We start from the raw sequence: 227,353 nt of genomic DNA, 5'->3' as shown, positions 1-227,353 counted from the left end.
ATTTGAAGCTACGACCGCTGATGGATTTACCAGAGGACTCCTGTTTGGCATATGTGAGAATTCTGAGGCTGGTGTAGAAGGCAGATATAGCAGGTGGCTTCCTCTGTACAAGCCTCGTGGGTGTGCACCAGGTGTGGGCCCACCTTCAGCCGCCTTGCTTGTGGCATGCACAGACGAGCTCCTCCACTGCCAGCTTTTGTGCCCTCACCACAGAGCAGGTGCCAGTAGGGGAACAGAGGCTTAAGGAAGCGGAATGACTTTGCTCAAGGGCCACATAATTAGCAGGAAGCAAGGCAGAGTTCAGAAGCAGGCTGGCAGCTCCCCGTGCCAGGGAGCTACTTCCAGTCTCCAGGGAGAGGGGCGGGCCCTGTGCCCAGTCTCAAGCTCCCAGGCCCTTTCACTCCGAGATCACCAATGTGCTTCCACCAAAGCAACTGACCCTCTGTGAGCAGCCCATCCACCCTTCCTGATGCAAGGCCCTCACATCGCATTGCTAAGCTTGGTCCAAGGACATTACTGCCCAGTAGCCCTGGGGCAAGTTCTGGGACCTCTCAGACCCCGAAGGTCTGGCTGCAGTGAACCCAGGAGTGGCCAGGGTAGAGTGATGCTGAGTGTTCTGGACTCCAGGGCACCAGGGAAGACCTGGGTATGGTGGCAATTTAATCACAAGAGTGGTACTGACTTCAGGCTCTGAAGGTGGACTCCTTTTGCAGGTCATGGAATTTCACATCAACCCCTAAAAAGAGGGATGGGAGTGCCATAACCGACTCTGGAAAAATCGCTCAGCTCCAGGGCCTCCTCTCCTGTTCCTGCACCTGAGAGAGGCCATGGTCTATGGACACGGCCCGGGCAGCCCCAGACTTCCTCAGCTGCTTGACTGCATCCTCCAAGGTGGTCCTGCCTGGGCTGCCCAGCACAACCTCTTACTCAAGGGCTGTTAACATTGCGTCCTTAGGACCGGTCTGTTTTCAGCAGTTTAAGTACAGTGGCAAATGTTGATGTGATTCCATTTCTTAGGTCCTGGGGATGGATGGAAGAACTTTCCTGCTCACTAAGCAGTTATTAATCCATTTGGGATCCTGATCCTTTAGAAAATTTGTCGAAAGCCATGAACTCTTCCTCCCTTCTCCCTTCCAAAAAAAAGCACACACCTAATTTTCAGGAATTCAGTGACTAAACTTTATCTTTGGACAATGGATAGACCCAAAGTAAAGAATCCTGGATTGGTAGGGAACCACTACAGCTGGCTTCCCTGTTTCAGATTTCAGGAATAGCTTGAGTCAATTTTTAAAGGAATTAGTTGGTATTCAACAACTGTAAGCGAGATTACCAGTGCCTGAACTTGGGGCCCAGGAGTATCCTGGCTGAAATTCCTACGGTGCTAGCGGGGCAACTGGGTCGTTTCCATGGCTCTAGGGAAAGAAAGGAAAGGTTTTGGTATTTCCAGGTGAGCCAACGTCTTAGCATTTGTATTATGTAATGGTCCAGGAAGAAATAAATTTATAACGCCTGAGGATGAGAAATTCTTTTTGAGTTTCAGAAATGAAAAGATTTTCCTAAATTTATTAGCAAAAGATTAGGTTTCCTGAGTTTCAGTGCTCTTCCAGGCTCCTGGCACACGGGGGGTGGGGGGCAACATTCTGAACCTCAGGCAGCAGCAGGGGGTGTGTCCTGGGGTTTCCGTTTAAGGGTCCCGCCCAGAGGGCTGCCTTGCTGGGGTCGGCAGAAGGAATACAAGGAACAAAACCTCCTGGTCACCCCGGGGGCCAAGCTTCCCTGAAATTGCAAAATACAGAGGGAAGGCGCCCTGCGGCCTAAGCAGCAATTCCCAGAACTAGTGGCACAGCTGAGGCTGGGGTCCGAGGCCCAGAGTGGTGACCCTGGCCCTTGGTAAGGGCCAGCCCAGACTCAGATTCCAGCTGGAGAATTCCCAGGGCGGGGGCCCCCACAGTCTGAGTCATGCTGTCAGGTGGGCCCTGGACGAAGTCAGGGAGGAGGCCTGCCCCCGGGGCATGGAGGTGAGATGAAGGGGCCAGGCTGGGGGTGAACAGAGGGCAGGTCTGTGGCGCTTGACCGCTCTAGGCTGCCTTTCCTCACCCATAAAATGGGGTCGTGATGGGGCTAGCTTGGGGCCACTGGGAAGGGATTTGGTTCCTTTTTCCAGTAAGAGCCTGCAGAATGGATGTGTACGTAAGGAGAGGGAGCATGATGGCATTTTTAAAGACACTCCTCCCAGCTGTTCTAGCAGGCGCCCTCCTCCGACAGCCACTGGGGTCCTCTTGGAGGAAACAGACCATTAAGGCACAGAGAGGAACCTGCCGTTACTATCATGCGTGCGTTCACTAATTTCATTCATTCAACACGTTTATTAAGTGCCTACAGTGTGCCGGGCCCTGGGGTACAAGGTGGGGGGGGCAGCCCCCGCCTCCGGGAGCTCACACGTCTAGGGGAGAGGCAGACACGTGCACAGGTGAGACGATGCGCGTGCTGTGTCGTGGCAGAGGTGTAAACAGTGCCAGGAGCGACAGAGCCAGCAGGAACCCTTCCTGGGCGGGCCTGTCGGGACACAGAACCACAGTGGTGCCTGCACGCAGTGGGCACTTGCTCAGGGGGCAGGATCCGGGCACCGGTGCGGAGGGAAGGCCTCCCTCTGCTTCCTCAGCGCGACTTCCCACCCCCTCCCAGGTACCGCCTGCTCGGCCGCAGTGGTCAGGAGCCACTCTCCACTCCAGAGCAGCCGAGTGAAAGGCCAACCCCCCTGCCCGGGGCCTGTTCGGCGCCCCTCCCGAGGGCTCCCTGGGCTGGTCTGAGAGGTGGCTTCCTTTCCTGACGCTGTTCGGGCAGCTCCAGACCCCACCCCGTCTTTCCCTCTCCGGGCGGGCCCCCCACCAGAACAGGCCTCTGGCAGCTGGACTTGCCGTCTCCTCGAGGACTCACAGCCGTCTTACCAGCTCAATGAGCTGCTGAATGTTTTTGTTTTGGTTGGACAGCCCGTTCCGGATGTTTTCTAGCAGGCATCTCTTCAACTCGAAAATGGCTTCGCTGTAGCCCAAGCTCACAGCGGCCATGGGAGGCACTCCGTGCCACAGGCCGGGGATGTGCCAGACGTGCTGCTTCTCGGGGTCGCAGAAGGCCAGGTCGGCCAGCGTCCGGATCCCATCGCCCTGCCTCTCCAGCTGCGCCGTGGCTCTGCTCACATCACCCGGCTGATCCCCGAGCTGCCGCCGCTCTCTGGGCCTGGAGCCGGGGACAGACACGTCGTGCAGGTTCTGGTACACAAACTGGTAGTTGGGCATGTGCCCCGTTTTTTCCAACCTCAGAAACGCGTGCAGAATCGCTGGCGGGACGTCCCTCGTCTCCGCCAGACTGACCACGGTGACGTTGCTCAGCCCCATGATCAGAGTGGCCAGGGCGGCCTCCCGCTCAAACCGCTCCCCGGCCTCGGTCAGGACCCCGCCTCCCAAGCCCCCCGAGTCGATCACCAGGATGTGGTCACAGCCCAGGTCCTGGCTGAAGCTCTCGGCCACCGTGATGAGCTGCATGCAGGCCCCCCGCGGCCCGGAGCCCCGCCCCGTGGCGAACCGCAGCCCGAACATGGTGTTGAGGAGGGTGGACTTGCCCGTGCCCGGCGCGCCCAGCGCCGACAGGACCACCAGGCGCGCCCTCCTCTCCAGGCGGACGTGCAGCTCCTTCAGCAGCCCGGTGACCCAGCGCAGCGGGGGGCTCAGCGTGTTCCCGTCGATCAGCTCCAGGGGCAGCCCCTTCAGCAGCAGCTCCAAGGCCAAGCCCGGGAAGTGGGCGAACCGCCGCTGACCCGCTGCCAGCTTCCCTGCCTCCACGAGGCAGCTCTCGGCCTCGTAGAACTGCCCCATCTCCCGCAGGAAGTGCTCCACGCCCAGGGGCTCGGGCCAGGGGGGCTCGCTGCCGTCCACGGCCGCACAGTGCTTCGGTCGCAGGGGCAGCAGCGTCTCCGGGGGCTGTCTTGGCCGTGGCTGGGCCACCCTGGCCAGGCCCCACTCCATCCACCTCAGGAAGTACTGCTTCTCGCCCAGGGAGGGGCTGCTGAGGCCCGAGATGAACTCCTGCAGCCCCCAGGCCGGCTCATGGCCGTTCTGCTGCGCGCGAAGTTCCAGCAGCCGATGCCTCAGCTCGGCCCTGGACTTCTCGGGAGGGTCCCCGGCCCACTGGACCTGACACAGCTCCTTCTCCACCTGGGCCGCCTTTCTCCACGGGTCCCCCTGCAGCCTCAGCTCGTCCCGGCGGTAGGCGTCCGAGTCCTTGATCTTCCTGGTGATGCGCTCCATCCGGTCCTTGGCCCGCTGGCACTCCTCGCAGTCCTCGTCCACCTTCAGCCCCAGCTTGCGGGCCGCGTGCGCCATGTCCTCCACGGACACCCTCCGGCACGGGGACCGGGTCACGTGCGCCACGATGGCGCGGACCCTGCGCACGAAGCCCGCGCTGTCGGTGCTGCTGACCTTCACCAGCACGTGCGAGTGGTCCATCTTCAGCACGGGGATCAGCCTGTTCAGAAACCTCAGGTTGGTGTTGCGCTTGCCGCGGTAGGGGCTCAGGATGAAGTAGTATTTGGTGGCCGAGCCCTTCATGGAGTAGAGCAGCTTGTACTCCTTCTTGCTGATGTTGTCAGTCAGGACGAACACGGCCGAGGCCACTTCCGTCAGGAGCTTAAACTGCAGCCAGTGCGACCCGATGTCGCCCCGCAGGTTCAGGAAGGCCACGGGCTCCGGGAAAATGTCCAGGTCCTCCCGGCCGCTGGGAAGGAACCAGGAGATCTCCACCAGCCCGTCGGCGATCTCCCGCGGGTTGGTGCCCAGGCTCAGGTCCCGATGCCAGAAACAGTCGCGCTGCCGGTGGCCGGGGCTGAGCATGGCGTTGAGCAGCTGGGACTTGGAGTTGCTGCTCACCTCCATGCGCACGAAGGCGAAGGCCGGGGCGCGGGACAGGCCCAGGCTGTCCTCTCGGAAGCCGCCCGCCGCCCTCGGGGGCGGCGACCACCACGTCCGCACGGCGCCCCGCATGGCCCACAGCAGAAACGTGTGGTAGTGGTTTTCGGGGTCGGGCAAGACCAGAGGGAGCGCAAACTGGCAGAGGGACATTTTTAACACAATCTCTTGCTGCAGGAAACTGTCCGAGGCGTGCAGCAGGGCGCAGAGGAGGTCCAGGGGGTTCACAGGCGTGTCGGGCGTGGGCAGCTCGGAGAAGGAGTAGATGTCCGCGGAGGTGTCGTCGGCCGTGTCCCAGAAAATGATCTCCTCCTCCATCTGGCTCTCCTTCTCCACAGGCCTGGCGTCCGGGGCCACGTCCAGCACCATGGCGGTGCTCCTGGCTTCGGCGTTGAGGGCCTGCAGCTTCCTGAGGAAATTCCAGGGCAGGTCTCTGGGAGCCTGCGGAGCCCAGTTCTTCATGCTGTCGCTACTTATCTGCAAGGCGTCCTGCAGGCTGAGTTTCTGCACCTGGTATGGCTCTAGTCCCAAAAGGGACAGCATTTCTTGCAGTCTGCTCCTCTCCACTGTGGGGAGAAATGAAGACGTGAGCGCTCAGGCCGCGTGGCAGGGGCCCAGGTTGGAGGCGGGGAGGCCGGGCCCGGCCTGGCAGCGGGGGAGAGGGCCTCCTTCAGGGCAAGACACAGGCACCACCCCCACCCCCCGACCCCAGCCACCCGGGACCAAGACAGCGCTCACATCACGCAGCCCAGATCCAAGGCGGGCCAGAGAGGAAAGAGAGGGACGTCCAGGGGCAACATTTAAGACTTGGGAGATCTGAGCTTAAGAAAAAAACGTCTGCTTTCTCTCAAAACCGCCAAGATTTAGCAACACCCCACCCCAGTGGAACGGGCTGGAGTGAGCAGCCGTGCACCCTGCGCGTGAGCACAGGCCCCACTCTCTGCCCACCCCCTGCTTCCTCCAAGATATTCCTGTGCCTCGGGCCCCACCCTCTGGGCCCAGGGGCGGATTCCCTCACACCATCACCAGGAATGTCCCACAGGGGACACAGTCCCTGGGGCACTTTGATTTTCTAGTTAATGTTCTTGTCTCTCGACACACAGCTGGAAAATGTGTAAAGGAAAAAGGGAGTTACTGCCGGGTACGGAGTGACAGAAATCAGAGATAAATAACGTTTGCAAACCTGAAGCCAGTGATACGGTTTTAAATTTTCACTACATTAAAGAATTTGGTAGGGATTTACTGTAAGACTGTGCTTATTTGTTGAGACTGTCAACCGTTGACACCCAACACGACTGAAGCCTTACAGGGACTCGATGCTCAGGACAGTGAGGCCACCTGCAAAGCTTTCATCCACATCCCTGGTCTTGGCCATGGTCATGGCATCTTTCCAGTTTCCACCGCATGTAATTTACTCCCTGTCATGAGTCAGCTTTAAATGTTAAATATATGAACCACGTAAATAAATACAAATCCTGCTGCGCTCCAGGATTCTCTCCATCCTTTTTCAAAAGAGGAACCTATGTGGCTGTGATGCCACCTGAGATGCTGACAGAAATCACAGAAGGAAGGGCAGGTGAGCGGCCCTCTTCTTGTTTCCGTGGAGGTCACGTGGTGGGTTCAGGACCACTCCTGGCTGATCAGCAGGATGCAAAGCACAGGAAGCGAGGTGTCCCACTCCCCTGTGGGGGTCCACCTGCTGCCTAGTGTCTCTCCTCAGAAACTCTACCCTCCACAGGGGCTCAGAGGGTCTAGGGGCCATGTGGCTGGGCCGGCCCCCAGGGAGAACAGGAGCTGGCACACTTGCTGCAGAAACAAAAGAACTGTATGGGGAGAGACACTAGTGAGACAGATCCATCATCTGAATAACTTCCTGAGCGTTGCCTGAATGAAACCAGGGACGTTATTTTTACGTACCCGGGCCTAGAACAACTGTTTTAGAGTCACGTGGTAGCTAAGTGCAACAGGGAAAAGCCAGAGCAAACAGACCTATTTGCATGTGCACTCATACCCAGTCCGCGACCCTGGGCAGAACTATAAACGAAACCACTGGATCTGGCGAATGATTCCCAAACTTGGATGTGCTTTAGAATCACTTTGGAAACTTGTTAAAAACAAGATTTCTGGCCTTTACCTCCAAAGAGGCAAACTCACTATGTTGACGCTATACGGTAACGGCTCCCCAGGGAGTTGTGTGATTAATGGCACATAGAGGGTTAATGGGGGGGCAGTGATTTTTGATGCAGTCAGGTGTTGGGATCACCTGCCGAGAGGGCTGCCCGCTTCAGCAGGAGAGGGAGTGAGTGCAGAGGGAAGCCACAGAGAGAAGAAACATACCTGTTGGAAAGTCACTCTCCTGAGCCTCATTTGTACCATCTGAAAAAGCCAAGGAAAAGGAAGCGTCAGGCAAGTCAGCTGGAAGTGACACAAATGAACTTAAGCTAAATTGAGAACTCGCTCTCTCTCTCTCTCTCTGATGAAGACAGAGACTTCTCCCAATTGTCCAAAATATAAAATCCCAGCGAGCTGTCAGTTTGCCCGGAGTCCCCTTCTCTTTCCCCAGCCCCAGGGTTTCTACCTCCATAATGAAACTCGCAGTCATCTCCTGCCATCTCTCTCCATTCCAAATCTGGAAGAAAACACACACGCAGTCAGTTTCATGAGCAAGTCTAAGGGAAGATACCGTAGCCAATGTTTAAGTGCGACTGTCCCCTTCAGTTTTTCCTATTAAATTTCATTTGTTTACAACCCCGAATGTGACACAAAGTAGTAACAGCTACACGCCACAGAATGATGTGCTCTAGAATACATTCCCCACAAAATGTTGTGAAAATAACATACAAATAAACTTCATGAACTTGTATAGAGTGATCTTTTAGAAACCACTGAAAATATCAATGGATATAAATTCTTTGGTTCCATTTCAAGATGACCTCCCACAAACTTTATTTTTATTCTATCATAAAGACTTTTTGTTAAAGTATGGCACATACATGGGGGGAGGGCATCGAGGGGGGAGCAGTTATAACTTACCAGGAAACTGTTACTTGTTCAAAGTCTCTAACAGCCTGATATATTCGTCAACACTCATTTTAATTATTGAATTATTTCATTTAGTGCTCTCCAGATATTTACATTGGGAAAAATGACCTTCAAATTCTATAGCTATGCTTGCAGAAGTGGGATGGTGGGAACAAGACTTCTCTGTACATATTTTTATTGTTTTGACTTTTTTTTTTTTTTGCTTTTTTGGCCACACCCACGGCATATGGAAGCCCCCCAGCCAGGGGAAAAAGTCTGAGCCGCAGCTGCAACTCGCGCCACAGCTGTAGCAACACAGAGGAGGAGGCAGCAGGACTTCAGACAGGGACACCCATCGGCAGCAGAGACAGGAGGCCAGCACGACACTGTGGGCCTTGGTCGCCACTAGATTTCCTGGTGGTCACGATGGGATAGGCATGGCCTCCAACCCAGGGGGGGATGCAGTGAACTCTAAGTGGGACAATGAAAACCATTTTCACCCATCAAACTAAATGACCTTTTGCCCCCGCCTCAATTATTATACTAGCCAGTACTCACACTGTGGAATTTTTCACCAAATTTTGGAATATTGGTATTGGGCACTAAATATCTGACACGTTGGGGCTATTACTGTTAAGAATGAGCTCTTTTCCTTTTTTTTTTTTTTTTTTCTTTTCCTTTTTGGCTCCACCTGTGGCACATGGAAGTTCCCAGGCCAGGGGTCGAATCTGAGCTTTAGCTGCGACCTATGCCACAGCTGTGGCAACACTGGACCCTTAACCCACTGGGCCAGGCAGGGATCAAACCCGAGCCACCTCAGAGACAATGTTAGATATTTAACCTGCTGCACCACAGAGGAAACTCCCAACAGTGTTTCTGGATGCACAACATTTTTTAATTTTCATGAAAATTATATATTTTTCTTTTGCGTATTTTTTCCTTTGATGGAGAAGCCTTTTGTGTCATATCTAAGAAATTATAGCCAAATTTGGAGTTCCCATCGTGTTGCAGTGGTTAACGAATCCGACTAGAAACCATGAGGTTGCAGGTTCGGTCCCTAGCCTTGCTCAGTGGGTTAACGATCTGGCGTTGCCGGGAGCTGTGGTGTAGGTCACAGACATGGCTTGGATCCCACGTTGCTGTGGCTCTGGTGTAGACCAGTGGCTACAGCTCCAATTCGACCCCTAGCCTGGGAACCTCCATATGCTGTGGGAGCGGCCCAAGAAATGGCCAAAAGACAAAAAAAAAAAAAATTATAGCCAAATGCAAATCCATAAAGCTCTTATCCAATGGTTTTTTCTAAGATCAAGTTTAATGGTAATTTTAATTTAGGATTACATTGATCCATTTTGAGTTAATTTTTTCATACAGTTTTAGGTGAGAGTCCAACTTCAATCTCTTACAAGAGAATACCCAGTTTTTCCAGCACTATTTGTTGAAGAGACTTCTTTACCCACTGCATGGTCTTGGCACCCTTGTCAAAATCACTTCACTGTACATAGATTTGTTTCTGGGCTTTCTATTCTATTCCATTTGTCTATACAGTCTGTCTGTCTTTATGTCAATATCACATCATTTTGATTTCTGTAGCTTTGGAGTAGGTTTTGAAATTAGGACGTGGGAGCCTCTCTTTTGTTTTTTTTCCAGATCGTTTTGGCTATGCGCTGGCTATTCACATTTCATATGAAATTTAGAGTGGGCTTTTATATTTTTACAAAAAATGTCATTGGGTGCTTGATAGGAATTGCACTGAATCTGTAGATCGCTTGGGGTAATACTGACATTTTAACAACATTAAATTCAGGGAAGGTGGGGCAAAATAGGAGTGTGGGATTAAGATGAACCAACTACTATGTTTAAAATAAATAAGCAAAGAGAATATATTGTACCACACAGGCGACAGAGCCAATATTTTATAATTATAAAAATTGTGAATCACTGTGGTATGGCTGAAATTTATATCTTGTAAATCAACTATTCCTCAATGTAACAAACAATATTAAGTCTTCTAATCCATGAACTTGGCATCTGTTTCCACTTACTGATGCCTGCTTTGATTTCTTTCAAAAATGCTCTGTAATTTTACTGTGCAAGTCTTTCACCTCCTTGGTTAAGCTAATTCCCAAGTATTTTATTCTTTTGGATGCTATTGTAAATGGAAGTATCTTTGTAATTTCCTTTGGAGACTGTTCATTTTTGATAAAGAAGCACAATTGATTTTTGTGTGCTGTGTGTATATCCCGCTACTTATAATCACTAGAACCAATCATTCATTTAGTAGTTCTAATAGCTTTTTTTTTGGTGTGTGGATCTTTAGGACTTTCTACATCTAAGATCATATCATCTGCAAAGATAATTTTACTTCTTCCTCTCCAATGTGGATAACTTTTATTTCCTCTTTGCTCTGGTTAGAACTCCTAGTACCAGGTAGAGTAGAAGTGGTGAAAGCAGGCATCCTTCTCTTGTTTCTGATCTTGGAGGAAAAGCTTTCAGTTTTCACCATTAATATTTGTTGTGGGTTGTTCATATATGGCTTTAATTATATGAAAGTAGTTTCTGGTCTCTTCCTACTTTGTTGAGTGGTTGGTTGGTTTGTTTGTTTTTTAATCAGGAAAGGGCATTGACTTTTGTCGAAAGCTTGTTCTGCATCAGTGGAGAAGATTATTATTTTTCCGCCTTCCATCTAGTTGATGTGGTGGATTGCACTGACCTATATTTCATACATTAAATCATCCTTACCCTCCAGGAATAAATCCCACTTAGTCACAGGGTATCATTCTTTTAATACATGGCTGAATTCTGTTTGAATATTAGTGTTTTGTTGAGAATTTTTACATCAATGTTCATAATGGATATTGGTCGGTAGTTTGTTTTTTTTTTTCTTTTTTTTTTAGGGATGCACCTGTAGCATATGGAAGTTCCCAGGCTAGGGGTCGAGTTGAATTGGAGCTACAGCAGCTGGCCAACACCACAGCCACAGCAATGCCAGATCCAAGCCACATCTGTGACCTACACCATAGCTCACAGCAACTCAGGATCCTTCACCCACTGAAGGAGGCCAGGAATCGAACCTGAGTCCTCATGAATACTAGTTGAGTTTGTTTCCCCTGAGTCACAATGGGAACTCTGCTCTGTAGTTTTATTTACTTGTAACGTCTTTGTCTGGCTTTGGTTTCAGGATTATGCTGGCCTTAAGAATGTGTTAGAATTCCCTCTCTTCAATTTTTTGGAAAAGATTGAAAAGGGTTGGTGTTAGTTCTTCTTTTTTTTTTTTGTTTTTCTTTTTAGGGCCACACCTGCAGTATGTAGAAGTTCCCAGGCTAGGGATCAAATCATAGCTGCAGCTGCCAGCCTACATCACAGCCGCAGCAACACCAGACCCATGCCACATCTGCAACCTTCACCACAGCTTTTGACAACACAGGATCCTTAATCCACTGAGCAAGGTCAGGGATCGAACTGCATCCTCGTGGATACTAGTTGGGTTCTTAACCTGCTGAGCCACAACAGAAACTCTTTTTTTTTTTTTTTTTAGTTCTTCTTTAAATGTTTGGTAGAATTCAGCAAAGAAGATCAGGAATAGGGCTCTTTGTTGGAAGTTTTTTTTAAAAAAAAAACAAAAAACTATTTCTATTTATGATAAATAAATAAATAAAAATTTTAAAAATAAAAAAAAACTATTACTGATTCTCCTTACTATTTATAAGTCTATTCAAATTTTCTATTGCTTTGTGATTTAGTCTATTCAGACTTCCTATTTCTTTGAGACTTAATTTTAATAGGTAAGGTCAATCAGCTTTTCTATTTCTTTGTAGGTTTTGTGTTTTTAAGAATTTGTCAGAGTTCCTGTCATGGCTCAGTGGTTAACGAATCTGACTAGCATCCATGAGAACGCAGGTTTGATCCCTGGCCTTGCTTAGTGGGTTAAGGATCTGGCGTTTCCATGAGCTGTGGTGTAGGTTGCAGAAGCAGCTCGGATCCCGAGTTGCTGTAGCTGTGGTGTAGGCTGGCAGCTACAGCTCTGATTCGACCCCTTGCCTGGGAACCTCCATGTGCTGAGGGTGTAGCCCTAAAAAGGAAAAAAAAAAAAAAAGAAATCTATTTCACCTAGGTTTGCCCAATTTGGGGACATACAGTTGTTCACAGCACTCTCCTTTTTATTTCTATTGAGTCAGCAGTAACGTTCCCACTTTCATTTCTGATTTTAGTAACCCAAGTCTTCTCTATTTTTTTTCTTAGTCCACATAATTATAGGTTTGTCAATTTTGTTGATCTTTTTGAAGAACCAACTTTTTGGGTCACCGATTTGCTCTATTATTTTTCTATTTGATATTTCATTGATCGCTGCTCTTATCTTTACTATTTCCTTCCTTCTGTTAGCTTTGCATTTAGTTTGTTCTTCTTTCCCTAGTTCCTTAAATTGTAAAGTGAGGCTGTTTATATGAGATGGTTCTTGTTTTTAAGGTACGCATTTATAAATTCCCCCCTTAGAACCACCTTGGATGCATCCCACACGTGTTAATATGTTGCGTACTCATTCTCATTCATCTTTAAACTATTTCCTGAATTCCTTGTGATTTCTTCTTTGATCTATTGGTTGTTTAAAAGGATGTTTGATTTCCACAATTTTGTGAATTTTCCAGTGTAAGTTATTGATTTCTAACTTCATCCCATTGTGGTCAGAGAAGATATTCTTTGGGATTTTTTTTTTTTTTTTAATGGTGCACCCAAGGCATATGGACGTTTCTGGGCCAGGGACTGAATCCGAGCTGCAGCTGTGGCAATGCTAGATCCTTTAACCCACTGTGCTGGGCCCGGGATCAAACCCATGCCTCTGCAGCAACCTGAGCCCCTGCAATCAGATTTTTAACCCACTGTACCACTGCGGGAACACCGATATCCATCTTTTTAAAACCACGGAGATTTACTCTGTGGCCGCATCTATGACCTCTCCAGGAGAATGTTCCACGGGCACTTGAGGAGAGTGTGTATGCTGCTGCTGTCGGGTGCCGTGTTGTGTGTGTGTGTGTGTGTTCGATGTACCGGGTTTACTGTACTGCTGAAGTCCTGTATTTCCTCACTTATCTTCCGTCTAGTTGTTCTACCCATTACTCTGAGTGAGGTGCTGGATTCTAGAACCATGACTGTAGAACAGTCTGTGGTTCCCTTCAGTTCTCTCAGTTTGGACTTCACATACTTAGATGGTCTGACATGAGGTGCACAAATGCTTGTAACTGTTCCGTCTTCTTGCTGTACTGAAGCATTTGCTAGCATGTAATGTCCTTCTCTGTCTCTTGTAACTGCTTATGATTTAAAGCCTATTTATTTTATTATTTTTTTTTTTGTGTGTTGTTGCTATTTCTTGGGCCGCTCCTGCGGCATATGGAGGTTCCCAGGCTAGGGGGTTGAATCGGAGCTGTAGCCACCGGCCTAAGCCAGAGCCACAGCAACGTGGGATCCGAGCCGCATCTGCAACCTACACGACAGCTCACGGCAACACCGGATCGTTAACCCACTGAGCAAGGGCAGGGACCGAACCCGCAACCTCATGGTTCCTAGTTGGATTCGTTAACCGCTGCGCCACGACGAGAACTCCTAAAGCCTATTTAATCTGAAATTAGTATAGCCAGTCCCATCCTGTTCTGGTTACTATTTGCATGTGATGTCTTTCTCCATCCTTTCCCTTTCTCAAAAATAGTTTGTGTCTTTGGGTCTCAAGTGAGTCTCTAGAGACAGCATGCAGTTGGATCATGTGTTTCTAATCCATTCAGACAATCTCTGTCTTTTGAGATTGGAGGGTATGATCCACTTATATTTAAAGTAATTACTGATGAGGAGGCACTTATTTCTGTCCTTATGCTATGTGTTTACTGTAGGCCTATAGCTTTTTTGTCCCTCATTCTCTACATTCCTCTCTTTTGCGTTTAGTTCATTTTTGGTAGTGAAGCGTTTAAATTCCTCCTGGATTTCCTTTTGTGTGTATTCTAGAGTTTTCTTTGTGGTTGCCTTGGGATTACATTAGTGTCCCAATACTGTAACATTCTAATTTGAATTTATAGCAGCTTCACTTCAATAACATATAAAAACTCTGCCCCTTTATACTCTGTTCCCACTTCCTTTGGTTGCTGATGTCACAAAATATGTGCTCCAAACATAAACTAATAATTCTTGAAATGAATCAGTCTCAAATTACATACAGAACAAGAATTTGGAGTTATAAACCAAAGTTACAGTAATACGAGCTATTATATTAATTTTTACTTTAAATACATTGGTCTCTTAAATCATGTAGAAAACATAAAGGGCAGCTACAAACCAGTGCTACAGGAGTTCCCGTTGTGGCTCAGTGGTTAACGAATCCAACTAGGAATCAAGAGGTTGTGGGTTCGATCCCTGGCCTTGCTCAGTGGGTTAAGGGTCTGGCATTGCTGTGAGCTGTGGTGTAGGTCGCAGACGCTGCTCGGATCCCATGTTGCTGTGGCTGTGGTATAGGCTGGCAGCTACAGCTCCAATTAGACCCCTAGCCTGGGAACCTCCATATGCTGTGGGTATGGCCCTAGAAAAGACAAAAAAAAAAAAAACAAACAGTAAAACTAGCTATTATAACTGCCCGTGTATCTTCTGAGATCTTTATTTCTGCATACATCTTTGGGTTACTGTCTAGTGGTCACAAACTCCTCAGCTTTTGTTCATCTGGGCATGTCTGGATTCCTCCCTCCCTTTTGAAGGACAGCTTTGCTGGATACATGAATCTCCAATGACAGGTTTTTTGTTTTTTCTTGAGGCACTTTGAATGTATCTGCTTACCATCTTCTGGCCTCCAACATCTTTTCAGGGACAGATTTTGTTGATACATTTTTTTCCTCTGAAGGGCTACAATTTCCTATTTCTTTGTATGCCCTATGATGGTTTTGCTGCAAATCTTTGACTCTAGTAATATGGTAACTCTGGAAATCAGACTCTTCCCCCTTCCCCAGGGTTTGCTGTTGTTATTTTTTTTTGGTCTGTTTATTTCATTTTGATTGTTGTAGGCTGTCTCTGTGCTTAGGATCAGCCTAAGGTGTAAACTTAAGGTCTTCTCTGGTCTTTTCTGAGCATTTTCTCAGGAATGCACAGTCACTTTCTAATTTTCCCCATATATGCAGTTGTTTTTGAGTGTTCTAGTCTTTTATGTGCGGCTCACAAGGGAGGAAAAAGCAAAAATGATAGAGGGGAGTGCTTGGCCTTTTAATTCTCCTGTAAATCACTCCAGCTGGAGGGGGAGGGACTTGCTACAATGTTTGGAGAAGCAACAGTTGCTGTCCCCCTTTTTGTTTATGATCAGAAGCAGCAATCAGAGCACAGATACCTGATATTTGGAGGACAGGGATCAACTGACCAACCCTGGTCCCTACAAGCTGTGCCAAGCTGCTCCAAGATCACATGCATAGCTGCCTGCCACTTAACTGTATTAGGAGCTGAAACTGTCTAAAATTAACTGCAATTTGCCCTCTGATTCTTCCCCTGAAAGTTACAATCCTTCAACAGACTCCAGAGTTCCAGAATAATTACATCAGACAGATTCTGCCTGGGCCACTATGGTCCAGGGGGGGGGGAGAAGGATTCCCAGTGCTTCCTGTTGTGCCATCTCCCAGAATCCTCTTTAAGGATTTTTAAAGAAAGTTTTAAGGAATGAGTTATGAAGTACTTAAGAGTCCTCAGAGTTGAGTTAAGGCAAATACATTCTATAGGATGAACATATAAAGCACACAAACCAGGAACAACTCATCTATGCTTTTGGAAAAAATCTGGAGAGTGGCTACCCCTGGCAGAGGCAGGGTGGACAGTGGTTACAAGGTGGGCTGCTTAGGTTCCGTTTCTGTCTGGCTTCTTCTGGATGCTGCTTAACATGGGTCAGTTCATGTTTGTGAAACTTTACCAAGCTATGTACTTGCAATATGGGCACTTTTCTGTAGGTATAGTACACCTCAATACAGTTTTTTTAATCTTATAGGTTGAAGATCTTGCTTAAGTCTTAAAAATGAAATATATGCTGAAGGAATTCACCTACCTTGGGAAGGAAAATATTTATTTAGTTAGTTAGTTAGTTAGTTTGGTCTATCCACACCCACCACACATGGAGGTTCCCAGGCTAGGGTCTATTTGGAGCTGCAGCTGCTGGCCTACACCACAGCCACGGCAACAATGGATCCAAGCAGTGTCTGTGACCTACTCAGTTCACGGGAACACAAGATCCTTAACCCACTGAGAAAGGCCGGGAATCAAACCCACATCCCCATGGATACTAGCTGGGTTTATTACTGCTGAGCCACAATGGGAATTCCGGAAATTTTTAAAAAATAATTACAGAAGGCTTATTCACTATAGAGACACATAGAGATGGAACTTGGGGGAAAGACCAGAAGGTCTCTGAGCCTCAGATTCCCCAAATGAAGCAAAGGACTGATAATAACTATCTGATGAGGCTGTTGTAGAAAATTAAATAGGGCAACCTAGCTACCAATAGACCAGCAAAGTCATTCCTTTTCCTCGGCCCCCCCCCTCCTTGTTTTCTTTCCTGGTTTTCTAAAGCAACGCCCTCTGACATGACTTGCGATGAAGCAAATGCTCTCCAGCTGCACTGGTGAACATGCAGCCACTGGCTCTGCGGCCACTGAGCGCTTCAAACAGGGCTACCGGGACTGCGGGACTGCGTTTTTAATTTTGCTTGATTTTAAATTGTATGCCGAGTGGCCACTGTGTTAAGCAGCACAATTCTAGATCTTGAGAAATAGAAGAGCTTCGGGCAATTACTTCTTGGTCCCAAATGTGCTCTATGACTGGCTATGACCTCCCACAGTGCCTACTTGCCAGAATTTTAAATTCCATGAAGAATAGGATTTGGGGCCATTTCATTCACTACTGTTTCCTATATTCACGGTGCCTACAAGGCCAGCACACGGTAAACAGTAAATACCTGTTTGGATGAATAAAATAAAATTGAATTAACCCGGATTTATTTGCATATTTTTGTGGGGTTATTTTTACATAACACTTTTAATATCCGATTGAACATATTCATTTTGAGAAGCGTAATGAAAAACAGATCCAAAAATAAGTTATGAAGAGAAATTAAGATGTCTAGAGTGTGGCCACCACACTTTAAAGTTGAAGCCACAAGGGGCAACTATAGTCGCACCCCCAAGTTCCCAGAGGAAGAAGAACCAGCTTCTGTGGACTATGACCAGGAAGACTACAAGCCCCAGTCTTTTAGGGACAGCCCCAATTTAAACCACTGGTCCCAACAAAACACACCTTTCATGCTCTGATCTGCCCAGTTTAGAAACGAGACAGTCATGCTGAACCCAACTCAGGATGGCAGGAACGACAATGTACTCAAACCGGAGTGATGGGTTCCAGGTAAGCTGTGTGGCAATCACCTTGTAAAAACTGCATCTTATTTTGAACATACGAGGGAAGCTTAAAAGACCCTTAAGTGGACTTCTTGTAGGAGAGAAATATTTATTTTTGAGATCCATGACCTATAGCCCCAGTGGTGCTGGAATCCAGAATCCCAATGGGACAGAAGAAGCAGGTCTTCATCAGAGCAGCCCAAGCCCCACGTTACCTGCAATGGCCACAGCTGTTCGTCTCTCGGAGGCTTTTATTTCTGGGGCCACGTCTCCCAAATCTGAGTGCCTGAAACAATTTCAGAAGAAAAGCATAATTAAATTAATGACACACAACCGTCACTTATCAAATTGGCTGCACATCAAAACTTCTTGAGGAGCCCACCTTTTTTTTTCTTTTCTTTTTTTTCGGGGGGGGGGTGGGCGCTGCACCCATGACATAGGGAAGTTCCCAGGCTAAGAGTCCAATCAGAGCTGCAGCTGCCAGCCTACACCACAGCCATACGAGATCCAAGCTGCATCTGTGACCTACACTGCAGCTTGTGCCAGGCAATGCTGGGTCCTTAACCCAAAGAGCGAGGCCAGGGATTGAACCCACATCCTCATGGACACTATGTTGGGTTCTTAACCCACTGAGCCACAACAGGAACTCCCCGAGGAGTCTTTAAAAACTACAAATCCTAGCAGCTCCTGTCGCAGCACAGCAGAAATGAATCCGACGAGGAACCATGAGGTTGCGGGTTTAATCCCTGGCCTCGCTCAGTGGGTTAAGGATCCAACATTGCCGTGAGCTGTGGTGTAGGTCACAGATGTGGCTCGGATCTGGCTTTGCTGTGGCTGTGGTGTAGGCAGGCAGCTGTAGCTCCGATTAGACCCCTAGCCTGGCAACTTCCATATGCCGCAGATGCGGCCCTAAAAAGACAAAAGACAAAAAAAAAAATCTACAAATCCTAGTCACACATCAGATATTCTCAAAACTAGAATCTCAGAGCTGGACCCAGGCATCGCTGCTTTTTAAAGTGCCCCAAATGATTCTACAGTGCAGCCACAGTTGAGAAACACTGGTCTAAAAAAACCAGCACTCTCAAAAACTGTGGGCCGGAGCAAAGAGCCATTCAGATAGACATAACAATATACACATCCCCTGACCAGTAATTCCAGTCCTATCCTAAGGAAATAATTAAAATTTAGTTCCAAATACGGTGATGCCAACTTTATGTTTAATGGTGAAAAACTGAATGCCTTTTAAATTAAAGTCCAATAATAGGAGTTACGGGAGAGTCTTAGTCTGCAGTCTTTAAAAAACATTCTGGAGTTCCCTGGTGGCCTAGCAGTGAAAGATGTGGCCCTGTCAATGCTGTGGCTCAGGTCTCTGCTGCGGCGCAAGTCTGATCCCTGGCCCGAGAACGTCCCAGTACTGTGGGCATAGCCAAAAAAAAAAAAAAAGGGCTACAGTTCCCATTTGCAGACAAGAAGATGTTGGATTACTGTGTTATGGAATGACGTTAACGACACGTTCATTCGTGGAGGAAAAGTCAGCTCACAGCAGAGTATGTACAGTCTGATTACTAGTTCATAAAAGTAGGTCCATTTTTCTCTAGGTGCATACAGGGAGTTCTACCAGGATGTGCATCTAACGTTCACAGTGTGAGCAGGAAGGGATGATCCTGAATTTATTTAAGCAGGTTGGATAAGTAGAGTCTATTTAGGATGAACCACAGGAGGAGTTCCTGTTGTGGCTCAGTGGTTAGCGAACCCGACTAGCATCCCTGAGGCCACGGGTTGGATGCCTGGCCTCGCTCAGTGGGTTAAGCATCCGGTGTTGCCGTGAGCTGTGGTGTAGGTCACAGATGTGGCCAGGGTTGCTGTGGCTGTGGTGGAGGCCTGCAGCTCCAGTTTCAATCTGACCCCTTGGCTGGGAACTTCCATATGCTGCAGGTATAGCCGTAAAAAGAAAGAAAAAAAATGGATTATTTTAGGTATATCGTAGGAATGAGTGAAATGCGTTGCTTCCCTCAGAAGTCAGGGTTCCACTGCTGAAGAAAGGGCATACGCATGAGGAATGGAGGAAGTTAGAAAAAGAACTCACAGAGGCCCACTGGGATTGGCGATGCCCGCGTGCACTCGTGATTTCTCTGCGCGTGCTCGTGTCCACAAGTGCACCCATCATGTATACGTTTCCTAGCTCTGTCCACTGAACGGCCATGAAGCAAGGCCACCGTGGTAGCAGCGGGCACACCGAGCACTCTTGAATATCATTCCTCACTAAAAGACACCAGGTCCCCTTGAGGAAACTGTAGACCCCAGGGCTGCAGCAGCCAAAGAACACCATGAGCCTGAGTATCTTAATTCAGAAAATTTCGAAGTGCTCAAAAAAAAAAAAACAACAACAACAAAACGCCGGGGCATATCACAGGACAGAGAAGCCCTCTTGAAGGGGCTCCCACTACCAAGTGTGAGTCAATTGGAGCATGAATATTATTAAATACAGGAACTGACTTAAAACCACTGAAGAACAGGCATTAGGGAGTCCATATATACAACAAACAGATAAAGCGGGGTGGGTGGGGGGGGTGGGCTCTGGCTTCTAACAGAATGCGCAGGTGGAAGGGTGTGGCAGGTGGAAGAGCATCACTTTCAGAATCATCCTAATCAAGAATGGTTCGCGCTACTCCGCGTGGGTCCATCCACAGAGGAAAGGATACAGAAGATGTGGCACATGTATACAGGGGACTATTCCTCAGCCATCACAAAGCATGAAATAATGTCATCTGCAGCACCATGGATGGACCTAGAGATTATCAGACTAAGTCAAGTTAGACAGCGAAAGACAAACAGCATATGACATCACTTACATTTAACATCTAAAAAACAACACAAATGAATTTATTTGCAGAACAAAAACAGACTCACAGACTTTGAAAAACATGTGGTTACCAAAGGGGACAGGTGGCGGGGGAGAGAGAGGGACTGGGGGTTTGGGATTGGCATATGCACACTGAGGTGTATGGACCTGCTGTACAGCCCAGGGAGCTCTACCCAGGATTCTGTGACCATCTACGTGGGGAAAGAATCTGAAAGAGAACAGATATGTGTACATGTATGACTGACTCACTCTGTTGTACAGCAGAAATTATCACAACATTGTAGGTCAACTATACTGGAATAAAACTTTTAAAAATGAAAGAAAAAGAATGGTTCAAGTTAGAAACATCAACAGCAAGAATGCCCGTTCTTGCCGGGAAATGTTGATGAGAAGTAAGACATCTGGGAGTTCCTGTTGTGGCACAGTGGTTAACGAATCCAAGAACCATGAGGTTGCAGGTTCGATCCCTGGCCTTGCTCAGTGGGTGAAGGATCCGGTGTTGCAGTGAGCTGTGATGTAGGTTGCAGACACGGCTCGGATCCCGCGTTGCTGTGGCTCTGGCGTGGGTCAGTGGCTACAGATTCAATTCGACCCCTAGCCTGGGAACCTCCATACGCCGCGGGAGCAGCCCAAGAAATGGCAAAAAGACAAAAAAAAAGAAGTAAGACATCTGTCCGGGTTCAAAATATTTCCTCACAGGTTGCTGACTAGGTTCCGGGGAGGGGGGGTGAGAAACCAGCAATTACACTTGGCTGGGCGATCAAAGCCAGTGACCGTAGGGACAGAGGGCTATCTGTGTCCCCAGCTGTGGTACCCCGAGGAAGCGACACACCATCACAGAACCCCGATCGAATCACAAAGACAAACCCGAAAAGGAAATGCTGGGCTCGAGAGGGCCAAGTGTGTTATCCCAAAGTGTGAGTGTCATGAAAGACAAAAAAAGACTGAGGAAATATTTCAGTTGAGGATGTTAAAGAGACAAGAAGACAAAATACAGTAGGTAGCCCTAGACTGGATTCCGAACTAGAAGGAGCCATTTTGTGGTCTACTGACCACGTTGAGATATAGGTGCTGGAGTTCCCGTTGTGGCTCAGCGGGTTATGAACCCAACACAGTGTCCGTGAGGATGCAGGTTCGATCCCTGGCCTTGCTCAGTGGGTTAAGGATCCAGCATTGCTATAATCTGCGGCATTGGTTGCAGATGTGCTCAGATCCTGCATTGCTGTGGCTGTGGTGTATGTTGGCAGCTACAGCTCCGATTAGACCCCTAGCCTGGGAACCTCCATATGCCACAGGTGCAGTGAAAGAAAGAAAGAGAGGGAGGAAGGAGAGAGGGAGGGAGGAATGAGGAAGGGAAAGAGAGAGAGAGAAAGAAAAAAGAAAGAAAGAAATACAGGTGCTATGAATGTTACACATACTGATGTTGATAACTGCACCGTGGTTAGGTAAGAGAATATCCCTATTCTTAGGGAATAAGACACTGAAGGATTCAGGGATAAAGAGTGATGATATACACAAGTTACTCTCTAATGGTTAAGAAAAAATTATGTGTGTCTTTGTGTGTGTACACACACACACACACACACACACACATAGAGACGGCAAGAGAGAATGATAAATGAGAATGGTAGATGAGCTGAAATGTTAAGAAGACTCCGGATAAGAGGCCTTTTTAGAAATTTGTAATTTATCTCTAAGTCGAAATTATTTTCAAACAAAACGTTTTAAAAATTAATAGTGGTTAGTTATTTCTAGGTAAGACATCAGTTGATTTTGTCTTACTTGAATTGTTTGAATAGAAGTCACAGGTAGTGATTTAATAAAACTAAGTGAGTATCGGAGTTCCCGTGGTGGCGCAGTGGTTAACGAATCTGACTAGGAACCATGAGGTTGCGGGTTCGGTCCCTGACCTTGCTCAGTGGGTTAAGGTTAAGGATCTGGTGTTGCCGTAAGCTGTGGTGTAGGTTGCAGATGCGGCTCGGATCCCGCGTTGCTGTGGCTCTGGCGTAGGCCGGTGGCTACAGCTCCGATTCGACCCCTAGCCTGGGAACCTCCATATGCCGTGGGAGCGGCCCAAAGAAATAGCAAAAAGACAAAAAAAAAAAAAAGAAAAACTAAGTGAGTATTGAAGCAATGCTGTGAGCCAGGGTTGGGGCCAGGATCAGACAGGCATGTGCCCTGATCAGCAGGTGCGTGCCCTGATAATCGGGCACTTCTTCAAACCAATGCCCCTCCAAGAGTGTCCACGATGACCCTTCAGTTTGTGGCAGGTTCCCTCAGACACAAGCAACCTGGCTCCGTTTAACCCCCAGCAAAACCCATGTTTTGCGTTAAAATGCTGGAAGAAAGATGATGTCAGGACCCTGGGTTGTTTCTCCAGCAGGTTCCCTGACGGTCCCATCTTCAGCCATCCCTGAAGAGAGTCTGGTACCTCAGAGGTCACTGCGTTCGTGGCCATTTTACCCCCTTTAATGTGCAGAATACTGAGTGACTCTGACTTCTTCGGCCCCTGATGCTGATAAAAGTGGGAGTTTTCATTGTCTTCTCCTAGTTTTTCTGCATATACGGAAAAATACATATTTTGCTTTTGTAATAAGGAAAAAAAAAAAAAAACACGTAACCTTAAAAAAAGAAAACATGACTGGTTAAAAATAGTCCCCCAGAGGGGAAGAGGCAGGCCTGGCCTGGGGGTGGCCCTGAGCACAATGCTGAGCCTGTGGCAAGAGGGCAGAGGACGGGCATTTACGGCGCAGGGCGTCCCCAGGCCCTCCCGCTGCACACGGGGCTCTCAGGACCACGCGCCTAAAAATCCCAAGGCAGGACCTTAACGCCAACCCCTTCTTTTCCACGCAAGAAAGTAGAAAACAAGGGTGAAACGATCACGGGGACAACCCGGAGATCGTGCCAATTTATAAAAATACACATAAAAATCTGTACTTGATTCCCGCCCACAAACTTCCACCTAATTGAGTCCTTGTGTTGGGAACTGGAAGCCGAGCCAGAGAGGACAGGAACAGAATCTCACCTTTGGGCCATGCTTTTTAATTCACAACTCCGCTTTCAATATTCGTACGGCCTGAACTGTGTCTCCTCCAGCCTCGGGCTTCCTACGTTGAGATCCTCACCCACGCGACTGCATTGGGATGCGTGGCCTTTGAGGGAGTGATGAAGGCTGAACGAGGTCAGAAGGCTGCGGCCCTGACGGGATGGGCTTGGGGTCCTATGAGAGGAGACCCCAAGAGCCTGCTCCCTCTGCAGGGGCACATGAGAGGCCGTGGGAGGCCACAGACGGTGATCAACCACAAGCTGGGAGAGACGGCTTGGAGGAAGTGGGTCTGGGATCTGGGACCTCCAGCCTCCAGAAGTGCGAGAAACACATGGTGAGCCACCCAGCCTGTGGGACTTGGTTACGGCGGCCTGAGCTGCCCGACCTCACCAAGCTAGGAAGAAGGAGCCAGAAACTAACTAACCCGAACCCCAACACCGATCTTCTGGCTTCCGTTTGGTTCATTTTTTGTGAGGCTCAGCTAGGTCTTAGGCACTTTGTAATTCTAAAAATGATAAAACCCAGCCCATCCATCAACTCCACGCCCAGCCCTCTACCCAGCACACGGCCGTACAGCCTTGCCAGGCCTCCTCCTGCTGTCCACGGGCAGAGCCGACCAAGAGTGAAAACAAACTGTGCTTCCCGGCTCCAGACAGGAGCAAGGGGGCTCTGTGCAAGCAGTTCTTGAAAGTTACCAGTATCTCTTTCTGATTCCAAGATTCAGACCAACATATAACACAGAAAAGTGCCAAGCAAATGCCTTTGCTCTTCTGAACAACTCCTCACTATAATAACCAATCCTCCCCTCGTCCGCCCTGTTCATGTTGCTGTAGCTCATCCCACTGATGGACGTGCCGGACTACACTCTTTTTTTTGGTCTTTTTAGGGTCACATCCATAGCATATAGAGGTTCCCAGGCTAGGGGTTGAATCAGAGCTGCAGCTGCTGGTCTACGCCACAGCCACAGCAACGCCAGATCAGAGCCAAGTCTGCCCCCTAGGCTGCAGCTTACAACAATGCCAAATCCTTAACCTACTGAGCAAGGCCAGGGATCGAACACACATCTTCATGGATACTAGTGGGGTTCGTTACTGTTGAGCCACAACGGGAACTCACAGGACTACATCCTATGTGCCCCATTTTACTTCCTTGTCGGGGCTATTTAGGTTTCAGTCTCCCTGGGCCCATGCTGGTCCTTTCAAGATGCCAGGGCATAGAGCCTAGAGTGGAACCCAGCTCAGGCCCGGCCTGGGGGCCACCAGCACAGCGGTCCGGCCGGGCATGGGCTCACCGTCTCATGCTGCTCAGGCCTGTGGCCTCGGTGCCATGGCTTGACCTCCCTTTGGGGGGCGCCTCCCCATACGGACCTTTCTATGGGACAAGTGGGGATCCAAAAGCCACCCCGAGGGCCAAGTGTGTCTGACAGTTCCTTCTCACTGAGTTAGGAAGCAGACATCCTGGTTTACACACAGGGCTTCCGTCTCGCGGGTGGAATTAAGACCCTGACAGCCCTAGGCCATCTGCCCCGCCGGCCGTCACTCCCGGGAAACAGGACAAGGCATGCCTTCTTTGGCCATCTTCCGTTCTTTTTCCATTTGCCCAACACAATTCCCTAAGGAGCTTGTGTTTTTGCACCCGGGGATTCTGACCCAGGAGACTCACCTCTAAAGTGGAGATGCCTGCTACCATCTCAGAGTCGGACTCTCTTGGACAGCATCCCTCGGGGCCAAGAATAAACCGCCCAAAGCCTGCCTGATTCCTAGCAACAAACGGGGCTCCTTCACTGGGTGGTGCCAATCAAACAAGATGGCACAGAAAACCAAACGAAAGAACACTAAAGACAGGGGCCGTCGCGTACCGTGGTGTAGTCAACAATAGATTATAAATCGTTTTGGATAATAGAGTCTGACCCAATTTTCGCCATGCGATGCTGACAGCTTTCAAGATCTTCGTGTCCCCTCCTGCCCCACATCAGTCAGACAAGAGAGCCTGGGGGCTCCCTCCTCTGGTGCTGGCTAGGGACCCTCACCCCACTGCAACTCCCAAAGGAAGGCAAAACCTGAGGCCAGTCGCTCTACCCAGAAAGCCGCACTAAATCAGTAATCAGCTTTTTCAAAGGCTCTTTTTGTGTGTGTGTGTGTGCTTTTTAGGGCCGCACCTGCAGCATATGGAAGTTCCCAGGCTAGGGGTCGAATTGGAGCTACAGCTGCCAGCCTACACCACAGTCACGGCAACGCAGGATCTTAAACCACTAAGCGGAGCCAGGGATCTAGCCCACATCGTCTTGGATCCTATTGGGATTTGTAAACTGCTGAGCCATGAAGGGAACTCCCATAATATCGTATCTTTTTTTGGCACACCTGAGGGCAGCAGTTCCAAGGCTAGGGCTCGAACCCACACTATCACAGTGACAAAGCTAGGTCCTTAAGCTGCTGAGCCACCAGAGAACTCCTTTTTCAAATGCTCCTGGTTGGGTTGAACCGTATCCCCCCAAAACATATATTCAAGTGCTATGTACGGTACTTCGGGTGTGACTTCATTTGGACACAGGGTCTTTGCAGGCGCAATTGGTTAAATTAAGATGAAGTCAGGAGTTCCCGTTGTGGCTCAGTGGGTTAAGAACCCGACTAGTATCCATGAGGACTAGCATCCAGAGCCTGCTTCCGATCCCTGGCCTTGCTCAGTGGGTTGAGGATCCCGAGCTGCTGTGGCTGTGGTGTAGGCTGGCAGCTACAGCTGCAATTTGACCCCTAGCCTGGGAAGCTCCATGTGCCGTGGGTGTGACCCTAAAAACAAAACAAAACAAAACAAAAAGATGAAGCTATACAAGGGTAGGGTGAGCCCCTGATGCAACGACTGGCATCCTTAGAAGAGAGAAATTTGGATACACGGGGAGAAAATCAGCTGGTGATGGAAGGGGAGGCTGGCGAGATGCTTCTCTAATCCAAGGAGCACCGAGGACTGCTGGCAGCCACCAACAGGAGGAGAGGGGCTTGGGACAGACTCTCCAAGGGACCAACCCTGCCGACACCTTGGTTTCGGATGCCTGGCATCCAGGACGGTGAGAGAAAGAATGTCAGTTTCCTTAAGCCCCCCAGTGTGCGGTGCAGGGTTCTGGCCTCCCCACCAGACCAGAGCAGCACATATGTGGCTCCAGACAGCTGTCCTCTGTCCCAATGTGGGTTCTCCCCTCTCTGTGTCTGTGCTTCTTCTCTGCTTTTTGGCCGGGCACCAGTCACTGGTTTAGGGTCCCCCCTTCACCTAGCGCAAGCTCAAATTAACGAGACACATGTGCGAAGAGCCTGTTTGCAAAAAAGGTCATTCCCAAGTACTAGGGGTTAGGGCTTCCACGTGAGTTTCAGACGGAATGCCATTCAACCACAGTACCCACGCCCAAACCAGGGGCCATCCCACCTCTGCGAGGTGACCACAGGCTGTCAAAAGTTTCAAACTCACAGTGCAGCCACCAGGACTGGCTAGGAGAACGTATACGAGAAGGTTCCATCAAACGGCACAGGGGGACGAACGGAGGTCAGTTCGTGTGACACAGGCAGTAGATGAGCACCGTGCAGCCTAGCAGTTTGGTCCCTGCAACATGCTGGGGTGCTCAGGGAGCGTGGCAGAGGCCACTCCTGTCCACCTGCTTTCAGGCACCTCGAATTTCCTGAGAGCAGCCCACCGAGAAAGGGCCCCTCAAGCAGAGGTGTCTGGGCTGCTGCTGCTGCCCCTCCGGCAAGGCCCCGGGTAACGGTTATAGCAACTACTTGCGACAAGCAAGTAGTCTTCATCTCTGCTTCCTTCGTGCCGAGCAGGTTCACTGGACCAGAGGAAACGGCTCATCGACCGTTTTTTTCCTTTTTTCTTTTTTTTTGCCTACGCTACAGCCATAGCAACACTAGATGCCCGACCCACTGAGTGAGGCCAGGGATCGAGCTGGAATCCTTATGGATACTAGTCGGGTTCGGAACCTGCTGAGCCGCATCGGGAACTCCCTCTTTGGCCTTTTAAGGCAGCTCCAATCTTTCAGGATCTTGCACTAGAGTTGGGTTGGGGAGATGCTATGAACACTCCTTATACAAACTCCACACAATACATGTGTGCTAGTTTATAAAATAGAGCTGGCCTCCCTGCCCTGCATGACGAATCAGGCTGCTGTAAGGATCCAGAGAGATTTACATATGTGAAGCAAGACTATACAAGACAGTGTTTTCTTGGATTTGACCACTTTATTTATTTATTCTTTTTAAGGCCATACCTGCAGCATCTGGAAGTTCCTGGGCTAGGGGTCGAACTTGGAGCTGCACCTGAGGCCTACGTCACAGCCACGGCAACGCCGGATCTGAGCTACATCTGCAACCCACACAGCAGCCTGCAGCAACGCTGAATCCTTAACCCACCGAGCCAAGCCCAGGATTGAACCTGCCTCCTCGCGGACATCGTGTCTGGTTCTTAACATGTTGAGCCACAACAGGAACTCCTACCCATATATTTATTTACTGCTAGAGACTTTTCTAGGAGTTTGGGATACATCAGTGAAGGACATAAATATCTCTGCTCTTAGCTGACCTTCCACAAGGTGGGAGAGACTGACAAAGAACAGTGTTTGAAAGTGTTGAGGATACACTGGCGGGTGTTAAGTGCTGTAGAAGAAAGGAGGTATGGACCGGGATCGGGCACGAGGCGTGTGGGGAACGGGGGCAGAGACTGCGGGAATTGGGCCAGGCTGCACCTCCTGGAGAAGCGAACCTGTGGGCAGGCTTGGCAGGAAGCGAGGGCACACGGCTCCCTGGGGAGAGAGTTCCCGGCAGCCGCACAGGCCGAAGGGGCTCGGGGATCAGGCAGAGGCTGGTGCAAGTGAGCGGGAGGAAGGCAGTAGGGGAGGTCAGGTAAGACTGGGCTTTCCAGGCCACAGAAAAGGCTCCAGCTTTTTTTTTTTTTTTTTTTTTTTGGCTTTTTAGGGCAATACCTGAGGCATATAGAAGGTCCCAGGCTAGGGGTCAAATTGGAGCTGCACCTGGCCAGTCTACTCCATAGCCACAGCAACTCAGAATCCGAGCCACATCTGTGACACAGCTCACAGCTCACGGCAACGCCGGATCCTTAGCCCACTGTGTGAGGCCAGGGATCGAACCCGCAACCTCGTGGTTCCTAGTAGGATTCATTTCCGCTGAGCCACTACGGGAACTCCAAGACTTCAGCTTTTATTCTGGAGGATGCTCAGAGTGCAAGTCGACATGCTTGTTCTATGCTGAGAACAGATCAGAGATGACGAAGGTCAGACCCAGGAGGCAGCAGCAGAGGCTACAACCCAGGGTTGGGCTCCGAAAGACTGACAGATTTCAACAGACCGGGAAGAGGGTGTGACAAAGAGCCCAGGAAACCTCCAAATATTCAGGCTCAAGAGAGCTGCTACTGTCTCCAGGGGGAAGGCCGTGGATGAGTGGGGCTGTGCGACATGAGAGGGGCTGGTGCTCATGTTCTAGCCCGGATGGGGGGACCCACTTCCTTGGAGATGCTGAGCAGCACAGGGACTAGGGGGCTGGGGGTGCTTAAGGAGGGCAGGACTCACTGTGCACCCTTTCCTAAAGACACGCAGTCTGCCCACAACAAAGGTAGAGTCAGGAGTTCCTGCTGTGGCACAGTGGGATCAGAGCCCTGGGATGCAGGTTCAATAGCAGGCCTGGGCACAGTGGGTTAAGGATCCAGTGTTGCCCCAACAGTGGGGTAGGTTGCAGCTGATCCCTGGCCCAGGAATGCCACATGCTGTGGGGAGGGGGGTAAGAAAAGCAGAGTCAACTTGCTATTCATCCATGATAGCAGAAAAAAATTAGGGTGTGGTCAGATCTGGAAAATCAAGAGACCAACTGGAAAACCACTATGAGCAATGAGAGAATTCAATAAGTTGGGGACATTAGGGCTGCACCCGAGGCATATGGAAGTTCCCAGGCTAGGAGTTGAATCAGAGCTACAGCGGCCAGCCTGCACCACAGCCACAGCAAGGCCAGATCTCAGCGGTGTCTGCCATCTACACGGCAGCTCAGGGCAACGCTGGATCCTTAACCCACTGAGCGAGGCCAGGGATCAAACCCACATCCTCATGGATACAAGTTGGGTTCGTTACCACTGAGCCACAAGGGGAATGCCCCCCAAAATTTTTAAAAGCCAAATAGCCATCCTATATACAAAAAGAAGTTTCAAAATGTGGAAGGAAGACTCCTATGGGGTGAGGTAGGCTTACCATAATTTTAAAGTCAATTCTCCCCAAATTAACCTGTAAGTGAATTCAGGTTCAAAAACGGATAAACTGATTCTATTGAAATATTTGTACAAGAATAGGAAAATTCTAACAGAACAGTAATGAAAGAGAACAAAACCTGCCAGACAGTAGAACATAGTTCAAGCCACACTAAGTTAAGACTGTAGTACTGGTTCATGAACAGAGTCCAGTAAAAGAAGAACCCCCAGTAGGTCCAAATGCAATTGGGAACTGTGTCCCCGATCTGATAGCTCTGCAACTGTAACTCGATTACAATAACCTGAAAAAAAAAAAAAGGTAACTCCCTACTGCTCTTTTCACCAAAATGAACACTACCTGCATCTGAGTTAAATTAGAAAATGAAAGAGTTCCCGCTGTGTTGTACTCTGTTAAGAATCTGACTGCAGCACCTCGGGTTGCTGTGGAGGCATGGGTTCGATCCCTGGGCCCGTGCCGTGGGTTAAAAGGATCCATAGTTACCCGAAGCTGCTGCCTAGGTCGCAGCTGTAGCTCAGAGTCAATCCCTGGCCCAGGGAACTTCCATATGCCGTGGGTGCCATTAAAAAAAAAAATGAAAAGAAAAGAAAACGAAGTATAAAATACGCTGAAAGAAAATATTAGAGATTTAAAAAAAAAAAAAGATCTCAGAGTAAGGAAAGTTTCATAAAGTCAGAAGGCAAATGACAGGAAAAGCATTCGTAATACAAACAACAAAAGTTGGTTTGCTCAGCCTACACAGATCTGCAAATCCATGAGAAAGAGCCAAGAATCTAAAGAGAAACAAAATAACAAAGGACATCTCTAAAAGGCCTTCTGGGTCTACAACAGAACAGGGAGGAGGACAGGAATCCCCACTGTGCCCTGCCTGGACCCCGCTGCTGCTCCAATGATGCTGGCTTCTCACACAGGAACAGCGGGTACCTGAATTTTCATTCGTGTTCCTCTTATACTTTTGAGATTTTTACCATGTGCATATATTACTGTCTTTTTTTTTTTTTTTTTAAGTAAAGCAACTAACAATTTTGTTAAAGGTTACAAGGTAGAGAGAGAACCTAAGACAGAACCACCGCATCTCAACTACAAGAGTTTCCGGACAAGCAGTGATCTTGCTCAGAAAGCACAACCTCCCAGAGGGATCCTTCCTTAAAGAAAAGGGCCGCTTCTAAGTTATTCCACACTCCACCGTCTCCTCTAAAAGCGTAATTGAAGGTACAACCACTCTGCAACACAGCTTCTCACGCCAACGAACCACGCCAACACACCCTTCACTTTCATCCAGAGCGCGCCACGGAGAGGCCGCAGGAGCTTCGTGATGAGAACAACATAAGTTAACTATTTCAAAGGCAAAAAATAAACATTAATTTTACTTCTTTGAACAGCTCCTTACATGTTGCTAATTTTTAAAACTTCTTTTGTAAGCGCATTTGAAACTAACGAATAGCAAAGAATTAATAAACTCTCAATTGATTACATAAAAAAAAACTGGATCCAACGTTATTGTTGGGCCTCAGTAGCCAGATTTAAACCAAATGTCCTTAACGGGGTCACTGTGTATCATATTTTAACTGAAACGGCTTAGCTGGGCCTCAGTTCCCCGTCTGTGTAATATGGATAAGTAACAGTTACTTGCCATAGGGTTGCCGTGAAGATTAAATAACATAAGATATGAAAGAGCACTTAAGACAGAGCCTGCAGACACATGTCCTGGAAGCAGACAGCATCTCAATTTCCTAAACCCTCCCTCGGACTGGAAAGCCCCTGCCGCTCATGGTTCTGGGAAAGAGGAGGCTCTCCTTTGAGCTGGGACAGAGGGTGGCCGCATGACAACATCTGCCACCTGTGGGCAGGTCAGTGGGGTTCCGGGCCAGAGCCAGAGAGGCTTCAGCCTACAACCCCGTCCCGGGCCTCTCATTTTCTCCAGTAGGGACACACTGGGGTGGCTGCTGGCTCCCTGCGCAACCCCAGCGGGGCGGGGGCACACTCTGCCTCCTGCTGGCAAAGCCATGTGCGTTCTTTGGCTCTTTGGAAGGTGCAGAGGCTAAGGCTCCTGCTGGACCTCTCCCGGGAGCACGTGTACACCTTGTCTGAGCTCCTGAGCGTCTCCTCCCACAGCGGCATCCGTAGGCCCTTTCCTCCCCTCCCCGCCCCCGGCCTGGCCAGCGGACCCAGCCTTCACCCAGGGCGAAGAGCTCGCAGCTCTGCTGACCCATTTGGACCAGGCCAGGCTCCCATGGAAAGCTGAGCCCCTTCCTGAAGGACCTTTTCCTGCCCCACAAAATGATGGCGTTAGGAGAGAATCTGCCTGGACGGGAAAGGCAATAGGTCTTCCTTTCCCGTCCATCCGGGGGATGCTAACGGGCAGTGCTTTCAGCCGCCAAGGAGCTGAGTGGCCAGGAGGGCAGGCGAGGCCGTCCGCTGGGGCTCCTGGCCTCCCCCACTTTCCCCAGGACCCTCTCATGGCATCCGCCACCCCCCCGCCCCCGGCCAGGGCAGAGGCTGCTTCAGTGCTACAAGGACCACATTTTCTGAAACGAAAACCGGTTTACTTAGGGGATGTGGGTGGTTAGAATTCGATGTTACCAACCAGATCAAAGAAATTGGGACTATCTCTGAAGGACTAAGTTCTGAGGAACTTCAAGGATGACGTTTCCATCTTAGAAGAAGGGGTGCATGAAAATGCCATTAGTGTCCCATTTCTCTTTTTTTCTTTCTTTTTAATTTTTATTTTATTTTATTATTTTATTTATTTATTTATTTTGCTTTTTAGGGCCACACCTTCGGCATAGGGAAGTTCCCAGGCTAGGGGTGGAATCAGAGCTGCAGCAGGACTCGAGCTGCGTCTGCAACCGCAGCTCACGGCAATGCCGGATCCTTAATCCACTGAATGGGGCCAGGGACGGAACCCAAATCCTCATGGATGCTAGTTGGGTTCTTAACCCACTGAGCCAGAAAGGGAACTCCTAGAAGAACACTTGTGCGTGTCCAGAGGGAGATACCAACTGCGTGGCACCATCTTACAGAGAAACCTGGAAACGGTCTTAACTAAATAACATAACCATGCCACAGGATATTCTATACATGTCGAATTTTAGGTAAATCTTCTTGTTCTCACGGGGGAGAATGCTGAAGCACAGCCCTGGGTGAATAAAGCAAAGCTGTAGAAGAGCATGAGGCCATTTATGTACAAAGAGAGAAAATAAATGGTTAAGATGACAAGTTTTATGTTACATGCAAAATAAAACAATAAATGTAAAAATTGGGGGAGAAACAAAGAACAAATATAACATGCAAATGCAACAAAAAATGTCAGGATACCTGCCTAAGACGGGGGGAGGGGGAGGAGCTCTAGTCGACTCTGTAAGCATGTCTCTCTCAGAAAAATAACAGCCTAATTTCAGAAACACTAAAACTTTTTAAGTGGTGGTCTATGGAAACGCAGACGACGTTTGATTTTTTTTTTCTTTCTTTTTTTTTCTTTTTAGGGCCGCACCCACGGCACATGGAGGCTCCCAGCCTCGGGGTTGAATTGGAGCTGCAGCTGGAGCCTATGCCACAGCCACAGCAACGCCAGATCTGAGTGGGGTCTGCGACCTACACCACAGCTCACAGCAACACCGGATCCTTAACCCACTGAGCGAGGCCAAGGACCCGCATCCTCATGGATACTAGTCAGATTCGTTTCCACTGTGCCACAACGGGAAACGAATCCCTACGTTCGATTTTTCTCCTCTGTTTCATAGTTTTGGTTTGTTCGTTTGTTTGTTTTTGAAAGCATCTACCATTAACAATCTGAAAAAAATATACATATTTTGCACAGTTAACTGTCCTTCTAGAGAGGTGTGGATGGATGGCTATAAAACTGCTGGAGCCCCTCAAGATGGGCTACAGATGATGAGGGCCATAGACCTTGGTCCCAGGAAAATACACAGGAACCTCCAGTGTTGCTGCATACAATTTCAGGGGATGCAGGGCCTTGGAAGCCCACCCATGAACCATGGACCCCAGGTTAAGAACCTCTGATCTGCACATTTAAAGCTGCAGAAATGGATGCAGAGAACACGTGCTGGGATTAGACAGACTCCCCGACCCAAGGCAACTCCAACAGTGAAGGCGCAGGCAGAGCAGAGAAGAGACAGGGGCTGCAAGGAGTGGAAGCTCGCAGGAGGCAGGAGACGGTTGATGGTAGCGGATGCGCATCTCTCCACCTCTCCTGCCCTCTCCGCCTCCTCCACCCTGCTGTCACATGGATTCCCCGAGGGCTTGGTGACAAACATCCTTCAGTGAACAGGGAGCAATAAGCCCACAAAACGAGGCCAGGTCCTGTAATCTGGCCCCGACTCCATCTCCGGCCTTGTCTCGACGTAGCTCCAGAGACGCTGGGCTGTGAGGCGTCTCAAACATCTCTTCTCCTTCGATGGCTTCATTCTTGCCATTTTCTTTTGCACGATGCCTAGCACAGGGGTAAGGGCCTCAAAACCTCTTGGGGTTTCTTCTTTCCTTCCCAGCTCTCGCGTGGAAATCGTCGCTTAGAAAAGAACACCAGTGGGGAGGGAGCGGGATGGACCGGGAAGCCCGGGGTGAGCAAACTACTACACTTGGTCATGGATCAGCAGTGCGGCCCTGCCGTACAGCACGGGGAGCTATATATACCCGGTCTCTTGGGATAGACCGTGACGGAAGATAATATAAGAAAGGGAATGTGTATACATATGAATGACTGGGTCGCTTTGCTGTACAGCAGAAATTGGCACAACATTGTAAATCAACTGTACCTTGATTAAAAAATAAATTTCAAAAAATGTTCAAAAAAAGAAAAGAACGCCAGATTTGGAGGCTTCTCCATCCCTGCCTTGAATCACTGGACTTGTTCCCACAGCACCTAGTCTAGGAGGCTGAACGTCTGCTGACTTGAGAGAGATCGAAGAATCCTAGGAAACCAGGCCTCGCTGGCGAGACTCTGGTCTACCAGCAAAGCGTACAGACCTCTTGAGGTGTGGACCGTCCCCACATTCGCACACAAGCACACGGTTCTTTCCATGAAATGAAATAAAGTATACCACATACGACAGGGCCACTGTGCTGTACAGTAGAAACGGACAGAACACTGTAAATCAGCTATAATGGCAAAAATAAAAATCATTAAAAAAAATAAAGTCCACTAAACACTTTGTGGCAGCTTTGCCATGGGTAGGCCTCAGAAATTAATGCCAAACGCAGACTTGGGACGTCGCTCATACATAGAACTGCAAATATCAAATCTGCACTAAGACCACCTGACACAGGGACAGAGTTTAGCACGCCCGCCCCAGTATGAAGTCCACCTCTGACCCAGATCTACCAAGTAGAGGGCTTGGATGCCAAATGCCCCATCACTTTTGTAAAGGTCTCATGGCAGCGGCACACAGGCTTAGCCTCCCTCGTGCTGCCTTCAGCCTGCTCTGCCTCACCCTGTTGTGACAAGAGGGCTGGGAATGCAGTGGGACCTTCAACCTCTCGATGAATCAGCCTGGCCTTCTGAGAGATGAGCTATTTATTCTATTTACAAGCTCAAAGTACTGGGTACTCCTGACTGCTCCTCCCCGAACCTCGAAAGACAGCAGGTAGATGGAAAATGCCCATGACTTGGCTCGAGTCAAACGCAGCTTGCTCCATGCAGGCTCAGTGCATTCAGGGCACGGCTCGGGCCTCACGGGCAAGGGGCCTAAGGGCCACCATCGCCACCCCCCAGCAGGCCCCACGCCAACCCCCGCCCCAGTCAAAGCCCTTTGTGAGGTGTGAGGATGAACTTGAACGGCTATGCCAGCCACAAGCTTGAAGACACTCTGGATGATGGACGACAGTCAAATAAAGTCCAATACCAACTAAAGCAATGACCTTGAGACGAATCTTCCTCCTCTGCGAAGCGTGGCTGTTGGATTAATTCTGTCATTCCCAGCTTTCGAGACTAGTTAAATTACCAAAACAAAAAGTAATCATAATGAATGGCCGAGGTTTTATTTTGCAGTAAGGATTTTATAAAATTGCAAACTCTGTGTGTTACCCTCATTTCCGAAAAGAAATCACGTTTTAACGCCAGGACAGGAGACTGGAGATGATGTCAGAATAGGGGCACCCCCTGTAACCCGGCCCGCGGCCCGGCCCAAGCAGGAGGCCCAGGCCAGGCCGAAGCAGGGTCTGCCCGGCCCTCGCTGCCGACGGTGGGGACTTTCGGGCTGCGTCCCGACGGCGGCGAGAACCCAGCATCAACTCCAACGCGAGCAAGCGGAGAAAAGAGATGCGGAAGGCGGGGTGGCGGGCGCCGCGGCTCCAGGCCGGGGGCGCCGGGGGGCCGCACCCGCGCTGCCGGGCCCCGGCCCCCGCGCCCCCCGCCCCGGATCCCGCCCCCGGCGCCGCGATCCCCACTCCGCCCGCGCCCCCCGCCCGTCTCCGCCCGCCCCCGCCCCGGCCGCCTCCGCCCAAGGTCGGCAGGAGAGGGCCGCGGGGCCTGGCGCGCCGGCGGGCGGGGGTCCGGGGCCGCCGGCCGGGAAGGGCCGCAGCCCGCCGCCGGCCGCCCGCAGCCCCCACCCCGCAGCCCCCTCCCCAGCGCGGCCGCGAGCGCCGCACTCACCCGGGCGACGCCATGAGCGCGGCGAGGTCTCGGCGCTGCCGCCGCCTCCGCTTCCTCCGCGCTGAGCGACTCCGCCGGGGAGGGGCCTCGCGCCGGCCGCCGGCCGCCCGCCGCCCGCCGGGGCAGCTCCCGGCGGCGGGGGCGCGGGGAGGGCGCCGAGGCGGCCCGAGAAGGGTGCGAGCGGCCCCGGCGGCGGCGGCGGAGGGCGACCGGGTCCCGGCGCGGAGCGGCCCGGGCGGGGGCGGGGGATCTCGGGGAGGCGGCCCGGGGTCAGCTCGGCGCGGCCCGGGGGCGGCGGGGGCACGGGGTTGCCACGGGCACGAGGGCGGTCCGCCGCGACCCGCAGCCCGGACCCGCCCATCTGCCCAGGTGCCCGGGTGCCCGCGGGCCAGGACTCCTCGGGAGGCGCCTTCGGGGCCAGTGCGGCCGAGAACCTGCCCAGGGGCCACGAAGCAGCGGCAGCAACCAGGTGAGGTCCACACCTCCCTGCGATGTGAGTTTCACTTCCCTACGAAAAGCCTTGTCTTCAGCTCTGGCGTGCAAGGCGTTGTTGTTGAGCAAAGCAATAACTGCTATTTCTTACGTGATGTGCTGTCTCGCACGCGTCGCTGGCCTCTGAGAGCCAGTTAGCTCTTGTAAAATGTGTGTGAATTCACATTGTGAAGCCCTGAGGAGCGTGGGCACTTTTTATCATTATTCACATCGTACTGTTTATCAATAATATTGACTCTGGACGTCCTGCACTGGGTTTCACAGCATCTACTCTGGGTACATGAGCCTCCGTTCCTGTCTCAGCAAAATGAATTTTCACAGGTAAATGGCCTCTTGTAAGTAAAAACACTTAATAAAAAGCTCTGGACAATGAAAATCACTGTTGATGACATTTCTCTTATGTTAAGTATTATTCATCATCATTATTATTTGTCCACTAATAAGAACAAGAGAAAGCAAAAGCTGTGAGTGAAAGCCTAGGCTCTGGGTTGAAATCATACCTGGGTTGAAATCTCAACTCTACCAATCACTAGCTCTGGAACGTGAGGCAAGATAGAACCTTCCCAGGGCTCTAGCTTCCTCAGTTGAAAAACGAGGATAATAAAATAGGTCTCTTCGTCTCTATGAGAATTGAATGAATTAATATTTGTAAAGTGGTTAATGCATTGCCTGGTAAATGGTCTCAACCTCCCAAGAATCCCTGCAGCGGCTCTCAGCCTCCTTGGTTCCAAAAATGGATCTTACAGTCGCTGCCTTGAGTTCAAAAGCTAATACTCTGTAAGTAAAGCCACAGGACTTGTGAGACCCAAAGTCGGGGTAAGTCCAAGAGGACCAGGGTTACAGAAGCGTTTGGGGAGTGGGCAGCTGCTAAATGGCCTGATTCACGACAGTAATGATTGCCACTGGAATGGGGGTGCTTAGATCCTTTTTTTAAATAAGCAGTTGGTGTTAAAATCTATTTGGAAATAATAATGTCAGTTCGATGAAATTATTCTTCCTCAGGATGAGTTTTACCAGGTATGTAGCATTTCACTGTGTGCTGGACCACCATGCTTTAACCAACCCCTCTTATTAAACATACGTCTTTCTACTAGTATTTCATTATTGTAAGGAATGTGGACAATAAATATTCTTATAGCCCAAACTCCCCATACATAATCCATGAGTATTTCTTTAGGCCAAGTTCCTAGGAGTCAGATAATACTAGTGTTTTTAATCTCATCAGATACATACATAATCTCTCGCATGCACACACATATAAGCTAGTCCACATATATACAGACATGCATATACACATACACATACAGATGCGCACACACAGACTGCTATCCCGGCACGATCATCAGCACTGATGGGAGTGCCAATTTCCCAAAACCCTCAATAAATTTCACAATTTATCACTGCAAATTTAATTGGTTAAAAACCAGTGTTTTGACAAAATGGCAGACTAGGAAGTTCAAGCACTCCTTTTCCCACAGAAATATGAAGAAAACAACCAGAAGCTGTCTGAACTAATTTCGTAGGAGCTCTGGAAAAGTCCCAATTTTACAGCAAGCAAGCAAAGATTCAAGCAAGAAAAGGTCATCCTTAAAATAACAGGAAGGTTTTGTGGCATTTTCACTTACTATTGCCCCACACCTTCGCCAGTGTGGCAATGGTCTTGCTCTTGAGCAGGTAGCATCCTGCTTCCCAGTCCCCTGACCCCATCACCTTGAACTGGATGGAACAGAGCAGAACTTATTTGTAGACTACTTGATCCGTAAGAAATAGTAAAGGCAGTCCTTTAGTTTGAAATGATAGGATGCTAGACAGTAACTTACAGCAGCATGAAGATGTCAAGATCTGATGAATACCTGGACAAATATAAAAACCAGTATTACCTTAATTTTGGCAGAAACTCCACTTTGTATTTCAGCAGAAGACAAATGCATTAAAATAATTATTAAATTATAAGTCTATGTTATTAGATACACAATGTATAAAGATGTAATGTGTGATATTAATAAGACGAAGAGGAAACAGAACAATATAGGAGTAGAGTTTTTGTATGCAATTGAGGTCAAGTTGGTAACATCCTAATTAGATTGTGTTATAACTTGAGAGTGTTATATGTAATCCCCAGGTAACCACAAAGAAAATATCTATAGAATATACAGAAAAGTATACATGAGAAGGGAATTAAAATATATCATTACAAAAAGAAAAAGAGCCAAACAGAAAACAAGGCAGTAATAGAGACCAAAAAACTATAAGACTTTTTTTTTTTAAGTAGCAAAATGGCAGTAGTAAATTTCTCCTTGTTAGTAGTTACTTTAAATGTAAGTGGATTAGGAGTTCTGTAGTGGTGCAGCAGAAAGGAATCTAACTAGGAACCATGAGGTTGCCGGATTGATTCCCGGCCTTGCTCAGCGGGTTAAGGATCTGGCATTGCCTCTGTCTGTGGCGTAAGCTGGCAGCTGTAGCTCCTATTAGACCCCTAGCCTCGGAACCTAAAAAAAAAGAAAAAATGTAAGTGGATTAAATGGTCTGATCAAAGGCAGAGATAGGCAGAATGGATTAGGAAAATAATCCAAATATATATATATATGTAGTCTTAAAAAGACACACTTTAAAGACAGAAAAAGATTAAATGTAAAAGGATAAAAAGAGATGTTCCAAGTAAATATTAATCAAAAGAAAGCTGGTAGGGTATATTAATTCAGATGAAATAGACCTCAGTTCAAAAACTTAAAAAGACAAAGACATATCTTGGACAAAAAGTAATTGTGTAAGATATAACAATTATAAACTATAACTCCACCAAAAATCCTCGACAAAATACTAGAAAACAGAACACAGAAAAATAGAAAAGGATTATACACTATGACCAAGTGGATTTATTCCTAGACTACAAGGATGGGCCAACAAATGAAATTCTATCAGTGTAATATATCACATTAATATGATGAAGGAAAAAAAAACACATGATCATCTCAATTCATGCAGAAAAAAAGGCATTTAACAAAATTCAATAATATTTCACAATAAAAATCCTAAAACTAAGAATGGAAGGAAACTTCTTCATTATATTAAAGGTCGTATATGGAAACCCCCAGAGCAATGATGAAAGCCTAAAAGTTTTTCCCTAAAATCAGAAACAAAACCCCCAAAACAACAAAAAACCCCCAAAAAGAATGCTCTCTTTTGCCTCCTCTGTTCAACACAGCGCTGTAAGTCCTAGAAAGAGCAGTTAAGCAATAAGAAATAAAAGGGATCCAAATTAGAAAGGAAGAAGTAAAAGTATCTCTGTTTTCAGATCATGTGATCTATCTGGAACACCCAAAAGACTCCACCAAAAGCCATTAGAATCAATATATGAATTCAGTAAATTTGCAAGATACAAATATCAACATACCGAAAGAAGCAGACAAAAACCTATACACAAACCAAAGCCTATCCAAAAAGGAAAGTAGGAAACAATCTTGTTTACAATAGCATCAAAAAGAATAAAATACTTAGGAATAAGCTTAACTAAGCAGGTGAAAGACTTGAAACTAAAGAGTATAAAACATTCATGAAAGAAATCAAAGACGACACAAATAATATGAAGGACATCCCATGTTCATGGATCGAAAAAATTGATATTGTTAAAATGTCCATATTACCCAAAGTGATCTATAGTTTCAATGCAATCCGTATCAAAATTCCAATGGCATTCTTTACAGAAATAGAAAAAATAATCCTAGAATTCACTTGGAACCATAAAAGACCCTGCATGTCCAAAGCAATTTTACACAAGAAGAACAAAGCTGGAGGTGTTACATTTCCTGATTTCAAAAGCTATTACAAAGCCATGGTACTAGCATTACAACAAACATATAAAACAACAGAACATAGTAGAGAACTCAGAAATTAGTCCACAGATTTACTATCAACTGATCTTTGAGAAGTGCATCAAGAATACAGAATTGGGGGAGTGTCCATTGTGGCTCAGCAGGTTAAGAATCCAACATAGTCTGAAGATGTGAGTTTGATTCCTGGCCTCTTGATGGGTTAAGGATCCGGCATGGCCACAAGCTGTGGCGTAGGTTGGAGATGTAGCTCAGATCCAGCATTGCTGTGGCTGTGGTGTAAGCCAGCAGCTGCAGCTCTAATTAGACCCCTAGCCTGGGATCTTCCATAAGCAGCAGCCTTAGCCCTAAAAAAGGGGGGAAAAAAAAGAATACACAATTGGAAAAGGATAGTTTCTTCAATAATCAGTACAGGAAAACGGGATATACACACGTAGAAGAATGAAGTTGAGTCATCTCACACCACATAAAAAATCAACTCAAGATAGATTGAAGAAATAAACAAAATCCATAACCATAAAACTCTTAGAAAAAAACATAAGGAAAGCAAAATATTGGGCTTAACAATGACTTATTGGATGACACCAAAATTTCAGGCAATGAAAGCAAAAATAGACAGGTAGAATTATATCAAACTAAAAAGCTACTGCACAGCAAAAGAAACAATCAAGAAAATATAAAGGTAAACTAAGGAATGGAAGAAATATTTGCAAACCATATGTCAGATAAGAGGTTGATATCCAAAATACAGAAGGAACCATGACAAAATGGGCAAAGGACTGGTTGACATTTCTCAAAAGAAGACATACAAATGTCCTCCTTTATACAAACAGGTATATGAGATGTTCAACATCACCAACCGTCAGGGAACCGCAAATGGAAAAAAAAAAAAAAGAAAGAAAGCCAGGGGGGCTATTACTTCACAGCTGTTAGAACGGCTGTTACCAAAAACCCCAAAAGATGTCAAATGCGGCGAGGATGTGGAGAAATGGGATGCCTTGTACACTGGTGCTGGGTGTTTAAATTGCTGCAGCCACTATGGAAAACCTATAGAGGTTCTTCAAAAAACTGAACATGGAAACGCCAAGAGATCCAGTAATCCCACGTCTGGGTCTATATCCCAAAGTACTGAAGTCAGAATCTCAAAGAGACATCTGAACTTCATTGCAACATTATTCACAATAATTGGGATAAATGTCTGTCAATGGGTGGTTAATGGGCAAAGAAAAACATGGTATACAAATACAAAGGAATATTAGCCTTTAAAAAGCAGCAAATCGGAGTTCCCCTCGTGGCTCAGTGGTTAACGAATCCGACACTGACTACAGAGACAATGAAATCCCTATCAAAGTTCCAAGCCATTTTCTACAGTTAGTGAAGAACTCATCCTAAATTTTATATCGAATCTTCAGGACCACTGAATAAGTGAAACAGACTGAAAATGAGTACAAAGTTGAAACTCACATATACTGATTTCAAAACTAACTACAAATCTACAATAATCAAAACTATAGGAGTTCCCATCATGGCTCAATGGTTAACGAATCCAACTAGGAACCATGAGGTTGAGGGTTCGATCCCTGCCCTTGCTCAGTGGGTTAAGAATCCGGCGTTGCCATGACCTGTGGTGTAGGTCACAGAGGGGGCTCAGATCTGGCATTGCTGTGGCTGTGGTGTAGGCCTGTGGCTATAGTTCCGATTAGACCCCTAGCCTGAGAACCCCTTATATGCCATGGGAGCAGCCCTAGAAAAGGCAAAAAGACAAAAAAAAAAAACCTGTAGAATTGACATATAGACCAAAGGAACAGAAAAACAAGGCCAGAAATTCTCATACATATTGTCCTATATACGTATGTATGTCCTACATATATAGTTATTAGTTTTAGGTATACAGCAAAGTTAGTTATATTTTTCTGATTTTTCCCATTATAGGTTATGATAAGATATTAAATACAGTTCCCTGTGCTCTACAGTAAATCCTCGCTGCTTATCTATTTTTCGTAGGGTAGCTTGGTAATCCCATACTCCTAATGTATCCCTCCTCCCCCCTTCCCCCTTAGTTTGTATCTATGTCTGTGAGAATGTTTCTGCTTTGTGTATATATTCATTTGTATTATTTTTTAGAATCAACATATAAGTGATATCATACAATATCTTTTTCTGTATGACTGACTTCACTAAGTAAAATATTCTTAGTGTCCACCCATGTTTCTACAAATGCCAAGCTTTCGTTTATATATATATATATATATAGTAAATATACACCACAGTTTCTTAAGCCAGTTATCTGTTGATGAGCGCTTGGGTTGTTTCTGTGTCTTGGCTATTACAAATAATGCTGCTATGAGCTTTGGGATGCATGTATCTTTTCAAATTAGAGTTTTCATCTTTTTCAGATATATACCCAGGTGTGGGATTGCTGGATCACATGGTAGCTATTTTTAGTTTTTAAAGGACCCTCCACAGGGTTTTCTGCAGCAGCTGCACCAATTCACATTTCCACCAACAGTGTAGGAGTGTGCCCTTTTCTGCATGATCTCTCCAGCATTTATTTGTAGTCTTTCAATGACAGCTATTCTGACCGGTGTGAGCTAACACCTCACCATGGTTTTGTTTTGCATTTCACTAATAATAAGTGATGTTGAGCATCTTTTCATGTGCCTGTTGGCCATCTGTATGTCTTTTTTTTTTTTTTTGTCTTTTGTTGTTGTTGTTGTTGTTGTTGCTATTTCTTGTTTCTTGGGCCGCTCCTGCGGCATATGGAGGTTCCCAGGCTAGGGGTCGAATCGGAGCTGCAGCCACCGGCCTACGCCAGAGCCACAGCAACTTGGGATCCAAGCCGTGTCTGCAACCTACACCACAGCTCACGGCAACGCCGGATCGTTAACCCACTGAGCAAGGGCAGGGACTGAACCCGCAACCTCATGGTTCCTAGTCAGATTCGTTAACCACTGCGCCACAACAGGAACTCCTGTATGTCTTCTTTGGAGAAAGTCTCTTTGGGTCTTCTGCCCATTTTTTGATTGTTGGGTTATTATTTATATTGAGTTGTATGAGCTGTTTGTGTATTTTGGATATTTACCCCTTTTCAGTCACATCGTTTGCAAATACTTTTTCCCATTCCATTGGTTGTCTTTTTATGTTGATGGTGTCCTTTGTTGCGCAAAATCTTTTAAATTTGATGCTGTCCAGTTTGCTTATTTTTGTTTTTCTTTCTTCTGCCCTGGGAGACTGATCTAAGAAAATATGACTACAATTTATGTTTGAGAATGTTTTGCCTATGTACTCTTTTAGGAATTTTATGATGTTAGGTCTTATATTTAGATCTTTAGGAAGTGCCCAGCGTGGCTCCGCAGTGATGAGCTCCGTGGTGATATAGTATCAATGAGGATACTGCTTCCATCCCTGGCCTCGCTCAGTGGGTTAAGGATCCAACATTGCTGTGAGTTGTGGTGTAGGCTGTAGACAAGGCTTGGGTCCTGCATTGCTATGGCTGTGGTGGAGGCCAGCAGCTGTAGCCCTGATTCAATCCCTAGCCAGGGAACTTCTTTATACCACAGGTGCGGCTCTAAAAAGCAAATAAATAAATAAATGGATCTATAAATCAGCCGATCTGATTTTTGGGTATGTTGTGACGGAGTGTTCCAATTTCATTACATGCAAGTTTCCCAACACCCTTTCTTGAAGAAACTGTCTTGTCTCCATTGTATATTCTTGCTTCCCTTGTTGTAATTAACTATATGTATGTGGGTTTATTTCTGGCTCTCTATTCTGTTCCATTGATCTATACGCACCTTTTTGTGCCAATATCACACGGTTTTGATGACGAGAGCTTTGAGTATAGTCTGAAGTCCAGAAGGGTTTTGCCTCCAGCTCTATTCTTTTTCTTCAGGATTGCTTTGGCAACTCTGGGTCTTTTTTGGTTCCATATAAATTTTAGGATGATTTGTTCTAGTTCTGTGAAAAATGTCATGGGTATTTTGATAGGGATTGCATGAAATCTGTAGATTGCTTTGGGTAGTATGGCTACATTAACAATATTAATTCTTCCCATCCAATAACATGGGTTATCTTTCCATTTCTTTGAATGGTCTTCATTTCATTTATCACTGTTTTACAGCCTCCAGTGTATAGTGCTTTCACCTCCTTGGTTAAGTTTATTTGTAGGTATTTTGTTTTTTTGAACACGATTTTAAATGGGATTTTTTGTGCTTTCTGATATTTTATTATTAAAGAAATGCAACCGATTTCTGCATATTAATCTTGTATCCTGCTATCCTGATACCTTGCTAAATTAATTTATTCTAAGAGTAGTTGTGTGGAGACATTAGGGTTCTCTATATGTGAGATCATGTCATTATAGTGACAGTTTTGTTTTTTTATCTTTTGGCCACCCTACGGCATATGGAGCTCCCTGGCCAGGGATCAGATCCAAGCCAATGTCAAAACCTAAGCCATCACTGTGGCAATGCCTGATCTTTAAGCCACTGTGCTGGGCCAGAGAGCGAACCTGCGTCCCAGCGCTCCCAAGATGCCATGGATCCTGTTGTGCCACAGTGGGGACTCCCACAGTGACAGTTTTATCTCTCCCCTTCCAATCTGTATACATTTTCTTTCTTTTTCTTTTTTTCTTTTCTTTGCTTTTTAGGCCACACCCACAGCATGTAGAGGTTCCTGGGCTAGGGGCTGAATCTGAACTGTAGCTGCCGGCCTACACCACAGCCACAGCAATACCAGATCCAAGTCATGTCTGTGACCTACACCACAACTCATGGCAACATCGGATCCTTAACCCACTGAGCAAGGCCAGGGATCGAACCCTCAACCTCATGGTTCCTAGTCCGATTCGTTAACCACTGAGCCACGAACAGGAACTCCCTTTTTCTATTCTCTATTTCTTTGATCTCTGCTCTAATCTTTACTATTTTCTGCCTTCTGCTAACTTTGCATTTAGTTTGTTCATCTTTCTCTAGTTCCTTAAATTGTAAAGTCAGGCTGTTTATATGTTTCTTTTTTTAAGGTAAGCATTTATAAATTTTCCCCTTAGTACTGCTTTTGATACATCCCATAAGTATTAATATTTTTTGTCTTTATTCTCATTCACCTTCAAACCATTTCCTGATTTTTTTGAGATTTCTTCTTTGATTCATTGCTGGTTTAAAAGGATACTGCTTAGTTTTCACAATTTTGTGAATTTTCCAATTTATGTTATTGATTTCTAACTTCACCCCACTGTGGTCAGAGAAGATACTCTGTGTGATATCTTCTTAAAACCACTGTAACTTAGTATGTGGCCACTCATACAGTCTATTCAGGAAAGTGTCCCATATGCATTTGAGAAGAACGTATATGCTGTTGCTGGGTGGAATGCTCTGTGTATGTTTATTACATCTAGTTAGCTTATTGAGTTGTTGAAGTCTTCTATTGCCTCACTTATCGTCTATTTAGTTGTTCTGTCCATAATTCTGAGTAAAGCATTGGATTCTACAGTCATTATTGTAGAATTATTTTTCCCTTCATTTCTCTCAGTTTTGGCTTCATATGTTTTCATGGTCTGATGCCAGGTGCATAAATGTTTGTAATTGTTCTATCTTCCTGCTGTATTGAAGCATTTGTTAGCATGTAATGTCTTTCTGTCTCTTGTAACTGTTTATGATTTAAAGCCAATTTTCTCTGCAATTAAAACAAGCCATTCCCATTCTCTTCTGGTTACATTTGCATGGAGTATCTTTCTCCATCCTTTCCCTTTCTCAAAAATGGTTTGTCATTGGGTCTCAAGTGAGTCTCTCTAGAGACAGCATACAGTTGGATCATGTGTTTCTAATCCATTCAGACAATCTCTGTCTTTTGAGATTGGAGGGTATGATCCACTTATATTTAAAGTAATTACTGATGAGGAGGCACTTATTTCTGTCCTTATGCTATGTGTTTACTGTAGGCCTATAGCTTTTTTGTCCCTCATTCTCTACATTCCTCTCTTCTTTTGTGTTTAGTTCATTTTTGGTAGTGAAGCATTTAAATTCCTCCTGGATTTCCTTTTGTGTGTATTCTAGAGTTTTCTTTGTGGTTGCCTTGGGATTACATTAGTGTCCCAATACTGTAACATTCTAATTTGAATTTATAGCAGCTTCACTTCAGTTAACATATTAAAAGTCTGCACCTTTATACTCTGTTCCCACCTCTTTTAGTGTTGATGTCACTTTTTTTAAATTTTTTTTTTTTTTGTCTTTTTAAGGCCACAACCAAAACATATGGAGGTTCTAGGCTAGGGGTTGAATCACAGCTGTAGCTGCCAGCCTACACCACAGCCACAGAAATGCCAGATCCAAGCCATGTCTGTGACCTACACCACAGCTCATGGCAATGCAGGATCCTTAACCCACTGAGCAAGGCCAGGGATCGAACCTACATCCTCATGGATACTAATCAGATTTGTTTCCACTGAGTCATGATGGGAATGGCACAAATTTATATCTTTATACAATGTGTGACCCAAACATAAACTAATAATTCTTTAAATGCATCAGTCTCAAATTACCTACAGAACAAGATTTGGAGCTATAAATCAAAGTTACAGTAATACTAGCTATTATATTAGGTTTACTTCAAATATATTGGTCTCTTAAATCATGTAGAAAACAAAGAGGGCAGTTACAAACCAGTGCTATAATAATACTAGCTATTATAATTGCCTGTGTATTTACTGAGATCTTTATTTCTCCATACAGCTTCAGCTTACTGTCTAATGCCCTTTGCAGGACTCCCTTGAGCACTTCTTCCAGGGCCAGTCTAGTGGTCACAAACTCCTTCAGCTTTTGTTCATCTGGGAATGTCTGGATTCCTCCCTCACTTTTGAAGGACAGTTTTGCTGGATATATGCATCATGGTTGACAGGTTTTTTCCTTTCAACACTTTGAATGTATCTGTCCACTGTCTTCTGGCCTTCAAAATTTCTACACTTGATCTTAGCCAAAAGGCCGAGAAGCGATAGGCCTTCAAAATTTCTAATGAGAAATTTGCAGATTTTCTCTTTGAGGATCTCTTCTATGTAATTACGTCCTTCTCACTTGCTGCTTTAGAGATTTATTTTTCTTTGTCCTTTGAAAGTTTAATTATAATGTGTCTTGGTGTGGGTCTCTTTGAATTCATCTTACTTGGAATTCACTGAGTGTGTTGGATGTTTACATGCATACCTTTCTTTAAATTTAGCCATTACTTCTTCAAATATTCTCTCTGCCTCTTTCTCCTTTCTCCTTCTTCCCACAATACATTTCTTGGTCCTTTTGATGGTGTCCAATAGGTCTCTTAGGCTCTGCGTGTATTTTTTGTTTTTGTTTTTTGTCTTTCTAGGGCCACATCCACAGCATATGGAGGTTCCCAGGCTAGGGGTCAAATTGGAGCTGTATGTGCCAACCTACACCAGAGCCTCAGCAATGCAGGATCTGAGCCATGTCTGCGACCTACACCACAGCTCACGGCAACACTGAATCCTTAACCTACTGAGTGAGGCCAGGAGTCAAAACTATGTCCTCATGGATGCAGCTGTTGTCTCACTGGATAGACAGATCACCAATGCTTCTGACTCCACCATCTTTCAAGAATCCTCCTTAGTTGTTTTTTTCTTCATTTATCCAGGTAAAGGTTTTTCAGTTTGCTGATCTTTAAATTAAAAAAAAAAATTTCATTCATTTTTCTACTGTTTTTCTAATCTGTAATTCATTTGTCTCCTAATCCTTATTATTTATTCCTTCTGATAGCTCTGGTTTAACTTCTCCCTCCCTCTGATGGACAGTTTTTAGCAGATATAGGATATTGATACTTTTTTGTTTTTCTTTCTGCATTTTGAATATAAGTGTCCGCTGACTTAAGGCCTCCAAAATTTCAGGTGAGAAATCTGCTGATAATCTTATTGAGGACCCCTTTATGTGATTAGTCACTTCTCTCTTGCTGCTTTCAAGATTTTCTTTTGCTTTTGACATTTTTATGTCTCAATGCGGCCCTCTTTGAACTCATCTTACTAGGAGTACATTAAGGTCCTTGAATGTTCATGTTCATGTCTTTCTTCAAATTTGTTAAGTTTTTAGGCATTATTTCTTCAAGGACTTCCAGAGCATGATTCTCTGAAAGATGTTCCACAGGTTCCTTAGACTTTGTTGATTTTCCTTCCATCTTTATTCCTTCTGTCCCTCAGACTTGATACTTTCAATTGTTTTATCTTCTAGCTCACCAATTCTTCTCCTACTCAAATCTGCTTTTGAGTACATCTATTGAGTTTTTTATTCAAGTTATTGTAGTTTTCAGCTTTGGAATTTCTTTTTGGTGTGTTCTTATATTTTCTCTTTATTATTGAAATTTCCATTTTATTCATACATTATATTGACTTTCTTCAAATCTTTAGTTTTTTGAGCATATTTAAGACAGTTGCTAAAATTTTTTGTCTATTGGGTCTGCCATCTGGGCTTTCTCACCAGTTTGTGTTGATTTTTTCCCTTTTGAATGGGAAAATTTTTTCCCCTATTTCTTTGCATGTCTTAAAAACATTTTTTTTTTTGATGGATAACATTTGAAGCTAACAATGTAAGTCTGGAAAACAGATTGTCCCATTTCCCAAGGCTTTCCTTTCGTTTATTGTTTTTGATATTTTGATTGCTTTATGCTCTCTTTGCCATGGATAAGCCTGAGGAAAAACTTAAGGTCTCCTCGGGTCCTTCTGAGCCTGTTTTTCCTTAGGCATGTATGGCAACCTATGTATGCAGTTGCTTTGGGATGTCCTATTCCTTAAATTTATATATGTAAAATGTTTCTATTTCCTTATTATATTTTTGGATGTCTCCAAGATCTGGTGATATCCCATTTCTGATATTGCTTGTTTGTGTCATCTTTTTCTTTTTTGATCTTAGCAAAAGTCTGTCAACAAGATCAATCTTTTCAAAGAACCTATTTTGTTTACCTTATCTATTGCTTTTCTCTTTTCAATTTCATTCATCTTTCTTTGTATTATTTCTTTACTTCTACACCTCTGGGTTTACCTTGCTCTTCTTTTTATAGGCTCTTAAGGTGAGAGCTTACACTATGTTCTTGAGATTGTCCCTCTTTTCTTTTTTTTTTTTTTTTTTTTTTGTCTTTCTGCTATTTCTTGGGCCGCTCCCGCAGCATATGGAGGTTCCCAGGCTAGGGGTCGAATCGGAGCTGTAGCCACCGGCCTACGCCAGAGCCACAGCAACTGGGGATCCGAGCCGCGTCTGCAACCTACACCACAGCTCACGGGAACACCGGATCCTTAACCCACTGAGCAAGGGCAGGGATCGAACCCGCAACCTCATGGTTCCTAGTCGGATTCGTTAACCACTGCACCACAACAGGAACTCCTGTCCCTCTTTTCTAATGTAAGAATTTGGTGCTATATATTTTTCTCTCAGCACTGCTTTAGTTATATCCCACACATCTTGTATGTTTCACTTTCATTTTGTTCATTGTGTTGTTTTATTTCCCTCAAGACTTACTCTTTCAGGAAAAGATTATTTAGCAATTAGTTATTTAGTTTCCAACTGTTTGGAGCTTTTCCTGTTATTTTTCTGTTACTGATTCTAATTTGATTCCTTGGTACCAAGAACACACACAGTAAGATTTCAATTATTTTAAATATATTGAAGTTTGTTTTATGGCCCTATCACGGTAAGTGGTCTATCTTGATAAACTATCCATGGGGGAACTTGAAAAGAATGTCTGTTCTGCTATTGTTGGAGTGATGTGACTGTTTGTTGGATCCTGTTCATTTATGGTTCTGTTGAGCCATTATATATCCTTGCTGATATTCTGTGTAGTTCAGTCAGTTGTTGAAAGAAGTACACTGAAGTCGCCAATTATAATCATGGATTTGTCTATTTCTCTTCTCAGTTCTGTCGATTTTTGCTTTAAGTATTCTGCAGCTATGTTGTTTAATATACACAAATGTAGGAACGCCCTGTCTTCTTGAAAGCCTGACCCTTTTATCACTGTGAAATACCTCTCTCTGGCCCTGGTAATTTTCTTTTCTCTAGAATCTACTTTATCTGACATCAGTATAGCCACTACCGCTTTTTTTTTTCTTTTTTTCTCCTTGTCCTTTTGCCTTTTCTAGGGCTGCTCCGTCAGTATATGGAGGGTCACAAGCTATGGGTCCAATCGGAGCTGTAGATGCCAGCCTACAGCAAAGCCACAGCAACACGGGATCTGAGCCCCGTCTGTGACCTACACCACAGCTCATGGCAATGCTGGATCCTTAACCCACTGAGCAAGGCCAGGTATTGAACCTGCAACCTCATGGTTCCTAGTTGGATTCGTTAACCACTGTGCCACGATGGGAATTCCTGCTTTTTTTTCTGATCAATGTCTGCATTGCGTATCTTTTTCCATCTTTTTACTTTCAACTCACTTACACCATTAATTATGAACTGAGTTTCTTGTGGGGAACATCAGTAAGGTCTTGTTTTTCATCTACTTTGCCTTCTCTTTTAATTGGTGTATTCAGACATTTACATTTAGTGTAATTATTGATATGCCAGGACTTCAGTAGGGTTTTTGTTTCATTTTGTTTTCTTTCCTGTTTTTATTTTTCTGCCTCCCTTTGGGTTATTTGTCCTTTTTTTTAAGAATTCCATTTCAGTTCATTAATAGTGCTTTTGAATGTATCTCTTCATGCAGATTTTAGTTGTCATACTACATTATGCATACATACTTTTCACAGTCCTCTGGTGTTAATTTTTAATGGTTTGATTGAAGTGTAAAAACCTCTCAATCCTTTAAGTTTCTATACCCTGTCATTTATAATACAATTGTCTTAAATATTTCCCCTACATACTTTGAGATTTTTATCAGATGTTACAATTTTGCTTCAATCATCAAATATAATTCAGAAAGATTTAATAATTCCATTATTATAATATTTTACTCTATTGTTCATCTCCTTTCCTGGTTGAAGATTTCTTCTATCATTACCTTTCCAATTCAAGAACTTCCTTTAGCCTTTTTTTTAAATAGGGTAGATCTACTGATGGATGACAAATCCTTTAAGTTTTCTTTCATCTGAGAATGTCTTTATATTTATCCACTTTATTCCTGAAGAATATTTTCACTTGTTATAGAATTTCTGAGACAGTTCTTTTTTTTTTTTTTTTGTCTTTTGTCTTTTTTGTTGTTGTTGTTGTTGTTGCTATTTCTTGGGCCGCTCCCGCAGCATATGGAGGTTCCCAGGCTAGGGGTTGAATCGGAGCCGTAGCCACCGGCCTACGCCAGAGCCACAGCAACACGGGATCCAAGCCGCATCTGCAACCTACACCACAGCTCACGGCAACGCCGGATCATTAACCCACTGAGCAAGGGCAGGGACCAAACCCGCAACCTCATGGTTCCTAGTTGGATTCGTTAACCACTGCGCCATGACGGGAACTCGTTGTTTTTAGCACTTGGAAACATGACACCCTTTCCTTCTGACCTCCCTGGTTTCTGCTAAGAAATCTATTGTAAAGTATTATTTCTTTTCTGTTTTCAAGATTTATCTTTATTTTTCAGAATTCTGATTATGATGTATCTTGGCATGGTATTCTGTGGGGTGTATCCTATTTGGGGTTGGCCCAACTTCTCGGATCTGTGGATTTATGTCTTTTGCCAAGTTTGGGGCTTCTTCAACCATTATTTATTCAAATCCTTTTTTATCCCCTATGATGCAGATGAAATAAGTATTAGATCATTTGTATACTGTCAGATTCTTGAGGTTCTATTCACTTTTTTTCAATCTGTTTTTTCTGTTGGTTAATTTCTATTGTCTTTTTACTTTCACTGATCCTTTATCATTTCCACTCTGTTGAGTTCATCTAGTGAGTTTACTATTTCCTTTATTGTTCAGTTATAAAATTTTCATATAGTTCTTATATTTTGTATTTCTTTGCTGAGAATTTCTAGTTTTTCATTTCAAGCACTTTCATAAATGTTCATTCAAGCATTTGATCATGTTTGCTTTAAAATCTCAGCAGATAATTCCAATCTCTGTGTCATCTCTGGTTTGGCATTTGACAATTGTGTTGATTTACTGAAGTTAAAACAGTTTTGGTTCTTGGTTTAATGAGTGATTTTCAATTGCACCCTGGACATTTTAACCACATTACAAGACTCCAGATCCTACTTAAATCTGTTTTACAGGCTCCTCTGACATTTACAGCAGCACAGAAAGGTCCCACTTCATTTCCTCCAGGTGAGGTCCACCCCCTGGCTGGGTGTGGTGATCAGCTTTATTTGTCAATTTGCTTAGGGTACAGAATGCCTATTTAGCTAGTTCTAGATAGTTATTTCTGGATCTGTCTGTGAGAGTATTTCTAGAAGAGATAAGCACTTGAATTGGTAGACGGAATAAAGCTCTTGGTTCTCCCCAAAGTGGGTGGATATCATCCCATCTATGGAAAGCCTGAGCAGAACAAAAAGGCAGAGAAAGATTAAATTATCTTCTGCCCTTAATGCCCCTGGTTTACATCCCCCCTTCTCACTTGCCTGTAGCTTCTCTGGAGAACCCTAATATGGGGGAAGTGGAACTAATGCCTTAGAATTGCCCCCTTTCATGGACACTGTGTGGGAGGAAAGGTGTCATTATCATCAGATGGCCATGACAATCCCAGCTCCTACTGGCCTTTTCTGGAATCATCCTAGCAAGGCTATCGTGGAAGTCTGGGCTCCCTACTTAACCTCTGCAGATGGGGATGAGGGTCCATTTTATTCTGTGGCTTTTGGCTGGAGTAAAGCCATTATTGTCTATAAGTATCCTGTCTTCCAAGTTGGTCCTTTGCTGGTCCTTTGGTGAGACAGTAGGCTTTTGTTCCTGTTCCCATTGGTGTTTCCAAGCTGCTGGTTTCTCCAGCACCAGTCTAGGATATATTAGCAAAAAGAAAACTATCACGTCATTCTCAGCTCCCAAGGTCCCTTGCCAGTCCACCATCTTCTACCTTTCAGAGTTTTCTTATGTTTTGACAAAAGCCCAATTTATTTTCTTTTATTAACTTGTATTTAAAATATCTTTGTCAAACCCAAAGTCATGAAGACTTTCTATGCTTTTTTTCCCCTAAAGTTTTACAGTTTTTAACCTAATTTAACAATTAGGTTTATGATCCATATATGTAACAGGCATATATAGTGTGAAGACTGGTTTTTTTTTTTTAATGAATATGCTATATAATTGCTCCAGAGTCACTAAAGTATTATCCTTTCTCCACCAAACTGATTTGGCAGCTTAGTTCTTTTGAGATGCTGTAACAGAATACCATAGACTGGGTGGCTTATAAGCAACAGAAATTTATTTCTCACAGCTCTGGTGGCTAGAAAGCCCAAGATCAAAGCACTAGCAGAGTCTGCCTGGTTGGGCATACTTTTGGGTTTAAAGATGGCTGTTTCTGCTGTGTCCTTACATGGTGAAAGGGGTCAGGAAGCTAAGGTCTCTTTTATAAGGGCACCCATGCCATTCATGAGGGCTCTGCTCTCAGGACTTACTCATCTCCAAATGGCCCCACCTTCTAGTACCATCACATTAGGGGTTAGGATTTAACAAATGAAATTTAGGGGGACGCATTTTCATTCTAAAGTGGAACTTTTTGGGGGGTTCCCGTTGTGGCGCAGTGGTTAACAAATCTGACTAGGAACCATGAGGTTGTGGGTTTGACCCCTGACCTCACTCAGTGGGTTAAGAATCCGGCTTTGCCGTGAGCTGTGGTGTAGGTCGCAGACCGGGTTTGGATCCCAAGTTGCTGTGGCGTAGGCCAGCAGCAACAGCTCCAATTAAACCCCTAGCCTGGGAACCTTCATATGCCATGGGAGCAGCCCTAGAAAAGGCAAAAAGATAAAATAAAAAATTAAAAAAAAAGTAAAGCAGAACTTTTTTCAAAAATCAGTATGTGTTGGTTTATTGCTATACTGTTGTTTTTCATTGCCCAGCTTGGCTATCTTTATGCCAACACCACACATCCTTAATTATGTAGGTTCATAATACAGCTTGTAATTAAAAGAGTTTGAGCCCCCAACTTTGTTCTTCTTCAGGGTTGGCCTGCCCATTCTGACTTTTCTGCATTTCCATATAAGTCAGAATCAGTTTGCCAATCTCTACCACAGCAACCTGCTGGGATTTTGATTTGGAGTGCACTAAAAATGCAGACTAATTGAGGGAGAACTGCTATTTCAACAATATTACGTCTTTCTGCCCCGAACATGGCAGATCATTACTTTGATCTTTTTGCATTTCTCTGAGCAATGTTTTGCAGTTTTTGGTATAAAGGTCTTTCACATCTTTTTCAAATTTATTTAAAAACATTTCATACTTTTCATAATACTGTAAATGGCATGAATTTTTTTAAGTTCTGATTGTTGCTAGCATACAGAAACACGATTGAGAGTTTTGTATTGATCTTGCATCTGTAACTACTGTCAATAATTCTAGAAGCTTTTTATTACCTCTCTCAGGTTTTTCATGTAGATAAGCATGTCATTTGTGAATAAAAGACATTTCAACACTTTTCCAGTCTGCCTTTCATTTCCTGTCCTTGCCTTATAAAAACGGCTAGAAGCATCCAGCCATTGGATTGCAGGGAAAACAAACTTGCCTTATTCCTGATCTTAGAGGTGGGAGAAGCATTTAGTCTTTTCATTATTGTTGTGGACTGAATAATTATTTCTCCCCATAACTCATGTTGAAGCTCTAACCTCTAGTGTGTCTATATTTGGAGATGGGGCCTCTAAAGAAGTAATTAAGGTTAAATGAGTCATTAGGGTAGGGCTCTGATCCAATGGGACCAAAGTCCATATAAGACACACCAGAGAACGAGTGGTCCTCACCCCGCCCTCCACTCCCTGTGAAGACGTATGCGAATATATAATGAAAAGGAGACCAACTACGCTTAAGGAAGAGAGCCCTCACTGGAAACCAAGTCAGTCAGAACCTTCATCTTGAATTTCTAACCTTCAGAACTGTGAGAAAATAAATTTTTGGTTTGAGCCACTGAGTCTGTAGTATTTATGGCAGTCCTAGCAAAATAATACAGATTCCCATGGCTCAAGGTTTTTCATGGGGTTGCAGTGAAGCTGTCAGCCAGGACCATCCCAAGGCTTCAATGGGGGAAGATTAACTTCCAAGCTCAATCACATGGTGTTGGCAGGGTTCAGTTTCTTGTAGGGTGATGGATGTTGGACGGAAGGCCTACTTTTCACTAGCTATTGCTAGGAGACCTCTTTCAGTTCCTTGGCAGAGGGTCTTCTCAGTAGGGTAGCTCGAAATATGACAGCTGGTTTCCATCACAGTGAGGGAGTGAAGGAGCAAGGGAGCAAGAGAATGAGAGCAGTTGCGTCTGCTGGAGACGGAAGGCAGTCTCTTACTTAACCCTCATCTCAGAAGTGACGTACAAAGACCTTTTCTATTCATCTGAAATGTCACGAAATCCAACACATACTCAAGGAGAGAAAATTACAAGAGGGCCTGAATACTAGGAGACAGATATTGAGGCCATCTTAGAAGCTCCCTACAAGTTCTTAATGACCAAGTCTGGGACAATTTGAACAGCATAGTAAATGATAATACTAACAGATTAAAACAGAATAAACATCCATGAGTCCATACTGATGTAAACAAAATAACTGAATATAGATCTTCCTCAGCATACAATGAGATTATGTCCTGTTAAACTCATCATAAATTAAAAATGTATTTAATACATCTGAGCTACTGAACAACATAGCTTAGCCAAGCCGATCTTAAACGTGCTCAGAACACTTATATTAGCCTAAAGTTGGGCAAAGTATTTAACACGGCCTATTTTATGATAAAGTCATGAATATCTCGTGTATTTTATTGAACACGACTGAAGGTTAAAAAAAAAAAAAAAGGCTGTAGGCTGTATGGGTACAGAACGGTTCTAAGTGTGTTTGTTGTTTATCTCCCTAATTGTGTGGTTGCCTGGTGTTTATCTCCCTAATTGTGTGGCTGCCTGGCCCACTGCCACTGCCAAGCATCACATAAGCACATCATACCACACACATCAACAGCTCAGGAAAAGACCAAAATTCAAAGTACAGGTTTTCCTGAACTTCTATCACTTTCACTCCATCATACAATCAAAAAATTATAAGTCAAACCATTATAAGTCAAGGGAAGTTTGTAAATAAATAGAGGAGAAAGGTCAGCTCTTCCTTTCAGTAGAATTCCATTAAACAAATGTAGAAAGAAAACCAGAAAGAGAAAATTACCCTTTGGTAAATACCACAGTAAGAACTGCCGTGAGCAAGGATGGAATCTAAAATTACTGGATGAAAGTCTGATTTTAAAATAAATTCATAATCTCAAAGTTTCTCTCCACAAGCCACTTATTAATTTAAAAAGAAAAAAAATTTAACATTACAGTGGAGAAATCTGACAATTAACAGCTTAACAAAATGATCAGAAAAGTCATAACCAGTAATGATTTATCAATGTCATGTACCTCTAATATAATGCACCAGAAGGGTACAACCTCTGTAACAGTCTTGTCAAAATGCATAACCTTAATTTCATCCATCACAAAACTCAGGTTGAGGACATTTTACAAAATAACTTCCCCATATTTTCCCCATACTTTTCAAGTGTCAAGGTCACACTGGGTTAAAACACCCAATTATTTTAGCTACAGCACAGGTCGCAACTGTGGCTGGGATCTGATCCCTGGCCCTGAAATTCCATAGGCCACAAGACAGCCAAAAAAGAAAGAAAGAAAAAAGAACTGTCTAAGATTGCAGGAGGCTAAGGTGACAGGATAAACACATGCCACATGGGATCCTAAATCAGATCCAGGACTAGAAAAAGGACATTATTTGGATAATTATTGAAATTTAAATGAAGTCTGTAAATTAACAAATAGTATAGATGTCAATTTTCTCAACTAACTACAGTTATGTAATATGCTAACACTATGAAACCAAGCAGGAGCCTGTGGGGCTCCAGAGCACAAAAGCCTTTCTGCATCCCCCCATTTCTTGTTTGTAGGAAACAGGCCTCATTCTGTCTTCACGACCCTCCCCAAGTTCAAACATTTGCTAATGAGGGAAGGGAGGGTGTGCAGAGACAGGCGAAGAGCAATCAAGAAACAACTGTGCACCCTGGAGGCCGGGTCCTGGTTCCTCCTTGGGGGGATAAAATATCTTTGAGCTCTTCCACAGAACAAAACCCCCCAACAAATGGAGACAGTAACTATCTGATGAAGCAGTCTCTAATCCAAACAGACGGTCACAGTGCACAGCCTCAAGGACCACCAGAACCCAGCCCAGGACCGCCTGACACCAGTTTTGAAGAAGGATGCAAACTTGCATCTACCCCGCCCTCATCTGTGGCCCTATTTTCCCAAATATTGTAAGACCACCTCCCATTCTCTCCAAAGGGAGGGCACAGTCTTTAGGGCATTAGCCAGCTGTGGCCTCCTTTGTCTAGCAAGGCAATAAAAGCTACTCCTTCCTCCTTTGCCCAAAATTCTTCTCTGCATTTCTATTAGGCACTAGTGGACGGAGGCCAAGTTCCAGCAACAGTTAGAAGCTAGATGAAGGATATACAAGAACTCCGAGTATTGCTGTTGCTGTTATATTTCAAACAGCTTTACAGACATATAATTTACCCACTAGCAATCACTCCCCAGTCCCACCCTCCTTCAGCCCTAGGCAAGTATTAACATAACTTGTCTCTATAGAGCTGCCTATTCTGGACTTGTCATGTAAATGGAATCATATGGAAACGGAAGCTTTTTGTGACTGGCTTCTTTCATTCAGCATAATGTTTTCAAGGTCCACCCATTATAATGTGTTGAACTATGTACCCTCAAAAGATGTTGAAGTCCTAACCTTAGTACCTGTGAATGTGCCTTTATTTGAAATTTGGGTCTTTGCAGATGTCGAGAAAGATGAGGTTACTGTTGGGATGGAAATGCTGTAAAACTGGGTTGTGATGGTCACGGTACAGCTATAAATACAACAAATTTATTGAGTTAAAAAAAAGAGGTAAGGTCGTTGGGTGTGGTAGGCCCTAACCCAATGATTGAGTCCTCATTAAAATGGGAAATTCGGACACAGACGCAGACATACACAGAGGGAGGAGGATGTGCAGACACAGGAAGAACTCCATCTACAAGCCACAGAATGCCTGAGGTCACCCAAAGCTAGAGGACCAGCATGGAAAGGATGCTCCTGCACACGCCTCAAGAAGAAACCAGCGCTGCCAGTAGCTTAATTTCAGACTCCTAGTCTCCAAAGCTGAGACAACAAAGGTAAGCCTCCCAGTTTGTGATACTGTCAACATGGCACCCCCGGAAATCTAACACATTCGTGTTGCAGCACACAGGTGTCTGTACATCATTCCTTTCAATTGCCAAAATTACTCCACCGAGTGACTAGATCACATCTGGCTCATCTGTTCAACATCTGGGTTGTTTTTAACCTTTATATATACATTTGTGTACAAGGTTCCGTATGGACATGTTTTAACTTCTCTCGGGTATGTACCTAAGAACGGAATTGCTGGGTCATCGAAATTCTGTTTTTAAGGAACTACCAAACTATTTTCCAAAGTAGCTGCACCATCTTATCTTAAATCCCACATAGAGAAGTGTGAGGGTTCCAACTTCTCCACCTCCCCACCAACACTTGATATTTTCTGTCCTTTTGATTACAGCCAAGAGGGGTAGTATCTAACTGTGGATACTACCTGACTGAGGATGGTGAGCTTTTTTTTCAATATTCTTATTGGCTATTTCCATTCTTCTTCGAAATTTCTACTCAAGTCCTATGCCTAGTTTTTTAAATGGTTTATCTTTTTTACTGACGTATTGAGAGTCCTTTATAGATTCTGGATACTGAATCTTTACCAAATATATGACTTGCAAATATTTTCTTCCATTCTGTGGGGTGTCTTGTTGCTTGATGGTCCTGTTTGAAGCCCAAGTTTTACATTTTTTTGAGGTCCTATTTATCAATTTTTATATCTCTTATTGTACTTGCCACACTTCTGTACATCTAAAATTACTTCAACATCAAAAAAGTAAAAATCACTTCAACATTAAAAACTATGTATAAAAATTCATGCAAAAAGTTTAGAAGACTATGCTCTAGACTACCAATAGGAAGCAGAAATGGAATTTTTCACTTGCTTTTCAACACCATTTGGTTTTACAAGTAAGGCAAATTCTCTGGGAACTTTGGAAATTAATATTAGCAAACTCACCATCCAGAGATAACCACCACTGTCACTTAGGTTCAGAGTCTCCCACAAATACACAAACATTTATAAAAATCTACGATCATTTGTTCTGTGAGGGGAGGGCCCATTAAAACAATATGGGGATGGAATGGACTAACAGGACAGAGTTACTGAGTGACAACGAGGAGAGGTGGCACTCAACCAAGGTCTGTGATGGCTTCAATTTGCTTTACAAGGTGAGTGCTAGCTGTGCTTTAAGGGGAAAGAAAGAGGAAGTTTTCTAGAGGGCAACCAGGAGCAAAAGAATATCATGGGAACAGTGAGAAACACTCTTGAGAGTAAACCAGACTGGATGACACTGGATTTTGAGGGGCCTTACATGCCCCGGGGTGGAATCCTTGGAGAACACTGGGCATCCCTGAAGACTTCTGGGCAAAAGAGATGGCGGGGGACCATGGAAATGTCTGTAATACATTTTATATTCTGAGTACCCACATACAGATGACCATGTGTCCTGGGTGGTCAGTGGCAGCCTCAGATGACACCTAATTACTAGAGTAATTACACTGCACTCCACTCTCAAAAAAAGTTTTGAAGATAAATATTACCATCTACGCACACACACAAAGTAGAACTTTCGCAATTCTCACCTTTATTATATGAAATGCACTGAGACTTTGTATTCTATTTCACTTTTTTTTTAAACGTTGGCTACAACCCAACAAACTGACTTCGTGACACACCAATTGTTCCTAACTCAAAAACTCTCACCTAGATGCCTGCAGGGTCTTGAAGAAAGGGGGAAGACAGAGCTAAGTCTGGATATGCACCGTTTAAGGCCGTGGCTCTCAAGTTTGGCAGGACATCAAAATCACCCGCAAACACTACAGAGACGCACATCTCCAGGCGCACTGCATATACAGCTCTGTTACGTGTATGTCTATGGAAAGAAGTGCAAGCTACTTGACACATAACACATGAAAGGGTATGAATACTTACAGACTTAAGTTCAAAGCAGAGCTGAGAACCACTATGTTCAGGAGTATGTGACAGCCTGGGATGGAACACAGAAGGGGGGTCAGAGAGCACGGCCGCAGCACCTCTACGGGCTTAAACCAACGAGAGCCCCTCTCTCCGCCCGCCTCCCCAGGCCCTCGCAGACCCGGCGGGAGGCCCTCGCTGACCCCCAGGGTAGGGTGGCGGGGCGACACACTGCTGGCGGGCGGCGACCAGCGGCCCCGCCGCTCCCGCTCGCCCGCGCCGGGACGCGCCGCACGCGGAACGCCGCCCCACAGTGCCCCGCGGCGCGCAGGCGCAGGCGGCCGTTCCCAGCCTGCAGCGCTGCGCGGCGGCCGAGCCGGCAGCGGGCCGCCTCTGGCAGCCCCGGGCCGGGCGCCCCCGTCCCCAGCAGCGGGGGTAGGATGGCGCTGAAGCGGATCCAGAAGGTAAGGGCTCCTCTGGCCCTCTGGCTCCCTGCGAGTCCGAAGCGTCGATCCGCAGGCGGGGGCGCCGCGGCCGCTACGCGCACGGCGGCTGAGGCAGCGCAGAGTACGGTGACACCTGCCAGGGAGGGAGGCGGAAGCGCCGCCCGCGCGGCCTTAAAAGGGCACGGCCCGGCGCGCGGGGCGGGGCGGCGTCACGTGGGGCTCGCGTCGCGCGAGGCGGGGCGGGGCGGAACGTCACGTCTACCCCCCACCTCCCGCCGTCCCCCCCCCCACACCTCCCCCAGCACCTGCGGGGAGCTGCGGGCTCTCGGAACTTCGGCGCCTGTCCGCGTGCAGCCTGGGCGGAGAGACGGCCCGGGTTGGCGGAGGATGGAGGGCACGGCCTTCTGGGGGGTAGGGGGGTCTGGAGGGCTGTGCAGAGGAGTCGAGTTGAAGCTGGGTCCTAAGTATTGAGTAGGCATTCTGCATGAGCAGAAAAGGAAGGGCGTTCGCGGCGTGGATGGACTGGGCTTGGGGTGCGGAGAGGATGATCTGAGTTTTAGCACCGCTGAAGAGGAGCTGGGAGTGCGTGGGGAGGACAGGTGTGGGCTTCAGGGGCAGTGCCAGGCATAACTTTTTTAACATGTAGGTAATTGAGAGTCCTTGTAGGCCTTTGCTATATTAACTAGAAGTTGGAAACTGCACAACTGTAGAAGAGACAGTGTCTTTAGTGCTACTGTGTTACCATTTGTTGACATTCTAGCATCTTTTCCAGTATTTTGTATATTTTGTATTCTGCTTTTTCTAATACCATTAAACGTGGGAGTTTTTCATGTTGTGAAATAGTATTCGTCACTAATTTTTATTCTTTTTTGATGGCCACACCCACAGCATATGGAAGTTCTCCGGCCAGGGATTGAATCCCAGCCACAGCTGCGACCTGTATTGCAGCAACACTGGATCTTTTAACCCACTGAGCTGGCTGGGGATGGAACCCACCAGCGATTCTGGTCGCCTGGAGCCACTGCAGTCAGATTCGTAACCCACTGCACCACAGTGGGAACTCCATCATAACTCATTTTTAACGTTAACATTCCAAAAGTACACGAACAGTAACGTATATAATGATTACCCATAGGGAATAAATGTATGGATGAGGATGTCAGAGGACCTGGGGTAGAGCATGAGGTCACTTACGGTGATCTCACGCAACACTAACTGTTCCCACCCTCGGGGTTCTACATGTTTATGTAGTTGTTTTGAGACTTGAGTGATACATGTGTAGTACACGCTTGCTTGCTGTATAATAAGCACTCGACATGAGTTGGCTGCCACTGATATTCTACATTTTATATAAACAATGCTGAGATGAACATCATTGTGCTGTGACCTTAGGTTTGATTGCCAAACGTGGAGTTACAGAATCTCCAAGGGGATGGCTCCTTTTTAATAAATAGCTCTCCAAAAAAGGAACGTTTTTGGCAAGCTGTCCTCCGAAGAGATCATCTGTCACCCTAGGACTTTGAGACAGACGAATGACATACTCAGCTCTGTGTTGTGAAAAGAGCCTTCTGGCTCTCATGGGGCCTGGAGTGGGCAGAGACTGGGACCCAGGGAGAATGGAGGGTATTGCAAAAGTCCAGCGAAGGCTTCTTCCAAGTGAATGACCACGGAATGAATTCCAAGGCAAGAACTGTACTGGGGTGACATGTCACAGGTGGAATTGCCAGGACTTGAAGGAGAGTATGTGTTGAAAGTGCCAGAGGGCGGGGCACAGGATTGGTAACTGGGTGGCTGGTAGTGTCATTGCCTGTGATGGGGAGTCTGGTATTTTGAGAGCAGGGAGCAGAGTGGAGGAGGTAAGGAGGGTAGGTTTGAGCCTACATGTTTGAACATGTAGACTGATAAGATTTATTAAGAGGGAGAACTGGGAGAAACAAGTTTGGACTTTGCGGATGACTTGGCAACTATAGATAGAAGGTCACAGAGGTCATAAGCCAGGGAGAACTTTCCTTCATAGGAACCACTAAAGGAAGAAAACAGACTCATACTCACAGGGCCCCTCGCTGTAATGGACCTCGCCCTGGGTTTAATGCTCTGTAGTCACCATCTGAAAATTCTCAATTATTATTGAACAAGAAAGCCTGCATTTTCATTTTGCATGGGGGCCCTGCGTGAGGGCCTGGAAGAAACAACACAACTTAAAAAGTGTATCAAGCCCACTGTGGTCAGAAGTCACCACTGGGACAAGTTCGGAAGCCCTGGTAACAGAGCCCCAGCGCCCGCACTCTCAGAACTGGAGGACCATAGGACTTTGGGAGTGATTTTGTAGCTCCTGCTCTGTTTTTGTGAAATTCTCTGGTCTGAGCAGCTCTGGGCCCCACAGCCCACTGAACGTACCCAGGAGGCGGGGAGGTGCTGGCTTCAGAAGTTCTCAGAAAGCCCTGCCAATCATTTATTTTCCTTGTGCCCCTTGTTATAAATCAAGTCACATGCTCATTCTTGAACCAGCGAGGGAGGGTGATGGACGTGGCAACTCTTGTCCTGGAGCTGAGGGTGAGTCTTCCTCTCCTGAGGGACTGGAGCTGAACAGGACAGAGGAAGGGAAGTGGGTGCTGACAGAATGAGGCACCAGCTGTCTCCCAGCTCCCAACCCACACCCTTGCCAACTACCTTCATACCTTTTTAAAAAGCTTTTTCCCGGGTTTCCCTTGTGGCATGATGGGTTAAGGATTTCGTGTTGTCACTGCGATGGCTCAGGTTTGAGCCCTGGCCTGGGAACTTCCAAGTGCCGTGGAGTGGGCCAAAAAAAATTTTTTTTTTTTTTAATTTGAAAAAGCTTTTTCCAAAGAATTAAGTAATTGTACATGAACTTTCACTTTATTGATAAAGTATTTCCTTCAGTTAGACAAGAATTCACATTTAAAAATTTTGAATGTAGGAAGTTCCTGTTGTGGCTCAGTGGAAATGAATCTGACTAGTATCCATGAGGACACAGGTTGCATCCTTGGCCTCACTCAGTGGGTTAAGGATCCAGTGTTGCTGTGAGCTGTGGTGTAGGTCGAAGACGTGGCTCAGATCCCGAGTTGCTGTGGCTGTGGTGTCTGCCCATAGCTACAGCTCTGATTCAACCCCCAGCCTGGGACCCTCCATATGCTGCAGGTGCAGCCCGAAAAAAGACCAAAAAAATTAAAAAAAAAAGTCTGGATATGTATCCATGTCACATTTCTAAAGGTCTTCAGCAGGGACAGGGATTTATTTGGCAGCATGACATTCTGTTTACCATAGTGATAATTATTTTTTGCTTTTTTGAAGCAATATATAGCCTTTAGAGAAAATTTGGAAAATACTCCAAAATGCAGCTTTTCAAAAAGTCACCTATAGCCTGTGAGGTAATTGTGGTTAACATTGTGATGCTTTCATTCCAGTCTCTTTGCTGTGAATGTGTTTCTGATTATCACAATCTCGGGGTCAAACTTTCTATTCTGCCTCTTTCCTCTCTTTTTTCCTTGATGTTGTTTCATGACATTTGCTCCTGTTACTCTGTAGTCAGGCATAGAAACTACTTGAAAATTGACAGAACACTGTAAACCAGCTATGATGGAAAAAATTAAAATCACTTTTTTAAAAAAAAACTACTTGCTTTAGCTTTTCAAAACAGATTTACCTTTTTCTGATTATAAATGTGAATTTTCTTTGGAGAGAACCTCGAAAATCAGGAAAGTATAGATCCTGCCATATTTCCTCTACTATAAGATGAACACTTTTTCACATCTCTGAAGTTGGGGTGCTTCTTAAAATCGCTGTCAGCCCGAGAGCAGTTGTAGTTCAGTTTCACCATCTGTACATGAGAGCCAGGTCCTGGCAGTGCATATCGGGGTTAAGCGCATTGTCGGTGAGTTAAGTTTAATTGCTTTAAAAATGTCCTCCAAAAGGACACTGAAAATAAAAGGTCTTGTGAACACAGGCACAGAAACCAGCAGTGGGGAGTATATTTTATGTTAATAGAATAAGTATCGGAGAAAGAACTGCAATTCTCTCTTCTCGTGCCAGGCTAACCAGATACTTCAAAGACCACACAAAGGAGACACCACATACCCTCCAGTCAGGGCGGCTAGGTCACCTTTATTTGCTGAGGTTTATGCCAAGAGATTGTACATCGTGGGCCTTTGCAAAGTGGGTATCAGTGGCTTGAAAGAAAACCCCAGCAACAGTAGTGGAGGACTCTTAAAGAACTGCCACATCCCCACGGCGTGGAGGACACAGAGGATGATCCTGAGGGCGCCGTGACCCAGGGTTAATATTGAACAACTCGAAACAGGAAGAACAGTTTATTTATATCACTTGCTTTTCCTGTTTTCTTTTCTTTTTTTTTTGCATGCATGAGTGATATTGATTTAAAAAAACAAAATGAAACTTAATGCCCAAGTGATCCTACAAGCTTAGTTTTAAAATCAATTAAAATTAAAAGATTTAGATGTAAAGAAATGTCAAGAATGTCCTATGATACCACTTATATGGGGAATCTAAAATATGATACAGGGAGTTCCCGTCGTGGCGCAGTGGTTAACGAATCCGATGAGGAACCATGAGGTTGCGGGTTCGGTCCCTGCCCTTGCTCAGTGGGTTAACGATCCGGCATTGTCGTGAGCTGTGGTGTAGGTTGCAGACGCGGCTCGGATCCCGCGTTGCTGTGGCTCTGGCGTGGGCCGGTGGCTACAGCTCCGATTCAACCCCTAGCCTGGGAACCTCCATATGCCGCGGGAGCGGCCCAAGAAATTGCAACAACAACAAAAGACATAAAATAAAATAAAATAAAATAAAATATGATACAAACGAATTAACTTACAAAACAGAAACAGACTCAGATATTTAAAACGAAATTATGGTTACCAAAGAGGAAAGTGGGAGGGGATAAATTAGGAGGAGGGGTTAACAGATACACATTTCTATATATAAAATAGTAAACAGAGTTCCCGCTGTTTCACAATAGGATTGGCAGCATCTCCAAAGCACTGGGACAGAGGTTCGATCCCTGGCCCGGCACAGTGGGTTAAGGATCTAGCGTTGTCTCAGCTGCAGCACAGGTCACAGCACTGGATCTGATCCCTGAGCTGCAAGAAAGGCAGTCAAAAAGTTTAAAAAATGAAATAGATAGATGACAAGGACCTACTGTATAGCACAGGGAACTATATTCAGTATCTTGTAATAACCAATCGTGGGAAAGAAACTGAAAAAGGAAAAAGAAGTGTGTGTGTGTGTATCTGAATCACTTTGCTGTATACCTGAAATTAACACATATTAACACAACATTGTAAATCAACTGTACTTTAAAACATTTTTTTAAGATGGCAGGAAGACAACCTAAAGAATGAAGGAAAATATTTGTCTATCAAATATGAGAAAAGGGACTTGTATCCAGAATATGTAAAAACTCTTAAAACTCAGCAATAAAAGGTTATCCAATTAAGGAATGGGAAAAAAAAATAATGCATTTGGTCTTAGCTTAATTGCCAGCGTGTTTTCTTTCTTAGTCATACATAAAATTGTGCCTTACTTTGAATGAAATCTTGGATTCAATGAAACACAGTAAAAGAACTCAGTATATACACTATGGTTTGCGTAACCCTCTTCCTCCACTAATACTCTATGCTTTAACCTTCTTGCCCCTTTTCAGGCAGGACTCACTTTAATTATCATTCTTACTCGTAACAACATTATGTTAACCTGCCTAGTCCTTTGCAGTCAATAAAATGTTTTATTTATCCGTTTATTGAATAGGTAATAAATTCCCATAGTTAAAAATGCAAAAAGTGGGCGTTCCCATTGTGGTGCAGCAGAAACGAATGCAACTAGGGAAGATGACATTGTGGGTTCAATCCCTGGCCTCACTCAGTGGGTTAAGGATCCTGCGTTGCTGTGGCTGTGGTGTAGGCTGGCAACTGTAGCTCCAATTGGACCCCTAGCCTGGGAACCTCCATATGCTGCGGGTGCGGCCCTAAAAAAAAAAAAAAAAAATTTACAAAAGAGTCTACAGAGACAATTCTCCTTTCCACTCCCTGCCCCCTGCCCCCAGCCATCCCGTTCCTCTCCCCGGGGGGTGACCGTGTTACTTACTGGTTTCTCCTGTGTTCTTCTTGGACTGGGTACTGTTCCTCTTTCTTCTTTTTGAATGCTAATGACTGCAGCCTCTTAGGTGCTCTCGTGTGTATACACATTAAAACATTTATAGCCAAACATTAGTGCTGGCCAATTGGCAGGCAGGTATTGTAATTACAACTCAACAATTATATTGAGACCCACAGAGGTCAAAGTGATTTTCCCAATGACCAAGCTGGCGCTCGGCCCCGGGTCTTCTAGCCTCTATTATGAATGCCATATATGAGTGGACCAGTTTCTTTCAAATCACACAGTACCCGCATTCTAGGGACGGGAATCGCTCCTGCAAATGTGTGGAGGTGGAGTTCCCGTTGTGGCGCAGTGGAAAAGAATCTGACTAGGAACTGTGAGGTTGCGGGTTCGACACCTGGCCTCGCTCAGTGGATTAAGGATCTGGCGTTGACCGTGAGCTGTGGTGTAGGTCACAGACGTGGCTTGGACCCTGCATTGCTGTGGCTGTGACGTAGGCTGGCAGCTGCAGCTCTGATTCAGCCCCTAGCTTGGGAACTTCCATATGCTGCAGGTGTGGCCCTAAAAAATAAAATAAAATAAAAGTTAACCCTCTGGGATGAAACAAGGTCCTGATTAGTAGCACTTGCTAGCTTCTGTGGTGTAAGTATTCCACCACGGCCAAGTGTATTTGTGCATATATAGGATAGCTGGAGGGTGACCAGCATGCCCTGAGATTGCGCGGTAGGGTCAGGCGGGTCTTGGGGATGTGCTCGGTTTCAGGCTCCGTCCCGGTAAGGAGGAAGGTCATCCACCAGGTTCGAACTCCACGCATGTGCCTGAGACCCTGGGGTTTGCCGTCCTTGAGGCGGTTCCTTCCACCTGATGCACCATTGCTCGTGCCTCCTTCCTTCCCTTCCGAACCTCTCTGGAAACCCCGAGAAGTTTACCCAGATCTGGAACCTGGGGAGAAAGGAGAGTGACAGGAAATACTCTACACATGCAAGCTAAAGTGTAAGAGTCACAGCCCAAACTCTTAGGCCTCAAGGCTCCCGCCGGGCTAGGATCCCTCTGGGGGCTTGTATTCAGAAGCTGGTATCTCATGAAGGGGATCTAGTTGTGACGTCATCCCTGTCTCCGCCCTTGGTACCTCAGCTTGCGGTGCTAGACTGACTCACGTGTCCTCAGACCCCCACGTGGAGCCCTAGGACCCCATCAGCCAATGGCGGGTGGGGCAGTTGGGGAGGTGGGCAGATTAAAGTACAGGAGCCCTGTCCTTAGTTGGACGCTTCTCTGGGCACAGTGCTTCCATTCAGGAGCCAGAGCTAAAACCCAGCCCCTGCCCTTCTCCACCCACGTGGGTGATCCCTTCGGCCTGAGGGTAAAGCAGCCCCCCCCCCCCCCCCCGAGGCACCTCGCCCTGCCCTCTTCCAGCTCTGTCACCTTGGGGAAGTAGCTTAACCTTTCACATCTCCACATAAAGCGGAAATGGAACTACTCTCTTCCCACGTATCTTCACAGCCACAAGCAGACCTCTGTTCTCGAGGGTTCTCCCGTTTTCAGGAGCCAGGCCAACCCCTCCTGTGGTCTGGGAGCCCCTCCCACCGGGAGAATGCCCTTCTGGCCCCGAGATGGGGGCTGTGGAGCAGCATCCCCAGTTCACACACCAGCTCCGAGCTCACTGTCTTGTGTTCCAGGAATTAACCGACTTGCAGAGGGACCCTCCTGCCCAGTGCTCCGCAGGACCTGTGGGAGACGACTGTGAGTACCTTTCGGGGCTGCAGATCCCAGGAGCCCTGCAGTCGAGACCCCCACACTTAGCAGCCCATCAGCTGGTTTTGTTTGTATTTTCAGGAAAACTTATCATTGTTTTCCCTTCGTTTGCCGGTGAATTGCTTTTTCCTTAGATGCACTGAGTTCATAGCCCGGTTGGTCAAGATGCTGCCAGAAATTGCCACCTCCCTCCTCTGGAGCACAGGAAAGCCATCTGGTCCCCAGGCACGGTGGCTTCCGGAAAGCGCCCCTGGTCAACTAAAACACGGAGTGTTGGGGCAAAACAGTCATGATGGAGGACCCTTGGGGGCAGAACTGGAGGGTTGGTGAGGGGCGGGGGGCTGGCTCCTAGTCTCTGCAAAGGGAAGGGGCGGTCCTTTTCTCCCACTTCTGCTCTTCCCCCCAGGAGCCTGGACACACAGCACTGGCCAGCTCTCTGCCTCCCTCGATAGCCGACTGGCCATAAGCCAAGCTGCCCAGGGCTCAGGTTCCCCAAATCCTTTCTCACGTCACCTCCACTTTCCGAGCGACTTTGGCTCTGGGACACACATCCTTTACTGCGAGGCTGCAGTAGCTGCAGCTGAAGGAAAATGGGTGGCGTATGGAGAGCCTGTGAAAGAGGGTGAATGAAAGGCATTAAAACCAGAATTAAAAACAAGGACTCACCAGCTATAATGGAAAAAATAAAAAGCATTAAAAAAGGATAGTTCTAAAAAAAAAAAAACCAAAAAACCAAAGACTCAAACAGAACTGGTACACCAGTGTTCATTGTCACCTCTTTTACAATCCCCCAGCGGTCCCCAAGTGCCCATCCACAGAGAAGTGAATGAGCAAAGTGTGGTATGTACATCCAATGGCATATTATTCAGCCATGAAAAGGAATGAGGTTCTGAAATGTGCTGCAACATGGATGAACCTTGAAAACTTGCCAAGCGAAATAAGCCAGAAACAAAAGGACAAATGTTGTAGGATTCCATTTATATGAGATCAAGACAAGCCAATTCACGGAGACAGAAAGTAGAGGTTCATAGACGCTGTGGGGGCATAGAAATGGGGCTTGTTTCATGGCACAGAATTTCTTTTGGGAGTGATGAAGAAGTTTTAGACACGAGCAGCAGTGGTGATTGCCCCGCATTGTGAAGGCACTTAATGCCACTGACTTGTACACTTAACAGTGGCTAAAACGGAGTTCCCTGGTGGCCCAGTGGTTAAGGATCCAGTATCGTCACTGCAGTGGCCAGGGTCACTGCATGGCGCAGGTTCTATCCCTGGCCCAGGAACTTCCATATGCCATAGGCATAGCCCCCCAAAGGCTAAAATGACGTCTCTTGTGCTACTTTTTAAAAAACCCTTAAAATTATGTTAAAATACAAGGAAGAAAAATTTCACACAGTTCGGGAAAAGAAAGAGGAAGTGGTGTCGCATGTGTGTGCCTGCACGTCCCCTGGGCTGAGGCTTAGAGGAGCTAAAGGTGGGCGGACAGAAGCACCGAATGTTGCGGGGTGGGGGTGGGGCTTCCAAAAGTTTTGTGTAGCCCTAAATAGTGTTTTTAGAGCAAAACAGCAATGATTTCCATTGCACAGACAGTGTCAGCGGGCAGGGGTGGCTTCAAGGCCCTTGTTTTCTGGCCCTGATTGTTACCTGATCTGTGCTGTCCTTCCACGCGCTCCAGGTCTCCACAGCATCCCTTCCTCTCTGACTTATTGCTTAAGATAATGTCCGACTAGGGTCATTGGTGAGGGTAAAGTGGTACTGATTCAGCCTAGCCTTTCTAAGGATGCCCCTGGCGCTTCTGTGCATCACATGCACCCCCCCGCCCCACACCCTGTCCTTCCTGGAGAGGCCGGCCACCCTTGGAAACTGGCTAACCTTGTGGGGCCCACTTCATGCCTGCCCTGTGGGCCTTCGGCCCCCTTCCAGCATCCCTCTGCGATTTCCTTTCTCTTCCCCTCTCTTTTCGGTCCTTCTCTTCTGACTGGGCCCTCAAGCCTGCTCCGCCCCTCAGCAGACCACAGGGGTTAAAGTGAGTGGGACCAGAGGTCCCAACCTGTTTACCAGAAGGAACCCCTTTTATTACCCACCCCTCCCCATGGGCTCCTACTCTCTAATATGTCAATCATCAAAAATACCTAAGGAGTAAGGAATCCGTTCTGTACTATGATTAAGCAAAGCTCTACCCACCTGACAGGACCGTCTTTTTACCCGACAGCTTTGACCGACACCAACAGTATGACCTAGGGTGGGGCTGGCCACACGTGCATGACCAGCCGTATGGTTTAAGGCGGGGGCTCTGGGCTCTGCCCGGAGGAACCGGAGCTGGAGACCAGCCACCTGGGTGATCCATTAGCCCATCCTGCTTCCACCAGGGGCCCCCGTAAAAACTGCACACACAAGTTCTGGGGTGAGCATCCCTGCAGGCGGTCCTCTGTGCACTGTCCCCATCGATGGTGCGACCCAGAGAAGAACCCAGGGACGCTCTGCGCTCGGACCCCCACCCCACGCCCCGGACTTGCCCACAACCACTTCCCGCGGCTGGGGTTGATCTATAGCTAGCCCTGTGGGAACGCAGAGCATTTGAGGAGTCTGGAGTCCAGGGAAATGATGGAAGCCCCTGAACTTGGATCTGGTGGCAGCAGTGAGGGCAGGCTTGTGTGGACGGCGCCCTCTGAGTGGGGCAGCGGCCTTTTGGGGAGCCCCGTGCTGGGGAGCCTCTCACGCCCGCCTCTCTTTGTCTTGCAGTGTTCCACTGGCAGGCCACCATCATGGGCCCGGTAGGTAGCCACTGCCAACGCACCCCTGGCTTTGCTTGGCGCGCTGTCCGCTCTGGCACGTGCACTAATCTGCTTTCGGTGTCTCATCCTCCAGAACGACAGTCCCTACCAAGGAGGCGTTTTCTTCCTGACCATCCACTTTCCTACAGATTATCCTTTCAAGCCCCCCAAGGTGAGGACGGGGATGGGAACAGGACGCGAGGAAGTTGCTGGTGCAGAAGCTGCACCCGGGGCTTCTCCGAGGGCCCTTGCCCACCTCCAGGGCTCCAGCCTCCAGGGAGTTAAACTCAGGACTTTCAGAATCCATTCCTTTTGTGAGCAAGGCCCAGGGGGTAAGGGCTTCCTACTGAAGCTGTGGGTTTGGGGGCTCCTTGTGGGGTGGCTGAGTCCGGGCGTGTCTCAGTCTCCTGCTCCCTTCTCTGTGGCCCCTTTCAGTCTAGGACAGGGCTTCTCAGCCGCTGTCCCAGGAACACTGGGCAGTGTCCTGGGATATTTGACGTTAAAAGCAAGGCGTTAAACAACAGCACAGGAAACCGTATTCCATCTCCTGGGATAGGCCATGACGGAAAAGAATGTTAAACAAATAAAAAAGAATGTATATGTGTGTATGGCTGCGTCGCTTTGCTGTATAGTAGATATTGAAGGAACATTGTAAATCAACTATACTTTAATTAACAAAAGAAAATTCATAAGAAAAAAGAGAAAAGAATATTAAAAAAGAATGTAGGAGTTCCTGTTGTGGCTCATCCGGTTAAGAACCCAACGTAGTGTCCGTGAGGATGATGGTTCGATCCCTGGCCTTGCTCAGTGAGGTAAGGATTTGGCGTTGCTACAGGCTGCAGCATAGGTTGCAGATGTGGCTCAGATCTGGCATTGCTGTGGCTGTGATGCAGGATAGCAGCTGCAGCTCCAATTCGACCCCTAGCCTAGGAACGTCCGAATGCCACAGGTACGGCCATAAAAAAGAAAAAAAAATTGTGTGTGTGCACGTATGTGTGTGTATGTACACACACATATTTATATATCACTATGTTGTACAGCAGAAATTGGCAGAACACTGTAAATCAACTATACTTTTTTTTTTTTTTTTTGCTTTTTAGGGCTGCACCCACGTCATACGGAGGTTCCCAGGCTAGGGGTCGAATCGGAGCTATAGCTGCCGGCCTACAGCACAACCACACAGCCACAACTACAAGGGATCTGAGCCCGTCTGTGACCCATAGCACAGCTCATGGCAACGCCGGACACTTAACCCACTGAGCGGGGCCAGGGATCGAAGCCACATCTTCATGGATACTGGTCTGATTCATTCCTGCTGAGCCACAATGGAAACTCTGTAAATCAACTATGCTTTAGTCAAGAAACAACAACCCTGAGCTGGGAGGTGGGGAGGGGGTGGCTACTAGCATCCAGGGCGTGGAGGCCAGGAGTGCTGCTCAGCCCTGGACTGCCCAGGACGGCCCTGAGTGTCGGCAGGTGGAGACACACTGCACTAGGACTCGGACAACTCACCTCCCTTCCTGGATCCAGAGCAGTCCTGCCCTCATGAGACACACAGTCCCATGGGGGAGGCATTCCGTAGGGGAGCTGGGCAGTGCAGAGAGCAGGAAAATGGGACAGGTCAGTGAGGGTGGAGGGACACCCTCAGGGAGGGGTCAGGGAACTGGGGGGCACCTTGTGTTCAGGGGTGGGGAGGATGCCAGCAGGGGCCCATGGCTGGACTGCTCTGCTGTGGTGAGGAGCAGAGGCTGAGTGGGGGCAGAGGCTGGTTGTGATGGAAGGGTAGGTGGGGTGGGGTGGGGGAACAGGAGGAAGATTCTGGGGCGTTCCAAGGTGGAACCAGCAGGACAGGCTGCAGGTCAGATGTGGTCACATATCACGTTTTGTTTTAGGGCCACACCCACGGCATATGGAAGTTCCCAGGCTAGGGGTCACATTGGATCTGCAGCTGCTGGCCTACACTACAGACACAGCAACATCAGAGCTGAGCCGAGTCTGCACCCTACACCACAGCTCACTGCAATGCTGACTCCTTGACCCAGTGAGCGGGGCCAGGGATCAAACCTGCATCCTCATGGGATACTAGTCGGGTTCATTTCCGCTGAAACACAGGGGGAACTCCTCATATCACTTCTGTTTTCGTTTTTTGTTTTGGGGGGGATTTTTTTTTTTTTTTGTCTTTTTAGGGCTGTACCCACGGCATATGGAGGTTCCCAGGCTAGGGGTCAAACCAGGGCTATAGCTGCTGCCCTAAGCCGCAGCCATAGCAATACGGGATCAGAGCCACATCTGCGACCTACACCACAGCTCACAGCAACACCGGATCCTTAAACCATTGAGCCAGGCCAGGGATCAAACCTACATCCTCATGGATACTAGTCAGATTCGTTTCTGCTGTGCCACAACGGGAACTCCCAATATATTTTTTTATTTTCATTTTAAAAATGAAATTGTCAATTCTGGTTGTAAATGAGGAAACTGAGGCTTTGACTGGGTACCTCATTTCCTGAAAATGGCATGGCTCATAGTGGAGAGGGCGATTTCAGCCCAGATGTGTCAGCCTCCTTTTTTTTTTTTTTTTTTTTTGATTTTTTAGGGCTGCACCCACGGCACATGGAGGTTCCCAGGCTAGGGGTCCAATCAGAGCGTAGCTGCTGGCCTACTCCACAGCCACAGCCACGCCAGATCAGAGCATCTGCGACCTACACCATAGCTCATAGCAACACCGGATCCTTAACCCACTGATCGAGGCCAGGGATCGAACCGGAATCCTCATGGATCCTAGTTGGGTTCGTTAACCACTGAGCCTATGTTTTTAACCTTTTGATTTTGAATTACTTTTAGACTTAGAGGAAAGTTGCAAAAGTAGTACAGAGCTCCGATACACTCCTTGTCCAGCTTCCCTTGAAGTCAACAGCTTATGTTACAACAGCACAGTTACCAAATCCAGGAAATCAGTGTTGGCCACATGCTCTGAACTAAACTGACAACGTTACCTTTTAGCAGCTTTCACTGCTGTCGCGCTTGTGTGTTCTCGGATCCGCATTGCATTTATTGTCTTGTCGCCTCCATCTCCACAGGCTGTAACAGTGCCTCCCCTGGTCTTTCATGAGGATTGTGGATCAGTTATATCATCCAAGGCCCCTCATTTGGGGTTCGTGTGATGTTTTCTCAGGATTGATCTAAGGTTTTTGCATGTTGTCAAGACTTACACAGAAGTCCTGAGTCTGTGTCACGGCCGCCTCTCTCAGGGTTTGCAATGTCTTACTGCCCTGAGGTTGGCTTTGGTGGCTCAGTTTGGAGCAGACCCTTAACCCCTGTGAACGCACTGCATCGGAGCCCCTCGCCTCCCCAGCCACAGCTCTTCCAGGCCACTGCCCCCAAAGGCCACCCGGTGTCTCAGTATTTTAAACTGTGATTGAATGTGGTTAGGATTCTGCCAGCTTTTAGCGGGGGAGGCTGGAAAGTGCTGGGCACAGAGGGACAGATGCTAAAAGAGCCCTGCGGGGTCTGAGACCCGCTGCTATTCCGGGGGGTTGGTTGAAAAAGCCGGTTTCATGGCCTCAGATCCACCCCACACTCTCCTTTCCCTGTTGAGAGGTGCTGCAGTGTCTTACAAAGCAGTAATTTTCCATCTCACCTCCTTCGTTAGCATGTAAGCTGCTGAGGAGCTTTCTAAAATAAAGACAGGATGTAGCCCTGTGTGTCTGCTGGACATGTCCAGGATCCCTGCTTGCCCAGGACAAAGTGAAAACAGTGCCTCTTATTAAAAGACTGGGAGTTCCCGTCGTGGCGCAATGGTTAACGAATCTGACTAGGAACCATGAGGTTGTGGGTTCGATCCCTGGCCTTGCTCAGTGGGTTAAGGATCTGGCATTGCCGTGAGCTGTGGTGTAAGTCGAAGATGTGGCTCGGATCCTGCATTGCTGTGGCTGTGGAGTAGGCCGGTAGCTACAGCTCCAATTAGATCCCTAGTCTGGGAACTCCATAAGCCACGGGAGTGGCCCTAGAAAAGACAAAAAGACAAAAAAAAAAAAGACTGAAGTTAAACTCTGTGAGTCAGGGTCACTTTAACAAGGAGAGATATATGCTGAAAAGTCTTATCTTCTACAGTAAAGAGAGTGTTTCTGGGGAGTTTCCGTTGTGGCTTAGCAGTATCTAACCCCACCGATATCTATGAGGATGAAGGTTCGATCCCTGGCCTTGCTCAGTGGGTTAAGGATCTGATGTGGCCATGAGCGTTGCTGCGGCCTAGGCCGATGTTCCCTAGCCTGGAAACGTCTATATGCCGTGGGTGTGGCCCTAAAAAGACAGAAAGAAAAGAGTGTTTCTGTCTTTCAAAAATTCCCTTCCCACAGGAGAACAAGGTAACATAGAATGATGTCTTGGAGAGAATTTTCTGGCTCTAGGGGGAATCTGGCAAGACTGCATGGGCTTCTTTATAGAAGAATTGAAGAAAAAGGCAGCGACTTAGTGCCTGAGACATTTGGGAAGTTTGACCATTCCCAGAAAACAGTCATTGGGTCATAGATGATAAACCTCACATGCACACAGCCTTCCTATCCCCATATTCGAAAGCAGTTGTTTTTAAAAAACAGAGCTGTTGGAGTTCCCGTCATGGCTCAGTGGTTAATGAATCTGACTAGGAACCATGAGGTTGCAGGTTCGATCCCTGGCCTTGCTCAGTGGGTTAAGGATCTGGCATTGCCGTGAGCTGTGGTGTAGGTTGCAGATGCGACTTGGATCCCACGTTGCTGTGGCTCTGGCGTAGGCTGGTGGCTACAGCTCCAATTCAACCCCAGCCTGGGAACCTCCATATGCCGCAGGAGCAGCCCAAGAAATGGCAAAAAAAAAAAAAAAACAGAGGTGTTTTATTATAAACTATTTGAGGCACACAAAGCATTGCAGGTGGTAGTATAACAGATGCCTGCCTCCGCCTTCCAGCCCAGCGATGCCGCCACTCAGGACTTTTGGGTCCTTGCCCCCGCCCCCTTTCTGTCACCCCTCGAGCACGCTACTTTGGGGGTATTGGTGTCAGTCTCCATGTCCAGCCCCAGGACCCCAGCAGGGGATGGGTTGTGGGACTTCTCCCTGGGGTACCCCTCCTGTCCTAGGGTTTGGAGTGGGGTCCCAGCTCACCCGGGATTGTCACTCCCGCCTCACTAGGTTTATTTTCCAGAAGGCTCCTGTCTGGGATCCCCCTCCGCCCCCCGGTCGGTCTGACTTGGGCTCTCTCATCTCCGCAGGTCGCTTTCACAACCAAAATCTATCACCCCAACATCAACAGCAATGGCAGCATCTGCCTTGACATCCTGCGCTCCCAGTGGTCTCCAGCGCTGACCGTGTCCAAAGGTAAAGGGTAGACGTGGACACGTGTGCCAGGCCCTGACACGGGCGCCTGTCCTGTGCCTGTCACTCTCGCCCCTGCGAGCAGATCAGTTGCCGTGGGGTGCTCCAGCCAGACTGTCGCGGGGGGCGCAAGAAGAAAATGTTGAGGCTGTTTAGACTTCTAGAAGGCGGAAAGGCAAATATGACATTGCCTTCTGCACCCCTTCATTCATTCATTCATCCAATGTGGATGACGAGTCGGCTCCGAAGGAAGAAGAGCCCCCCCATCCCATCCCCTGTCCCCGCCAGGCCCTGCAGTGCACTGAGCTCAGGGCGAAGAAGGTAGATGTTCCCTCCCAATAAGACAGGCTGCCATGGTTGTGTGGACACAGACTGGGGCCCGGGGGTGCGCGCGTCCTGCCAATGGAGGGAGTGAGATGATGAGAAAAGGCACACCCTGAGCCAAAGAGGGTGGCAGAGAAGTGTGGAGTGTGAGGCAGTGCAGTGGCAGCGCTTCAGGTGGCAGACGGGGGCCGCAGGTGCCAGGGCAGCTGGCCGGGCCGACTGTGGGAGACTGGTGAGTCCAGAGGGAAAGGCGCCCCCTCCCCCCGGGGAGGGTTGCAGTGTGTCCCCAGCACTCAGGCATCCAGGAGAGAGCCCCACACCCCGGCATCTGCTCCTCTCTGAGCTGAGTCCCCTCCCTACCGCCCAAGCCAGGGAAAACACCAGGAGGAGAGGCCATTACCATCCCCTGGCTTCCACTTGCCTTCGGGTCCGGGGCTCGGGACACTCCCCAAGCCTAGAGGACGGAGAGGAAGGCAGGGTGGCCGGGAGCGGGCGTTCGAGTGTGGAAGGAAGGAAGGAAGATACCAGCCCCTCGTGACACAGCCTTGGAGCTCAGCACAGCAGGGCAGTCAGATAGCTTTCAACAGACAGACTGACCCTCCCGTTCGTAGTGTCCCTGTGTGGGGCTGTGGTCAGGACTTGGATGGACCCACTGAAGCCAGGATGACTGTTGTTTGGGGTCATACAGAAGGTCCAGAGCAAAGCCGGGAACGTTTCTGCGAAGGACCCGAACAGTCGCAGCAGCGCTGCTCCCAGCCCTCACTCCAGCTTGGGGGTATGGGGGCTCCTCTCAGGTCTAGAGCAGGACTGAGAGTTCAGGGCGGAAGATGTGGGTGTGCTTGGCAGTCACACAGACCTGGGGCAGCATCTCCTTTAGGAGTTCCCATTGTGGCTCAGCGGGTTAAGAACCCAGCTAATATCCATGAGGATGCAGATTCGATTCCTGGCCTCACTCGGTGGGTTAAGGATCCAGTGTTGCCGTGAGCTGTGGTGTAGGTCGCAGAGGTGGCTTGGATCCAGCGTTACTGTGGCTGTGGCACAGGCCAGCGGCTGCAGTTCCCATTCAACTTGTAGCCTGGTTACTGCCTTATGCCTCGGGTGCGGCCCTAAAAAGGAAAGGGAGAAAAAAAGGAAGGAAGGAAGGAAGGGAATCTCATTTATATACATTTAACAGGTGTCCTAAGTCTATGACCTTGGACAAGTCACCAGAATGTTCCAAGTTCCAGTTTCTTTCCAGGGACTAAACAGGTCCCTGGGACCAGACAACAAGGGTGCAGGGCCTGGAGCCAGGGACAGTGCTCAGGAGAGCAGGGCACGAGGGACTGGAAGTGCCGCAGAGCAGGTGTGCCTGGGACGCGCCAGGATAAAACTGCCATCCAGCGGAGAAATGGGCAAGGCGACGGTGTTCATGACCACTGGGCATCCAAATAATTTAGATGGGGGTGGTGACAGAAGGGAAGCCAGTTGCTCCGTCTGCAGAGAGTTCGAGTTGGGGGGGACCCGGGGTGACCTGAGAGCCTGGTGGCCGCAGCTGACCCACCCTCTCTTCTCTTCCCAGTTCTCTTATCCATCTGTTCTCTGCTCTGTGACCCCAACCCCGACGACCCTCTGGTGCCAGAGATAGCCCACACCTACAAGGCCGACAGAGAGAAGTACGCGTGCTCTTGGATTGCCTGTGGGCCTCAGCCATCCCGGGCAGCTCCCAGCAGTACCCAAGCCCGAGCTGCCGCTTCCAGGCCAATAGGTCCCCGTGGACATCCTCGTGCCCACGCCAAGCCCTGGCCTTGGTGCCCTCGGCTTGGACTCCTGACTCTCTCAGTAACATATCCTTTGGCTCCGAGGATGGAGGAGGAGATAAAAGCCGTTCACCCTCCTGGAGCATTCGCCAGCTGCCGCTACTGAAACCCTAAAATATTACTGCCAAGCCTGCCTTTGAAGCCAGCAAAGTCAGTGGTCAGCCAAGAATGGACTCACGAGACTACGACAGCAAGAAAATTCAGGATTAGGAGTTCCCGTCGTGGCGCAGTGGTTAATGAATCCGACTAGGAACCATGAGGTTGCGGGTTCGATCCCTGCCCTTGTTCAGCGGGTTAACGATCCGGCGTTGCCGTGAGCTGTGGTGTAGGTTGCAGACGCGGCTCGGATCCCGAGTTGCTGTGGCTCTGGCGTAGGCCGGTGGCTGCAGCTCCGATTTGACCCCTAGCCTGGGAACCTCCATATGCCGTTGGAGCGGCCCAAAGAAATAGCAAAAAGACAAAAAAAAGAAAAGAAAAAAAGAAAATTCAGGATTAAATGATAGGGTTTCTAGCACAAAACAAGAGGGGGGCGGGTGTCTGCTCGGATATGCCCGGGGTGAGGCCAAGGCCAGCCGAGGTGGGAAACACGGCCGTGCTCAGAAGGCTGAGCCGATTGAGGCTGAGAAGTGAGCCATGGCTGCCGTTTTACTGACAGACCCTCACCGCCAATGCTCTGTTTTGACACTGATTACCTGACGCAGAATTGCAGAATTCTGACCCATTTGGCCAGACACTGCCACGTGCTCCGTAGCGTGGAGGTGGGGTGGTATCTGTGGTTGGCAGGGCCAGTACAGGCAAGGACTCACCTTCCCAGTGGGGTCAGCTCTGAGCGCTGACTGCACTGTGACAAAGGACCAGGCATGGTGGGGCCTGGGGGCAGCTCTGGCGCAGGTGGTGGTGGAGTGCAGGCTTTTATTTTTTATTTTATTTATTTATTTATTTATTTTTGTCTTTTCGTCTTTTCTAGGGCCACACCCGCACATATGGAGGTTCCCAGGTTAGGGGTCTAATTGGAGCTGTAGCCACCCGCCTGCACCAGAGCCACAGCAACGTGGGATCCGAGCCGCATCTGCAACCTACACCACAGCTCACGGCAACGCCGGATCCTTAACCCACTGAGCAAGGTCAGGGATCGAACCCCCAAAACCTCATGGTTCCCAATCGGATTCATTAACCACTGCGCCACCACGGGAACTCCAAGTATGGCCTTTTAAAGAGCATGGCCAGTGAATCTTTTCGTTTGTTACTTCTCTTCTGTTTGTAGAGAGTGGAATGGGATGTGCTTTTTCCAGTGTATGTATTTCTTGAAACCTTTATATATTTTTTCTCTTTTTACCACCACACCTGCCACATATAGAAGTTTCCGGGCTAGAGGTCGGATCAGAGCTATGCCACAGCCACAGCAACACCAGATCAGAGCCCCATCATCGACCTACACCGTAGCTTGTGGCAACGCCTGATCCTTAACTCACTGAGCAAGGCCAGAGATCGAACCCACATCTACACCAACCCTATGTCCAGGAACTCTGAAACTTTAATTTTTTTTTGAAAATGTTATAGATCTCATTATTTCCTTCCTTTGAGTTTTTCCTGTATGACAAAGTATTTCTAATGGGCTCGATTTTAATCTGTATTTATGGCACCACTTATCATGATATACGTTAGATACACCCAAAGTGGTTTCTCGTTGCCTCCTCTGGTGTCACAGCTCTCAGACAGGGTCATGGCAGCAGACCTCAGTGCAAGAATGAGGAGGAATGCACATCCTGTCAGGGGGCCCCAGGCCTGCTCCGTGGCTGCCAAGGCTGGCACTGACTGCCACCCCGGTGGCCAGGCTCCTGCAGCCCATGTGCTGGACAGCCGGGGCCAGTTCCAAGCTGACCTCTGTGTTTCTCTTCCTGATCCTCCTGCATCCCTATTGTAGGACAGGAAAGAAGGAGGGAGGAGGTTCATCGTCCTGTTAAATCGTCCGCAGCAGCTGGTCATGCGGAAACCACTGGGACTCACCACGCCGGGGGCTGCCAGCCCTGACTGTCACCTGCAGTCCTTAGTCCAACTCACTCGACTCGACAGGCCTCCGTCTGTAGCCAGAAGCAGCAGCACTCCCCCCGCTTCAGTTCTGTGCTCTCTGTGCTGACAGGAAGTGACCATCATGAGCGAGGGTGTCACCCCCTCTGCTTTTTTCTTTCAGGTACAACAGACTAGCGAGAGAGTGGACCCAGAAATACGCCATGTAAGTGCCTCTGAGGTTTGACAGGAGCCACTGTCCTCGAGCCGGGAGCCGTGAAACTGAGCTGGTGGCTGAGCCACTCACAGAGCGTCATCTCTCCTGCAAACAAATCCTGGTCGCCCACCTTCTCCAAGCACAGCCTGTTGGCACCACTCTCAGCCGTCGTGGTTTCGCCAACGTCACATCTTTGATGCCAGATCAGTCGTCACTGTTAATGCTCTGCAGCCTTCCTGGCTCCACTGGAACCAATCTCTCGGCCTCTGTGGGGAGCTGTGCACCTGCCCCTCCCGGCCACCAAGGTGCCTCACAGGGGCAGCAGCCTGGCCCCTTGCCCCACGTCCTCTGCCTTGTAGAAACTCAGCGCCAGCCTGGGAGCCCCCGGGCGGCGCGGGTAGGCTTTCCGCGCATCCCTTCTGCCGCCAACCACATCCTGAAGAGTCTCAACTCATCCCAGGAGCTCCCGGGAATCAGAAACAGTGTCCCTGGAAGCGGAGGCCGTGCCCCCTCCTCCCAGCAGTCTTCCTTGGCTGTGCCTCCCGCAGGCACCCTCCCCATGGGCTGAGAAGCAGCAGATGAATATCGGGATGTCAGGCATGTAACACGCCAGGAGAGACAACTGTCCTTTTAGAAGCAAGAGCAAAATTATGAAACTGGAGCGATTTGGGTCATGCTTTTCTATCTGATAAGGTATCGCACTGCCCTCCTCCTCCCGCTCAGAGCCTGCACTAGGGCCCAGGGTGAGCCGTTCACCGACTGGAACACAGGGAGAGAGGGGGACAGCCATTACCCTACATGATAACTGACGTTTAAGTCAACTCCTTTTTTTTTTCCAAGCAGAAGAGAAGATATGGAAACTTTTGACAGGTTCTTCAAGAGCCTCGAATTAAAAATAGCCGATCAGGTGGTAACTGGCCTTCTGTCTTACATGTCTTTCTTTTTTCTTTTTAGGGCCACATGTGCAACATGTGAAAGTTCCTAGGCGAGGGGTCGAATCAGAGCTGCAGCTGCCCGCCTCCACCACAGCCATGGCCATGACAGATCCAAGCCACATCTGCGACCTCCAGAGCAGCTCTCAGCCATGCCAGATCCTTAACCCACTGTGTGAGGCCAAGGATCGAACCTCCATCCTCACCGCCACTATGTCAGGTTCTTAACCCCAATGAGCCACAACGGGAACGCCTCTCTCTTAGGTTTCTGCTGCAATGCATGTCAAGAGTTGCCTTCAGGAGTTCCTGCTGTGGCGCAACAGGCTTGGCGGCAGCATCTCTGCAGCACCAGGATGCAGCTTCAATCCCCGGCCCGGCGCAGTGGGTTCGGGATCTGGCGTCGCTGCAGCTGTGTCATAGGTCACAGACACGGCTCATCTGATCTGATCCCTGGCCCGGGAATGCCATATGCCTCGGGGCAGCCAAAAAAGAAAAAAAAAGAGTTCCCTTTAGAGTTCAGAAGTTCGAGATTCGGTTAGCAAGGAGAAGGGCAGGAAAGGAAGTATTCTAATTAAACCTCCAAAAGGGAGGAATATTGAGGGGTTTCCTAGCTCAAAAGTCAGATTTGGCCTGGTCTTTTCTAAATGGACTGTGAAGCTGGTCCACCTTGAAGGCAGCCGTGTGAAAATACTGATTGGGCGAAAAGGAGCAGTGGCTAGAGAAACCCTAAAATTCCATGACTGAGGAGTTCCCATTGGGGCTCAGCTGTAATGAATCCAATTAGGATCCATGAAGACGTGGGTTCGATCCCTGGCCTCGCTCAGTGGGTTAAGGATCCAGCAGTTGCCATGAGCTGTGGTATAGGTCTCAGACATGGCTCAGGTCCGGTGTCGCTGTGGCTGTGGTGTGGGCCAGCAGCTACGGCTCCGATTCAACCCCTAGCCCAGGAACTTCCATATGCCACCGGTGTGGCCCTAAAAAGACGAGAAAAGCAAAATAAAATATAAAATTCTGCAACCGCATGGCCTGTGGCGTTTGGAAGGAAGCTTGCAGACCTCGCACTGGGCATCCGCTGTAGGTGACCACAGGAGGTTGACCTGCTCCCCAGGTTGTAGTGCAGCTTCAGTGCGGTTGCTTTCCAGCCAGAGGACTGCAAGTAGGCGCCACCGGGTCCTCAGCCAAGCAGGCAGCAGGCTGAGCCTACTCGGCACTTCCTGGGGGTCCTGCTCAGGATGCTCGGCTACATGAGGCTGCTCCTCGTGTTCCATGGGCCCCCTGCTCTGCCTCTTACCATGGCGGGCATTTTGCCCTTTTCATTTTTGTCTCTTGGCTACTCCTTTGGTCTTTGCTTAAACAAAATAAATTTACAGTGTCTCCAGGGAAGGCTGTCCGCACAGGGCTGTGCCACTTCAGACAATGGTCACAGTGCTCCTTGAGCCAGTGTGACAAAGTGCAGGGAGGTGGGCAGATGAAAATTTCAGAGGCTCAGAGAAGGAGTCTCCAGGCCCAAGTCAGTGTTGAGAGTGTGGGTACCATACTCGGCCCTTCGAGCATCATAGCTTATGACGCCCAGGAAGCTGATGAATCTTCTCAGTACAGGCAAAATTTCCCCAAGCCTGGACTTCCCGTCGTGGCACAGTGGTTAACGAATCTGACTAGGAACCATGAGGTTGTGGGTTCGGTCCCTGCCCTTGCTCAGTGGGTTAACGATCCGGCGTTGCCGTGAGCTGTGGTGTAGGTTGCAGATGCGGCTCGGATCCTGTGTTGCTGTGGCTCTGGCATAGGCCGGTGGCTACAGCTCCGATTCGACCCCTAGCCTGGGAACCTCCATATGCCACAGGAGCGGCCCAAGACATGGCAAAAGACGAAAGAAAAAAAAAAAAAATTTCCCCAAGCCTGCTCCCTCTGTGGGAGACAGGCAGTAGAGAAAGTAAAACGACCCTGTTAGGCTCCCGAATGGAAACTACCATCCACTCTGCAAGCCTGCATTGTCCTCTGTCCCCACCAGGCCTCTCGGACACGCCACCAGAGTGTCGCTCCACAGGCCCGACCCTGTTAGGTTCCCTGGACTCTCGCCCCCTGGGAAACTTGCTTTTCTCGCCTTCCAGGGCACAGGTCAGCCTGAAGGACAGGCGTCTTACACTGAAAACTCTATTTTAAGATGCAGTGTAGGGAGTTCTCATTGTGGCTCAGTAGAAACAAACCTAACTAGTATCCATGAGGATGTGGGTTTGATCCCTGGCCTCAATCAGTGGGTTAAGGATCCAGCGTTGCCGTGAGCTGTGGTGTAGGTCACAGATGCAGCTCAGATCTGGCGTAGCTGTGGCTGTGGTATAGGCCAGTAGCTGTAGCTCTGATTGGACCCCTAGCCTGAGAACTTCCATATGCCATACCTGCAGCCCTGGAAAAAAAAAAAAAAGATACAATGGAGGAGTTCCTGCTGTGGCTCAGTAGGTTAAGAACCGACATGGATGCGGGTTTGAATCCTGGCCTCGATCAGCAGGTTAAGAATCCACCATTGTCACAAGCTGTGGCCTAGGTCACAGATGCAGCTGGGATCTGGTGTTACTGTGGCTGCGGCGTAGGTCAGTATCTGAAGCTCCAATTCGACCCCTAGCCTGGGAACCTCCATGTGCCAAAGGTGCAGCTGTAAAAAGAAAAAATAAATAAAAATAAGATGCAGCATGGTGTGAGCAGTTCCTTTCCAGCCTGCATGTGCAGGTGTCATGTTTCCAAGGGAAGTCCCAGGTCAGCAACTGGATAACTGGACAGCAGATCTAAAAAGCTAACTGCAGAGGGGTTCCTTGGTGGCTCAACAGGTTAGGATCTGGTGTTGTCACTGCTGTGACTTTCGCTCAATCCCTGCTGGCCCCAGAACTTCTGCTTGCCATGGGCACAGCTTAAAAAAAAAAAAATCTTAACTGTAGAGTGATATATTTGTTTACTCTGTGGACCAGAGCTATCAGGGAGATGCATGACCTTAAGCCACTGATGCAACAGGAACAAATGACTCAACTCTGGCCAGAAGTCTGGCTGTGCGGAAGGGCACTGAGCTCTTGCTCCTTTGTCAGGAGGCAGGAAGACCCAGGAGTTCCAGGAATATGGTAAAGGGTCAAAATTTCCTGACAAGGGGTTAAAACCCCAGAACTCCAAAGTCCAACAGGCCTGGCAGCTCACAGCTGAGCCATACGTTGGCACCCCGCCCTACGACAGATGCTCCAGGAAGGGCAGGTTTCTGTCTCTGAAATTCAAGAGGGAGCCTCCTCGAGCACCAGAGAGGTGCTTACGGGGCTGGTCTGCAGAACCCCTGGCCTGAGAGCTGTCCCGGCAGAGGCAGAGAAAGCCTGGACAGCAACACAGGCCACTGTTGCCTCTCCTGCCCTCGCCTGCCCCTCCATCCTCTGCCTCCACGACTCCCCCTCCTCTCAGGAACGCCAGCTTCCTCCCAGGCAGGGCGGTGCCACAGGGATGGACCAAGGTTAGGTCTAGGCGTGAATGCTGGTCTCTGAGACCTGGAGGGCGGCTGCCATTGTTACCACCTGGGTCCTTGGATGCTTTAATCAATAGAAACAGCTCAAAGAGGCCCGATGAGCCGTTCAAGCCGGGCTCTACTGGGACTTGTGCTGCAGAACAGGTAACAGGGTCCCTTGCTGTTACTCACTCCCCAAGATGGGGAGGCAAAGCTGGTCGCCTAAATGGGGTGAGGAGGCAGGAAGATCAGTGGGTCAGAGCAGAAGGGTGGCTTCGGCCGTCTGCCCACCCCCTCGGTGGCATCCTGTGCAGCAGTCATATGCACAGGACCCTGCTCTTCCTCTTGGTGCCTCAGAAATGGCCGTCAGGTTTTGGCCCTTTTGCATCTTACTGTTCATCCTCTGCCCCAGCTGGACGTGTGTGCAGGTGTTTTTAGTCCCTCCTGTTTTCTTTGTATTCTGTGGCTCCAGGAGACATGTGTCTAGCTACAAGCTCTGTGGCAAAGGGTCCCAGTCCCAACCTGTCTGACCAGCATCCCCAAAGGCGGCATGCTGGTACCCCGTCGGCAGGCATAACCGCCGCTCACCTGCCGGCCGTCAGTGAGCTGAGGAAGGGCCTGGTGGTCTCATGGCCAGACTGCTGGGCTGGTCAAGCCCGCCGCTTGGGTTTCCCCCTGTTGAAAGATTTTATTAAAAACGCAACCAAAAAACCACAGACAATCTGTAAACCCCTTATCAGACTAACTAGTGGCTTCTTAATTTTCCTAAAAATCGTCTCCTTCTTTCCCCACCTGCTCCCCACTCTCCCAGACTCCCCGTCCTCACCTTTCAGACGGGCCCACTTGATCGACCCAGCTCCCTGCAGCAGAGCTTCCCTCTGGATGAGAGGGCTTGGCTGGGCACCACTTGGGGAGGAAATGACAGAACTGCCCCCTCGGAGCCCGCCTCTCACCCCTGCTGCCCCCCCGCCTCTCCTCCCCCCACAACAGCTTAAGGGGCTGGTCACCGGGAAATGCTGGCACTGCTGGCCAAGCATTGGAATTACTTTCTAATGACTTGGGTGGCTTTATCCAAGCATCGATCGAGCGCTTGCTGAGGGCAAGGTGTGAAGGGCAGGAGGGAGGAAGAACGTTATAAAAAGGAAGCAGGATGTGGCTGCCTCCTGGGAGCCCACGGGGAGCCCATGGGGAAGGAAGGCCTCAGGAGGAGGCAGGACCTGGGAGGGCCTGACAGATGGACTGGGAGGAGGGTCCTGCAGACACGGGAGCCCTTCAGTAAATGCAGGCTTCCAGAACAAGCACAGCACATTCTGGGAGCTGACTCAACACCTGGGGACAGTCCCATGCATGGCCCTTCCCAAACTGGGGCCCTGTGACCGTCTGGGAGCCACAGGGGGCAAATCACAGGGATCACCTTTCCAGAGCTTTTTTTGTTTCTTTGTTTGCTTGCTTTTTAGGGCTGTACCTGCGGCATACAGAGGTTCCCAGGCTAGGGGTCTAATCGGAGCTGCAGCTGCCGGCCTCCACCAGAGTCACAGCAACAAGGGATCTGAGCCACGTCTGCGACCTACACCCCAGCTCACGGCAACACCGGGTCCTTAACCCACTGAGCAAGGCCAGGGATCGAACCCAAAAGCAACCCCATGGTTCCTCGTTGGATGTGTCTCCACAGCACCACGATGGGAACTCCGGTACACGTATCTTTTTGGATTGAAGTTTTGTTTGGGTGTATGAGCAACTCTGAAGGCGGAAGAGTGGCAGCGTGAATACGAATGTTCACACTAAGTGGCTGACAAGATGAGCCACGTGTAAGATTACTTCACACCCTGGGCCCCAGGGAAACAAGCACCGTCACTGGACCAGGACACTTTTAGGGGTAAGGACACGGGACACAGAGGGCTGCCTCTGTCCCTCTATCCGCAGGAAGAAAGGAAAGAAGTGCCATCAGGCCTGGGCTTAGCCTTGCCTCAGAGTTTGTTCTCAGGTGCAGTCACGGCCTGGCCGGGGCCCAGGAAGGCCAGCAGTGCTCAGGGGGCAAAGTGATCCGCCAGCTCCAGGAAGAAGGATGCAGATGGAGGCATGGGCTGTAAAGTTAGGGTGGGAGAGGCGAGGGATGGAAGGCTGGTGACCCTTCTGAGGAAAGTTGGCTGTTTCTGCCCCAGGTGTCAAACGCCCAGCAAGGCAGGCTCAGGACACCTTCATCCTGAAACAGGAGGGGCCAGCACAATCCGCTGGCGTCCTTGGGTTTAAAACCTTGGCCAAGTGGTGGTGACACTGTGGAGTCCCCATCACGGTATCTTCTGTTCCCTTTGAGCCTCGGGGAATTTCTGCTGACTCCTTGCTGTGGGTCCACCCACCTGCAGCAGGGAGCTTGGCTGATACGCTTCATCTCTAGGTCTTTGAGGTGCAGGCCTGAGCCAAGACCCGAGACACTCAGGCTCCCCAGAGCCGCGTGAGCAACACATGTGTCCTCTCTGGGCACTTTGTAAAGTGAGGGTGGCAGGAAAGAGCGCTGCATCTCCCGAAAGAGGGGGCTTGGCCCTGCCTGTGGGCCACCTCACATGGACTTGTGGCTGCCCCTTGGAGCCAGGCCTTAATGATGGGCAGACCCCATGGGCCACACCTCACCTGAAGGCCTGAGTCCCAGCCCTGCTCCTGACAGCTCACTCCCTGTGTAAAATCGCCACCGGGACTCAACTAGGAAGGTTTGGGGGTTTTTTTAATCTCCCAAGATGTGGGAGTTCCCATCGTGGCTCAGTGGTTAACAAATCTGACTAGGAACCATGATGTTGCAGGTTCAATCCTGGCCTCACTCAGTGGTTTAAGGATCCCACATTGCTGTGGCTGTGGTGTAGACTGGCGGCTACAGCTCCGATTAGACCCCTAGCCTGGGAACCTCCATGTGCCGCGGGTGTGGCATAGAAAAGACGAATAATAATAATAATAGTCTCCCAAAATGTGAAATATTTGTTTACTGGATTCCACTTGCCATGCAGCATAAATAATTTTTTTTTCAGGGCAGGAAAAGCAATGATTTGGTTTCTCTTACTCTGTAGAGACACGGCCATGGGCGGCTGGAATAGAGAGATGTAATCCTGGTGGTTTTTAAGAAAATGATTTTTGGGAGTTCCCGTCGTGGCTCAGCAGGATATGCACTTGACTAGTATCCATGAGGATGTGGGTTCATCCCTGGCCTCGCTCAGTGGGTTAAGGATCCAGTGTTGCCATGATCTGCAGTGTAGGCTGCAGATGTGACTCATATCTGGTGTTGCTGTGGCTGTGGTGTAGGCCAGCAGCTGCAGCTCTAATTCAACCCCTAGTCTGGGAACTTCCATGTGCAATGGTGTAGCCCTAAAAAGCAAAAAGAAAAAAAAAATTTCTTATTAATTGACACTTCCGTCAATGAAGCCTTTGAATAAACATCTCTTCTTTCTCACTGATTGCTGTGGTCTGAATGATTCTGTCGCCATAACCCACCCAAATTCCTATGTTGAAATCTTAACCCCTAAGGTAACATTAGGAGGTGGGGTCCTTGTGAGATGATTAGGTCATAACAGCGGCGCTTTCATGAATGACATTGGCGTGCTTATAAAAGATAGACCCCCCTAGAGTTCCCTTGTGGTGCAGCTTGGGTTGCTGCTGTGGCAAATTCAATCCCTGGCCTGGGGGCTTCTACATGCCATGGGTGCATCCAAAAAGAAAAAGATAAAATGAGTTCCCATCGTGGCTCAGCAGGTTAAGAACCTGACACAGTGTCCATGAGGATTCGGGTTTGATCCCTGTTCTTGCTCAGGGTGGGGCTTAAGGATCTGGCATTGCTGTGGCTGTGGCATAGGCCCCAGCTGCAGCTCCAATTCGACCCCTGGCCTGGGAACTTCCATAGGCTGCAGGTAGAGCCATAAAAAAGAAGAAAAAAGAAGACCCTCCCCAACCCCCGAGAGCTTCCTTCCCCCTTCCACCACGTGAGGACACGGGAGAAGAGGAATGTCTGTGAAACATGAAGTGAACTCTCAGCAGACACAAAACCCACCAGTGCCCTGATCTTGGATGTCTACCCTCTAGAACTATGAGACGTTAACTTCCGTTGTTCATAAGCCACGAGGTTTATGGTATTTTGGACTGAAACACTGGGGGACACTGCTGCGCCTGTCAGGCAGCTCTTTTCCGTAATGCTGTTAATTCCTTCTAGACAGTGGGTTCCAGAGGGAGCTTGCCAAAGTGCTCCCTCTACTCTTGGGCCCAGATGCCTTCAGGACACAGTCAACTGCCCTCCGAGTATGGAGGCCACTGACCATTCAGAGTCCTGCTTTGTGCCCTGGGATTTTCATCTAAATCTACCAGGAGAGCATCAAGAAGTAAGGCAGATCTGAGTCTGTCCACATGCAAGAAAAGTACAGAGGCTTGTGTGAATGATGGAGAAATTCGCTAAGGAGAGAAGGGTCCTAGGAGTGACCTGTGGAGACATCTCATATGCTCGAACCAAGGACCAACTAACCAACACGAGAGAGATGGCGGAAAGGAAACAGGAACTCAGGAAAAGCAGGCGTGAGAGGGAGACTGGTACCAAGAGGGTCTACACAGTAGACAGAGGGACACTTAAAACATCCCTAGACCATGTCCTTTCTCTTTAAAGCCCACCAAGGATTCCATCCCACCTAGGAATAAAACCCAAAGCCCCAAGGTCCTATAGGATCCAGCCTCCACCCATGCTCCTTCCCGCTCTTTCTCTCTGTGCTCCACCTCAGAGCTCCGGCACATACTGCTCCCTCTTTCTGGAACACTTCTGCCCAGATTTTTCATAGCTGCACCCCCCCCACACACACACACATCCCCCAATCCAGTCTCTGCTCCACTGTTACCTCTGAGACGCCTTCCCTGATCCGTCAGGCAGAAAAAGGCTCCCACACATTAGAGCAGGAAGTGGAATCCTAGTGCCCCCAGCTTCCCACACCAGGGACCCCCTCCTCTCAGTCTTCTCTCAGTGGAATCTGGGTCTCCCCACTTTTCCCTTATCCATAGGGATGAACCTGGTCACCACACAGAGCACCCCCATCCCTCGTCCCCGTGTTTTGAGCACTAACTACCTGGACTCCTTGCCTGGCACCTGCAATAAATACTGCACGTCCCTTCACCATAACCTCATGTCAGTAGATTCACTTTACTGCACTGGGGCCAGTGGACCCCAGTTTGGTTTGGTAACAGGACCAGCACGGGCCAGGTTCTCATCTTTCCTCTGCTGCCCCATCCTCAACCAAGCTAGAGAGGAAGACGCAGGTGAGATCAAAGAGTCCCAACAGCACTTTGAGTCTGTTTTGTGGTCGTGGGACCCGCATTTGGTTCATTCATTTTTATTCTTCTATTCATCAATTCACGTATGCTTCATTGATAGATAAGACTTCTATTGAGGGGCCACACAAGCTCGGGGCATCCCGAGCCTGCCGCGAACCCAAGATTCTCAAATAAGTGCTTTAACTGCGACAAGAATTAGAAGCGAAAATGCACCGTGAGAATAGCTCATAGAAGATGGGTGGGGTCCCTCAGCCGGAGCCACAAAGCGGGCCCAGCTCAGAGGGACAGCTCGGGGACGCGCAGAAAGCCGCGCCCTCTCTCCTTCCTTTCCTGCGGGGGCGGGTGCAGGCCGCGGCCCCTTTGCCTGCCCCCTACCCGTCCAGCCAGTCCGCTCACCCACATAGCTTCCGCTTCCGGCCGTAGGGGGCGGGGCTTCCGGCCGTCGGGCGGGGCTTCTGGCCGCCGTGGGCGGGCCGGGACCGGAAGCAGCGGCGGCCGTGGAGGTGCGGGGACCGCGGGGTCGGCCATGGCTGTGAACCTGAGCCGGAATGGGCCGGCGCTGCAGGACGCCTACATGCGAGTGGTCGACGAGAAGTCCCCGACCGACTGGTGGGTTGCGAGACGGCCAGAGGCGGGTTCGGGGCGGGCCAGGAGCGGGCCGGGGGCAGGGGAGCCAGGGGGCGCGGAGTCTAGTCCGCACCGTACCTGCGCCGCATCCGGGGAGCTGCGGACCCCAGCCTCGTCACCCCTTGCCCCACCGTGCGTGGGCAGGTTAAACCCGGTGTGGGAACCCCGTGAGTCCCCAGCCCGTACCCGCTGCTAGCCACCAGTCTCGGTTCCGCGGGCCTCGTTGAATTCTGTGCCTGGCTGTTCTCGATGGCCTCGCCAGGTTCTTCTCTCGTGCCCGGGGACTTCCCTGGACAAAGGGGCCCTTCACAGCCCTCCCTGAGAAAGCGGAAGCCACGCCCGGCTTCTTCCAAACGCTGTGTTCGGGGATGGGCCCCTCAGAGTGGTCTGGAAGCCCGACTAGGAATGGGCGCCTTGCTCTGGAGGGTCAAACAGGGAGGTCGAGGGAACTAGGTGCTATGTTATTTGTGAACGTGTATTTCAGAACCTCCCTTTCTCCAAAAATATTGCGATGCTTGAGCCATAGGGGGTGAATGAAAGGACACTGCTGGCTGTAAAGGTCCCGTCTTCCCTCCACCTCCTAATGACAACCTTTGCTAGGCTGGCAGTGTTAGGGACTTTGTAGAACTGGAAGCCTGGACCTGAAGTCCCTGGGACAGCCCTGGGCAGCCCACACATAGGGTAAGCTCTTTGTCCTGCAAGTAGGGTCCTTCTATGTTTGAGGATTCTGTTATTTCCCCATCTGCTTCTTGTTTTCGCTGGCCACCTTTGAGCACTAGGAAATATGCTGAGTATGATGGACTCAGATGACCAGCTCTGGGGAGCCTTTTCCCCATTGCCTGGGGAAGGGCTTTCTGGGCGTGGCTGTGCTGCCATGACTCTCTCCATTTGTCAAGTGCTGCTGCTTTCTTGGCTTCCCCTGGTGCCCAGCATAGGGTGGCTTTCGGACAGTGTACTTCTGTGACACTAAGAACGTTGTAGCCTTGCCGTTCTTAACCCCTAGGCCTTGGGAAAGAACTTCAGAACACCAGCTGTCTGGGTCAGCAGACTCTCTGGGGCCACATCAGTGTGGGCAGGTCCCATTCACGAGCTGAAGAAATAGACCGTGGCACTTCCCCGTGTAAACTCTGCAGCGGCTTCCTCTTGCATCATAAATAAAGCCCCATGGCTGACAGGCCCTGCATGGCCTGGCTCCCCAACCCCCTCCTATTTATCACACTCTGGTCACACCAGTTTACCACCACTCTCGCCTCCTTTCTCCTCCTTAAACCCGCAAACTCATGTCTGCTCAGAGCCCTTGGACTTGCTGTGCCCTCTGCCTGGCGCTCCCATCCACATCACCCCGGGGGCTCCCCAGACTTCACTTCTCAGCTCTCATGTTACCTTCTTCTCAGAGAGGCCTTTTCGTGTTGTTTTGTTTCCTCACGTACACAGCACATAGAAGTTCCCAGGCCAGGGGTCGAACCTGTGCCACAGCAGCGACCTGCTTCAATGACAGCGCTGGACCCTTAACCTGCTCTGCCACAAGAAAACCTTGCAAAGAGGCCTTTCTCGATTCCTGGTTCCCTGGCTACAGTCAGATTTTCCCATCTCCCTGTTTGACTCCTCCAGGCAGATGCCAGACAGCCTCACTGATTTTCCTGTCACCTTTCTTCCCATCAGAAATGGTGGGGTGGGCCCCTTTTCTGTCTCCGGAGCAGGGCTGTTATGTATAGTAGATGCTCAGATGGAATGAGGGGGTACAGGGAGAGTGGTAGAGGGTATCAGAGCTAGAAGAGGTGCCCCCAGCATGGAAGGTCATTGTCATGTGCAGGCGGGGGCCTTGGGCCAGGCTGTGAAGCCAGGGGGAATGGGAGCAGCCACAGCAGCCCTTCTCCACACTGGGTCTCTCTCCCGGTTCCCCAGGTGGTTCTTCCCCTGGCCTGTGGCATGTTTGCTCACTTCCTGCACCCACTTCACTACCTGACAGTATCTTAGCGTTGATGTCTGTGTTTCTTTTTTCTCCCTTTAGAAAGTATATTCCATGGACAGGGCCTCTTAGGGATTATCCACAGCTGCATTTTCCCATCACCGGCAGGAAGCAGGTTCTTAGTGTGCATTTTTGGAAAGTGACTGAAATATAAGGAGCTCAGCAGCCCATGCTCCTTGTGCCGTATGCCTTCACAAGCCAGCATATTTTTTTTTTCCATGTTGGTTTGAAAGAAGAGCAGAATTTGGTGGACTGTGGGCTGAGCCTCTGACCTGGGAATAATCAAGAAGGTGGCTTAGGCTGGAGCTCAGTGGAGGGGAACGAAGTCAGAGGCGTGGTGGGCAGCATGGAGCTTGGCTTGTTAGCTGCTGGAGCCCTTGTTGGAAGAGCTGAGCTGAGCAGCTGTCTCTGTTCCTGCCGCCTGTCCATTGTCCTCGTCTTCTGCAGTCAAGGTCTTGTGCCTTCAAGAGGAGTGGGATTCTTTCTTCCAGGAGGAAGGCTGGCCAGGACTCCAGCCCGCCAGAGTCTGGACATCTACCACCTCCCAAGTCATCTCATTTCCTGTTTTCTTTCTTTTCTTTTTTTTTCATGGCCACATCTGCAGGGTGTGGAAGTTCTGGGCCAGGGGTGGAATCTGAGACATGGCTGCAACCTACACCACAGCTGCGGCATCGCCAAAACCTTTAAACTACTGTGCCGAGCTAGGGGTTACACCCAGGCCTCTTCAGTGACCTGCACTGCTGCATTTGGGTTCCTAACCCCCTGCATCACAGTGGGAGCCTCCTGTTTTCCCGAGTGTTTCCCCCTCGTTCGCTCTCCTCTCCTGGGAAGCAGTGGTTCTTTCCTGGCAGCCTGTCCTTCCTCCTGGCCAGATCTCTGAGCTTGGGTATAATTTCTCCTGACTTTCTCAGCCTTGGGCAGCTCTGCCCCGTGGCTGGCGAGGCCCTGGGGAAGCTGAGTGGAAGCTGATTTGGGTCCTGTCAGATGGTTGATCCTGGGGCTTTTTTCGCCAGGCGGGGCCTCAGTGGGCCTGTGCTCCGGGGCATGGGGAAAGGGCCGCCAGCCTGGGCTTTGCCTTTGACTTGCTGTCTGATGGGTCAGCACCCTCACTGTGTGGTCTGCCAGCACGCCCTGGAGCCGAGCCGCTGCAGAGTGGATGCTGATGGATGTTTTGGACTGCAGGAAAGCCACCTCTTCCAGAATGTTCTCTTTGAGTAACCTTTGTTCTGGTCAAGAGACCTTCCTTGATTTAATAAATCTTGCCAAGTTTAATCAAATGTACCATACTTCTCAACACCTCTGGGCCACAAGTGTGTAAGCCGACATCTCTGCTGGAGTTCTTAGGACTAATGAGTCTTGCAGGAGAAGGAGGCTGTCAAGGCTCTGCTAGCTATAGAACCGGCCCAGCCAAGGTGCCTGTCCTGTGAGGGTGTGCCTTCATGTTGGGGCATGGCCCCCGGGCTTTCTGATGCCGTGCACACCCTGTAACAGGCTGTGTTTGCTGGGAGAGGCTGGTGCCTAGAGAGCCCTGCTCCCCCCACCCCAGGCTTCCCGGAAGACAGCAGACCTGCTCTGGGCACTGGGCTCTGCAGGTGCACGCATTCCTCCCTGCTGCTGCTCCCCAGGGCGCTTGGGTTTCAGGAACATCAGGTGTCTCTTGTCTGTTCAGACTCACATACCTGGTAGCCCAGTGAGTGGTTCACACATGAGTGTGTAGACATGAAGCTCTGCGGCTTCGTGTTCTTCACAGTAGACGTATGCTCCCCGGCTCCAGAGGTTTGTCCCTCACGAGCCGCTCTGGTGAGTCAGGGCAGCTGCTGCTGAAGAATCCCAGCGGCCTGTGGAGATCCTGCCTCGTGGTTCAGGGTGGGGCCCGGGTCTGCCTGCAGTGCTGCCTCAGGCCGAGCCCTCTGGGGTCCAGCGCAAAGCCTTGGTGGGGGCGGCAAGGGTGGGTGGTGACCGGTGCGCTGGCTGGAGGGCCCGTCTGTGTTCTCTTTCAGGGCCCTCTTTACCTACGAAGGCAACAGCAATGACATTCGTGTGGCCGGCACCGGTGGTGAGTATGACCTAGCGAGCAAGCAGAGGGGCTCTCGTGGGACGTCAGCAGCCAGGACACGGGGAGGGAGGCTGAGGTGTGTGGAGGGGGGCGAGTTGTCACGTGGGGGCTCCACCCCATGGCATGTCAGCCATCACAGCGGGAGGAAGGACACTCGGTGCATGGGTGTCCCCCTGCCTGTGTCATGACCACCGCGACACCTCGCCTGGCTAAGGTGAGCTGTGTCAGTGGTGAGGCGTTCCTGGTGCCCTGATCGGGCGGCTACAGCCGGCAGGACAGAGGCCTCCACCGCGTCGTGTGGGGCCCCTCGGGGCTCCTCCTGGCAGCTTTGGGTTTCAGACGTTGCTAAGTGAAAGTGCCTCCTCCTTGGCTCTCTCCACCTGGCAGTGCCAGGCAGCAGTGCCCTCTATCTGTGCTGTGGTTGGGCAGCGCTGCAAAGGGAGATGGACCTGCTCTCTCCGCGTCCCTAGGCTGGGCTGCGGCCGCGAGGTCGGCAGACCATGGAGCTGTGCCGCTGGAGTGGAGCGGTGCTGCCTCCGCATCCTGCCCTCCGTCCTCCTCCCAGGCGCTGAGTGTCCGCATGGCACCCCCGCCCCCAGGAGAGGTGGCATCGGTGCACCTGGTCAGCTGGGATGGGGTGGCCTGAAAGTGCTACTCAAACACGAGGTGACAGGAAAGCCCTCAGGAGGAACAGGCTCTCGCCAGTGCTGGGTGGAGGCTCTCCGTGTAGACCGGGCCCGAGACGGGGGTGTAAACCACAGACCCCCGCCGCCTGGTACCCCTGACTCCTCACGCTCAAGGCCAGCTTTGTGACACGGCTGTGTTACTCGAAACCCTCACCAGCGTGTCCCCTGCTTGCCACGAGTGGTTCTGGTGACTTTGGTAGAAGACTCTCCCTCTTGCGAGCGCCTCTGCGCAGTGGGCCTCACTCTAGGGGGACTGGCACGGACGGTGGTGCCCGGTGCCCTGTGACGCTGTAGGAACTGGGGTTGCAGATTCAGCCGAGTGTCACACCACCGTCCGCAGTGGTGCGCGAGGGGCCTCAGGACGGCCCCGGGTTCCATGGAGCCTTATAGCTAAAATACCTGATCCAGCCTCTCCTTGCATGCTAATCAGAACCTAAAACTGTAGGGACACACAGCCTCGGTGCCAGGGGAGATGGCACGGGGCAGCCCACTCCTGTGTCCCCAGCGCTCTCTCATCCCGAGTCCGAGTGTCGAAGCGCTGAGCCCCTGTAAAGAGGTGAGGCGTTACCATCCGCTTGGGGGCTCCCGGGGTTCCCGGGCGCTGTGGGGTCTCGGCAGTGGGCGCTCGGGGCAGAGCCCCTTCCCTCTGGAGATCGGATGCCTGCTTGGCTTGTAGCGGAAATGACTTTTTTAATTATTATTTTTAATGGCCACACCCACGGCATATGGAAGTTCTGGGCCAGGGATTGAATCCGAGCTGCAGCTGTGGCAACGCGGGATCCTTTAATGTGCCATGAGCCGCGACAGTGTGGGTTCCATCCCACTGTGCCACAGCGGGAACTCCCTGAAATGACATTTGTATTTCTAGACTTGCGCGTGGGTTGACTGGAGTGGTTTTTAGACCAGTGTGGTTAAAAAAATCCCCCGAGGTGCTTTTCACAAAGGCAGATCTTGGGGCCCATCCCGCGCTCAGAAGTCAGCTTAGTGGGGGCAAGGCCCGGGAATCTGGTTCCGACGCAGGCGGGGCTGAGAACCCTGGCTTAGGGGCAGCTCGTGTTTCCTTTCCTGGTGGACTAGGAGCCGGGGCGGGCGGTGCCGGGGCCGCCTCTGACCGCCTGGTGCCTCTGCAGAGGGGGGCCTGGAGGAGATGGCAGAGGAGCTCAACAGCGGGAAGGTCATGTACGCCTTCTGCAGGGTGAAGGACCCCAACTCCGGCCTGCCCAAGTTCGTCCTCATCAACTGGGTATGTGGAACTCAGGGCTTCCGCTGCTCATCCAGACAGGAGCCGGAGGGGCTCCCTTTGCTTCTTTACCGTTGCCTTTGGTGACGGGGGCAGCGGAGGACTCAGAACAGCTCGAATCTGGTGAATGAGCAGAAGAGTGGATTCATTCAGCCCGAAGATTCCCTGGGCCTTGCTAGTGCAGAATCCACTGTCCAGCCCAGAATTACTCCTATAAAATGGACTGCAGTCACAGGACTCTCATGTCCTTGTCCCCTTTAGGGCTGGGAGGGCTCTGGGAGCGTAGGGTGGGGGCTTGGGAATTGACTTCTAAGGCGACCCCCCTGCAGTGGAAGCCGGTGAGTGTCCTGTGCCAAGAACCTCCCTGCCTTGGGAGCGTGGGGCCCACCGTGTCCTCTGCTTTGGGGGTTGCACTCTTTTCCCCTGGGACATGGACACGGCTGAGACCCTGGGGTGCCAGTGGCTTTGCGGGGAGGCCTGGGTCACCCTGCTAGATTGGCAGGTCATGCTGGGTGTGTTGTGTTGCAGACGGGCGAGGGTGTGAATGACGTGCGGAAGGGAGCTTGCGCCAACCACGTCAGCACCATGGCCGGCTTCCTGAAGGTGAGGGCGCCTCCCCCGGGGCCTCGCAGAGTGGGCTGGGCCCCTGGCTCCAGGGCGCGTGTGAGTGGGAGTCCCATCCTGATGCCCCGTTTGGACTCCGCGGCGTGTCCAGAGGCTGCTCTACTCTTGCTCAGGGTGTAGCCAGAGCCACCTCCCAGTTGGCGTCAGGGCAAGAGGGGCCAAGGACCACAAGGAGACCGCGCTGGAAGTGGATCTGGGAGGCCTGGGCCTGGGGTTCCGTTTGTTTTCTGCTTAGGAACTGCTTGCAGTGCCGGCAGGATGGGGAGCTGGGGCCAGTTGCTTACGCTCACACCTCGGAGGCCTGCGCTTCCTTTGAGGCAGTCCTTTTCAAAAGCACTTGTTCACTTGTCAGCTCACATTTTGCATTTCTTTGGCAAGAAGTCTCAGGACTTTGTTTTCTGTTCAGCCAACGCTGGAGATGGAGCTCAGGCTCTCTGTGTAGGAGCTGAAGGAGAGGAAGGGTTCCAAGTTTATTGGGCATTTGGTCACACTGAGGTCATAGGTCTGACCTCTCTTGAAGAAATCAGGAACTTGCTTTTTGTAGAACGTGCTTGTTTGAAGGTGCTTTTTAAGGTTAGTTTTCATTGATCAGCAAAGGGCCTTTAATGCCTGTTGATCTGTAGCACCCCAGAACAGGCCAAGTGCAGGGGGCGGGAATGCGGGGTTTCCCTCCGCGGGCTTGTCTGAGGCTTGGGGAGGGTGCGCCTTGCTTCCCAGCAGGGTCTGCTGGCCTCATGCCTTGTGCAGCTGCTGTGCTGAGCAGCCTGTGCTGTCCTGGGGCTGCAGTGCCTCTTGCTGGCTAAGTACTGCCCCTGCTCCAGGGGGCCCACGTGACCATCAACGCCAGGGCCGAGGAGGACGTGGAGCCCGAGTGCATCATGCAGAAGGTGGCCAGGGCCTCGGGCGCCAACTACGCCTTCCACAAGGAGAGTGGCCGATTCCAGGACACCGGCCCCCAGGCCCCAGTGGTGAGTGCTGCAGGTCCTGTCACTTCCAGACTTCCTGGACTCGCCCTCGGGGCTTTATCCCTTGGGGGACTGGGCCCCCACCTGCCTGGCTTCTGGTCTTGGAGCTGGGTTGTGGTGCAGATGGTGGCCCTGTGCCTGATGGGAGCGGGGCTGCCTCCCAGTGGGCAGGGAACGCGCTCGTGGGCACAAGGAGTGGCCTTGGACCCTGCCTGGCCGTTCAGTCAGCTGGCGGTTCTGGAGCCTCTTCTGCTGGCTCCGTGTGGGCAGAGGTTCTCTGCAGGGAACCTCCATCCACTCCCCAGGCCGAGGCATTAGCATGTCCTCTGCGGCCCTGCGTGGTGGCTGCTTTGGAGAGACCTCAAGGGGTGGACAGGCCAGGCTTGTGGGCAGGTTCCTGCAGCCTGTGGCCCTGTGCTTGATGGGGACTGAGCCTCCCCATGCACAGCCAGGGTCCTCGGAGATTCTGTTGGCACTGCCACGGCGGTCAGCTGTCTGTGGGGCCCCCCCCGTCCCGAGGCCTGCCCAGAACTGCTCCACCTCCAGGGATCTCAGGCATAGAGCCTTACCCGCATAGGGCCTGATGCAGCAGAGACCCCTCCCATGTCGTCTGGGGTTCCCCGCTTGGCCATTTCCAGGGCCTTTCAGGCCATCTTGGCATCAGCCTCCTAAAGAGTTGCTGGGCCCGGTGCTGCTCCCTCTGCCAGGTGCCGCCCTAAGAGTTCTTACCTGCCCTCTGTCAGCGGCCCCGCAGTGAATTCTGTCCCCTCAGGGCTCCGTGTACCAGAAGACCAATGCTGTGTCTGAGATCAAGAGGGTTGGCAAGGACAGCTTCTGGGCCAAAGCAGAGGTGAGTACCGCCCAGGGCATGTGGGGGGAGCTGCCTTGGAGGAGCGTCTGCAGTGGGCGCGCCAGATGTGAAACGCTTGACTGGCTGCGCCTCCGCCTTTCTTCGAGTGAGCTCGCGGGGCAGATGGCCTTGTTAGCCCCGTGTATAGGCGGCCAACTAGGGCTGCAGACCCTAGGTGACCGGCCGGTGTCGCTGTAGAGTGCAGGCTTGGCCACGCAGGCCCGCTGGGGCAGGACGAGGGCAAGCGGGCAGGTCCCCGTGGCCGGCAGTGCAAAGGCTGAGTGGGGCGGGCGGCGCGGCTCTCCCTGCAGAAGGAGGAGGAGAACCGCAGGCTGGAGGAGAAGCGGCGGGCGGAGGAGGAGCGGCGGCGGCTGGAGCAGGAGCGCCGGGAGCGGGAGCTGCGCGAGGCTGCCCTCCGGGAGCAGCGCTACCAGGAGCAGGGCGAGGCTGCCCAGAGGTGAGGTTGGGGGCTGCCCCCGGGGCCTTCTCTCCTTCTCCCCCAGAGTGGGCCCTGGAGGCAGGCGAGGGCCAGGTGGAGGCCATGCTGCAGCTCTTCCCTCTGCCCCTCCCAGCAGGAAGTTTGAGCAGCATGAAGTGGCTTCGAGAAACCGCCAGGAGCAGGTGAGAGCAGGCTGCTCCCACTCGAGGGGCCAGTCACAGTGTGTGGGGCCCGGATCTGCTGAGGCTGGTCCGGGCAGGTGCGCAGGCAGCCCACTCTGAGCCCTGGTAGCCGTGTGGGTCCCACGTGCAGCCCAGCCCAGCCCAGCCGACCTGAGTGAGGGGTTCCCCCCTGTGAGGGTGTCAGAGCCAGCGGGGGCGGCTTGGAACCTGGGACACATGGGGGTGTCGGAGCCAGCTGTGGACACGAGAGCTAAGGACAGAAGCTCAGCACAGCCGGGACCTCCACCTGGTCCCAGAAGAGGCCTCTGAGCCCCCGCACAGCCACAGGGAGCCAGGCAGGCCGCCGGGCCCCTGGGGCTTCACTCACTGCCAGGACCATGCGCTTCCCCAGGAGCCTGCCTGTCAGCTGCCAGCACACCCACGGGAGATTTTCAAGCAGAAGGAGAGGGCCATGTCCACCACCTCTATCCCCAGCCCCCAGCCAGGTGAGCCCTCCCTCTGGGCCCAGCCATGAGGCAAGGGAGGGCCGAAGCGGAGCCTGGGGTCCCAGGGCAAGGCCCCCTGCATTAGTGACGGGTGTATCAGAAGGTGACAGGCGTGAGTGAGTAAGGAGAGCCTGTGCTCGTGAGGGTAGCATCCGGGAGGGAGCCTGGGACCCAGGCGTCCCGCTTTTGACTTCTTCCTGCAGAGACCAAGTGGGAAAGGAAGGGCCGTGTGTGGCCGCAGTGTGGGACACCCTCCAGCCCTGGCCCTGTAGCCCCTGGTCCACCTCACATGTTGGGCTGTTAAGTTGGGTCCGAGGGCCCGCATCAGTCACGTCTCTGGCCCCCAGAGAAGATCAGATTGTGCTCTGGTCAGCTCTCCAGCACAGTGCAAGGCCCCCATGGAGCTGCAGGTGATGTGTGCACACTGGGTGGTAGTCATGCACCTGCTGCGGCTCCCCATTCACTCCCTGGGTGACAGCCGGTGGCCCAGGGCAGGTGCACCCTCCGGGCAGTACAGGGCACAGCGAAGCCAGAGGCTGCTTGGCCCGTCCCTGCTGCGGCGGTGTGATGCTGTGATGTCCTGTGTGTTTACCACTGGTTTGCAGGCAAGCTGAGGAGCCCCTTCCTGCAGAAGCAGCTCACCCAGCCCGAGACCTCCCTCAGCAGAGAGTCAGCCCCTGCCGCCTCAAGGCCCGCGGCAGGCAAGACTCCCGGCTTCCCCAGGGGGAGGGAGGTGGGGAGGGGGTTGGATGCCCTCTCCCCTCCCCAGGGTCAGCGTGGGCTGTGTCTTCCCGAGCAGATCTCCACGAGGAGCCGGTGCCCAGCGCCCCTCCGTGTCCTGTGCAGGTGGAGGAGGAGGAGGAGGCTGTGTACGAGGAGCCCCCAGAGCAGGAGACCCTCTACGAGGAGCCTCCAATGGTGGGTTCCCTGTGGCGGGGCCAGGCTGTGAAGAGGCCCCAGGAGCAGAACTGCTCTCCTTGGCAGCTCGACGATGTGCCATGCCCCCCATCCCCCAAGTCTGTCTTGAGCCCTGGCCTTGGGCAGGGTCGACTCTGGGGTCACCAGGACCCCAGACCTCTCCTTTCTTTCCCATCCATGGGCAGGTGCAGCTGCAAGAGGCCAGTTCGGCACACGTTGACCACTACCCGGGGCTGAGTGGCAAAGGGCTCTGTGCCCGGGCCCTGTACGACTACCAGGCAGGTAACGTGCTATAGCCCAGCCGCCTTGAACCGTGGGGCCCAAGATCAGGAGGCAGGATTTGGGGCTCCCTTGGGGGGACGGCCCCAGGGGGTGTTGAAGTGAGGACGGGAGGGCGGGTGGGTGCCCAGGCCTCCCCATGTGCTCTGGGCGCCTACTTCCTCTCCACTGGGGTGGATCCCAGTTGCCTGCCTTGTTCTGGAGCCAGGAAGTGACCACAGAGCTGGGCCAGGCCTGGATGCCAGTGTCCCTGCTGACCCAGGCGGGGGCCTCGGGGACAGGCGGCCCTGCAGCAGTGCTGTCTGGACTCCAGCCTTTCGCTGGAACCCCGGACCCGAGGCAGACCCTGTAGCAAGGGTGTCCTGGGCGAAGGGCCACAGGAGTGGCATCAGGACAGGCTGGGGGCAGCCCCCAGGGTCCCAGAGTCCCCAGCAGGGCCTCTGGGCTCACCTCCTTGCAGCCGACGAGACCGAGATCTCCTTTGACCCTGAGAACCTCATCACGGGCATTGAAGTGATTGACGAAGGCTGGTGGCGCGGCTACGGGCCCGACGGCCACTTTGGCATGTTTCCTGCCAACTACGTGGAGCTCATTGAGTAAAGACCCCAGTTGCTGGCGAAGCGAAGGGCTGTCCGTCTCCACCCAGACGGGGTCTCCTGGTTGCTGGAAGAGGTGGCGCAAGGAGTGTGTGCGGTGCTTTTCCAGGAAGGGGACCCCTGATGCGGACGAGCCCTCGGGCTGCCTTTGGCTTGGGTGGCTCCGCCTCTGTTACCCCACATGCAGCAATAACCTGGTGATCTCCACGTGTGCTTCCACCAGCTCCCCAGTCCTCCCAGACAGCCTGGCCCTTGACCCCCCTCAGCAGGGCACACTGAGCCAAGTCCTCCCCAGGGCCAGACCCCCAGGGACCTCTGCCCAAGAAGTACGGCACTGCTGTGCTGCGGGCTCTGAGCGGGGGCATCCGGAGGCCGCCTCCTGCATTTGCCTTCTCCTCCTTTCTCTCTTGGCTCTAAGGGTTGGTGGCGGTAGCTGTTAATGACCCTTGGGAACAGTGAACTGAAGAGTTTATGACCAAAGTTGGGGCAGGGATCCACGACAGTTTGGGCAGCAGGTGTTTGCTTTCTGAACTCTATCCTGTGCTCCCCATTTCTCTGCCCCTCTGCCCGGGCGGTGGGCGGTGGGCAGTGGCGATGGGAACGACCAGGCCCCCATCTGTGTGTGCAAAGGAAGAGGTGAAAACATCAACAGACACGACGTGGCCTTCCGTGTGGCTCACTCCTGTCTGCCGGCCCGTGTGCTGCTCAGTCCATCTGGGTCAGGAACAGGTACCATGGTGGCCGGTCCTGCTGTCTGCCTTATTTCCGCCCCAGCCCATCCTTACCTGCTTTTGGAGTCAGAATTGCCCCACGCAGGCTCCAGCTCTGATCCATCCTGTTACAGCCTGAATCCCCCACCACCACCCCGTGGAAACAACCCCCTTTCTGGTGTTGGGGGTAGGGGTGGGTGAGTCACCTGTGCAGGCTGACCCCTGGCCAGTGTTAGCCACCCTGAAGGGGCATAAAGGTTAACGTGACTCAAATGAGCCTCCTGCATTTTAGTTCTGTGGGAGGGGCCGCCCTGATCCTTGCCATGGGGGGGCTTCCCCCCAAGCCAGGCACTTGCACCCCCTGGGCGTCTGGGGAATTGCAGCTGAGCTGCAGGCAGGCTGCTGCATGTCCTGGTTTCTTGGGGCTGGGACTCAGGCACCCCCTTGCCCTTTCCACCCTGGGGCTGCCAGGACAGCAGAGGATGACCGGTCCCAAGGCCACAGCGCTTGCTCGTTTTGAGGAGGGCTGGGTGCCTTGGGCTCTGCCCAGATGACCCCAGGCACTGATTAGGTCAAGGTTACCAGACCAGGTGGCTCTTCAACTTTCCAGGCTTGTCAGGAGCCACCTGATAACCAGAGAGCCTGGTCCCCAAGGTCCCCACCCCCAGTGGGGGTGGGCTGGGTGCGGCGTGGGGCCCTGAGGCCATGGGTGTGAGGCTCCCAGGCTCCGGGCCTGTGGAGCAACCCCCGAGGGAGTGCTGGGGAGTGGGCCTCTGCCGGCCCCCCAGCCAGGTGTCCTGGGGCCACACTGGACTTGAGGCGATGGGGTGAGGTGCCTTTATTGCCAGAGCCCCCCCCTCACTTGGCCTTGCCCTGGGCGGCCACGGCCTCCATGGCCTTGCGCACCGTCTCCTCGTCGCCCAGGAAGCGCATGGGCTTGGTGGGCTTCAGCGCCTGGTCCAGCTCGTACACGATGGGGATCCCTGTGGGCAGGTTCAGCTCCATGATGGCCTGGTCTGACATCCCTGGACGAGAGAGACAGGGTCTGAGCCCCTCCCAGCCTGTCTGCCCCACCGCCACCTGCTCTCGCCTTCAGCAGGCTCCGTGACCTTTACCGGCCACAGAGCTGTCAGCCAGGCAGCAGCCCTCCTGCCCTGAGAGCAAGGCCACGGACATGCCTAGAGAAGGTCAAGGCTGCACTGAGACAGCAGCCTACAGAAATAGCTGTGGGGAACCAGGACCTCGCTTCGTCTGAGCTATCTTGATGGGGGCGGGGGGGGGTGGTGGTGATTGGCCCCCTTGGCCCAATGTGAGCTCTAGCCAGACTGGGGACGTTCAGGTTCGGGTTCAGAAAGGACGTTAACCGTGCGGTTTCTTTTTAATGTCGCGATAGCCTAAGCAGAGGAGCAGGGCTGCTCCCGAGGAAGGGGGTGGGAGAGGCCCAAGGGCCGCCTGTGGCCGAGGGGCCCTGGAGGCCCTGCCAGGTGGGAAGAAGAGTTTCCTGTGGAAACCCAACCCTGCCAGCCTCCCGCAGGCCTGGCCTGGAATAGCAGCTTGACCTTTGGTATTCCTGCCACCCCAGCCCCTTGGTGCAAGGAGGGCTGGAGAGCGCTTTGGGCAGTGGGAGGAGACCCTTTTCTAGTCGGGGCTGCAGGAAACCCCGAGGGAAGGGCCCAACACCTCTGTTGTCTGCTAGGCTCAGTGCCAGCTGCCAGGCGTCCAGGGACCCAGCATTCTGGGGACGGCGGGCTGGGGCCTCGTTGGGGGAGCCTGTCCTGTTGGGAGGGGTTGCTGCCTTTTGAATGGAAGTCCAACTGAGGGTCTCTAGGGTTTTCCACCCCCTGCACCCTTCTTTCCACTCGTCTTTGCCTGGAGTGGGTGTGAGCAGGGGGACAGGGCCCTGGCCTGGGTCCCATATCCAGCAGCTTCTGGGGGAGTGACTGGACCAGGGTCACTTAGCAAAGTGATGCCCTGCCTTTTCCTAGGTGGGCCTCTGGGCAAGATGCCATTGCTGGCCTTCCCTCCTCTCGCCCGGGGCTGGAGTTTAGGACACAGGGCCAGCCGGGGACCCCTCAGCCCCTGTGTAGATGGCTGGGCCTGGGTCAGGAGTGGCAGGCATTTTCACCCACGGGCTCCAGAACACTCATGTTCCGCCGCGTCCCAGTACACACAGCAATGAACATGCTTACAAAGGTGTTTTTCAAACGGCCTCTCAACCCGCCCAGTTGAAGTCAGTTTGGAGCCCCACCCCCCGTGCCGGTGCCTGCAAAGCTGCCTCAAGGCACCTGGGCCTCTGCTGAAGGGGGCTGACTGCTTCAGGGGACTGTGTCACCCGGCCTGCCTGTGAGGGTGGGCCTCACCTTCCAGATGCTTGACGATGCCCCGCAGGCTGTTCCCGTGGGCTGCGATGAGCACTCTCTTGCCTGCCTTGATCTGGGGCGCGATCTCATCATTCCAGAAGGGCAGGGCCCGGGCAATGGTGTCCTTGAGGCTCTCACACGTGGGCAGTTCCCCGGGCTTCAGGCCTGCGTACCGCCGCTCCTGGGGGCATCCACACTGCGTTCACTCCCCAGACAGCTGCCCCGGCCCCCGCCAGGGCTCCCGTCCCGAAGGCCCCCATCCCCAGGCCTCCCCCCGCCCGCCAGCAGCCCACCTTGCTGATGGAGCTGTAGTAGGGGTGCTTCTCATCCATGGGGGGCGGTGGGATGTCGAAGGAGCGCCTCCAGATCTTCACCTGCTCCTCCCCGTGCTTGGCGGCCGTCTCCGCCTTGTTGAGGCCGGTGAGCCCCCCGTAGTGCCGCTCGTTGAGGCGCCAGGTGCGCACCACGGGCAGCCACATCTGGTCCGTTCCGTCCAGGATGGTCCAGAGGGTGCGTATGGCCCGCTTCAGCACCGACGTGTAGCAGATGTCAAATTCCATCTTTGCGTCCTTGATGGCATGGGCCCCCCTCTTGGCCTCCTCGGCCCCCTTCTCGCTCAGCTCCGCGTCAAACCAGCCGCAGAAGCGGTTCTCCTGGTTCCAGGTGCTCTCTCCGTGCCGAACCATCACGAGGCGGTGGGTGGCCATGGCGGCGGTGGTGGCGGGGACGGTGGCAGGCTCCAGACAGGGACAGGTGCCTCCCGGGCACCCCCAGCTTTATAACAGTCTGTCCCCTGCCCCCACCCAGGCCAACTGCCAATTAGCATTCCAGGTCTGATGGGCGGCGGCAGGTGGCCAGTAGCAGAGCCGAGTGTCAGGCAGTCCAAGAGCTGGACTTAAAATAGCCTCACCCACCACCAGTCGCCACAGGTCCGGAGCCTGGGCTGGGTGGGGCTCCCGAGCAGGGCTGGGCATGGAGGGCAGACGTCAATCCCGAGAGGCGGGGGCCCGCAGGAACAGAGGGGCTCTCCAGGGCAGGACTCCCCCAGAGGCTGGCGTTCCAGCCCCGTCAGCCCGTCCCTGCTCCCAAGGGCCCTGACGCTGTTGGGCAAGGGGCAGAAAAACCCCAGCCACTTCCTCCTGGTCCTTTAGCACAGCCGGCGCCAAGCCTGCTTTTGGGTAAGGACAGTAGCCTGGTGTCAGAGGAAGCTGGGGATGGGAATGTGCGTGTGTGTTTGCCCATGCACGTGCGCGTGCACGGTGAGTGTGTGTAGAACCGTGGGTACGTGTATGTGTTGCATGCGTGTGCATGTGTGAGCTGCCAGGAGGATCCCCCAGAGGCTCTGCTCTGCCCGCCCGGGAATGGGGTCTGAATACCGCTGGGACCTCCCTCGGGTTCCTCTGTCCCTCTGGCTCACAGGAGGAGCCCTGTGGGAGCCTGGGGCTGACAGCCGGGCTGGAATCGGCCGAGCCATCACCTGCACTACTCCCCTCAAGGGACAGAGAAGGAGGAAATGTTGCTGAGGGCAGAGCCAGGGCGAGAGCCGTGACCCTGAGGGAGGTCTGGCCCTGTGGGAGGTGGCAGCAGTGGGGGGCAAGGGCTGAGCTGGGCAGCACCGCGGGCCTGGCTGCCTGGACCAGAGAGAGGAGCAGAGGGCTTTCTCCTCCCGTGTCCCTTTGCTGAATTCTCATCTACGCCTGCCACGCTCTTCACCCAGCCCAGCTCATTCCGTCCAGCTAGAACTACCTTTAAAAAGAAAAACAAGGAGTTCCCTGGTGGCTCAACCTGCTGTGGTGCAGGTTCGATCCCTGGCGCAGGAACTTCCACGTGCCATGGGCACGGCCAAAAAGAAAGACGAAATTCAGGATTCATGTCCCCAAGGGGCCCCAGGATCAGAAGTGCTGGTTGTTAGGTCTGTGCCCAGCTTACCAGGAGCACCCGGAGGTAGGCTGAGGTTGGGACTAGGCGACAGTGTAGACGGGTGCAGGCCCAGGAATTCTGCCTTCGGGTGTTGGGAACAAGGGCCACTGGGGCCTGGGCTGTGAAGAAACCAAGCGGGGTCAAGATACCAAGTTGCAGCTGCACCCTCCTGGGGGGCCCCATCCACAGCCCCCCACTTCCTCCCACCCCGATGCCACATTTCTGAAAATGGAAGAGTGGGTAGGAGGCCACTTCTCGCCGAGGTAAGAGAAGTCCTGATGCTCCTTCCAGCACTGCTGCCCGCCCAGTGCGGAGGCTCCCAGCTCCGGGTCCGGAGACGGAGGCTCTGCACCCCAGCCTGGAGGTGGAGGCCGCCCTCTGAGCAGTGCCACGGGCAGGTCGTGCTGCTCTGGCGCTGTCCTGATTCGAACCACAGCTCTACGTATTGTCTGCTTTTTGTCCTCTTGACCACGGCCAGGCCCTAGAGAAGACAAAAAAAAAAAAAATCAACTGACTCAAAGCAAACTCTCCCCCTCTTTACATCCCTGCTCAGAAATACAACCTGTTCCAAACCGTGAACAGACTCCCCTGTGCTTGCTGCAGATTTTTCCTGAATCGCAGGCCCTCTGCTACCCCTGCTCCTCATCTTTTGGAGCTTTCCTCATTTTCTTTTTGTCTTTTTTTGCTATTTCTTTGGGCCGCTCCCGCGGCACATGGAGGTTCCCAGGCTAGGGGTCTAATCGGAGCTGTAGCCACCGGCCTACGCCAGAGCCACAGCAACTCGGGATCCGAGCCGCGTCTGCAACCTACACCACAGCTCACGGCAACGCCGGATCGTTAACCCACTAAGCAAGGGCAGGGACCGAACCCGCAACCTCATGGTTCCCAGTTGGATTCGTTAATCACTGCGCCACGACGGGAACTCCAAAGGTTGTTCCTATTTTCTGTCGACGTAAAACAAAAGGGTAAACGAGGGGTTCCCGTCGTGGCGCAGTGGTTAACGAATCCGACTGGGAACCATGAGGTTGCGGGTTCGGTCCCTGCCCTTGCTTAGTGGGTTAACGATCCGGCGTTGCCGTGAGCTGTGGTGTAGGTTGCAGACGCGGCTCGGATCCTGCGTTGCTGTGGCTCTGGCGTAGGCCGGTGGCTGCAGCTCCGATTCGACCCCTAGCCTGGGAACCTCCACATGCCGCGGGAGCGGCCCAAGAAATAGCAACAACAACAACAAAAGACAAAAGACAAAAAAAAAAAAAAAGAAAGAAAATAGGAACAACCAGCTCTTCTAGTGCATCCTGACTACTAGGAAGGAGTTAAATAATGGGTGGGGAGAGATGGAGGTGAGAGGGCACTGATTTTGCTGGGAGGCAGGGGATGGGGGGCTAGAGACAGCCCCTTGGATATGACATTTAGAAACAGCAGAATGCAAAGTACTCAGCTAGGATGGGAGACAGCGTCCCAGGCAGAGGAGCCGCCAAAGGACCAGTCCCCACAGGACAATGAACAGGTGTGTGGTACAGCGTCATGGAGGGGCTGGACCTTGTGCCCTGAGGAATGGGAGTCGCTGGAGAGTTTGAAGCCACTTGCAGCTGGAGAGGCAGGCGTGGAAGCCAAGAGCCCTGGTAGCGGTGGTGGCTTTGGGTTGCGTGAGGACGAGTCTGTCCGGGGGATGTTAAGAAAGCAGAAGACCTCAGAGGAGCATTGGGACTGAGAAGACCCAGCCTCTGAGCCTTGGCTCCAAGCTGACTCCTATTCATTCAAAAAACATTTTCGGGAGTTCCCAACATGGCTCAGCAGTAATGAACCTGGCTAGTATCCATGAGGACGCAGGTTTGATCCCTGGCCTTGCTCCGTGGGTTAAGGATCCGGCATTGCCCTGAGCTGTGGTGTAGGCTGGCAGATGCAGCTCCAATTTGATCCTTAGCCTGGAAACGTCCATATGCCATGGGTGCAGCCCTAAAAAAAAAAAAAAAAATTCCCAGGATTAAAGGGACATGGACTCTGTTGACTGCTTCAGGATTTTAGCAGGGAGTCGGCCCCACAAGCCTTTGGGAATATCCCAACCGAGCATCTCCCACATGGTCTGAAGGTACCCCAACACCTCAGCACTCAACCCCAACCTGCACCCACTCTGGGTCTAGATCCTTGTGAGTGCTCCCAGGTGCAACGGCTAGAGCAGGACCAGTAATCACAGGGCTCCCAGAGAGTGGACCAGGGTCTGTGGGCAAAGGGCGAGCCATAAGCTGGAGCTATGGCATCACCTTCTTGGAAACAAGAGATTTCCAGCAGCCAGCTTGAGGAGCTTAATAAGACATTAAAGCTTAATACTTCTGCCACAAGGGGGAGCAAGAAGAGCGGAGAAGGATACCCAGGCAAAAATCTAGGAAAGCCCAGATAAAGCTACATCAACAAATACTACTCCATAAGAAGGCAACCAGTAAAGATGTAAGGAGATGCCTCCTTCTTCAAATGGGACAGCAGCAAAGCAAGACTGCAAGGTATGTGAAAAATCAAGGAAATATATCATCACCCAAAAACACCAAAAACTCTACCATCAAGCTCAAAACCAGAGACTATTGCAGTCTGGCCAATGGAGAATTCAAAATGGCTCTTTTCAAGATACGCAAGGTGCTGTCCGAAAACTCAGGAAGATGGCTCAGTGATATTAGGAAGCGCTTTACCAAGTAGATAGAAACCATAAAAAAAAAAATCAAGATAGTCTCTAAAAGAATTCACTGAGTGAAACAAAGGATGCACAGAGCATCTGTAGCAGAGTAGAGCAGGTGGAGAGAAGAGCATGGACTCAGATGATAGGAATTTTGAAACAACACAAGGGAAAAAAGGAGAAAGAATTAAAAAGGGAGTTCCCTGGTGGCTTAGTGGGTTAAGGCCCCAATGTCACCCTGAGGATACGGATTCAATCCCTGGCCTTGCTCAGTGGGTTAAGGACCCGGTGTTGCCATAAGCTGCAGCATAAGTCTCAGGTGCGATGTGGATCCCGTGTTGCTGTGGCTGTGGTGTAGACCGGCAGCTGCAGCTCCAATTCAACCCCTAGCCTGGGAACTTCCATAATACCTCAGGTGTGGCCCTAAAAAGGGAAAAACCAAAAATTTAAAAAAGGAAGCAATCCCATCTACCATTGCATCAAAGAGAATAAAATACCTAGGAATACACCTACCTAAAGAGGCAAAAAACCTGTACTCTCGAAACTCTAAAATGCTGATGAAGAAAACTGACAATGGAGAAGAGACAAGGCTGCCTTTCAGGAAGTGATGCTGGAGAAAATGGATGGAACACGCAACAAGGCAGGGACCGAGGAGAAAAGCTTCAGGGGAAATCAACCCGCCAGCAGCACCTTGTCTTGCACTGACTTCTAGTCGCTAGAACTTCGAGAAAATACATTTCTGTTGTTTGAGCCTCCTAGTCTACAGCAGCCCTGGGATCCTGAAACACACTTCTACTGAGAAGTGGGGCGCTGCTGCTCCAAACACCTAGCGATGTGGAAGTGGCTTTGGAGGTGGGTAATTCAAAGAGGCTGGAAGCCTTTTAAGGTACATGTCAGAAAAACTCTAACACTCTTGAAGGGTGTACTGGCAGAAATGACATTAAAGGGAGTTCTGGGATTTCCTTGGTGGCCTAGCAGTTAAGGAGCCAGCTTTTTTTTGTTTTTTTCCCCCCCGTCTTTTTAAGGCTGCACCACAGCCTATGAAAGTTCCCAGGCTAGGGGTCCAATCAGAGCTACAGCTGCCGGCCTACACCACAGCCACAGCAATGCCTAGCTGTGTCTGCGACCTACACCACAGCTCACGGCAATGCTAGATCCTTAACCCACTGAGCGAGGCCAGGGATCAAACCCAAAACCTCATGGTTACTAATCGGATTTGTTTCCCCTGCGCCACGAAGGGAACGCCGGGATCCAGCGTTGTAAACTGCAGTGGCTCAGGTCACTGCTGTGGTGCAGGTTTGATCCATAGCCCAGGAGCTTTTGCATGCTGCTGGCGCAGCCAAAAAGAAAAGAGAAAGAAAAAGGTCTCAGATAGAAAGGGGAAAATGTAATTGGAAGAGGGGGGGCGGCTCTCGTTGGAAAGTGGCGAAGACACACACGGCTGACCTGTGTTCTCGTGTCGGTGGAGGGTAGAAATCTGAGGGCCAGACTTGAAAACACAACTGAGGAGATTTCTGAACAAAGTATTGATGGTGCAGACTGATTTCTCCTTACTGCTTAGAGTAAGATGAGAGAGGAGAGAGAGGAATTGAAAAATGACTTGTTAAGCGAAAAGAATCTGTAACCTGAACATGTAAAATTCTCAGACCGTCCATGGTGCCAAAATTGAAAAATCGTGCTCTGGGAGTTCCCGTTGTGACTCAGCAGAAAGGAACCCCACTGGTGTCCATGAGGATGCAGGCTCCATCCCTGGCTTTGCTCAGTGGATTGAGATCCGGTGTGGCTGCAGGCTGCGGTATAGGTCACAGACCCGGCTCAGATCCCACATTGCTATGGCTATGGTGTAGACCAGTAGCTGTAGCTCTGGTTCAACCCCTGGCCTGGGAGCTTCCATACGCCATGGGTATGGCCCTAAAAAAAAGAGATTGAGAGAGAGAGAGAAAGAAAAAGAGAGAGAGAAGAGAGAGAGGGAAGAAAGAAAGGAAGGAAGGAGGGAAGGAAGGAGGAGGAAGGAAGAAAGAAGGAAAGAAGAAAGAAAAGAAAGAAAGAAGAAAGAAGAAAGAAAGGAAAGAAAAGAAGAAGAAAGAAAAGAAAGAAAGAAAGAAAGAAAGAAAGAAAGAAAGAAAGAAAGAAAGAAAGAAAGAAAGAAAGAAAGAAAGAAAGAAAGAAAGAAAGAAAGAAAGAAAGAGAAAGAAAGAAAAAAGCGTGCTCTGGCGAGAACTCTAGTGGTCGGACTGTGGTTGTGACTCATGGTCCAGGCAGCCGTCTCAGCAGAAGCCAGGGACAGAAATGGGGTTGCCCGGCAGGACCACTGCCATCTTGAACAAAGAGGGCAGAAACGGGATACAATGAAGACAGGCTGTTGGGAATTCTTCAGGATTGGACACAGAACTATGTGGCTGTGACCAGGCTTCAAGAAAAGGGGGAAATGCTTATATCTGGAATCTAATATACGGCACAAATGAGCCTTGCCACAGAAAAGAAACTGATGGACTTGGAGAACAGACTTGTGATTGCCAAGGGGGTGGAGTGGGATGGACTGGGAGTCTGGGGTTAATAGACACAAACTACTGGAATGGATAAGCAATGAGATCCTGCTGTATAGCACTGGGAACTATATCTAGTCACTTATGATGGAGCGTGACAGAGGATAATGTGAGAAAAAGCATGTGTATATATATGTGTGTTGCTGCACAGTAGGAAAAAAAATTTTTTTTTCTTTTTAGGGCTGCACTGGGGCATATGGAAGTTCCCAGGCTAGGGGTTTAATCGGAGCTGTAGCTGCCAGCCTACACCGCAGCCACAGCAAGGTGGGATCTGAGCCGCATCCTTGACCTACACTACAGCTCAAGGCAAAGCCAGATCCTTCGCCCACTGATCGAGGCCAGGGATCGAACCTGAGTCCTCATGGGGATGCCAGTCGGATTCTTTACCACTGAGCCACCATGGGAACTCCTGTACAGAATTGACAGAACACTGTAAATCAGCTCTAATGGAAATAATAAAAATCATTTAAAAAAGAACAGGGGGGAACGAGCTGGGTCGTGGTCTGCACACACGGGCTGGAAGAGGAATTTCCAGACTCGTATCGGGGTGAAAAGAAAGAAGAGTTTCTTGAGAACAGAAATGCTGCTGGTGCAGCAGGATGACTTGCTGACCATCAGGGAGAGGGGACGCCTGGGCACGTGGTCGTGTCTGTTTTATAGCCCAGGGAGGGGGGAGGTCTCGCCATACACCTGCTGATCTGCGGATTGGTCGGGGAAAGAGGGCTCTTAGGATACACTTGCTGGTTGGTTGGGGCTTGTAATGCCCTATAGGAGTGGGGTGAGGAGTGGGGTGAGGCGTTGGCCACATGCTTCTCCTAGTAGGGGCAGGAAGGAGGAGGCCAGGATGCTCGAGGTGGGGGAGGGGGCCTTGCAATGAGCCGGATGGGGCAAGGATAAGGGTCTGGCGATTCTTGTCTTGGCCAGAGGCTTTGAGGTCATCCTCCTTGAAAACGCCTTGAAACCCAACAATCTGTCTCCTCCTCAGTTCCAGAGGCCAGGGCCTCTTAGAGGTAGGCTGCCACCACCTAGGCCTGGGCACCCCACCCCCCACCCCCATAAACAGTGGGCCCAGAAGGCAGAGCTGCCACCCCAGGGAGTCCAGAGGACAGAACATCAAGCCAAGAGCATTCTCAAGTCTCAAAAGCTGATAGGATTTGCTTAGGACCACCCATCACTGGCTCCTTTTTTCCCACTTCCTCCCTTTGGAATGGCAATGTCTACACCATGCCTGTCCCACTGTTGTGTTTCAGAAGCAGAGAACTTGTCTGCTTTCACAGGTCACAGCTGGAGGAGCTTCGCCTCGGGATGAATCATACCTCACGGCTCCTGCACGTGATTTAGGTGATATTTGGAACCGAGAGTTCATGCTGAGATGCTAAGACTTTTTTTTTTTTTTTTTTTTGCCCGTGAGGACACAGGGTAGATCCCTGGCCTCACTCAGTGGGTTAAGGATCTGGTGTTGCCATGAGCTGTGGTGTAAGTCGCAGGTGCAGCTTGGATCCTGTGTTGCTGCGGCTGCAGTGCAGGCCAGCAGCTCCTATTCAAGGCATATGGAGGTTCCCAGCTCCCTAGCCTAGGACCCTCCATATGCCTTGGGTGCAGCCCTAAAAAAAAGGATGAACTGGGGCAAACAAAGACAGATGAAAGGGCTGCTGAGCTTCAGACCCCTCTCCCTCAGTCTCTGTCTTGGGATCTGTGTCTCTCTCAGCTCCTCGAGGTCAGACTGAGCTTCCAGTGTGTCTTCCTCCTTCCCGCTACGCCACCTACACCGTCTCTTCCAACTCCGTTTCCTGAACAAATTCTCTCATCAAACTTCCACTTTGCTCTGAAACTCTCTTCTCCCCTGCACCTGTGAGAGCCTGTCCCTTTTATATTCAGCCTTCTGTGGATCCAGAGGCTCACACCTCACCTTCTTTCACTCTCTGGACTAAAGCTGAATTCTGAGCCATAGTCCAATGTCCCAGAGTGAACAAAGATTTGCTGAGAAATGGAATATAGTCATTCGAACTCACCAGCCTGGTTTCTCTGACTCATCAGCCGGTTCACAGGCTTGTCGGGGAGGGCCAGGCTCAGCCCTGGATGCAGACTGCTCAGGAGGAAAACCCTGCGGTCCTCTAGGACTACACCTGCAAGACCAAGCCTATTGGTTAGAAAAGGCCAACTCCACGATCGGGTTCAGGCAATCGAGAGAGGCTGCACTGAGCCATTCCTAGAGCCTTTCCACAGCCTGTTGATTGGAACAAAATTCAGTCTTGTGCACAAAAATCTGGTGAAGCTGTTTGTGAAGAGTATACTCGATTTCAGGTTGTTTTTTTAAAAAATGTCTGGTTGTATTTCAGAAGTTGATTCCATCCAAGGAGTTTTTTCTTTTTCCTTCCTTCCCTCTTTTCTCTCTCTCTCTTTCTTCCTTCTTTTATGAGTTCTATCTAATTTTATTTTATTTTTAATTTTTTTAATTTTAATTATTTTCCCCCCATTATAGCTGCTTTACAGTGTTTGGTCAATTTTCTACTGTACAGCAAGGTGACCCGGTCAAACATACATATGTACATTCTTTTTTCTCACATTATTATGCTCCATCATATGTGACTAGATATGGTTCCCAGCATCTTTCTTTCCCTTCCTTCCTTCCTGTCTTTCTTTCTTGGCTGCCCAATGGCAAATGGAGCTCCCAGGCCAGGGATCAGATCTGACCTGCAGTTGTGACCTATGCCAAAGCTGAAGCAACACCAGATCCTTTAAGCCACTGTGCCCGGCTGGGGATCTAACCTGCGTCCTGGCACTGCAGAGACAGCACTGATCCTGTTGCACCACAGCAGGAACTCCCATCCAAGTAGCTTTTAATCGTATGTTTATTAAAGGGCCAAATCAGAATCTTTCTCTTCCAGTAAAAAGGACCAGGATGGAATGGGAAACCCTGTCCACTTGGATTTATTTATTTATTTAATTTATTTTTTGTCTTTTTAGGGCCACACCCATGGCATACGGATGTTCCCAGGCTAGGGGTCAAGTTGGAGCTGCAGTCGCTGGCCTACACCACAGCCACAGCAATGCCAGTTCCGAGCCGCATCTGCGACCTACACCACAGCTCCCAGCAATGTCAGATCCTTAACCCACTGAGCGAGACTAGGGATCGAACCTGCGTCCTCATGGATACTAGTCAGATTCGTTTCTGCTGAGCCATGACAGGAACTCCCATTGCAGATTTAGTTAATCTGGCCAACTAGTTCTCTCACACTCTAGACTGAGTATCCTCAAAGGAAGACTGCTAAAATTCCTCATCTTAAACTCCCGCAAATGAAGGCCCCTCAACAAAACCACCCCCCCCCCCACTTGGTTTCTGCTTTTAGTGCAAAGAGCCAGGACATTGGAAAAGAAATTGTTACAGGAGTTCCTGTTGTGGCTCAGCGGTTAAGGAACCTGTCTAGCATCCATGAGGACTCAGGTTTGGATCCATGGCCCTGCTCAGTGGATTAAGGATTTGGCATTGCTCTGAGCTGTGGTGTAGGTCGTAGACGCGGCTCAGATCTAGCATTGCTGTGGCTGTGGTGTAGGCTGGCGGCTACAGCTCTGATTGAACACCTAGCCTGGGAACCTCCATATGCCACAAGTGCAGCCCTAAAAAAGACAAAAAAGAAAGAAATTGGTACAAATTCAAGCTCTTCGGGCACCTTCAGCCCTCCAACCAGCCCCTAACCAGCCCTCCAACCAGCCCTCCAACCAGCCCTCTAACCAGCCCTTCCAATGTCCTCCTAATTCTCAACCGTGGGGCTCTGAGGACCTGCAGGGGCTCTTCCCAATCCTCCCCCTCAAGTGATGTGGAGAGACATATCTGGCGATGGGGGGCGAGTCCCTTCCAGTCCTAACCGACACCAGAGCCACACTCTCAGTGCTCCCCTCCACTGCTATAAAGCAGCCCCTGCCCCAAAGGCCTGACACAGCTCAGATAGTGGGATCGCTAATGAATCTCAAGAGGTTCCTGTCACCGAACCTACTCCCTTCTGCTCAGGCCCTTTGAGAAATGCACACCCTCTGGTGGAGGCCGGCAGCTGCAGCTCCGATTCCACCCCGAGCCTGGGAACCCCCATATGCTGCGGGTGCGGCCCTAAAAAAAAAAAAGGCAAAATAAATAAATAAATAAATATAAAAAATAAGACTCAACTGGCAAGGTTTTAGAGGCCTTCCCAATGGCTTGGTCTCAAGCATGGCTGTTGGTCCTTCTAGATCTTAGATCCACCTCTTCAGGAACTCATTAAAGTCTCACTCTTTGAGAGAGTCCTAGGACGCCTGATGCACTTGGCTCTTGCCTCTTTATTTACAGCTGATAAAAGATGAGACAGTCCAACATTGCAAAGGCCTAATTGCTTCCATTAAAAACACCACCACTATGGTTTTTTTTTTCTTTCTGTCTTTTTGTCTTTTCTTGGGCCGCTTCCTGCAGCATATGGAGGTTCCCAGGCGAGGGGTCGAATCAGAGCTATAGCCGCTGGCCTACACCACAGCCACAGCAACGTGGGATCCGAGCCATGTCTGCGACCTCCAACCCAGCTCACAGCAATGCCAGATCCTTAACCCACTGAGCAAGGCCACAGATCGAACCCGCAACCTCATGGTTCCCAGTTGGATTCTTTAACCACTGCGCCACGACGGGAACTTCAACAACACCACGCTTTGATAGAGCAACCCTGTCACAGTGCCCTCCCGGGAGATGAAGACCTAAAGCATCACACCTTGCAGCCTGGAGCTTTTGTCTGTTGGAAAAGATGCCGCCAGAAGGACTGTCTTCAGCCTCACGGGAAAGGCCCCTATCAAGCACTGCCAACCAACTGTCGTGCCACCAAACTCCAAGGAAAAGACCTGTGAATTCACATGACGCACCTAAAGAAGGCGTGTCACACCTAAACCCTGACCAGAACTGCGCATCACCTGGTGGCCTGAAAATAAAGATTTACTAGAACTGAAGTTGATGAGACATCCGATGGGACAGCTTCCCCAAGATATCTAGACTGAGCCTGTTGGCAGTTGGTCACCAAAACTTTGACAATGACTTAACACTTCGGATGAGCTCCAATGTGTATGCTCTTGATAACACGGACTTTAGGTAAAAACTGCCTGAGAGTTCTCTTTCGTACCCCTCCTTGTTTCTTGAATGTGACCTTGATAGGTTTCCGATCCCTGCACTTTCCCTCTGATGTGGGACACTAAGCCCAGGAAAGAATCTTCCTGATAGTGAAAGATAAAAAGCCACTGAAACTGCTCCTGAGGTGGCCCAACAGGATCGGCGGCATCTTGGGAGTGCTAGGACACAGGTTTCCGGGCACAGTGGGCTAAGGATCTGATGTTGGTGTAGCCATGGCATAGGTTGCAACTGCAGCTCAGATCTGATCCCTGGCCCGGGAATGCCATAGGCCACAGGACAGCCAAAAAAAAAAAAAAAAAAAGCCACTGAAACTAACAAAGCTCATAATTAGCAAGGCTTTCACAGAAAGATCTTGATCAAAAGGGGTAAATGTATAAAATTAATCAACAGAAACCTCAGTTAGATAGAGTCAGGAGACCAGAAGAGGTGCTCTCAGACCCTAAAAGGAAGAAGAAAGACTGCTTTCTTGGCAAGGACTTGGGCAGAGAAACACCATGGGCTCTTTGTTTATTTTAGCTGTCCCAGTGTCACTCAACGTGTGTGCCTGACCACAGTGTGGCCAAACAAACCCAAATATCGGAGTTTGGAGCCAAGAAAGGTTTACTCCAGGGCCATGCAAGGATGAGGGATGGCTCCTGTTAAAAAAACCTTGAAATCCCTGACGGTTTTCCAGGAGACGTTTTTGCAGGCAAAATTTGAGGTGAGGACTTCAGGGTGTGTGACTTTCTTCTGACTGGCTGCTGGTGAGGGAACAGGGGCGTCTTCCAGGAATCTTGTGCTCAGCCTTAAGTTACTGGCATCCTCTACCTGCGCAGGGGCTTTGGTTCTTGCTGAAGAGCTCAAAGATAGTGTTCTGTACGTTCCTTGAGGAGGAACCCGACCCTGCTTTAATTGCTGCACTAATGTTTCTTTTTTCTTTCTTTCTTTTCTTTTTCTTTTTTTTTTTTGTCTTTTGTCTTTTGTTGTTGTTGTTGTTGCTATTTCTTGGGCCGCTCCTGCGGCATATGGAGGTTCCCAGGCTAGGGGTTGAATCGGAGCTGTAGCCACCGGCCTACGCCAGAACCACAGCAACGCAGGATCCGAGCCGCGTCTGCGACCTACACCACAGCTCACGGCAACGCAGGATCCTTAACCCACTGAGCAAGGGCAGGGACCGAACCCGCAACCTCATGGTTCCTAGTCGGATTCGTTAACCACTGCACCACGACGGGAACTCCTCTTTTTCTTTTTTTTTTTTTTGCTTTTTAGGGCCACAGCTGTGGGATATGGAAGTTCCCAGGCTAGGGGTTGAATCGGAGCTACAGCTGCTGGCCTACGTCACAGGCACAGCAATGTAGGATCCGAGCTGAGTCTGCGACCTGTACCACTGCTCATAGCAATGCCGGATCTTTAACCCACTGATCGAGGCCAGGGATCGAACCCAAATCCTCATGGATACCAGTCAGGTTTGTAACCCACTGAGCCACAACGGGAACTCCCAGGCTGAAACCTTTTTCCTATAAAAGGAAATGGGACCATATGATCCAGCAATCCCACTCCTGGGCATATATGTGGACAACACTTTCACTGAAAAAGATACGTGCACCCCTATGCTCATTGCAGCACAATGCACAATAGCCAAGACATGGAAACAAACTAAATGTCCAAAGGTAGATGAATGAATTAGGAAGATGTGGTACATATACATAATGGAATACTACTCAGCCATAAAAATGAACAAAATAATGCATTCTCAGCAACATGGATGGACCTAGAGACTCTCATACTAAGTGAAGTAAGTCAGAAAGAGAAAGACAAATACCATATAATATCACTTCTATCTGGAATCTAATATATGGCACAAATGACCCTATCTACAGAAAAGAAACAAACTCATGGACATGGAGAACAGACTTGTGGTTGCCAAGGGGGAGGGGGAGGGAGTGGGATGGACTGGGATGGACTGAGAGCTTGGGGTTAGTAGATGCAAACCATTGCATTTGGAGTGGATACGCAATGAGATCCTGCTGCACAGCACAGGGAACTTGTGATGGAACATGATGGAGGATAATGTGAAAAAAGAATGTGTATAAATACATAACTGGGTCGCTTTGCTGTACAGCAGAAATTGACAGACCACTGTAAGTCAACTATAATACACATTTTTTTTAAAAAAGGAAAAGAAACGGGGGATCCAGAAGGGGTTTGTACCCAGGAAAGCCCTGTAGGGTCCCGCTTGGTTTCACGGATTTATTTTTCCCCTTTATAAGAATGCACTGCTTTGCCTGCTGGGCCTGGCCCATGGCTTGCTGTGGTAGTATGCCTCAAATTGCAGTTCTTGGCTGACCCTGAATAAACCCATCTTTGCTGGAGAAATAACTGGCAGTCATATTTGTTTCAGGTCAACAACCCAGGAGTAAGGGAACCAGCAGAATGACAAAGTTGCTTCAAAGGAGAATGCAGACCAACTGACTGTGTATACACACCCAGTGAAAAAGGAGAAAAGGACGCTTGGGATAAGACTGATAAATCAGACAGAAAACTGGTTAAGGTGCGGGGCCTGGCAGAGGTCATTTGCATTTTTACAGGATAAGATCATTTATATCACCACTGGGAAAAAAAACCCTGCATCTTATTAATAACAAAGATCGTGCTTAGTTTTCTACAAGTTAACTTCTGCCCTTAAAAGAGTAATAGGAGTTCCCACTGTGGCGCAGTGGGTTCGTGATCTGGGTGTTGTCTCTGTGGTGGCAAGGGTTCCATCCCTGGCCTGGTACAGTGGGTGGGGATCCAGCACTGCCACAGCTGTTTCATGGGTTGCACCTGAGGCTCGGATTTGATCCTTGGCCCGGGAACTCCCATGTACTTGGGGGGGGGGGGGGATAAAGAAAAACAACAAACAAACTAAAAACCAAAAAACAAACAAACAAAACCCAACCTCAACAAACTGCCCAAAAAAAGAGTAATAAAATGCCCTTATTTGGGGAGTTCCCGTTATGACTCAGTGGGTTATGAACCTGACTAGTATCCATGAGGATGTGGGTTCCATCCCTGGCCTTGCTCAGTGGGTTAAGGGTCTGGCGTTGCCGTGAGCTGTCGTGTAGGTCACGGATGTGACTTGGATCTGGAGTTGCTGTGGCTCTGGTGTAGGCTGGCAGCTGCAGCTCTGATTTGACCCCTAGCCTGGGAACTTCCATATGCTGCACTTGAAACCATAAAAAGAAAAAAAAAAAAAAGCCCTTATTTTAAATAGCAAGTCAGGAGTTCCTGTCGTGGTGCAGTGGTTAACAAATCCGACTAGGAACCATGAGGTTGTGGGTTCGATCCCTGGCCTCGCTCAGTGGGTTAAGGATCACAGATGTGCCTTGGATCTCAAGTTGCTGTGGCTGTGGTGTAGGCCGGTGGCTACAGCTCCCATTAGACCCCTAGCCTGGGAACCTCCACATGCTGCAGGAGCGGCCCTAGAAAAGGCAAAAAGACAAAAAAAAAAAAATTAAATAGCAACTCAAAGTTACTAGAATCCAAAGACCCTTGGTGGTCTCGTCTGAAGGTGCGTAACTATGACAACGCAGGCCAAGGGCATTTTTTTTGCTTTACTTGCAAGTTCTGGTTCCAAAGGGTGGGGTCTGGTGGTACAGGTTTTATAGCCATCAGATGAGTTCATGTGTTGAAATCTGGAAAGTGTTTGTGAGACATGAGGAACGGGGGCAGGGCACAACCCTCAAAGAAGGACACATCCATTGAGAAAAACTGGATATGATAAAAAAAACTTGCGTTAGAACTGATAAAGCCCAAAATGGCAGAAGCGTCAACTTCTGCCTCATTATATGCTCCGTGTAATTCATTAGCTTCTAAATGACGTACTCACAGGCGCTGTGGCAGTTCTGAGGCTGACCATAAAAGGCCAAAAAGTGGGCAGTGGCCCAGCTCCTGGAAATCCCCTCCCCTTCCCCAAAACAGGTGGAGCTGGAATAATCCTCTCACTGGTTAGTCTTTGAAATTACTCAGCCCGGGAGCACTAACCAGCCCGTATTTCAGGCCACTTTCACCTTTTGAGACAGATGGCATTCTGCCTACAGAATGAGTGTCTCTCTCAATAAATCTACGTCTTACCTAGCACGTTGCCTCTCACTGAATTCCTTCTGCACTGAGAAATAAAAAACCCGAGCTTCAAAGTCTGAGATGGGCTGTGGGGTTTCAGGGGGAAGACGGTGGCTTCATTTGGGACTTGCCTTGGGTGACATCTGCTTCCCTGACCCCCTCCCTTCACCTCCAGTCCAAGGGTAGGGTCATGTCCTTTATGCTCCGTCATTATCCTCTACCCCCTGGTCTCAGCACTGGGCACTTGGCACCTACTGGTGTGGGTGATTCCCTCTCTCTTTAGACACCAGGCAGCGTTTTCTTACCCCCGCTACGTACTGGCCCTCCAGCTCAGGGTCTGGTGCAACAAGTTCAATAAATTCTTGGTAAATAACTGCACAAATGAAGTGGGATCTGAGCCACGTTGTGAAAAAATACGGGGAGTGCGAGGTAGCGGGGGTGGACAGGCAGCTCAGCAGAGGTGAAGGGCATGGCGAACTCACCAGTGGAGGGGTGGGCTTCAACTGCCCTGCCAATCGTGGGGCAGTGGGGCACTGCCAGAGCCGGAGGATGCAGGCATGAAAGCACCACATCGGAGTGAGAGGGGAGGCGCCGGGGCCAGTCTGCCTCCTCATCCTTTGGCCGTCCTTGCTGTCACACGTGGGGAGGGCGCACGGCCCCAAGCTGCGCGGGGACTGGAGGGACCCTGAAGACCCTGGAGGCACCCCGCCCAAGACAGAGCAAAGGGTCCCCGTACAGCCACCTCCCTCCAGAACACGCCTCACCGCGCGCAGACTTGGCTTCCTTTAAAAACCTTACTGGCCTGTGCAGGAGTGACGGGACCGTCTCCTCCGAGGGCGGAGCCGTCTGGCGGCTACTCTCCCGCTAGCCGCCGCCGGGAGACTCTCTGCGGGCTCCGGCGCGTGCACTCCGACCGGGCCGACGCCGGCACCCCGTGGATGTAGCCGGGGGCGCGCGAGCCGGGCGCGCGCCAGCTGGGGGCGCGCGTGCCGGGGGCGGAGCGGGGCGAGGGCTTGCGCGGCGCTTCCCGGCTCCGCGTGTGCCCGCGCGCCCCTGCGCCCCGGGGGCCTGATCCCGCCCGCCCGCCCGCCTGCTGGCCGCCGCTCGAGAGCCTCGCCGCGGACCGGCGCCTGCGACCCGGAGGACGCGCAGCCATGGGCCGCCTGCCCGGGAGGGTGGCGGCGCTGCTGCTCGGGCTGCTCGTAGAGGTAGGGCCGGGCCGGGCCGGGCGGGGCTGAGCGGGAGCGGCACCGAGGCGCCCGGGAGACCGTCTGCCCGAGCCCCGAGGGCTGAGGCCCGAGGGGCAGCGCCTCACCCACCCGCCCGGATCCCGGTGCGGAAGGCGTCGATCGGAGCCCTGGTGGCGGGGTCGCCCCCGTCCTCCCCTCTCTTCTCACGCCCCTCCATCCCCCCGACCGCGTTACGGATTCTTGCGCGTCGGGAGGACACGGGAGCCCCCTTTGCGGGCCGTGCGCCCCTTCCCCTGCCCGAGGGCCCCGGCTCGGGGTGGGGGTGAGGGTCCCAGGAGTGGCGCAGGCGCAGAGTTGGGGCGCCCAGCGGTTTGGGGCTGGGGCGGGGGCGCCTCCGGGTCGAGGTGCGAGCGAGCGGAGACGTGGTTGTCGGCAGCGTCACGGGACCGCGAGGGAGATGGCGGGGCTGAGCGGGAGGAAATGTCCCCGCTGGTGAAAACGATGCGCGAAGTGCTCAGACGCGAGGGAAGGACCCCGGAGAGCTGGGGTGGTGGGTGTGGCCTTTTGGAGCCGAGACAGAGGACTTGTTGAAGCCACCACGGAGGAAGCGCTGCTGGCCGCAGCCTCGTGGGGACCTCGGCCGCCCCTGGCTGGAAAGTTGCATCCTGGTTGGGGACCACCCCCTTCTCGCTAAAGCGGGTTCTTTAAAATGTGAGCTGGTGGGGTTCTGGGGTGTGGCCTGGACTAGGCTTATTCCACTCCTTACTCAGCTTTATTGTTTTGAAGGGACTTTTGTTAAATTAGTGAAGTCAAAGTGAATGAGTGATGAGAGTCTTATGTTTGTGTCTTTTCTATTTGGGGTAGTAAAACTCTTTTCTTTAATAGTTGGGTGTTGTCCTGGAAATGACTCCTTGGTTTCCCTCCTTTATTATTTATTTATTATCTTTTTAGGGTCGCACCTGCGGCATATGGAAATTTCCAGGCTAGGGGTCCAAGCGGAGCTGCACCTGAGGGCTGTGCCGCGGCCACAGTAACTTGGGGTCCCAGCTGTGTCTGCGACCTGCACCACAGCCACAGCAACATGGGATCTGAGCCACATCTGTGACCTACAGCACAGCTCCCTGGCTACTCCGGATCCTTAGCCCACTGGTGGGGGCCGGGGATTGAAGCTGCGTTCTCATGGATGCTAGTTGGGTTTGTTACTGCTGAGCCACAATGGAAACTCCAGTTTCCTTCATTTATAAAGAATTAAATTAATTCATTAAGAACTAAATTAAATGTTACAAAATGTTGGGAGAGTCAGTCTTAACTCTCCTGGAAGGAGGGCTGATGGAAAGGTTTCTCGAGCCTGGCTTGGCCATAGCAAAGACTTCCTGGTTTTGTTCTTCTATCTCCCTGTCTGAGTGGTTCGTGTTTTTGTAGACTGCCCTCCACTTGCCTTCTTTTCATTTATTCGGGATTCTATGACCTTAGGAATCGCATCTCCCAGGTCGTCACTGACGGAGTAACAGAGAAGTGAAACTGAGACCACTATTCACAAAGAAACAGATGCGTCTGTACCTAGGCATACAGTCTCCCCAACTTTTAAATCTGCCCTTGCTGAAATCATCTAGCGTTTCATTGGTTGTAACCTCCCTAAGGTCTTTTTTTATTAGTTTATTTTTAATTTTTTACATTTTATGGCTACATCCGTGGCACGTGGAAGTTCCCCAGGCCAGGGATTGAATCCAAGCTGCAGCAGTGAGCCTTCGAGGCACCTGCGACAACACGTGATTCTTTAACCCACTGCGCCAGGCCAGGAATTGAAACCATGCCCCTGCAGCGACCCCAGCAGCTGCAGTTGAATTCTTAACCCACTGTGCCACCGTGGGAACTCCTCCCCAAGGTCCTTCATGTATGTGGTTCTGTGCCCCTGTATGTAGCCAAGACTGCCTTACGGACCCAGTTCTTTCCAAAGTAGATGCTGTGTTGCATAGGAATGTCGACTGAGACACAACACACAACCTAAAAGTTAAGGATTATGTTTCATTCCTCAGAGATACTCAGGACATAAGCCCTGGAGACAGGCTCCCAGGTCGCTCTGAGCGACTGTTCCAAAGAGGTCAGGGAGGAGTCAGGATATATGGGAGTTTTTGCAAAAAACAAACAAAAAAACCCCCCAGAAAACACACACACACAAACCATCTCCCCCCAAACCAAAGACCAAAACCTCACAAAAGCAGGTAGTTGGAAAGTCAAAAGATTATGGTTAATTAAAGAAAACCAGACAGCTCAAGTAAATGAATTTAGTGCTTTTATGGGAAGATGGAAGTGTCTGGGCTCATTGAAGTCACTCCTTGACGTGCGCCTTGACTGCTTAGGGCAACCAGCTTTTCTCCATCCTGACTCCCCTCAGGGTGCGGTCAGGGGCCGCCACAGTGGCCGATGGCTACGTGGGTACAACATCCTTTGTTTACTGCTGTGGCAGGTGACATTCTTCGTCCACAGGAATTTATCATCTTCATACAGAGTTCAAATCATGCCGGAAAGGTGAGGCGATCTTAAGCAGAACGGTGACAACATGAATTCAAACGACGAAATTGGTGCTTTCACAAAGTCACATATCTAGATGATGGATAATTTTTGTTTTCATGGGATGAGAGCCCTTTTTTTCCGTAATTGTCCCAGGCACCCGTATTTTTAGAAGTGATTTTTGTTTTTTCATTGTAGTTGGTTAACCGGGCTGTCAGCGCTCTGCTGTAGAGCAGAGTGACCCAGCGAGACGTACACACACACACACACACACACACACACACACACACACACGTCCTTCCTCTCACACTACCCTCCACCGTGCTCCACAAGGGACTAGACACAGTTCCCAGGGCTACACAGCAGGACCTCACTGCCCATCTGCTCCAAAGGAAACAGTTTGCATCTATAAACCCTGGGTTCCTGGTCCACCCCCTTCACCCCCCCCCCACCTCCGACAACCACCTCCTCTGGTCTCCAGGTCCATGCGTTTCTTTTCTGTGGAAAGGTTCGTTTGTGCCGTACACCAGACCCCAGATGCAAGTGACATCATAGGGTGTCCGTCCTTCTCCCTCTGACCCACCTGACCCAGCACGAGAGTCTCCAGTCCCATCCATGTTGCTGCAAATGGCACTGTCCTGTCCCCCCTCACGGCTGAGGGGTACTCCATGTGTTTACAGACCACGTCTTTTTAATCTATTCATCGGTCAGTGGACAGTTAGGTGGTTTCCATGTCTTGGCTATGGCCAAGCACCCATTTTTGTCTGTGGTGGAGAGGGGTCTCTGAGGAATTAGGATTTCTTTCTGATTTATCACGTGGAATTTTATACATGAGATACGTATATGAGATGTTTTCAGCTTAGGTGGATGGCTCTGACTTTCATCTAAAGTTGGTTGTTATCAGTACCCCTCTGATGCTTTTGAAGTCCTGACTCACATACATAAAAGGGCAGCTTCCTTTGCCCAGGAGGTGCAGAAGCACAGGGATCTCTTCAAGTTGAGCGCCCAAGATAATCGAGGGAGATATTTGAAGACGTCTGACAGCCAGCTGCAACCTGGGATACTTGACCTTGTTTCTTTGTTCTACTTGAGTGGGTTCCATTGTAGTCCTCGTGCAGTTGATTATAAACCACCCGGCAGCCTCCATGCCGTCCTGGCCTCTGGCATATCCTCTTCCTCACCGGCAGGACTTACCGCCAGTGGGAATGGGGCTTTGCTAGTGAAAAGTCCTTGAGCAAAAAAGTGATCTAAAAGCTGTTAAAAATGAAATGAAATGAAATGAAATAAAATCTGTTTACGAAGAGCTTTCCTGGAATTCCCTTGGGGCGCAACAGGTTAAGGCTCCAGTGTTGTCACTGCAGAGGCTCAGGTTGCCGCAGTGGCACAGGTTCAGTCCCTTGCCTGGGAATTTCCACATGCCTCAGGGGAGGCCCCAAAAAATAAAGAATAAAAATGAAAGGGCTTTCCTCCCCTGCCTCGCATCCTTTTGTAGAAATTCACTTACCTACTAGACTGTGTATGTGTTTTTACTTAGCAAACACTTTCAGATGCTTACCCTCTGCGGGCATTATTCTAAGCACTTTAAAAATATTAACTCATCAGTCTTCTTAGCCATCGCTTTTATTCCCGTTTCTGTTTTACATGGGAGATGGTTAAGAGCTTGTCCGCAGTCTCAGTGCTGTGACGTGTGAGGGCTTGAGATGTCAGCCCGGGCAGTGGCCCCAGCTCCCCGTGCTGTGCTGCTGCCTCTCCCGCTGCTGGACAGAGACACGGAGAGAATGGGTGCGCAGTGGGCCCCTTGGAGAGGTCTTCGTCCCACGAAACAGGTAAACCAGCAGAAGGCCCTCTAGGAACTCAGTCACGTTTCTCCAGGGGAGCCATAATTTAGCCTCCAAACCATTACGCTGGAGAGTGACACTGGGGGCTGTGAGCAGTCGTGCCCGTTTAGTGGGCATCAGCGGGAGCAACCTGGAAGCCCAGGCTGGGCTGAAAGTAGGAACAGGCTGCTGATGGCACCTCTTCCCCAGGGAGGCTTCTGGGGAGCTCATTACTCAAGTGACCTTTCCTCTCCGTTAACTTGAAGGTGCCTGTGAACTTCAAGGGAAGCCAGGGAGGGGTTCCCAGGCACCTGGGCCACGAGTGTGACCGCAGGGCAGGGGGACCCCACAGCTCTTTTTGGGTCACGAGATCCTCACGTCCTGTGTTTTTCTCCTGTGCTTGGGTCCACGTGAGGCCCTGAGACCAGCACCTGCAGGGAGCGTGACGGTGCTGAGCCATCTCTCCTAGTAACCCTGGCGAGGCAATTCCCGGTGGCACGAGCACCTTAGAAACTGAAAAAGAAAAGCGGTTTCAAGCCTGATTACGCCTTAGGGGAACCTGGGGAGTCATCAGGCCCTGAGCATATGGGCCGCCTGGGGGCTTTGGCAGAGCGCGTGGTTTTCTAGAGATTGTCACCGCAGTCTGTTTCTAGAGGTCAGGTTGGTGACACTTTTGTAATGTACGGACTACTTACTATTTGTTCTGGGTTCTGTTCTTACTGAAATGAGCCCAGAAATGTATAGGGTACTATTGAGTATGAAATCCTCCCCCGTCCCCGGTGCCAGGGCTGGGGGTTCTGCTGCATCCATTCACCGGAGAAAGAATTCTTTTTTTTTTTTTTAAGCTTTTTAGGGCCGCGCCCGTGGCACATGGAGGTTCCCAGGCTAGGGGTTGAATCGGAGCCGTAGCTGCTGACCTACACCACAGCCACAGCAACGCAGGATCCGAGCCACGTGTGGGACCTACACCACAGCTCACAGCCACGCTGGATCCTTAACCCACTGAGTGAGGCCAGGGATCGAACATGCATCCTCCCAGGTGCTAGTCAGATTTGTTTTCATGGAGCCACCACAGGAACTCCAAGAATTCTTTACTAGATTATTTTATTGATGAGACTGGCATCTGTATCTTTCTGACCCTCCCCTGGAACCAAACGCTGGAATCCTTTGAGCGAGGCTGCCATGTGTTTTCAGAGTTCTGGCCAAAGAGCACTTCTTGCTCTAGAAGAGGGAGCGGTCCCTCCTTAGAGGGTTGGAAAGGGGACCTTCTGAGTATTTTTGTCAACCCCATTGTATTTTGGCATCCAGGAGTCTTGACGTTAGAACCAAGTCCTGCTTCAGAGTGTTTTTTGTCTCTGGCCGAGTGGTTTTGGGCGTCCTGGCATTGCAGTGAACATGGCAGCCCCTGGGTGCCAGTTTTCTGAAATAGACCGTGGCAGCCCTCCCACTCTTGAGAGTTTTTGGAATGTGAGTAACATGCAGTTGGCATGGCAGAGAGCTCTGCAGGGCGTGGGTTATCTCTGGAAGCGCCCAGAAGGCGAGGGGCAGTGAGCAGTGAACCTGGTGGCAAGCACTCCGCTCTCGGTGGGGAAAACTGAGTCCTGATGTGTAAGGAGAGCCCGGCGCCCTGGGCCCAGACCCGGGGCTCTGACCAGCCCTGGCTTTTCCCTTTGGCTTGTGCACGGCCATCGAGACCACCTGGGGGGGCAGTGACCGTAGAAGTCCATGGATTAGGCTGGTGGCCCCTGGGTTGTCTCTCCGGGAGATGGCAAGATGTTGCTTAGAACCTGCGTTTATCCTCTGGGCGAGGGCTCTCACGTGTCACCCTGTCCCTGAGGCCTGCCTTGGCCCCGCCCTATACAACATTCAACCCAGCTCCCTCCCAGCTCTTTCTTTGACTAATTCCCTCCTTTCTCTCTATCTATTACCTTTAAAATAGGATTTTTTTTCCTTTTTTTTTTTTTTTTTTTTTTTTTGACTGCTGCCCTGGCTTGATGTGGGATCTCAGTTCCCAGACCAGGGATTAAACCCAGGGCCGCAGCAGTGAAAACACCGCATCTGAACCACGGGACCACCAGGGAACTCCCCAAATAGGATGGCATTTACCTTCCACAATCTACCTGATATAGGAGCAAAGGTGTTGATTTGTTTTGTTAACCCAAGCAGCCTCTGATCCTGGAACCGTACCTGGCCCAAAGTAGGGACTCTAAATATTTGAATGAGTAAGGAGATGAATGAGTAATGACCTTGGGGGAGGGCGCTGAGGGGTCTATGGCAGGAGAGGGGAAGGTGATTGATGAGCTGTGGACTCTGAAGGAGGCCCTGTGTGCCAGGACTTAGTGCTTGTCATTAATGAACACCTCTAGTGATGGCAGCTCCTTCTCTCTTAAGGGCAAGCATCAACTTTTTGGGCAATTGCGGTTGTTAAAGTTTTCGGTTACATTGAGTAGAAATGTCTGCATTATTTCTACCTGGTTCTACCTGGTTCTGTACCTGCGGGCTTTTCTGAAGAAATAGAATCACAGTGACAGCCCCTCAGTATTTGAGCAGCTGTGCCGGTCCCCACCGTTCTTCCCCAGCTTCCTCGCCTTCTGCCGTTTCTCCAAGACCCGGTTTTGAATCATTTCACCGTCCTCACAGCTGCCCTTTGGAAACTGCCAAACTGGACGGACCGTGATCAGGAAATCATCCCTGTCTGAAAACACCGGTCCCAGAAAGAGGCCACCCCATGAATCCACTGCAAACACGGATCAACATTTCAAAGTTAACCCTGGGAAAAACGTTTGAGCTTTATGTCGAAAACAAACCAACCAACCCCAGCTTGTACAAATAGATGAATTTGACCTTAAATCCCCATTTTTTTAGACTTGAATCAGTTTTTTAGGCAGGTGGGAAGGGAGAATTAATGTTTCTGATAAAAGTTTGTGATGCTGTATGACTGGGTCACTTTGCAGCACAGCAGAAATTGGCACAACATGGTAAATCAACTCTACTTTAGTCTAAAAAAAGTCTGCGATGCATAACAGCCTGGCTTTCACTTGACATCCCAAACTAGCAGCATGATCCTAGTAAGGTTTTTTCCCTTATTTTACAGAATTACTTGCTCTAGTAATCAAACCCCACCCTATGTCCACCTCCAGCTTCTCTTGTCTTTTCTTTTCTTTTCTTTTTTTTTTCTGCTTTTTAGGGCTGCACCCATGGCATATGGAAGTTCCCAGGGTAGAGGTTGAATCAGAGCCATAGCTGCCAGCCACAGCCACACCAGATCCAAGCCATGGCTGCTCACTACACCACAGCTCACAGCAACTTGGGATCCTTAACTCACTGAGCCAGGCCAGGGATCGAACCCGCATCCTCATGGATGCTAGTCGTGCTCATTACTGCTGAGCCACAGTGGGAACCTCCTCTTGTTCATTTTTATTCATACCATTCTCCTTTGGACATCTGTGGAGTCATTATTAGGGGGTCCCTGCCAGATTCTTCTGTCCCTTTCATAGACGTGGAGAGGTACGGCGTCTTTGGGGGAATCTGCAGGATCCCTTTGCTCTCCGTTTGTGGTGTATTTGTGGTGTTCTCGCCCGTGACCCTGCCGGCAGAGGTTGCTTCTGGAGGAGCTGCTCGTGTGAAGTGGGCAGGGGTGTTGCTGTGCTGTTTTAGAAGGAGCGAGTTCGGTGTCCAGTTGTTTTATCGTGCAGCCTTTGGCTTGCCTCCCATGTCACCCCACTGGGACTTGGTTGAACCATAAGGATGTGGCTCTCCCTGTGGGCGTGGTCTCTCCCTGGCACTGGCGCCTCTCTCCCTGGCAACCCTTGTTTGGACTGTTTAACTTAGGCAGCAAAGATGAGCCGAGAGATTCCCACTGTGTTTGCACTGATACTTAAATCTGTTTCACACGTGCTGCAGGTAACCACAGAGTCTTTAACAGCATAGAGCTGTTTAGTATAATATTTAAACCCTAAACTGAGGTCTGTGCATTGACTCCAATTCCATTTTGCAGTACGTCCTCCATCTCATCTTCTTAGGCCTGTCAACATCTGAATACTATTTTTTGTTTTTGTTTCATTTTTGAGTACTATTTTTTATTTTATTTTATTGTACTGTATTTTTTGCTTTCTAGGGACGCAGCTGCAGCATGTGGAGGTTCCCAGGCGAGGGGTCACATCGGAGCTGCTGCTGCCAGCCTACACCACAGCCACAGCAACGCCAGATCCGAGCCACATCTGCGACCTACACCACAGCTCAGGGCAATGCCGGATCCCTGACCCAGTGAGTGAGGCCAGGGATCGAACCTGCATCCTCATGGATACTAGTAGGATTCTTTTCCACTCTGCCACAATGGGAATGCCTTGAATACTCTTTTCTTTTTTTTTTTTTTTATCTTTTTGCCTTTTCTAGGGCCACTCCTGTGGCATATGGAGGTTCCCAGGCTAGGATTGAACCTGCAACCTCATGGTTCCTAGTCAGATTCGCTAACCACTGCGCCGTGACAGGAACTCCTGAATACTCTTTTCTTAAATTGTATTTATTTTTAAAATTTTATTAGCGTATAGGTGATTTACAGTGTTGTGTCACTTTTTGCTGTACAGCATATGGTGGCCCAGTCTCCTCTATCTGTACACATACACACGTTATACACACACATTCTTTTTGCTAATGTTGTCTTCCATCCCGGTCTGTCTGTCCCAAGAGGCTGAATACAGTTCCCTGGGCTATATAGCAGGAGCTCATTGCGAGTCCATTCTAAATGTGAAGACTGCTTTTTTGTTCTCTTTTTTTAGGGCCGCACCTGCCGCATATGGAGGTTCCCAGGCTAGGGGTCGAATCGGAGTTGTAGCCGCTGGCCTACACCACAGCCACAGCAACGCCAGATCCGAGCTGCATCTGTGACCTACACCACAGCTCACGGCCACGCTGGATCCTTAACCCACTGAGCGAGGCCAGGGATCAAACCCGCAATCTCGTGGTTCCTAGTCGGATTCGTTTCTGCTGCGCCGTGACAGGAACTCCGTGAATGCTACTTTTTAAAATCCAGTATCCTTTATGGTTTTGGTTATTATACACCATTGTTGGCTTTAGCCAGCGGGGTAATGGAAGTATTGAACAGAGCCAAGTCAAAGATGGAGACTGGCGTTCCCCTCGTGGCTCAGCGGTTAATGAACCCGACGAGGATCTATGAGGACGCAGGTTCAATCCCTGGCTTTGCTCAGTGGGTTAAGGATCCGGCGTTGCCATGAGCTGTGGTGTAGGTCGTAGACACGGCTTGGATCCTGTGTTGCTGTGACTGTGGCAAAGGCCGGCAGCTGTAGCTCTGATTGGACCCCTAGCCTGGGAACCTCCGTATGCCGTGGGTGCCGCCCTAAAAAGACCAAAAAAAACAAACAACAAAAAAAAAAACAAAAAAAAACCAGGGATGGAAATCTAGGAGGTTGTGGGAAGCAAGTCCCAGCCTCAGGGCATCACGCTTGCACCTGCAGGGTCTCCTCCTTCCTTAAAAGCTCAACAAACTCAGCTGATTACTGCCGACCTCAAGATGCCTTCCAAGGAGCTTAGCCTTAGATTCTTTTCGGGAACTCTGGCTTCTTTCTGTTATTCTTTTTTTTTTTTTTTTAACTTATTTCTTGTCACTTTCCTCCTGACCGCTTTTTTTTTAGCTCAGAGATTGTCAAAATTTGTTTGTACGCTCATGTAAGTAATTTTCGAAAACTATATCCCCCTCACATATTTTTAAGTTGACATGTGATCTTTTTTTATTGTCGACTTAAAATGCACAGCGTGAGAGTTGTGAGTTCTGTTTTATTGGGGGCAAAATGAAGACTTAAGCCCGGGAGGCAGCCTCTCAAGTAACCCTGAGAAAACTGATTTCAAAGAGTCCCCGACAGACTCCTCCATCCTCCCATCCCTAGAAAAGTGCTAACGTCACCTCTGGAGGTGAGCAGGGAGCAGGGATTGTGGGAGTTGAGCAACAAAGGGCAGGTATTAGGAACAAAAGATTACTGTCGATAAAAGAACCCCAGAGATCTCACATTAAGAAGGAGTTTAGGGCTGTCCTAAGTATGGGAAGATGCAAAGTCGGAAATCGTTCCGTGACTATGAGCCTCAGCTCCCGGGGCCAGTATCCGGGGACCAGTATCCTGGGTTTTCTCATCCTGAGGGCTCACCCAGGGAGTGGCTGCCGTCTGCCGGCTGCTAGATGGCAGGGGTTCTTAGTTTTCTTCCTGAGTGCCCTCAGCGCTCCCCGTGTCCAAGGTGGCTCCAGTCGCTGGTGACCGTGACAGCCTTTGTGTATCGACATGGCAATATTTTATTTCTCATGACTCATGAATAGGAGCCAAGGAGAGCAATGATTTGCTCTCTTGTGTAGTGTGAAAATTAAACTAGAACAGCCCTCTTTTAACGTACACAGTGGACTCTAAATGCCAGCGGCAATTTGATCCTGATGATTGTGGACAGAGAAAGGGTGTTGCCTGCTCTGTGGGTAAACAAAGGATGTTTCGGCCCTCAAGCCTGCATCTTGAGGGGATTCCGGATGGGAAAAAAATTGGATACTGGCCCTAGATCGTTAAGATGCACATCAGAGGAGTGATTTCAAAGAGCCCAGACAGACTCTTGCCTCTTCCCAGACACAGAAAAGGGCGAAATTCATTAACTGGAGATGTCCGGTTTTCTTTAACAGGAACTTTGTTCCTGAAAATGGGAAGTTCCACTACCTGTTTTTTGGAGGTTTTTAAAAAGTCTTTTTTTCTTTTTTGTTTTTATGGCTGCACCTGTGGCATATGGAAGTTCCTGGCCCAGGGGTTGAATCAGAGCTGCCGCTGAGGCCTACACCACAGCCACGGCAACACGGGATCTGAGCGGCATCTGCTACCTACGTCAGGTTGCAGCAGTTTCGGATCCTTAACCCGTTGAGTGAGGCCAAGGATCGAACCTGCCCGAATCCTTATGGACACCATGTTGGGTTCTTAACCTGCCGAGACACAAAAGGGAACACCTTTCTTTTCTTTTTTGGCCACACCCATGGCATGTGAACCCTCCCAGGCCAGGGATCGAACCTGTGCCACAGCTATAACCAGAGCCACAGCAGTGACAACGCTGGCTCCTTAACCCTGCCATGTCTTTTTTTCTTTTTCTTTCTTTCTTTTTTTTTTTTTGCTCTTTTTAGGGCTGAACCCGTGGCATATGGAAGTTCCCAGGCTAGGGGTCAAATCCGAGCCGTACCCACTGGCCTAGGCCACAGCCACAGCAACACCAGATCAGAGCTTGGTCTGTGACCTACACCACAGCTCCCAGCAACACCGGATCCATAACCCACTGAGTGAGGCCAGGGATCGAACCCGAGTCCTCATGGATGCTAGTCCAGTTTCTTATCGCTGAGCCACGGCAGGAACTCCCTGCCCTGTCTTCTTGACTAGGCCTCTACCTTAGCTTTCCTCGTCTGTCTGCACCACCAAGTTTAGTAAGAATCTTGGCATGAATCCCCCTACCCTTCATGTCCAGTGTCTTTGACCTGCCTTCAGCAAGAATTTTGTCAAATCAGTTCAGCAGAAACTCCCCTTCCTCCGTGGCTCCTCCTGGTGACATCCATTCTCTGGCCTGTCACTTGGCTCCTTGGTGCTGTATCCCCCTTGTCCTTGCTGCGTTTGGAGAGGACCGAGCACCACAGTCTTGAAGGACAGAGGGCTGTCTGTTGATCAGCGTCGATGCCAGCATTGGCAGTGGCCTTCGGCAGATGCTCCCCTGGTTTCAGTTTAGCCCAGCACATCTTAGTACGCGTGGGGGGGTGGGGGAGGCGTGCCTTGCTTTGTAAAGAGAAGGGGACAGGGAAGGGGACCTTGCACGGCCGCTTGACCGGCATCTTCACCAGAGCCTGTCTTTTCAGGCAGGTCAGTTGTAGGAAGGCAGGTCCTTGGAAGGTGAGGCTGAGAAATTTGTAGCAGTCTGGGGGAATGTCCCTGAGTAAGGGACAGACGCATCCCTGCCTCTCTGAGCCCCGGCTGCCCTTTAGGGCCTGACCTGGGGCGCTTTTCACAATCGGCCACAGCCTGGAGCCCTTGCCTCCGTCTCTGGGCGCAGGGCCCCAGGCAGCTTTATTTTTTACCAGGCGCCCAGAGCTGCTGCGGAGTTGATGGGAGGGAGTCTTCGGTCACCTTGGCGGGACTAGGAGGCTTGCTGAGGGTCCCTGAAGGCACCAGGCTAATCTGCTTGCCTCTGCTCCCCTGGACTTTGGCATTTCAGCTCCCACGTCGTGATGTGGTCACTGAGCCATCATCCCTCAGATGCGTCCAGGAGGACCATGCTGATCGACCCCCGTGGGCACCGCTAGGTGGTGGACCTGGGCAAGCCGCGCGGGAGCTCCGCACTCAGGCATCTTCATGGGCCGTCGCTGTCTCTGAACCCTTTAGACCCTGTTGGGCAGAGACACCAGCTGGGATGGGGAGCTTGGCTATAGAAGCTTCAGGAGCGAGGCCTGGGCTTTGCGCAGGGAAGGGAGGAGCCGAGCAGGAGGGAAGGTGCAGATGTATGTGAGGTTCAGTGGAAAGCAGTTGCGGCGACCCTGGTGGGATGTCGTGGACTTTGTCGTGAAGGAAACCGCGGTGAAGGTGCGAGAGCTGGGTGGGGAGGGCCCCTGGGACGCTGTGCGCACCCGGGCATCTCAGAGCATCCATGGTTGAGGTTGAGGGTTTGGCGTTGCTTTCTGGTTTTTTTCCTCTTTCACTTAAAGCTTCCATCTATTTTTCTATAAAGCATTCATGATGCAGTGTATAACTTATCGGACACTTTCTATGTGAAGTTAGTTGTTCAGGTACTGACAAAAAAATATCTTTCTGTTTTCTGGACAGTGTTTTAGGCGGATTAAACAAATTTTTTTAAATGAAAGTTTTTAAATTAAGTACCTAAAGATGAAAGTGATTACCATTAAACAAGATAATGATTTAAAAAAAAAATTTTTTTTTTTGGGTCTTTTTAGGGCTGCACCCGCAGCATATGGAGGTTCTCAGGCTAGGGGTCAAATCGGAGCTGTAGCCACTGGCCTACACCCCAGCCACAGCAACGCCAGATCTGAGCCATGAATGTGACCTACACCACAGCTCACGGCAACGCCGGATCCTCAACCCCCTGAGTGAGGCTAGGGATCGAACCTGTATCCTCATGGATGCTGGTCAGATTCGTTTCCACTGAGCCATGAGGGGAACTCCTAAAAAAAAAAAAATTATTGGAGTGTAGTTAACTTGGAAGTTGTGTTAGTTTCATGTGCACACCACAGTGAATCATTTATACATGTACACATATCCGTTCCTTTTCAGGCTCTTTTCCCATGTGGGTTATTATGCGGGATTGAGTAGATTACCCTGTGCTGTGCAGAAGGTCCTTGACACCTGTCTACACTGAACACAGGGGTGTGTACAGTCAATCTCAACCCCCAGTGGATCCGTCCCATCCCGAATTTCCCCTTTGGTAACCATGAATTTGGTTTCAAAACCTTTGCGTCTGTTTCTGTTTCGTAAATTCTTTTGTGTCCTTTGTTGCTGAATTCCACGTATTAGTGAACACGTCTTATGTGTCTTTCTCTGACTTCCCTTAGTATGATAATTTCGAGGCCCATCCACGTTACTGCAAACGGCATTATTTCATTCATTTTTATGGTTGAGGAATATGCCATTGTCTATTTGTACCACAGCGTCTCTTTTTTTAATTTTTATGAATTTTAATGTTGACTACGTGAAAGATTTATAGATGTAATCCATGCAATCCACAGCTCTTTGAGAGTCTCTGAAATTCTGAAAACTGTAAAAGGATCCTGAGTCCAAGTTGCAGAACCAATGCCATGAAATACAGGGTCCGTAGGTCACAGATACTCAGTGGCTCAGCCCTTCCTGAGGCGCTGTTATTCTTTCTGTTCAAGTGACTCGGTGAATTTATTACGTCCATGGGTGTACAGCGATCACCACAATCCAGTTTTGGAGGATTTCTGTCCTGCGACCCCAGCGCCTCCCCTCTTCTTTATCTAATCCTCTGTTGACGGGCAGTTAGGGGGCTTCCATGCCTTGGCTGTTGTAAACAGTGCTGCGGTGAACACTGGGGGTGCTTGTATCTTTTTGAATTATGGCTTTCTCTGGCTAGATGTCCAGGAGCGGGATTCCTGGGTCATACGGTGGTTCTCTAGTTTTTTAAGGAAGCTCCTTACCGTTCCCCATAGCGGCTGCACCAGCTTACAGACCCACCACCTGTGTAGGCTGGTTCCCTTTCGTGCACACCCTCTCCAGCACTCGTTATTTGTAGACTCCTTGATGATGGCTGTTCGGACCAGTGTGAGGTGATACCTCATTGTGGTTTTGAGCTGCATGTCTCTGATAACGGGGAGAGCATCTTTTCATGTGTGTTTCAGGGTCAGCATTTCTAATAGTCCTGTGGACACAGCCAAGGGTCCTGGCTTGCCTCCTCGTGGCACGGGGACAGAGGAAGAGGTGGCTCTGGAGCTGGGATTTGTGGGGGCGGCATGGCAGTACGTCAGGAGTAAGAGTTCTAGGGGCTTATTGTTTAGGTGGCGCACCGAGGGTCGTTGCTGCAGCGCGTGAAGCTAGAAGAGGGTTGATGGCTTGTTGCTTTTACCGCTTCCTTGCGGGAGAGGAACGGGGTACAGAATTGGGCTACCTGGGCTTGGGCCGGCTGAGCCGGGTGAGCGAGGTCAGCTCTGTGGGCAGTGGCTCTTCTTGGAGCCTTCCTCCCGCACAGGAGTCCTATTTTTCCCATGAGGCTAGAGGAGTCAGCCTCTTCAGGAGGCGTCTGTCTGGTCCCTTTCCAAGTGTCAGTGTGACCTGGCTGATGTATTTCATGCGGCTGCCAAGAGTGGCAGTCGGCTTATTTTAGGAGGGTTGTCACAACTAGAACTGGTACCTTTTCTGGCTCCCACCCTTTGGACCGGCGTTCAGTTGTGTGTGAAGTTCTTCTTTTGGTAGATGGCTCTGGATCTCATTGAAATCATCAGCCCATCAGAGTTCCCGTTGTGGCTGAGCGGGTCAAGGACCTGACATAGTCTCTGTGAGGATGCGGGCTGGATCCCTGGCCTCGCTCAGTGGGTTCAGGATCCAGCGTGGCCGTGAGCTGTGGTGTAGGTCACAGTTGCGGCTCGGATCTGGCGTTGCCGTGGCTGTGGCGGAGGCCGGCACCTGCGGCTCCCATCCACCCCCTAGCCCGGGAACTTCCCTATGCCGCAGGTGGGGCCCTAAAAAGAAAGAAAGAAAGAAGCCATCGTCCCAGAGAGCCGAGAGACCGAGGAGAAAGGACACTTGTACTGTCCACCTGGCACCTAACGTCCCCTGACCGAAGTTGGTGCGCTTTGAACCCAACCGTGAATACGGTTAAGTCTTCAGAAGGAAACAGTGTTTGAAGGTGTTTAAAGGTTGACAGTGGAGCTCGCTCCTCTCTGACCTCAAACGCTGCCTCCTCTTTGCTGTCTGCTCTGTTTGTTAGCAAGTCTGCTTTAGGATTGCTGAAAAGGACTCCGGACCCTAAAATAGCTGCTTCTCTGACCGTCAGCTTCACCAGCATGCCAGAGGTGTTGGCCTTCAGCCTCCTGCGTTTTAGGTCTGAAGTCTTTATTTGGTGGGGTCGTCGGTGACAGTGTGGGTGGATTTAAGGCTGAATGTGGGAGGTGGGGGCTTGCGCAGCACGGGGCACCGTCACGCTGCCTCTGCAAGGAGGTCTCTTGGGAGACCGGAGCGGAGCGTTTCCAGGGGGTTGGGCCCCCCCATGGGTTAGAGCCGTGTCTCTCTGCCATGCCGTTGATAGATAAATCCGCAGGTGTAAAACAGCCGCGTTATTTGTGTGAGTTTATGTTTATTTCTCTGGGGGAAGTTTAACGTCAACATTTGAAAAAGACAGAGGGATTTTCTTGTGTGCCTCTGCTGACGGAGTCCTTATGAGGCCGTGTGTTGATGAGAATGCCTTTGGACCTGAGTCACCACAGGAAATCCAGTTCGCATGATGTGACCGTGAGGAAATATATTACTTCCCATGGGAAGAGGTACGGTGCTGGGGTTCCCTCAGGGTGGGTCACTCAGGGGCTCTGTGCCGTCCTCAGGTTCTTTCCAGTTTTTTTTCCTTTTGCCATTATCTGGGGTGGATCTGTCCTTGGGGTTGCAGGAGTTTTTTATAATGTGCAAATAAGTCAACTATCCACAGCATCTCAGTTAGGACATAGATGTGTTTGTTCTGTTATGGCCCATAATACTGGTTTGTTCTATGATGGTTTGTTCTATTATGCGCCCCCCCGTCAGCGCCCCCCAAGCCAGCGTTTCCCGATGAGAAACTTGGTTTGGATGATGGTGGTGTTAGATGGGCCCTCAAGGATCTGCATTTTCAAATCAAAAATCATCCCAATGATTCAGATATGAATGTGTAAAGAAACCTTCTTGCTACCATGTAGCATTTCAAAATCACTTTTCTCCTTTTTTTTTTTTTGTCTTTTTAGGGCCGCACCTGTGGCATTCCCAGGCTAGGGGTTGAATCGGAGCTCCAGCTTATGACAAAGCCACAGCAACGCTGGACCTGAGCCGTGTCTGCGACCTACACCACAGCTCACGGCAACGCGGGATCCTTAACCCACCGAGTGATGCCAGGGATCGAACCTGTGTCCTCATGGATACTAATCAGGTTCATTAACCACTGAGCCACAACAGGAACTCCCACTTTTTTCCTTTTATTCACCATACTTAATGCATGTGGAAGTTCCCTGGCCAGGGATCGAACCCATGCTGTGCAGCAACCTGAGCCACTGTAGCGACAATGCCAGATCCTTATCCTGCTCTGCCACAAGAGTACTCCTAAATTACTTTTTAAAAACATCTTACTTTTGGAGTTCCCGTTGTGGCTCAGCGGTAACGAATCTGCCTAGGAACCATGAGGTTGCTGGTTTGATCCTGGCCTTGCTCAGTGGGTTAAGAATCTGGCGTTGCTGTGAGCTGTGGTGTAGGTCACAGATGTGGCTTGAATCTTGCATGGCTGTGGCTGTGGTGTAGGCTGGCGGCTGCAGCTCTGATTCCACCCCTAACCTGGGAACTTACTTACACATGCCACATCTGCAGCCCTAAAAGGAAAAGAGAAAAGAAAATCTTACTTTTGAGTATTTTTTAGACTCTCCAGTGTTACTGACTTTCTCTGATTCGTAAAAGCTGGGCCAGAGCCACGTCTGTAGGGGGACAGGGCTCCTTGTGGTCTGTAGCCAGGGCCACTGTCAGCAAGCCCACCCGCCTTCTCTAAGTGGCTCTTCTTGGTCTTGGGCTTCACCACCAGGGCGTTGCAGCTTCCTCCCTGCATCCCAAAGCTCCCACAGAGAGACACTTTCATCTGTGGGTGGGTGCCAGCTCGTCCTTCATGTGGGGGGTGTGAGCAGGGCACCTCCTGTTCTGCTGAGCACCGTTGAAGCACTTGACTTTTCAGCTTCGCGACCCTTCTGAGGTGGGTGCTGTGTTATGTCCATTTTACAGATGAACCAAATGAGGCACAGGAGATTAAGAAACTTGGCCATGATTTTCTAGCTACAGCCAGGATGCCAACCTCGTCCAGCTGACTTCAGCGCCTATGTTCTTAAATACGGTGGTCCCCCTGCCCCAGGTGTTTATACATTTATGTAATAATAACGTTTCCTTCTCTGCGGTCCTGCCTGGGCTGGCCTAGAAGGAGGTCCTGCTACATGGTTCACACTGAGGGCTTTTTGGTTCTTAGAGTCTGAGAAATTCAGCTAAGGAACCCTCAGTGATGTATCTTTACTGTAAATAGGATGCGGAAATGGGGCAGGTGGAAATTTTGGCTCATGGAATCCAGAAATGGATAAACCAGCATCAGATCTGGAAGGTAGCTTGGGAACCACTGTGGCTCCTTGGGTTGTCTTTGTGGCTCTGAGCCACCTCTCTTGCTGGGCTGTCCCCACCAAGGCCCTAAAACCCCCACCTTCTAGGTCGGCTGCAGTCAGGGGCCCAGCCTGTTTGGCCTGGTGCTTTGTGCCGCAGTGGGCTCAGGGAGTGTCTAAGGGCTTGACAGGCTCTGCGGGAGTGGGTGACCCCAGAAGCGGCCTGCGGAGGGACTCGGGGCGTGTGGTGGCCTTCCGCTTCATAAATGTGAGTGTTCAATTCTGACCCAGGTGAGCTGGGAGGCTCTGAGCACGTAGACCTGTCATCTCATTGCCATGGACAAATTATTAGAAAAACATGTTGGCAAACATCTTAGAACACATATACAAGAAAAAAAACAAGTGGGTTTTGGTTGGCGGACTTTTTGGCATTGTTCCTTAATTGAGATTTATTTACTGTTTTCTTTTCACTAGTGAAACTCGTGGAAGGAATTCTTGTACAAGCAGTCTTTAAATGGGTAGGATTATAGTCGTGGACAGGCCTCTGTAAGTACAAATTATGTGAGTGAAATTTGGTTTTCTTTGTAAAACTCATCAAGACTTACGTTCTCAGCCAAAGGCATGCTGCTCCTGTGAAAAGAATTGGCCACTGCTACCATATTTCTTTCTTTTTTCTTTTTCTTATTAGGGCCACACCTGCAGCATATGGAAGTTCCCAGGCTAGGGGTCGAATCAGAGCTGCAGCTTCCAGCCTATGCTGCAGGCACTTAACCCCCTGAGTGAGGCCAGGGATCGAACCTCCATCCTCATGGGTATTGGTTGGATTCTTAACCCGCTGAGCCACAGTAGGAACTCCCACTGGTGCTATATTTCATCATGAAGAACGGGGTGGAGACTTGAGGAGCCCATACCTTCAGATCTTTTGATGCCTGGACACGTAGGTAGGGGGCCATCCAGGACTAAAATGGCCCTTCCGCCAATGAGGGCTGGTCTCGTCTGCCCCCAGGGTACTGTGCCCCGTGGCAGTTATACACCGCACCTGTGCTCCCTACAGGGACCCTGTAAATACCATCTCTCCACTTGACAGATGTGCAAACCAGAGTTGAGAAGTTAAGTAGTTTCTGGAAGGACACGTGTGCAGTAAAAGGAGTTTTCTTCCAGGTTTTACACGTGGGGAGACTGAGGCACTATAAGTTAGTGATTGTGGTAAGTGAGCATCTCTTCTGCCGTGTCATCCTTCAAGGGCTGTTATTTGGACCGGGGGGGGGGAAGGGGGGGCAGCAGGGCTGACTGGGGGGGCATGAGTACCACCTGGGGGTGTGGGACCCAGGGCCCTGTCCTGCCCGTGCCCTCCCTGCCCTCCGTCCTGGCCCCACATGTTCTGCCTTTCTTCCCTTTCTTTCTGCTACTTCTCCGAAGTTTGCTGACGGACTGATGGTTTTTTAAAAGCCTTTTTAAAGGTATATTTCTCTGTGTACCTTAAGTTCTAGGGGGATTTGTCTTTTGACTTAAAGGAGTGTTTTGAATTGAATTGAATTGAATTGATTTATTTTTTCTTTTCATGGCCATACCTGTGGCATGTGAAAGTTCCCGACTAGGCATCTAATCGGAGCTGCAGCCGCCAGCCTACGCCACAGCCACAACAACGCGGGATCTGAACTGCATCTGCCACCTATGCTGATGCTTGCGGCAGTGCCAGATCTGTAACCCAGTGATCGAGGCCAGGGATTGACCCAGCATCCTCATGGCTACTCTGTCGGGTTCTTAACCCACTGAGCCACAGTGGGAACTCCCTTATAAAGATTTTTTTTCACTGATGAAAATACCATCAGCCTGCCCTGACTTCTCCTCCCAAGTGCTGCAAAAGTAGAAATGAAAACACATCCCCATTAAATTCTGTTTGGCACTGGGGCTAATTGCCAGGGACAAGGGGCATTAAAAACTTTCCCCCAAACCTCTCCTTTTTGCAAAAGAATTACTGAATTCAAAAACTAAAAATAGCTGGCACAACAGATGAACTACGGTTCCTTTCTAGCCATGCCTCCTGGTGCTGTGACAGGCTCCAGGAAGGAGGTTGCGAGACGTAATGAACTCCTGTGCCTATACTGTCACTCTTGGACTGTTTCCAAGTTCATTTCACTTTAGGAAGATTGACAGTTGTAATTATGTTGTCAAGCATTTGTCATTTTTGCTGTGGCAACAACACTGACACCGGACGGGACGCCCCCCCCCCCCGACTTTGAGGTGCGTGAGCTGCGGTCTCGGTTGCACGCTTTCTGTAAAGCGTATAAAGCTGGCGTCAGCAGGTTGTTGCCAGCATTGTGTTCACTTTTTCTTTGGGTTCCAGGATACAGTCTAGGAAGTCTGTGTCTTGTCTCCACAGAGTTCTGTCACCTTTCTGAGTTTAGCACAGCGGGGACTCAGAGGTATCCTGCCAGAACAGGGCTCCACTGGCTCCTGGTCACTTTCTTGTCTCTGGGTGACCTAGACAGAGTGGTCAGAGTCCCGCCTTACGAGGGGGGTTGGGCTTCATGACCTGAGGTCCCCCCCAGTTTTTGGAGGTGATGTAATGCGGCTGCTGGTCGTCCGGGGGCGCGTGAGCTGGGACATCCCGTGGAGTGTGGAGGTGTGCTGGCTAGAGACATCTAGGACAGCGAGAGCAGGGCCTGCTGTGCTGAACGTGTATCATCTGCTTGCTTGCTTTCTTGTTTTCTTTTAAGAACCAAACCTGTGGAATAGGGAGGTTCCCAGGCTAGGGGTCAAATTGGAGCTATTGCTGCCAGCCTACCCCACAGCCACAGCCACACCAGATGCAAGCCCTGTCTTTGACCTACACCACCGCTCACGGCAACGCCGGATCCTTAACCCACTGCTGGAGGCCAGGTATTGAATCCACATCCTCATGCAGCCTAGTTGTGTTCTGAACCTGCTGAGCCAAAGTGGGAACTCCAGACAGTGTGTTTTAATAGTGGTTCTTTCTTGGTAGTGGCATTTTGGATGATTTTACTTACTTTATATTTTTCTGAATTTTTCATGTTTTTGGTGTCTCCAGGTGGTCAGTCCCACTGTGGCCACTCCAGGCTGTTACGAGACATAAATGATTTTAAAACAAGATTCCCTCCCCTTCCGTCTATTATTGCAGATGTTGTTTATGGGCAGATGCTGGTGTTTCATTACCTGGAAGTACCTACTGCAGAATCCATCATATTTGCCTGCTTCCCCTCATATTTCGTTTCCTGCCAGCTCCGTCTGGTGAGAGCGATGGTGGGGGGGAAAGGGGGTGACCCAGAACAGTCTCATTGTGTAGAAGGCCTGTTTCGGGGTTGGGGTGGGGAGCAGGGGAGGAGGCACCATTCAGGGTCTAGGTGATTGTTGACAGGTCTTTGGATTTGTCGCAAAAAGTTGGAAATCTAGAATTTTCTGTAAAGTTTCCTTATCTTAAAACTGTTATGGGCCAAACGGAACACACCCACGGTCGCTGGTTGGAGGCAACCCCTCTCAACTCAGCCTCGGGTAAGGGCTCGAATGATTGGCACCCTTGGTTCTGCAGGTTCAGAGGTCTCTGCAAAGGTATTTGCCTGCTTTTTCTTGGGTTTACATGATTCTGTAACTCCCAAGAAGCCGGCAGGATTTATCGGTGTCCAGAGGCGTAAGGTTAGATTCTCAATCCTATGCTTAAATGTCGTGGAAGGTCCTACTGTACCACCCAGGGAACTCTGTCCAGTTCACTGGAACCGACCACGCTGGAAGATAATACGAGAAAAAGAATGTGTGTGTGTGTGTGTGTGTGTGTGTGTATGACTGGGTCACTATGTGTATAGCAGAAATTGGTGCAGCATTGTAAATCAACTATAATTTTTTAAAAAAAGTCACAGAAGAATAGGATTTCACTGTAAAATTGGTCAAAATGTCCTTCTCTGTTTGGCACATCGGGTTAAGGATCCGGCTTGTATCTGTGGTGGCATGGGTTTGATTCACTGCCCAGCGCAGTGTGTTAGCATCTGGCGTTGCCAGGTATCCCTGGAGCTGTGGTGTAGGTTGCAGCTGTGGCTGGGATTCCATCTCTGGCACAGGAATTTTCATATGCCACAGGTGTGGCCATTTAAAAAAAAGATGCCACGGGTAGGCCATAAAAAGTGACCTGCCTCAGTGCTCCACGTGGCTCCAGTTAGAAAAAGCCTCAGAGGTCAGGTGGCCACTCCTCCTGGTCCTGCTGGGAGACTATTTGTGAAATCCCTGGCATCTCTTAAGTCTTTCTTAAGTCTTTCGCCCCAGGCTCAGAGCTGGGACAGGGTTTGCCCTGGATGTTAGCAGCATTAGCTGAGAGGATTGGAGTAATACTCAACCCACCAATGTCCAGCTCTGGTTCCTGGAGCGGTGCTGGCTCCCCCACTACGTCCTTACAGCTGATCAGCTCACCTGGGGCGGCTGATATCCAGGTCAGAGGGATTACGAATGGCCCAGCCTTCTGCCATGCTGGCCACCTGGCACAGTGTGGGTCAGGAGAGCTGACCCTCTTGCCTGTGTGCTCATGTGTTGAGGAGCTCTGCTCCTCTGCTCCATTTGCATACCAGGGCGTGCCCGTTAGCCCATCTGGAGGCTTCCCTGCCCTGGGGATGAAGGCCCTTCACCCCACTGCAGCCCTCTGTGTTTCACAGCCAGGAGCCTTAATTTGGGTGTGGTTGTTGTTGTTTGGTTTTGGTACCAATATATTTGTTTGTTTTCATCTTTTTGGCCACACCCTCGGCATATGAAGTTCTTGGGCCGGGGATCGGATCTGAGCCGCACCTGTGACCTACGACCTATGCCAAAGCTGCAGCAACACCTGCTCCTTAACCCACTGTGCTGGGTGGGCAGTGGAACCTGCGCCTCCACAGAGACAAGCCGTGTCCTTAACCCAAGGCGCTACAGCAGGAACTCCTGCTTATTTATTTATTTTTTTGTCTTTTTGCCATTTCTTGGGCCGCTCCTGCAGCAGATGGAGGTTCCCAGGCTAGGGTTCGAATCGGCGCTGTAGCCACCGGCCTACACCAGAGCCACAGCAATACAGGCTCCGAGCCACGTCTGCGACCTACACCACAGCTCACGGCAACACCGGATCATTAACCCACTGAGCAAGGCCAGGGATCGAACTCACAACCTCATGGTTCCTAGTCGGATTCGTTAACCACTGAGCCACTATGGGAACTCCCAGGAACTCCTGTTTACTTTTTAATCACCTTTTAACACTGGAAAAAATTTTAGATTTACAGAAAAGTTGCAAAGCTAACATGGAGTTCCAGTATGTCTCTTAATCCATTAGCTGCTAATTTAACATCTGACATTGCCACACTGTATTTGCTTAAAAAAACAAACCTACATTGATAATGTTAACTAGTTACACTTTTGGCTTTATTTGAATGTCACCAGTTTTCCTACCATGTCTTTCCCTGTCCCCGGTTTCCGTGTTGAATTCAGGCTTAGTTCAACTTGATCCGACTTCTTACCTGCCTTGCGCTTTTCTTTACGTATTCTCTTCATATAACCATTCTCAACTTGGTGAGCTCCCCGCGAGTGATCATATATGCTCGCTCATTAAACCCAGGAGCCCTAACCCTGCCCCGTGATAGATCTGTCAGCTTAGAAGGTGTGCACTTAACGCAGGTGGGACTGTGGGGGGCCTTTGCAGCAGCATAGGAGCAGGTGGTGCCACCCGAGCTGTCAGATGTGTGACTGATGTGGCCCTCAAGCTGGGACTCCAGCTGCAGGCATGTCTGTTATTTTTCCAGTCACACCAGGGTGTCATCTTACCTGTGTAGATCTCTGGGTGAAGTCAGTTATGCACAACGGGCCAGAAAGAAGGGGCGGGAAGGGATACAGCTTTGACTGCTCACCATGGCCCCAGGGTTCCTCATCTGGTCTCTCCGCCTACCTTCTTTTTTTTTTAATTAAAAAACATTTTCTTTTTAGGGTCACTCTTGCGGTGACATATGGACGTTCCCAGCCTAGGGGTTGAATCAGAGCTTCAGCTGCCGGCCTACGCCACAGCCACAGCAACGTAGGATCCGAGCCACATCTGTGACCTGCACCACAGCTCAAGGCAACACCAGATCCTTAACCCACTGATCGAGGCCAGGGATCAAACGCGCATCCTCATGGATCCTAGTCAGGTTCTTAACCCACTGAGCCACGACGGGAGCTCCTAGAAGCACTTTCCCAGTAAGATGGAGACATGGTCTGCGGGATGGGTCAGCAGCAAACGTGCTCGGCCACATCAGCTGGGGAGGAGGGAGTGTCTCGAAGCCCGGAGCCCGGGCGTGGGAGGGCAGCTTGGTGTATGGAGCCCGGCTGGGGTTGGACGTTTGGGTGTGGCTGTGCCCACTTCCCTGCTCGGACCTGCAGTTTCCCCAGCAGAGCCCTCCACGTCCTCGCGGCGTGTGGGGAAGAGCCAGCAAGAGAAATGAGGAGTGCGGGCGGCCACGGCCAGGATGCACCTGGGCCCCCAGCCCCGGGCACAGCCGTCGGCACTTCCTAGTGGTATTCACTCAGGGCGTGGGGGGGGGACGAACTTTTGGGGGTGGTTTGGGAGTTGGCTTTTCATTAAACGGCTTGGAGTGGTTGGAGTGGGAAGACCTGGGAGATAGAGGAAGGGGATCGCTTCTAGAGGGAGGGCTGGGGAAAGGGGGGCGGTCCCGTTTTCAGGCTTTTACACGCGTTAGCGCATCGGATCTTCATAGCGCCCTCCGCGAGGTGGACACTCCCCTCTGCATTTAATAGATGCGCAACGAGCAGGGGCAGCGTTTTATTTACAGTGGATCTCTAGTTGGTTTCATTCGTGTGTCATCAACGGCAGGTGGCTACGGGAGACGCCAACTGTGCTTCTTTGGTCCGTGGCCTTCCTGGCATCCCTGGCTGGTTGGGCTGATGGCTGAGTTGACCGCATCCTGGTCTGAAGTTTGGGCTTCCGTTCTCAGCAGGAAGAGCGTTGTTGGGGAGTTGTACATCATCTTCCAGAAAGCTCACATGTGAAGTTACTTTGACCGCCGTGCCTCTGCTTTTGCTCAAAAGCTGATGGCCTGGTCGCTGTTTCCTGCTTGGTCTGGTTCTCCTTGACTTTCTTCCAGGCAAAGCATCCTCGTGGCTGATGGCTAGGATTGAGTGAGGTGCGTGGCTTGCTGAGCGCTTTGGGCGCTGGGGGCACACGGTGTGGGGGTTGGCGGAAGGCAGTCAGAGCCGAGGCCAGACCAGCCTCTCCCCCGACAGGTCCAGCTCATTCCAGAAGCGGGGGTTCCTGACAGCCCTCCCCAGTTAGGGAAGTACATAGGGTCAGGTTGAAAGGTCGTTATTCACCATCAGCATTCCGTCTGCTCTCTGGAAATGACCAGTCCTCCCCCCCACAAGGTTTTGGGGACACAGAATTTCTGTTAAACCCTCCCAACATCCCAACATGGCAGGTGACAGTCACAGGGCCTTTGCTGCAGGCAGCTGTCATAGGGCCATGCTGCAGGCACCTGTCGCAGGACCATGCCCTTGCCAGAACTGCAGAGTAGCAAATTGTGTGAGAAATGTTGCTGAACCCAGCAGTGGACTCTGTCATCTGCTGGTATTTGCTTTTTACCAGGCCACCACACCCTGCTCCTTCTCGCTCCATCCCCCAGTCCCTTAAGGAAAAAAATCTACCCCAAACAGTTGCTGTCACAGATTTCAAAAAGCAGGACACAGTGACAGCTATTAAAAATGATAGCTGACAGAGCTATAAAAAGTTCGCTGATATTCTTCCAGCAATGTGTCGCTTTGGGTGGAGAGCCATTGTTGTCTACCACGCTTGAAACCGAGAGTTACTTTCCTTTTTTCTTTTCTTTTTAGGGCCCCACCCGCGGTGTATGGAAGTTCTCAGGCTAGGGGTTGAATCACAGGAGCTACGGGTGCCAGCCCACACCACAGCCACAGCAATGCAGGATCCAAGCCAGGTCACCTGCACCACAGCTCATGGCGGCACCGGATCCCCAACCCACTGAGCGAGGCCAGGGATCAAACCCGCGTCCCCATGGATACTAGTCAGATTGTTTCCACCGCACCACAGTGAGAACTCCTGATTTCCCTTGGCCTGAGTTCTGCCCTCCTCCTCCCTTGTGGGTGTTTTCCTGCCACCGCCACCCCTACCCCAGCGGGAGGAAAGGGAAGGAGGGAAAGCTGGGAGGGTCGGGGGCACCCAGAGCAAAGCGTCAGGAGGGGCTGCCCCCATGAGGCCACCTGAGTGTAGCTGCCGTCAGAGGTTGGCAAGCAGGTCCTTCGGTCGGACCACATGCCCTGGAGGGTTTCAGGGCATATTTCCTTTCATTCTTTAAACTCATATATTACGCCGCCTGCCCCCTCTTCCCCCTCCCCATACAAGTGCCAAGTGTGGCCGCACAGATGCATCCCCGCCCTCCTGTTTAGGGGAGCAAGGGGTGGGGCAGGCGGTTGCACCAAGTGCTTCGCTCCTTGTGACCACAGATCCGAGTCCAGGACCTGCACTCAGGGGTGGGAAGGTGGGGTCGACCCGTTCCGCGCCCCCCTAGTCGATGCACGTTCAGTTTGGAAGGAACTACCCGAGTCCCTTGAGACCTGAAGGCAGAGTGGCAGGTGCTGTGGGGTCCACGTGGGGACGCACTGGTTACATCGAAGCTGCAGGGAGCCACAGTTTGGGACGTGGCGGGAGGGCAGCAGGTGCTGGGCCAGGGGCGGGTCACGCCACCTCCGGACATGGGGAGCCACCCATCGTTCAGCCTTTAGTCACGTTTTACTCAACTCTTAGCTCTTTTCAATCTCTTGCGCTCCGACCGTTAGAATCCAGACTTCCAGAAGCCTGCATGTTCACAACCCAATCCAGGGCCCTCTCCTCCCGGCACAGAAGTCACAGGAAATCCTCGTCTCCTCCTTTGGGTGTTTTGCTCTCGAAGCTGCTGCACTTTGTCATCTTTCTGGGCATCTCTGTCCACAAGCGTTGAGGAGCTGATGTTTCCTCCTTTGCCGGTTAAGCCTTGGGTCTCCCGGTGAAGACGCGGGCCAGGCTCTGTCTGTCATCCCATTTGGGGCACTGGATGGTGACGACGTGGCTGGCGCTGCAGCAGCTCTTTTGCACGTTCTCACTTCCCCTGTGAGGTCCTTAGAGCGGCCCGCCCCCAGGTTGCCAGCTGACCTGTTGGCCTTCTCACCCGGTGGCTCTTGCACTGTCTGCAGTGACCTTGAAAGGGGCGCCCCAGGGAGCGCGGCGAAAAGGTCTGGTCTTCCCTTAGTGCTTTTGCTGCCATCGGGCCCATAACCAAAGTCGATGATGTTCATTTGTTGCCAGCAAATAACAGCAACGCTGCTGTTTCCATCTGTTTTCACTGCGTTCAGATCATTCTAATTAAATCTCCCCGTCATCAGTTTTTGAATGAATGATGTTTTGTGACATTTGCAAAATTTGTCACGTAACCCTCTTTGGCGGTGGCCCACTCGTGCACTTCATGTTAGTTCGTGCTCCAGAGTTGCACCTTGGAGTATTTTTACCTGCTGAGAACTCTCGTCTCAGAGCAACAGGGGTTGTTCTGCGGGACACACACACACACACACACACACACACACACACACATCCACTTTGACCCTCCTTTGGGTTGTTCCTGGAGGGTCAGCTATTCTGAGCACCTTTGTTTTTCTTTTGCTCTTAAGAGATGCTGTCGCTGGAGCTGAGACAGCTGAAGTATAATCCCTAATAATCCAGAAAATGTTGTCTGGGGGAGGGAAGCGTGTCGCTTCAGTTGTCATTGCAGTTTTCTTCTAGACAGAGAAATGATGCCTAAAAGAAATCTCATTCTGGCTCCCTGTGAGAGATGTGACAGACACGCCAAAGAATGAGACTGTGGATTATTGTGACACAGGAAACAGTGACATCTATTTTTTTAGGCCACACCCGAGGCATATGGAAGTGCCCGGGCGAGGGGTGGAATTAGAGCTGCAGCTGCAGGCCTGCACCACAGTTAACAGCAACGCTGGATCTGAGCTGCATTTGAAACCTGTGCTGCAGGTTGCAGCAATGCCAAATCCTTAACCCATGGAGCGAGGCCAAGGATCGAACTCACACCCTCAGGGACACTATGTCAGGTTGTTAACCCGCTGAGCCACAAGGAGAATTCCCAAAATGGCAACATCTAAACACGGCCAGAGGGGCACGCAGACCCGCCCAAACTAGCAGAGCTCATTCAAACCCTGCTCTCTGCTCACTTCTTGTGTTACCTCGGCCCAGTTAGTTCACCTCCCAGAGAGTTTACGCATTTGTAAGCACGTGAGCTGCCGGGTTCCCAGGCTTGTGAGCTGTTGAAGGAGACTTCCTATGAAAGCACCTGGTGGATGACGGCTACTCCGTTCACGGCGGCCGCTGTTTCTACCTTACGTCTGAGCTAAAGTGAAAAGATGCTCTCCCTCGCTAAGTACTAGGGACATGCGGTTAAGACCACAGAGGGATACCAGTAGAATATCAGAGGATAATTCGAAGAAACGGGACTCCTCATCCATTGCTGGTGGAAACGTGAAACAGTGTGACTGGGAGTTCCCTGGCGGCTCAGCAGTTAAGTATCCAGTGTTGTGACTGCTGTAGCTCGGGTCACTGCTGTGGCCCAGGAACTTCTGCGTGTTGCAGGGATGGCCAGGAAAAAAAAAAAAAGTCAATAAAATGGTGCAGCTGTTTGAAAAACAGTTTGGGGCGTTCCCATTGTGGTGCAGCAGAAACGAATCCGACTAGGAGCCATGGGGTTGCAGGTTCGATCCCTGGTCTCCCTCAGTGGGTTAAGGATCCAGCGTTGCCGTGAGCTGTGGTGTAGGTCGAAGATGCAGCTTGGATCCTGTGCTGCTGCAGCTATAGTGTAGGCCGGCAGCTGTAGCTCTGATTGGACCCCTAGCTTGGGAACCTCCATATGCCATGGGTGCAGCCCTAGAAAAGACAAAAGAAAAGAAAAGAAAAACAGTTTGGAGTCTCCTCCAAAAGTTAAATGTAGGAGCTCTGCACTCTACTGACACAACAGGATCGGCAGCCTCTTGGGTTCGCTCCCCGGCCCAGCACAGTGGGTTAAGGATCCAGCGTTGCCACAGCTGCAGCTTGTTTGTGGCTTGGCCCAGATCTGATCCCTGGCCCAGGAGCTCCCTATGCTGCAGGGTGGCTAAAAAAAGAAGTTAGATGTAGTGTTGCCGTGTGACCCAACAATCTCACTCCTAGGCATCTCCCCAAGAAATGAAGACACACGTCCATGCAAAGACCTGCAGGTAAGTGTTCATAGCAGCCTTATTCATCGTCACCCAACCAGGAAGCCACCCAAATGAATGGATAAATAAAATGTGGTGTATCCATTCAATGGAATACTATTTAGCATTAAAAAGGAGTGAACTGCTGATAAATGCAACATTGATGGGCAGAATCCAGACATTAAAGACTCTAAGTTGGAGTTCCCATCTTGGTTCAGTGGTAATGAACCCAAGTAGTGTCTATGAGGATGTGGGTTCAATCCCTGGCCTTGCTCAGTGGGTTAAGGGTCCGGTGTTGCCATGAGCTGTGTTGTAGGACATAGATGAGGCTCAGATCCCGAGTTGCTATAGCTGCGGGGTAGGCTGGCAGCTCCAGCTCCAGTTTGACCCCTAGCCTGGGAACCTCCGTGTACCAAGGTGAGGCCCTAAAAAGATGCACACACACATGCTCACACAAAGACTATAAGTTGTATGATTTTATTTCATGGACTCTTGTAGAAAAGGCAAAGCTGTAGAGCTAGAGGATTGATCTGTGCTGCCTGGGCTGGGGTGAAAGCCGGACTGGGCTGCAGTAGGAGAGACATGAGGGAATTTTGAGGGGTGATGGAAATCTCTAAAACTGGATTGAGGGGTGCCGCATGCACAGCTGCGTAAAATTTTAAAATGCAGCCAACTGTGCATTGGAAATGGGTGCCTTTTCTGATTTTGTGATTTATAATGAGAATTGTATATATTTGCTTTTTATTCCAGTAAAGGTGTATGTGGTTAGGCTAGTGGAGTGACGTTTGGAAAGCCCCAAGAATTGGGTTACCTGAGGTCACCTGAGGATGGAGGCGGTTTCCAGGGGAACCACACGTATTGTATCGTTAGAGGACTGGAACTTTCAGTCCACCCTGGAAGCTCTGTGCCCTTCCCCCCACACCTTGCCCTATGCATCGCTTCCATCCGGCTGTTCTTGAGTGATATGCCTTTTTTATTTTTATTTTATTTTTTGGTCTTTTTAGGGCTGTACCTTCGGCATATGGAGGTTCCCAGGCCAGGGGTCGAATTGGAGCTGCAGCTGCTGGCCTCCACCACAGATACAGCAACACTGGATCCTTAACCCACTCAGTGAGGCCGGGGATCTAGCCTGCATCCTTATGGATACTCGTCGGGTTCATTACACAGCTGAGCCACAATGGGAACTCCCTGAGGGATATCCTTTTATAATAAACCCGTGATCTAGTCACTAAAATATTTTTGTGAGTCCTGCGAGCTGCTCTAGCAAATTAATAGAACCCAAGGCAGGGGCCTTGGAAACTTGTGACCCATTGCTGGTGGGTCAGAAGCACAGGTGATAACATGGACCTGTTCTGGCCTCTGAGCGGGGAGGGGGGTAGGGCAGTCTTGGGGGACTGAGCCCGTAGCCTGTGGGGCCCGATGCTGTCTCCAGGTGGGTGGGGTCAGACTGAGTTGAATTGTAGGACCCCCAGCTGGTGTCAGAGCGTTGCTTGGTGTCACAAGTGTTGTGAGTTCAGTAGTGTGTGAAGTAATGGAGAAGCCTGGGAGAAGGGAGAAGCGTGGCCTTTCCAACACAGCTGAAAGCTCACGTTGAGTGAGAACTCATAAATTATGCTTTATATTGATAATTATGTTTCAAAAATAGCATGGTTTTCTGTTTCAAAAATAGCTCTGAAACACCTGAGTGTGCTGAATGTTGAAGGGACCCCGTCTTTTGCACTAATTTAGGATTCTGCATCCTTTGCCTTGTCGCCACACCAGCTTCAGATTATTGTTAGAGGAATTTAAGACTCAACAGAGAAATATTTGTAAAGTTACTCAGAAGAAATCACACCGTCCAAAAATAGCATTTGAAAGTTAGGCTTATATTGTCCCATTCTTTCTCCTATGAATATATATATTTATTTGTGCATCGTTAAATATATGTGAGAACATTTTCCATGATGTTAACATTTTTATAAATGTGGTTTTAATTGCTTGCTGTATGAGTATTTGTTTCAGTAACCCTTTCTGGTCTTGTATGTTATTTTTCAAACTTTGCTCATCTGTTAACTTTTTATTTAATTCCTAGTTGGATACTATTCCCTTTTGTTAGCCAGTTGTATTTCCTTGATTTAAATATCCTTTATATCCACTCTCCGATTCTTTATTGGACTGTAGATAATTTGCTTTTTCAAGTAAAATTTAATAGAAATTTTGAAGCAAAATGTTACGAGTTCCATATAGAAAATTGAAGACTGATTACCAAAATGAACAGTGAACAAAACCATCTCCACTATCACAAAAAAGATAATTTATTGTCATTATTTGGGAGGTGGGGGTGGGGTTGCTGCACATGTAGCACGTGGCGGTTTCCAGGCCAGGGATCAAACCTGTGTCACAGCAGTGACCCAGAGCCACTGCCGTGACAACGCCAGATCCTCAGTCCACTAATCAAGGACAGGGATCAAACCCACGTCCTCAAGGATCCTGGTAGGGTTCGTTACCGCTGAGCCACAAAGGGAGCTCCCCTCCGTAAATTCTTGATCAGATTTGCACCAGGCCTGTCCCTGCCTCCTGCTTCTGTCCCTGGCTCTGAGCACGGAACCTGCCGGCCTCCGGAAGCTCTTTTGGCTCAGACTGTGGGGGGCTGTGACCACTCACTCTAACTGAGCTGAGCTGATGGCAGCCAGCTCTCATGGTGTGTATATGGAGTTCAGGGTTGTTGTTTTTTTTTTTTTTTCCCAGGGAAAATTAGCTTTATTATTATTTTTCTTTCATTGTCAGAAGTTTCATTGAAGTCAAGTTGATGTGTGATGTCGTGAGAATTTCCGCCGTACAGCAAAGTGACTCAGTCATCTGTGTACACACACCCATTCTCTTTCCGATTCTTTTCCCATGAGGTTTTCGTGGAAGATTGGGTCGAGTTCTCTGCGCGGCACAGCAGGTGCCCATTGGCCCGTCATTCCACATACCTCCGTGTGCCTGTGCCAATCCCAAACCCCCCTCCGTCCCCCCTCACTCCAACCTGTCTCCTTTGGTCACCTCGAGTTTATTTTCAAAGTCCGTTTCTGTTCTGCCAATATGTTTACTTGTATCCCTTTTTAAAAACAATTTTTTATTGAAGCATGTAGCTGATGTCTAATGTTGTGTTAATTTCCACTATTCAGCAAAGTGATTCGGTTATACATACATATGTTCTTTTTTGTATTCTCTTCCATTGCGGTTTATTACAGGATACTGAATGTAGTTCCCTGTGCTCTGCAGTAGGACCTTGTTATTTCTCCATTCTCTATATATATCAGTTTGCATCTGCTAACCCCAAACTCCCAATCCTTCCCTCCCTGCCTTGGCAACCACAGTCTGTTCTCTATATTTGTCTTTCTCTTTCTGACTTACTTCACTTAGTATGATAATCTCTCCTTGCATCCAGGTTGCTGCAAATGACATTATTTAGTTCTTTTTTATGGCTGAGTAGTATTCTATTATATAAATGTACCACATCTTCTGAATCCGTTCATCTGTCGATGGACATTTAGGTTGTTCCCATGTCTTGGCTATTGTGAATAGTGCTGCTGTGAACATAGGCGTGCATGGATCTTTTGAATTGAAGTTTTGTCTGGGCAGATGCCCAGGAGTGGGATTGCTGGGTCATGTGGCACCTCTATTTCTACAATATGTACAATAAGGATCCTACTCTTCAGGTGTCTTTGGGATTGATTCTGTTAGTGAAGCCCTCGTTTGCCAGTTTACTATTCATTGAAAGATCCTACCTTGGGAGTCCCTGTTGTGGCTCAGTGGGTTAAGAACCTGTGAGGATGTGGGTTCAATCCCTGGCCTTGTTCAGTGGGTTAAGGATCCGGCATTGCCACAAGCTGTGGCGTAGGTTGCAGATGGGGCTCAGATCTGGCATTGGTGTGGCTATGGCAAAGGCCTGCTGCTGGAGCTCCAGTTTAACCCATCGCCCGGCAAATTCCATATGCCTCAGTGCAGCCCTAAAAAGAAAAAAAAAAAAGAAAAAGAAAAAGATCCCACTTTAACCTCCACTGAACAGAAGGAGAAGGGATGGAATTTAGGTAAAATCCTCAGTGCTTTGAACTCCTTAGACCTTGCTCTGGCCACATGTGTCCCAGAGTCACAGGCGGCTTCAGCTCTCTCAAAGCCAACCAGGGTGGTGGTATATCTATTCCTTGAACTTGGAATAGAAAAAGGATGTGCTCTCTTATTAAACGGTGGCATCCTGTCTCTTGCTATATTCAGTAGAGAGAGATGTCAGATAATTTATTTATTTATTTACTTATTTTCCTTATCTTAAACACAATTTTATTTGTTTTTAATTTTCTTCATTGTTATTTCCCCAATACAATTTTTTTTCTACTGTGCAGCAAGGCGACCCAGTTACACATACATGTGTACACTCTTTTTTCTCCCATTATCATGCTCCATCCTAAGTGACTAGACAGAGTTCTCAATGTCGAATAATTTATGTTGATCTGAGGACTACTCTTTGGGATTAGCAAAGATTTGTTGCTTGGGGCTTATTTAGGTCTGGGCTCACTGTGGATAACTGTATTTAGAAGGGCTTAACGACATTTGTAAATGTCCCAGCCCTTGAATAACAGACCGTCCTTCTCTCCTGAGTACAGATGCCTGACCAGCCTGTTCCTGTGTAAATCGTAGCTTCTCTCACTTGGACTGCTCCTGTCACTGGATGTTTTTCTCACCATCCCACAGATGCTGCTTTGTTAATGGTTCACCAGTTGTGTGTTTCCTCTCTTGGCGCTCTCTTCAGGAAATAGATGGCTGTGCCATTCTGCTTCTGTTAGACAAGTGGGAGGAATGTTACATCATAAGCTCATCGAAGGCCTGCTGTTCGCCCAGAACATGGCCCAGTGGCCTGGCTGTCGAGGATGCCCGATCGGCAACAGACAGTAGCTGACCTCAGCTCTCCTAACACGTGTATTTTCTGTTTCAGTAGACGGTCAATGCCGGAGAAACAACGATAGTATCTTTGCAGAAGTGGTAGAGCTACTTTTAGGGGTGGACACAAAATCCTGCAATTGATTTTTTTTTCTTAGTTTATTTACTTTTAAAACTCTTTTGAGGGGGTCCCGTTGCGACTCAGAGGATTAAGAACGCAATTAGTATCTGCGAAGATGTGGGTTTGATCCCTGGCCTCGCTCAGTGGGTGAAGGATCCGGCGTTGCCATGAGCAGCGGTGTAGGTTGCAGATGTGGCTCAGATCTGGTGTTGCTGTGACGGTGGTGTAGGCCGGCAGCTGCAGCTCTGATTCGACCCCTTGCCTGGGAACTTCCTGTTGCTGCAGGTGTGGCAGTAAAAAGAAAAAACAAAAACAACCTCTTTTTGGAAAGGAGCGTATTCTTTTTAGGGAGCTTTTGGAAAACGGAGCACTATGGTTTTCCAGAATGTCAGGTATCACATATTTAGAATCTTTGTTCTCAAGAGGTTTAGAAGCATCGCTTCGGCTTAGATGGCAGATATCACAGTAAAATGAACCTCGGGAGTCACTCGTTCCAGAGAATTAAGAACGCTTGCTTCAGGACACACATTTCGGGATAGAGTTGCTAACTGGCTGTGGATTCAGTGACCTGTACCCCGATCATTTTGATATAATCAGTCTTGGCTTACTTCACAAAGCCACCTTATAAACTTAGCGGAGAGGAGAGCCTGTCCTGGTGTAGAAGTAAGGAAGCTGAGATCCAGCCTAACGTGGCCAGCGAGTGGAGTCATGTTGGGACCCAGGCTTTTCTCTAGACTTTAACCCATCCTTCCTCAGTGGGCTGTGTCCATCCTGGCCCACGCCCCCCGTCCTGGCACAGTGCCTTCTCGTGGGGTCGCCTCTGACAGCCCACCCGTGTTGGGGAGTCCCCCAGAGAGCCTCCCACTCCTCCCTTACGAACTCCCTTTTTTGTTGTTGTTGTTTTTTGTTTTTAGGGTCGCACCTGTGGCTTATGAAGGTTCCCAGGCTAGGGGTCCAGTTGGAGCTGCAGCTGCCGGTCTACACCACAGCCACAGCAACACAGGATCTGAGCCACATCTGCGACCCACACCAGAGATCATGGCAATGCCAGACCCTTAACCCACTGAGCAAGGCCAGGGATTGAACCCGCGTCCTCATGGATGCTATGTCTGGTTTGTTACCACTGAGCCATGATGGGAACTCCCAAACTTCCATTTTGACCACATCTGCAAAGCTCCAGCAAACTGGCTCTGCCCGGAATCCCCGTGTTTCTGCTGGAAATAGGACTCAGGAGAGGAACTGTGGCTTTGCTGGTACACTTCCACTGGCAGAACCTGCCCTCCATCCTGGGTGGCTTCCAGCAGGAATCTCCCTCTGCACTGCCCACCCTGTAAACTGAGGTTTAAGAAACCTCTGTTTTTACCGAGAGGCCTCTCAGATGCTGTGCAGGCCGCCTTTGACACTGGTGCTCGGTTAACCAGCGTTTACTGGAGGAGAGGCTCAGACTAGAAAGGGTGCGACTTCCCAGTCCTTGTTCGGCGTTTTCCAGCTGCTGAATGAGCCACGGCTTGTGTTCTTCGTACTGTCCAACCGTACGATGAAATAATGGGTGCACTTTTGTGAGGTGTCGCCTATGTGCCTTATTATAGGATGACATTCCTTACAAGAAAGCTCTTGTAAAAGTCCCACATAGTGAAGGAGTTCCCTGGATATTAGCAAATTTCAAGAACTTAAACTGATTTCAGTAACAATACAATGGAACTATGTTTTATTATTATTATTTTTATTTTTTTATTTTTTTGGTCTTTTTTCTATTTCTTTGGGCCGCTCCCGCGGCATATGGAGGTTCCCAGGCTAGGGGTCGAATCGGAGCTGTAGCTGCTGGCCTACACCAGAGCCACAGCAACGCGGGATCCGAGCCGTGTCTGTGACCTACACCACAGCTCACGGCAACGCCGGATCGTTAACCCACTGAGCAAGGGCAGGGACCGAACCCGCAACCTCATGGTTCCTAGTCGGATACGTTAACCACTGCGCCACGATGGGAACTCCTGGAACTATGTTTTAAATGCAGGTAGCTCCGTTTAAAAGGGATTTTTTCCCCTTCTACTTCAGGAAATATAGCCATACCATTTTCTTTTTTCTTTTTTCTTTTTCGGTTGCGCCCGCAGCATGAGAAAATTCCTGGGCCAGGGATCCATCCTGAGCCACAGCAGTGACAATGTGGAATCCTTAACCACGGGGGCCACCAGGAAACATCCTCGTAACTTTTTTTTAAGGGCACCTCTTATAAAGGAACAAACTGAGTTAATATTTTAAAAATAGGTCTTAGAGTTCCCATGGTGACTCAGCGGTAATAAACCCGACTAGTATCCGTGAGGACACAGGTTTGATCCCTGGCCTTGCTCAGTGGGTTAAGGATCTGGCATTGCTGTGGCTGTGGTGTAGGCCAGCAGCTACAGCTCCAATTTGACCCCTAGCCTAGGAACCTCCATATGTCATGAGTGAGGCCCTAAAAAGAAAAAAGATAAAAATAAATAAAAAGAAAACAAAAATAGGTCTTATTTGAGTGGCTTAGTGAAAAGTGGTGAAAGGTTACTGGTAAATAACTGAGTGAGAGCCACTGACAAGCCCTAGGGGAGCTAGTGGAATTAGTGGGTACCCCAGCAAATGCCGGGAAGAAATTGGGGGATGCCTGAGCAAGAGTGGGTGGAAGGAAGGCCCTTGACATCTGAGGGTGGGAGGGCCCCACGAGGAGGGAGTGTTTTTCCTTCCAAGTTTCCCGTGAGCACGGATCCCAGCCCCCTCCACGTGGGTGCTCCTGGCTTGTATGGGAGCTCTTCAGGCTGGGAAGAGTAGATTAAAAAAAAAAAAATCCTTTTGACTTTATTTTTTGAATATGAAAAACATTTACACAAATCAAAAATCAACCTATATGAAAAAGTATACTCAGAGAATCCTCATTCTCCGTTCCGCCTCTGCCCCCCCATCCCTGACCCCCCACAGGAGAAGCATTTTTTTTCTTTTTTAGAGCTGTACCTGTGGCTATGAAAGTTCCCAGGCGAGGGGTCAAATTGGAGCTGCAGCTGCAACCTGTGGCACAGCAACACTGGATCCTTAACCTACTGAGTGAGGCCAGGGATCGAACCTGCATCCTCACGGACACTGTGTCAGGTTCTTAACCTGCTTAGCCACGAAGGGAACTCCAGGACAAGCATTTTCATGACTTTTTACTGTACCCTTCCTGTGAGTCTTTTGGTACAAAATTAATCAAATGTACCATTTTCCTTTTCCATAAATATGTGCCACGTGCCGTGCAAATGCTTTTCCACTAAGAGCTGCATCTTGGAAGTCATTTCCTACTGATGCTGGGAGACCTGGTTCCTTGTGCCAGCTTAGTCGTCCATTGTATGGGCCTCTGCCCTCTGTTTTACCAGCCTGCTGGGTGTGGGCGCTTACGTAGTTTCCAGAATTTTGCTGTGTGCGGGTCTGTATTTGTGGAGAGGGAAGCAGTGATGAGAAAGAGGAATGCACCGGTTGTTTTGCGAAGCGTCCTTCCAGCCCTTGTGGGAGTGGCTGGGACCTGTGCTTCTCAGATACACACCGCTCCCCAGCCAGCCGGCAGCAGCAGCAGCCGAGGGCAGAGGAGGCCTGGGGTGGGGTGGGGTGGGGGCTGGGAGCTGCCCCTCCCCCAGCCCCGCCCCTGCTGACGGGGGAGTTGGGAACAGGCCCGAGGAGTGGCCCTGCTTCTCTTTCTGTCCTTGCGGTGCAGTCGTAGGACGATATGGGGGAGTGGGCAGTGGGCGGAGGAGGTTCTTCGGGGTCCTGTCGATGAGTCTAGCAGAAACCCCACCGTAAGGGCACATCGTGATTCTGAGCAAGACACCTGTCAGGACCCCCAGTGTTTAGTCTCTAAAATAGCTTTCCTCATATTCGCACTCAAGGAAAAAATCCTCAAAGGCTGTTTTTGTTGCTTCCTTAAGAGTTAGGAGACAGAGTTCCTATTGTGGCTCCGTGGATTAAGAACCCGACTAATACCATGAGGATGCGGGTTCGACCCCTGGCCTCGCTCAGTGGGCTAAGGATCTGGCGTTGCTGCAAACCGCCATGTAGGTCGAGTTTATGGCTCGGATCCTGTGTTGCTGTGACTGTGGCGTAGGCTGGCAGCTGCAGCTCCCATTCCACCCCTAGCCTGGGAACTTCCATGTGCCATGGGTGTGGCCGTGGGTCGAAAAACCAACAGGGATCTCTTCAAGTAAAGGGCTCTCCCACAGCACTGGCTGCCCGAGGCACCTGCCCGCTCGTGGGCAGTGGACGTGCCTGTCAGAGGGGCCAGGGCAGCAGGAAGGGGCGGTTCTCAGACTTGGGCTCTGGTGTCCTGAGCGTCAGGGCTGGTATCTGGGCCCTGTTTCTTGGCTGTGTGTGGAACTTGGGTGTCAAATTCCAAGAAAGCGTGTCCGTGTCTAGTGCTGGAGAATAAAGAAGAGACGTTGGAAGTGCCCCCTGGCACAAAGACTCGGTTTATCTGTTTATCACAGAAGACTCCAGGGACACGAATTTTCATGGAAGGCGGAGACCTGAAATTGCTCTTCCTTGCCAAAAGAAATTGATGTCTTTGGGTATCTGAACTTCATTTCTTCAACCGGACAAGAGCTAACTTCGTCTAAATTAAACTCATTTTCCATTAGTAAAACTGGGTCACTTCAGGCTGCCTGAATGTGCTTCTGAGCGTCTTAAAGCACATGTGAAAAAACCCAGTGTTTGGTGCTCTTTGCCTAACCCATCCAACTCAGCCCACACGACCTTCGTTCTCCCTCCCTCCGCATCCTGCTGGAGGTGGTGGGGGCGTGGGGGTCCTGTTCTTGAACTTCCTGCAGCTGTCGGGCAGCCTGAGGCAGGAGGGCACCACCAAACATCCCGGGGGTGGGGGGAGTGTCGGGCGAGTCGGTTAGTCCCTGCCTTGCCTTTGTTTTATTGCCTTTTCCCGCGGGGAGCTGTGCGCCCTAACACTTTGAAGGTGTTATTGACACATACGGGCCAGTGAACTGGATCGCGGAGGCAGAAAGTTGTGTATTTTTAAAAAATGATGGCACGGGTGGAATAATTTTAGAAAAGCCTCGCTCAGCTAGGTCAGAGGGTTTCTGCTTGGCGTGCTCACTCACAGCTGGTGCCACTGGCTTCTTCTCCCTTGGTGGGTGTGTGAGATGCTGAAGCCCTGGTGCGGCGTTGCACCTGTCCTGCCCTGCCCTCTGCAGAGGTCAGCGTCGACTTCCTTGGAAAGCACTGGGGAGGCTGCTGTCGTCGCTCATCCCTGGGGAGGAGCGAGGGCAGGGCCGCCACTGACGTATCACGTTAGTCTGACTTGCAGAGTCTGGCAGAGGTGGGTACCTGCTGGGGATCAGTGGCTTGAATGTGGCTTTGGAGTACCACGTGCATGGGTCCACTCACATGCGAATTTTTTTTCTTTTTTTCTTTTATTAACACTGTTCATTGTTGACATTGTATTAACGGTGTGTTTACAGTGCTGTACCAGTTTCTTCTGTACAGCGTTGAGACATTCTTTCTCGCAAACTGTCTTCCATCGTGTTCTATCCCGAAAGACTGGATAGAGTTCCCTGTGCTGTACAGGAGGAGCTCATTGCTTGTCCATTCTAACTGTAGTCATTTGCATCTACCAACCCCACGCTCCCCGTCCATCCACCGCCCTCTCCCTTCCCCCTTGGAAAAAGTTTTCCGATGGTAAATACTATAGCCCTACAGGATCTGTCACCTGTCGAGCTGTGGGCACAGAGGGCTCTGTGAATTTTCAGCTCTAGAGGGCGGATGCCCTAAACCCCTGGATTCTAGGAGTCAACTGTATTCTGAGATGTAAAGCTCTAGAAACGTTAAAACTCTGTGAAAAGTCTCTCAAAAATAAAAGTCGGAGAAAATCTTTGCAATACTTTATCTCTGGCATTCTTTAGGTATTTGAAGTAGCACGCCCTGTGAATTTGTTTTAAGCGGATTGGTTTTTAATTTACACTTTAATGAATTGTTTATGCCCTTGTATTTAGAGCTATGAAAGACTAGAAAAACGATGGGGAAATAGATGTTTTCCTATGTTTTCTTCCCTGAAAATTTTTGAAGAAATGAAGTCACATTGGGGGTGATCTCCCTCGCGTTCATTGAACCCCCAGCCCCTGCTTCTCACACTTGAAGCTGCATTCACTCGTTCTTCCCGCTTCTCTTCGTGAGATTTTTCTCGACAATGTGCAAACTACTCTCCACTGACAAAGCTTTCCTTCCTTCTCTTTCCAGTGCACAGAGGCCAAAAAGCATTGCTGGTATTTTGAAGGACTCTATCCAACATATTACATGTGAGTATGTGCACTTATCTGTTGTTTGATTCCGTGGTCACATCTTTCTTTGGAAATGCTTTCGTGAGTTACAGGACTCGTTATGGGATAGGCCAGGCCCAGCCTTGGCGGCCTCCACCCCTGGTTGCACCTGCCTCTGCCCCCACATGAGCAGGTGACCCTTTAAGGATGCTCAGAGCAGCTTCTTTGAGGACATCGTGAAATTCCAGGTGCTTTGTTCTGTGTTGCTTGTTAGCTCGTATGTGATTGGTCACAGAGGGCAAGGTGTCTGAGCAAGCCCAAAGTTATGTTGATTTTTTTTTTATTTTTTAGGGCTGCACGCATGGTATATGGAAGTTCCCAGGCTAGGGGCTGAATTGGAGCTGTAGCTGCCAGCCTACACCACAGGCACAGCAATGCCAGATCTGAGCAGTGTCTCCAACCTACATCACAGCTTAACAGCAATGCCAGATCTTTAACCCACTGAGCAAGGCCAGGGATCGAACTTGCATCCTTATGGATATTAGTTGAGTTTGTTACTGCTGAGCCACAATGGGAACTCCAAAGTGATGTTGGGTTATGTGGGTCTTCCTAGGCACAGGGAGCAGAGGTAGTAAGAGTAGACTTTTGAGCTTAAGCAGGACAGGAGAAAGCATTTCTCTCAGCTGCTGTGACTGTGCAGGTGAGAGGGAGAGGTGACTGATCACAAGGGTCACCTGGCCTTGGCCGCTCCCCAGACAGGTGCAGTCAGCCTGTCAGGTCAGGTCAGGTTATGCTTCTTCCTGTGTTCTCAGCACCTGCCAGCATTACTCTTACTAAAGTACTGCTGTATTTGCTCCCTGTTGTTTTTAATGTATTTTAAATATCTGCTGTGTTAGCCACCAGCTCTGCTGAGCCACCTATCTAGATGGCCAGGTTACCTGTCTGGATTATCGTTTTTGATTGTGCTTTGAAGTTTCATATTTTTTTTGCTTGTTTGTTTGTTTTTTACAACCTCCCCTGCAGCTAGGAAGTTCCCGGGTTAGGGGTCGACCTGGAGCTGTAGCTGCTGGCCTATGCCACGGCCACAGCAACACCGGTTCCACTCTGTGACCTTCCCCACAGCTCACAGTAACGCCAGATCCCTTAACCTGCCGAGCAAGGCCGGGGATCGAACTCGCATCCTTGAGGATACTAGTCGGGTTCTTAATCCGCTGAGCAACAAGAACTCAAGTTCTGCTCTTATCGATTCTCTGCTTGTTCAGCTTCTCACATGTGAGTGAGATCATGCAGTATTTCTCTTTCTTTGTCTGACTTATTTCATTTAGCATAATGCCCTCTGAGCCCAGCTCTGTTGTTGCAAAGGGCAGGATTTTGCTCTCTCTCAGGACTGAATAAAATTCCATTGTGTATATATGTCCTGCATTTTCCTGATCCGTTTGTTCATTGATGGACACTTAGGTTGTTTGCATGTCTTGGCTACTGTTAATAACGCTGCCGTGAACCCCAGGGTTGCGGATGTCTCTTGGAGATCTTGTTTCCGTTCCTTTTGCCTATATGCCCAGAAGTAGAATTGGCAATTCTATTTTTAATTTTGGGGGGAACGTCCGTACTGTTTTCCATAGTGGCCACACCGATTTGCATTCCCTCCAGTAGTGTGTGTGTGTGTGGGGGGGTCCTTTTCTCTCCACACCCTCTCCAGCGTTGGTTATTTGTAGGCGTTTCGAGGACGGCCCTTCTAACCGGTGTGAGGTGATGGGTATCTCGTTGCAGTTTGGATTTGCATTCCTCTCACATCACTAGGGATGTCGAGCATCTTTTCATGTGCCTTTTAGGACCCACAGCTTAAGACAGGGCCTGGCACACAGGGGACCCCCTGAACGTTGAGTGGACTTGTGTGGGTGCTTTTCTACCCCGTCCCCATCACCGGTCCTTGCTGGCTTTGCTGGTTCCCCTCAGGCATTTCCTGGTTCTCTGCCTGGCAGACTCTTCCGTTCCTCCTCCCTTCAGAATCTCTTCCTCCTTCCTCGTGGGCTCTGATACAGCGTCTTGGAGAGTCTTCTCGAAGTGCCGTGTGTTCACTGAATGCTTCTGGGACGGGGCCATGACGTGCGTTTTTTTGGCCTCAGCACTGGATGCTCAGTGCTTGTCCTCGCATTTGCGGTGTGATTACCACCGGCTTGTTTCTCCCTGTTTTCTTTTCTTTCTTTTCTTTTTTAAGGCCGAACCCGCGGCATATGAAAGTTCCCAGGCCAGGGGTTGATTTGGAGCTGCAGCTGCTGGCCTACACCACAGCCACAGCAAGACAGGATCCTTAACCCACTGAGGGAGGCCAGGGATCGAACCCGCATCCTCGTGGATACTAGTTGGGTTCATTACCGCTGAACCACAGCAGGAACTCCTCTCCCTGTTTTCATGTACCCCTATTCTGGTACTTTGTCCTTAGTCAGAGATTTTGAGTGTTCTGGGATCCAGAAGATTAGGGTTCAAATATTTGCTCTGTGACTTTTGTTTTCAGCCATGCCTGCAGCACCTGGAAGTTCCTGAGCCAGGGATTGAACCCTCGCCACAGCAGGGTTCCTCAACCCACTAGGCCACCAGGCTACTCCTATTTTTTCTTTAACTGAGGTGAAACTTGCATAACAGAACTGACCATTGTAGAATGAACGGCCCCGTGGCATATGGTAGAGCCACAGTGTTGTGAAGTCACTATCTACGTCCAGTTCCAGACATTTCCATCACCGCTCTATCCTTTCCTACCCCCTGGACTTTCTGAGTTAGCATCTTCATGAAATGTGACCACGAGTGTGGACCTTCTGATGGTAGGTCAGCGTACACTCAGGGCCTGTGTGTGGTCAGCCCTGAAATCATCTGCGCATGTACACACACCCAAGGCCAGCTGGCAGCTCTGCTGTGTATGCACACAAGATTGGCTCTCATCCAGGCTGACCTGCCTCTTGCCTGCACCCTGGAAGGGCGTGGGTGTCTCCCCACCACTTAGTGTGGTGCTGGGGAGAAGAGCTGCTTTTTACAGGACACCAGCCGCGGAAAATGTACTGGTTGCCCGAAGCCAGCCCCCTTTGTGGATGCAACCAGACGGTGGTGCAGGTAGAGGAGAGTCTGCTCGGGCTCAAGTGCCCCTGCATCAGGGTCCAGCCCTGTGATCTGCTCAGGGCACTGGGATGCTGCGCCTCTGGTGGCTGGGGTTCGGTGGTGCAGGTGCCAGGGGGAGCTTTGGCACACTAATCCATAATTGACTAGTTCATTAAATTTTAAAATGATGAGTTAGGGAGTTCCCGTCATGGCTCAGTGGAAATGAATCGGACTAGTATCTGTGAGGATGCAGGTTCAGTCCTTGGCCTTGCTTAGTGAGTGGGGGAGCCGGTGTTGCTGTGAGCTGTGGTGTGGATTGCAGATACAGATTGGATCCTGCATGGCTGTGGCTGTGGTATAGGCCGGCAGCTGTAGCTCCAATTCAACCCCTAGCCTGGGAACTTCCAGGTGCCACAGGTGCGGCCCTAAAAAGAAAAAAAAAAAAAAAGAAAGAAAGATTAGTTAGGGACTTCTGTCATGGCTCAGTGGGTTAAGAACTCTGAGGATGAGGGTTCAATCCCTGGCCTGGCTCAGCGGTTTAAGGATCCAGCATTGCCATAAGCCGTAGTGCATATTGCAGCTGCAGCTCAGATCTAGCATTGCTGTGGCTGAGGCCTAGGCCTCAGCTGCAGCTCCGATTCAGCCCTAGCCCTTGAACTTCCACATGCTACAGGTGCAGCTTAAAAAGAAAAAAATAAATAAATCATGAGTCAGAGTCTGCATGTACTTTGATGTAGAGCAGAAATTAACACAAAATCGTAAGTCAACTACACTTCGATAGGATATTTTTAAAATTTATGAGTTATAGCAGATCTCATTTAAAAAAATATATTCCTGGTGTTCCTGTTGTGGCTCAGCAGAAATGAGCCTGACGAGTATCCATGAGGATGTGGGTTCAATCCCTGGCCTTGCTCAGTGGGTTAATGATCAGCGTTGCCGTGAGACGTGGTGTAGGTCACAGAAGTGGCCTGGATCTGGTGTTGCTGCAGCTGTGGTGCAAGCCAGCAGTCACAGCTCCGGTTCAACCATTAGCCAGGCAACTTCCACAGGCCTCACCTGCGGATATATGTAATGCTCCTGGTACATTCCACTTTTCATTTCTTCTGGGTAAAGTGCTTTATGTGAGACTCTCCTAAATAGATACGTTGACTCAAGATGCTATTTTCATTCTCTTACAGGGTTTTTTTTCTCCTTCAGAAAATAACTTGCAAATGACACCTCTGTCGTGTGCTCAGTACTTAGCCTGGCGCATTGTGGGGAGGGAACGCCCAGGTTACACATGTGTTGGAGAGGTTTTATTCTTCCATTTGAAATCTAATTTCATTTGCTCACCAGAAATCCCATATGGCACTGCTCCTTCTTTGCGGCTCTCCATGCTCCTGAATTTCATTCTAGCCTCACAGCCCTCAAGCTAACAGAGGCTAATTTTTAAAAAAGATCATTAGGCTTCTACTGTAGCTGCCTCAGCAGGGAAGGGACTTTCACCTGATTGGTTGGTTTCTCCAGGGTTTATCGCTCTGCCTTCTCCCTTTGTCACCGTTTTGATTGCTGCATTTTGTTCATTTAGGGCATATGTATAAGTACAAATGAAATATATTTTCATGTTTTTTGGAGTTCCCATCGTGGCTCAGTGGTTAGCGAACCCAGCTAGTATCGATGCGGACACAGGTTTGATCCCTGGCCTTGCTCAGTGGGTTAAGGATCCAGCGTTGCCATGAGCTGTGGTGTAGGCCGCAGACTTGGCTCAGATCCCGTGTGGCTGTGGCTGTGGCTGTGGCTGTGGTATAGGCTGGCAGCTGCAGCTCTGATTCGACCCCTGGCCTGGGAACCTCCGTATACTGTGGGTGGTAAAAGTGAGGCCAGGGATCAAACCCACAACCTCATGGTTCCTAGTCGGATTCGTTTTGGGAACTCCTTTGCTTTTTTTTTTGCCTTTGGAATCTGAACAGGGAAGGCACATGTGTTTCAAATCTCTGTCCTATTATTTTTTCTTTCCTCCTACCACTCACTTCACTTCCTTTCTATCCTGTCCACGGGCTGCCCTTTCAACAGCTTTTAATTAAAATGCTCCTTTTTTGTACTTTGGTTCTGGGCTTCCGAGACGTCTGCTCTTAGCAACAGTGTGATTTAAAAATAGCAGGATGGTCACGTGGCCTCAGCCGCCTCGTTTCTGTGCTTTCATTCTCGACTGGAGCTCTTCCTCTGCGGGGGCCTGGCTCACTCAGCCCCTCTGAGAAGATGGGGCGGGGCAGGGAGGCTGCCAAGCGGCAGGAACCCGCAGGGCTGGCATCCTTCCTGTGTGTTCAGAGCCCAGGGAGCGCTGCAGACTAAGGTGGCAGTTGTCAGGGAAGGGTCCCAGTGCGTGCAGTGTCGCATCCTGCAGCCCTTTGTGGTCCTGGAAGCGGTCGGCAGCACCGAGTCTCTGTCCCTGTCGGGTGGCCAGCTCGCCTGCCCTGCTCGGGAGCGCATCCTGGTCTCCTGTGGTTGGGGAGGGTGGCTGTGCAGCATGGGGCTGGGTCTGCGCCCCCTGCTGTCCCCAACAGGTCACCTGGCCTCTCGGCCTTGGTCCTCTCAGTGTAAAACCGCCGTGGGAATGGGGTCTGCCATGTTCAGTTTTCTGGGTGGGTGGATACTGCCCTGTGTGTTTGTGATGCCTGGTTCATCACTAATATTTGCAGTTGCATCATGGCTTGGAGAGGGTCAGTGGGCCTATGTCCAGAGATGACCAGACGGGACCCCTGACTTTCAATGAGGGATGAACTTGTCTCACTGTGGGGCGTTGACTCTGGGAGGGCCCTGCCCAACTTGTCTTTAGTATCCAGCAGTGCCTGGGGAGGGGGCACCACTGTGCCTGTGGTTGACCCCCTGTGGGCGGCGGGGCTCTCAGACCGGGAGCAGGGTGTCTCCCATCTACGGAGGTGTATAGCCCAGGGTGTCCCAATGTCCCACCTACCCGCGGAAGGACAGGTGTCCACCAGAGCAGGGGTGGGCGCGGGCGTGGGAGGCGGAACCACAGGGAAGGTGGTTGGTGCTGAGTCTGTGTCGGGAACTTGGGCTTGTGTGTGTTGCCCCGAGTGGGAGGCCAGGGACCTCAACCTTCCCCAAGGTTGACATTGGGGGAAGGACCTCACTGCCCTGCTCACCCCGCAACCACCACCAAGATCCAGCTGTGACCCGCATCTCTCTCAGACCAAGACAGAGCGCACTTCGTCCCCGAGTTTCCCAGACTGTAGCTGGGACAGGCCCTCCATTGTGTCAAGCAAATTGTGAGGGACTTTTGTTTTTTTCTTTTTATAGCCGCACCTGCGGCATATGGAGGTTCCCAGGCTGGGGGTCAAATTGGAGCTGCAGCCACTGGCCTACGCCACAGCCACAGCAACGCCAGATCCTTAACCCACTGGGCAAGGCCTGGGATCAAACCCCCATCTGCACGGACACCCGACAGTTCTTAACGCGCTGAGCCACAACGGGAACTTATAATGCAAAGACCAAGGATGATAAGGGCTGGTGTTTACTGAGTGCTTACTACGTGCAGTGGGCCTTGAATTCCGCCCCCCACCCTCCGAAGGCTCTGGATGGTGCTGCTCTTGCCCCTCCCTCCCTTTCCTCTGTTTCGGCTGAGGGACACGGGTCCCCCTCTGGTCCTTTGGTACCAGGCTCCATCACCGACTTACTGTTGCCAAAATGAAACATCCGTTGTTTCCACCCTAGCCCGGGGTTCATTGTGGGCACGAGCTCGGCCCTCGGTGCTGACCCACTGCCTGGCGTGTGGAAAGCACTCAGAACTCATCCAGTGCCTAAAACTCGGGGTGGCTCCGGGCAGGGGTGGGGAAGCAAAGAGTGACTCACTGTCATTCTTGGGTGCTGGAACGTGTTGTAGGGACCTGACCGCAGGTCAGCCCTGCTCTGCTGTTAGGTTGCTGTGTGATCTTGGGCAAACCTCCTAACCTTTCTGGGTCCCCATTTCTGGGTGCCCTAGATATTCTCCAAGGTCTCATCCCGCTTAAGTCCGTGACAGCCTCCTGCTGGCTGCGCAGAATAATTGAGAGCACGGAGAACAAAAGATGAACCATCAGGCAGGCTTCTGTGTTGTAGCAGAGACGAGGGTACAGATGTGAGATGGATTTTAGTGCTTCGCCAACTGCAGAGCATGCCCTTAACGTCAGCCAGCTCTCTAAGCAGCGCGTCATCTTCCTTCTGTGGCACAGTCAGGGGACGGAATGCGACTCAGAGCCTGTGACCACTCGCTGTTCCAGATTTCCAGGTTCCTGAGATGTCTTCTTAGGTGCTGAGTGGGAGCTTTGTACCAGTCAGGTGCATGGATGTTTATCCAGACAGCGACTTTTCTCATTTGATTTTAAACAAGCCAGAGACAGTTGGCGATGCAGACACCCATGTCTCCTGTTCTTTATGAATAGAAATGGATCTGGTAATTCCTTCCAGCAAATTGAAGGTAGGTTAGAAGTGGGTTGGATCTTAGCTAGACACCAGTAACTTATTATTATTATTAATATTATTTTCTTTTTGGCAGCTGCAAGGCCTGTGGAGTTCATGGGCCAGGGATCAGATCTGAGCTGCAGTTGAGATCGATGCCTCAGCTGAGATCCTTTAACCCACTCTGCCTGGCCAGGGATTGAACCTGTGTCCTGGCGCTGCGGAGACACTGCCAATCCCTTTGCGCCTCAGTGGGAGCTCCTAAACACCACTAATTGAAAAGCAAGATGCCTCAGTCGCCCTCTCTAGAACTGGCTGGTGGGAAAGGATCCGTAAGGAGGTCCTTGACTTGCCTGTATTCTCTCAGTAGATAAGGAAGGCTTAAGACCTTCCTTACGTGGTTTTACAAATGAAGTAACTGACAGCAGGAGATACGAGTCGTCCTCCAGGGCTCAGCATCTTCGGGGTGGGTCACACCTCTGGCCTCCAGGTGGATGAAACAGAGCTGCGGGAGGGTTGGCTTCTGGGTGTTGTGTTCGCGTGCTTATTCTAGTTTTGGGTTCAGTTCTAAGTCCCCCTGGAGGAGTTGCGGCAAACGTCTCTGAATCATCCCCCGAGACCTCAGGGAAGGCGTAACTGCCCCACTCAAAGGAGGAGGAAAGGGAGCCGTTGGGTGGAAGGCACTTTGGTCGGGTACAAAAGAGGAAGACAGGAGCCTGGACCCCTGAGTGGGGACACCCACCGCAGTCGAGCATCCGTTCCTCAACCTTGGCTGCCCCCTTGGTGTTTCCACACCCCTACCCCGGGGAGGAGCGAGCACGTGGGGACTGCGGGGGGCAGGGCTCCGGCTCTTCTTATCCAGGAGCAGCTCCAGGAGGGGCCCTTCCTTCCAGCACTGCCCTTCTCTGGCTACCGATTGGTTTTCCTGCCAGTTTTATTGAGCTGTAACGGACAGCCAGCCCTCCGTAGGTTGAAGGTGTGCACATAGTGATTTGACCTACACCCATCAGGAAATGGTTATCACCATAAGTTTAATGAGCAGCCGTCATCTCATAGAGGCACAGAATTTAAGAAATAGAAAATACTTTTCTCTTGGTGAGAACGCTTAGAATTTGCTCTATTGACAACGTTCATACGTAGCATACAGCAGTCTTGATGATATCATTCAGGTTGCACATTCCATCCTTCCATCCCCAGACTTATTTATCTTATAACTGGAAGTTTATATCTTTTTTTTTTGTCTTTTTGTCTTTTTAGGGCCGCACCTGTGGCATATGGAGGTTCCCAGGCTAGGGGTCGAATTGGAACTGTAGCTGCCAGCCTACACCACACCCACAGCAACACTGGATCCAAGCCGTGTCTGCGACGTACACCACAGCTCACAGCAACACCAGATCCCCAACCCACCGAGTGAGGTCAGGGTTCAAACCCGCATCCTCATGGATACTATTTGGGTCTGTTAACCTCTGAGCCACGACGGGACCTCCAGAAGTTTATATCTTTTGACCACCCTCATTCAACTCTGCTTCTGATAACCACAAATATGATTTTTTAAAGCTCTTTGTGGTTTGAATCCAACTTAAAGTTTTTTTTTTATCTTTAATAATTAATTAAAATACAGATGATTTACAGTCTTGTGCCGATTTCGGCTGCACAGCAACGTGACCCAGTCTTGCATGTGTGTACATTCTCTTTCTCAAGCTGCTTTCCATCATGTTCTATCCCAGGAGACCGGATGTAGCTCCCTGTGCGGTGCAGTAGGATGGGTATCGCCCTTTTCCCGAGTTTCCCATGGCCGTGTTGAAGCTCCTTTGACAGTGCTCACGTTACCCTGGTTTATTGTGTCTCTCTAGGTTCATTTCTTTGCTGTGAATAATTAATGGTGTGCGTGGGCAGCATGTTCGCAGGTGTCAGATCAAGATCCCACAAACAGGCTTTGCAGAGCCAGCACCCAGCCAGGAGGTTGGTGCCAAGACTGAAGCAGGGGCCCAGGACACAAGGCCACCTGACTGGCAGGAGGCTCCCTGTGACCCAGGCCTGATGGAGAGCACCCTCTGTGCCAGCCAGCTGGCCCCAGTTTCCCAGCTGCCCTGCAGCTTGGGGCGCCTCAGGTGGATGGGGGGTGGGCGGGGGCGGGGCGGGGCGGGGCGGGGCAGGGCAGGGGGTCCCCTCCACATCTGCTGAAGGAGCTGAGGCCAGCTTTGCTAGCAGCCTGGTTGGGAGGAGGCGTCTGGTCTGGGGACAGATGCGCTAAAGAATTTCCCTTCTTCATTCTCACTGTGGGCTTCTCCATGAAGACTCCTGGTGTAAGGGGGTGGCGGGGTGGGGGGGCATTTTCCTGTCCTTAGAACAGAGAGAAGGATTTCACTATAATCCTCCTTTCGGATCTCCAGACGCCTGCTGTGGCCTGAACGGTTGTGTCCCTCCAAATTCACATGTTGACTCCTAACCCCTGAAGGTGATGGTATTAGAGAGTCAGACCTTGGGGAGGTGCCTTGGTCATGAGGTCAGAGCCTTCATGAACGGGATTAGCGCTCGCGTAAAAGCCTGCAGGAAGCTCCCTCACCCCTCCACCCTATGAGGACATGGTGAGAAGGCGTGAACCAGAAGGGGCCTCTCCAAACACAACCATGAGCTTCATCTTGCTTGGACTTCCCAGCCCCAAAACTGTGAGATTTATGTTGTTTAAACCTAAGTAAATGGCCATCAAGAGGTGAATGGAAAAATGTGTGGTATAGATAGAGAGAGAGAGAGAGATAGATATAGACATACACACAATGGAATATTACTCAGCCATAAAAAAGAATGTGATAACGCCATTTGCAGCACCATGGGTGGACCTAAAGATTATCATACTAAGAGGAATCAGTTAGATAGAGAAAGACAAATACCATACAATATCACTTATATGTGGCATCTAAAATATGACACAAATGAATCTAAATATGAAACATAAACAGACTCATGGAGAACAGACTTGTGATTGCCAAGGGGGAGGGGGCTGGGGAAGGACTGGAGTGGGAGTTTGGGGTTAGCAGGTATAAGCTATTATATATAAAATGGCTAAAGAATAAGTTCCTATTGCATAGCACAGGGAACTCTATTCAATATCCTATGATAAACCATAATGGAAAAGAATACTTTTTAAAAAGAATGTGTGTGTATATATATGTATATGTATCTGAACCACTTTGCTGTGCAGCAGAAATTAGCACAACATTGTAAATCAGCTATCCTTCCTTAAAAATAAATAAATAGACACTTATGTTGTTTATAAGCCACCCCGTCAGTGGTATTTCATTACAGCAGTTGGAACAGTTTATTGTGTGGCGTTTGTCTTTTTCGATCAACCTCTCAAATGTCTTGCTTCTATATATATATTCTGTAACTCGATTTTTTTTCACTATCAATATATAAACCGATATACAAAGCGACCTCATTGTTTTCGACGGTGGCGGCGTATTCCCTGGGGAGGTACCGTGGTTCATTCGCACCTTCCCTGACCGTTGTTGTCCCCTCAGGTTCGACCACTTTGGGCTTGTTTTTGCTCTTGAAGGCCCGCAGAAGGCCCTATCTGTTACTCTAAACTTTGAAGCAGCACTCATAAACAACGTTTTGCATAATTCACTTTGAAGCAAGAATGGATTTGAACACAAAGAGGCTTTTCAAATTCTTTTTAGAACTCCCTCTTTTGTTTTCTTCTTTATGGCCGCACCTGCAGCATATGGAAGCTCCTGGGCTAGGGGTCAAATCAGCAGGATCCCAGCAGCTAGGCAGTGCAGGATCTGAGTTGTGTCTGCGACCTAAACCACAGCTTGCAGCAACACCCGATCCTTAACCCACTGAGCAGGGGACCGAACCCGCATCCTCAGGGACACTATGTTGGATTCTTAACCCGCTAAGCCACAATGAGAACTCCTAGAACTCCATGTAGTGTGGGGTGTTAAAAGATAAAGTGAGGCGTATTAAACTTTTGAAGGGTTATCAGAGCAAACATCATTAAGTTGGGCAGCGCCCTGGGCAAGTGCTGGGGAGAAGCCTGCGGACTGGAGCTGGGGTGAGGTGCTTACAGAGAAGCACGAGGAAGTGGTCTGCTCGGCTGCAGCTTAAGCAGTTGTCTGGTTGGGAAGCCTTGAGGCTGTTTCCGATTGTCCATCGTAACCTCGAAGCATGTACAGGAAGGACTCCGGCTTCACGTTGCCTATGGAGGGGTAGGCGAAACTCTGCACAGGCTAGCAGGCTCCTGGGCTCCTCATTTAGTTATTGTAACAAATGTTTTGTGTATCTCAGTGCAGATTCTGCTGGCCGTGGTACATAGCACGTGGTATTACATAGCTTAGAATTCAGGAATCCAGCTGTTCTCAGGAGTTTGGGGAAGGGATGCTGCTCTGTCCCTGGAGGCAGTAAACGTCTTCCCGCGCTTTCGAGAACCTACTTGGTCGTGAGATCAATTTGCAGAAATAGAATTGCGGAAGGAAAGACTCTGTTATTTTATATTTTAATAAATCCTGTTAGGCTCCCAAAGGTTGTCACGCTGTCTGGCGGCCAGTGGGGCGTGAGAGCAGCTGCTTCCGACCGCCCTCGGCAGCACCGGGTGTAACACGGGAATCAGAGGACGCTTTGTGTTGCGTTCCTGTTAGTCACGTGCTGTCTCATCACAGGAGCCTCTGCTGCAGCATCACTTCTGCTCAAGGCAAACCCCTGTGATGTGCCAGGAACTGTGGCGGGCACCTGGCTCTATACGCACAGAGGAAGGGAATGGGGTTGCTCTTCAGCGCTTGGTCTGCGGGAGGACAGATGCTTTAACCGTGAACAGATACTGTGCTTGGTCCAAGCTGCAGGAGACCCAGCAGAGGAAGGCAGATGTTGGATGCGGGAGGGCGAGGGGTGAGGGAGGACCTCACAGAGCTGACCTTTGAAGGGTGAGGGGCAGTCCGGAGGCTCTAGTCAGGGTGTATGTGGGGAACCACAAGGCTGGAGAGTTAGGCTGGGGGTGAGATGCGGGAAGTGGGGTGAGGCTAATGGAGGGGGGTCTTGTGCGGCCTTTAGAGTCCCTTCTACACAGAGCAAGGTGACAGCGCCCTCTTGGTCTTTCAGAAGGGCTACCAGCTCGGTGCCAGGCTGGGAGGTGGAGACCACAGTGGAGGGGTTGCCCTGTAGGGAGGGCACGGAGGGGCCGGGTCTGACTCAGTGAAGGCGGGGCTGAGAAGCAAGTCCATGGGTTCAAGTGTATTTCATGAAAGACTCCATGCGCGGATGAAGGGAGCCAGGAACTCAGGTCTCTGTGGGGCGGACAGTGAGAGACCGTGTAAGACGCTCGAGCTGCTTGCACAGGTCCACTAACAGGTGTGGTGAGAGTGCGGTGGCAAGGTGTGGGCCTGGGAGAAGAAGGGGTGGCAGATGAGGCTGGAGCGGTGGCTGGAGTCACATTTGCAAGGCCTTGCTTGTGACGGCACTCACAAAAAATGACATGTTTCAGGACCGATTGCCTTCTTTTACCAAGAAAAATGAAGAAACTTAAACACCTGCTGATAAATCTGATCAGTTGTGAGGATGATGCACTTGTCACACCCATAACACAAACTTTTTTGAGGCAGAACTCAAAAACATCAAATAGGAGTTCCCATCGTGGCTCAGCAGTAACGAATCTGACTCGTATCCGTGAGGACTCGGTTTGGTCCCTGGCCTCACTCACTGGGTTAAGGATCCAGTGTTGCTGTGAGCTGCGGTGTAAGTCGAAGATGCGGCTCGGATCTGGTGTCACTATGGCTGTGGTGTAGACCGGCAGCTACAGCTCTGATCCGACCCCTAGCCCTGGAACTAAGTGAACAGTTTTTTTAGCCATTGTTTTCATTGTTTTCAAGAGCTGACTGATAAAGTTCAAGAGTTTATTTTTAATATCGGCGTAAGGATATCAGAAGAGGACAGATTCAGTGAGGGATTTAGGAGAAGAGGAAGTGGGGATATTCAATTTGGAGTTTCTGCACTACATCCAGGCAGTGGGGGCTGCACTTTTGCAGTTCAGGAGGCCGCCCGCAGACAGAGTGTAGATTTTAGAGTTCCAAGCATGTAAGTAGTAATTCGGCCAACTCGAGTGAAAGTCGAGCTGAGAAAGTACACCAGATGTCAACCTGAATCCACTTCTCTAGACTTTGGAACTCATGGCTGCTAGAATCTGTCTGCCGTCCAGAGTTCATGGCCAAATGCATCGTTGCATTTCTGTTTGCCATGCTTGTGTTATCTCAGTGAACTTGACTCTCAGATTTCAGTTGTATAAGATCCTATGTTCATCGTCAATATTGCCTCACTGGCCAGAATTTTTTTTTTTTTTTCTTTTTACTGCCGCACCAGTGGCATATGGAAGTTCCCAGGCTAAGGGTCAAATTGCAGCTGCAGCTGCCAGCCTACCCCACAGCCACAGCCATGCAGAATCCGAGCCGTGTCTGCAACTGACACCACAGCTCAGGACAACGCTGGACCCTTAACCCACTAAGTGAGGCCAGGGATCGAACCTGCATCCTCATGGATACTAGTTGGACTTGTTACCCCTGAGCCACAGCAGGAACTCCCCTGTGGTGGGTTCTTAACCTGCTACACCACAGAGGGAACTCCCAGAATTTATTTTTTAATCTGAGCGTTCATCCACCCCAAACTATAGAAGGATTATTAATAATATAGAAGGATAATTGCTTTCCAGGATAGAGTTGAACAGAACCGATATTAAACGATCAGCAATGTACTGAAAGGAGTAAAGAGGAGACGCCTCCGCCAGAGAAAAGCAAGGGCAGAGTTTCAGAATCTGGAGCCTGCAGAGGCCCGAGGTCACGGGAAAGCCTCTCAGGCCGTCTTGGCTCGTGCCCTCACCTTGGCGCTGGTGCTGCTGGGCTTGGAGACACCAGCTGTTCGAGGGTCAGAAAGGCGAGGAAATCAGCGCTCACGAAGCACTGATTTTAGGGCTGAGAGTAAAGCTCCTGCACTGCCTTCTCCACGCAGGAAGTGGGAGTGCGGTTTCCCTCCGTAAGCCCCACATGCTGCCCCAAACCAGTTTTGGCTTATTCAAGTTCGAGATGTTTCCTGGTAGAAGATGTGTCTCTGGCGGAGTGACTCACAGGGCACGTGTCCTCCCCACCCTCAGAGTCTCGAGGTCGGGTCTCCTCAAAGCCACTCTGGTCCCCTCTTTGGAGCCATCTCCTTCCCTGGCCGCCTCCTGCCTGACAGCCATGCCGCTGGGCCGGGACTCACCTTGTGGGGAGGCCTTCTCTCTTCCTCTCCCGTTGGCTTTCTTACTCCAGGCCGCCTGTGGGACTCTGGGAAGATCTGGGCTTCTGCATGTGGCTTTAGGGTGTGAGAGGCCTCAGTCTCTGCCGCCCGCGCCTCTGCCTCCACCTGGCCTTCCGGTGGGGAACCTGGACGCCGCGTGCTCAGTCATTGCCGTGGGTCCTTGCAGAGGGGAGCCGCAGAACCGGCTGAGTGTGTTTGGCACCCCGGGGTCCCCACAAAGCTTGACTCAGATTTTTCATTTAAGTGACAGAAAACTAGGAGGAAGAGTGAATGCTTTGAGGGACAGAACAAGGCTCCCAGAGCTCCTGACTGACTATAACAACGAAAATAATAACCACAAGATCCTACACTTAGGTCCCGGGTCCTGCTGGACCCGTACAAGACGGGCAGATGGACCTTAGTGGCTGAGAAAAGCTTGGGATTTGCGTCGACGGAAAGTTCATTCTGACTCAGCTGTGTCTTTGTTGGTAAAAAACGTGAAGGCTGCCTCGGGCTGCAGCGGTGAGAGGGAATGGGCGTTTTTCCCGATGGTGGGGACCAGGGTTGTGCTCAGACGGGGCATAGACTTCCCTGGGGAGGCCTCTGGACACGTGAGACCCCTTCCAGATGCGGAAGGGCCGGCTCCATCTGGAACAGGAGGCGCGAAAGGCACCAGTCGGGGCCCAGACGGAGGTTCCGTGGGGCATGTGCGGAGCCTCCGGTGGGGAGGCTGGAAGGGGTGGGGGTGCGTCCCGGGGGTGGCAGGGTGGCTTCCTGCCTGCAAGGAAGACGGGGCACAGCCCTTCCGGCTCTTACGGGGAGACCTGCCAAGGGCACTGTGTGGGCTGAGGGTCCCGCTGGCCTCCGCCTTGCCCGCTGGACTGGCACTTCCCTTTGGAGTTTTCTCTGCCCTTGCGGGGCTGGGCGTCGTTTTCTCAAGGAGCCCAGGTCCTCCCAGGTTAATTGGAGGTCTCTGAATGTGCTTCCCGATTCGAACTCAGGAAGCCTGCTCTGCCCTCCGGGAGACGGCAGGTGATACTGAAAGTCGTGGTGTCCTGGTGGTTAAGGACGTGGCACTGTCACTGCCGGGGCATGGATTTCGATCCCGGACCCAGGAATTGCTGCATGCTGCGAGTGTGGCCAAAAGAAACAAATAAATAAAAATGAAAGTCATGTAAGAAGCAGGTCCGGGTATCAAGATCCATGTGGTATATGTAATTGAGGGGAGCAGACGGGACGTCAAACTAAGACTCTGAGGTTTGGACAGGAAAACAAACGTCCTGGCAGATGCAGATGCAGGGAGAGAGTCGTCTGTGGAGATTTAACCTAGCAGATGCGGGAAGGATGCGCCTTGGGCATGCAGTGGGCTTGATGGGAATTTACTTAAAATCCTAAAGTTCTCCTGTTCCAACCTTGCTCCGTTCTTTGACACCAAAAAATTATATCCCCAGCGAACTCCATCTCTCAGCCTTTGCCCTGAAGACTTGACTCTTATTTTAGTTATTCTACCAAATGCTGAGATGATTTTCCTTGAATCAGTTTAAATACAAATTACCATTTTGGGGAGTTCCCGTTGTGGCTTACAAACTCGATTAGCATCCATGAGGATGAGGGTTTGATCCCTGGCCTCGCTCAGTGGGTCAAGGATCCAGCATTGCCATGAGCTGTGGTGAAAGTCGCAGCCATGGCTTCGATCCAGTGTTGCTATGTGGCTGTGGTGTAGGCCGGCAGCTGCAGCTCTGTTGACGGCTATCCTGGGAACTTCCACATGCCATGGGTGCGGCCCTAAAAAGAAAAAAAATACCGTTTTATACCACATGAAAAAAATCGATTTATCAACATTTAAAATTTTTAAAAATTTATTTTTATTTATTAAATTTTTTTTTCTTTTTACAGATGCACCTGCGGCATATGGGAATTCTGGGGTTTCCAAGCTTGGGGTCAAATAAGAGCTGCAGGCCTACACCACAATCATAGCAGCACTGGATTTGAGCCGCATCTTCGACCTATGCTGCACCTAACCCACCGAGGGAGGCCAGGGATGGAACCCACAACCTCATGGACACTATGTTGGGTTCTTTACCCACTGAGCCGCAATAGGAACTCCTATATTTTTTAAAGTGAAGTTTGTAATTTTACTAACATTGGACACTCCCTGACCTGATGTGCTGTCCTTCTGTCCTCTGAGATTCATGTGACTCGCAAGGTTAAGAGGGAATGAGTCTGGTGCTCAGACCCCTCTCCCCTCCGGGACAGTGCAGGCTGGCACAGGCTTACGTCACAGGCTCCTCAGACTCCCACGGGGGCCGTCCTGTGGTATTTGCATTTAATCGGGGCCATGACAACCTTCGAACTGTTGGCAGATGCAGTTCCAGGCGTGGCATCCTCAGGACCACATCCTTTATCTCCTGGGGGAGAGGCTCTGCCCTCTGACTTTTGCCTCTGTGATGCACTGAATTACAAATTCACACCTGCTCAGAGCGGGCCATTCAGAAATTTGCTTTTGGATCCTGGAACACAGCGGAGAACACCTGCTTACCCGGGGCCCCCGTTTCCACTAACGTACATACTCTTTTCCGTCTTCTGAAGCCACTGTGTGTACTTCAGAGTCCTAGGCCTATAATTAGATGTGTCTGGGAGTAGATTTAGTTAAAAGCAACGTCTGTTCCTCTCTAGTGCAAGCTTGAGGGTCTGGCACACAGAGGAGAAGGAAGTGGAAAATTCCGTTCTGTTGTCTCCATCCTGATTGGTTCCAAGGGCAGCAGAGTGAAGGTCACAGGCTCAGTCCGTCTTCGGCTATCCTTGGGGCCACCAGTGCCACTCAAGGCTTGGGCACGGGGAGCAGGAGACCTGGTGTGTCCAATGATCACTTCCTCAGTAGCTAATCTGCCTGCTGGTGTTGTGGCTACTTTTGATTAAGCTGAGGGTTACATTTAACATTCTTCTTATAATTGAAGCTGTTTGGAAGGTCAGCAGGTGTGTGCTTAGGGCTCCAATTTGCCAGCAGCTTCATTGGAAGGAAGCGGCAGAGAGAAAGGCGGTTGACTCTGTCACCCCACGGGTAACCGCATGCTCCTTCAAGTGGCTGGCACGCCCCAGCCTCCACATCTGGAGCCAGGCCAGGACGGCAGACAGGCCACAAGTGCGCCTGCAGGGAAGGGGACTTCAGCTAAGCCCAAGAATATAAAGGGTGCTCTGTTCTGAGAAAAGAAAGCAGATAATCAGTTGACAAGGCGGGTTTCTGCTGGTATTCCAAATCCGGATCCAGAAAAGTGAGAGGCAGAGCGCTTAGATGTTGAAGCTTGCCAACAGAAAGTAATTTGAATGAACTCAAAATCAGCTGCTTTAAAAATATATATTTCATTTTTTAATTGACGTGTAGTTGATTTACAATGTCATGTTAGATTCTGGTGTAGAGCAAAGTGAGTCCCATATGTATATCTTTATAGATTTGTATAGATATATCAATCACTTTATATTCTTTTTCACATTCTTTTCTCTTGTGGTTTTTATAGGATATTAACTAGTTTCCTGTGCTACGCAGTAGGTCCTTGTTGGTTAGCTATTTTATATATACTAGTATATGTTATTCCCAAACTCCCAGTTTATCCCCCCACCCCTTTCCCCTTTGGTAACCATAAGTTTGTTCTCTATGTCTGCGAGTCTGTTTCTGTTGTTGTTGTTATTGTTTTAATTTTGTCTTTTTAGGGCTGCGCCTGTGGCATATGGAAGATCCGGGGCTAGAGGTCGAATCAGAGCTGCAGCTGCTGGCCTACACCACAACCCCAGCAACGCCAGAGGCGAGCTGCGTCTGTGACCTGTGCCACACGTGGGGCGATGCCAGATCCTGAGCCCAGTGAGTGAAGCCTGGGATCGAACCTGCATCCTCACGGACGCTCCGTCGGGATCCTAATCCACTGAGCCACCACGAGAACTCTGTATGGCTCCCTTCACTAGTGTGATACTATCTAGGTCCATCCATGCTGCTGCAAAAGACATTATTTTATTCTTTTTTAAAATGGTTGGGTGATATTCCATTGTATAAAAATGAATATACCTCTGGAGTTCCCATTGTGGCTTAGCAGGTTATGAACCCGACTAATATCCGTGAAGATGTGGGCTCAAGCCCTGGGCTTGCTCAGTGGGTTAAGGATCCAGTGTTGCTGTGAGCTGTGTGTAGGTTGCAGACACAGTTCAGATCTGGTGTTGCTGTGGCTGTGGTGTAGGCCAGCAGCTGCAGCTCTGATTGGATCCCTAGCCTGGGAACCTCCATATGCTGCAGGTGTGGCCCTAAAGAGAAAAAAAAAAAAAATCAATATGCTTCTAATCTCCGTTCTTAGGCTGGTGCGTGTGTGTATAAGCCTCCAATATGTTTGCAGAGAGGCTCGTCTTTCGTGCTTCCTTTAACATAGGAACTAGGAAACTCTAAGAGCTCAGGTTTCAAAGCAGCAGTGCTTCCTATGAATATAACTCTGAAAGAAAAGCATTTTAGCAAATTCAGCTCTTGAAAGATGATCCCCTCACTGAATTTTTAGCCCTGTTCCTGCTTTCCTCTTTTATGCCACGTTGACCATTGCCAGCCTAGCATGGAGTCCAGGTACCTTCGGCCCTCCCTGAGCCCAGCGCTGGGGGGGGCTCCAGCTGTAGTCAGGGGTCAGGCTGAATCTCCAGGCAACGTCATGGTGGCAGAGGTGGTAGGACAACGGGAGAGAAATGGTTCTGAGCCGGGAGGGTCGCAGTGTCCATTCTCCTAAGGTGCATCTCTCTGCCGTCTGCGTTCTCCAGCCTCGGCAGCCACCTCCTGCTCGTGTCCAGGTGCTCTTCATAGTAGGCAGATGAGCGGGAGCATTCCCACCCGAGAGTGTCTTCTCGAGAGTTGCACCTTCTAGAATTTGATCATTGCAGCACATTGTAGAATTAGGAGCAAAAATGCAATAGCCATCTGACCCGCAGATGTCATGGGGGACCAGAAAGAACCCTTAGCCTGGCACCCTCGACAGCAGGAAGTCAGGGGACTTGCACCTGCAGCTGTGCAGAGCCTACCAGCAGGAGGAAAGAAGCCCATCTAGACACCCCAGAAACTTGAGCCTGTCCCTGTTTGACCTGGGGCTTCCACAGCAGTAGCTTGGAAGGAGTGTGTATATCCATCTGTGTGACTATATGTGTGACAAAAATGTAAGTTTCACAAAACACGTCTTTTGTGTGACACCCTCTGATTTTTTTTTTTCTTTTTATGGCCATAGCATATGGAAGTTCCCAGGCTAGGGGTCAAATCCGAGCTACAGCTGCACTACAGCTATGGCAACACGGCATCCAAGCTGCATCTGCCACCTGGGCACAGCTCACGGCAACACTGGATCCTTAACCCACTGAGTGAGGCCAGGGATCCAACTCGCATCCTCACAGAGACAGTGGTGGGTCCTTAACCTCTGAGCCACAACAGACACTCCCTGATTTTTTGTTGTTGTTGTTTTAGGACTGCACCCGAGGCGTATGAAGGTTCCCAGGCTAGGAGTCGAGTGGGAGCTATAGCCGCCAGCCTATGCCACAGCCACAGCAACGCCGGATCCTGGAACTCCCCGATTTTTTAAAAATTGACCTTAACCTTTGTAAGATGCATGGCACAACCCAATGGCTTGATTTCATAGTCCGCTCATGGGTCCCAATAGCTGAAAACCCCACTCTGTTGTATGATCTTGTGGGAACTTTGGTCGTTCTTTCCAACTCAGCGCCGTACCATTTACCCGACGTCGCATCTTGCGGTGTGGGTTCTCTTTGTGAAGACGCTGTCACCCCCTGTAGAGTGTTGCTGGCGAGGAATGACGTAGGCGACTCGGTCCACGTGTGGTTCCAGGTTAAACCAAGACCGCCCTCAGGCATGAGGGGAGAGTGCTGGCCGAGTTGCTGTCTGTGGCTCCGTCCCGGGGACCTCCTGCCCTTTGCCCAAGGATTCCGTGCTTCCTTCACTCCGACTGTCACCAGGGTCTTGCAGAATCGCCACCTTCCCCCCCCCCCACCCCCCGCCTGGGCTTGGTTCGCCCTCTGGGAAACGCCACATCGTAAGCAATGCTGCTGAACTTCACCTTCCCCGCCACCTTCTCGGCCCCTTTCACGTTCCCAGGCCTCCCTCCGCTGCGCTGTTCTCTTCTTGGTCCGTTCCAGCTGGTTTATTCGCATGAGCTGAACGGTTGTGGAGTCTCACACAGTCCCTGCTAATGAGCAGGATCACGACGCGCCGTCGCAGTGATGGCTTGTCCACAGTGGCTTGTAAAAGCGAGGCCAAGGAAGAATAAGAAAAGCAAGTTGGATCCGAGGTGGGGGCCCTTTGGCGATCCAAGAGGCAGTGTCTGTGCAAAACACCTTTTTGGTATGTTGGCCAAACCTTTCTTGGCTTCAGCAGACAGTGACCTGGGCTGAGAGGAGGCATGGCATCCCTAGCCTCTTGTTTCCTGAGCTTATTTCAACATGGGGTTCATAGTCTTTGCCTTGTGTGTTAAGACATTGGTGAACACACCACATTCTGGCATCGAGAACGTGAAAACGTGACCAAAGCCTGTAACCTTCGTTCTCACTTGTATTAGTCCTCGATTTTAAAGTAATAAATCACTGCAGACTTAGCAGATTGAAACCACCTATATTTATTATTAAGATGCTTGGGCAGAGCTTTTGGGGGTCCTCTGGTCCAGGTATCACACTAGCTGAAACCACGGGGCTGGCTGGATTGTGCCCTGCTCCGGAGCGTGGCATCCTCTCGCACATTCATTCATGTTGGTGGCAGCGTGGTTGTCGGACGGAGGTCACAGGTTCCTTGCCGACCGGCTGGGGGTTGCACCCCGCTCTGGGAGACCACCCTCAGTGCTAGCCATGTGGCTCTCTTATAGCTACTTCTTCAGAGCCTGCAGGAGAGCCCCTGGGTGGATACAGCAGTCTCAGCAAGATACCCCCTTATGTGATGATCCGTATTCACAGGAGTGGCCGTCCCTTCGAAGTCCCAGGACCCTCCCCACTCCAGGGGAGGAGATCACGGGGCCACGGACTCCAGGGAGCAGGAAGCTGGGGGCCCTCTTTGAATTCTGCCTGCCACATTATCACACTCATCATGACTCTAGCATAGTCGCTAAAGACTCTTCTCCTTGCAAATTCATGCTCGGAAACGGTCCCATCTCTTTTTATTGACAGTTGCTTGTCTGAACACCCCATACCCTCAAAGTGAGACACCCTTGATCTCCCTTGAGTGCACCCTTCCCTGCACACACAGACACACATGTGCACACAGGCGCATGTGTACACACCCAGGAGGTGCTGTGTGTGGGATTTGCAGATGTGCGGTGCATGTGGCACCAGTCCAGCCCTGGCCAAGACCCCTGGTTGCTGCACCAGGCATTTTCCTTTCTGCTCCATGCTTGGCCTTCCTCTCCACACTGTAGCCATGGGGCCGGCATCACCAGCTGCTCTGGAGCCAGCACTGCTTGCCCGGCGCTCAGGCCCCTGTGCTGGCTCATGTCATAGGCAAGCTGGCTTTCTGTGTGGCCTCTGTTCAGATGTCACAGTCTCAGTGGCTTGCCCCTGAACAGCCAGTTTTGAATTGTCTCATCTACCCCCCACCCCATGCTCTCAGCCTGCTGGCTCTGCTTTATTTTCTACGCTAGTGGAACTGGCTGTTTTTCTTGCTTAAGTTTTGTCTCCCTCGTCTAGAAAGAAAGCTCCTCGGTGGCAGGACTTGACTTCCCTCCAGGTTTTCACTGCTCCACCCCCAGGACCCAACACAGACCGAGTTCCTAGTGGCACCTGGTTGGATGACTGAGTTGTGAGAACCAGTAGCAGTGGTTGGTTGGTTGGTTGGTTTTGGCCACCCCTGCAGCCTGTGGAAGTTCCTTGTGGCCAGGAATCAAACCTGTGCTACAGCAGCGACCTGAGCCACTGCAGTGACAACGCCAGGTCCTTAATCCACTGAGTCACATGGGAACTCCCCAGTAGTGTTTTGTTGTTGTTTTTTGGGTTTTCTGGTTTTTGGGTTCTTTTTTTTTTTTGGCTTTTTAGGGCCATGCCCCCGACATATGGAGGTTCCCAGGCTAGGGATCGAACCGGAGCTGTAGCCACCAGCCTATGCCACAGCCACAGCAACTCAGGATCCGAGCCGCGTCTGTGTCCTACACCACAGCTCACGGCAACGCCGGATCTTTAACCCACTGATCAAGGTCAGGGATCGAACCTGCATCCTCATGGATACTAGTCAGATTAGTTTCCACTGAGCCATGACGGGAACCTTCTGGTTTTGGGGGTTTTTTTAATGGCCGCACCTGCAGCATATGGAAGTTCCTGGGCTAGGCCTACGCAACAGCCACAGCAACACTAGATTCGAGCTGCATCTGCAACCTACACCACAGCTGGTGGCAACGCTGGATCCTTAACCCGCTAAACAAGGCCAAGGGGTCAAACCTGCATCGTCCTGGAGACCATGTCAGGTTCTTAACCCTCTTGAGCCACAACGGGAACTCCCCGGTAGCTTTTTTCATCACACGCTTACACTCTGCCAGCTGTTGGTCAGTTAAAACAAGCTAAACAGGAGTTCCCGTCGTGGCGCAGTGGTTAACAAATCCAACTGGGAACCATGAGGTTGCGCGTTCGATCCCTGGCCTTGCTCAGTGGGTTGGGGATCCAGCGTTGCTGTGAGCTGTGGTGTAGGTCGCAGATGTGGCAGGGCACTGACAGCATGTGCCCTCTCTCCGCAGATGCCGCCCTTATGAAGACTGCTGTGGCTCCAGGTGCTGTGTGCGGGCCCTCTCCATTCAGAGGCTGTGGTACTTTTGGTAAGTCATGACCCCTCCTGGTCGAGGAGGCTTCTCACCCACCCCCCTTCCCGTACCTCTGCCCGGTCAGTTTGTCACAGCCTCGGCGACGTCCCCTAATCCACCTGAGGCCCTGGTCTCTGGGCAGCCTCCAGAGAGAAAGCAGGTACATTTGGGCTGACTTCATAGCATGCACTCTGCTCATGGGGTTCTCAGAAAGCTCGTCCCCATTTCCACCGACTGGCGACTTGGAAAGAATAGTGATTCTTTTGGCAGCCGGACTGTACACCAGCCTCGTCCTTCCGAGGCTCCTCCAGCCATTTCTAAGATGGAGCTGAGGCCAATCGTCTTAAAGAATCAGGGCGTCCGGGAGTTCCCATTGCGGCTCAGCAGGAACAACCCTGACTAGTATCCAGGAGAATATGGGTTTGATCCCTGGCCTCATTCAGGGGGTGAAGGATCTGGCGTTGCTGTGAGCTGTGGTGTGGGTGGCAGATGTGGCTCGGATCCCTCACTGCTATAGCTGCAGGTCTGCTTCGACCCCTAGCCTGGGAACATCTATATGTGGCAGGTGCAGCCCTAAAAAGAAACAACAACAGCAAAAGGGAGATGGAGAGATAGGCTTCCCATGGCAAGGATGGCAGCGCATGTGCGGAAGGGATTTGCCCAAAACCAGGAGAGCCTTTCCTGAGCCTGTCCTGGAGGCAAAGCCCACAAAGGGTTAGGGACCCGGCTTCGAGATTGAAGCATCTCCATGGCTTTGAGATTCTGGCCTCCCTGACTTCTGAAGACTTTCAGGCCTTTCCCGGGTTCGTGACAGTAGCCACTTGAATTTTGGGGGACCGTTTGCCTTTCTGTCCTGAGAGCGCCTCCTCAGGTTTGATGAGGGAAACGGGGCGGAAGCGGGGGGCCACAGGCCAGGGGTCCTTTGGTAGGACAGCCTCCGGTTGTTCTCACCATCACCCCCTCCTTGGGGGGCTTTGGCTGTTCGAGGGCTGGACCCCCCGTCACGTCTGGCCCTGAGCAGCTGGTGGTGCTTCGCCCTATCGCCTGGTTGCTCGTGCCTCAAACTGTAATAGAGGGAGAATCCTCTTAGCCTGAGATTTCCCGAACATGAACCCCTCTGGCTACTGGTCAGGGTGGAGGGACTGGCAGCTAAGCAGGGCGAGGAGGACCGGGAGAGGGGGCAGTTCAGAGCTTCGTTGCCTTCACGCGGGCCTCCTCGGAGCTCGCCTCCCGGGCCTTGCGATAGAGGGAAGCCGGCCTGACGGGGCGTGAGGGTTCACAGGACATCAGGGTGGCCGCAAGCACCAGACGAATGATGAGGAGGTTGTGGAAAGACTCCTAAAAATGAAAAAGCTTGGAGTTCCCTGGTGGCTCAGCAGGTTAAGGATCCGGCGTTGTCACTGCTATGGCTCAGGTGTGACCCCTGGCTTGGGAACGTCCACGTGCCATGGGCGTGGCTGAAAAAAAGAAAAAGCTTGTCAGAGTTTAGGTATTATGTGATTAGAGAGAAGGAGTAATTGAGAGCCCAGGAGCGCTCTGAGGGCCTGGCTGCCTGAGCAGTTTCTGTCGGCCTCCCCAGAGCTGCTGCCTGAGCTGGCAGCTGGTGCTTGGGAGCTGCTGGCTGGCATCACTCAGGTTCAGGCGTCTCAGCAGCTCAGCGGATCCCTGCACAGAGGCGTCTCGTGAGCACCTGGGGAGGAGGGCAGATCTCAGAGGTCGGAGGGCCAGATGCCAGGTTTGGTCAGTTTCTTTGAGTTGAGATGCTGGTACCCGCTTCTAAACCGGGGTGCCACCAGAGAACACCTGGAGCGGACGTCAGAGGATGCTTGGTTTCCACCCATGCGTTCCCTCCCTCAGCAAGCATCCCGCGTCTGGATTCACCAGGGCCCCACAGAGAGGTCCTTATGGAGAGGCCCTTCCAGCAGCCAGGCTCCGAAAAGAGACAGATGTCTAAACAAGTGATTACACCTGGAGATTTCATGTTTTTGTTTTTCGTTTTTCTTTTTAGGGCTGCGCCCACAGCAAATGGAAGTTCCCAGGCTAGGGCTCGAATTAGCGCTGCAGCTGCTGGCCTCCACCACCGCCACAGCAACGCTAGATCCAACCCATATCTGTGACCTACACCACCGGCGGATCCTTAACCCACTGAGCGAGGCCAGGGATTGAGCCCGAGTCCTCATGGGTACTGTGTCAGGTTCTTAACCTGCTCGGCCGCAACAGGAACGCCTATACTTGGAGTTTCAAGCCAGCGTCCTAGAAACAAAGCATGGAGCCTCTAGTGCCAGAAAAGTTGGGGAAAGCACATAGCTTCTAGCTTCCTTGTCAAGGCAGCGTCCTGTAGGCTCAGGGACCTAAGAATTGGCCTGGTGAGAGGGTGATGGCCTGCCACTGGGGGCAGGTGGGGGGCTCTGAGCTTGGGAGGATGCAGCTGGCTGTGGAGCGAGGGTGGGCTCCTCTCCAGGCTGGCTCCACCGACTTTGGAGGACTTCCGGCTCTTTACCACAACACGGAGCTTCTGGAGGATGCTTTCGGAAGCCTCTGCCAGCTCTAAAACACTTCGTCATCTTTAGGCAGGATAGGCTGGTGAGTCCCCGGGATTGGAAGGGGTGCAGAGTTGGGAAGCGCGCTGCAGCAGAGTGCAGCCTGGCAGGTCAGTGCCGCCCCGCTTCGGGGCTCCCCTGGGGCCGGACCGGCAGGGCCACGGCTGCTGCCTGGAGCGCCTGGTACCTGCGTTCAGCGCTGAGCACTGCCTTCCCAAGTGCTGGGGGAGGCAGGAAGGGATGGGAAAAAAACCAACCGAACTGATCCTTTTGATGAGAGAAAAACACAAACCTCTCTGAGTCCCAGACCAGCAATGAAAGAGAACCGCTAGAGGGTAACCCTGTAGCTCCCAGCGCTTCCCAGGACTTTTCCTGCCTCAGCGCCACTTCCCACCCGCGTCCTGCTTCCTGGCTTTCCCGGTTACCGGCAGCTCATCGCTCCCCTGCCCCTTGTCAGTGTCTCTCTTAAAGGACTTCTCAGACTTCGGTTTCAGGGAGGAAGGAATCCCGTGATCATGACCTGTCTCCTGCCATGTGACGTTGCTCTCATTGGCTGGCACCCCCTCGCTCTCTCTAGGAGTCCCAAGTGTGAGCTGCACAACACTTTTATTTGTCCGGGAAAAGATAGATATATTCCACTTGACAGCGTAACCAGCATTTCGGCTTCACTCAGGGAAGAGGCGGAGACCAGGGGTCGGGTCTCGGGAGCGAGCAGCATGTTACGGAGAAGGTGAATCCTTCTGTACCTGCAGCCGCTCTCGGCTCCATATTTCCGCACAGATATGTACAGTTGGGCTCAGGGTTGAATGTGAGATGATGGTGGCATCGAACGAAGCTGCGCTCTTTGTTTCCAGCCTCTGGCTGCAGAGAGGGCCTTGCTTTGCCAGCCCCGCACAGCTTGGATCCTTTAAACCCCCTCCCACGCCCCCGCCCCGCAAGACGGCACCCTGCTCAGCCCCTCCCCACCTGCAGCCCGCAGGGGTCTTCTCCGGGCCTCTTGCCCACCCAGCTTTTCCTGCGGGAGCATCTGCGTTGCTCTTTCCACCGGGAAAGCGCCTTCCCTTCCCTTCCCTTCAATTTGTCTCTTTCGTTCCGTCATTCAGCACTCGGCTCAGATGTTGCTTTGATGGAAAAGAAGCTTTCCTCATGGTCCTCGCTCTGACAGATGCCCTGGTTAAGCCTCTTCATTGAACCGCACCCTGGAAAGGACACACAACTGTGTTATACGAATTTTACCCCAACTCCACCACAAACGTAGTTTGCACCCTTGCTTATCTTTCTTTCTTCCTTTTTTTTTTTTGTCTTTTTGCCTTTTCTAGGGCCGCTCCAGTGGCATATGGAGGTTCCCAGGCTAGGGGTCTAATCAGAGCTGTAGCCACTGGCCTACACCACAGCCACAGCAACTCGGGATCTGAGCCATGTCTGTGACCTACACCACAGCTCACGGCAATGCCAGATCCTTAACCCACTGAGCGAGGCCAGGGATCAAACCCGCAACCTCATGGCTCCCCGTCGGATCCGTTGACCACTGAGCCAGGATGGGAACTCCAGCACCCTTGCTTGTTTTTTCTTAGCACTGCCAGAGCTGTAAATGCGTGCTTTTGTTAACTTCTTGTTTATTGTTCCTCCCTCCCCTATTCGTTTTTGTTTTGTTTTGTTTTGTTTTTTGTCTTTTTAGGGCTGCACCCGAGGCATATGGAGGTTCCCAGGCTAGGGGTCTAATCAGAGCTACAGCTGTGGGCCTACACCACAGCCACAGCAACACCAGATCTGAGCAGCGTCTTCAACCGACACAGCTCATGGCAATGCCAGATCATTTTACCCACTGATCGAGGCCAGGGATTGAACCTGAGTCCTCATGGATACTACTCAGGTTCGTTAACCACTGAGCCATGATGGGAACTCCTTAGTTTTTGTTTTGTTCTGTTTGGCCACACCTGTAGCACATGGAAGTTCCCGGGCCAGGAATCGAACCCACACCACAGCAGTGACAATGCCAGATTCTTAACCCACTGAGCCACCAGGGAACTCCATCCCCCTCCTCCTCTGTTAGGACTCAGGTTCAGTGAGGGGAGGACCTCACCTCTCTTACTCCCTAGAATGCACAGATGGGTGCTGGGAGAACGGCAGGTGCTTAAAAATTGCCTGTTGAATGATAGGATGTTGATGAATTAGAAGACAGATCAGAAAGCTACAGTTTCAGCCCTTTTCTGAATCATTTCTTGTCTGGTGCCCCTCATCTTTTTTCCTGCTCGACATTCTAAGATGGTCCAGTAAATGCTTGTTGACTGACTAATAGACTTAACACTTAACATCATGTTAATATCTCAGTGGCTTTATTGTCTACGCTTTTCCTAATGTATGTGGGCAGGTACCTTTGGCCATGACCTGGCCAGCTCTGCTGTGTGCTCCTCCTTCAGAAGGGTGCATGGGTGTGGTATGAGGTTCTGGACCGTTCTATGCGTCCTGTCATCATATCCCGTTAGAGATGGGCAATTTTGTCAGTTCTGTCTGTGTGGAGCAGACAGCTCACCCTTTCAGAATGTTCCTGGAAGAACAGGTGTAGTGCAAACGTGAGGTCAGAAGAAGTCATTCATCCGCTCATTCTGCACGGAATGGCAGTGATGCGACTCGTCACTGACTCCTTAGATGAGTTGGACACAGGTTGGTCCTTAAAGCACAGTCCACTCTGTGTCTGCTAGACTGGAGGGTCCTGGGAGGAGAAAGTTCAGCCGGAGATTAAAACCTAGAGATGTAAAATCAGCTTTTTTAGTGATTGTGTTTTCTCTGTAATGAAGATGTGCTCTGGGAAGGGCACTTGAAACAACATTTCTTTATGTTGTTTCACATAATAATGGGGAAGAAGCTGCTGGAACAGATGCTGTGCTTCCTCTCCCGGTTTGACAATAAAGGAAAATGGGGAAGGGACTTCCTGTTGTGGCTCAGCGGGTTTTAAGCCTGACTAGTGTCCCTGAGGTTGCAAGTTCAACCCCGGCCTCGCTCCGTGGGTGAAGGATCCAGCGTTGCCGTGAGCAGTGGTGTAGGTCGCAGATGCAGCTCGGATCTTGCATTGCTGTGGCTGTGGTGGAGGCCGGCAGCTACAGCTTTGATTCAGCCCCTAGCGTGGGAACTTCCATATGCAGCGGGTGCAGCCTTAAAAAGAAAAAAAAAAAAAAAGAAAAGGGAAGGAAGGAAGAAAGAAAAGAAAAATGAGGGACCAGCAGCAGTGTTTAGACAGGATTGAAGAAGCATCTCCTGTTCTGACCAAAACATTGAGTTGAGGTCAGAGCCATGGCCAGGAAGGTAATTGCACCAACCCTCTGAAGCCAGTGCCACTTGGCGCTTTCGAGGCAGCAAGCTCCCTTAGAGGGCTTCTCGGTGCCTGTGGCCTCGGTCCGGGGGCCCCCCGAGTGGTGCAGGCACATGTCTGCCTGGCGTGCCCCCACTGGGTCCTCGGAAGGCGGGCGGGGCGCCCTGGCCCGGCCCCCAGCCTCACGCTGTGCTCTCGCCAGGTTCCTCCTGATGATGGGCGTGCTTTTCTGCTGCGGAGCCGGCTTCTTCATCCGGAGGCGCATGTACCCCCCGCCGCTGATCGAGGAGCCGGCCTTCAACGTGTCCTACACCAGGCAACCCCCGACCCCCGCTCCAGGTCAGCCAAGCCCTCCGTCCTTGTCTCTCCTCCCTGCAGTGTCCATGTCCCCTGCGAGCTTTTGGAAAGGGCACTGCCACGGCATGTACTGGAAGAAAAACTGTATTCACTCAAGTCCTGCGGCTCAGCCTTACTAGCCGTTTGTGCCGGTAGCACATGCAGCATCTGCTGTGCGGTGTGTCTGTCACCTGATATTCTGACCGAATTATCAGTGCCCCTTTAATGCGTGGTTTTGCAGTTTGTATGTGCACATTATTTACTCTAATTTTCCTTAAAAAGTATTTCATGTATAAATTTTTATGTAGAAACAGTAATATCCTAGCCATTCTTAATGCTTCTGGACTAAATATTAATTACATTACTAACTGGTAATTTGCTTAGGTATTCTTTCATTGCTAATCATTTGTTTCCTTTTGTTTTGCTTTTTATGCATTCATTCAATAAGCGTGTATTGTGCATTTATTTCTGTTCCGAGTACTTGTTACTAGTGGTGCTGGAGACGTCTTTGCACAAGTTACGTTTGGCCTATTTAGGGAGCATCATCCAAAGTCCAGAGTGGTGCCCCAGGGTCAAAAAGAATTCATGGTTTCTTTCTTTTCTTTTTTTTTTTTTGCTTTTTAGGGCCAAACTGACGGCATATAGAGGTTCCCAGGCTAGGGGTGGAATTGGAGCTGCAGCTGCCGGCCTATGCCACAGCCACAGCCACAGCAATGCAGGATCTGAGCTGAATCTGCAACCTACACCACAGCTCATGGCAACACCAGATCCTTAACCCACTGAGTGAGTCCTGGAATCGAACCCACATCCTCATGGATACGAGTCGGGTTCTTAACCTTGGAACTCCCCATGGTTTCTTTTCTTTTTCTTTTCCTTCTTCTTCTTCTTCTTCTTCTTTCTTTTCTTTTTTTTTTTTTTTGTCTTTTTAAGGCCACACCCACAGCATATAGAGGTTTCCAGGTTAGGGGCTGAATCAGAGCTGCCAGCCTACTCCACAGCCACAGCAACTCAGAATCGAAGCCACATCTGTGACCTACACCACAGCTCATGGCAACTCCTGATCCTTAACCCACTGAGGGAGGCCAGGGATCGAACCTGCATCCTCATGGGTGCGAGTCAGATTCCACTTCCTCTGAGCCACGATGGGATCTCCTCCCCATGGTTTCTTAATTCTTATAAAATACTGTGTTAATTACCTAAGACGCGGGGGTACTGTGGTGCGTGAGTTCAGGAGTCCCTCAGGACCCAGGCCAGTTCTGTACTTTGACGTCATATGTGAGCTATCTCCCTTCCCCTTGAGGAGGGAGGGCTCCAGGGGCTTTGAAGGGCCGAGGTTGTCTGCACCTTTCTCTTCCTCCCCCTGTGTGGTGGGCCAGGCTGGGACAGGGGTGGGGTGGGGAGTAGGGGTGGATGCAGCTCTGTTCCTGTCGTGGTTCCCACCTTGAGGGTGGAGACAGGGTGGAGACAGAATCCTAGGAGTACTTCTGCCTGGAGGGTGTTTTTTGGTTCTTGGGCTCTGAGTTTTTTGGCTGTGCCTAAGGCACACAGAAGCTCCCGGGCCAGGGATCAAACCAGAGCCACAGCAGTGAAAATGCTGGATCCTCAACCTGCTGAGCCACCAGGGATCCCCAGTCCTTTCTTTCTTTTTTTGACCACGACCGCAGAACATGAAAGTTGCCAGGCCAGGAATCGGATCCCACGCCCCAGCAGCCACCCAGACTGCTGCAGTGACAGTGCCAGATTCTTAACCTGCTGAGCCGACAGGGAACTCCCTGGGTGGGTTTTTACAGGGTTTCAGTTCTATAAGATGAGTAGGTCCTAAGATCTGCCGTACAGCATGGGACCTGTAGTTAGTAACCGTGTCACGTGCTCATAGGTTGGCGCAAGAATGGCGACCCTGTGTTACGTGTTATTGCCGTGAATTCAGAGGGGCCAGAGGAAATGTTTGGGGGGATGGAGAGGTTTCCGGATGTATATCGTTCTGGTGGCTTCACGGTGTATATTTATCTCTAAACTCAGCGAGTCGTAGACATTGAGAATGTCACTTTTTGTACAGCTCTCAGACCTCAAAAGACCTGTTTTCAAAAAAAAGACGTAGGGACCGCGTGGAAGGAGCTCGTAGCTGCAGAGATTTGGAGATGGGCATTTGCGGTTCTGGGTTTGTTTGTTTGTTTTCCTGTCTTTTTTTTTGCCTTTTCTAGGGCTGCTCCCACGGCATATGGAGGTTCCCAGGCTAGGGGTTGAATCGGAGCTCTAGCCACCAGCCTACACCAGAGCCACAGCCACACAGGATCCGAGCTGCATCTGTGACCTACACCACAGCTCACGGCAACACCAGATCCTTAACCCACTGAGCAAGGTCAGGGATCGAACCCTCAACCTCATGGTTCCTAGTCGGATTCGTTAACCACTGCACCACGACGGGAACTCCTGGTCTGGTTTTTTATGGCTTTCTTCCACTAGATATTCCCCAAGGTTTTCTTTTTAAAAGAATCATCTTTTTAGGGAGTTCCCATCATGGCTCAGTGGTTAAGAATCTGACTAGTATCCATGAGGACATAGGTTCAATCCATGGGCTCTATCAGTGGGTTAAGGATCTAGAGTTACTGTGAGCTATGATGTAGGCTGGCAGCTACAGATCTGATTTGACTCCTAGCCCAGGAACCTCCATATACTGCGGGTGTAGCCCTAAAAAGACTGCCAGAAAAAAAGGAATCATCTTTTTTATTTGTTTGAATATTACTACAAATCTGAATATGTCTTCCCCCCACCCCGCCCCCGTGAGCGGCCACTCCCAAGCCCTCCCTACTCACCGGGCCCAGCCCAGGGCCTCCCTTTGTCCCTGGCCTTTCCTTTCTTCCCCTTTCTCTCCTGGGTGCTCTGTGAGATACTTTAACTGCATTTATTATGGTGATTTTTTAAGTCCATTTTTTTATTGCAGTTATACTGGTTGATACCATTATATAAGTTTCGTGTGTACAACTTTTTCTGTTTCTCTGTCTACCCCGCAGCGTCCTTACCACCAAAAGTTTACTTTGCATACCTCACCATACGGCTCATCTCCTTTATAAACGTTTTGCCTGCCGCCCCTTCACCCCGATACCCTCACCCCTGTAACCACTACTCTGTCCTCTATAGCTTCATGTTTATTTTGTTTTTCTTTTTATGGCCGCACATGTGACTTATGGAGGTTCCCAGGCTAGGGGTCGAATGGGAGCTACAGCTGCCAGCCTGCACCACAGCCACAGCAGTGCTGGGATCTGAGCCGCATCTGTGACTTAGGCCACGGCTCACGGCAACACTGGATCCTTAACCAGGGATCGAGGCCAGGGCTCAAACCTGAATCCTCGTGGATACTAGGCTCAGGCTCTTAACCTGCTCAGGCAGAAAGGGAACTCCTCGTCTGGTTTTTTGCACGTGGTGATTCAGATTTGCTAATTCTTTGTTGAAGAAACTGTCATTTCTCTTTTGTATGTTTTTTGCTTCTTTCTTATACGTTAATTGTCCATGTGTATGTGAGTGTTTATTTCTGGGCTCTCAATTCTTCTTTTTGTTTTTTTTTGGCTGCATCTGTGGCACGTGGAAGTTCCTAGGCCAGGGATCGAACCTGTGCCACAGCAGTGATGAGAGATCCTTAGCCTGTAGGCCACCAGGACTGCCTCTGTGCTCTCAGTTCTCTTCCATTGATCTACGTGTCTGTTCCTCTGCCATTACCTTGCTGTTCTGATTAAGTGTAGCTTTGTCGTATCGTTCGAAATCGGGGGTATGATACCTCTAGCTTTAGTCTTTTTTTCCCATGACTGCTTTGGCTATTTGGAGTCCTCGTGGTTCCATATAAATTTTAGAAGTTTTTGTTCTATTTCTGTAGTGGTGGGGGGGGAGGCATTGGGATTCTGGTAGTGACTGCATTGCCTCAGATTGCTTTAGGTGATATGGACATTTTAAAATGTTATTTCTTCTAATCCATGAGTGCGAATGTCTTTGTTTCTTTATTTCTTCATGTCCTTCATCAGTGTCTTAGAATTTTTCAGTGAATAGACCTTGCCTTGGTTAAATTTATTCTCAGGTATTTTATTCCTTTTGTTGCAATTATAAATGGGACGTGGACCCCAGGGGAGCCTGGCCAAGGCCATGTCTGGGGTCGTGTGGTTTCGTTCTCAGGTGGCGGTGGGGTGAGAATGCTGAACCCTAACCACTTGACGTAGGTCCCCGGTTTTTGTCCCTTTGGAGGAAGAATTCAGCAATGAGACTGAGAGTCACGAGGCCAGGAAGCAGGGATTGAGCGGAGAGAGAGAAGGGAGGTGTGGAGAAGGCGCAGGCACAGGCTCCTGTGGAGGGTGGGGCTGGGAGGGACAGAGAGAGACGGACGGAGAGAAGGAGCAAGAGAGCGGCCGTGCTTTGGGGGTGGTTTAAATCACTTCTTTGCGGACAGTCCCCCTGGGCCTCCTGTGGCCCATCATCTCGCATCGTCTGGCCTTGAGCCCACGTGTGGCCTGACTCAGGGCCTCCCCTGGGCACACGCGCATCGTGGCACCAGGGGTGGATCAAGTGTTTCTGGGAGGTTGATGGGAAGTGCTGCGGTTTGTGTCCCCCCTTCTCTGACCTCTGAGGACCCTCTGTGAGCGTGTCGTGCCGAGGTCTCCTTGACCTCAAGGATGAGAAATGTTGGTCTCCTTCTTTCATCCAAGCAGGACGCAGCTCCTTCTTGCTCCTGCCATAACCTTTGTCTTGAAGTTATCCGTCCGCAGGAACAGATTCCAGCTGCTCAGCCTGGAACCATCTCTTGCCTGCTTCCGTGTGATCCAGTTCTACCCTGCAGTTGGGGGCGTTTTCCAAGAAACGGGGGCTGTTGATTTCCTTCCAGGCCCTCTTGTGCTGCCGTCACGGCGTGGGGAGAGGGGGAGCAGTGACAGAGCCCCCTCACCTTCTGTTGGGAGATGTTGATTTGGGTGTCCTGCCTCTGCCGTGAGTCACAGCTGCTGCTTCATCTGTCTCCATGTGTGCACTTCCCACAGGCCTGTGAGTGTGAGAGGGTCTGTCCCCAGATAAGCCAGAGCATCATAGGAAGGTCTGCTCTGTCCCGTGGGAGCACACAGTTGCCGTCATTTCGCCACAGCATCCAGGGCTGTGCCCTTTGTTAATTGCATGGTACTTGGGAAGAATTGAATTACCTTGATTTTGTTTTTTAGAATCAGTAATAAAAAAAAAAAATAAGAGTCTGTTGGTTTCTGGCAGACTGGGGCCTCCTCCTATGGGTGGGATTGAGGGCCCTGCAGCTGTTTACTGAGATGCCATGGTGCCCAGGGCTGTGCGCCTAGCAGGTGGGTGGAAGGGAACCAGAGCGTGCCAACAGGACATGGTCCGACTTGGGCCCGGTCGGTGCTGAGGGAGGCGGGATCTGCGAAGCACAGGACAGTACTTGCCTGTCTTCTGGGTGGCTCAGTTTTTCTTCTCTGGCTGGTCTGGGGGAGGCCAAGTGGATTCTGGTGAGTGTGCCTATGATGAAGAAGAAAAGGCAGGTTTTAAAGAACCAGTGCTCATGCACTGGACGGCTGGGGAGGGCAGCACTCATGTCCTGTGTGCCAAGCAGCGTGCACTGGTGTTCCAGCTGGGACCAGCTCCCCAGCCCAACAAGGCTGAGTGCAGATGCGCAGAGACCTGCACATGAAGAGGGTGCAGGAGTTCCCATTGTGGCTCAGCGGGTTAAGGACCCGACCTTGTCTCTGTGAGGATGCAGGTTCAATCCCTGGACTTGCTCAGTTCATTTAAGGATCCATTGTTTGCTCTGAGCTTTGGCATAGGTCACAGATGCAGCTCGGATCCAAGGTGGCGGTGGCTGTGGCTGTGGCTGTGGCATAGGCTGGCAGCTGCAACACCGATTCAACCCCTAGCCTGGGAACTTCCTTATGCCTCAGGATGAAGAGAGAAAGGGAAAAAACAAGATGCACACAGAGAGTTCCCTTGTGGTACCTTGGGTTAAAGATCCGGTGTTTTCACTGCAGTTACTTGGGTCACTGCTGTGGCATGGGTTCAGTTCCTTGACCTAGCAACTTCCACATGCTTCAGGCTTGGCCAAGAAAAAAAAAAAAAGCGATGCTCATAAGTAGGGGCAGGGTGCAAGCTGTGGCAGCACCGTGGTTCTAGGGCATTGGTGTGGGCTGGAACAGAACTTTGGAGAAGAGGCTATGAACCAGGTCTAGAAGCTGAGCTTCATAGATGGGGCTCCAAGGCTTCCCAGGAACAAAACAAAAACAAAGGCGGGAGTTCCTGCTGTGGCTCAGCGGTAACAAACCTGACTAGTATCCATGAGGACACGGGCTTGATCCCTGGCCCGGCCCAGTGGATTAGGAATCCAGCATTGCTGTGAGCTGTGGTGTAGGTTGCAGATGCGGCTTGGATCTTGCATGGCTATGGCTGTGGTGTAGGCCAGTGGCTACAGCTCGGATTCAGTCCCTAGTATGGGAACTTCCATGTGCCGCGGGTGTGGCCCTAAAAAGACAAAAAAAGAAAAGAAAAGAAAAGCCGTTCTCACAACAGTGAGTCTTTATGTGCAGAGCTGGCCAGGGTGCAAGTAGAGACAGTCAGAGCTCCCTAAGTACACAGCCCCCCAATTCCTCCTGGCCACGCTGTGCTGGGGCCCTGGGTACCCCCGCCTGGGTGCAGGGGAAAGACAGGCTGTGTTCATTCAGCAAACACTGGCAGACTGGCAGCACTGTGGGGGGGGGGGACACGTGCTCACTGCCCTTTAAGAACCCGTAGGAGTGGGGGATGGGTGAAGGGGCCAAAGGGCTAAGGGGTCACACTTCCCAGTTACAAGATGCATAGGTCCTGGGGACCTCCTACAGCATGGTGACCATAGGAAACTTTATTTCTATGTGAAACCTGCTAAGAGAGTCAGTCTCCCCACCCCACCCCCCTTTTTAGGGCACACCTGCGACATATGGAAGTTCCCAGGCCAGGGGTCAAATCAGAGCTGCAGCTGCCGGCCTACGCCACAGCCACAGCCATGCAGAATCCAAGATGCACCTGTGACCTATGCCGAAGCTTACAGCAACACTGGATCCTTAACCCACCGAGTGAAGCCAGGGATCAAACCTGCGTCCTCGTGGATACTAGTCGGGTTCGTACCCCTGAGCCACAGCGGGCACTCCCTGGTCTCTATTCTTTATGGCCTGTTGTGTGGCGCCTAGTCAAGGTCTAGGCCGGGTAACTGGCAGGACAAGTGTGCAGCTGTATTTAGGGAAGAGGGCCAGTGGGCCCCGTGTTAGGAAGAGTGGTCCTGGCATTCCTGTCGTGGCTCAGTGGTTAACGAATCCGACTAGGAACCAGGAGGTTGTAGGTTCGATCCCTGTCCTCGCTCAGTGGGTTAATAAGGATCTGGTGTAGCCGTGAGCTGGGGTTTAGGTCGCAGCCGCGGCTCAGATCTGGCGTTGCTGTGGCTGTGGTGTAGGCCGGCAGCTGTAGCTCCGATTCAGCCACTAGCCTGGGAACCTCCATATGCCGCGGGTGCGGCCCTAAAAAGCAAACAATAAAAATAAAAAATAACACAGTCGTTAGAAGCAGATGGAATGTCCCCACTGGGAGACCCATCTTTATTCCTTTCCATCGGGGCACTTGTGGTGAGTTTGTGGATGGCTTTCTGACTGTCCCAGTGTGCCCGTCTATACCAAATCTGCCGACCTGCAGGGACGGAAGCGGTCTGAATAAATGACGCCACCTGCAAGGAAATGGACATAATAGGGAGTGTTTGACGGTGTAATCGCCCTTCAAATCAGAGCTGAGATACACACAGGGCTGCTTCAGCTCTGAGGACAAGTGCCTTGTCCTGGGGACTGTCGGGGCCGCAGAGTTCCTGTGTGTCTTGGCAGCTTATAACCTCCGCAGACCCTGACCGGTCAGCCTGAAAGGCCAGGTACCTCATACAGATGCAGCTTTCAGCTCCCTTCCTCTCCCTCCTCCCAGGAAGCAATAAAAGAAGGGCCTTCTTTGTGATGGATAATCCCTGAGCCAGGAAATAGGAAGGGTGAGGGCTGGCTCCCTAGCTTGGGCTAACCAGTGTGACCAGTCTTTTGTGTATCTTTTAAGGAATAATCTAGGGTGTTCCTGACATAGATATTAAGAAGGAAGTCTTTTTAATACTGATAAAGATAACTTCACATAATGAGGCTATAACTTGATAACCAACTTAAAGTATATAAAGTATATAAAACAAAACATAAGAGGGAAGTTTGATGGAAACTGTAGGAGTCTCGATGCGTTATTATTATTATTATTATTTTTTTTTTGTCTTTTTGTCTTTTCTAGGGCTGCACCCGAGGCATATGGAGGTTCCCAGGCTACAGGTCTAATCCGAGCTATAGCCGCCAGCCTACCCCAGAACTAGAGTAATGCGGAATCTGAGCTGCCTCTGCGACCTCACCACAGCTCACTGCAACGTCAGATCCTTAACTCAGATCCACTGAGCGAGGCCAGGGATCAAACCCGCAACCTCATGGTTCCTAGTCAGATTCGTTCACCGCTGCGCCACGACAGTAACTCCTCCATGCATTATTATTAATCTCAACAAAATATTAAAATGAATGGAGAATTTAAAAGAATTTATCAAATTTTACACTGCAAAGAAAATTAGATTAAGTTTGCAAGAGCAGAAATCACAGACCTTGGGGTTCCTGCCCTGGCACAGTGGGTTAAGAATCTGACGCAGTGGCTCAGATTATTGCAGAGGCGCAGGTTTGATCCCCGGCCCAGTGCAGTGGGTTAAAGGATCCAGCATTGCTGCAGCAGCTGAGGCTTGAATTCAGTCCCTGGGCTGGGAACTTCCAAATGCTGCAGGTGCAGCTATTAAAAAAAATATATCTGGGTTCCATTTCTACCTCACGTCTCTCTAGCATAAATGGGAAAGTGACTTAGTTTCTCTAAGGCTCCAGCACCTGAACTGTAAGGCTGAGATAATAAGAGACTTCCTTGCACTTCCTGTGGGGGCCGACAACATAAGAGACTTCCTGGAGTTCCCATTGTGGCTTGGTGGGTTAAGGACCTGATGTCTCTGTGCGGATGCAGGTTCGATCCTTGGCCTTGCCCAGTGGGTTAAGAATCCAGCGCTGCGGTGTAGGTCTCAGATGCAGCTTGGATCTGGTGTTGCTGTGGCTACGGCAAGACCTGCAGCTGAAGCTCCGATTTGAGCCCTAGTCCGGGAACTTCCATGTGCCACAGGTGCAGCTGTAAAAGTAAATAAATAAAATAAAATAATAAGAGACTTTCTTAGGGTGAATGTATATGAGATGACCCAATACGGTGCTTAAAGGGCCTGAGAGCACACTGCTGCTACTAATATAACTATAATTTGTAGTTTTAAGAAATTTATAAAATGTTGGTGTTCCCATTGTGGCTCAGCAAGTAAAGATCCTGACATAGTGTCCATAAGAATGTGGTTTGGATCCCTGGCCTCACTCAGTGGGTTAAGGATCCGGCATTGCCATGAGCTGAGGTGTAGGTGGGCAGCTGCAGCTTCAATTTGACCCCTCCCCTGAGAACTTCCACATGCGGCAGGTCCGGCCCTCAAAAGAAAAATAAATAAATCTCTATTTCAGTGTGCAAATCATTCTCTTCAACAGAGACTAAGAGTTAAGGTCTTTCTCTTGGTCATTTGTTTTGCTTCTGACTCTTCTTCTCCCCACCTCACCCCCATGCATATGTTTAAAAGCTGCTTCTTTATTTTAATCTTTTTTTAGGGCTGCACCTGCAGCATACGGAAGTTCCCAGGCTAAGGGTCCAATTAGAGCTGTAGCTGCCCGCCTACACTAAAACCACAGCAATGTGGAATCCGAGCCATGTCTTTGAGCTCCGCCACAGCTCACGGCAACACCAGATCCTTAACCCACTGACTGAGGCCAGGGGTCGAACCTGCATCCTCATGGATGCTAGTTGGGTTTGTTACCGCTGAGCCACGATGGGAACTCCCTCAAACCCTTTTTTGTTCAGCGTTTGTACCAATCTTCAGCTCTGTTGGGTTTATTTTACCTGACTCCAGGCTGAGTTTGTTTCATAGGATAGCCCCACTTCCAATTTCGTCGTGTAGGATCCGTCACATTGGCTTTGTTTGGATCCTTTGAGATTTTTTTCTTATCATCCTGGTTGTGTGTGGATTCCACTGCCCTGTGGTGCCCCAATAGGTAGATTTTATTCTGGGTGCCAAGAGGACAGGGTACCTAATCCAGCCAGGAAGTGGCGGGGGGCCGGGGGTGGGGGTTGGTCAGTGAACCATAGCTTCGTGGAGTTGCTGGTTCTGATCCGAGACTTGAAAGATGGGAATTGGCCAGACGAGAGGCTGGGGAGGAGGTGGGTGTGCAGCTGGGGAAGGACTTGCCAGGAGGAGCGGTCTGCACTTTGAACTGCCAGGAGCTGCTTTCTGAGGAGGGTCAGGGCTCTTCCTGAGCAGGATGCAGGCAGTTGGTGTGCTGTTGGGAGATGAAGGATAAGGCAGGGCGGTGAGAAGGGAGACTTTGAAATAGGCAAGAACCTGGTGATGGAGGGCCTTGGAGCCTTGGTAAGGGCCCTTGGCATTTAGCGAAGTTCACCCTGAGCGAGCCGGTGGATGGGGTGACGTGGCAGTGAATCTAGGGTGTCTGAGTCTCAGGTGGAAGAGGGAAGCGCCAAGCCTGCTGGAGGGTGTCTGAGAAACCTGCCTAAACACTGAGAAGCAGCCTGGCTGGAGGAGGTGGGCTCTGCTTAAACCACGAGATTGCAGGCAGTACGTGGAATCAAACAGGAGGGCTGCTGGGACCCAGCTGCTGGCCACCCTCCATCCATCGCGCGTGTGCTTTGTGAGGGGGTCCTCGCCTGTCCCTGCCTTTCCACTCTATTCACCGTGCCCAGATTTTTCTTTGGCCCAAGGAAAGATTGGCAGGTGTTCCTGCTGTGGCCCAATGGGCTCCTCAGTGTCTGTGCAGCTGCAGGGCTCAGGTTCGATCCCCAGCCTGGCACAGTGGGTTAAGGATCCCTCACTGCTGCAGCTGTGGTGTAGGTTGAAACTGCGCTGAGATCCATTCCCTGTCCGGGAACTCTGTACGCCGCAGCGCGGCCAGAAAAGAAAAAAGACTGGCCTAGCTCGTCTATGCATCAGTTACTGGCTGGTGAGCTTGGTCGAGGGGCGGCAGGGTCTTTGTTAGGAAAGCTTGATGGGGAGTTCCTGTCGTGGCTCAGCGGTAGGGAACCTGATTCGTACTTGAGGAGGCAGGTTGGGTCCCTGACCCCGCTCAGTGGGTTAAGGATCTCGTGTGGCTGTGAGCTGTGGCCTAAGTCACAGATACGGCTCAGATCCCAGCATTGCTGTGGCTGTGGTGTAGATCACAGACGTGGCTCGGATCCTGTGTTGCTGTGGCTGTGGTGCAGGCCGGCAGCTACAGCTCCGATTCGACCCGTAGCCTGGGAACCCCCATATGCTGCAGTTGTGGCCCTAAAAAGAGAAAAAAAAGAAAAAGGAAAAGACAGGTTGGTGGCCGGGCCCTCCTTTGCCGTTGGCAGGATGGTTCTGGGAGCTGTTGCCAATTGACTGGTATCTGCTGAATCTAGGATTCCCGCTCAAGGAGGAAAAAGACGGTGGTGCTGAGGAGTAGACTAACTTGCACTCTCCGGAGACGGACGCTGGTCAGGAAAGTGTGCAGCCCAGCCGGGGCGCCTGGGGTGCCACCGCCACGCTCTGAGACCTCCGCGGCTCTCAGAACGTTGGTCCACTCTGTCCCCAGCTTTCTCCGGTTTGCCCATCCCTCAGCAGCCTGAACGTCTTCTGTTTCATCACCCTGGGCTTTCCAGTGTGGCACTGGGTTCAAATCCCGGGGCCTCCAAATAAGAGCTGTGTGACCTTGGCAGGTCCCGTCTTCCTGAGCCTCAGTGACTTCAAGAACATGGTTTAGGCGTTCCCATCGTGGTGCAGCGGAAACGAATCCGATTAGGAGCCATGAGGTTGTGGGTTCGATCCCTGGCCTCGCTCAGTGGGTGAAGGATCCGGCGTTGCTGTGAGCTGCGGTGTAGGTCACAGGCGCGGCTTGGATCTGGCGTGGCTGTGGCTGTGGTGTAGGCCGGCAGCTGTAGGTCCGATTAGACCCCTAGGCTGGGAACCTCCATATGCCGAAAGTGCGGCCCTAAAAAGACAAAAAAAAAAAAAAAGAATATGGATTAAAAGCCAGTACTCCGCCTGTCCCCAGACCACACCCTCCGAGTACAGTACTGGTTGGGTGCAGACTCCAGGGGCTGGGGCCCGTGCATGGCCTTTGCTCGTGGCCTGACCCCAGCTGCCCCGCTGTGTCAGCCGGGTGAACGACGGGGGCAGAGGTCTTCGTGGCCGTCCGGCCAGGCCGGGCTGGGCTGTGGGTCGTCTCTCCTGAGCTCACGTCTGCTTGCCTGTCTTTCAGGAGCCCAGCAGCTGGGGCTGCCGTATTACACCGACCCTGGAGGACCAGGGCTGAACCCTGCTGGGAATCCCGTGGCGATGGCTTTCCAGGTTCAACCCAACTCACCCCAGGGAAGCATGGCCTACCCGCCGCCCCCTTCGTACTGCAACACGCCCCCACCCCCGTATGAGCAGGTGGTGAAGGCCAAGTAGCCGGGGAGCTGCTTGGCGCCTGGCTGTGCGATGTGGCCGGGAGGCGCGGAGGAGCTGTCCCCTGCCCTCCCTCCCCGCCAGTGTGCACTTCCAGGAATGGTCTGATGAGCCTCGAAGGGCAGATGCCTCTTTGACGTCTTCAAAGCAAGCACAGCTTCCTTTCAACTTTTCCTTGGAGGACTAATATTTGAATTCACCCTGTGTCTCCTGTTGCTTCTGTTTCCGATGTAACCTGTGCTCTGGCCGAGGGGACAGTCCCGAGGGGTGACACCCTAGGGGGTCGTCCAGATCCTCAGGAGAGAGACTGGGGTGGAAGGCGCCTTAGGGCGCGGGCAGGTGGGCGGATGCACAGCGGCCTGGGGCCCGGCCCCGCGCCCAGCTCGGCCCAAAGGGGGCCCCACGTAGTCAGCCGAGGGACCCCCTTGTCCCGTGAGTCTTCCTCCTCAGAAAGCCGTTCGAGAGCCGGCCGTTGGGGGGGCGGCCTGTGAGCACTGCTGCCTTCCCTCTCGTCCTAAGGACGCCAAGCCCGGGAGAGCCCTGCCCACGGCTCGCAGCTCAAGGAGGTGAGATGCTCGAATCAGGCCACGTTGCTGTCTATGGTGATCTGAAAGCCACTAGGAAAGTTATTTAAATTCATGAGCGATTGTGCCCCCCCCCTCCAGGCCAGACATTGCATTTTCTGAGCCCTTGGTCTGGCTTGGGGGTCGAGAATGTTCCTGCTGCACCGAGCCTCTGTGGAAGCCGGCCTGGGGTCCTGTCCTGAGTCGGCCTCCGTCGTCCCCTCGCCCTCCCCCGAGGCCGCTCTGACCAGGGCTTGAGATGGACACTTTCAGGCCGGGACTGGAAAGCCACCTTAGCCCCTGGACAGAGGCCTCCCAGCCGGCTTAGCCTGCGGTGGGGGGAGACCGGCCAGGGTCCTGGCTGTTGAATCTCAGCGGGTGGGCCCCAGGGCTCGGAAGAGGAGGAGCTGGCTCAGAAAAAGAACACAGAACCCCAGGACTGCAGATGCAGCGCCTCAAAAATACCGAATAGATTTCCCCAAAGAAGAGGTTACCTTAGAATAAAACCAGACGTGGTTGGAAGCAGAAGCCCTGACTCAGAAAGCTCGCTGGCCCTGGGCTCACGGGTTGTCCCGGGTCATTGGTGGGCCGGAGTCCTCCCCTGCGTAGTTAGTGATGCCCACAGTTGTGTACCTAATCTCAGCTTGAGACCTGACAGGTCGCGTATAGGAGGGCAAAGCAGCGTAGCCAAGACTCGTAGATGCCTGTCTTTGTGGTAGTGCGACCAGAGGGGGCGGGGCGGGGGGGAGGGTAATTTTTGAAATGAACTCATCAGAGCCCCTTGCAAACTTGTCCGTCATTGAACTTGAGCATCAGGACATCTCACTGGGGTGGATACTGAACGTCTTCCTTCCCCCAGCCCCAGTCCTGGGGACATCCCTGGGGATAGGAGTGGGGAGTCAGGATGGGGCCACAGTGACTGCCTTTTCTAGGGATGGGGACCCTGGGAGCCTCCCCTGGGAATTCCACAGGAAGCTCTTGGAGCCGCGGGAACAGTCCGTGAACACAGATGCTGCTGCCCGTGCCCTTGACCTCCCCCCCCCCCCGGTGTGACCTCTGAGCTCCTATCCCCGACTGCAGTACCTGTCCCCTCAAATCCTCGATTTCAGTGAGATGACAAAGCACAACATTTGCTGTTTACAATCCAGGACAACTACATGGGTCTGAAAGTTCCTTTTCCTCCAGGTCATCCATTCTGCATTTTCCAGTCCAGTTTCTCTCCCTTTACTGTTCTGAAGAGGAAGCTCGGAGACCCCCTTGGGGTGGGGGCACTGGACCAGAGGGCAGCTGAGTAGTCACCCACATGTCCCTGACTGAATTTCGTTTCTCTTTTTTGATAGCAAATGATCTTAAGCGACTGAATGATTTGGGTAGCTCTCAATTTTATATTGACGTTTGTGTGAGATACATGGTGTTTTTCCTCGAACCTGGGGGAGAGCCCTCTCCTGGGGGCACTACGCTTCCACTCTCAATGACCTTCCTGCCCACTCCGTGCTGTTGGCAGAGACCTTGCCCCTGGAGCCAGGCCAGCTCCCGGCGGGTGAAGTCCCGTAGAGTCGGGGGCGAGGAGAGTGACCTGGGAGCAGGATCCCTGCATGTTCTTCCTCTGCAGACATGTGGCTCATTTCTCTTTTTTGTTCTTTTGATAGGACCCCGTTTCCTATGTATGCAAAATAAAGATAAATTTGGGCCCGTGCTTTGGTTCTTTTGCCGGGGAGTAGGAAAGAGGGGGTGCACGGTGGGCAGGTTGGGGCGGAGGGGAGGGGGTGCTGCAGCCAATTTCGGGAGAACTGGAAATTGGATGCTTTCAAAGAATGTAGGGAACTTTGGGTTCGCCTATACCTTTCTAAAGTCCAGCTAAGGAGAAAATGATCTCAAGTAAGTAGGAAAGAGTTCCCGTTGTGGCTCAATGGGTTCAGAACCCAACGTAGTGTCCGTGAGGATGTGGGTTCCATCCTTGGCCTAGCTCGGTGGGTTAAGGGTCCGACATCGCTGTGAGCTGCAGTGTAGGTCGCAGATGCAGCTCAGATCTGGTGTTGCTGTGGCTGTGGTGTTGGCCGGCAGCTGCAGCTCCGATTCCACCCCTAGCCTGGGAACCTCTATATGCCGCAGGTGCAGCCCTAAAAAGAAAAAAAAAAAAAGGTAGGAAGACAGAGCATTGATTAGGTAAACTCACCGCTAAGACTGGCATTAGTTACCTGGAGCCTGGATGTGCTTTGCCTGAGTAGTAAGCCCATCGGTCAGACACAGTATTTCTCTCACGGGGCTATAGCTGCTATACTTAGGCTGTGTTGTAGAAGAATCACTAATTGTGATCATGTTTCTAAAGAAGTTTTTTATCATTTGCTTTTTTTTTTTTTGAAAATCTTTTTCTTTTCTTTCTTTTTTTTTTTTTGTCTTTTTGCCATTTCTTGGGCTGCTCCCGCGGCATATGGAGGTTCCCAGGCTAGGGGTCGAATCGGAGCTGTAGCCACCGGCCTATGCCAGAGCCACAGCAACGCAGGATCCGAGCCTCATCTGCAACCTACACCACAGTTCATGGCAACGCCGGATCGTTAACCCACTGAGCAAGGGCAGGGATCGAACCTGCAACCTCATGGTTCCTAGTTGGATTCGTTAACCACTGCGCCACGTCGGGAACTCCTCATTTACTATTTTAAAACAGTAAAAGGAATAGGGCAGAAGAGGCCTGGTGGTCTGCTGGTGGGGAACTCAGAGCTGGTGGGGCCTTACCTCGCTCCCCCCCCATCGTCTCTTTGTCCCAGTGGGATGGGAACAGGGTCATTTACAGATGGAAGATCACGACTAGGGAAGGCAAACTGAGTGCTCGCTTTTATCTGTCTCTCCCAAATTTCACTGAACGCCGAGAAGTCCACACGCACTCTCATGGCAAAAACAAAAGTGCAAGAAGAGTAATGGTGAGTCACTTCCGTGATGGGCGGTGGCAGGTGGGATTGAGTGAGGAAGAAAAGAGATCTGAGAAGACAGAAGCTGAAGATCTGCGGAGAAGGGGGCTGGGCTGGGAGGGGAGCTGTTGGAGGAACCAGAGCCCTGCAGGTGAGTGTGTCCCCCCACCCCAGCACTCTCTAAATTAAATGTCCTATGTTGCAGATTCTGTAGCGAAGTTCAGTCTTAAGGTTACACGTCCGTGGCCTTGGGAGGTCCAGGTTTTTCCTGTGCTCCCAGGGTGCAGGAGGGGTGCTGCCTCCATTGCGGCCCAGCTTTCATTTCAGTCCTCAAAGGTGCTGCCGGGGCGGGGGGTGGACAGCAGGTCTAGCCGGACCTCAAGATCACGTGCTCAGGCCTGGTAGATAATGCCAGGACCAGCCTTGGGAACTTGTGCCTCAAATGTCCCCCAGCCACCGACTGTCACTCCTTTGTTCTCACCAAGGAAACTAGGAAATCCTGGAAGAAGCTAGTTGCTGTCAAGCAGCAGAAGGGAGGACAAGGCAGGAGGTGGCGTCTTCATGCGTGCCTTTCACTGTCAGGAGGCACCTAGCAGTGTGACCCCATGTGGGTGAGAAGAGATACAGATACAGACTGCAAAAGTCCTGTGCTCGGGTCAGAGTCCCCAACCTCCCCCCGGAGTCCCCATTCTCCCCCCACACTGCTGACCACTCGCCCATCAACAAGCGTCTCCTCCCAAGTGGGACAAGGTTGTACTCAGAGGTGGCTACAGCTTCTGCCACCTGAATCCAGGACTGGGCCCTAGAATGCAGATACTGGCGTGGGGTGGGGGCAGATAGCAGGAAGGGAACAGGATCCATGGAGGGCAGCCTGGTGCGTGGGAGGGCTCAGGTCCTCAGGACGCAGGACTGGCAGTCTCTGCTTTCCGCCTCCCTTCTCTGCGCCCCCGAGGACAAGCGCTGCCCGGGGACCCTCCTTCCCAGTGTCCCTCCACTTACAGAGATGGAGGAGGAGCTGGGAGGGCTGAGGGTGTCGCCATCAAGCACCAAAAGGCCCCAGTGACCAAAATATGTAGCTCATTTTCTGGAAGCCCTGGGAAGGTACCCCCGCGCCTTGCTCAGGTGGGCCCTCGGCCCATCACGTGCTCCAGAACCGGGGAGGGTGCTCTGGGCGCGGCACTGACCTTGGAGACCAGCTCCCTCGGCCCCCCTGCTGCTCCTGCTCTCCCCATCCTCTCCTCCCTGTGCCCCGGTGTCGTGGCCAAGGCCCTGGCTTTGCACGCGCGGTCTTGCTGGATGGGTGCGGAGGGGAGGGCACGCGCACGCGGATGGACGCCCTGCCTCGGAGTTCGTTCTCGCGTCCCCATTTCCCCAACTAGAAAGTGTGGCCGCCGAGGCGCCCTGCGGCTTAGCCAGCCCGGCGTGGAGCCCCTGGACCTCGGCTTCTGCACCCAGACCTCCTACCCCGCCCCCGCCCCTGGCCCCCGGCCCGCCCCACCCCGAGCCTGGGGGGACCGGCACCTGCACCAGGAGGATGAGGCGGCTCCAGAGGGAGGGAGCGGGCTTAGCCCTTCTTGGTCAAGACTCTGCTGATATTCTTTACTCAAAACCAAACCCGTATCTACAAAAGAGAAACAGACTCAATCACAGAGAACAGACTAGTGGTGGCCAAGGGGGTGGGGGGACTGGACGGGGAGTTTGGGGTTCGTAGATGCAAACTCTTAGGGTTAGAGCGGATAAGCAATGCGGTCCTACCCTACAGCCCAGAGAACTCTATCCGATCTCTTGGGATAGAACATGATGGGAGGTAGTATGAGAAAAATGTGTGTGTGTGTGTGTGTGTGTGTATATGTATGACTGTGTCACTTTGCTGGAAAAAATTGTAGATCAACTAAACTTTAAAAATGCCTTTATTTTTCATCTAGATGCGAAAGTGATACACTTCATGGGGGAAAATGTAGACGGTGCAGGGAGCACAAAGCACAAGGAAAATAAAAACCACCTGCGACCCCAACAGCTCATGGCAGTTGGCGTTTCAGTCGCTTTCCAGCTCCCTTGCTCTGATGACAAACACTGCGGGGTCGTTTGGAGCATTCGCTAGCATTTTTCCTGGCATTTGAATGGTCTGTTTCTTCCCCGCAATGATTAAATAGCACCCCACCATCTGGCTGCTCCACCGCTGATTTAACCCGCCCACTCTGATCAAATTTTGGGGTCGTTCCATTTTGTTTTTCATTTTTAAATAACGAAATATTCTCCAGACACAGAATAATGAGTAACTTTTGCATAATGAGTGGTGGATGCTGGCTAGATGCTCAGGAGCTGGGGCAGGACACAGGGGCCCCTGTCGCCCTGCACCCCCGCCCGGGCTCGGTACCCTCCCTCCCTTGCCAGCCTGGACTCCCAGAGTCCAGTAGAGGGCTCCTGGGCCAGGGGGGACAGAGCCTAGTCCCAGAAGCATTTGCCGGGTGAGATCTGCAAACCCCCAGGACGGTGGCTTGTTGGAGTAACTGCGGGTGATAACAGCCAAATATGACAACAGCCTGGACACATGCTCCCCTGAGGACACGGACCCGAGGCTGGTGGGTCCAGAACGTCCATCCACGTGCGCGTGCCCTCCCCTCCTCACCCATCCAGCAAGACCGCGCGTGCAAAGCCAGGACCTTGGCCACGACACCGGGGCACAGGGAGGAGAGGATGGGGAGAGCAGGAGCAGCAGGGGGGCCGAGGGAGCTGGTCTCCAAGGTCAGTGCCGCGCCCAGAGCACCCTCCCCGGTTCTGGAGCACATGGTGGACCTGGCGCCCACTTGAGCAAGGCGTGGGGGTGCTTTCCCAGGGCTTCCGGGAAATGAGCTGCACATCCCGGGCACTGGGGCTTTTTGTTTTATTAAAAAAAAACTTGGCGGGGGGGCAGCAGTGTGCAGTGGCTTGATGTGGGAATCTCAGTTTCCAGGCCAGAGATGGTACCCAGGCTGCAGCAGCACAACCAAACCCCAAGCACTAGGCCACCAGGGAACTCCCCACTGGGGCTTTTTGGTGCCTGAGGGCAAGGCCCAGAGGCCCTCCGTGCCCCGTGAGTCTCTGCCTCACTGAACTTCCTACCACCACCTTCATTTTTTGTGTATAATCCCCTGCTTTTCTTTAACATTTTACCACATACGTGTTTTGTTTCACTTTTAACTTTATGATAGTAAAATATATTTCTTCAACTCGCATTTTTTTTTTTTTTGGCAGAAGTTGTTGCTAATTTTTCCCTGTTCTGATTAACACTGTGCTGAACGTGCTTTGGCCATTTTTAATGTTCGACATTTATTTCCTCCGGATAAAATCTTAAATTTAAATTCCTGGGTCAGGGAGTTCCCGCTGTGGCACACTGGGGTAATGATGTGCCTTGTCTCTCTGGAGGCCCCGGTTGGACCCCCAGCCCCAGCTGTGGTTTTGGTTGCAGATGTGGCTCCAGTTCCATCCCTGGGCTGGCAACTTCCATGTGCTGTGGGCACCAAAAAAGGGAGAAAAAAAGCCTGTCCTGGGGCTGAAGAGTCACCCCCGCCACTTGGTGTCTAGTTAGCTCAAGGTGTGGGTGGCTGGAGTTCCCCTCATTCCCTAAAATAGCACACACACAAAAATTGGGGGTTTTGCCAGACTGAACAAATGCAAATACAGGATGCCCACTTAAATCTGAATTTCAAATCAACAACAAAAATTTAGAAAAAAACAATAAGTGACTGGGTCAAAGCTCACGCGCACTTTCTAGGGCGTTTGGCAAATTTCCATTAGGAAGAGGGTACCGACGTTCCCACCTGCCAACGCTGTGTGCTCATCAGTCTGGGTATGGCTGCCAACTCTCACAGTTGGCACTGTTGGAGGAGGGGAAGCCACATTTTTGTTCAGTCTGCATTATTTATTCCATTAATTTCTCAGCAAACTTCGGGAAATGTGTTCCAGAGGGGTGTGTGGTTGGCAAGACTAAGCTTTCATAGAAAACAGAAGGTTGGAGAGAAATATGAAATCCAGCCTTGCATGTACATTTGTGGGATGTATAGGAAACACAGCACTGGGAGTTCCGGTCGTGGCTCAGCGGAATCGAATCTGACGAGGATCCATGAGGACGCAGGTTTGATCTCTGGCTTTGCTCAGTGGGTTAAGGATCCGGTGTTGCTGTGGCTGTGGTGTAGGCCAATGGCTACCGCTCCGATTTGACCCCTAGCCTGGGAACCTCCATATGCCACAGGTGCGTCCCTAAAAACCCAAAAAAGAAGAAAGAAAGGAAAGAAACAAAACCAAACATAGCACTGAATATATACAGCATCAGGTAGGTAGACACAGGAAATGTGGCATTAAATACATATTACAAGCGGAGTAAGCGGAGGTTCTTTAAGGGTCCACCCCCTAAACACCTGTGGATGCCAGTGGCACTGAGCGAGGCCCGGGATCAAACCCGCGTCTTCACGGATACTCGTCAGGTTCAATACCACTGAGCCGTGAGGGGAACTCCCAGAAAGACTTCACTTTTGTTATAAAGGAGCCCAGAGTGGCTGGCACTGCCACATGCAGCTTCACCGTGGTTCCATCGCTGATGAGACGTCTGGAGCTGCAGTAGTGACTCTGTGACCGTGGTGGAAAGGCCAAGATGGTCACAGAGCCACCAGCTGTCGCGGGGTGAAAGCACTGAGCTGGTGAACCAGTTCTGGGTTTCTGATTACCTAAAAAAAATTCTTATTCATCAGAGATTTTCTGTAGGTAGCTTCCTCATCATAGGGCGGTTGGGAGAATCACGTGGAATAATTTTTTTAATGTGTGAATAGAGACCACACGCGGATAAGCACTAAGGAAAAGGCATCTTCTGATTCTGAGTCGGCGTGTTAATACTGGCTGATCTCAGTTGCCACAAAGGTACTTTCAGCTCTGATAGATGAGTGGTCAAGAGTAAAAGGGTGCTTGGGAAGGTCATTCTCTGCTTCCAACTAAGCATCAGTGACCTTGGGCAAGTCTTGAACGTCTGTGGGCCTCAGTTTCCTCAACTGTTCGTAAAATAATATCAAGGTTCCCTTCTAGCTCTAAAATTCGTTGATTTTATTTTCTCTTCTCTAGAAATCTTTTCCATCAGGGAGTGCCCATTGTGGCTCAGCAGTAACGGACCTGACTAGTATCCATGAGAATGCGTGTTTGATCCCTGGCCTCGCTCAGTGGGTTAAGGATCCCGCATTGCCATGAGCTGCGGTGTAGGTTGCAGATGCGGCTCAGATCCCAAGTTGCTACAGCTGTGGTATAGGCCGGCAGCTGCAGCTCCGATTTGACCCCTAGCCTGGGAGTTTCCATATGCTTCAGGTGCAGCCCTATAAAGAAAGAAAAAAAAAAAAAAATCTATCCCATTACAGGTTATAGGATCTTGGCTGAAGGGACCAGAGAAGGATATGGAAGGTGTGTGGTAATCCTAGCTCCAGGTGCAGTTTACAAGCCCCTCTGGGCACCCCGGGACTCCCAGCCAGGCCTCTGCACATGGCGGTACGGAGAGCCGAATATCACCCAAGAAGCAGTCCTGCCAAAGTGTCCAACCCGGATCTCACAGCATCTGAAGCAGTGTTTCAACAGAAATATTTATGATGATGGAAATATTTGCACTGTCCAGGACAGCAGTCACTGGCTAAATGCAGGTATTGGGCACTTGAAATGAGGCTAGGGAGCTGGATTTTAAAATCTAAGATAATCTTCATGAAACTCATTCGATTTCAAATACTCATCTGTGGCTAGGGGCGACCATGCCGGACAGCGTAGCTCCAGGGTCCAAACCTAACCTCCGAGGCACAGGACGTGGGAGGCGGCAGGACAAGTTTCCATGGGGAAAGGGTCAGACAAATCCCGAGGGGAGTGTTACAGGACGACAGCCCTGGGGTGCTCAAAACTCAGTGTCCTTAAAACCAAAACAAAAAAGCAGGAGAAGTGAGAGGCTGTCCTAGGTTAGACGAGGTGAACCAAACAAAGCAGGAAGCTAGATGGGATCCCGACTGAAAACAACGGTACAGACGCAGAGCCTTCCTGGGTCAGCGGAGGGCGCCAGACGTGGCCTGGATGCAGCGTTATAGCACAGGGCCACCGTTAGATTTCTCAGGGGTTTCGCCAGGGTTGTGATATTGGGACATGTCCTTATTTCCAGAGGGCGCAAGATGAAGTGTGCAACGAGGGTCTGAGGCCTGCATCGTTGTAATGATGCGGGTGTGTGGGCTGGGGAGGGGGAGAGAGGGAGCTAAAGCAGATACGGCAAAATGTTTTTAAAACAGTCCTGTCACGCAGGATACTTCTTCCCAGAAAGTAGAGAACGTACTTCATGAACGGAGCGACTTAGAAGAGGTTTCTAGGCAAGCTGCCATCTGGCTGCTTCCTGCTCTTTACCATGAAATGTGTGATGGGAGAGAAGCTAGAGAGGCTTTAAGCACAGAGGAGGCAGGACTGGCTGGTTGGGGAAATTCTCAGAGGCCCCCCCCCCCGCCCCCCGAGACGGCCGATGATGCTAAAGTGAAGAAACGGCTTCCAGGCGAAGTTAAAACCCAGGGACGGTCAGCGAAATATGGTACAAAGATGAAGGCAAGAGTGTAGCTGTGAAATCTTTCATGAAAAGTTTTGTTAAGGAGTTCCTGTCATGGCTCAGCAGTCACGAACCCAACTAGCATCCATGAGGATTGAGGTTTGATCCCTGGCCTCACTTGATGGGTTAAGGATCCAGCATTGCCCTGAGCTGTGGTGCAGGTCACAGATGCAGCTTGGATCCCATGTTGCGGTGGCTGTGGTGTAGGCTGGCAGCTGCAGCTCAGATTCAACCCCTAGCCTGGGAACTTCCATATGCCATGGGTGTGGACCTTAAAAAAAAAAAAAAAAGAGTTTTGTGAAGAGAAGACTCCAGGGTGAGCCTCAGACAACCCTTCAGATAAAGAAGTTTCTTAGAAGGTTTTTGCCTCTCTGTAGCCCAGAAGAAACTGATGTTGCTGCGAGCGTCTGGGGACCTGAGTGTATTTTTTTCACGTGGAGGGACGCGAATCATGTAGTCAGATTCCAAGATGCCCTCCTCGGTCCTCGCCTCCTGACCCGGGGCCCTGGTCCAGCCCTCCCGCGCTGTAGGGGGGCTGGCGTGGACTCTGAGGCCCGGCCGTCAAAGAATGACTTTGGGCTCCTAGACACTTGCTCTGGGGAACCCGGCTGCCGTGTCATTTGCCCCCTCAGGCAGCAGCACCCAGAGGCCCATGTGGACAGTGCCCTGGGTTGGAGGTGGGTCCCTCCCTTCAGGTCCGTCCCAGACCCTCAGGACGTGACCTTACTTGGAAAGAGGGTGGCCATGCTGGGTAGGGTGTCTTAGAGCAGAGGGGGGCCAGGAACACACACATGGGAAGACAGTGGAGATGGAGGCAGACACTGGAGCGATGCACCTGCAAGGCAGAGGCCAGGCAGGGTTGGGCACCCCAGAAGCTGAGAGAGGCTCCTGTGCCCCGAGAGCCTTAGACAGCATGGATTTCCCGCTGCAAGCACTGAGAGAATAAATTTGGTCCAAATATCACCGAGAATGGGAAACGGGGTTGGTGGCCCCAGGAAATGATGAGAGAGATGAACTGAACCCTCCTGCTGGCAACAACAGCTCGCCAGCAGGGGGCGCCCATCCGGGGAGTCTTCCTCCAGCTGCATGGGACATCTTGACCGCAATCTCACGACAGCCCCTGCGCCAGAACGGCCAGCTAAGTTGCTCCTCAACTTCTGTCCACATGGAAACAGACATGTTCATTGGTGGGTTTTTTTTCGGGGGGGGGGGGGGTTGTTTTTGTTTTTTTAGAGCTGCACCCGTGGCATATGGAAGTTCCTAGGCTAGGGGTTGAATCTGAATTGCAGCTGCTGGCCTACACCACAGCCACAGCAACAACACCAGATCCAAGCTGCATCTGCACACTACACCACAGCTCATGGCAACACTGGGTCCTCAACCCACTGAGTGAGGCCAGGGATCGAACCCTCATCCTCTGGATACGAGTCAGGTTCATTACTGCTGAGCCATGACAGCAGCTCCTTCATCCCTTTGCTTTTTAAATTTCCCTGTAAAAGAAGCCACATCATTGGTTCTGCAGATTCACCCACAGTCTGGAATTTACTGGTGGACTCTCCATCATCAAAGTGATTCAAATATCTCTGTGAGGTTTGGATTCCTTGTAAATGGGTGGGTAGAGAAGCGTGTCAGACTTCGGGTTTTTAGTTTGACTCTGAAGGGTTTTTGTTGGTGTTGGAGGCGGTGCTCTGTATCCCTGTCTGGGGGAGGGAATCTGTCTGCAGAGAGCAGCTGGCTGACTGTCCTTGCTGAGACTCATTAGGGGGCACAGCAGTAACATTTCTATTCTTTTATTCCTTCAAATGTCTCATAGGCTGAAACCCTGGGAATCATGCTTGTGGGAGCACAGGGTATAAAGCAAGAATCACAAAGGTCATGTGTGTGATGAATGCTTAGATCGGGAGCACGTCCACTGGCTGCTGCTCTGCTGTCTCTGTCCACTAAGCTTTAAATGATGTGCTGTCACTCTGCCGCCTGCTCTAATGGCTTATCCTCCTCCACTACCCTCACCTCTCAGGGAGAATGGAAATTAGCTCCATTTTTATCCTTGACCTTGAATCATCTGATGCTGCTCCCATAAATCTGGGTCTGGGTGAATCTCGGCCCCATAGCTCAGTAGCTCTGACCTTGGCAGCAATTCCAACCCTGAGTCGCTTTGTGGGAAGGTGTGGCCGAGCATCCTCTGCAAGGCCACCCAGGGCTGCGCCGGACGACGCTTATCAGCACTGCCGCCCTGCCAGCTGGGCACGCGGGCCGCATTCCCGTTCTGCGCTGGAAGCGGGGTGCACTCAGGGGATTGAGGCCATCAGGTGTATGAGGGCCTAGAATAAACGGGTGAAGAATCGAATCGCTGTCTCTATAGCCCTCCAGTAGGTTATTGGGAATCACTGATGACTCAAAAAAGTGCTAATTTTTTTTTCTTTTTAGGCCGTGCCTGGGGCGTATGGGAGTTCCCAGGCTAGAGGTCGAATCCGAGCTGCAGCTGCAGGCCTATGCCACAGCCTCAACCACACCGGATCTGAGCTGCCTCTGCAACCTATGCTGCAACCTGCAACGGCGGCTTAACCCACTGAGCAAGGCCAGGGGTCAAACCCGCCATCCTCTCAGACACTATGTAGAGTTCTTAACCCACTGAGCCACAACGGGAATTCCAAATTTTATTTTTATTTATATGTATTTTATGGTTGATTTATATTAGAGTGTACAACAGTGATTCAGTATTTTTTAGATTATATTCCACTTAAAGTTACGAATAAAACATTAATAAAATACACTGGGTGTGTGCGTGCTGAAGTGGGAGGGGCAAGTGCCTCCCGGAAGGAAGGACCTGGGGTTCCCAGAACAAAGAGGGAAGTGCCGCTGGGATGGAAAGACCTGGTGAGAACCACCCCCACCCCGGCCCTGGCAGCTGGGGTTGCCCACTGCCCTCTTAGGTGGGGCCAGCACCGAAGCAACCGGTTCCATTATCACAGACTTCTTCGCCCAGAAAGTGATCCAATTTCAGTTACTTAAGCCCTAGTTTCATAGCAGAAGTGACAGCTATTGAATGAATGTTCGCACTGTGCTGGGTGTGTTACTGGGATCCTGCCAGCTATTTAATCCTCCCCACAACCCTACAGGGAGTGACAATGACAGAGCCCAGATCGGGACCCAGAGGCTGGCTTCAGGGAGCCCTCTCGTTGCAGTCCCCCATGTCCCCCTGGATTCGGATGCGGGCACACGTCTGCAGGCCTGTTCTGTCCCTGTGCCCTCTTCCTCCAGCCCCCTCGCACTTCCCTTGCTGACATTCGAGGTCTGATCTTCGGGAGGTGGCAACTACCTGTGGTGGTGAAATTTCTGGGCAAATGGGGTGCTTTACAAACTCAACACTTTTCATTTATGCCTTTTTCTACTTGACAAAAATAAACGGCTTTCCACAGGGACGAAAGCAGAACTATTAGTGAGATAATTCCATGTGAGAAAGCCTTAGAGTGTTTCTGTTCTGGGAACAGCAGCCACCCCCCACCAGGCCTTGCCTTGATGTGCGACAGCGCAGCGGACCCGCCAGTAACGGGATGTTCCAGCTGCGCTCAGGACGCGATGATCACAATAGCAGAGGGAGCTGACTTCAGCTCAAGAGGAGTTCCTCGGGAGCGCCCACTGTGGCTCAGTGATAACGAACCCCGCCGGTATCCATGAGGATGGGGGTTTGAGCCTTGGCCTCGCTCAGTGGGTTAAGGATCTTGCATGGCCGTGAGCTGCAGTGTAGGTCACAGATATGGCTGGGATCTGGCATTGCTGTGGCTGTGGTGGAGGCCAGCAGCTACAGCTCCGATTCAACCCCTAGCCTGGGAACCTCCATATGCCATGGGTGTGGCCCTAAAAAGACCAAAATAAATAAATAAATAAATAAAAAGAAGAAGAGTCCAGGACAATTATGCGTCCCTTGTGGGAGCAAAAACATCGGGCAGTGCCTGGCCCTTCAAACCCGGCTGGAGGGCCGGAGCAAGAGGAGTTGCAGGCGGAGCACGTGGGCTCCTCCTGCCACAGTGATGCCCAGAGAGCAGGAAGTCAAGGGGAGGAAGCAGCCACAGGCTGAGGAAGCCCAGAAGCAGAAGGATGGGGGATGGTGGCTGGGCAGGGCGAGTCCTCAACCTGCAGGGACCTAGAGCCCGTCCACGGCTGTGGGATGGCAGCACCCACATCCCCTCAGACAGGATATGCCTCCCCATCTGCCTGGTGGCATCACAGCCTCCTCCCCTTCCCAGCACCAAACTGGAGCTTCTTTCCTGGAAAGTGCTCTGGGCTCTGGCCCAGAGGACACGAGACTCAGTGGAAGGTTGCAGGGCTGTCCAGGGAAGGCGGCTGCCCAGCTTTCTTCCACACAGGGTCCCTCCTGCCACCTGCAGGCACTGATCTCAGCCCCTCCCCCGCTGGAAGGTCCAGCCCGCTCTCACCACACGGACCAGAACTTCCAATCGGCTTCTACAGCACGTAACTAGCGGACCCTCTAGTAGCAAAGATAAAAACGAAAGCCAAGCAACGGGAAAAACAGTTCAGATAAACCGAAAGGGAAGCCAAACATGGCCGGAAGACGGCCCTCCCCCTGAGTGGTCTCTGCAGGTCTAGACTGGCCGTCTAGGAGCAGAGGATCCAGGGGGAGGAAGACAGGAGGCTTTCCTCCAGGGTGGGGGGCCCACGGCGGCCAGGTCCAGCCTGGCACGCATCAGAAAATGAATCCCCAGACCCCAGCCCAGCCCTGCTAATCAGACACTAGCCTAGCAATCCGCGTCCTATCAAACCCTCCACTGGTTTGCCGAGCCCGGGTCCGAGCCCCTCCTCCCCTCCCCCGCGTCCCGGGGACACAGTCGCACTTCCTCTTCCCTCAAATCACAGGCCTCCTCCGCCTCCACTTCCACTCAGCAGACGCTGCCTCACTTCCCACTTCACGGAGGAGCGCGAAGAGGTCAGGGGACGTGGGCGGCTCCCTCCACCAGCACCCACCCTCCGCCTGCGTGCCAGCCCCGTGCCCTCTGCCTACCTGAAGCCATCCCTGCAGCCTGCCCCCCTTTCTGTCCTACATCACTTTTCTAGAACACTCCCATTGGATCACATGCACTGATTTACAAACACACTGCTATTTTTTTTGGGGGGGGAAGCTTTTTCTTTCCTCGCACCAACTATGGCCCCATTTCTTCTGCCTCGTTTGCACCAAAACTCCTGCAAAGTGGGGTCTGCGCTGCTCATCCATTCGCCAAGGCAGCTGAACCCGCGGGCAATTCTTAGCCTCTCTTAGGTTTCAGGGTCGCCCAAAACAGCGGGTCACGCCCTCTGAACACATGCACGTCCCTCACTGGCCCCCAGGAGCACAGACCCCACTGCTGCTTCTCACGCTCCTTGTCTGAGCACACTCCTCCCAAGTTCACGGCCCTGAAGGCTCTGCCTTGGCCCCTTCCTCGCTGGTTCCTGTTCCCCTCACTCCCTGGGTGAGCTCTCCCACCTCACTCAGCTGCAAAGAATCAACATGCAAATGACTCCAGAGAGACACTCCTCTCCCGGATTTCTCTCCAAACTCCAGCCGTCCCTGGGACCTCAGACTCCACGTGCCCAAGTGGACCCCGCTCCGCTGATGGACCTCTTCCACGTCTCAGCCTGTCCTGGCGCTCTGCCCCTGCCAGGAAAGCCTACTGGCTTCAGGGCACGTCTGGACTCTGGGCACTCTTGCCACGCCCACTTGCACTCACACCAGGACCAGCCTTCCGCTATCCTGCATCCACCCGCTGTTCCTGCAGGATGAGCCCTTTAATGCATCATCAGATGGTGTTCTTCTTTGCCTACCTCTCCAATGGCTCTACTTCGCCCAGAGCCACGGCCAAAGGGCGCAGAACAGTCTCCCAGGCCCCTCTACTGGCTCACCCTGCTCTTGGACACCCAAGCGCCTCTGCCTGGGCACGCCCTCTGTCCTGTGCCCTTTCCACAGATACGCATCTGGGCCACTCCTTTAAATTACTTCAATGCTTTAAATTATTTCAAGTCTTGGCTCAAGTGTCCCTGTCTCCGGTCTTACTCTGACCACCCTATTTAAAACAGGAACTTGTGGGGATCTCTTGTGGCCCCTCCTGTCTCCTGTCACTGTTGTGGCGCCGGTTTGATCTCTGGCCTGAGAACTCTCATGTTGAAGTGTGACGCCTCCCAAATAAACCGCAGTAATTTGTGTTCCCTCCAGCACTGTCACTCCCTCTTATTTTAAAATTTTTTTCCACATTATTCATTACAACATATGAGAAAATCTGCTTATTTATGCTTATTGTTTGTTGCTCCCTGTTATTCTGCAAATTCTACAAGGTAAGACTTTTTGGCTATCTTGTTCATTGATGGATTCCAAGTGCCTAGAATAAGGTGTGGCATTGAATAAGCACCTAATGACTGTTTGCTGAATAAATGAACATCTTTAAGGAGATCAGATATTGCAACAAGAAATAAGAGATGAGTTCCCATTGTTGGTCAGCAGGTTAACCAACAGTGTCCGTGAGGATGTAGGTTCAAACCCTGGCCTCACTCAGTGGATTAAGGATCCAGCATTGCTGCAAGCTGCAGCACAGATTGCAGACGCAGCTCAGATCTGGTGTTGCTGTGGCTGTGGCGTAGGTCTCAGGTGCAGTTCCATTTCGATCCCTAGGCTGGGAACTTCCATATGCCGCAGGTGTGGCCCTAAAAATTAAAAAAAAAAAGGGTCAGGGAGGGAATGGGATGGACTGGAAGTTTGGGGCAGTAGATGCAAATTATTGCATTTGGGGTGGATAAGCAGTGAGGTCCTGCTGTACAGCACAGGGAACTATATCCAATCACTTGTGATGGAACATGATGGAGGATAACGTGAGAAAAAGAATGTTTATATATGTATAACTGGCTCACGCTGCTGTACAGCAGAAACTGACAGAATATTGTAAATAAACTAGAATAAGGTTTTTTTAAAAAAAAAAAAGCATAGTGTTTTTGCTATCATACCACCAAAAAAAAAAGAAAAAAAAAAGAAAAAAAAAGAGGAGAGGATATACACAAAAGATATCTTACAAACAAGAAAGAATCCTGGAAATAAACACACAATGGAAGGATTTGAAAATAAAACGGAAGTCTCTTGGAAAGCCAAAAGGTGGAGGGGAAAAAAAAACTTTAAGAAATCATTCAAGAAAACTTCCTAGAATGGAAACACTCACATTTCTGGATTGGAAGGACCCACCAGAAGCCAGGACTAGGCTCATCATCATGACAGAGAGAAACATCCTACAACCAGCAAAGCAATCACATGAAAACCCAAGACCACGCACAAAGAAACCCGAATTGCTGTGGGCCTGTGGTCCCAACACTGAGGCTAGAAGTCAGAAGATGCCTTGAGACGTCAGGAGGGAGACCTCGGGGCACAGTCTCCGAGCAGCCTGTGATTTAAGCTTCCGGGCAGAGCAATGACAGCCTTTGCCCCTGAGCTCTCAGAGCTCTCAGCTCGGCTGTAGGGAGCCTGCTCCTTCCTGCTCCTGGAGAGCCTCTGGGGGCAGGACTGGGCTTGTCCACCAGCCCCTTTTCAGTTCCCAGGGGCCGAGCACAGGGCATTTGATAGCTTCCCTCTGGCATCTCTAAAGAAGCGGTATGAAAAGCTGACCTCGGCAATTCTCAGGATGTGGGCAATGCAGAGACGACGAGGCCTGGGGGATGACTATGCTGCCTGGTTTCTCTCACCGGCAGCCCCATCAGGAGTGGGGTAAGGGCCCTGTAAACATGTGACCAGCGCTGCATCTGATGGATGCTTCTACACAAGCCACGAGAGTCTAGCTGTCACAGAACCGGGGAGCTCCCCGGGGGCACTCAACAAAGAATGGGCCAGAGACGGGGGACCCAGGCTCTCCAAACTTTCAGATTTTGCGTAAGCCTGAAACTGTGGCTTGCTTCCTCCTTGCCCCTGTGGCAACGCTGCCCCTTGAAGGACCTTGGCTTGGCTAGGCGCATGCATCACACACACACACCCACCTACACACACAGGTGCACTCGTGTGCGCATGCACACACAGCGGCTGCCTGAAAGCCAGGCAGAGGGCCCGGCTTGTGGTGCGGCTCGGGATCTGGCAGGGAGTCAGAGCTGGGGTTCCACGTCACTATTTCAGAGAGCAAGCCTGTTTCTTCTCCCCAAAGCACCAACGCTGTCCTCTCCCGCGTCACAGAGCGCGGTCACGTGCTAGACGATTCTCCTCCCACTAACCACACAATGTTGTCCTGATGACACAGAAAAACTTCACAGGAAATGGCTTCTCCAAACTCACGCAAGTGGTTAAGCTCACAGGCAAACACAAACATCCAGACCCCAGAGTCTTGGCTCTTGACCATCACTCCACAGGCTCCTGGGTGACAGAGACCAGCCTCCCACCAGAGGGCATCACACTGCAAGGCTGAACCCATCACTTGCCTGTGAAACCCTCCCTGCCCCCCACCCGCGGTACCAGGAACACACACTGGGAGGCCTGCTGCCCCTGCCCTGCCCGGAGCCATCCTCAGGGCTGCTCGGTTCCCACAGGCGCCCATCCAGCTGGACTGCGAGCTGCAGGAAGACAAGTCCAAAGCGATGCCTGGCGGGCCACAGGTGTGCAACTAACACCTGCTGGACGCAGGACTGAGCCTCCCATCTCCATGGCTCCAGATGCGGGCAGCGGCCCTTGTGATGCAGACTGGACTTTGTGATGGCCCCAGCCATCGAGTGACCTAACTCCAGGGAGCAGGGGCCTTGAAGGAGCCTGCAACCCTCCTCCGATCAGGAAAAGCAATGATGCAGCACAGCCTTCCGGGGCTACCGGCCAGCTCAACAGAAGCTGACAGACACTGGAGGTGGCAGTCATGCTGGATGGGCGCGGACAAATTGAGAGCCCAGAGGAAGGGCCCCTCAAGCTTCAGCGAAGAGACAGGAAAGGAGAGGAACAGTCGTAAAAAGCCATTTAAAGAACTTGGACTTTACACCTGGGTCCTCCTCTTGTGATTTTAGCGAATGAAGTGATTTCATTCCGGGGAGCTTGCCCGACAATGGAATTGTTCTGAATGGCTCCAGTGCCCGGCCAGCTAGGAAGGCAGGGGTTGAGGACCTCTCTCAGGCTTCTTTTTCCTGCTTTTTAGGGCCGCACCTTGTGCATTTGGAAGTCCCCAGGCTAGGGGGTGAATTGGAGCTGCAGCTGGCAGCCTACACCACAGCCACAGCAAAGCCAGATCTGAGTCAAATCTCCTACACCACAGCTCACGGTAATACTGGTCCCTTAACCGAGTGAAGCCAGGGATCGAACTTGCATCCCCATGGACACCAGTCAGGTTCATTACCGCTGAGCCACAACAGGACCTCCCTCTCCCAGGTTTCCATTTCTTACTTCTTGTGTCGGGCCCACAGAGGAAGAGGCTCTGTGCACAAGTCAGAAGGGTGGCCCTGGCAAGACTGTCCCTCATTCCAGCTGTGACCCTGGGCTAGGCCAGCAGCTTTCTTGCAGATAAAACAGGGATGCTAAGAGCAGTGCTGGGATCGTTCAGGGTGACTGAATGGAAAGGCCTGTGACACCTGCAAGCTCAGGACAGGCTTCTCTTCTCCGTCCCTGCCAGGTTCCGGGGGGCCTGGGAGCGAGGAAGCTGCGTTCTAAGGCAGCATCTCGGCCATCGTGTCACGCGCCACAGCCACCTCTTCAGGGAGGAAGACGATCCTCAGAACGGTGGCCAAGGCTCCCAGCTGTCGCCCTCAAAGGCAGACCGGGGGGCGCGCAAAGACCCCACACACGTCACCACGAGGCCGTCTTCACTTAACACCGAAACGGAGAAGCCCACCCACTCTTGGTGGACGTCAACTTTTTTCTTTCAAATTTCAAGTGCAGTTGCGCATACACAGGATTTTAAAAACTTGGACAAAGACAAATCTACGAAATCACGATGGGGTGCTCTGGGATCCGAACGCACACACGTATTAGGACTATTCAAGCAGCTCCGAGCGTCCGCTCTTCCGCTGCCTCCGGGGCCGGAGAGGCCGATCCAGCCGGTGCGGCAGCCGCGGTCACAGACAGCTGGGCCCAGCTGGCTTCTTAAAAACCCCTGTAAATAAAATCTCCTCAGTGTACCTCACAAGTGTCCATCTTTCCCTCCCGCGTCAGGCAGAAGCAAGCTGGACAAGCAGTTTTCAGGCACAGGGAGATGCCCAGAGAACAAAGGGTCCCCTCGCTGCTTCCAGTCAAAGCCATGTGACCAGAACCAGGGCCTCCATGAGCGGCTCCCTCTTGCTGAGATGGGGTGATTCCCGTGCAGCCCCACCGGCCTCCCCTAAGAATCGAGGCCGCGTGGGCAAAACCTTCGGCCAGAGCCCTGGGGCTGTGATTTCGGGCGAGCTCTTCTGCCAACTGCCCCGGGCTCGCTCACGCCGGCCATCAGGGGACCGGCTCAGGCCGCCTGGCGAGCAGGACGGCAGCCCAGGAAGCTGGTTAAAATATAGCCGTGAGGGTCTATTCCCACGGAGGTCGTCAACCTACCTCGACAAGTGCAGTTGTGACTCAGAGCGTCTGCAAAGAAGAGACGCATGAGTGTCGTTCAGAAAC

The 227,353-nt window shown here is 50.8% G+C and overlaps 5 protein-coding genes and 1 long non-coding RNA gene across 19 annotated transcripts; 4 read left to right on the top strand and 2 right to left on the bottom strand.

Annotated features, from left to right (window-relative positions):
• Positions 1–2,351: 2,351 nt before the first annotated feature.
• URGCP (upregulator of cell proliferation) lies at positions 2,352–61,030 on the bottom strand. Of its 3 annotated transcripts, XM_047763435.1 has the most exons (6): positions 60,872–61,030; positions 60,687–60,741; positions 17,590–17,660; positions 7,540–7,590; positions 7,299–7,337; positions 2,352–5,527 (listed from the first exon to the last, which is right to left on the bottom strand). In XM_047763435.1, exons 4-6 carry the CDS (start codon positions 7,571–7,573, stop codon positions 2,934–2,936), a joined length of 2,667 nt encoding a protein of 888 aa, XP_047619391.1. In that variant the 5' UTR covers positions 7,574–7,590; positions 17,590–17,660; positions 60,687–60,741; positions 60,872–61,030; the 3' UTR covers positions 2,352–2,933. The 3 variants fall into 3 exon arrangements, with proteins under 3 accessions (XP_047619391.1, XP_047619389.1, XP_047619390.1); XM_047763433.1 differs by lacking the exons at positions 60,687–60,741; positions 60,872–61,030 and adding an exon at positions 36,147–36,302; XM_047763434.1 differs by lacking the exons at positions 60,687–60,741; positions 60,872–61,030 and adding an exon at positions 23,263–23,566.
• Positions 61,016–82,375, top strand: UBE2D4 (ubiquitin conjugating enzyme E2 D4 (putative)). Of its 3 annotated transcripts, XM_047763438.1 has the most exons (7): positions 61,016–61,132; positions 68,917–68,980; positions 71,732–71,763; positions 71,858–71,935; positions 77,010–77,115; positions 78,995–79,088; positions 81,424–82,375. In XM_047763438.1, the coding sequence occupies exons 1-7, from the start codon at positions 61,109–61,111 to the stop codon at positions 81,467–81,469; spliced, it is 444 nt and encodes a 147-aa protein (XP_047619394.1). In that variant the 5' UTR covers positions 61,016–61,108; the 3' UTR covers positions 81,470–82,375. The 3 variants fall into 3 exon arrangements, with proteins under 3 accessions (XP_047619394.1, XP_047619395.1, XP_047619396.1); XM_047763439.1 differs by lacking the exon at positions 71,858–71,935; XM_047763440.1 differs by lacking the exon at positions 78,995–79,088.
• Positions 82,376–91,599: 9,224 nt separating this feature from the next.
• DBNL (drebrin like) lies at positions 91,600–104,045 on the top strand. Of its 2 annotated transcripts, none has more exons than XM_047763246.1 (13): positions 91,600–91,755; positions 95,743–95,798; positions 97,615–97,727; positions 98,253–98,327; positions 99,170–99,316; positions 100,086–100,163; positions 100,475–100,620; positions 100,739–100,784; positions 101,176–101,269; positions 101,875–101,970; positions 102,069–102,187; positions 102,373–102,469; positions 102,927–104,045. In XM_047763246.1, exons 1-13 carry the CDS (start codon positions 91,673–91,675, stop codon positions 103,064–103,066), a joined length of 1,290 nt encoding a protein of 429 aa, XP_047619202.1. In that variant the 5' UTR covers positions 91,600–91,672; the 3' UTR covers positions 103,067–104,045. The 2 variants fall into 2 exon arrangements, with proteins under 2 accessions (XP_047619202.1, XP_047619201.1); XM_047763245.1 differs by having other exon boundaries at positions 100,736–100,784.
• A 548-nt stretch (positions 104,046–104,593) lies between these two features.
• PGAM2 (phosphoglycerate mutase 2) lies at positions 104,594–123,420 on the bottom strand. 8 transcript variants are annotated; one of them, XM_047763252.1, is made up of 6 exons: positions 122,963–123,360; positions 115,273–115,386; positions 108,062–108,533; positions 106,426–107,303; positions 106,133–106,313; positions 104,594–104,797 (listed from the first exon to the last, which is right to left on the bottom strand). In XM_047763252.1, the coding sequence occupies exons 4-6, from the start codon at positions 106,837–106,839 to the stop codon at positions 104,631–104,633; spliced, it is 762 nt and encodes a 253-aa protein (XP_047619208.1). In that variant the 5' UTR covers positions 106,840–107,303; positions 108,062–108,533; positions 115,273–115,386; positions 122,963–123,360; the 3' UTR covers positions 104,594–104,630. The 8 variants fall into 8 exon arrangements, with proteins under 8 accessions (XP_047619208.1, XP_047619211.1, XP_047619210.1 ...); XM_047763255.1 differs by lacking the exons at positions 104,594–104,797; positions 106,133–106,313; positions 115,273–115,386; positions 122,963–123,360 and adding exons at positions 110,180–110,267; positions 114,577–114,645 and having other exon boundaries at positions 106,840–107,303; positions 108,062–108,171; positions 108,271–108,533; XM_047763253.1 differs by lacking the exons at positions 104,594–104,797; positions 106,133–106,313; positions 106,426–107,303; positions 115,273–115,386; positions 122,963–123,360 and adding exons at positions 107,310–107,878; positions 110,180–110,267; positions 114,577–114,662 and having other exon boundaries at positions 108,062–108,171; positions 108,305–108,533.
• A 52-nt stretch (positions 123,421–123,472) lies between these two features.
• VOPP1 (VOPP1 WW domain binding protein) lies at positions 123,473–208,981 on the top strand. Of its 2 annotated transcripts, XM_047763257.1 has the most exons (5): positions 123,473–123,688; positions 164,340–164,398; positions 187,876–187,953; positions 193,991–194,127; positions 206,535–208,981. In XM_047763257.1, the coding sequence occupies exons 1-5, from the start codon at positions 123,635–123,637 to the stop codon at positions 206,723–206,725; spliced, it is 519 nt and encodes a 172-aa protein (XP_047619213.1). In that variant the 5' UTR covers positions 123,473–123,634; the 3' UTR covers positions 206,726–208,981. The 2 variants fall into 2 exon arrangements, with proteins under 2 accessions (XP_047619213.1, XP_047619212.1); XM_047763256.1 differs by lacking the exon at positions 187,876–187,953 and having other exon boundaries at positions 123,482–123,688.
• Positions 208,982–209,883: 902 nt separating this feature from the next.
• On the top strand, positions 209,884–212,356 carry LOC125117643 (uncharacterized). The gene is made up of 2 exons (XR_007132672.1): positions 209,884–210,342; positions 210,677–212,356. It is a non-coding gene; the product is annotated as an uncharacterized LOC125117643 (long non-coding RNA).
• The last annotated feature ends 14,997 nt before the right edge of the window (positions 212,357–227,353 follow it).

Source organism: Phacochoerus africanus, chromosome 16 (genome assembly GCF_016906955.1).
Source record: "Phacochoerus africanus isolate WHEZ1 chromosome 16, ROS_Pafr_v1, whole genome shotgun sequence".
Taxonomy (NCBI): domain Eukaryota; kingdom Metazoa; phylum Chordata; class Mammalia; order Artiodactyla; family Suidae; genus Phacochoerus; species Phacochoerus africanus.
This window is presented reverse-complemented; position numbering and strand designations above follow the sequence as displayed.

Bases quoted from the DNA above. Each gene is read 5' to 3' on its own strand.
- UBE2D4 (XM_047763438.1), top strand. From the start codon at position 61,109: ATGGCGCTGAAGCGGATCCAGAAG. The intron at 61,133-68,916 runs GTAAGGGCTCCT...CTTGTGTTCCAG, and splicing joins CGCTGAAGCGGATCCAGAAG to GAATTAACCGACTTGCAGAG. The intron at 71,936-77,009 runs GTGAGGACGGGG...TCATCTCCGCAG, and splicing joins ATCCTTTCAAGCCCCCCAAG to GTCGCTTTCACAACCAAAAT.
- URGCP (XM_047763433.1), bottom strand. The intron at 7,591-17,589 runs GTAACGTGGGGC...GTTTTCTTCCAG, and splicing joins AACAGCTGTGGCCATTGCAG to ATTTGGAATGGAGAGAGATG. The intron at 7,338-7,539 runs GTAGAAACCCTG...TGGCTTTTTCAG, and splicing joins CTGCGAGTTTCATTATGGAG to ATGGTACAAATGAGGCTCAG.
- VOPP1 (XM_047763257.1), top strand. From the start codon at position 123,635: ATGGGCCGCCTGCCCGGGAGGGTGGCGGCGCTGCTGCTCGGGCTGCTC. The intron at 123,689-164,339 runs GTAGGGCCGGGC...TTCTCTTTCCAG, and splicing joins TGCTCGGGCTGCTCGTAGAG to TGCACAGAGGCCAAAAAGCA. The intron at 164,399-187,875 runs GTGAGTATGTGC...CTCTCTCCGCAG, and splicing joins CTCTATCCAACATATTACAT to ATGCCGCCCTTATGAAGACT.
- PGAM2 (XM_047763247.1), bottom strand. From the start codon at position 114,626: ATGAACTCTCGGTTCCAAATATCACCTAAATCACGTGCAGGAGCCGTG. The intron at 108,534-110,179 runs GTGGGTGCAGGT...TGTCTTCTCTAG, and splicing joins CACAAGGATCTAGACCCAGA to GGCCTGGCCGTGGTCAAGAG. The intron at 107,304-108,061 runs GTAAGCTGGGCA...CTTACCCAAAAG, and splicing joins CCTACCTCCGGGTGCTCCTG to CAGGCTTGGCGCCGGCTGTG.
- DBNL (XM_047763245.1), top strand. From the start codon at position 91,673: ATGGCTGTGAACCTGAGCCGGAATGGGCCGGCGCTGCAGGACGCCTAC. The intron at 95,799-97,614 runs GTGAGTATGACC...GTGCCTCTGCAG, and splicing joins TCGTGTGGCCGGCACCGGTG to AGGGGGGCCTGGAGGAGATG. The intron at 101,270-101,874 runs GTGAGCCCTCCC...ACTGGTTTGCAG, and splicing joins TATCCCCAGCCCCCAGCCAG to GCAAGCTGAGGAGCCCCTTC.